This window comes from Salvia hispanica, chromosome 3 (assembly GCF_023119035.1).
Source record: "Salvia hispanica cultivar TCC Black 2014 chromosome 3, UniMelb_Shisp_WGS_1.0, whole genome shotgun sequence".
Lineage (NCBI taxonomy): Eukaryota > Viridiplantae > Streptophyta > Magnoliopsida > Lamiales > Lamiaceae > Salvia > Salvia hispanica.
The window spans coordinates 9632212-9876292 of NC_062967.1; the positions used below are offsets into that span (position 1 = coordinate 9632212).

Genomic DNA, 244081 nt, shown 5'->3' on the forward strand with positions numbered 1-244081 from the left:
ACAAGTTTTGAGTTAAGATGTGATTTGTTTGTAACTGAGAGTTTCATTCTTTATAATACAATTTGTAGTGTAGAAAAATGATTTTACTTTGGTTTGAATCTTGAACACCATTTGATCATTAGGTCTTGAAGATTGGCATCCATGCGAGTTCCAACACCACCCCAAACTAACATGTCACTCAAATCTCTTAGGCTTCCTCCTTCAACCTCGTACACTTGTTTGAACCCTAACCTTGTGTAAAATCTCACAAGCTGCAGGCCAAACTCGTTTCATTTTAATTAGTACTATCATATAAAATCATGAAGTTTAGTACTAGTACCAATTATTATTATAGCTTAGAAATATGAGAGGCAAATGATTATTAGGAGTACTCCTACCTTGGAATGATAGAGAGGAGTGTCGTTGATAGCAAGCAGCTCAGCTTTAGCACATCCACACTCATATCCAAACCTAATCGCCATAGCGCCAAGAAACAAACCGATCCCAAATATGGATTTGTTCATCCCAATCGTCTCCCTCTCAAGCTTGATCGAATCCATATGCAGAATTTTCCCCCCAAACCAAAACCTAATCACACCCTCCGCCCTCCCCAATTCCCTCCCGGATTTCAAGCTTTTCGCTGTAATCCTGAAAAAAGGCCCAAATCTTCGAAGCTGAAGATGGAGCTTCTGCAATCTGGATGATTCCACGATCTCCGCCATCGTGGGGACCTCAATTTCGAGATCAGATATGGTTTTCCTGGAGACTTGAGAATTGTTGGTTGCTGTGAGATTGGGGCTTTGTAGTGCGTTTGATTTGGATTTGAAATTGAAATTGAGATTTCTTAATGGCGTGTTGGAGTGCTGGATTTGTTTTCCCCGAACAAGGAGTGAAGAAAGTGGAAGCTTAGCGATCTCCATGAATGAGATAAATTTGTGAGAGCAGCAAATTAAGGTTTTACTTATCCCAACGCCAAACGTGGCACAACGCCAAACGTGGCACAACGCAAACCAGATATGTGCAGTCTCGTGTCTCGTCCCAACGATCCGCACTATCTATCTTATGACTGATTAAACTTTTTTATTAATAAGACCGAAATTAAATATGGTAAAGAGAACTATTGGAAATATTTTCATAGAATGAAATCCATTAATTATTAGTAGTGTATTGTGTAACGGGAGCGATCAATCAAGACACCGATTATCTAGCTTCTCTTATTTTAAGTCCTTAAAAGTGCCAACTTTCTTCCTAGTTTGGATCTCAAAATGAAAGTCAATCATAAGATTTCTTGTCTAAATTTAAATAAATAAATTTTTTAAAATATACCTCCATTTTTACTGTCAATGTTTCTGGCCCTGCACATCTCCATTTTCAGGTTTTCTCACACTATTTTATTTTTGTTTTTCAGAAAATGAAATCATGATTACAATTATTCTAGTTCATATGTTTTTTAACCTTTTTTTGTGGAGCAACAATACATTTTCCAAAGATAGCATCTCAAAGATGACCACAGCATCCAAAAGGTGTAACTTGGTCGATTTCTGATTAATCCCACAAATTTATAAACATGGTCAATAATATCACAATTTTAACATCTTTTAGTTATCCTACATGTCTGAATTTGTAGACGTGGTAATACATGGGTAAAAATTAAAGACGAGTAACTAAGATGGAGTTTAAATAGCGGAACATTTTGTCTACATAGTATAATATGTAATATGTTAGGTTGTGACATCCTACATAATTGATCATTTTTTTTAGAAATCAAAATTTGATAAAATTATGTGCAGGCGCGCAAGACAAGGGTACGACTAGAGGCGGTGAACCAACACAAGCGGCCTCTCGCCAATGCCACCTTCTCCATAAGACAGCGGTGATCCGCCTTCCCCTTTGGCTGTCCGATCAACGAAAACATTCTCCAACAAATTGGTTCTTCTCCAGATTCCGATACACTTCGAAAACGAGCTCAAATGGTACTCCACCCAGAAATCCTGCGCGGAGGACTACTCCACAGCCGACGCCATCGTGAACCTTGCCAAATCCCACGGCCACAACGTGCTCTGGGCGGGCTTACGTTACGCCCAGCCACCCTAGGATCAAAGACGCTTCTAGAAGATTCTACCAGACAGCAAACAAGATCGACGACGCCTTTTCTCAACGAACACAACACCATCGACTCCTCCTCGCCGGCCAATTACTTGAGGAAGATCGCGCAGAGCTATAAAGGTCCTTTGGGGATTGGATTCGAGGGCCATTTATAGTCTTCAAGTCTGCCTTACCTTAGATGTTATCGATACCTTTCACTATATAAAGTTAGGCATATAGTAGTCAATTTAATTTCATCCTATTAGCCACGTCTAAAATGTGACTTGAATAAGTTAATGGTAGGTAACATCTATTTACCAAAAATAATACTCCCTCTGTTCTAGATAATTTGGGACACTTTGACCCGGCACGAGTTTTAAGAAATCTAATGGAAAGTGAGTTGAAAAAGTTGGTGAGATGTGAGTCATACTTTTAAAGTATTAGCTTTATACTCCCTCCGTCCCCTGTACATTTTTCTATTTCAGTCCGTCCCCCATTAAGAGTCACACTTCCTACATACTATATTTGTCACACACAAAAAGTCAAAAAGGTCCCACATTCCACTACCTAACTCCATCTATTTTACACAATCAAACACTTCCTTAAAACCCGTGTCCGGTCAAAATGTGACTCCTAATCGAGGACGGAGGGAGTAATAAAATGTGAGTAGGAATGAGTTAGTGGAATATGAGATCCACTACCTAAAATGGTAAAAATGAAGTGGGACAAATTATGTGGGACGGTCCGAAATGAAATACTGGATCGAATTATCTGGGACGGAGGGAGTACCGTTAACTTTTTTTGTCCAATTTTTTGACATTTTAATACCCAAATTAAGTAAAATGACATAATTAATCACAGACGGAGAAAATAAAATTGATACGTAAGTCAAAGTAATATATTAAATTGCGGACGGAAAGAGCAAAAGTGATGGATAAGTCAAAGTAACACAATTAATCATAAACGAATAGAATAAAAATGATAGATAAATTTAATGGTGGACATCTAAAAAGAAATACTCCATATAAGACAATTAACCGAAATCTTGCTCAAACTAACATTCTTTGCACCAAAATTTGATCCTTCGCATGTGGAAAATATTCAAGTAACCAAAAGATCTAAATTGTGTAATCCACATATGATTTACTTAAAATATTACTGAAACGTTTATGTCTATATAAAGAGTCCGTACATGGCATTTACCATGAAACATTCGATTAGCGACAACGATGGCAAATCATTCAAATTATTGTTTCGTCGCCATTTTCATCCTAATTCAGGCTATTGGTAAAACTCATCCAACTCTATCTTCTCCTTTTGTAGAGGAGTTTGATATCATTGATAAACACAAAATTAAACTAATTAAGTCCATTCAGGTCTTCAAGTTAATGCTGTTGTGCCTTATGACCACAGTTACACACATGAGGCAAGTCTTTTATAAATTATACTACATGTATGACATAGAAAACAATTTATATGGTTAAAATAATTAATATGATTTCTTTATATTTTCAGTGTTTGGAGAAGCCTCTGAGCCCTCATTACAAAGGAGGTATAGTGGTGAATCCGGAATTCAACGAGGGATTGAAAGGATGGACGTCGTTTGGTGATGCAAAAATAAGGCATGAAGAAGCCAACGATGGCAACAAGTATATTGCTGCCACTGCTAGAAACCAAGCCCACCATAGTGTTTCCCAACAATTTGATTTTGACAAGGATAAGCTTTACACATTTTCTGGTAATTTTGATTAATTGATTTCTTAATAAAATGTTATAATTGTAAAGTTGTGATGGAAAGTGATTAAAATGGTTGATATTTTATGAAGCTTGGCTGCAAGTAAGCAAAGGCAGCTCTGATGTAGCAGCGGTTTTCAAGACAGCCAAGGGCTCGATAATCGCGGGCTGGGTGTCTGCGAAAGAGGGCTGCTGGTCCATGCTCAAGGGTGGCTTGGTTGTTGATACTTCTGGCCCTGCCCAACTCTATTTTCAGGTTCATTCATTTTCTTTTTTACTTGATAGTTATTTTTTTTTAGGAAATAATATAAATTTAAACATATGAAATTAATTAAAATTTGGTTGGATTACATATACTAGAGTAGTTGTTGATGGTCAAATTTTTCTTATTTAATGACAGAGCGAAAATCCAACAATAGATATTAGAGCAGACAGCGTGTCACTACAACCATTTACTCAAGAAGAATGGAAATTGCACCAAGATCTGAACATACAGAAGGTATATATAAAGAAATTTTAAAAGAATCAAGGTGATTTAGGGTTTCGTATCATGAAATTGAGGGTTTGGATTTGAAAATTGAGCTAGCAATTCATATCTACTATAGTACCACAAGAATGTTTGAAATTTAGAATTAGGTTTCTATTGCATATTCATCTAATTCAATTGTCTAAATTCTATCGCCAAAAGCAAATACTACTCCATACCTTCGCAATATTCATCTAATTCAACTGTCTAAATTCTATCCCCAAAAGCAAATATTGCTCCATATCTTTGCAATATAATAGTAATTTGTTTTCACTTTAAAAGTGTTTGAAAAAATTAGTGTAATATGAATATTATTTTTATAATTTTTGTATGAATCTAATAATTTAGTGAATGTTGTTCCATTTACCTAAAATATAAAAAAAAAATAAGAAGAAGAAAATGATGCTTTTGAGTGTGGAGACATGCATTACACATAAAAGCACATTAAATTCTACTATTATGTTTATTATGTTTGTTTGACTATATGATTTCCTTTTTATTATTTTTATCTGCCAATCACATTCAAATGCAACTCACATTTGAGTAATTTTTTCAATTTGCATTTATTAAAAAAAATGTACTTATAAAAGGACTTTTAATCGTGGACGAAGAAAGTATATACGAAACCATAATAAAATATAAATTTGCAGGTGCGGAAGACAAAGGTGAACTTCCAAGCGGTGGACCAACGCAACCGCCCCATCCGAAACGCCACCGTCTCAATGAGCCTCCGCCGATCCCACTTCCCGCTGGGCTGCGCCATCAACCAAAACATCCTCCAAAATGCGGCGTACCAGAAGTGGTTCACGTCCCGGTTCCGCTACACCGTCTTCGAGAACGAGCTCAAATGGTACTCCACCGAGCGCACCCGGGGCGCCGAGGACTACTCCGTCTCCGACGCCCTCATGCGTTTTGCCAAGTCCCACGGCATCTCCGTCCGGGGCCACAACATCCTCTGGGATGACCCCTCCCGCCAGCCCTCCTGGCTCCCCACCCTCTCCCCCAACGACCTCCGCGACGCGGCGCTACAGAGGGCAGCTGATCCACTGGGACGTCATGAATGAGAATCTCCACTTCGACTTCTTCGAGAGCAGGCTCGGCCAGGGCGCCTCCCTCAGTTACTATCTCCGAGCGCAGAGGCATGACCGTAAAACGGTGCCGTTTTTAAACGACTACAACACCATCGAGGAGTGCAGCGACGCGGCCTCCTCGCCCCGGAGGTATTTGGATAAGCTTCACGGGATCTGGAAGGGAGGGTTCAAGGGGAGCATAGGCATTGGCGTGCAGGGGCATTTCACATCTGCCAATTTGCCCTACATGAGGTCGGCCCTCGACATCCTGGCGACTGCCAAGGTTCCGATTTGGGTGACGGAGCTGGACGTGGGGCCCGGGCCGGATCAGGCGAGGGATTTGGAATGGGTCATGAGGGAGCTGCACTCGCATTGGGCGGTGAAGGGGATCGTGCTGTGGTCGGCGTGGGGCCCGCAGGGGTGCTACCGGATGTGCTTGACGGATAATGATTTTAGGAATTTGGCGACCGGTGAGGTGGTGGATAGGTTCATGAGGCAGTACAAGGAGGAGGCGAGTGGGATGACGGATGCGGAGGGATTCTTTGAGGCGTCGGTGTTTCACGGGGAGTATGAGGCTAAGGTTACTCACCCTAATGGAGAGGGATTTTCTAGTGTTGAAGCGATCAATTTGGTGCCGGAGAAAGCTTCACAAGTTTTTCGGTTTAACATTACTGTATAAATATATACGTTATGCAGGCATTATACTAATGATTAGGGGTAGTATGAATAGTTTGTATTAAAATTACCCCAATATAAAATTTTACTCCATTAGACTCAATACATGAACATGATAATTCATTGTGTAAAACTGCATTGATGGCTGAGTTTTCATTTTGAGAAACAATTCTAAAAATACCATACATATAAGAAAATAAATTTCAGTCCTGAAAAACAGTTCCAGATAAGAATGGAACAAATCCAAGCCAGAAAAAGTAATTTTAGATTGGATATTTTAGCCCAAAGGCATGGCCCGTTGTAAAGATTTTGAGTTTTGCTATGAAGTCATTACTTAAACTTCAACGGATGTAAAAAATACTGAAATCAGATCTAGCTAATTAGTTAAAATTTTAAATAAAGATGTTGGGATTGTTCATTTATAAATCTAGAATTCAGTTGCTTCCCGAAATCACTTTGTTATAAGGGGATTAGTCTCAAGTGCGTACAGAACATGATAAGGAAATCACATCCAAATATTCCTATATATACTAGACATGAAAAAATGATCTCCTTTTCAAATAAGGAAATCTAGCCAATTAGTACAGTACTTCCATATTCTTTTTACATGCAACCTTTTTCATGCCCTTAATTCACTTCTCTTTTTCTGTTTTTCTGCGCCAATATATATTTTTAATGAATTTCTAATTTGATCAATATCTCATAATTTTAATTTGGCGGCAATACCACCCTTAATTGATCAAATTACAATTTTGAACCACGTGGATCAAAAAAGAAGCAATTAAACGATAATGAAATACTCCATTAATCATTAATTAAGCATATAACGCAAGACAATTAGGAATATAATGGTAAAAAGTAAAAAACACAAACATAAGTAGCTCTTATTCTCAATTATCCATTCAAAGTTTCAAACCAACTCCTCAGAAGCGGCGCTCGGGGCTCCACCGCGGCGCCTCGGGGCTGAAATGGCTCGACACGACCCTCGCATCGAGCAGCTCCAGGATAGGAGCCGAGGTAACACACCTCGGCACCTTATACTGATTGATCGAAGCCCCTTTAGACAGTGCATAGTCCATCAACTCCTCAAACGTGCCACTCCTCAACAATCGAATCTCCAGCGCCCCGATCGACCCGTCCGCCGCCCTGCCCTGCCGGTACACCGCGTTCAGCTCCTCCTCCATTGCCAAGCAGCACCGCTCCATCACCCCCTCCTCGGGGGCCCCACCCCCCATCAGCTCCCAGTATATCACATAATGCCCCGGCACCGTCTTCGTCTCCGCGTAGCTCGTGTACTCCACCACGCTCGTCTTCGTTAGAATCTCCGACGCCTTCTCCACTGCTGCCTGCAGCTCCGCCTCGTCCGTCTTGTCGGCATCCACGCTCAGAAGCACGTTCTTCCGCCGCACGAATCGGAATTGCGGCGCCGAGTTGTGGTAACCCGTCACCCGGAGAATGTCGCCGACGCGGTAACGGCACAGCCCTGAGTAGGTCGTCACCAAAATCTCGTACTCCTTCCCCACCTCAACGGCGGCGAGCTCAACGAGCTCGCCACCGCCGATCGGCAAAAACTCGAAATAGCCCATGTTTGGCATGATTGTGTAAGACACCTCCGACGGGTCGCACATTGGCTTCAAATTCAACCCGAAATAGCATTCTGACGACGCGTACATGGTGCACGCCTTCGGCAGCCCGCCGCTGTAGTAATCCAGCGTCCGAATGTACTGAGCCATGGCGCCGGTGACGATGACATCGAGATACTTCACATTAGGCCAAATCCTGGTCACAATCCCCTCCCACGTGTCCTTTTCACACTCACGTGTGATGAAATCCGCGAGGTCCGGGTCGGGCCGCATGATCCGGGCCAGGCATTCGCGGAGGGGCGGGTCGGTGAATTTGGGGCTGACCGACCCGGTTCGGATGTCGTGGGAGAGGTGCTTCCAGTTGAGGCGGAGGAAGGTGATGGCGCGGCTGAGGCCGGAGGCGAAGACAGCCCCGAGGCGGAGGACGTGGAGGCGGTCGTAGAGGCCGCAGAGCATCTGGGCGTACATGCTCTGGGAGTTGTCCTCGCAGAGGATGGCTTCGTTGGGGCTGGTGTAGACGTTGAACGGGTCGGCGGGTCGGTTTTTGAAGAGGTCGCTTTTGTAATAGCTGGTGAGCACGGGTCGGGCTAGTAGCCCGCTCGGTGTCTTGGTCTCGGCCTTTATGAAATAGAAGTTGAGCGCCTTGCCTTTATCCAATCCTTTCACATATCTGTTCCATCAATACTACTTATCTCATTTCTACTCATTTTACTATAAATCCAAAATTTGCCCCAACTTTTTCAATTCATTTTTAAAAAATTAGTATATGCTCCTACTTACTGGTCCATAACAGGCATGAGTAGACTATATAGAAGCTGACGGCGATCCCATTCTTCCTTGATGCTAGGCATCAGTTTTCTTTCACCAGCTGATGTTCCAGAGCTGCCAAAAAAAGAATAATGAACCAAAACCAAACATAAAAACTTCAAAACAGAAAATAATGCATGAATGCCAACCTGGTGAGGAATTCAGAGATGGGGCGAGCGGATAAGATCGGGGAGCGATCGCCGTTGGCGATCCTCTGGATCAACGGTTGGATATCTTCGTAGGTCATCATCGGGATTTTTGACTTGAACGTCTCCCGATCGGTGGCGCCGCCGAGATCGAAACCCTTGAGATACTCCGTTTCCGAATTTTGAGCCAGGATTTCTGCGAGCACGCGCTGCTGCACGGCGTCTGCGTTTCGCGTCATCTGTTCGATCAACTGAAGAGCCGTTGCAGTTGAGTTAGCTGCCATTGAATTAGTTCAGAGCTTTTTTGGAGGAGAGTATGTATATTGTATGCAGTATGAATGAGAGAGAGAGAGGTAGTGAGATTGGGATAAGGGAATTCGTGTCTATTTATATAAAAAATATTGGGAGCAGAATTATGGCGTGACGTCAGGCTATGCGTGTGGTGGGATAGGGTGACGTAAGCGTTGTGGAGTCGTGTAGGGGGAAGAGTGTACATGCCGAGCCCGCTCTGTACAAGCTAAAGGGGACAGGTGGGGTCCAATCTGCCACGTCATGCCAATCCTGTGCGGTTTTTATTCATGTTTATTCGTCAAAAGGGGAAGTCAAAGAAAATAAAAGTCAATTTTATAGTCAGGTGTAAAACAGGATCAACATTATTAAAAGAGTTGAATTTAAATAAAATTTTGTAACAAGTGGATTCAACTCTAAAAGATACTATAAAAATAGCCTAGAATAAATGGCTCCAAGGTTAATATATATTATGAATATATTCGTAAATCGTGAACTCACCCAAGGATGTTGAAGATGTGAGTTGGTAATAAGATTGTATTCCGTCAAATATATTATTCATTCTCATTTAAAGCATATTGTATTTGTCGACCATAATCACTCTATATGGAATACTAATCTATTATGGTAAAATTTATTTATTTAAATCTATTCAATGCGCCTCAACTCTAAAATTTTACCTACTACCCTAGATTATTTTTAATTACTATACCTCTGTCCCTGAAAATTTGATACATATTACCATTTTGGTCCGTCCCTGAAAATTTGATACACTTCACTTTTATCATTTTTGGTAGTGGACCCCATATTCCACTAACTCATTTCTACTCATATTTTATTATAAAACTAATACTTTAAAAGTAGGACCCACATCCCACCAACTTTTTCAACTCACTCATTCCATTACATTTCTTAAAACCCGTGTCGGGTCAAAGTGTAGCAAATTTTGGGGGACGAAGGTAGTATATTTTAGCTAAAACGCTGACTACTATATCAAAAATAGTGACATGCAGTCTGGCTCAGACAATTACTGTACGACCATTATCATGTCCTATATCCCAAATAATTTTAAAACAATTGGTGGTTAACATGGAGTATATGATAGTAGTGGTGTTCAATAATATTTGTGTAGACCGGTTGATATCTTTCAAGATACATTATTGGTGGCCAAGATACATATGTACTTGGAGGTAAAAGTATGAAATTATTGGTGGCCAAGATACATTACTTTTATATTAATTTATATTCAGATTAATAGCTATATATGTACTTGGGCGGAATTTAATTAATCTCAATTTTTAAGTGCTATATATGGATGCAGTCATAATTTTATCATAGATTTTTGCTTGATTTGAACCAAATCAATCGAATGATCACCTTGATTTGGTTCAGTTATAGTAGTTCAATTGTAACCAAATAGATAAGGTTTCAAAATAAATCACAAAAACTCTTAAATAATAACGTGTTCAGCTTGTTTATAAATAGACACGGTTTCAAAATAATCACAAAAAATCTTAAATATTAACGTCTTCTGCTTATTTATATTTTTCCTAGAATTGTTTAACTTAATTTGTAAAACTGATGCGTAGATAATGCAAAAAAATAGGAATAACAACTTAATTTGAATATTGAAAGCGACGTTTGCACTAGGAAAATACCAGAAGCTTAGCTTAATATTGAAAGCGATGTTGCATTAGAAAATTACTCAAAATTCAAAGTAAATTAGGCATATTTTACAAAGGCATCAATGTATGATTATGCACGTAATTAATTAGCAATTTCTTGCTCAGACCAAACACTTATTTTGAGGAACAGTAACTGTGGACTTCTCTTATCTAAGTTCTAGTCTATCAGAAATTTAAACTAGACAATTATGAGTTTTATTTTTGCACGTTTTCTCCGAGTTTTATATTCATACGGATAATCGCCACAAAGACTATAACAATATTTTGGATAGGATAAGGGGTGTTTCATCTTATTGTGGTATGGTATTATATAGTCTATGGGAGTAAATATTTCTCGAGATATATATATGGATAATTGGACATTTGTAGACATTGTAATAAAAGATAATATTCATTTCAATCACGAACTTTGGTCAAACATCTAGTTAGTACCGCAATGTTTAAAAATAATGAAATTTCAATTATTTTCAGTTGTCCTATTTTATTTAAAATGAAGTCTTTTGACTCGAAACGATATCCTTTCAATAAAATAAATATTACTATTTCTTTTGTTTTCTTATCCAAATTAAATAATGTCGTTTAAACATCATCAAATACCTCGTATTATTCATGGATAAAGTAATTGTGAAAGACTAAAACTTAGTGATTTAATATTAAATTTTCAAATATTATGCTGATCAGATTTTGAACAAAATTCATAGCTGTTATCTTCGTAATGAAATACGGTGAGGAAAAAAATCAAAAATTTACACATTAACAAAGACGTTTTTTGAAAAAACAAAATCAAATACAAAGGTTTATCATACTAAAATAACAATAATTTGTGCGGTACACCATATTGATCATATGCTATAATTATAAATCACATGTTTAATCAAGTGTTGTGGAATCAACCCAAGGGAGGTGGTCGAGTGATATAAAACTCGTTCATTTAGCCAAGTGGTCAGAGGATTGATCTATGTCTTTGGGTATGGAACAACTTTAAATCCTTGGGTCAGTTGTCTTATCCTTCGAGGTGCCTATAAATTAGCACGAGAAATAATTAATGGATCTGCCGATACGTCCCTTTCGTTAAACGAAAAAACAAATAAAGTGTTGTGTACTCCATCAATCTTAAATCGCTTAGACTCGTGTTATTTTGAGGAGATGCTTGTGTGTATCCCACCAGAATTTTCCACACCAATTATTGAAGTGTTGCTTCACTCATTCTCATTTTTCCAATTCTTTCCATAATATAACTATAATATTTTTTGATGGTAGACTATTTGCTCGGACATATATAGGAAACAAGTGGGGTATATTTCACAGATGCTGCTTTTGCTATAAAACAAGACATTCATTCATTGCAGATGCAGAGTATTGCATGATCAGTCATTTTCTTCTTTCAAAAGTCCATAATATAAAAAAATTATGCCTAGCTATATACTGTATATATATACTATACTGCATGTTTATTTATTTTTTTAATAATTAATCGGATATTCAATTAATGTAACATATCTTGTGACTCTGGAACAGCTTTGTAAGATGTCGCGTGTAAATTCAGAAACATGTAAACACGCGTGAAAAGGATCTAAATATATATATTTCGATACTAACGAGATTAATGATTCGCATAAGAAAAAGAAAGATCATATACATGTTTAATTAATTGAAAAAATATTATCGTACACAATTAATTAAATTTGTTCCTTTAAAAAAGAAGGCAGATTTGTTCAAATAAAATCAGATTCATTTGTTAACTTTTATTACCTACTGTAATACTGTTAAAAGATCATATCAGCGATTAACTAGTAGGCGTATTAATGTAATTTATAATTAGAATATCAAATTAACTGTGGGTAATCCAATTTTTACTTTAATTAATTAATTTCAAGAATTTAAACAATGTAATTTTCTTATATAAATTATACTATAATTTTTAGAGTTTCAATAAGTTAATTTTAATCTATAAATATTGCAATTTGAATAAATATATGAAACTGAATATAAATAAATAATTGTGGTTAAAATTCAAAATATTTACAAGAATGTGTGAAACGTAAACTTTTATCACAAAATTCGGGACTAAATTCCATAGTGTGCAACAAATAATAATAATAATAAATTGTAGTACTACGTGTTTACGAATAGTGTAAATAGTTTTCATCCATCATGATGAGTCCTTATACGCATTAGGTCACTTCGCTAAGAATTAAACTAAGATTAAACCGTGATTTACTTCCTTAAGGGTAAAGCCTTTTTGGGATAGGAAATCACTTTTGGAGTACAATAATATCTAACAAAATATAAAAAGTAGAATTTGCAAAAATAAAATCAAACAAAGTGTAAAAAGTGGGATTTGCAAAAAGAAATATCGTGTGGTGTTAGAATTATTGGAACATCAATCATTTTTGGTAGAAGGCAGTATCTATCACCAATTGAAACCGACAAACAAGTGTCGAAGTCGTTACATGCATGTACAAATAATTTCGAGGACAAATTGAGCACGAGTGGGTCTATCTTATTTCCTAAGGTAGTTGCACTTTTTTTTTTCTTTTATCGATTTGTTCCGTCAATTTAATCACAGAATTGATTGGTCGAACAACGTAGAATTTAATTTTAATTTCTCAAAAGGCGATTCGTACTGTACTGTTATAACTTATAAGAAAAGAACCAAACGTGTAGTATTAATTATGATAGCAAATTCGAATTTTGGTTGTCTCATATTTTTAGTTTTTATTTATTGGTTAATAAATTGAGACCGACCAAACCCGGGTTCTGTATTTGTCACGTGGGCTAAGGCCCATATATAAGTGAATGGGTTGACAATAGATGGCGTGTATTTCCTTTATTTTCATTGGTTGAGTTTGATTACAACTCATTATTAATGTTAATTACTAATAAATTAAAAAAATACAATTTGATTCATTTAAGTCAATATAGATGTGACAACCTCATCATTTCAAATTTTAGAATTCATGGTTCATGATTCAAGTTGTTGAATTTTGATGTGTATTGTTGTATTGATGCTTATGCGAATTTTGTCTCCGCATACTAATTTCATGAAATTAGTGATTACAAATTAATGATCCCACATGATATCAGTATATATGGAGGAGCCGATTTTTTAATTTTTTTTATACTTTAAATTGAGAATTTGAGCTTTAGAATTGGGATCTAGAACGAATAAAAATTTAATCGTTCGAACTTATTAGTACGTAATATGTTTAACCCATTATAAAGACCAATATAGAGGGACTAAATAAATGAAAATTTTAATTTATCATTTGGATGCCAGATTAACAGAGAGAGATAGACTAAATAAATAAATGTAGTATTTGTTTAATTAGAATGTACTGGGCTTACATTACATTCATTCTGGGCTTGGACCTAAAAAGGGCCGCTGAAAAAATTAAACTCTTTTTTTCAGATATCGACACTCTTATTTGTATACAGAGACGATTCTCAATATGGGTTTGTTAATTACCACTATTTCGTCTAAATTAAAACAAATAAAAATATAAATTTGGATAAGATAAATAATAAATTAAAATAATCTATTTATAAGATCAATATTCACAACATAGCCCCAACCCCATATTCAACTTCAAATTTAGCCACAGCTCCAACTTTTAGCACTCACGTCAATATTTCATTCAACCACAAGTAACCATAATTTCACCTAAATTCAGTTACTCAGGTCCTACTCAAAATGTCTATATTCTTTAATGATCCGAGATTTTAAAAAGAGTTGTTAGATAAAGAAAGTAGAGAGAGAAAAAATGTAGTTAAATATTTTTAATAAAGAAAGACGAGAGAGCCAGGGATTTATTTCCAAAAATAGAAAATGAACATCTTGAATAGTATACAAATTAAAAAGAAAGGTGGACATCTTGAGTAAGATGGAAATAGTACAACTCAATTTTTAATTTCACTAATATCACGCTTGTGCTATGCACAGATAATATATTTTTAAAACATTAATTTTCAATTTAAAATTAATTAAATATAATTAGAATCAATATAAATAATAAACTATATAAGTAACAAAATTAGATCTTACCATTTATAGCCTCCAATCTCAAATGCATTGCTCCGAAGTTCTCTTTTGTTAATTTGTCAAAACTTTTCAATTTTCTATGCATGCTTTCCATATATGTTAGATGGTTTAGGACTTGAAACATTTAACTGACCAAATGAACAGTGACTAATGATAATAAAACTGCAGTGTTCAGTTATTCACCAGTATTAAGATGAAAATGTGAATTAAATAAGCATCCCTCTTTTTGAAGGATCCTGAAACTATTTCTACTTCAGAAACATATCAACAGATTGTGGACACCACCTGTTAAGATATCAACAAAATATAAATGACACACCTCCATCATTGCCGTAATCACTATCCCAATAAGGAGGCGAAGTTGATGGAGTTCCATTCTCAACCTGGCCCAACGACCTCCATTCTATCAATACTTCTTCATACTGGCATTTATGCTGCTCACTCAAATCTCCTTCAAACGACCTCCCATCCATCAGTGATTGATTTCTCCAAATTTGCGTAAATTTGAATTGATTTTTGATATTTTTCTTACTCCTTTTCAATTTCAGAGTTTCTCTTCTATCCTTCTTCCCATAAGTTTCGATATTCAAAAAAGAATACTACCAAGGTATCAAAGCAAATAAGAAATCATTTTCTAAGTTTAAAAAGTGCTCAGAATGAATGTCAGGAAATAAGATAGTAATCACGATTAAAAGATCTTCCGGATGCATAGGGAACACAAATAAGTTCATAATTGAGCTCATGAGAAGAAAACAGTGAATGATCCAAATTAATAATGCACAGTACTCACTACTCAACAATGATAATAAGCTGTATGAGTAAATCGAACCCTTTGATTTTGCAACATAAAGAACTGAATGATCAAACATAGTGGTAACTCCACAACTCATTGAGCAATTGCTCTAAAAAGATTGATCTCAAGCAGGCACTTCAAACTGAACTTCGTCAAGATAAAATCAAATTCCAAATTAACACATCAATTAACTCCCTATTAACTTTAAATAACTCTCCACTAACTTCAAATAATTACCCACTAATATAACCACCAAGAAACCGTATAATATAGCAGATTAATATTTACTATTACTACATTTCATTCAAAAGAAAAAAACAGTTTTATTAAAATAATAATATACTATATTTTAAAAGAATATTTCCCTAAATACCCCCAAAACTCCCATTTTATATATTTTATAGATTTCATCAGTTTTATTATTCTTTAATTTTATATGTTTATTTAACTTATGAAAAGCTAAATAAATAAATATAGATTCGGAAGTTACTCGGTAAATATTCGAATTTATGACTCAAAATATTAAATTATTAAATTGAAAATTAGAAACTACACATAAAGATACAGATTATGAAAAATTAAAATTAAGATAGTACAATATAGAGAGACCTCACCTCACCTTTATATTAGAAAAAGATTATAAATACTATTGCAATGAAGAGCTTTGGTACTTGAAGGTAAGAACTTATGTTCCATCAAAAGAAAGAAAAAAAAGGTGAGGAATAAAAGTTGTGTTGGTAAAAGAGGGAAAATGAATAGGTTGTTTCCTATTTGGAGTTATAGGAAAGTAGCCATTAATGGTGGGATAAGAGCCAGTTGGGCCCCATTAATGTAATAAGGGGTTTATCTTTAATCTTTATAATGTTATTTTTGAAACATGTTAATCTTTTTGAGCTCAATAGTTTTTTGCTTTTTTCGTAAATCGCCTTATTTAAGTTCTTTTATATTATTCGATACCAATATTATAAAAAAATGATCGCTTCTCATGAGCAGCAGCGTTATTCCTTTTCAATAGTGTGTTGAGGTTGTATTTTTTTTTCGAATTTGTATATATAATTCGGCTGGGTAATATTAAGAGAATTTAAAATAAAATTATGTTAATTTCAAGCATACTCCTATTCTATAACAATTAAATTATCTACAAAGCAAAAATAAAATTAATCAATAATAATAATGCTTGGACCACCCTGTATGCTGAGAAGACGACAAAGTGTAGTTGCCCCATTATGTGTTATATATTGTTCCTCAAAATGCACATGTAATAATTTAAATGTTAAATTAAGAAGAGTTGAAGACTTGAAATTCGAAAATGCAAACATGTGAAAGATTAAATAAAATAGATTGTGATTAATATTGAATGTCACTCTCAACATAACACTCATTTCTTATGAATTATGCATGATTCCGAATTTGTGCTACAAAATAAATAAGTAAATTAGTACATGACCCAAATCAAATTCTATCACTAACTAAGCTGAGTGTGAATTGGATAATTTAATGTGATGTGTGGAACCCTCAAATCCAGCCATTTCATTGTCGTTTTCGTTCACAACTTTTTTTCTTGACTTTCCATCATTTTCAGACTCGCAACTTCTAGTTTCTTAAGTAATATCCATAACCTCAAATTGCTGGTTGTGATGATTTCAAACAAAGAGGGATCAATTTCAACCAAGAGGATGAGTATTACATTGTTAATTAGGGCACTGATCCTATAAAGGAAAAAGAATGTGCAACATCTACAATTCTGAAGTATTTCAATAGATTAAACATATTGAAAGAGTACACGTTACATCACTCAAATACTACAAGTAATCTTAATTCTTACTCCAACATAAAATAATTTCAAAGTTTAAGATTTAAATCAAGAACATCCTCCTCCTCCTCCTTCGCCTGTTGACGTCCGAATCTGAAACTCCCCGGCCAAACTGCATGATCCGCTGCTTCGTACAAGACATGGCCTCCCACTCCATAGCCCGGCCTTCCCTCCTCAGCCCGGCCTGATACAGGCGGCTTGTGAATCTGAGAGTGAGCTTGCACACCAAGTGATCTTGCCATCACAATCCTTCCTGTCTGATAATGTCTGACAAGACCTCTCTCCCTCTTGTGAGCATTCTGGTGCCCTCCCAACGCCTGCGAGCTGTAGAATTTTCGCCTGCAGAAGTTGCACGGGAACGTCTTCCTTGCTTCTGTTGGAGGTGCAGGAGGAGGACTAGTAGTGCTAGTCCCACTCAAATTTAGCCACCCTCCTTCATCTTGCTTTTGTGCTTCTTCCATCTTTGAAGTATTAAGTACTAATAATTTAGGGTTTTTGTTGAATGAGAGCAACTACATTGGGCTATAGGGTGTTATATACTTATATATATATAGTTTTGTTAACTATGTGAGTATGTGTTAATGAGTTTATGTATGTATGCTGTTGAGATTGAGATTCCCCACTAATACTCTATCTACATCAACTTCCATTGGAGCTCTTTGGAAAAGCTAAAGGTTGACTATCAATGGACATTTAATTGGATCCATTTCTAGTCATGTCATACTCACTACTTTATCTATATATTGCCTGCCATCATATATTCTTGCCTACTACCTGTTTTTGTGCCATCTTTAATAATTGGGGGATTATGTGTCTAATTAATTCATAAAACTTATCTGCAAGCTTCTGAGCCAGTAGATATCATGTTTTATTCTAGAGGAATGATGGAACCAAAATAATAGTAATATTAATTATTTCCGGATGTAGCGTAAATTGGAGGTAGTACGGTCGAAAGAGTATGACTCGTATTCATTCTTTTGATCGGTTATCCACTGCAGTTGAATTATTTTCTTTTACGATAAAAACACAATACATTTAATTGTTTCCGGATATAGTGTAAATTGGAGGAGGTAGTGGTGAAAGCAGTTGACTCGTATTCATTTTCTTGGTTGTCCGCATAGTTGACTTATTTTTCTTTTACGGTACAAATCAATATGTTTACTTTGTTCTTTTTTCTAATTTAGCCTCTCTTCAATTGGTATTTATCTTTTGTTCATTTATCTACTTTATTCTTCTTCAATTAACCCATTAAATACATAGTATTTCTTAATTTTAGTGTTTAAATAAAATGCATCAACTCCAGTTCAACGTTTTAATTGTTTCACTGTTAATTGTTATGGTTGTTGTATAAGAAACAAAAGTGTTACTGAGAATTAGGTAAAGTAACAAAATATTTATGGAGCATTTAAACCAGTTTTCTTTAATTAGATCTGTGCTGGAAACATGAGAATCTATGTGGGGCGCGCCTATTGTTGGCAGTATATGTAATTAATTAGTTTTCGTGTTAATAATTGTTGTGTTGAGATAGTACTGTACTTGCAACCTGAGAAGAAATTTTAAAGTTTTTTTCAAAAATATCAATAATAGTTCATCATTTCCTCGTGATGACTCAAACCTCGGATGAGTAAATGAGAGATAATATTAGTGATGACTCAACCTTGGTTGGACACTACTTTAGTTTGAAGGTTTCACTAGCAAGTAGCAACTATCATTTGGCCTACATCTTGGATGAGTAAATGAGAGATAATATTAGTCATTCTAATTCTTAATCGAATATGCAAAATTCAAGAAGCTTGATAATGATTATATTTTTCACTTACACGGATATAAATTTTGACAAAAGTATCATCAGATCTTTACAAATTATTGCAAGATTATCTGTATAAAATTAGTTATTTACAGAATACATCTTGTGCTCTAGACAAACGACGTTCCTATGTTTGATGATTAGACTTTACTTTTCTGTTTTGAACACCAAGAGTTGTCTGATTTTAAGCCATAAATGGAAACACTTGGGAATTCCACTAGGTCAAGACCACAACTTCGAAGTCAGATTTCCACATCATTGCTTTATGCATTGTCCTAACTACTATACTAATATTCAATTTCATTCATCTCTTTCAACTCATATCCATACAAACATAGCTTTAATACTATAAGGAGTGAACTACACAAATGGTATCTGATCTTTCACTTTCGCACATAAATGCTACCTGATCTTTATTTTATATCGTTTTTAGTACCCAGTGACAAAAATAACCCTAGGTACCAAATATGTGAATTTTTTTTCATGGAGGATATTTTTGGAAATTTCAATTAAATGGTACCAAATATGTGATTATTTTTTCTTCCTTTCTTATTTCTCTTTTCTTATTTAGTTCCTTATTCTTTATTTTTTCTCATTTTCTTTTTTCTTTTTAGTATTTTATCTTCCTTTCTTTTTTTCTTTTTTTCTCCTTAATTTATGTTTCTTCTTCCTTTTTATTTCTTTTTTCTTCTTTTTCTTCTTTCTTTTTAGTGTTTTATACATACATCTTATTGCATTATATACATAAAAAACAAAATACCTAATTAAATTAATTATTTAAAGTAATTAAATTAATTAAATATTTTTTATTAGATTATTTTATACTCATTTTAAGGTTGAAACACCTAACTAATAATTTTCAACTTTTATATCATTACAGTTCACAATGTTAAATTTTTATTAGGGCTATATTGATTAGTTAATAATATAATAATAGCATTATTATTATTATTATTATTATTATTATTATTACATAATATTATGTGATTCATAATTTATATAATTATACTACAATTATTTAATAATTACTATTAGTTTATAGTATTATAATAATATTATTATTATAATAATTAAATATAATTATAACTATAATTATATTTAAGTTAATTTGAATGATATTAAAAATGAATTAATTATTAATTTATAACATCAAAATAATAATATTAATATTAATTAATAATAATAGTATAAAGAATTAGGAGAATGAAAGAAGATATTATAATATCACTTTTGGTACTAATTTTATGGATGCCCAAAATACCCTCTATGACATAAATGGAAAAATATATTTGTTTAAAGGGCTTTTTGGGAAGAAAATTGCATCAGGTACCAAAAATGTGATTTATAGATACCAAAAACGATATAAAATAAAGATCAAGTACCATTTACGTGCGAAAGTGAAAGACCAGGTACCATTTATGTAGTTCACTCTACCATAAATACCGTGTATAAATAAAATGCTAGTAGAAAGAAACTCATGTAAATGTAATGTTGCAATAATTTTATAATAATATAAATACGGTTCATCATTTAGCCTCATTGACTCTAAGACCATGTTTATCGGTGGGGTGGTCGGCCTCTACCTCATTTTGCAATTAAAAAAAAAAAAGAAGAATTGAAATGGTGGTTGGTCTCTCTCCTCGGCCAAGGTCTGTTGGTTGCCAACCATCAACTAGGCGGTCTCCCAAATATGTTATGAATCATCCAATGAAATTGTGCCACATGGCACAATTTCATTGGTTGATATTATTATTTTTTTAAATTGATTTATCTTTTATATGTTGTATTAAAAAATTATAAAAATTATACCAAAATTTATAATTTTTCGTCCTCTACAAATAGAGACCACATTTGCTATAGTTTTGCATAAAAGAAATCTTATCTTTTCTCTTCATATAATCCTTCTTTCTTTTGTACTATAATTTATTATTTATTAGTTCTATTTGTTGTTCATCTTGGATGATGATGAGAATAACATATTCTCTTACTCTCAAAATATTTATTCGACCCAAAATTTCATTTCTTCCCAAATTTTCAATCGTTCCCAAGATTATTTCCCGAACTTCAATGTTTTTATAATTTTTAGTTTATCATTTATTATGTTCTTTTATAATTTTTATTATTCGATAATAAACGTTTCATATAATAATACTATTGTTAAAAAATAATATATAATGGAATGGTTGGGTGGTCATTGATAAACCATGAATATATATTTGGTTGGGTTGGATGAATATTAATGATGTGGAAGATGATGTGGAGGAGATAGAAATGAATTAAATATTGAAAAAGTGGATGGTTGGGTTGAATTGGGTTGAATGGTTGCTGATGAACATGGTCTAACCCTCAATCTAATCTATTGGATAGAGTATAAATACGGTTCTTCACCTCTCCCTCTCTCTCTCTCCAACTTTTTTGCTTGTTATCTTATCATTTATTTATTTAATTGGTTGTACTTACGCATGATTCTGAAAGGTCCCATTTTGATCCCAAATAGTAATTGGCCTCCCACACCTTCACAAATAAAATACAAATACCAAAATATAAATAGGTATCTGACCTCCTTTGGTTCTTTTATTTGGACACCTGAGTCCTAACATGTCTAGAGCCTATATACGAATTATTGATGCTGTACGAATGAACTCGATCGCTCCAAGATAAGATATAGTATAAACTTTATCATGTGTATGGCATAATAATTGGTGGGGAAGGCATCCGAAATAATCTCCTAGCAAAACTGTACTTCCTATTGAGTCTTTGACAATATTAAAAAGTATATGAAAGGAAAATTCAAGATTTCAAGTTGAGCAATATTTGGGTAACTAGTTCGATGTCATAATTCCCTCAGGACTTCATAAAAGTTGCTGGGAAGTTTATTATGGTCAAAATATAATTGAATCCATATATGTGGGTGGCTACACAGTATATGATTATATTCTTTGGCTATAGGTAGTTACTTTTATGGATTCCCACTCCAGGAAACATCTAACATGTCAAGCTTTAAAGTTTAGTAACAGCAGTACTTTATTTTTTGGATTGAATTATATTCTGCAATTGACAAGACGATTCTCTAATCCTCTTTATATCACAAATTGCACCCAGCCTTCTTAACCAATTCCCTGTCTATGAAACTGGCGGATATAGCTGAACTACTGGTCATGAGATGAAGGCAAGCTTAGTCGAATATACCATAAGTTATAGAAGTAAAACCATCTTAGAGGAATCCAAAATAGATTCCACAGTCACCCTAGGCCCCTGCTATATAGAGTAACTAGTAGAATTTAACACTATCTTTTGCCAACTAAAATGGTGATCATTAAAACAAAATAGCTTAAGAGAGTGGTGAGTTTGACATCCCAGCCAGCCAGCACTAGACGTATAACTAATGGTAGAGTGGTGTAGAAAAAACAGTAAAACTTCAAATTAATTGGGAAAATAAAAAATTGACAACTGTATAGCCAGTTCTCTGGATTGTAAACACAAAAGTTTAAAGAGCATCATGACTCAAACTCCAATATACAGGTCAAGCATATGCATGCATATATAATGCAGCAATTTTTGAATGTCTCAGAATTTAAGACATTGAGCCATTAATTGCAATTCAGTCAGCAAAGGCAAGGAGGGAAGGACATATCTTTATTTGTTTTTCCTATGTAATGAGGAAAAGTTCCAGTAAGACACCCCTAACGATAAGACCCAGATCTTTGAGCTCCTTCTGCGCAAGACCCAGAAATACATTCAAGTACCTGCAACAGTGTAAGATGAGTAAATGACAACAGCAGAGAAACAGTCTGAAACTGTGTTTAACTTTTACTATAAGAGAGCTAACTTAAGTGTTTGCTGAGGTGTTTAGCACTCTGAGGCAGGGGGCGCAGTATGAACTATGTACAGCCACTTGTTACTTGTGAATAAGATAGTGGTGCAAAAGAGACATTGAGAAAGTGAGTGTGATTGTGTGAAACTCCAATCTAATCACGCCAGAGTGTGTATGGAACTGTGATTAAGAATTAAGATCTTTCCATTCTTCTACTTACACAATTTGGAAAAGGACAAGCCAGAAAAAATTAGTTCCTTCTGTTCCATTTTTAGGCATACAAGACCACCAAGATTAATGAGTATAACTACAAGACTTCAATCTCCTTGATTTCAGTGAAACATTTTGCACTATGGCAAAAAAGGAATTAGAAAGAAGCTACTGCCATCCATGTGTATCAAACCTTTTTCATTAATTAGCATACAAGTAATTTCTTGAACATTTGAGAAATAAGGCATTCCCAGAAAATGTTCAATTTGCAGTACTCTAGACATATAATATTGACACACAGACACAGATACAAACATGACAAGCATAGACTCAACCAACAATACAAGTTTCAGAACGACATTGAATTCGGAAGATCACAGTGTTTTAAGATTAATCATATTCGGCCCCAGCTATATATATTCCACATTTTGTCAAAAATTAATAACAAACAGATTTTACAAAACAATAAACTTAAAAGGCATGATCCAGTGTCTTCTATTATCTCACTTTGTTGCACGAATTGACAATTAACCTACAGGGTAGAGTGAGGGAGCCTTTGATTGCCGGGAAGCGTTGCTGAAATCACCCATCTTTTCCAATCCTCCCTATCAATCCCAAATTCCCAATCATTCCAAATCTCTTTATCAACCAAATTCAACAAAGTTACATAAAACCACATACCCCAACCTTTATCTCATAGGTGATTGCACGTAGTTACACTAATACCAGGATTCAGAAAAGGGAAAATTCCATTTCCTTTATGAACATTTAAGTATCACGATGACAATCCTCAAACAACAGTATTTGACTCACAAAGAAACTATTAGCGATCTTGACAAGAACGGCGGAAGGTACCATGGGACAGCTCACAGAAAGCCCGCACGTTGAGAGACAGATGTGAAGTCAGCTGCACTCCCGCCATGCTACTCAATGGAAGCAACGACTGCGCACATCCTAGTTCTCCCAGTGTCCTGTAACATCAAAAACTTCATAAAGTCAACAATAATTCGATAAACAAAATATCCAATGCAATAATTAGGGTAGGACAATGACGCAATTCAGCAAGAAAAATGTAGCAGTTCTGGTGCAACGTGGATTAAATTGAATCTGACCTAGGGTTGGAGAAGGAGAGGCGGGGAGGACGGAGGCGAGGGGCGACGATCGGGGAATGGATTAGGCGGGTTGGGGCGGAGAGTGGCGGCGGAGAGCGGAAGGCGGCAGCCCTTGCGGTGGGGATGAGAGATCTGGAAATTGAACCACGCCAAGCCATTGTTGTAGAGTTCTTGTGAATTTGGGGAAAGGGCTAGGGTTTTTGTCTAGGGTTTTAGAAATGATTTTGGTAATTTTGCGGTAGGCGGTAGCTCGGTTCATATTTTCCCCTTTTTAATTTAAAATATCGATAGAAATTATTTTAATTATTTAAATAAGATTAAATGTATAAAATCTAATAAGGACAAAATTAACTAATTTGAATCATAATTTTGGTTAATTTTTTATTAATCTCATAACTTTCAAAAGTAGTGAATTAAATTATAATATTTGTATAGTTGCCAATTTCTAAATATTAATATGTGGTGAACATATAATAAAAAAAAAATAGAGTACTACTACAGAAGTATAATTTGAAATTTATTGGAATTTTAATGGTACAAAACAATTTAGAAAATTGAATATGAACTTCTTTTCATCTCTATTGGGCCTAGCCCGCCATCTGTATCCCTATTTAAAAATTACATAATTAAAAAAATTCATAAAGAAATACAATAAAATGCAATAAAAAAATGCATAAAAAAATACATTAAAAAAATGTAATAAATATAAAAAATTTAAAAAATAGCATTGGTCAATCGCTCGCCGATCGGCACACCACAATGGCGGCCAGCGCATCGGCGAGCGCTCGCCCAATCTCTCGCCGATTTTGCACTGGCCGATTCCAATAGTTCAGCTAGCCGACCGGCTAGCAACGCGAATCAGCTAGCCGGTGGCACTGGCATAGCCAGTAAGGAACAAGGGGGTACAATGTACCCCCAAAACTTCCAATAATATATACTACTAAAATCCCATTTCTAACATAAAATATAAATGGTCTAGTGGTATTCGTCTTCCCCTGCAAAGCAAGAACATGGGTTTGATTCCCTTTTAGCCCCAATCGCTTGTTTCTGTAACTTTCATCCACTTGCCTTTTTATTTTTTACACTCTCTTTTATGGCTTTGTTTTTTCATTTTTATAATATAAATAAATGTATCTTTTTTGTCTTATTTTTAAACTCTCTTTTATGGCTTTGTTTTTTAATTTTTATATTTTAAATAAATTTGTCTTTTTGTCTTATTTTTTCAACTCTTCCCTAGTTCTGTTGGCTTTGTTTTTTAGACTTCTATAAATTAAAATAATTTTTTTATTGGAAAATATAAGCATGCATTATGTCCTTTTTTCAAGAATTTAACTTTTGCACGAATAAGTGAAAGGATTATTTTTGGTAAAGAGAGCACATTTCACAAAAGCTAAAATAAAATTTTAATAATATAAGTATATAAATCTAAGAGAAGTCATCTAAATATTAGTGATACAATAGGTTAATCAATTTTTTATGCATAAAAATTTTAAAAAATAAACATTTTTACTAAAGAACTGAATAAAAAGAAGGGAAAATAATTAGTAGTAAGATTTTAAAGTTATGCTTCATTGTAATATCATTCGTACCCTCAAACTCAAAATTCTGGATACACCACTGGCCGATGGACTAGCCGCTATTGGAGATGCTCTTATACTCTATTCTTCATCAGCTGTCAAGATATTCTTCATCGAGCATGCCCCTTTTAAGAAAGCACTATTACATTAACTTTGAATACATGATATACATCACACTACTCTACTTAATGATTCCATTTTCATTCAAATTTCAGATAAACTTGATTACACTAATCATCCTACTTTATGATTCCATTCAACTTATAATTAATCATACTCCTCCCACTAATTATAATACCGTACGTAGTAATTGTACATCTAATTAAGATTGTCATTATCATATTATTTGTATCAGGGATGAATGAAATGCCCTTGTTGCATAATTAGATCCCAATTTGACATTTGTAAAGAGAAATGAAAATCAGAATCAATCCATTCATCGCTTTAATGTGAGCACACACAGGCACAGCGCAGTTACCAACTTGAAAGATGCACATTAAAAAGTTAACGATAGCGCTGAGACGATTAAAAAATAAAATAAAGTTCCTTTGAAATATAGAAAACGAGCATCAAGAAATGTGGTCAAATGCATATTGCTTTGGAAGTTGGAGAGAAGAAGATCGTGAGACGAGGACTGTGTTGGAGAAATAGATCTGCATTTTTCATTTTAATACATTAATTATTTGTGAAAAGACTGTTTGTCGCTTTCACTCATTTTCCCCCCCCACACGTGTCCCCATTTTTTAATTTTGTTTTGGAGACATAATTTTGTATTTTCATATTTAACGTCCCTAAAGAAATTACTAGTAAATCATAGTATTACTACTGGGAAAGTATATAGAGTTCAATTACTAGTGAAAAATTCAAACTTTTTAATTATATGTTGGAGTACTACTTTCGTCCATCACTAGGAGTCTTATTTCTTTTCGGCATATGTTTACCGAAAAATTGATGGAAAAAAATTAGTAGAAATGAATTTCAATTAGTATTAGTTATAAATAAAATATATGAGTGGAATGTGTTTGTGAAATATATAGTTTATTATCGTTTATAAAAATGAACTAGTATTCATATTTGTGGACGGACCTAAATAGAAAAACGGGGCTCCTAATCGCCGACGGAGAGGGATTAGTAATTACGTACTCCCTCCGTCCCAAGAAAATTGATACAAAACTGTTGGTCACGGAGATTAAGAATTTATATTAAATAAATAGGAGAGATGGAAAAATAGTAAAGATAATAGAGAGTAAAGTAAATGATGAAATAAGATTAGATGTTTTGTCTTTTTGTTAAAAAGGAAAATGACTCAACTAATTTGTAAGGACGGACTAAATGGAATACGACTCAACTTTCTTGGGACGGAGAGACTACCTTTTTTAATTTTAATTTTTCAATTAATTGTCTTAAAGTTCTCCTTGTCAGTAGTTTCATTTTCTTATAAGAGACTCATGATAGCATACCCTAAATTACTTTTAGTAGCAATACCGCGAGCTTATCATCGCTTATATGTGCCGAATGGATCACTATAATATCTTAATTAGTTAATTTAAATGGCCTTTTAGCCAGACATTATATAATTAAATAATATGCCGCATATTTTAGAGCATCCACAGTGGGGCGCCTAAAGCCCGCCCTATGTATCGGGCGGCATTGCAGCACCACGTCCTATGCGATTTTCTTAGTCCACACCCTATGCATCGTCCGCGGACTAGGCACACATTTGTGCATAGTCCGACCTATTGTCCGCCCCTTTGTAAGGGGTAAGGACGATAGTCTGGACATGCACACATTTTTTCATTTTTTATTTTATATTTTATTTTCTTCTATATATATCACCATTTTTTTTACTTCATTTCACACCTTTTACTCCACTCTCTTCCCATCTCAATTTCTCTCTAAATTCAATAATGAATTCCGACGATTTTCATATTTGCAAGCATAAAATATAAAATATAAAAATAAATACTGACAATAGTATATGCCTTTAATTTGTGGTGTTTTTATATTTTTATTCTTGCTAATTGATATATTTGCAAACATAAAAAATAAAAAACAAATATAAAATAGGAGTTAAAATTATAGGACGGGCTATAGGACGTTTAACTGTAGGTGAATGGGTTAAAGGATAGAATACTAATGTGCGAAAAATAGAATTATACGGCGGACTACAGGGCGCCCACTGTGAATGCTCTTGCAATGCAAGTATGCCGTATTATTTTATTAGATACTCTACATATATGTGCTGACAATGTATTATTTAATTTCTTTACATCCCTTAAATCCCTTTACTCCTGTAAATAATTAAATGCAAGGTACTTGGTACTTATATAAACTTTTTTCTAGAGAGAAAGACAAATTCACCAAATTGAGATATGCTCTACTTAATTTATAAAACGACATAAGTAAAATGAATAATCACCGAAAGTAATTTATCCCAAAAGTTGAATTTACTTTTTCGGGACAGTAAACCATAAACCATAAATCATGAACACACATTAATGCATCTTAAATACCGGATGGGTCTTATTTCTATCAGTTATTTGAATAGTAGTATATTGTTACTTTCAAGTATATATTATATCATTAAATATCATATTTAATTTTATTATTTTTAATAAATAATAATCACTTTAATTCTATTGATTTATTTATTCACGTTGTCATATAATTAATTATATAAAAATATAATTTATATTCATTTAACATTTTCCACCACTTTTCTTTAAAATTCATGCCGAGTTTTTTCCACCATTTTTAATTTCTTTAATATTCGCTCCGAGTTTTATAAAATGATAATGCCATTCAATACACATTACCATGTAACAATAGAATATATATTTTACAAACCTTTTCCACCGCTCTTCTTTACCCCCTGTAAGATTCGCGTCGAGTTTTATAAAATGAAAATGTCATTCAATGCAGATTACTACTCGCCTGTAAGATTCGAACCGAGTTTTATAAAATGAAAATGTCATTCAATGCACATTACTACACAACGATGAATTCAAACAAACACTCTAAACACATTAGTACTCCCTCCGAATTCTATTAAAAGTCCCATTTTTTTTTTTATTAAATTTTAAGAAATTGGTTAATTTTATATTAAAAGTGAAATAAAAACTTAGTAAAATTCGATTTGAATCATACTTTTATATATTATTTTAATTATAAAATATTAGAAGAATGAGTAAGTGAAATATAATGTCTACTTGATAAAAATAATAAAAATGAAATAGTAAAACATAATACGGGGTAGTAAAGAAGTTATCATCTGGCTAAACTAAACCACAAAGTCATTCAAAATAATTGTAATGTGATCGATGAGTCATGCCATGCATGCAAGACGAGTGGGCCAGAGTGAGTGGAACCCTGCCACGCCCTAAAAACGGGTCGGGTCGGGTCATGGCCATACCGCTTTGGAGAAATAAAGCACGGTTTTCCTCGGGTCGGGTGGCTTTGGAACTTTGACTGTGAGACGACGACAATACCGAAGCCCGCTGTCGTCTCCTCATCTCCCTCCCTCCCTCTGTTTTTCTACTAATTTCAATACAGATATAGAGATTACTATGCTGCTACAGTTGTTGAAAAACACAACACATTAATAGGCTAGCCTACCTACACCTACATGTATATATATATAGCCATACAGACCCCTTCATTTTACTCTCTCTCTCAAATCTAAGTCAGAAATTTTACTCTCTCTCTTTTTCTTCTTCATCAATGGCGGGTAATAATTCCGGGTTCGGGGAGGACCCGCTAGCTCCCGGGTGCTACTCTCAGCTTCTATTCGGCGATGAGATTTCGGGTCTCGATTCGGATGCTTGCTTCGGCTTTGATGATAATCCGAAAATGCTCTGTTTTGGTGATTATGGAAATGCCAACAAAATGGAGGACAAACCCGGATTCACATGCATCGATCCTTCACCCAAAAATAACAATGTCACAATTATCTATTTCATTTTTATTACTCTGCCAAAAAAATATTCTTTTTCTCTCAATTTTTTTGATGGTGCAGAAGAAGAGAAACGGGTCGGGCACTCGGGGTGCGGGGCAATGTGGCGGAGTCCCGGCTAGTAATGGCAAGAAGGCCAAATCGGAGAAATCTGCCGGCGCCGGCGGCCATGCAAAGGTGAGTTTGAATTTTTGTTTTGTTTCTTTTTTATTGATTTATAGTCCAAATTATAAAATTATGCATCTGTTATTTAATCTAAAAAGTAAAAATTGTGGTGTTAATTTACTGTTTGACTGTTTGACTGTTTGTTTAGGTGGTTAAGAAAGAGAAGCTTGGTGAGAGAATAACGGCGTTGCAGCAGCTCGTGTCTCCGTTTGGAAAGGTCGGTTTGAATTTGGCATCGTCTGAAATCACTGTTTGCCTTTAATTTTTTTACTATGTCATTTCATTTTATTGATTTGATTACTTTACGAGAGTGAATTCAAAGAAGTGAAACAATTCTTAATTATACACGTGATGTGATGTTCTGTCTGGTCTATTGGGAAATACAGTCAAATAACCACATATTTGAAGACTTGAAGTGGTCCCTTCATCCCTTGTTCCCCAATGTTTTTTTTATGAGTATGGAAATTTGTTGGTTGTTAGATTTTACGGGTGCTAGGTATGGGGAGAACAATCAGCGTAGTTGATACGCGAAAGGGGTACGACTATAGTAATTGATGCACCTGAATCATTGAGTAATCAAATTTTAGTAAGTTTTCATCCGAAAACAAATTGCTGATATTGGTGTGTATTTAAGTTGATCTATTTTTTTTTATCATGTTTTCAATGTGAGATGTGAATATCTCAACAATGGTTCCATAACTACAATTTTGTACATACATATTTAATTTGGATTTCATGTATGGAACTATAGAATTATAATACTAAGCTAATACTAAGCTGGGGATTGTGCAGACGGATACAGCATCAGTGCTTCACGAAGCGTTGGGTTACATAAGATTTTTGCACGATCAGGTGCAGGTCCTCTGTTCTCCGTATCTGCAGCACATGTCACCCTCCTCCTCGGACGCCCCCCATAGTTCTCTATCTGTCGGGGTACGTATGTATCTATGTTCTTATATTCGTGTATGCTATGCATATGTAGTACTAATAGATTGTTTTGATGAAATTTGACAGGATGAAATAGATTGCAAGAGTAGTAAGGATGATCTGAGAAGCAGGGGACTGTGCCTTGTCCCGGTTGATCTGACCTTGCACGTGGCCGACTCCAATGGAGCCGATCTCTGGTCGTCTGCACGCATGGTCAACACTGTTTCATCAAACTAGGCTTCTGTGTTCACAAATATGTAGTTTGTGAAGAAAAGTTTCAGGGTAAAGAAAAAGAAAACAAGTACTACCTACTAGTAAATATTCGATGTAAAGATAAATTTTTGTTTGGAGGTTGGGAATTTTCATGTTTTTTTTGGGCCCCAATTTTTGTTTAATAGCCGAGGCAGGGGGAGCAACATAATGTGAATGGTGCTCTGGTGATATTCAGGCACTTTTTAAAATGAATTCAGGAATTTAGTTTGTTGGTCTATTTTCTAATGCTTTGATTTGATAGTTGTACTATTTTTACTGCCATGTGCCTTCCATAATGTATTTTTTTTGTGTCTTACTTGAATTCTTTTTTAACAAATCCACGTGATCAAATTTTGTAAAATCAAAAACTAGTTGATTAGAAAAAAAAATTGGTTTATTTATGCATTTAATTAAAATATATGGATGCATATATAGTACATGGAAAGTGCATAATACTGTGGTCATATATTTATGATTTGTGTATATTTTTTTTTACTTTTTTGAAACCATAAATGTAGTTAGTGCATATTTTAATTCAAATTTTAAAAATAATATAAAGAAAATTTAAATATAAAACTAAAAAAAATGAGGTTAAAGGCTAATAAGTCTTTTTAACTTATTCACTAACTATATTTATTATTTTAATATATAATTAATACATCAAACTAGTAATGTAACCTTATTTTGGTTGTTTATCATTACTCATTTTTTTTTCTTATGCTATAATTGAAGTATGGAATCTTTTAGGGAATTAAAATTGAAGAAGTCTATTGTTGCGAGGTAGGGGTTGCCGGATGATCTTGAGGGCCGTTGGAGTCAAGTATGACGATTGAGAGTATCAGCCAAAGTTCATAAACCATAACACAAATTTTTTGGTGGTGTTTAATTCTAGAGAATATCAATCAAAGTTCATTGACAATACAAGTTTCAGTTCCTAGTTATCACAATCGATTTAAGTGTCAAATTTAGGTTACAATCACTTTTATTAAAAACATAGACTAATTCTCGATCGAAGTGGATCCCCTACTCCACAATTCCTACTCCATGGAGGGGATCTCCTACTCCACAATTCTACTCCATCTACTCACAACAAAATAAAATAATCTCCGCTCCGTTCTCGACTCACTCGGCTTGCCATCCTTTCTCTTGCGATGCTTTGCAGCAACCACCACCGTGACGGCTCCATCTCTATAGCTACACTACATCGAAAAAATCCTCAACAAAAATGTCTCGCTTATTGTAAAAAGGTAGAAATAGAAACAAAACAAGGAAGGAAGGAATATGCCCACACGTTTAAACTAGAAAGTGTTGTGTTTGCAAAGATAAGGGAGGGATAAAAAATATAAGTACCAATATAATTTAAAATAATTAACCAAGAAAAAATGAGATAATTGAAATAGTTGGTAATTTCAGTACCAACGCTCGACTATATCTTGCTTTGCCAATTTTTTCTACTATGACACAAATCACGACGTCACCGCTTTGCCGCGTCATTTAAATTCTTCCCCTCCAAGTTTCAGTTTCTTATATAAATTCTTCTCGAAAACATTTCTCGATTTTTCACAATTCAAATTTGCACTCGAGTTTTTCCAGTGTCTTTGCGATAGTGATGAGTTCTAATTCGGCTTCCCAATCGAAACGGAGTTTGAAATCGACGTCTTCAAACCCTTCTTCATCCGATGCCAAGAGGAAAAAGACCGCTCAGAAAACCCTCGGCATGGCTTGGGGGGCGAATTCTCGTTCCGCCTTCCGCAAGTCGCCATTCACCGATGTTGGCAGGTTTCTGATTTGTCTACATTAATATAAAATGTTAATTGTCTGTTTGACATCAGATTTCATTTTGTCTGTGTGCGTGGAATCCGTGATTCCTTGTAATTGGTGCTGTGCAGTGCGTGTAACCTTTTTCGAGTGACCTTTCAGTGAAAATCAAGGATGTTCGGAGTGGATTTTGTAATATATTGGTGAATTGAAGCACCCTTTTCAGTTTAATTTTGCAAATCATGATGTTAATTATTGTGAATTGTTTGAGGGGTGCAATTTTGTTAATAACAACTCTTTAGTGCTTCTGTTTTTTGATGGTTATTGCTTAACTGGTCTAGTTACATGGCTGTGAAGAATCAGAAATTACACGAGCAGTTTGCTGCGGCTGCTTCAAGCTCTTCGTGCAGTGGGTCCAGTTCGGGGAATATATTTTCTGGGGTCTCAATTTTTGTTGATGGATATACTGTTCCCTCAAGTCAGGTTATTTTGAAGCCTGATGCTTGTTGGCCATTGTTTTTTTACTTCGAAGATGCATTATTTGTTATACGTATTCTTCGTCAGTGACTTCTCAGAATAGCATATACTGTTTCTAGTATTGTTTTTCATCATCAATAGGTTCTCTTTCTTCCTTTAATTCCTTTTGAATTGGAAGAAACAATTGTCTGTTACTGCGACACAGTGTTTCAAGTAATCTTAAGACGAATTTCATTTTCCAGGAGCTCCGAGGATATATGTTGAAGTATGGAGGTCGCTTTGAAAATTATTTTTCAAGGCATCGGGTCACACACATAATTTGCAGCAATCTCCCTGACAGTAAAATCAAGAATTTGAGGTTCAGTACCTCAGTCTGTACAGAGCATCATGCCGACTAACTTACTGTTTTTCTTTTTGCTTGGTTAAAGATTGTTTTTCATTGATGTAGGGCTTTCAGCGGTGGGCTTCCAATTGTTAAACCTGCGTGGCTGCTGGAATCTGTTGCTGCTAATAAACTTCTTAGTTGTAAGTGTCACTGGTATATGTCAGGTTCATACTTGTTATAACGCGGTATGAAAAGGAGGTTTTGGTTCAATGCACTATTTCCCCCCCACCCAACCCCCTTCCCATTTTAAAACACATCGGAGAAGTACTTAGAAGCTTCACTGTACAACATAGTTGGTTAAACTTATGGATCTATATTATATACGTTTTAGTTTAAGCACTTCCATTTATTCAGTTACTATTTTTTTATAGCACCACTAAAATTGAGTTTTTGTTTGAAATTAAATATGGATTATGTTCTATTTTGTGTTTTGTGGTTATTCTTTATTTTAAATAAAATAATTTGTCATTAATGGCCCAGAAATAATCTAGTACTACTATATAGTATTGATTTCAATTAATCTTCATTTTCACAAGGCCAAATGATTTCCACTATCTCAGGACTACTTTTTGGTGGTCTTAAAGATATAACATGGTACCTGTTGGCTGTCATGTCACTTGGATGTTTTGTTTTGCCAGGGACTCCTTATCAACTTGATCAACTTGCTGCTGAAAATTGTAACCAAGCAAAGTTGTCTGCCTTCTTCTCTCTCCAATACAACGAAGCACCAAAGATTGCAAATATTTCTGTTGATGATTGTGATAATCAATTATTTATTAAGAAGGATGAAGGTTGTGCCTCTTTAGAACAAGCAGAAAGCTGCAACGAAGAAGAGATTGACCCTGTGCAACTTAAGACTGATAGCGTGATGCCTGAAGGGCCATCATGTAGTGTAGAAAGTTCATGTGAAGTAAAAGGTCTTGAACAGAGTGACTGTTCACCTTCAGATATGAAAATTTCTGATTTAGAGTACAAGTCTAGTCCATGCAAGGCTTCTGTTTCTCATTGCAGCAATAGCCTTGATAATTTTAACTCTTGTGAAGCTTCAAGTTCAAGAAACTGTTTGCCCACTAATCAACTCCACTCAACAATCTCAGATCCCAATTTTGTGGAAAATTATTTTAAGGTGAAAATTATGCCATTTTTGGTTATAATTTCTTTGGCTGCTTGCTTTTTATATAAAGACCTTTAAATAATTAGCAAAATTGACATGTTGAAAAAATTGAGTTTTCATCTTTTGTAGTTTGAGGTTGTGAGCATAGTGCCCCAGAAATGATGTTATCCAATAACCAAATCTTTGCAGTTGCAATATGTAACATGCTCTGGAATTTACAATTTTGTATAAAATGGAGATGCAAACGAAATTAGTCATATTATGCTTTCGTTTCTCCTTTAATTTCAGTTTTAATCCGAAATCTCATTATGTATGTAAGTGTGTGCTTCAGGTTAATATGTTTAGATAGATTTTATATGAAATAGATTGTTTTGTTGAATATGTGGGATTCGAGATGAAAGCACCCATTTGGATCAACCTAAACTATTGCACAACATGTTATTCCTTGTGAACATGGCTTCATGAGCAGTCCCCTGGCAGCCTAACTATTTAATTGTTGGAATGCATAGGGGAACTCTGGTAGTACATGTTGTGTAGATCCTTTTTGTTCTTATCCAGTTAATGGTTAAGTTTGCTCATATTATTCTCTATTCTTTTCCAACTAACATCTACGTATCTTTTAGGAATATTGCATGTTAAATGTCCCTCATAAATATACGAGCACTCCTCTTATTTGCTGATATTACTTCAGACTGAATGTGTTTTCTTCTGGTTTATATGTATTATAATCCAGATAACCATTTTTTACTGCTTGCTGATGTTTAGAAAATTTTGATCTTTAAATATTCTGGCCTTCTGGTGCGGAATTCTAAGTTACAACGACATGATCAGACATATATGGTATTCTAAAAAATTTTACACCTTTCAGAGTTCCAGGCTGCATTTTATTGGTACTTGGAGACACCGATATCGTAAGAAATTTCCTAGCTTGTCTAATGGGATTACATCCGGAGTTTCTAATCTCTACAATGCGGGTTCCAGTCTGAAAACTGGTGTACCGAATGAGAAGAAAGTTGTGATACACATCGACATGGTAAGCACATTAGCAGCTTCTAAGACTAAATTATGACGTCTTCTCCCTTTATGTCTTTCTAATCGATTTGGTTAATTCATGCCCTTTTGTCCAGCCAAATTTGTATCTTACTGTCTTATGTATTTAGTTGGGTATTACTTATTTATGTTTGTCCTAATTTTACTTTCGGTTATTTGAATGGCCTGTTTTCAGGACTGCTTCTTTGTTTCAGTAGTCATCAGGAACCATCCTGAATTACAGGGGAAACCTGTTGCAGTCTGTCATTCAGATAATCCCCGTGGCACAGCTGAAATTTCATCAGCCAATTATCCCGCCCGAGAATATGGTAGGGCTGTCCTCTGTAAATCACACTTCTTCATTGTTTTCCATACGCACTCTTGCTAATTCCATGCATTCTTCCAGGAGTGAGGGCAGGAATGTTTGTCAAAGATGCTAAGATTAGGTGCCCTCAGCTTGCAATTGTTCCATATGACTTCAAAGCTTATGAGATGGTATCTACTCAAGCGAAGGCTCATAGCAGATATAATCATTTTCCTATATGTTAAATGATGGTCACATGTCGCTTCTTCAATACGATTCTTTCATTTTCAGGTTGCAGATCAGTTTTATGACATTCTTCACAATCACTGCAACAAAGTGCAGGTCTGCCCTCGTCAATGCAGTTGAAATGCTATTTCTATGGCCCTGTTATTCTTTAAACTGTTGTTTCAATGGCAGGCTGTGAGCTGTGACGAAGCATTCTTAGATGTATCTGACTCAAAAGTGGGGGACTATGAGATTTTAGCCTCGATAATCAGAAAGGAGATTCTTGACACCACAGGATGCACTGCTAGTGCAGGAATTGCAGAAAATATGCTTATGGCTCGCCTTGCCACAAGAACTGCAAAACCTGATGGGCAGTTCCATATTCCTCCTGGAAAGGTACAGGTCTAACATAAGTTGTTTCAGTATGTTCGGCCCTTCTAGGTTTCTTTTCTTCACTAAGTTGTTGTTCTCGTCTTATAAAGAGCATCTGCTCAAGAGGGTTCATAGTTTTTGGCATCAAATCGGAGAACTTCCAAGATTCATACTCTTAGTTTATCCTTATTACCTAACCATGTCTCAGTCCAGGTGGATGATTATTTATACACACTTCCTGTTAAGGCACTTCCTGGTATTGGACATGTTTTGGAAGAAAAACTGAAGAATAAGCAAATTAGAACATGTGGCCAATTGCGTCCAATTGCCAAGGTTATCTTTACAGTAATTGAACTGAGTTTTTTTCATTTGGCATTGTTTGTTATGGCACTTTCTTTTTGTACACATCCTTTTCAGACTGACCATAAGGGAAAATATTCAGAGTGGCTTTTCTTTGACTAATTCTGATGCACTTCGTACTACTCTGACCAACTCTGCCTTATGTTTATCCAGATATTTCTCGTGGTCATTCCAGTCCTCTTGATTTTCCACTTTTTAACATGTCCAGGAGTCCCTTCAAAAGGATTTTGGAATGAAAACTGGAGAGATGCTGTGGAACTATAGTAGGGGAATAGACAGCCGACTGGTTGGATTGATTCAGGTGAGTTTCTCTTCGAGTCTGAAATACAAGGTGGTCTACGCTTTATATTCTATGGATCTTTGTTTTTCAGCGGATTAATATTTGTCCAACTTTTTATCATGTGTATGCTTGGTGTAGTTGATGATATCTACAGCCTTCACTGCTGGATAGACATGGTTCTGGAGTCTATCACAAACATGTTCTATTGGACCCTGTAAAGTGTGTAACACAGGCTTAGTTAGGCCAACCTGCATGAGCGAACTTTATACAGAACACATGCATTGTTAGCATTTACTTGCCTCTTGGCTACATGACAACTAGTTGAAACAAGATGCACTTGACTTCAAAGGCCTACACTAATTTATTGCATTTTTTAGAATTGGCTATTGGCTTCATAACTGTTGCATATACTGCATATAGGTAGGGTCCAACTGAAGTATAAAGTTTACATCCACGTAATTCCTGTGATCATGTGGGTGCCCATTAATAGTCTTCTTTTCTACACTGCCTGTAGGTAGATATTGTCAATATCATATTTTAGTTTTATACTCCTACATACTCCCTCCGTCCCACAAAAGATGTCACATTTCCTTTTCTGGAAAAAGTTTTCTCTCACATTAATATAAAAATTATATTTTCTCTCTCCATTTAACACACAAAACAAAACCTCCTAAAATCACGTGCCGTCCCACAAGTGTGACATCTTTTGTGGGACGGAGGAAGTATCTTATTTTATGTTTTTTTTGGCTGCAGGAAAGCAAGTCTGTTGGTGCAGACGTAAACTGGGGTGTCAGATTCAATAATGCAAACGATGTTAGTCATCCATCATATTACGATTCTTCTGTACTTGAAATAATTTTGTAACTGTTGTTTTCTGGATTCAGGTTCAGCATTTTCTAACAAGTCTATGCAAGGAGGTAGCACTTCGATTGCAGGGATGCGGAGTGCAAGGACGAACTTTTACACTCAAGGTTGTGTCTCATTTCCTCAAGTAAAACAGTATACTTATATTCGAATGCAACTGTTATAGAATGTGTCGCCCATTAGTTGATATCATAAATGCTTAAACAACTTTTCAACCTTTATTCTAGTTAAAGAAGAAGAAAAGTGATGCAGGAGAGCCAGTAAAGTACATGGGCCATGGGGACTGCGAGAATCTGAGCCATGCTATAACGGTACCAACTTTGCTCATCTGATGTTCTTAAGGGAAATCAGCTTAATGTTTCTTATATATTTAAGGGTTCCTATGCAGATACCAATGGCCACAGATGATGTTGGCGTGCTTCAGAGGTTGGCAACTCAGCTTTTTGGGCATTTCCACATAGGTAGTGTAGTCAAGCTTATTAATAATCTTGACGGGCCACAATTGTTTTTCATAGTGCTTGCTTACGTACAAACTATAATTTACTATGTAAAGAATGGTGTTTTCAGTTGATTTGTTTGGATGGATCATTTTTGAAAGACTGGTATTAATTATTGCTATAATACTACAATTTACTTCTTTTAACTTTTTTTTATCTCTACTTGTGATGCCCTGCCATGATGTATATTAATACGTACACTTGATGTGTTCTTAACCCTAGACAAAATACTTGCTCTGACTATTTATCATTCTGTACATTTCCCAAATGAGAGAATCAGTTTAAAAATTTTCTGGTAATTTGCTGTTTCTTAATACTGTTATTGTTGTTATCATCATCCAGACTTGTGATGTGATTCTCTGTTTTTCCCTTCAGTCTCCTTGGGATAAATAAGTAAGAATGCTTACGGAATTGTTATTAGAACTTATGCATTAGCACACAGTAGAGTAGTTGGTTTCCAAAGATTATGGGTACACAAGGGCATCATTTCCCTGATAAGCTGTGTTTTGGAAGAGAGAAATTACATAGAACTAGTATATATGACTCTTGAGCAATATCAGTAATATTTTTGGACACCATGGCACAATATATAATATACTCCCCAAAAGAATATGCACTTTGGGATCGGCACGGGTTTTAATACAAATTGGTAAAGAGAGGCAGAGAGAAAAAGTAATTAAAGTATTGTTAGTGGAGAATGGGTTCCACCTCATTAGAGATAAAAAGTTTTCGTAATTAGAAAGTGCATATTCTTGTGGGCCGGACTAAAAAGGAAAGAGTGCATATTCTTGTGGGATGGAGGAAGTAACAAGTATCTACTTGTCTATTTCAAATTCTAGTCTACTGAAAGTTATCTTTGTTCTTACAAATAACATGCCTATGTCAATGCCAGATGTTGGTGATATTCGAGGTGTGGGCTTACAGGTCTCAAAACTTGAAGGAGCCGGTGATAGCAAACGTGGTATGATGGAATCAATTTCTTTGGGGATTTATGATCATTTGTGAAGAAGGCCAAATTGTTTTCGCTAGACTGGATACTATTGCATTTGCATAAATAGATTTGTTCTTTCTTCTTTCCTTGAAGGTAACAAACGAAATTCCATTCTTTCCTGGGTTTCCTCTACATCAGCAAAGGAGCAGAACCAGAACCCAATAAGCGATCTTCCAAAATGTGGTGAGTCAGGTAGAATTAGGGCTGGGGAAAAATATCGAAAAAATGATATATCGCTCGTATCGTATTGAAAAATATCGAAAAATTATCGAATTTTCGATATATCGTAATTTTCGATATATCGTAATTTTCGATATGATACGATATCGTATCGTAGGTTTTCGATACGATAACGATATGAATTTCCTTATATCGCGATATATCGTTTTATATCGAAAATACGATATATATCGAAAATTTTCGATATATCGATATATTTTCGATATATATCGATATTTTATTTTCGATATATATCGAAATTTTCGATATATGTCGATATTTAACGATATATCGAATTTCGGTACGATATATCGAAATATCGATACGATAACGATATGAAATTTTTTTATATCGAAAGTTCGATATATCGAAATTCGATATATCGAAACTTTCGACACGAAAACGATATGAAATTCTTTCATATCGATATTTTCGATACGATACACGATACAATGTTTTCGATACGATATATCGTATCGACCCACCCCTAGGTAGAATAAATACGTTGTTTAAAGTTTCTCCAAAGTATATTTGTCTGTAAATTTAATCTGCTTGAACATTTGTTTTTCCTTTCTATTCTATGATCTTATGTGCTATAAAGTAGAAATATGTTGTGTTTAGAGTTTTTACACTCCAAATCGTTAAATTGTCATCTCCATCGAAAATTGAATTCCATCTGCTGTTCTAGCTTGGCAGTTTTGTTCACTTTCTCTTCAATCCTTATTGGTTTATTGGTTCAAATTTGTACTCATTTGCAACAATCGAATGAATGAAATTTCTAATCTGTAATACATTGCAGAGTGCCAGAGTTAGTAGTCCTTTGTACAGTTGTACTGCTGAGTTAGTATCAGTCATAAGTTGTTATGAATAACAGGGATGTTATCTTTCTCATTTGTGGTTGTAAAGCAATTCAAGTTTGGATATTCTCTCATGCATAATGAAATAGGTTTGCCGTATATTCACACATTTGATGGATCTTTCTCTGATTTAGATGCTTGGAGGCCAACCGATGGTGTGTTCCGTCAGCCAGGCTCCAGCATGAAAGGATCCTCTATTGAAACGCAAGCTGGCTTGTCCAGCTCTGAAACTGGCATTCACAATTCCACAGGCATTCCTCCTCTTCAAGATCTAGACGTGGCTGTTATAGAGTCTTTACCCCCTGAAGTGGTTTCGGAAATTAATGAAATGTATGGAGGAAAGTTATTAGGTTTCATTTCTGCATGTAAAAACAAAATTATCGATACAAACATCCATGGTGCCTCAACAAAAAGTTGCGAAGGTAACATGATGGTTTTAACTTGAATTTTAAACTGCTGGATGGATATATAGTCAAGTATGGTTGCGACAAAAATTGCTTTTCTTATCATTACTTGTAAATGTTGCCTGTAATTCAGGTGTAACAGTTGAGGATATGGGATCTGTCTCAGAGGCACATCTTTTGGAATCAAATATCGTTACTACTGATAAGGTGCGAACAACAATCTTACTTTTCATGTTGGATGGATAATGACAATTCTTCTGGGGACTTTGCTTCCTGTTGCTACTTCTAAGAAAATTTCATTTTAGCTACAAAAACTTTTTTCCTATAATGTTTTGTTTTTACTTGGTATATTTGTTTTCCTTTTTTGTTAAGATTTTAAGAGACATAGTAATGCGTGTTTCTAAGGTAATGGGATGTGACAAGGAAGAAGTTCCTGATTTTGCTGCACCTGCTACTTTCTCTCGGAAAGATATCATGCCCTCATCTCTAAGTCAAGTAGATTCCTCAGTGTTCCAAGAATTGCCTGAGGAATTTAGAAAAGATATTATTGAGCATCTTGGCCATCACCAACGAGCAGAATTTGTCAAAGGAGCCATCAATGACGTGTCTGATAAACAGACTGAAGTTGAAGCCTCTGACTTAAGTGGCCTTTGGGTCGGAAATCCTCCGAAATGGGTTAAGAAGTTCCAAATAAGCAACTGTGGCTTGTTAACTATTTTTGCTGAAATATATCTGTCTGGATCTGGTGGCTGTCTGTCTTCTCTACTGCAGTGTTTGATGTCTAGGATATTTGTACTTACTGGAGTCAGCAGTGACGGATTTGGTAGTGCCGTTGGTTGGTTGCATGAGCTTTTCAAGCAATATATAGATCTCAAAATTACAACAGATGTTGAGGAGATCTATGTATGTATATGCCTATTGAGAAGGTATGTTTATTTATCTAAATTCTCCTTGTTACTATGCTATCTATGATTATAAATATATCTTTTATTCATCTATTACTTTGTCAAGATTTTCTGCAATTAGTGCTGTTAATTCATCAAAATTGTTTTCTAGCTTTCTTTATTAACTACAAGCATTATCCATCATTTTAAGCCATCTTATTATGAGTTCAAAGGGAATCTAATTGATCACATTATCAGAAGGGTTGAGTTGTTTCCTTGAATATGGTCCGAGGGCAGAGATAGAATTCTTTAATTTCCTATATATTATGATTCGGAGAAGCTGAAGAAGATTTTATTGTAGTACTATATGTTAAGGTTGTTTTTGGAGGAATAACATTGAAAATATGCAGTACTATTATCTAGTTCTCCAAGAATTGTCATGTCAATGTTGCCATTTTGACATTGTGAGTTGCTTTGTTTGATTTGCAGTTATATGCATAGGATGTTGCATGTTGAAAATATGTGAAAGAATTATGAGGTTAATCAGATTAACAGTGGGATTCGTAATCACAGTCTATAATTTATGAAAATGATCATGCCTCTACCTGTCTTCACATCTGCACTTGTTTGGTTTTTCTCAGTTCCTGTATTGTTTATCATCAAAGATACATGACTGAGACAGTTGGTGTTTGAAGCCCGTATTAGAATTCTATGTGATATAGACTGATATCTTGGCTTCTGTTCTTGCAACAATGAAAATGTGAAGTTACCTATTGCCCTCTAGTTTCTCCCTGATCTTTGAATTTATGTCTTCTAACATGTTGCTCTTTTCTAATCAATGGTGGTATCATATTATGTCCTTGTCTTAATTTGTTATTGAATTCATTTTTTCTTCTGTCAGGTTGACTGGGAGGTTTGAGTTTCTCTTACAAGTCTACAATGCTATAATACCTCACTTGCAGGTTCTTACTTTACTCTCCTTTATTATGTTTTCCCATCTCCGAACACACACATTTAGCGCCCTTTTCCTGTAAACAGAGTCGCCGTGGTTTATCTTTAAACTCTATCATAACCCTTTTTTCCTTCATTTTTTCTGGGAGGGGAATAATTGTTTCTGCTCCTTTTGAGTTTTGTCTTTTTCTTTATGATGACTTGTTGACTCATATTTTTCAGGCATCCATGGGTGAACACTATGGGGGCACCCTTTGCATTCCTTTACTGTAGAAATTGTTTGTGCAGACCTCATTGTCATGACAGCTAATCTGTCCTTACACTTGAATCTGGTTATGATGGAAAATGCTATGGGTAAGCCATTAGTTCACTAGTTATTATTTGTTATTTGTATATATCCATTCAGATGTAAAGTATGACGTTGGGGTGTTTGAATATTGTTTTGTTGAGTGCGTGGGATTTGAGGGGAAGAAACCCATCAGAATCAGAGATTGTCACTAGATATGTTTGCGACCCACATTATTATCAAGCATACTTGACTCGTATAGTTTCTCTAGTATGATTATCCTATCGACCCAAACGATTACACATCATATTCTGCTCTCTGAACATGGCTTCGTGACCTGTCCCACCCAGGTCTAGCCTAACTATTTCATTGTTGGAATGTATGAAGGGAACTAAATAGTTGAGTTTTGCTCATGTTGTTCTATATTCTTTTCTAGCTAACACCTACTCCGTGTTTTAGCCTCTTCGGTAATATTGCATGTTTTACCACCTAAATAAATATAAGAGTGATGCTCTTATTTGCTGATATTACTTCCATAATGTGAATGTTTTTCTTCTGGTTAATGTATAACCAGATGACCATTTTGTACCCTGCTTGTTTCTGTTTATCGGTGTAATTGTTTTTTATATTTAGAAACCATGGCTCCTTCATCAGGCTTGGTGATAAATTAAATATCAAATTCATGCTTCGCCTTTTTGTTCTTTTATTTTGTCATTTAGCAAATGAGGAGGAAGAAGATTTTATGAGTTGATCTTGCTGTTTAGTTTGATCGAGTATTAGATAGGATACTAATGTCATTGTTTTATGACTATGAATGGGAAAAGGTATGTTGACTCTTTAACCAGAAAGGGAGGGCCTGTTCCTAATAGAAGAAAAACCAAGTCAATTGAGATAAGGATATGTATAGTTGAAAGTGACAACACGGTAATTCCTTTCTATAGTCAAATGAATATTAAGTATTAGTGTACCATCATCATTTATTTATAGTTGAAACACCAAGATTTTGTAGAGATATACAAGTGGCGGAATTCTTATCTTTGTGGTGTTAGGCGGAATGAAATTACAGAAGACTTGGTCTCATCTTCTAGTCTTGAATCATTACTTTAAAGATAAGTATTTAAATAATGTAGACGTATTTGACTGTATATGTTTTGTGTCCACTATATATAGCCCTAGTGTTTTGACACTCATACCACACCACAAAGAAGAATAACAGCAATGGCTAACTTTGTGTTGATATTGTCTTGCTTGGCATTCTTATCAGCAATGCAAGGGAATGAGGCTGTCCAGTACACTGCCACGAACAATGCAGCAACAACGGCAGGTGGTGCTCGGTTTGTCAGGGATATTGGGACCCAGTATACCTTACAAGCCATGGATGCCTCCACTACCTTCATCTGGAGGACCTTCCAGCAGAACTCCGCTGCTGATCGGAAAAATGTGCTGAAAGTGAGCTTATTTATCGATGACATGGACGGGGTGGCGTATGCCAGCAACGACCAGATTCATGTCAGCGCCAGGTACGTGTAGTTTTCTACGCATGGAAGGAAATTTGTCTTGTTTCTATTTGTGATGAACTGGTGTTGGCGCAGATACATTAATGGGTATGGGGGCAATGTGAAAAATGAGTTCACTGGCGTTCTGTACCATGAAATGACCCATGTGTGGCAGTGGAATGGCAACGGGCAGGCGCCGGGTGGTCTGATAGAAGGAATAGCCGATTTTGTGAGGCTGAAAGCTGGTTATGCCCCGAGCCACTGGGTGAAGGCTGGGCAAGGTGACCGATGGGATCAAGGCTACGACGTGACTGCTAGGTTTCTCGACTACTGCAATGGACTCAAGAATGGGTTTGTGGCTCAACTCAACAAGAAGATGAGAGGTGGATACAGCAACAATTACTTTGTGGACTTGCTGGGGAAGACTGTGGATCAGCTCTGGAAAGACTACAAAGCAAAGTATGCAACTTGAGTTTATGCAACTTTTTGTGGCAACAAATTATGGTTATGGCTTGAGTTTGTATTTCCTGTTTGAACAATTAAAAACTAGATGCATACATAAAACATACAAAAAATGTGGACTTCGACATGATGCGATGTGTGTTGTGACCTGCTGTAATGGTCTATTTTAGAATAATAATGATAAATACGAATATGATATTCGAAAAAAAAATTATTTTCATACATTATGAAATACAAATCTTTCGTCTTTACTCTTTCCGTCCGTCATTAGGAATCTCATTTCTTGGTGGCACAGGTTTTAATAAATACTCCGAATTAAGAAAAGTGGGTGGAAAAAATTTAGTGGAATATAAGCCTCACTTGTATATATTACTACTAGTATGAAATGTGAATGAAATGAATTGGTGGATTGTGATACCTTATTATCATTTATAGTAGAAGTGAATCGAGACTTCTATTTATGGAGGGACTAAACGGGACTACTTTTCACGGACAAAGGGAGTATAACTGAAATATACTTCCATATATTTCAATTTATTCATGAGGGTTCGAGTTTTCTGAATTAGTCGTGACCCACGAAAATAAGATTAACTATATGAATAATGGGCCTCTAATGGGCTGGTCTTGGGCCTGGTAAGAGCACTCCCAATGGTCCGGCTAAAAACTCCCTTATTTCTCCCTAACTCCTGCCACATCAGCGCCACATCAGCACCAAAATTTATCCCCAGTTTTTAGCCAACTTTTAGCCAACTGCTCCAATGGTTTCTCCCTTATTTCTCCCTTATTTCTCCCTAACTCAACATTTCATTTTTACATCATTACTAATTTAATTGTTTTATTTTTGTATATAATAAAGCTAGCTAATTTATAAGACAAGACAAATAATAGTAATAAAGTTCGTTGTATTAAACACGAGTAAAATATTACAACGACGAAAAAAAAAATTCAAAGTAAAAAAATTCAAGGGCGGTGGGCGCGGTTTCTATTTGCCCACAATTCTTCGATCATATCGTGTTGTAGTGCTCGATGGGCCTCCTTTTGGTGTATGTCCATGAACGCCTTGAACCGTTCATGTTCGTTGTACGGTACACCCCGGCGGGCGGACTCGGACTCGGTTGAGACACCGTGACTCGATGATGCATCACTGGTGTCGTTGGTGACGTTGAGGACGCCTTCGTGTTCATCCTCGATGATCATGTTATGCATGATGATGCACGCATACATGATGTCGGCAATATCCCCCTGGTAGTAAAAGCGCGTCGGGCCCTTTACCAGTGCAAATCGTGCTTGGAGCACCCCAAACGCCCTCTCCACATCCTTGCGCGCAGACTCTTGCGCTCGGGCAAAATACTTTCTACTATCTCCGATTGGGCATCTGATCGTCTTCAAAAACACGGGCCATTGCGGATAGATGCCGTCAGCCAGGTAGTACCCCATGTTATGCACATTGCCATTGGCCGTGAATTCGATGGAGGGGCCTAACCCGTTGATCCGCTCGTTGAAAAGGGGCGCGAATTGAGAACATTTAGGTCGTTGTTCGACCTTAACAATGCGCGGGAAGAAGGAGCGGCGCATTCTGAATCGGCGACGAAATACATCTGCCGGATAACGTGGTTCCTCAGCAAAATAATCGGCGAACAGCCGATCGTGCCCACCAGCGTGGTCGCGGTGGATGTATCGGCGCCGCCTGCGGATTGGCCGTTGGGGTGGCTGCTGCATTCGAGCAAGCTCGCTTTGTATGAAACGGGAGATATAGTTGTTGACTGGGTTGTTGGCGAAACCCGCGACATCCCATCCGGTGGGAGCGGGAGGTACCTCCTCTTCGGAAGAAGAATGAGATATCTCCTCGTCGGACCGAGAATGAGAAGATGATTCAGAATTCATTAAATATAGATGGAGAGAGAGAAAATAAATGAAGAGAGAAAAGGGATGAGGATGGGGAGAGAATGAAGAGAAGGTGTGTATTTATAGGGGGAAATTAAAAAAAAAAAAAAAAACTATTTTTATCGCCGGATTATCTCCCACAGTGGTCGGCGATAATCCGGCGAATTATCGGGAGTTGGCGTTAATTTGGGAGAATTAACGCCGAATTATCGCCGAATTCTCCCCAATGCCCGGCGATAATCCGGCGATAGTCGGTGTTTTTTCGCCGGATTTAACGCCGACCCATTGGGAGTGCTCTAAAGGAATTATCATTTTCATAATTTGTGAAACTGGGATTTCAAACCCCACGGTTAATCTGGTTAAATGATAAAATGAAAAGATTTATTAATGCTAGCCAACAAGCATTTCAAAGAATGAAGAGTATAAGGACATGTTTTATTATGTAATGTATTTTTTAGTTTCTAAACTTTTTGAAGGACACATGTTACATATATGTAAAGACTTAATTAAAATTAGAAATAACCCACTGTTTATTTTTTACATAGTACTACTATTGATTGATTAAAAACCATGGCTCCCTTCATCAGGCAAGGGATTGTTGGTCATATGGTATGGATATGGTTTAAATTGAATATGAAGTTCGTGCTTGACCTTTTTCCTTTTATTTTTCATTTTGGTAAACAAGTAAGAAGAAGAATTCATGACCTGATCTTGTTGTTTTGTTTGATCGAGTATTAGATAAGGCGCTTAGAGCATCCCCATCCGTGCTCTTAGCTAAGAGCACGAAGTGGGTCCGGACCCACTTTTACTGCTTGTCCTTAGCTAAGAGCACAACACCCACATCCGTGCTCTTAGCTAAGGACAAGCTCAAGGGTCCCACCATTCTATTATTCAATTTAAATAAAAACATTTCCACAATATTAAAATGCATTAAAATATCCGAAATACTATTACAAATTACAAAATAATTAAAAATTACATAATTAAAATCCTAACAATTAAAAATTACACAAATAAAATCCTAAAAATTAAAAATTACACTACTCGTTGCCGAATTTCGCCCAAATGTGATTGATTAGATCTTTTTGTAGCTCAGTGTGGGCTCTTGTATCGCGCATTGCGTGTCTTCTTTCCATCCTCTCGTTTACCGTCGTATGCACACCTCGGCGTGGGGGAGACCTCGCGGTTGAGCTTCCGGCTTCATCCTCGTCGTAAAAGTTACCCGCCATCGGTCCTTCGTCAGCTATAATCATGTTGTGCAAGATAATACACATGTACATGATGTCGGCGATATTCTTAACGTACCAAAGCCGAGAAGGGGACTTCACAATGTTGAATCGGCCTTGAAGGACACCAAAAGCTCTTTCGACGTCTTTCCGAGCAGACTCTTGACGCTGCGCAAAAAGAATCCGTCTTTGCTCTTGTGGATTGCTGAACGACTTCACGAAAGTCGACCACCTTGGATAGATACCATCGGCGAGATAGTAACTCATGTGGTATGCATTTCCGTTGACGGTGAAGTCGATCGCCGGTGCTACACCATTCAAAACATCATCGAAGAGTGGTGAAGAATATAACACGTTCAAGTCGTTGTTGGATCCGGCAACACCGAAATATGCATGCCAAATCCATAGGCGGTAGTCGGCGACCGCTTCAAGGATAAGCGTTGGGCCGCCACCTTTGTGGCCGCTTAAGTGTTGCCCCCTCCAAGCAGTCGGACAATTCTTCCACTTCCAATGCATGCAGTCAATACTGCTTAGCATACCGGGAAAACCATGGACTGTTTCGTGAAGACGAAGCAACCGTTGAATCATCGGTGGTGGGTGCCCGAAGGAATTCCTCGCCGAAAGCAGAACGAACGCCGTCGCAAAAATTCTTGAGGCATAGGATTCCACTTGACTCACCGACATGCAAATACTCGTCGAAAATGTCAGCCGTTTGCCCAGTAGCAAGTTGTCGGATGACACAAGTACACTTTTGCAACGCCGTGAGACTTTGCCGACCGGTTGCGTCTGCACCTTCTTGAAAATATTCAACCCGGGTGGACAATGTGTTGACAATATGCATAAACAACCGTTTTGACATGCGAAAACGGCGCCGAATGTAATCTTCTGGATACCGCGGCTGGTCGGAAAAATAGTCGGCAACGAGCCTTTCATGGGCTCCCTCTCGATCACGAGGGATGTAGCGACGTTTTGCTCTAGTTGGTTGAGGAGGAGGGGCGGGGGTATTGGCGGCGACATAGGCTTCATAGGCGGCACGATATTGTTCATAATATTCTTGTTTTTCGCACTCCGCTTCCGCAATGAGATTGGTGAAATCCATTTTTGAATTTTTTAGAGAGAGTTTGGGTGAGAGAGGATGATGTAGATGATTTAGTATGAAAAAGTATGAATGAGAGATAATTTGATGTGAAAAGTGGATGATAAATGTGTGTATTTATAGATGATTTTGGGATTAAAAAAAAAAATTCACAAAAATCCAAAAAAAATGTCAATAAACGGCTCTATTTTTTTGGGAATCCAAAAATATATTTTTTTTATTTTTTGGTATTATTTATGAATTTTTTTTTTAAAAAAAATAAAAATCGAATTTGCCAACGCCTATGCCGTTGGCCAATAAGAAGACGCCACGTATGGCTGCTAAGCGGAACGGACGTGCTCTTAGCTAAGAGCAGCGCCGTGCCGCTGGCACGGACGGACGAGCACCGCAACCTTCACTGCCGCGGATGCCCTTATTTCATTTGTTTTATGAATATAAGGGAAAAAGGCTTGTTGACTCTTTTAACCTGATCAAGGGCCTTGTTCAAAAAAAGTTTATGCCTTTCTATTGTCAACAAATACTATTTAGTAGTATTAATTATTGTACAGTTATCATTCATAGTTGAAAAACTTAGATTAATTATTGTACAATTATCATTCATAGTTGAAAAACTTAGATTGAGATTTACAAGCGGCGAAATTATCATATTTGTGTTAGTCCGAATTACATTATACTAGAAGGCTTTATTGGTCTGCCCCCCCTAAAGTCGAGATCATGAAAAAAGCATATCCATCCCAACCGTGTGTAGAAATATACTTTGTTTTCAATACATATTAGTATATAAAATTTTGTAGTCCAATAGTTTAACTTGCTTATGGTTCAATTAGGAACATATTTTTCCTTTTCTTTGTCCATTCTTTATTTTATCAATTCATATTTCTTTCTTAACATCAATATAAACCAAATATTTACTATTTTATCAATATTAGTTATATATTTTTAATTAAAATTAATTTTATTGATATTGTAATGGGAGTGATATATAATTGATATGTATTTAATCTTTTTTTTTAACTCAACTAATTATAACAAAAGAATCAAATAATTCATATATATAGTAAGTTTTAGATGAATAATACATATGTGCAAGCTAATGCATCTCATTAAAAAGTTAAGCATAATCTTATTCTGTTGGATATATTTTATTTTGAGATGAAATTAAAAAATGTTCTACACGCAATTTTTAATATTTTTTTAAACTTGTTTATAAGTGATAAGTTAACTTTTAATAAATTATTTATTTTATTATTAATATTATATAATGGAGTATTATTAAAATACGCCCCCTCCATTTCCAGATTCTGGATCCGTGGTCATGCCATTACTAATTTGAGAGCCGCCCTTGAATTATTACTTTGGAGATATTTATTCAAATAATGTAAACATATTTGACTGTATATAGATTGCATCCGCTATATATAACCCTAGTGTTTCAACACTCATATCATACCACAAACTAGAATAACATTAACAACAATGACCAATAGCTTTGTGTTGATATTGTGTTGCTTGGCATTACTATCCGCAATCCGAGGGAATGAGGCTGTTCAGTACACTGTTACGAACAACGCAGCAACAACGCCAGGTGGTGCTCGGTTCGCTAGAGAGATCGGGGTCCAGTATACCTTACAAGCCATGAACACCTCCACAGCCTTCATCTGGAGGACTTTCCAGCAGTACTCCGCTGCTGATCGCAAAAATCTTCCGAAAGTTAGCTTGTTCATCGATAACATGGACGGAGTGGCATATGCCATTAACGGCGAGATCCATGTCAGCGCCCGGTACGTCTAGTTTTTTATGCATGGCAGGAACTTTGCGTCTTGTTTTGATACGGATATTTTTTCCACATCATCTAACTTTCGACATGAATCTAGAATATAATTTAGTACTACTATCATTCTTATTACTAGTACTACTATTTATTTCAATAAGTTGTTAGGATTCGATAAATATTAATGAAGAAATAAGAAATAAAATAACTCTGTTATCCTAGAAAGTTTGTCACTTATTTCCATTTCCATCCATCTCACAAAGTTTGTCACATTGCGCTTTTACTGTTTTTGATAATGGACCCTACATTATTAATTATACGTGCATATGATGTTTGTATTTGTGATGAATTGGTATTGGCGCAGATACGTTAATGGGTATGGGGGCAATGTGAAAACTGAGTTCACTGGCGTTTTGTACCATGAAATGACGCATATTTGGCAGTGGAATGGCAACGGGCAGGCGCCGGGTGGTCTGATAGAAGGAATAGCTGATTTTGTGAGGCTGAAAGCTGGTTATGCCGCGAGCCACTGGGTGAGGCCCGGGCAAGGTGACCGGTGGGATCAAGGCTACGACGTGACTGCTAGGTTTCTCGACTACTGCAATGGACTCAGGAGTGGATTTGTGGCTCAACTCAACAAGAAGATGAGAGGTGGTTACAGCAGCAATTACTTTGTGGAGTTGTTTTATCCACAACTTAGGGACGCTTTCTTTTGCGTTCTAATTAAATTATTGTTATTTTGAAAATTTTCAAACGCTGATAATTGCGTATCAATTTTTGTATCCTTAAAAGATACAACAAGTTTTGTAGTGATCCTAACATCTCCTATTGTTATAACTTGTCCCGGTGGCACGTCGTCATGTCCTCATTTATGAATTTGAATTAAACAATTTCTTAAAATTAACAATTTTTTAATTTAGAAAAAAATTCTTTCTAAGATTTGGACTAATTTTTATTACTAATATTTTAGTTTTTTTCTATTTATTTTAATATATCAATTAGGCATTATAGAACTTATGTCGTTTTAAAAAGAGTAAAGGCCAAAATTGGTCCTATGGTCATTTTACGTTTTTGGTCCTAAACATTATCTTTTGGATTTTTTGGTCCTGAACATATGGAAATTTGATTATTTTGGTCCTCCGTCAACATTTCCGTTAAAAACTAACGGTCAACGGATTTACTCCCGATTTTGACCAAATTAAACTTTTAATTCCGATTTTTTACACCCTAATTAATTCCCTAATTACTTTAATAAATATTCATTTAAAATCATCTAAATTATGGCCGACGAAGCCAAAGCAACGCTGTCTTCTCCGCCAGCAACCTCTCCCCCTCCAACCACGTCCTCTACTCCAACCGCTCCGATGCCTACGCTTTCCCTCCACCAATTCATTGAAGCTCTTTCCGACGCCGAGAAGACCGTCGAGCTCAAGCCCGATTGGACCAAGGGCTACTCCTGCCTCGGCACCGTGCACATGGGCCTCCGCCGCTACGCCGACGCCGCCTCGGCCTACAGAAAGGCTGATAGTTTCCACCATGTAATTACCGCCTTCAGAAAATAATGATAAAATTGACAGCACAAAGTGCAAAATTTTGACATAATCTTGTTTGACAAAATTTTGACAGCACAAACTGGTAACTAAACTGAAGGCCCTTTCTGTAGGCGGAGGCCCATGTGCGCGGCGCCGAGGTGGGAGTAGCCCTTGGCCCAATCGTGCTTGAGTTCGACGGTCTTCTCGGCGTCGGAAAGAGCTTTGATGAATTGGTGGAGGGAAGCGTAGGCGGTGGAGCTTTGGAGTAGAGGACGTGGTTGGAGGGGGAGAGGTTGCCGGCGGAGAAGGCGGCGTTGCTTTGGCTTCGTCGGCCATAATTTAGATGATTTTAAATGAATATTTATTAAATAATTAGAGAATTAATTAGGGAGTAAAAAATTAGAATTAAAAGTTTAATTTGGTCAAAATCAGGATTAAACCCGTTGACCGTTAGTTTTTAACGGAAATGTTGACGGAGGACCAAAATAATCAAATTTCCATATGTTCAGGACCAAAAAATCCAAAAAAAAATGTTTATGACAAAAAACGTAAAATGATCATATGTTCAAGATCAATTTTGACCTTTACTCTTTTAAAAATTACTATTTTTAAATGTCTGAAGTTGTATAAGGATATCGATAATGCGAAGACAAATGCAAATGCAAACTAGAGATTTTTTATTAAGAGATTAATGTATAAATCGTCAAGACTTTTCCTCTCTCCAATTTTACAGCCTATGTTTTGATATGCACGTGTCGTTTTCCCAAACATTCCTTATTTTGGTCGAAACTCGTGCACATAAGCACATTTATAGCCCCAAATATGGCTCGTTGTGGGTCTCATACAACTCCTACTTACTTAAAATAATTATATATTCATTTATTTTTTGAAAATAAAAGTTCTTTTCTTTTAAATCCGGTCCTAAAAAATACTCTAGAAATTTTTGTTTTTAGGAAATATCGTGAGGTCTATTTTTTAATAACACACTTTTCTTTCTATATCTTTTAATTTACTTAATTTATTAATTTTGTATTGTCATTTAAAAAATTTCTATTTTTAGGAGCCAAGATAGTATAACAATTTTAAATTAATCTTAATTATTTAAGTGTGTGTGTAGTAACGTTTTGGTAAAAAAATTGAGTACATAGGCCACTTAGACACAATTTGGTTGGACAAAGGTTAGAGGGCATGAATTAACCTAATACTCATCGGAACTGTCTCAGCCATGTATCATTGATGATAAACACTGCAGGAACTGAGAAAAACCAAACAAGTGCAGATGTGAAGACAGATAAAGGAATTATCATTTTCATGACTTGATCTTGTTGTTTTGTTTGATCGAGTGTTAGATATGGTACTTATTTCATTTATTAATTTTATGAATATAGGGAAATAGGTTTGTTGACTCTTTAACCTGAAGGGCCTTGTTCGAGGAAAAATATTACTCCTATGTAGTATATACTAGTATTTATTGTACATTTATTATTCATAGTTGTAAAATGACTAGTATTTATTGTACAATTATCATTCATAGTTGAAAAACTATGATTTTTGTAGAGATTTACAAGTGGCGAAATAATCATATTTGTGTTACTCCCAATTACATTATGCTAGAAGGCTAAATTTTGGTCTGGCCGCCCCTCCCGATCGGCCGAAGGGCCTAAAAATCCCTTAGAGTCGAGCTGAGAAAAACATATCCATCCACCGTGTGTAAAAATATACTCCCTCAATTCCATAGAAATTGGCCCTTTAGGGTTGGTACGGGTTTTAATGCGTAATTTGATAAAGTAAGAGAGAATGAGAAAAAGTAGTTGAAATTGTGTAGTGGATGTGGGCCCATAAATGAAAAAGTAAAAAAGAAGGAGAGAAAGGTTATCACAAATGGATATGACCAATTTCTATGGGAAGGACGAAAAAGGAAATATGGCCAATTCTTATGGGACGGAAGGAGTATTTTGTTTTCAATACATAGTATATAAGATTTTGTAGTCCAATTGTTTAACTTGTATATTTTTCCTTTTCTTTGTCCATTTTTTATTTTATCAATTGATATATCTTATTATTATCAATTCAAATATTTAATATTTTATCTATATTACTTTTGTATTTTTAATAAAAATCGATAAGTATTTAGTCATTTTTTAAACTCAACTAGTTATAACAAAAAGAATCAAATAATTCATAAGTTTTAGATGAATAATACATATGTGCAAGCTAGTGCATCTCATTAAAAAGTCAAGCATAATCATAATCTTATTCTGTTGGATATATTTTATTTTGAGATGAAATAAAAAAATGGAGTATAATATTATTTTTTTCTAAACGCAATTTTTAATATTCTTGTAAAACATGTTTACAAGTGATTAAGTTAACTTTTAAGGAGGAACTTAAAAGGGAAAAAAAAATCACTCTATTATTAATATTGAATTATGGAGTATTAAATAATAGTACTAAAATTTCGCCCCTTCTATTTCCGGATTCTGGATCTGTGGTCATGCAGCGCTTGAATTTTTGGAGATATTTATTCAAATAATGTAAACATATTTGACTTTGACTGTATATATTTTGCATCCTATATATAACCCTAGTGTTTCAACACTCATACCACACCACAAACAAGAATAACATTAACAACAATGGCCAATAACTTTATGTTGATGATATTATGTTGCTTGGCATTACTATTTGAAATCCGAGGGAATGAGGCTGTCCAGTACACTGTAACGAACAACGCAGCAACAACACCAGGTGGTGCTCGGTTCGCTAGAGAGATTGGGGTTCAGTATACCTTACAAACCATGAACACCTCCACAGCCTTCATCTGGAGGACTTTCCAGCAGAACTCCGATGCTGATCGGAAAAATTTTCTGAAAGTTAGCTTGTTCATCAATGACATGGACGGAGTGGCTTATGCCGTTGGCAGCGAGATCCATGTCAGCGCCAGGTACGTGTAGTTTTCTAGGCATTGAAGGAAATTTGTGTGTTGTTTCTATATGTCATGAGTTGGTGTTGGTGCAGGTACATTAATGGGTATGGGGGCAATGTGAAAAATGAGTTCACTGGCGTTTTGTACCATGAAATGACCCATGTGTGGCAGTGGAATGGCAACGGGCAGGCGCCGGGTGGTCTGATAGAAGGAATAGCTGATTATGTGAGGCTGAAAGCTGGTTATGCCGCGAGCCACTGGGTGAGGCCCGGGCAAGGTGACCGGTGGGATCAAGGCTACGACGTGACTGCTAGGTTTCTCGACTACTGCAACGGACTCAGTAATGGATTTGTGGCTCAACTCAACAAGAAGATGAGAAGTGGTTACAGCAACAATTACTTTGTGGACTTGCTGGGGAAGACTGTGGATCAGCTCTGGAGAGACTATAAAGCCAAGTATGCAGCAACTTGACTTGTTATGGCACCAAACTATGTGGACTCGATATGATGTGCTTTGTGACATGCTCTATTTCAGAATAATGATGAATACGAATAAAGTATCGAAATAAATAATATTTTCATATTTTTTAAATTATTCATGTGGTTTCGAGTTTTATGAAATAGTGGTGACCTACGAAAATACGATTAAACCGTATGAATATTTTTTCTCCTAAGAGCATTAACAATGGGTGGCCGATCGCCAGGGCCACTATCGATTTGGAGATCGACCATCATTGTGGAGAAGGGGTCTATCATCAGCCCTCTCTCACCACCCCCAAAGGGCTATTTAGACAAATTAATTATTAAATTTTTTGAAAAGATAGATACTCCCTCCGTTCCGGATAATTCGTCCCAATTTTTTATTTCGGTTCGTCCCACATAATTTGTCTCATTTCACTTTTATCATTTTTGGTAGTGGACCCCATATTCCACTAACTCATTCATACTCACATTTTATTGCAAAACTAATATATAAAGGTATGACCCACATTCCACTAACTTTTTCAACCCACTTTTCATTATAATTCTTAAAACCCGTGCCCGGTCAAAATGATCCGAATTATCCGATACGGAAGGAGTAATAGATATGTCATCTTTAACATCCTAAATTAACTCTCCACGTGTACATCTATTGTCTATCCAGTGGTACGTCGCCATGTCCTCATTTATGAATTTTGAACTAAACAATTCCTTAAATTAACTACTTTCTTAATAATTATAATATTGTTAATAGAATCTATTTTCTATTAATAATATTTCATTTTTTTTATATTTCTTTTAATTTATCAACAATATATTATAAATTTTTGTTGCTTCAATAGTTATTAATTTTAAAAGGTGGAGGTAATATAGGCAAAGACAAACAATAGATTTTTAGTATTGATCATCAATATGACAATATCGACAGCCTCTGTTTAAATTATGCATGTGTCGTTTTTCCAAACATTCCTTATTTTGATCGAAACTCGTGCAAATTAATTACTACTATCACCGAACCACCAAATATGGCTGTTGTGGGTCTCATACAACGCAGACTTATTTAAAATAATTGTATATTACTATAATTTAAAATTTATCTAAATTATTTAAGTTTATGTATAGTGACGTTTATTAGGACATGTTTTAAGGTGAATTTATTATGTAATTTATTTTTTAGTTTCTAAACTTTTTGAAGGACACATACATATAAAAACTTAATTAAAATTAGAAATAACTTACTGTTTAGTTTTTACGTAGTGGAGTAGTACAATAGATTGGTTAGAAACCATGGCTCCCTTCATCAGGCAGGGGATTGTTGGTTACATGGTGTCAATGGTGATAGATTGAATATCAAGTTCTTGCTTGACCTTTTTCCTTTTATTTTTCATTTTGGTATACAAGGAGGAAGAAGATTTCATGGCTTGATCTTGTTGTTTTATTTGATCGAGTATTAGATATGATACTTATTTCATTTGTTTTATGAGTATAATTTGTTGACTCTTTAACCGCCTTGTTCCTAAAAGTTTAACCGCTTTCCACTAACAATACTATAAATCCTTTTTTTACTATCTCTCTTACTTTACTAATTTTACCTTTAAATCCGTGCCGAACCCAAAGTGTTTATTCTTTGCGGACGGAGGGAGTATTTAATTATTGTGGAGTATTAGAGTATAAAAATTTCAATCCCTCCATTTCCGAATTCTAGATCTTCCACTGGTCATGCCATTACTATAATTTGGATGCCATTACTATAATTTGGGAGCCGCCCTTCAATTATTACTTTGGAGATATTTATTCAAAATAATGTAGACATATTTGACTTTGTATATATGTTTTGCATCCACTATATCAAACCACACCACAGAGAAGAATAACAGCAATGGCCAAATTTGTGGTGATATTGTCTTGCTTGGCATTAATATCTGCAATCCAAGGGAATGAGGCCGTCCAGTACACTGTCACGGACAAAGCAGCGAAAACGCCAGGTGGTGCTCGGTTTGCTAGAGACATCGGGGTCCGGTATACCTTACAAGCCATGAATACCTCCACAACCTTCATCTGGAGGATTTTCCGGCAGAAATCCGCTGCTGATCGGAAAAATCTGCAGAAAGTTAGCTTGTTCATCGAAAACATGGACGGAGTGGCGTATGCCACCGGCAACCAGATCCACGTCAGCGCCGGGTACGTCAAGTTTTTTATGCATGGAAGGAAATTTGTGTCTTGTTTTGATACGGATTTATTTTCTATATCATCTTTGTTTAGTTGATTAGGACTATAAGTACATATTTTTATTAGAAACCGTAGCCAAAATCCATCGTCCACCATCATGATGATGTCGCTATGATTTTGATTTTTAAGCTTGATTCGCAGGCACCGTGCGAATATCAAGTCATTCTAACATAGAACGTTTTTGGCACGTTTTCAGCATCGCTGACGTCTTGGAATTGCATCATCATCTGTTCGTATGATGTTTGTATTTGTGATGAATTGGTGTCGGTGCAGATACATTCAGTTTTATGTGGCGAGTGTGAAAAATGAGTTCACTGGCGTTTTGTACTATGGAATGGCTCGTGTGTGGCAGTGGGATGGCAACGGGAAGGCGCCGGGCGGTCTGACACAAGGGATAGCCGATTATGCGAGGCTGAAAGCTGGTTATGCCCCGAGCCACTGGGTGAAGCCGGGGCAAGGTGACCGGTGGGATGAAGGGTACGACGTGACTGCTAGGTTTCTCAACTACTGCAACGGACTCAAGAGTGGGTTTGTGGCTAACCTCAACAAGAAGATGAGAGGTGGTTACAGCAACAATTACTTTGTGGAGTTGTTGGGAAAGACCGTGGATCAGCTCTGGGTAGACTACAAAGCAAAGTATGAAACTTGACTTTTTATGGCAGCAAACTTAGGCTTGAGTTTGTCGATCATTTCCTGTTTGAGTAGTAAAAACTAGTAGTTGTATTGTAGACTAATGACACGAGTCACATGATGATTAATTGATGTGTGTTGTGACATTGTGCAATCGTTTATTGTAGAATAATGACGAAAACGAATGAGATATAGACGGAACTATTTTTTAATGCCGAACCGTCGAACTAAAATGTGGCGTAGTTTATTATCAGACAACACATAGTTTATTTTAAAATCTTTAGTTCAGTCTGTGCAATGAAGTAAAACAATCAAATAATCAAGTTCGTATAAAATGAAGTAAAACGATCTAAAAATGAAGTATATCATTTGATTAATTTATCTTATCCACTAGATTAGAAAAATTGATGTATGAGATTTGGTGTCTAGTTCGGTTTTAATATTTACTTCGATATTGAATACAATCCCAGTTTTTTTACATACTAAATCTTTAAATATGTAGAAAATTTGAACTATAGGATTTATGAGATAGATTAGTGAGATTGAGTACTACGTTCTAATAACTGAAATTCAGGATTTATAAAATGGATGAATGAGATTCAGTACTACTCACTATCTTAAGCTTGAATTTACAATTTTACATACTAGATCTTGAAACATGTAAATTGTAAATGGCGAAATTGTAAATAGCCTTAAAGTTTGATATATAGGATTAATAACATGTACTAGTGTTTTTTTAAATACAAAAACAAGCAAGGCAAGTGGATGAGAAAGTGAAATTGTAACCCAATCAAAAAAATACGTAGATAGTGTAACTCTTTTTTTTGTTTTTTAATTTAAAATTTTCATATATTGAATAAGAGTAGTACGTACTACTATTTGTTAATTTTGTGTTGATATTGAAATGAAAAAGTTATGTTTTATTATTATTATTATTATTATTATTATTATTATTATTATTATTATCATGTTTTTGTAATTGTTAAAATTATAATACAATCTCACATTATTACAGGAATGGTATGGATAAGAAATTTATCAAATATTTGGTAATAACATAAAATATTATCCCAGCCCAAATATTTCGGAAATCATTTTAACACAATTTATAAGACCACATTTAACTGGCCTAATTTGCCTTGATAATCAATCATCAGTCATGAATAGAAGCCTCTGCATTTTCCTCATCCCTGTTTCTCTTCTTCTATCATGCCTGGTACAACACATTCATGCAACCCAATACATCGTAACGAACACGGTCCCCAACACCCCGGGCGGCCAGTTGTTCGACACTGAAATCGGTGTTGATTTCACCTTATCAATCATGCCAGCCATCAACAATTTCATCCATCAAGTCTTTGAAGAAAGTAGCCCTGAAGATAGAAGGGACGTCCCTGTTTTGAATGTATACATCTCCGAATTCCCCGGTTACGCATATAAAAACGGTGACAACATCAACATAAGTGCCTCGGCAATGTACAACATGTACCAGCCTAGGTCGGTCTCAAAGTGGATGTTCATTTCTGTATTGACTCATGAGATGACTCATGTGTTCCAGTGGCATGGTAATTTTGGAGCTCCCGGTGGCCTCACGGAGGGGACTGCAGACTACGTGAAGGTCAAGTCGGGCTACTACAGGCAGGCTTATTATACTAAGCCCGGTGCAGGTAAGAAGTGGGATGAAGGGTACGGTGTGACAGAGAGGTTTTTGGAGTACTGTGACAGTTTGCTTCCAGGTTTTACTGTAAAACTGAATAAGAAGATGAGGTACCAATACAACAATGCGTATTGGGTTGAGTTGCTCGGGAAACCCGTGGAAGAGCTCTGGGGAGAGTACAAAGCCAAGTATGGGAACCAACCTTAAGAAAACACTGTTGATATGTTTCAAGGTTTAAAGTACTGATGGCAATAAATAAATGAAATTAGACGTTTATATGAACGTTTTATCAATTTATGCATATGAATAGAATATGAGGTCAGGTATGCAGGTTTACATAGTTCATTCTCTAGCACAAACAAATATGACAGCCTACATGTGAAAAATCATACTGTTTATTATGGCGTAACTATATAGACCAAAGTACAGGCACGAGCGAGGAAATAAACAACGAGCAATTTATAGAAAAATCATCCCAAATAGTGAAGAAATAAGTATAAACTAGAAGTTGTTCATTTCACACCTTTCTTCGTACAGGTAGCTATAAGCAATCCAAAACAATACGATGTACACATTATAAACCATGCTGAATATTCGAGAACATGGCTAAGCATGACACATTAATTATCTGGGAAAATATTAAAAATAACTGACCTGTTTAGTTTAGCTCTTGAAGATATCTTATGTGTCGAGATCCTCAATTGCAGAAACGACTTCATTTATTTTGTGAAAGTCTCTCCTCTCCTTCAGAAGGGTCTTAGCAAAGTTGAGAGCTTTGCGCTCACATTCAGAACGTTTACCAGCCTCTTGAATTGATTCAAAATCTTCAACATGAGCCACACCAACAATTCTCCTACAAATTAACCAGAAACCTGTCATTTAGACACAATATTCCTCTTTTTTTTTGCATATAAATGTGACAATAATCAGTAATGTAGTAAAACTGGATTTGAAGAACATCTGGTGGACTATCAAGGGTACAAGTATAAATAAATCAGATCATAAAATGCATAAGGCATCATCTAACCTTATCATTTTAGCAGCACCAAATCCGAGAGTGTCGTGGAAAAGATCATCCATATATCTTTGCTTTACCAGCAACTGGAGTTCTGAATTGTTATATATTGCTGGAAGATAAGCATCACCTGAACCATCCTTGTGTTTATCCCAAAGAGCAGTGAACTTTGTATGGAAGAGGTTCCAGGTATCCAGTATTGTCTTCAGGATCCACTTCTTATATAACTAATATAAAATTAAAAAAATATTATGTCAACAAATCAAATTACAAAACCAGTAAAGATAAACAAAGAGAGGGAAAGGTTTCCCAGCTACATCTAGACTTATAGTATGACTATACTAACTAAATAAGGTATGGTTGAGCTTAAGTAGTCACCCTAATATATATACATAAGCTAAAAGTGCAAATCTTTCAACAATTTCCCTCCCTCAATTAAATCAATTAACTGGTGGTTATTAGTTATGAAAAAACCACAATTTCGACTTGTGAAACGACCTCACAACTGCAGCAACTAACAATAATGGATCGAAAAACCATTATTTAGTGGACTAAAAGATCCTAAGGAACAAGGACAAAAAATAAGATGATCTAGATTCGTGTAAGTAAATGTAGGGAGAGTATCTACTTTACGGTCTCCCTCCTTTTCTGCATGTCCATCTTGTGAAAAATAAGCTAAAATGAGGTTTCCAATAAAAGCTCCAATATCATATCCCATTGGCCCATAGAAACCGAATTCGGGATCTATCACTTGAGTTGAATCAGGAGTAACCATGAATGAACTAGTGTGAAGATCACCATGTAAAAGAGCTTGGGCTCTCTCACAGAATCTGAGACCGAAGATAGAAAACAATTGTAAGAACATTATCACATGAAAATGTTAGAAACTAGTGGTTAGGAAAAATTACAAAAAAAGATCTGCACTGAATTTTACTTAGATTTCAGCCCAGCAACTTCGAGTTTCAACATGTTATCCTCCCGAAGCGCCTCAGCATCAGCATCAAGGTAAGGAGTTGTCCAATGGTTATACTCAGACACTTTGTATGGATCAGAAAACACAACTTGTTCAGTAAGTCTGCATAACTCCACATTTCCACAAAATTTAGCAACTGCAAAATAGCAAAATTCTAGTAGTAATTAGAATATGTAGCAAGTCATTTCAACAGGATTAATTTATCACTAAGAATTCAAAATAAAAAACCTAGGAGGCACAAAACTCATAAATATTTGTATGCTTTCCTATTCTAACATTTAAGAGAAAAATGTAGAAAACAATGGCAACTAGATGGAGTGAGAACTCACAAAAGGATCAACAAAGCGTTTTAAGTAAAGGGTGCTAAGACTCAAAACCAAATACCATGAATTATTGACTAAAGGCAAATGGTTCAGATTGACACTGTGGCTGAAGTAACATTCACCATATGATATAAACTTCAAGTGTAAAAAGTATTACTACAACACTTTATGTTTATAATGTATCGATACTTCTAAAAGAAAATTGTTGTCAAAAATACTTTTTAAAATCAAGATAACTGTAAAAACAATTTCTTACCACCACTTTTGTGATCGGTAGTGGTCTGATACAGCAGGGAGGTATAAAAAAGCGTCGATGCCATATATTCTGATACATGGTCAGCAAGCAACGGATACTCCATCCCAGCAATCAATCCTTTTCTTAAGATAATATGAGGTGGCTCAATGTAACGCATGCCAATCAAACACATTTTCCTGTCAAAGTGGTAGACCTCAGGGACATGATTTGGGCACAAGCGACCATGTTCTTGCAAAACCGTTGCTTCAAAATAGGAACGTTCTTTTGCCATTGGCCACGATTCCCCTATAGAGCGAACGTATGGAAGAGCCTGCGTGTTTTTACCATCAGTTAACAAAAACAACTCACAGCCTCTTACAAATATAATGGTATGATTTAATAATCCTTATTCCTTAATAGGGAGCATGAGATCAACTTGGTATCAGCAAACTTCGGCCACAACATTTAATGAAATTAAATACTAGCATTACTGAAATAAATTTAGTCTACAGTAATATTCTTATGAGAAGTGGCAAAGATCAGACCAGAACCTATAAACCACCTTTACATCTGACTTCCAGCCTAAATCAATCTCATGAGCAGGTCATCCTTTCTCTTTTTTGCTACTACTACTATTTAATTGCTTGTACAAATTCCATCAAAAACAAGTAAATTTTTCGGATGTTAAACGTAATCCTACTTCCAACAACAAATTTAACTTCATTTGAATCCCTAGACAGGTGACGAACAGTGCCATACTTAAATCGTAAAATTCATAATCGAAGCAAATTATGTCTGCGATTAACAAAGAAAATCGGCGTCATACGCACCTGCTTGACGACGATAGATCCAGACGGTGCAGTAACAATGTAGACGAAGTTGAGATTTCCGTCGCCGACTTCCTTGATTTCGAGGTTATCGAAGTGGCTGCCTAGCTTGGCGGCGAGAGATGGAGTGGCCTTCAAGTAGACCACCAGTGACTTCTCGTCGAGCGCCTGAAATCCGTCGGAAGCCATGTTGATGTGGTGGCGTTGATCGTCGGCCTTTGCTTAGTGTGTGGTCGGACTAGTAACAGTACGTACTCATACTATCATTTGCGTGGAGAATTGAAAGGGTATAATTGGAAGAATATTTTTCTATGCTTCTTTTGGGCTGACCAATTACACGACTTCTCGCATTTGGAGGAGGAAGTCTGGTACATTGAATGTAGTCGGATTTTTAGTTTGGAAATATTATCCCTCTGTTTCGTCATAGTTGGGTCATTTTTCTATTTCGGGAAATTCCTTTATAGTTGATTCATATTTATATAAATATAGCAACTCTTTTTTTCTTTGACCTTTACTTGTTTTTACTTTATTCTCCCTATTTTATTCACTTTCTACTTTATTTTCTTTCTTACTGTTTTATCAATTTATTTAACACACTCAACATCCATTTTCTAAACTTCGTGCCGAAAAGTTTCGCATCAACTATGAGGGAACGGAGAGAGTACAATTTAGACTAAAAATATATTACTCCCTCCATCCTATAAAAATATGTGCACTTTCCATTTTTGCCCGTCCCACAAAAATATGTGCGTTCCAATTTTGAAAATTTATATCAATTTAATAATGTAGGTCTCACTATCAACTAACACTACTTTAACTATCATTCTCCTTATCTCTCTTATTTTACCATACCATTCTTCTCCCTCTCTCTTACTGTACCGATTTTGTCTTGATTCTCGTGCTATACACATTGCACCTATTTTTATGGGATGAAGAGAGTATATTTTTCAATAAAAATTAAAACGACTTTATTATGTTTGAAAAAAACAAGAATTTAAAATGACTCTATTAAGTGTATATTTTTCATTTAAATTATAGGAATAATGATCAAGTTTATTAAATTTTAATACTATATATAGAAAGTATATCTTAAATTTATGATTTTTGTGTAAGAATTTTGCTTGATCTTTATCATTTACTATGTCACAATTTTTTTATTAATGTTATCAAGAGTATATATGAACTAAATCAATCCCATTTTGATTGATCGTAGTTTTCATTTTCCACGTTCATTTTTTGCATGAAATGTAGATTTTATCATATTCTTTTAATATAAGATGAATATTCAAAATATCATTTTGAATCCATTACTCTGTTTTTATAAAAAGAGGGGAAAATAAAAATAAAAAAGAGAATTGGATTTCCTAATCTCTCTTAGTCCTAGTTCTAGTCTTTAAGCTATATTAACTTTTCATTTTATCTTCTCTATTTTTCATAGAGCTTAAAGCTCTCAACTTTGCTAAGACCCTTCTAAAGGAGATGAGAAACTTTATGACATTTTCACTTGTAGAGAATGAACTATATAAACCTTCATACCTTACCTCATATTCTATTCATATGCTTAAATGGGGAAAACATTCATATAAATATTCAATTGCAAACTAGGTATTGCTATTAGTACTTCAAACCATGATATATGTGAATAGTGTTTTCCTGAGGCTGGTTCCCATACTTGGCTTTGTAATCTCTCCAGAGCTGCTCCACCGGTTTCCCGAGCAACTCAACCCAATACACTTGGTCGTATTTGAACCTCATCTTCTTGTTCAGCTTCACTGTGAAACCTTCCAACAAACTATCACAATACTCCAAAAACCTCTCTGTCACACCGTACCCTTCATCCCATTTTTGCCCTGCACCGGGTTTCGTATAAGAATCCTGGTTGTAGTAGCCCGACTTGACCTTCACGTAGTCTGCAGTCCCCTCCGTGAGGCCACCGGGGGCTCCAAAATTACCGTGCCACTGGAACACGTGAGCCATCTCATGAAACATCACGGAAGTGAACATCCACTTTGAGATCGACCTAGGCTGGTATATGTTGTACATTGCCGAGGCACTAATGTTTATGTTGTCACCGTTTTTGTATGCGTAACCGGGGAATTCGGAGATGTATACGTTCAAAACAGGGACGTCCCTTCTGTCTTCAGGGCTACTTTCTTCAAAGACTTTGTAGATGAATTCGTTGATCGTTGGCATGATTGATAAGGTGAAATTAACGCCGATTTCTGTGTCGAACAACTGGCCTCCCGGGGTGTTGGGGACCGTGTTCGTCACGATGTATTGGGTTGCATGAATGTGTTGTACTAGGCATGATAGAAGAAGAGAAACAGGGATGAGGAAAATGCAGACGCTTCTATTCATGGTTGATGATTGATTTATCAATGCAAATTATGTTTTAGTGTGTGTTGTGTTAGTAACTTGTATGGTTTGGATATATATACAGAAACTATTAAACTAATTAAATGTGCTCATAAATTGTGTTAATGTGATTTTTTGGATGCTAGTACAAAAGAATATTTTCTTTTATTACCCAATATTGATGAATTAAATACTCATACTATTCTTGACTTCTTGTAATAATGTGAGAGTGTATTGTAAATTTGTAATGTCAATAGTAGCAAAAACATGATAATATGAACTTCCGCATGTAGTTTACCATAGGGCTTATTGTAAACAATTTAAAGTCGTTAGGATAGGAAATAAAATATTCTAATATCAACACAAAATATCAAATTAATACTACTGTTATTTCATCATTTACTCTGTGTATATATGAAGTCCTTCATTCAATATTAACACAAAATATCAAAATATGAATTATTTAAATTAAAAATGAAAAAATTACCGGTTCAATTCTATTTAATTTTTAATGAATAAGTCCAAATTATTACTCTACATTTGTCCAAAACAATCCATAATTCAATCCCTACATTATCTCAAGAGCAATGAAAGAAACTAGCCACTCTTGCTAAAATAGATTTCGCCAAAGAAAACTAAAATCGTAGATTTCATGGTGTTTCGCCAATGTTGATAGTATTTCATCCTCGGATTGAAGAAGATTTGATGTGAATCAGTTTCTCCCTCTTCCATCCTATTTCTTATATGAATTTTTTTTTTCCGTTTTCCATGTGAAGATCTAATGCCAAAAAACATCAAGCTGCTAATTAAATGAGTCGAAATAGTTTTAAATTAGTTTTAATACGTAATGTTGGAAATTTTTGATTAAATGTTCACCCGTATTTTGCTTCAAGCTTTACTTGCGTCCAGGAACAATTTTGAGCTTATGGTAGTCCTAATCCATACGACATTATTCATACAACACGTTTGGTGAAATAATTTTATTTATAAAATCGAAAGACAATATACAATAAGGAATTAAGAGATACAGGCAAGTACTTCAAAGAAGTTTACCAAACAACAATTAAAATATTAATTGAATTATAAATTCTTATTTACTTTTGTGAAATTTATGAGGGTGTATTATTAGTAATAGTATAGAATTGATCTAAAAGTTTAAGTTGGCTGTTTTATTTATATACGACTATATGAGATTCAAAATTAATATATAATAATAATGGCTTAGGGGTGCGTTATATTGCTAACTATTTAAGTTGCTAACTCTGCTAACTCATCAATACAGTGTATTAAAAATGTTAGTATGGTGACATTATCAACATATTAGATTGAAGTTCAACAAAATTATGTGTTGACATTTTAATGTCACCGTGTTGACATTTTTAATACACTGCATTGATGAGTTAGCAAGTTAGTAACTTAAAAAAGTTAGCAATTGATCACACCCTTAATGATTATATAAGAGATTTGTTATTTACTCTACAAAAACTTTTATCGTCCAATTAGAGAACTGAGAGATTTCAAATTAAAACTGATTTTGAATTTCTGCTCGAGAAGATCAATATAGATTCAATTTTTTACATAAACTTTTTGTAAATTATTCAAGAAAATAATTAATTTATTGTGTGTTTGGCGTATCTAACGTAATATTATCATTGTGGAATCGATTTGAGTAAATCAGTTAGACTTGAATATTCGCTAAATCTATAAAACCATTAACCAAGTGCTAAAACTTGTAAATACCACTAATTAGTTCTAGTAATTACTCTCCATTTCTGGAAATGTTAAAAATGAAGAACTTGTAAAAGCTCTTCGAAGACATTACGACCTTTAATTTGTAGCTATATATATATAAATTCTTTTCAAGAAGGTATATTGAAAAAATATCAATATGCATGGAAACATATAATTTCAGTAAACACAGCTTATTTAACTAAACATTTTGCTAGTGTAGGTAGAGTGCAAGGAACACGTTTGATTTATATCCCATCAAAGTAAATACTTATTTTAATTAGGTGAAGAGGCACTTCCTTTTTCTGTTTCGATATTCCTTCCCACTGTGTTGGATTTCTTTCAAATGCTTTGAACTTTTCTCTAATTCCAAATGTGAGATTCATTAGCTTATATGGCATTCTTTCCTCTTACACCTACACTATGAATTTATACTAGTAGTACGTAGTATATAATTCACTCAAATTGTGTTTAATATTGATATTGTGCAACATTCAACATAATTCACATGCTCCTTGTGACAAAAAGAGTCCAATTGTGATATTTTCGAAAAAACTGTAATAAAAAATAGTACTATTATTTTACGAATTTTGTATTTTTTTTTATATATGCATGTCTCTTAGTATATTTCAAAATATAACATTGACATTTTAGGAATATGTGTGCTCACGAAATGAAAATGGAAATCATCATTACAAATAAAGACTTTCACTTTGTAATGGGTCCTAACTTAAACGTGTTGGGCTGCTGCATTGAAATTTCACCAAATCACCTACTAGTCATCCCATGCATGCATATTCATTCATCAATATATGTATAACATTAATTATATTTATCTGAAAATGACATAGATACATATATACCAATTATTTTGGCATCGTTTTTCCACATTGATGGAGTCATTTTCCAAATCCCAAATCTTTTCCTTAACCACCTGAAAATACTTTTTGGATTTCCCATTCTTGAATTTTTGCTGCTTCCTCAACTACAACCCTTTTTTGAGATAGCTGCGTTTCCTCTTTCAATTGCCAAATGTCACATTTGCTTCCTAATTACAACTTGTTATAATTTATTAGTGGTCTATATCTAACTTCATGCCACAAAAAGTTTGTCAACTATGTCCGTGCACTAAGTCTTGTAGATCTCCCAACTCAAATCTCGATGATACTGACATACCTTGTGCTGCGAGATCGATACTTTTGATAATAGAGATAGGTTTGTCGGATATTATCATATTGTTGTGTGTTTTTGTTGGTTGCTCGTTGGTTTTTGTCTTTTGCTAGCTTCTTTGTTGTTCTTTTCAGTATACTGCATTTATTTTGTGATAACTAAATTTTCACTATTATTGGTGAACTATGTTCGTCAGTTTAACTTTGAGCAAGAAAAAAATTATACATCATGATACTCGGGTGCAACACTCTATTCATGATATGCATAGAAGATACGAAATGCAAATGATTTAAATTTTGAAGATCTCAATATATTTATGTCATATGCATGTCATTTTCAGAGAAATTGGATATGAAAAAAGTTTATGCATGTAACTAGGTATTGGTTAATAAAAATTTACAATATTTAATTTTATCAAATGTGATAGGTCTACTTTTGCTTGACTTGTTAGATAGCCATCAACAACACAGATTGCACTTATTTTATAAGATAAGCAAAAATTTAAACTAACGTAGTCAAAACCATCTCCATCGTTAAGCCCACTTTCTGAAATCTATAAATTGTTGCACCAAATATCTTGGGATTCATATTCTTAAGGAAATCCCATTTTCAGCAGCTTGATACACAAAGCTAATGGCTAAACTATCTGCATATTTCGTAGTAGTATTTTTTCTCTTCTCTCTGGTAATAAGGCCCGGGATTCAAGCCCGATTACTATCAAAGGAATCAGGACTGCAAGGGAACGAGTCAAGAAGGATAATATCATCCGAAGAGGTGGAGGTAGCAAAGTCCGGGCCAAGCCCAGGAGCTGGACATGAAATCGGTCAAAAGAAGAATGCTGTCGTGGATGTGTACTCGCGCCCGAGCCCAGGAGTTGGACATGCGTTTGATCGGAAAGATTATGGTAAGCGAAATCCTGTCATGGGTATGAGATCGGGCCCACTTCCTGGAGATGGAAATGGAGTTCAAAATAGGGAGGGGAGTCTTGTCGCAGCTATTCATTCGGGCCCGAGCCCGGGAGAAGGTAACGGTCATGTTCCGGCCAAGCCCGTGGAAGAAAATAAGTTTTGAGATACGGATTAGCATTTCTATGTGCATAATTTACTATTGATAATTATCATTATACACATCTTATACACCGAAGTTAGGATATGAATTTGTATCTTATATTAGCAACCAATTACTATATACTATCTAGTATTGAGTTGCATGTTATTGTAGATCGGTTCAAGTTTATAATAATATTGTTATTACTTAATTCAACGTCCATTTTATTGGATTACGGTTCTCTACTTTGAAGAATATGTGAGTTCGTATACATATATAAAAATTGTTAAATTGTTACTTATAGAGAGAGCACTTCATCCATACCATTATAATTAGTGGCTAATTTGATTGACTTGGGTACTAGATTAATAAATTAGTAATATAAATCTATGTGTTAGAGTATGAAGTATATTGCATTCTATGAGGTGTTTTGTTGTATAAAGACGATCTATTCGATATCATTATAGAGAGTGAACGGTTTATTATATAACTAAAATAAATGGTTTATTATAACTAAAATAAATGTTTGAAATGCTAGAAGGGATACACAAGACTAAGGCATATATCTGAACCGTTACTCTTAGAAGTGCAGTAATCTCTCTATTATGAACATTCACTATTGAAGGCCATTGATAGTAAGCTCAGAATACGAGTCGGTCAAGAAGCAAAAAGTATTACAAAAATGCTACGCCTAACCCGCGATCCTAGTTAGGAAGAGACCACTTAAAGCGCTCCGATGCATTCTTACTTTACTCAGAAGCGGAGCGCCTAACATACTAGTTGAAGTGTGCCGAGACAATTCTCTCCACCGATCTATCCCATGTGAAAAAAACCAGTATCAAGCTACTGGGTTAACAGGATCGTCTCGGGTAGTGCCATGCTACGTGAGGAGTTGTTAGCTGATGTATTGCCTTTGACTAAAATACATGTTCATGAAATATCTCGATGGGTTGAAGCCACTTAGACATACTGCAACAAAGAGTAAATTACTCAAAACTTGAGCAAACAAGGTGAAGGCAAGTTATTATTTATACCAAGATGCTTACATATGGGGGAAAGAACTAGAACAACACCAATTGGATACAGGAACACAGTGGTCCTCACCAGGAAGGGTAATACTGCACCAATGAAGCAAGATAAGAAAATGCAAAAATATGACTCACAAAAATATTTTCCAGTATGAAAATCCATTGCATTCTATTTTAATGGGACTTCAGATTATTGAGTGTTAAATGGACTTTTAAATAAATTGTCACCACTGCAAGGCTAGGTTATCATCTCACAGCAAAAGGTGGCAAATTAGCCTCTAACATTTCTGGACTTTACATGTAAATTGTTCACTGCAACTTTACAAATGAAAAATGATAGTAAATGCTTTAGGTAAGACGACTCACCATCATAGCCTAAGAAATTTAGGTAATGGTAATAGGATACAGCTACCATGAAGAGCACATTTGAAAGTAGTAAGGGAATAAAACCATGAGCCACTAGCAGAGGTGATAAGAAATAATGAAGAACTGCAAAAAACAGACATAAATGTCATAGCTATCTAGAATATTGTTTGAGAGGATTATTCGCACATTTTCAATTTACACTTACCATAAAGCAGTACAAACATAGGGAAGAAAGAGTTGCAGTGTACATCAAAGGCGTACAACCTTCAGAAGGACAATGAAAAGTTAGACCTTAGTTCAAATAGACACACATAAATACATATAAAATCAATAGTACCTTAAATAATAGTAACAGAAACAAAAGTAATTGTAGTCACATAAGCAAGTAGTCACCCAATAGAGAGGGATAAATATTACTTAGCAAACAAAACAGACTCTGATAGATAGCTCAAAATACTTGCCATTCCACCCGTTGCTCCACCACGTAACTGTGCGGAGCTTCTTCTCGGAGATAATTGTTAGTGAAAAACCTGGAGAAAATGGACAAACAATTGTCAGTTAGACAGACTATCATGACATCCACAAATAGACATATATAATGCAGTTGTCTCAACAAACTTCCATGATGCAATAAAGCCAGAATTGCAACAATTCTAATGCATATGTGTGGATGTCAATGTGAAAAGTTCTGAAGATGCTACTTCTTTTTCCATACTTCCTGTTAAAATCTCTTAAATTCTGTCCAACATCAATTTGATGAAGATCCCATCTAATGTATATAAGTTTGGATAACCCTCCCCCTTATGAGGCCTTTTAAGGAGGTGAGTGGCCCATTTCTAATATGGTATCAGAGCTGACCCAAGTCGACGATGGATCTATTTATTTCTTATCTACCTCATGAGTGGAAGACCGATGTTCATTCCGGCCCACATCAATGATTGTTCTCTTTATCTCTTGTCTTGCCTACCCACGTGATGGAAGCCCGATGAGTCTTTCGTGGTGAAGATCTCATCTAATCTATATGAGTGTGGATAACCGTGCCCCTTGCCATTTAAGGTGGTGAGTGGCCCATTTCTAATACTTCCCTCATTGTTCATCTTACGAAAAACTTTTGCAGTAATACGAGATGCTTCATGGAATATAAACCTAACTCTTCCCAACAGATTTAGTATGAGGGAGTATTTCTTCATTAAACCTTAGAACTTAGGCCTCAGCAGACTACTACGGATTCTACAACCAGGAAGAGACCTTTCACGGTCATTGAATCTAAAATAACTTGGAACTGCTTGAATATACTAAAATCTTAGTCAGGGAAATGCAGTATCTCCATTTAGGATTCAGGGGATGAGAGATTTTAAAAAGTGACTGATTGAAATAAAAGAACAAAATTGAGGAAGCTATTCCCAAATGCATGTAATTAACAATTCATGTTCTTAAATTTCCTTACCAACAAAATGTAGCCAAAATTGCACCAATTAGAAAGAAATGGACGAACAAAGATGATATAACTACAAAAACAGCATGCCCTGCACTATGGTCGTACCTGGTCCACATGAAAAAACAACGATAGTATAAGGGTGATCAGCAAATATGATACAGTGATTCAAATTAGTGTATTTTGAAAGAAGACAAAACAAAGGAAAAACAGAAGTTTGGTCTGAAAAAAGAGTTTTTTTGAATGAACTGACACAATGGCAATAGGATTGATATTCAAACAACATATTATTAGTTACAGTTTACAAAAGAAATGCTAGGCAGGGCTTGTTTACCACACTGATTAATAATAATGATATCAGGCATGATAGACAAAGCGTTAAAGATACTTACGCAGCACAATATGCAATAAGGGAAACTGAAAAAAGAAGACTGCATATGACAACAAATGCAGGATCATCACGAGCCCATTGGTTCTTTGTTTCTGCAAAAGAAAAGAATGTCTTATATATTATGGGGAGTTAGGGCATTAGTAATTAGCAGCTAAACACTTCTTTAAAACCAGTAGGATTTAGAAATTTTAAATGTGCGGCATAGGAAAAATTTAAATGGATTAAATATAAGTTAACCAGGTCTATATGGAACTATCAGTGTGAACATATAGATTTTCCAACTTATGTAAAAAAAAAATTGGTTTGTAGACCTTCAGAGAGATCAGAGAATATACTATTAGTGACTTAGTGTTCCACAAAGCAACACCATTAAGTAAATGAGATAGTATTATCTTCCTGAAGATAGATTCTTAGAGTTTAGCTGGACAATGTTGAAGCTAAAGCTGCAAATATGTAAGAATACCTAAAGAGTGAAGATATCTTATTACAGTAACTAAACTGAGCTGAACATACGGGGTGATTAATGTTTGGCAATAGCATTAGCAGATATGGCTCCATTACAAATAAGACTTAGCTGAAAAATAATTTTATTAGTTAAAAATATATGGGACGAGTAATGAAAGTATCACAGCATCATATAAGATGGTTGTCATTGGAAAAACAATCTTCAGCAAAACAAAAGTACGCAAGAGATCAAAGAGGAAACTCACGCTTGTGATACTTGGTGTGTTGATATCTGCACCCATCGTTCCACATGTGAAATACCAAAATAATGTCACAAGATTCAAGTAAGTAAAAAAAATCATGAAGCCATTTGATTTTACATTACTATCTTTAAAAGTGATAGTGCAAGCACTATAACATGTTATCTAATTCACAAGAATTATTGATGATTATCATATGTAGAATCCACATAAAAAAAGTATAACCTCATTTGGCTTATTGTAGAATCATAGTAGTAGTTTACAGATTGACTAATTTTTAAAAACTCCGTATATCTTCCCAAATTATAATTGTAGAAACCCAAACCAAAACCAAATATACGATAGTAGTACAAGAACCCACAAATTAGCAGAACTGAAAATGTATCTATCTGTCTGAAAAACTTTCAACACAGTGAAGGATATGATGAAAACATTAAGATGGTTCAGACTTCAGATTTACAGAAAAACCAAGAATAATATGCAGAGGTTGGATACGCACACGACTTTTGGTGATGTGCATAGGTTAAGCATTTGCCAGAAAGTGTATTCAATATCCATCTGTTGCCACTGCAATTGACCACACAATAATTGGTGTTACCGAGAGAAAATGCTAAATCCAAAAACATGTCCATGCAGGAAACATATCTCACTAGTCAAACATATGCTAATGATAATTGCAACAATTGAAAATTTCTATTAGTACATAAAAATCTTAATCTTAGAACTTCTATTTCGAATTAATTTAGAAAAAAATGCTCCATTAAAGCTATATTATAACCAATTACTATATCCTAACGTTCTCTACTAGAGAACATTCATTTGGTCGATGCACCAGCTACCACCAGCTCTAATCCTGAAAATTCATGCTCCTATTAAAAATAACTCCCATCACCCTATCAACAACAGCAAACCGAATGAGAACAACATGAGAATTGCGTTCCTCCTTGATTAATCAGCCTATTTCTCCACAGCCCAAAACAAAAGACTATCACCGACTAATCAAGCCACAAAGTCGGCACAAAATTGCAATGAGGCAACACTTAGGAAACCATCCATCAAAATTGAGGAAGAAAAATCGTGATCAGATCTGAAATTTCCGGCACGAATTCGGAGAAAAACGCATATGCGTGAGAATTTTGGAGGAAGGACGCAAAACCTTGACTATTCTGCGGAGGTAGGGGAAGAAGGAATTCGGCCGGGGTTGCGGGCCCGATCGGCCCTTTGTTGAGGCGGTAGGCAACATGTTCTTCTTCTTCTTCACTTCTCTGCGAATGATTGATAGGGAGTACTAGTATATTTTACTTTTACTTCTGTGATCGGTGGATTGGATTTGAAGATTTCAAGTAGTAATTATGGTGTTCCCTCCTCTCCTCTCCTCTCACCTGCCAGCTTTTCGCTCAACTGTAAATGCTAAACTGGGCTCCGATTTCGGTTGCGGGTCGAATCGTATGGCCCAATATATTAGTTACATTTTGAGGCCCATTTCTCTTGTTGTAGTGGTCAAAAATAAAATCCTCTTGTTTCTAAAAATATAATTGGATATAATTATACTCATTTTGTCCGATCACGAAAAAACGAAACATTTTATATTTAATAAATAATTAAATATCAATTCCTTAAATCTCGTACCCAAAAAAAATTCATCATTTGTGGTGGGACGATAGTATCACACCCGTCCAATGTATGGACTAAAATAGTTTGAAACATTAATTTGAGGTTATAAATTAATTAAATAAAATTAAAGACAATATTATTATATAAAAATTACAAATAAAAAATTAATTTAGAAATATGATAAATGTGAAACAATTAATTACAAAATATAATGTTTCAATATTAAATTATAAGTATGAAATAAAAATCTATTATAGTAACGAATTAAACAAAAGAGTATTTACTCATAAGTTTGATGCTTTATACTATGATTTAATTATTAACATCATTTTCTATAATCTCATGAATTTATGTACCAATGATACCTTAAATAAGTAAGTACCTCAAATATACATATATATGGTTCAGATATTATTTTTGTAGTTTATTCTAAATTATTTCAATAAATAAATATCCCAAATGATTAGTCAACAACTAATATAAATCAAATCCATTTAAAATGCATAATAGTAGTATTGATTATTTATGACATCTAATATGCAATTGAATGAAAAGGAAGTTGGAAAAAAACCGACTGCACAGTAAAATCTAGAAATCGGCAGTCACTACTCTTCAAATTCTCCCTCCCTCGATTTCCTGAATCTCTCAACTTCCTTTTTCCATTTCGGATCCGGATCCATTCCAAAAATCCCATGGACAAATCTCATCGATCTTCTGTTCATCGCGTGTTAGGCGGTGGTGCAGGTACTATCATACTCGCTTCTGTTTCCGATTGTAATCGATCATTCCAATGTTATGTGCACTGTTTTGGTTTCGCTGTGATTTAATCTACCTATCTCATTCAATTGATTTTCATAATTGTGATGCAGTTGCTGATGTGATACTATGGAGAAAATGGACTCGCAGCACCGCTTTTCTCGTGGTTTCAACTGCGCTCTGGTTCCTTTTCGAGAGGGCCGGATACAATTTACTGTCATTTATGTCGAATGTTTTATTGTTGCTCATCGTGATACTATTCTGCTGGGCTAAATCTGCGTCGATTCTCAATAGGTAGATGAGTGGATGCATCTGTATTTATGTGCTTAATTAAAATGTTTTGTTTTGATTGACATTGGGGTAGATGAGTAGTGCTCTTATCTGCTAGTCGATTGAACTAGACGAATAATTTTATCCGCTATAGGTAAGCTTGGTCATGCCTTTTCAATAGTGAAAACAATACCCAAGTGCATTAATGGTAGAGCATTAGGCTCTTTGGCAATGATATTTTGTTGGTTGATCTGGAAATTGGTGTATGGATCTTTTCCGGTATGGTGTTCCTCAATTTTATTAAGGGGTTTGGGGTTCCTTTTACATGATATAGTTTAATTCATTGTAAAATTCTAGAAATTGAATAGAGAATTCTGTCTATGACTTTAGACCACTGCCTCCACTGCCAAGTCTTGAAATTTCGGAAGAGACTACTGTCAAGGCTGCTGATGAGATGCGAGTCTGGGTAAATTACGTGTTGTCAATTGCACATGACATTGCGATTGGGGGAAACCGGAGAGTTTTTTTGAAGGTGTTTTGCTTAGTTATGCTCCTGATTGACGCTTTCTTTGTGCACTCTCATTGTCACAATCACTGACTGTGGAGACTCTGTGGTCTTATTTGCCATGTTTATTAGGTTGCTGCACTATTGTGGGTGATTTCCTACATTGGCAGTTTCTTCAACTTTCTGACACTGATATACATTTGTAAGTGTGAAGTGTGCTGTATATAGTATTTGCAAGTTTTTGTTATGCCAATTTCAATTGCTTACTTGTTGGAACTATATTTCAACAGGCGTTCTTCTTAGTTTAACACTTCCGGTGCTGTATGACAAGTACCAAAATCCAATTGATGATAAGATGAGTGTTGCCTATGACATTGCTCGGGTACAGTATGAGAAGATTGATAGTCTAATACTTCAAAAGATCCCTTTTCATTCGAAGAAGGAGAAGAAGACCGAGTAAACTCATTGTAATTTCTCATCTCCCTATATATAAATGCACATCTGTCTCCTCATACATGTATTGTTATGAGTGTACTATGGCTAGCTGCACATTCCACTTACCTCAAAGTACTTCGCAAATCATATTGTTTTCATTTTTTCCCTTTAATTTCTGATAAAGTGATTGCCATCTGCTGTCTGGAAACATGTCTTAACAAATTAAGTAGGTACATGCCACATTTAAAGTATTTGAAAGTTTGAAAATATGCTTATTTAACTTTGCAGAACAACTGCTGGACTAGACTAGTAAAACAGCTTTGTTGCTCAATACATCTGCTGAAGGAAAATTATGATGTTGGAGTACTATGTTTTGGCCAAAACTTGACACATTAAATAAGTATTCTACCTTATTAATCTGCTGACATAACTTAAAGGTCTGTTGGATACATTTAAAAGATATCTATTGGTTGATATATGCTTCGGTTCCTTCGTATAAGTTCACATTTTTTCTCTTGCACATGTTTGTAAATAGTTCACAGTGAATGTCTAATGAGGTGACATAAATTCTATCTGCATGGATGAGATGAATATGCTTGTTACTACCTAACTTCTGGCATTTACTCAATTTTTATAATCATGGTAATAATCGGTTTGTCATTTATGGACAATGTGAGAACATTCAGACATTGTTTTTGTAGTTCTTCTTCAGGAGGGATTTCTCATCTAAAATCTGGAAGGTCATGGCTTGTTGTGCTTTAGTCGTGGAGTAGTTAATTTATGAAGTGTCAATGCTACTTGCAGGTGCCTTTTACTTGGTTGCGTAATGCTTAGCATTCTAACTGTGACGGTTGAATCAAGTTTTGAGAACATCAGTGAATGAAGGGTGTCAGCCAGTATAGTCTTTAACCGCGTGCTCTTTTATTTCTTGTTTTCGTTTCAGTTATTTGTTTCATAGTGATGTCAACCGTTAATGCAGACTCCATAGTTCTCTCCTCACTTGTCTATAGCTGAAGTTTTGAACAAGTTATCATTGGTAGTATGTTGATGTGGTGGTGAAGCATTCGTTTGTAAGTAACATTACAATATGCCATTTATGCAACTCTTGTGTATACTATTTCCGTTTGTGCTAATTCGAATTCTATGGATCTTGTAATGATCAGTTCCCGCCTGTGTACATCTATATTGTATTGCTTGCATTAGAATAAACCAGTACCGTCAGGACGCGGGGTGTACTGAGACGGTTAGGTAAAAACATCGGGCTGACAGGGACAGGGTGCATGCTTACAAATTGGAGCACATTTCAAAATTTAGTCAATTATGGACAATAATTCAGAATACATTAATAATGCAAATTTTTATATGTCTCGCAATTTTAATAATGCAAGTTTTGATTTGTCTCGCAACTTTAAAAAAAATGGAAAGATCTGAAATTTCAGATTGTTCGTAATTATCACGAGAAGAAAAAATTGGAGAGCTACCATTTAATACTCCATATTGATAGTATTTTACAACCAAGCAATGTTGTCTTCTATGCATAGACAACATAATTTAATAGTAACATCATGTACAACATGATTTTTTCAATGTCAATGAAAAAAAGTTATTCGTGATAGGAGAATTGTATTTTAATGGAGTAAGTTGACTTAATTTTAGGATGAATAAATTGAGTAGTATTCCTTCTTTTGGTTACTAGGATTCTCATTTTTTTTGAATAAGTTTTAAAAAGTAGTAGGAAAAAGTTAATGAAATATAAATCTGAATAAAATTAGTTGATGGAATATGATACGAGTGGAATGAATATTACTACTACTAATATTTTTGCAAAGCTGAAGGGACAAGTGTGGGATATTTCCCACCTCTCAAATTTCCGGAATTTCTCGAGGCCATCGTTGGCTGAGTAACTGAAGGATCCAATGGCGGGCGCCGTGCTATCTTCTTCTTCTCTCTGTTGCTACGCCTCCATTCGCGGTAGTACAATTTTGCTTTTTCTCATGTACAATTTGTGAAGCGTCAAGTACCACTATTCTAACTCCTCTGAACGATTACGGTCCAGATATTCGCATACCTCATCCATCTAAATTAGCTTCTTCTTCTCGTCAATTCAGCACCGCATTCGCCACCGGTTCTCCTCTCTGTGAGAAATCTCGATGCTCTGCGCTTCTGATTTGATGCATATTTTGTGCTTGTACAAGATAACTTGCTTGATTTTGATTTTGAATCGTCTAAATTGGCATTGGTTATAGCTAAGATTCGTGGTTTTGAAAGTGAGAATGTGATAATTTGTGCTGTTCTTCAGCGATTCGAACACCAATCTACAGGAGAAAGGCTGCTGGTCTGAATTCAACATCAGTGTCTGTAAGATGTGAGCAGAGTACAAAGGAAGAAGGCAATGGTTTAGATGTATGGCTGGGACGGCTCGCTATGGTTGGCTTTGCCGCCGCTATTAGTGTTGAGGTTGCCACCGGCAAAGGGCTCCTTGAGGTACGCCATCTCGGATTTAGCATGTGTGTGCAATAGAAAGGGGTGGCTCTTTGTAATTGTTGTCAAATAATGAAACTCAGCTAAAAGTAAAGAATAGCCTGTTTAGATGGTCTCCATGGACCAAGGATGTATAGAAAATGGGGTGCCTCTTATTTCTAATCCAAGTTTTCTATAGTCTATGATAATTTAAAGCAAGTGATTTGGTAGGCGCTTCCTTGTAAGTTGGCTGGGAATTATTCTAGTTTTTTCTATAGGTTTTAAATGGAGTACCATCGTTTGTAAAGATATCAAGATTTGGAAGCACACTAGTTGTTCGATGATATAAACTTCGTTTCCTTTCCTTTCTTTTCCTTTTAGATGATTCTTGTATTATGTATTTCTTCTTATTTGGCAGAATTTTGGCCTCACAGATCCTCTGCCAACCGTGGCGTTAGCAGTGACAGCGTTGGTGGGAGTTCTTACTGCAGTCTTCATCTTCCAGTCTGCATCAAAGAATTGACCAATCTACTTTCTTTCTACATGGTGTGTCTACAATACAATTCATTTGTTTACCTTGAAGATGCTGTCTGCTATATACAACGCAACTCTACTATGTATGTACTTTTGCAGGATGTATGGATGTATCTACTTTAAGCATAGAAATCATATTTGTTTCAAAGTGTAAAGATACTGATGCCCTTCTTTACCACTTATCTTCCTGATTTTCAATCGACACACAACAGCCATGGTCATTCGTTTAGCGATTAATGCCTAAATACACAAGCTCAGAAATTGCTTTTACATTTCTCTTGATTAATAATTCAAATGTCATGGCAAGTGATGAAGATTTTTAAGACACTGAAAATCCAGTATTTTCTCATGATTGGCAATTCAAATTTCATGGCAATTGCTCTGACAGTATCCTAAATTGGCTAGAGTGAATAACTTACAAGTGTATCCGTAGCCAAGTTAGTAATACCACTGTACATCTCAAGCTTGAAAGGTGTAGCAAGAAAATCTGGAGCTCCAAGAGCATATCATAGCAATTTAGTACTCCAGTATTGAACAATAAATTTGAGGTACCATGATGAAATCGAAAGAAAGCACAAATCGCCCCAAAGAAAAAAATCACAATTCATTTCTTACATTCAGGCACATAAAATCTCCTTTTAACTGTTTTTTCAGTTATACTGCAGCAAAGTCCTAACAAAAATAGGCTGCCTTAACTATGCACATACCATGAAATCTAAACGAATAGTTCATGACCACCATTTACTGATAGATTCAGTGTTACAGCTTCCCATCTCCAAGTATGTCAGGCAGCATGCAGAACTGTTTGAGAAACTGGTGCGAGAAGGTACCCATAGCAAAAAATGAAGAAATCCAGTCCTTGCATTTATATATCCATCGACTCTGTATCTTTAGACTTCTTCTTTTTCGTCTTACTTTTTCTAGATTTACCATCCTTTTTCTTAGGCTTCTTGTCAGGGGCAGGCTGTGTCGTCTGCAAATGCTGATAAATAGCAGCTAAAGGATCCGACTGGTAAACCGGATGATTGATAACCATCTTCAACTTATTACTCTCTTTAACCCTGAGAAAAAACAGCATACAAACAAGTGAATAGTTTGTATGAGAAAAGAAAATAGTGTCAATCGTTACACATATTTTCTAAACTCACACTAGGTCATTTCTCCTCTTGCAATTAAGTTTCAATTCAACCGGTACTGATGCTGAGGGAGCTTTTAACTCAGGGAGGCACTCTGTGAGGGAAGTCAGATCATATGCTTTTAGTTTCTTTTGTCTGCTTCGTTTCTTTTGCTTTTGCTCCTGTTGCAAAACAACATTTAATCAGAATCTAGCAGATAATTGTTTAGAAACAACCTTAGAACCACTATGAGAAGCCAACATATCACAAGGTGAATTGATATCCGATTGCGTTGGTATTCAAATTTAAATTATTACTTAATAGCCAATACTAACATTTAGTGTTAAAACTCTCTATATCTTCTCCCACATCGACTTGGTAAGGATCCTAGCTCACCTATATAAGTGTGGATAACCCTCCCCCTTATGAGGCCTTTTAAGGGGTGAGTGGCCCATTTCTAATATCTAGCAAGCTGATTAAAGGCCATACATCACAATATCACATACATTCACCAGTGTAGTTTAAGAGCCAGAAACCATACCTTGCTAATAGCTTTGCTGGTAACTGCTGCTCTGACCTCTACAAGCCAAAATAACAGAGATGATGAGATTCGTAGTTGTTAGTTTAGCACTACCAATTAATTTCCATTACATAAATGTAGATAAACTACGATAGCTTAAGGAATATTTCTAATGCGTTCACTAGCAGCAGACACCACAGTGATGAACTCATTAAATTTAAGTGCAATGCTCAGGAACATATCTAACAATGTAACTGGAAATACAAAATTCATATCCTTACTCTCGTAAAATTCCAATTTCTTATCGAACTTGCGATCTGCACTCGACTTTGCTTCACCACTGAGAAATTTGTGCAACCAACGTTAACATTAAAAAAGGAATTAGAACTATGTCAAGCGCAAATACAAATCCTCCTTAAACAATTCAGGAAACTTTCAATAAATTTTACCGTGCGCTGGTTTTTCCCATCGGTAGAATGCAGTTTCAGTCCTCGCGGATGATTATTATGACGAATCCGAAATTTATCAAGTCGAATTTGAGCTAGAAATTCAATGGTGAATGATTAGGGTTTAGAGAAAAGTTCATTGAAATTGATTGATAGAGAGTTATCAGTTATCATCACTGTTATATTCAAGCCCACTAAAACGGCCTTTTTGCAATGAAGCCCAATCGCAATTTCGAAATATTGTATTTTCAGGAATAAAGCATAGTACAAATACTACAGTGCAACGTACTACTCATTTTTTTAGAAACGATTTTACCCCCAATTTCATTTCGAAGGTCAGAAAATAGGGTTTAAACCAAAACCCTTTCAAGAGAGAGGTGGTGAGTGAGAGAGAGGAGAAATCGAAATGGAGGGCGTTTCGTACCAGAGATTCCCCAAAATCAAAATTCGGGAGGTGAAGGACGACTACATGAAGTTCGAGCTGCGAGAGACCGATGCCAGCATCGCCAACGCCCTCCGCCGCGTGATGATCTCCGAGGTCCCAACCATCGCTATCGATTTGGTGGAAATCGAGGTCAACTCTTCCGTCTTGAACGACGAATTCATCGCCCACCGCCTAGGTCTGATCCCTCTCATCAGCGAGCGCGCCATGGCCATGCGCTTCTCCCGCGACTGCGACGCCTGCGACGGCGATGGCCAGTGTGAGTACTGCTCCGTCGAGTTTCATCTTCGCGCCAAGTGCATTAACGACACTACGCTCGATGTCACCTCGAAGGACCTCTACAGCTCGGACCACACAGTTGTTCCCGTCGATTTCTCCGATGCTTCGTCCACAATCGATAACACGGAGTCTAGGTAGTTATGCTATTCTCGACACGATGTTTTTATGTGCTAGACTGCTAGTTTACATTTTATGTGCATGATTTTATTCGTTAATTTATTTATATTTTTTGGGTTGTGTGGACTGATTAGCTGAGTGAATGGCTAAATAAAATTTGAGCTACAGTATTTGGTGAAAATTGTCTCTGTTTGATCGAGTATTTCTTTTTGGAAATTTTGAAGCTTTAATTTGTTTGGTAGTGAGAGTATTTTCTGTTCTCGAACTCAAAAATATTATTGATGTTCGTTCAGCTGGGAAGCGAGTTACGTTTAGTGGGGAGAAATTGTTCTAGGGGAAAAAGGCACAATGTAGTTGAATTAAAGGGAAAACTGATAGATTGTATGGCCTACAGTCTGATTCAAGATCCATGATATGTGGAAATCAAGGAAGTATCATTAAGTCCTTGTAAAAATTTTAGTAAATAGAGATTCTTCTAATTTTCTGCACAGTTGGTAAAGGTATTGTTTGTTAAAGGAATTTGGAAGGCGTACTAAGTTAGAAAAACCATGCCAAGTTACTAAGAAAATACAAGATGTGTATACATATTTGTAATCCTCTAAGGCGGGAGCATTTTGAATACGTAAGATTTTCTTATCTCTCCATCTTCCCTCCCTCCCTATGGTGGGTGGTGGGAGGTCAGTGATGGGGCTGAAGGGAGGAGTGTTGGTTGACCCTGTCACCCTGGTACAAAAATACAAGCTCTGGCATTAATTGTCATTTTCATTACTCAAATGACTAAATTGACAGAATACTTGTCAATGTAAGGTGCATGAATTGGTTATAGGTCTTTTTGGGTGGTTGTTATGTTCCATTCCCACTATATCTAGTATAAATGGGTGATACTCTGTTTCTAGTGTTGTTTTCAAGTTTTCCTTTAATTCTTTCTGTTCATATTATGTTTCTATTTCCCAATCTACATTTGCTGGTATGATCCACAATCATTTGTACTATATAAATGATCTGACCAGTTCAAGTTATTCATGATGTAGGGGAATCATAATTGTGAAGCTTCGCCGAGGTCAGGAGTTGATTTTGAGAGCCATAGCACGGAAAGGAATTGGGAAAGATCATGCCAAATGGTCGCCTGCAGCAACTGTCACTTTCATGTATGAACCTGAGATCTATATCAACGAAGAGTTAATGGAAACCTTGAGCATGGCAGAGAAACAAGAGTTTGTTGACAGCAGTCCCACAAAAGTGTTTGACATTAACCCCCGCAATGGGCAGGTAAATCATTCATCTTGGTAGGCTTCTTTTGGCATGGAATTATTTCATCTTTGAATATGTATGTTTCTTATGCTGGTTCTTCCCTGATTTCATTTCTTGATAATTGCTTGATCATATTGAATTTTTGTGCTCATGACAGCTTAAATGACTTTACATGTTTTCCTGTTTAAGTGTTTATTTTGATAATAAGTTGCTGCTTAATGTTGGTTTCATATGCAAAGAAGGTAAACTAAATTATTGAGATAAATGGGCAGTCGTGTATTTGACTGTCTTCGCATAACGACATAACCTTTTTTATATGAATGGATATGAATCCATTCCTTGAAGAGTAAGAAGAACTTTTGTAGAATATTTTTTTGATTAACTGTTGAACTTCTTGTTTGTGGTGGCTCGATATCCTGAGCCCAGGCTGGTACTGACTTCTTCAATTGTTCCAATAAAAAATAGATTTCACAGGATCATTATCCTCTGGAAATAGTTTTATTTAGACTACCAGAATGTTAGCCTTGAGGTTTTACATAACTGCCATTGCTAATTTGGCCCCTTTTCATAGGTCTATGTGCACAATGCTGAGAATTATACGTATGACGATGAAGTTCTCAAGAAAGCAGAAGCAATGGGGAAGCCCGGCCTTGTTGAGATCCATGCCAAAGAGGACAGTTTCATATTCACGGTAGAGACAACTGGAGGCATAAAGGCATCCCAATTGTTAATCAATGCCATCGAGATCCTGAAGCAGAAGCTAGATGCTGTTCGCTTGTCAGCAGACACTGTGGAAGCTGACGAGCAGTTTGGCGAGCTGGGAGCACATATGCGCGGGGGCTGATTCCATGTACTGACTGTTATAACTCCATCTTTCTTATCAAGGTATGCATTTTGCTTCAATTAACTTTAAGGTGTATGAAATCTGCTACTAAGTGCTGTAATTACTTCAAATTTCACTAGACTTTGCATATGGAGGATTCTCATGTAGTGATGCGTTATGTGGCTAAAAAACTTATCCAATCTTTTCTGAAACTGTCGATGGATAAGCAGTTTCGTATTTATGAGAAACCCTGTTAGTTCGGTTTTACATGGTGAACCTATTATCTATGTTGATGCATCCAAATCTAAATCCCAAGATGTTCCATTTTGTACACCAAAAGTTGCAAGGGGTGTGGGGCATTTCTTTTATCTATTTGGTTATAATATGAAAGAGGTTATTTAGTGATCGAACCTCAATATATATACTGTATGAATGTGAAAGTGGTGTGAAAATCTATCTGAATTTTTTAACCACCAGATTTCACAGATCCCCCTCCTGACAAGTGTTCTGTGGTAGATACTACATTTAATGAAACAGTTAACTTGTAATTTAATGTTTTCTTGTGTGTATAGTTATCATCAATGCATAATATTTAGTCTTATCGAATATGGTAGTATCAATATTTTGCAAATAACTGAAATTTTATGTACATAGTTTACTCTAAACAAAAGTCATTTGTCCCTTTTGATAAATTTATCGAGTGTGTTATTGAGTATGTCAAGTCTATCTAATTTCAGTATGTATTTAAAACAATAAATCAATGGAATACAGTATAAAATTTGGAAATTGAAAATAAACCAATCAAACTCACAGCACAAACAGATTGGACCACCTGAATCAGAAGGTGGATGACAATAGACTGGCCTTCATCACTTCGCATTCAATGCTATCAGTATATCTGTTCGATAATAAGTTGCAATTCCCTCGCAAGTCTCGATTTGGACTTGAATAAATGACTTCGTCAATAAATTTTAGAGTTGTCTGTCCTTTACCTTTCAAAATATATTGAAAATCAAGATAGCATGCCCATCCCGTACCTCAATGGGACCGGACCGCGAAAATGGTAGTCCGGTCTGGTCTCATGCATTGAAGAGGAGGGCTGAGTGACCGGGAATTGGTGGTGGTCTGGTGCGACCACCGGTTAGTTGCAGGCTTCTAGAGCGCACTGCAACTAAAGTGGGGGTGGGATAATATACTCAGTTGTAATTAGTTGTGAATTTGAGATGGATAAAAACATATTTTTATGTTATAAGTTAATTCGTATACACACAAAATAGTTGTGATTGTTCAAAGGTTTCAAATAGTCTATTGAACTAATAGTGGGTGGAAAATCTAATGTTTTGTCTTTGGGTCTATTAAATGTAATATCAGCCGTCAATCTATACCTCTCATGCAGATTGCTGACTTTTCAATCAACATACTAATACAAGATTGAGTTTCTTCTCGAGGAATAACCTTCATATTATATTGCTTGGTTTATTCATTCATTTATTCTCAAATAGTTACTCCTTCCGTCTCAAAAATGACCACCTTTCTTCTTTTGTTTGTCCAATCAAGATGGTCACTTTCCAATTTTGGAGATAAACCCCTCTCTCCTCCCTCCTCGTTAAAATATTCAACTATATTTTTCCTCTCTATTTTATTTCACCTAACAACACTTCTTAAAATTTTGTGTCACTCAAGAATGTGACCATCTTAAATGAGACGGAGGGAGTAATTATTTTAAGTCATTCTAAACTTTCTATACACTATTGATCTACTCCAAGATATCACGTTGAGTCAAAAGTCAAAACTACAGAACTGGTGAGTGTAGGAAAAAAAAAGATCTACCACTTCCTAGGATGCTTGGGGATAACAATAAATGTGAGGGATTTGTGTCGGTAGTGTATATACATGGCTATCCTTCACATTACATTGTCTTGTGAATATAAATAATGTCCTAAATCAAATTTTTAAATATTACTTATGAACAAAAATTAAAACTACCCTCTGCACACTTACATTTAAATCCCTCAAGTTCCAAAAGCACTAAAAGTGTCGTTGTCTCGTTGACATATTAAAGTGACACAATCCACATAGAAATGAGCTAGAGCACTTATATATATATATAAAATAAGGAAGTTAAATACACCTAGAGAACACATGTACATTAAATTAAGCACAAATTTGAAAACAAAATTGAGAAGCCAGTGCTCCATCTAGAAATCAAATACTACATTTATTGTACAATCATTGAAGAACCAGCAAGCAAGATTCATAATAAAACACAAATTCGGAACAATTCAAGAGTTGATGTATGTACCTCAGAAATGAAATTAGGTCAAGAGTTGACTTTCCTGTCTATTATTTGTTCATGTTTGTTCTCTGTAGTCTGATCGTGTTTGTTTTCGTTTAAAAATGCAAATAGGTCAAATGTAAGGCATTAATAAAATTTCAATAAATTTTAACCATCTTTGAAATTAAATGTAATTTAGTGTCCTTATTTTAACTTGATACACCTAAAAAGAATCGGGACTGTTCAATCTAATCAGAGTAGCACACCTTGTATGAATTAGGACAATATGTATAATGTGTCAATAGTAATTTGATGTTGCATTGTATTCATGTGTATCATGTAAATTTTGATCAATATGGTGATAGGGCGGGCCAAATTGACATATTTGCTTCAAGGGCAATAATTTTGTTCAAACTTGCGAAAATCAAGAAAAATTGTAGTACTTCAAATTAAGTTCATCTTTTAGTTTTCATTATCTATAAAGGATTATCTTAAATGTTGCCTCCAGTAGTTAATCGAATTTGTATGCGTTCAAGGGGAAAAAAAGAAAAATTAAATGCAATAATTGATTGACTTACCAGTAAATGTGCAACACAAATAAATAGACAAATGGATGGATTAAAATTATTAGGAGAAAATCACAATTTGTATCCATATGAGCTTAACCAATTAGACACACATTGGAATGCAAATAGCAAAGAACAAAGTAATGTAGTACTATGATATAATAGAAATTGACTTAGGAAAAAGTGACAAAATTTGAGGGATTGTGAAATCGAAAAGAGGGGCCAAAGTTTGATAATTTTGGGAGCATCTCATTCTGTCCTTCACAGCTTTACAGCTGTGACCACAAAATAATCCAAAAGAATGTCAAACAAAACCAAAAATGTCACCAAAGGCCTTTTTTTACACTTCACCACATTTCACAATTTACATCAAAAGAAGTATGGAGGGAAGGTATTTTATTCAATATGGAGTATGTAAATCATTATGTGATAATTCAAGATATGAATGTGTAATGTTACTTTCTTACTCACTATTTATCTCACCAATCTAATTACTTATAAAAGCAAATATGGCATCATGTTTAGATCAACAAGTAGTTTTTAGGGCCCACCATAAAATTTGAAGTCAAACTTATAAAAATGGAGTAGCTATTCAATAAGTTAATTGAAAAAAATAAAACAAGAATTAAAAATGTTTATGTTCAATGTTAACAATACAATAGTTAACTTTTTTTTTTTTACCAAACTACACTAAAATAGAAATGTAGTTTTCTATAGTTTTATTTAAGTTGAATATATTATAAATTAGATAAATTGACCGGCATAGAATAAATAAACCAAAAGAGATTAAAATATTTTACTTTAGAACATCCTAAATGCTATAGCTTTTTTCTTTTCCTGGTTGATTATTCAAATTCTTAATTATTCAAATACTAGTATACTACATAACATTACTTACTTATTTGTAGGTAAATAGACACGCCCAATTTTTCCTAGATCAAAAACTTAGTCATTGGCAAGAGAAAGAAAATAGTAGTATTAAAAACTAGTAATAGGGTTGTAAACTAAAATTGTGTGAAGAGTTCCAATTAAACATAAATTTGGTAGTAAAAAAGTATTGTGAATGGCAAAGGCTATTTACCAGAATTCCAGAAAATGAATCTGTTTTATTCCAATGTTAGGATGCAAACAAAGTTGCAAAGTAAGAAACTAGGAGTTTCTTACAAATGGAAACACACAGTAAGCTCAACAATATGGTTCCATTCATTAAATTAGGCATGTCCACAATTGGAATCCAGGGGCAGTCCTGGTATTTACCCATAAATAGCACACACTTCTCACTTCTCCCTCTCTCTTTCTTCTCTGTTTGTGCACAGATTTGCAAGTGATGGTAAAAGCTTTTTTAACTTTTCTTTGCTTCCAGCAAGCATACATTAATTATTATTGAAGAGAGAGATGATTTTGATTTTTGAATATTGAGGAAGGTGGCTTAATGCCTGCCTCAATGCTTCTTGTGTTTCTTTAAAATAGGGTTATGATCATTTGCAACTTCACCATCAATTATTGTTGCATCATTCCAACTTCCACTCAATTCGCAGTTTCTGCGTTTTGAGACCTTCTTCTTGTCGTTTGGATGTATGTCTGAGATAAGCATGCTACACTTGTCCACTTCCATCTGTTCAAAATCAGCACACATCATTCAATTAATGGTCTTAATAATATGAAAAGATACATTACTTTTTTAAAAAAGGGAGTAATAAAATATCAAAATTACTGCATAGGCTGACACACAAACGCAGCCACGTGCATGACGAAAAGTCAAATTCCAAAATCACTATACCGTGGCGGACGAGTTAAAACAGGAATACTCAATTTCCCAAATAAATTAACAATGTTAAAACAAGAATACTCAATTTAACAAATAAATTATCAAGTGTGTTAAATTTTTGGTGACGCCCTCTGTTTTTCAAAATTTAAATCACAGTAGATCATAAAGTTTGTAATTTTCATAGCCATCTAAGCTGTTTCTTATTCAGTAAAATTAGCCACGATATGATAATTATTTAAACATATGGAACTATTATAGTTATTCCCTCAGTTCCACAATAAAACTCTTATTTTGATATTGTAATTGATCGCATATTTCACTAATTTTTTTCACTCACGTTTCATTATAAAACTAATATATATATTCCAGGTCAATTTTGTTTACATTTCTTAAAATAAATGAGATAAGTAAATAAAAGTGATTGTATATTTGAATAATTTGACATAAAGATGATGTGGCAAGAGGGAAGAAAGCAACCTTACTGATATGAAGGACCTCAAACATCATCTTCTCACACTGAAGCGCAAAGCCGCAGTATTCCTCCTGATTGACGACGTGAAGCATCGCCGCACTCGCCACAACTCCCGCCGAATATTCCACACACCTCCAATCTACACCACCAAATTTTAGTTTTAACTTTTAACCACTCACATGATAAATCACATTACAGAGAGGGAGGAGAAAGAGATGAGTCACCGGAAACGAAGGAAATCACAGCATCTTCACAGCTCGCCAGAAACCCCAAATGAATCGCAAACCCAAGCCTCCTCACAAAATGATCAATGAACGAAAGAGGAGTCACCGGATTCATCCTCCAATCCAACGCGGACAGAATCAAAAGCTCCATTCTCTTAATCGTCTTCGCCTCGAACAAATACTTCGCATCCTCCACCTTCAAAAATCAATCAGCAACTAAATTCCTAATTATAAAATTAACAAAAAAAAACACATACTTGAAGGTCTACGAGAAGAGGAACGTGAGTTTCTTCAACTTTGGCGGCAATAGAGAGGCAAGCAACGGCCACAAGCTGCGTCAGCCACGGCCGCTTCTCATCTCCCTTCAAACTCAGCAAGAATCTGTCGACGAAATTGACGGCCAGGACGGCGGCGGAGGCGGAGAATTTATGATGCGAAGCGATTTTGAGAAGGATTCCGACGGCTTGATTTCTAGCTGATGAAGAGAGGCGACTGGATTCGGGAGGCGTAGTTTGTTGGCTGTCTTTGCGGAGGAGGAATTGGAGGTCTTCGTCGTCCCATTTCGAATCGTATTGGAATCGGGAGGTGTTGTGGTTTGAGGTGATTTCGCTTTTAGGAGTAGTTTCTTCTTCGCAGTAACGGGTGTGGTCCACGGCCATTGTTGGTTGAGGAGAAGGGGTGTTGGTGTTGGTGTTGGTGTTGGTGTTGCTTTTCATTTATACGAAGAGAGTAAAGCAATCTCCATTTCGTCCATGGATATGAATGGACGCTGCACTTTCTTGACAAGAGAGATAAAAGGTGGAGTTTTTTTCATCATAGGGTGTCACGCTTTGTTGTTTAAGTAGTTGGATGTGTTAGTAAATGATGCAGTGTTTCAATTACTAATAAATGCACAATATTAGATTCACAGTTAATCATCATGACTTGACTCAATTCGGACTTTAAAAGATGTAGTTTGAAAGAATTTGTAAAATATGATGTAATGTGAGTTTTATCACTCAAAAATTTAAAATAGTGAAGTAATAGTAATAGGTTAAAGTGTCAATTAATTATGAGCGGATGAAAAGCTAAATTATGTCAATTAATTGTGGATTAAAGAAATTCTAATAAATTGGAGTCACCGTATAAATATATAATTGAGCGAAATCTAATGTATTTTATCTTATTAAATGTATAGTTTTTATTTAGTACTATTCCTACCCGAAAAGTGATGAATTCATAGAGTTGATTGAATCAGTGTATCTAGAAGATGAGTGGCGCTAAAGAATGTCGTACACTAACACAATAAAAATCGTCAACTCTTTGTCGATATATTTTGTTATTTTTTTTGTAAGTTTATATGTATGTGATGATGATTAGGTTCAAGAGTGTGCGCGTGCCTTCAAATGTGGAAACTTACAAAATTAGAGCAATACTGTATTTGTTTTGGGTGATTTCTCGTGGTACATCCACATAATGAAACTCGTAGGGTTATACGAAGTGAAGAAGATCATCCGCAAAAGGCAAAAGCGATACAACAAATGAAGAACAAAAGTGAATCCCAACCCTGGACAATTGAGCCAAAGTTGTTGCTCCGTGGAATCGACGGCAAATCCAAATCCAAATGGCAAAGTTAATAATTTGGCATGTGTATCGTGTGAAACCGCATAAACTTATTGTAGTCACTGATGATAGGAAATGAAATTCGTAGCCTATTAAAAGGTCAGCGCAGGTATCAGAAAGCTCAAACAAAGAAAGAACACAAGTGAATCCCACCATCCAAAGATAGAGTGAAGGTACTACACCTAAGTAGGCGATAACTCCAGGGGTGATAGATCGTGCAGGTTGTATCGTTATCAAGTCAATATGATAGCAGCCCAACCCAATAAGACCTAACCCGAACCCGACTTGTGAATGAAACTCTCAACCCAAAGACGACCCCCCAAAAAAAAAATCAAATTATGGAATTAATATGTGTTTTTCTAGGTGATTTCTTGTATTCCCTAGTGGCGGGAAAATGGGGAGGCACACACTACATACAGGGAGGTCCCGCGAAAACAACCACCCATGGAATGCAAACAAACATTAACACCATATTCATATATATATTTGGTGGGTATAGTTTTTCACCCCAAATTCAAACCGTGTGACACCATAATTCATATCCACCACATCACACATTTGCCTTTTTGGTCTTATTCGGTTTCGTGTAAGGTCGTTTTGCATAAATTTTTGAAATTTGACATACTTATAATGTAAAATAAATTGACCGGCAAAGTAAAACTTGAATACGAATCAATAACCCAATGGCAATGAGGGAAAAGCACAAATTTCAATTTATGAGTACACTACTACTTACTATGATGGTCCACACCTCTGCATCAATGTTTAACCATTTCTCTTGTTTTTTTACCTTTTAACCAAACCTATAAACCCTCTAGCTTACCTTAATAATTTAATTTTCACTGTCGCGGAATTTGTATTTATTTTATTTTTGAAAGAAGACCTATACATAGTCACTGTGGAATAGTAAATCTTTAATGGGGCTAATTATCAATGCCAGCTTAACCATGGCAGCTTATTCCATCTACATTCGAGGAACCAATTGTTTAATGACTTTAATTAGTGGAGTTGTCATCCAGTTTAATCATTAATTAACGAATAACTCCAACATCAAATTCAATTGATGCTTGGTGAAACCATCAATTGGTCTTGGGAATTCTCCTCCAAAGTTAAAATGGCCCCACTTCTATTGTCAACTTGATAAAATTAGCTAGTGTAATGCAACTTCAAATTTTGTTATACTCGGTAACTCTAAAAACACCATTGACTACTACATTATACCAATTTTTTTTAAAAAATTATATTAGTTGACTCCATAAAAGATATCTTTATCAACGATGATAGATGTCTATTGTCTTACCTCATATGAACATTAATTTGTCCTCAATTTATAACATTTAAAGAAAATAGAGAAAGTGACATAGAATTCGTTAGGCCCACTGCTCGGCCCGGGCTCACTTCGCGCTGAAACTGTATAGTGGGCCTCAAAATGGGCTTCTAAATGCGCATTGTCCATATTATTACTACTATTGAAATCAAACTTAAAAAAAATAATTTTGGGCTCTAAAGCCATTAAATTTCTCAAAAATCGGCGATTTTCCAAAGAAATATAATACTAGTACTAATACTCGCTAATTATTTATTCTATATGGAGTACTATTACATATGCGTTTGTTACATGTATTTGGTACTTTAAAAAAAATAACGCACATATATATAAATTTAGATCAAATTAAGTGAGACGAAGAAGAAGGAGTTGTGTAACAAAATCCATAAGTATGTTTCCGGCCGCCGCCGCCCATTTTCCCGACCACAAAATGGCCCAACATATCGACCGTCTCCACCAAATTCTCGCGGCAAAGGAACAAATCCGTGCACACGCTCTCCACCTCTCTCGTCATCTCATGCACGAACACGTGCGTCCCTCCTCCGCCGCCGCCGCCTCTAGTCCTCGCCATAACCCCGGCGGAGAATATCGACGCCATCCTCCCCGGCGTATTTGGCGCGTACCCGGACGGCCCGTCGATCACGATCACGTCCCACCCGACGTCGTACATGTAGTTAGGGAGGTCGTTCACCGCCAGCTGGCAGTCGGAGTAGAGCAGGTTCTGCACCGGCCGGCACTCTCCGTCTACCTCTCGCTTGAAGTCCTCGATCAGACTGCGAAGGTCTCGGACTTTGGTGGTGAACCGGACGTCGTAGGCCTCGGCCGACGGGTGCCGCTCCTCGAACCTTAATTATTGACAAATGAAACAAAAATAAATAGTACTATAACGATATAAAAAGAAACAACTAAAACCACTATATAAATCCAGAGATTTCAGGATTTGAGATTGAATTGAACGGTCTCTTTTAGTATTTGGGATCCAATTGGCACCTCTTTCAGAATATGAGATTGGGGCACGCAAAATTTTCAATTTAGGAAATTTATGCCTTTTTATTCTCTTTCTCTTTTTATTTCATATTATTTCTCTTCACAAAATACATGAACTGACCAAACTACCATTTGTCTCATATCTTCACTTTTATTCCTTCAAGACAGATCGAGAGGATCGATCTAATTATCAACAAGTTCATAACCATACATCATCCATCATCTATGAACTTACCTGTGATTAAATCGATCTTCATTATTTGTCGTGAAGGAATAAGAGAAGATAAAGTAAGGGGCAGTTTGGACAGTTCAAGTAATTTGAGAGAGAAAAAAGATGAGAAAAGGACAAAAATCCTCTAAAATTAAAAAATTGCGTTCCTCGATTCCATTTTTTGAAAGACATGCAGATTGGATACCAAATACCGAAAGACCTTCCAATTTAATCCAAAAACTGAAAATTCTAATATAAGTCTAATCGGTCACTTCTAAAATCACCAATTGATTTGAGGATGGAACTATACAGATTTCTGTCATACCTCGTCACAGAGAAGGGGTACTCGTCGACGAAGACGGTGCGGCCTTGGTGGTTGAGGGAGTTCCAAAGGAGGGACTCTTGGGTGAGGCCGAAGACGAGGAGGTTGCACGGTGCGGAGCAGCGACGGAGGACGGAGTGAACAGAGTCTATCTCGGCGGGGGTCATGGTGGGGGTGGCGTTGGTGGAGGCGTAGTAGAGGAGGGCGTCGGAGATAGGGTCCGGCAGCGGCGATAGGACGGCGGCGGTGTCTCTTGTGGCGATGAGGCTGAGGAGGAAGGTGAAGGTGAAGAGGAGGAAGAGGGCGACGACGGTGATCCGAATGCGGCTGCCGGTTTTGTAGGGGTGGAGGAGTGGGAATTTTCCGGCGGTCTTCATCGGAAGCACACAGAGTCTTTTTTCTTTCAATTGTGACATTTATATTTGATGTGCTTATTTAACATATGATATTTAAAAATTTCAAACTTATAGTTCTTTTTGTGACGAGTTTCATTTGATTAGATACGAGAATTTAATTTTTGGTATGGCATTGATTAAGTAATAAGACGTGCGGAGGACTTACAAGGGTTTGTGTCTCCCAATTTTGGTGGCACATCCCTTGTCTACTTATTTATTTTAGTTGGAGTATGTTTTATTGAATTTCAGTAGTTAGGATTTATGATTTTAATTTATTATATTCAGTTCCCATTTCTAATAAAAAATATTTATTTTGGTTGTAATAGGCAATTTACATTTTAGAATTTTTTAGCTAGGAAAAAAATGTAACTATATCAAATCAAGCTCGAAATAATGTAAAAAATTATCATAAATTATTCATATCATTTCCTCTTTATTGCTAAAGAACAACATAACTAATAACAAAAATGATTTATAATTTAATTTAATTGAATTAAAAATTTTAAGGATATTATTATTTACATTTATCATTATTCATAATTTTAAACTCTAATACTAACATTTATAATAGAACTAAAGTTCAATGCGACTTTGCGAGTCCGATTGAATCTTACACACTTAATAACTATATTCCTTTTTTTACGATGTTGATATTGATTGGATTTAATTTTGTATTCCTAACATAATACGGAGGTTTAGTGGTCATATAGTTGATGCCTGATGGAGTAATTAACTGACCGTTATATATAGATTGAATACCTCTTTTATTTTTTATTTTCATGCTTTAGGGGAACAAATGTCTTCAACCAAACTAAATAACTAATACATTCGATATTTAAAGCAGATAGTAGACTATCAAAATCTCATGTGGTATTATAAGACAGCCACCTAAAACCATGGTAATCACAATCACATTATCTGAATATTACAATACTAAGTCTGATTAGCAATAATATGAAAATTCATAACAAAGTGCATATTCAACCTCAACATTCAATAAGTTGCGACTTTGAGTGTGGGATCTCATGATGCTATGGAAACTCGCAAATGCGTAAGAATGAGCCGTTTGATGTTTCAGTGTCGTTCGGCTAAACATCAAAATGAAACACTACTTTTTTTTCTTTTTCTTTTTTCAACCAAATTTAAAAGTTTGAGTCACTATAATCACAATGATTAATGAGGAATCATCAATGATCATCTTTACGACTCTGGCTTAATGTGGATAGTGGTAAGTAGTATGTCATGTTGCAATTGTAACTTGACCAAGTGATTTAATAAATATGAAATTATTCCTGAAATTTGGAGTAGACGACATGCATGTATTCATAGAAAACAATAATATCGATGTTTAAATATGAAAGTAGAGAAGTCACAATCTCATTGATATCATAATAAAGTGAGCCAATGCTTCATACGCCACCACCACTCGTTAACATTAATTTTTAATAAAATCATAGATGGTATACATCAAACCCTTAATTTTACGAGTTATGTGATTAATTGTAATTACATAATTCATCAATTGTATTTTTTTTTTATCATATATCGCCATTGTAAATCAAGCATAATTAGAAATATGATTTCTTATAAAAACATTTTGTTCAAAAATTCAAAACAAAATTCAGGGAAATCTTATCTTACATTCTAACAAATTGCATACTTATAATACATACTAAACTACCACAGGTGAAATGTCAGATTAAATTAACCGATTAAGAAATACTTTAATAATGGTAATATCATCCTTATTAACCTAATTTAGCATGAAAATGATTGAATATAAAAATATTTATATTTATCACACATTTATACAGCATATATTTATGACCACTATAATAATGTAATAACATTATACAGTAAAAAATTGGGATACAGAAAGTCAACCTATTGATCTCAATCTCACTACAATTCTGAATATTATGAATTAGGGAAACAGTGATTGTTGTATGCTAATAATTTACCCCCAAAAAATTTAGCCTAATAAATGTCTATTACAACAGCTATAAGGGCAGCAGAAGCCCAGCCCATGAGGACACAGAAAGTCTACCTATTGATCTCAATCTCACTACAATTCTGGATTCTCACCACCACCACATGCAAACAAGAATACGAAATCTAAATATACAAGCCGGGCAAGAATGAAGTACTCGGTTTTGGGGCGTCACCGATACATATACATTATACTACATATTACCTCATTGTGCCATATTCACTGCAGCTGTCCTTTTATGGAGTAATCAGCCACTACATCACAGAGAGTACCACTTCAGTTCAACCAGTAATATGGCTAGACAATCAAGCACGTGTACGTGTTATTTTCACTCATGCTTAGACAAGCAGTGGTGAAGAGTGATCAAATTTCCTCGGCAGCCTGTTTTATCTGAAGAGCCGCCCTGACAACATCTCCCCTGGTAATAATACCAATCTATCACATGGCAAAATTCAAATTGTAAGAATTCCATACAGCTGATTTTAGTATATTGTGCCAATGCTGTAAGTTGAGTAGAATCACATTACCAGCTTTCCTTCAATGTCTACTACAGGTAACCGACGATACTTTGTTTTAAGCAATAACCTGCACCATATCAGCATCTCATTATTCCTTTGAATGATTGAATCTGAGCTTGTAGATTGGTACACACAAACTGACCAGTTCTGTAGTTAGTGTTGGCTATAGAAAAACTAACATTTTGGGATAATTTTTAGATCAACAGATTTACAATTGTTGTACTTATTTAAGAAAATGATCAAAATACCTCGCCGCATCCTCAAGATTGGTGTTTTCACGCACAACTAGGGGGGAAGGAGTCATTACGTCACCAACAACCTTCCCATTAGTTTTACTGAGTAACTTCTGAACTTCATTAAATGTCTGCATAAATAGAATATTAGAAACTCAGACAGGCCAAGTAAAATAGTGGGATGCTTTACATTGATCCAGGAAATTAATAGATTCAAGTGATACCGACAACTGGAAACAAATTTATCAAGGAGAGTAATAGATTCATGAAAGAAAAGTTTATACGTACTTTCCAAGTGCTACCGACAACTGGAAACAAATTTGTACTATCTTGTTCACCACCACCTAATTTTGATCAATGAGAAACAGAACAAAAATTATAAGCAATGAGTAATAAGGAACTCTACTTGATAATAGCTATGTTGATTTAGCCCCAGGAAATAGAAGGAAAGTACAAAAATATGTTAAACTTAATCGTTAATACACCGAAAGGCAAAAACAATCTAGTTTACATATCTTATAGTCCCTCCGCACCTAGGCATATAAACAATGCACAGTGCTGATAATTGCTGCTATAAATGTGTCCTTTTTCTTACATAATCTTAGGTTTGGTGACTACTAAACAAATCTTCCAATTCTAATGGAGTTGTCAGTATGTTATAGTTTATGTGTGATTCACTCTTTTCAGTGTGATTCATTCTTCTTGATGACTTTTATGTTTTTTCTTATATAATATGCTAGATAATAAGTATCTCACATCGGTTATGTGACCACTTCGTCTCTTGAATTGTACTATATATATGTGCTTTTATGAAGTAACGAAATATACCTACTTCTTTTCTCTACTATGTCTGTATACTTCTTTACATATCTCTATGTTTTATTGTTCGACATTTTTCATTTTCTTCCTTTTCAAACTCATGAATGGAGGGAAAGCAAGTCAATATCTGCGATGACTACCTAATAAACTGAGTAACCAGCTTTAACAGGTAGATGTTGTACACTCGTACTATAAACTAAGTTTCTATCCTTAGAGGTGCAGCTTAACAAAGATACAAGAATATTAAATTGGTTTCACAAATCCAATGGTACCTGAGATGGAGTCAAGTGCCAACAAATCATAGTCGGAAACCACACCGACCTGTAACACCATCACACAGTTGGTCAAGATTATGATGAACGGCCACCAAAGTCATTACTACTAAAAGGTAGGAAAAGTGAGATTTATGTTGCTCTCTACAATGCAAAAAGATAAATCATACAAGATACGTAGCATTACCAACTTCCAATCATCATCAACCACAGGAAATCCAGTAACTCTTTTCTCCACAAGGGTGTCCAAAGCTGGGAAAAAATTAAGAGGGTGGCCAAAAGAATGAACTAATTGAGAAACTCTCAAACCCAAAAGTGTATAAATAAATAAATAAAAACTAAGATGAAAAGATAAGAAATACCTTCATCGACAGTAGTTGTTGGCCTTACAACATGCAATTGCTCTTTTCTTGTCATAAACTCACCTACATTGTAGGTTCTCTCTCTTTCCTGAAAGGTTTAAATGCATGTTTAGTAAAGGTGAAGATTGGTTATACTTGTGCTAGGGTGGTGGAGTATTCCATAAGATAATCCACCAGATCACCACATACTTAGAGTTAGATGGATCTAAATAATTTTGAGTTCGTTAGATCATCTAATCCTACAAATATTCAATCACAGGCATTTTCAATCTAATATGGAGTATCGCCCAAAGTAGACGCCCCCTCAGTATATCCATACAGTTTCTGTGTCCCCGGATTGCTCCAAAAAAATGGGCTGAGAACTACAACATGGTTATAATGGCCACATGGATAAACTAAGGATGACAAAGCAGTTAATCTTATGAAAATTCATGGGTATTGGAGGTTTATAGATGTCAAAAACTCCTAATAATAAAAGCATTCATGTTTTTGTTAACTCTACTAGATGCGAACAAATTTTAAGCATAACCATACTCCTATGTTGCAGAGTTCAGACAAGTCATAGATACAATCCAGATACAAAACCTCATAGGTATTTAACTCTTCAATTAAATTCTGTGTGTAACGATCTTCATCACTAGCCCTAATACACCTAATATAGTAGTACTACATCATTAGAGCTCTAATTGCTTAAAAAACTCTCGTATTTTTACTTTCAATTACGCAAATATAGGCAATAAGTAGCCAAATTCCAGGACAGATGCGCGGCGATTACTTACGGGAGCCGAATTGGTGGCGCCGGCGGTGGCGAGAAGCGGGCGTCGTGATTCAGGCCGCCTCCGTTTGGTGGTGGAAATAGTAACCGACGGATTTGGGAGGGGAGAGCGAGTGTAGCAGGTAAGGACGCAGGGTAAACTGCAGCCGTGAACGAGTGGATCTGCTCCTGAAAGTGAAAAAACAGAGGGAAATTGTGCGAAAATAATGGAATCCATGAATGTGGAGAGGTGATGGAAAAAAGCAACAGAGAGATGCAGAAAGAAATCAGATATTTTTCCACATCTCGCCTGTATCAGTATGCTGTTTATATACGGAGTACTTACAATGCTCAAGCAAGTTGGGTTCGTGATTAAGGACTTGTTTGGCAGGAATCAACAGGTAATGATGTTTCCCGGCAAAATTTGTCAAGTTTCATAAATTAATTAATTTGAAACTATAATTAACAATAATAAAATAGGGAAATAATCATTAAAGAATGACGTCATCAACCTTTTCTCAATAATTCTCAGGAGCACTATATAGTGTAAAATACTAAAAGGTAAATAGTGTAATGCGCAAAGTCTTTTTTTTTTTATTTCTGTTATCCCTTTCAGCATATTGCCAAACAAGCCCCGAATATGTTAGCAATTTAGGCGGTACTGTTTAAACGAGTAGTTCAGAATTAACTTTCAGTTCATTTCATTTACAAATTGATGCAAAGTTTGCAAACTAGCAAAATCAAATGAACCAACTAGATTGTATTCGTTGACTTGGGATAAAGGGTGTGTTTAGTGAATTTATGGTATGTATCGTCTTATATTGTAAAACTCTAGTTTAATTGAGATAGATACATAAACAATACTCCTTCCGTCTATAAAAAATAAGGCATATTATTAATGGCACGAGTTTTAATATAGAATTGGTAAAGTAAGAGAAGTAGTGGTAGTAGAATGTGAGTCAATATTATTAGTAAGAGAGAAGGGAAAAAAGTAAGAGAGAGTTTACTGAAAACTTTCCTTTATTGAATGCATCATATTTTCCGTGGACAACAAATGGCAAATGTGCCCTATTTTTCGTGGATGAATGGAGCACTAAATTTGCTTAGGGGCTACTTAGTATGGTGGAATGTATTGAGGGAATGGAATGGATTCGTACCTCCATTCCATATCTTTGTTTGGTATTTTTATTTCTTAGAGCATCTCCAACAAGGAATGGTAAATAAAAGAGGTATATCATCTATATATCTCCTCAAAAAGTGAAATATACTCTTCCAAAAAGAAATATACTCCAAATGAAAAAGATATATATAAAGGTGGGACAACACGAAATTTTAGGAGGTTTTGTTTTATATATTATGTGGAAAGAGAAAATACTAATATTTATATTAATGTGAGAGATAACTTTTTCCAAAAAAGGAAATGTGACATCTTTTGTGGGACGGAGAGTAGTACAAAATGCATTAAAAAAAATAAAGTGTAATGTCTTCTCAAATACCTTCTCCCTTGGAGAATGATTTTTCATGAAAAGAAGACAAATGTGGTAGTTATAAAATTTTACCTCTCCATTGATGAATAGGTAAATATACCTCTTTAAAATGGGAAAAAGTATAGTAATACCTTCTCAAATACATCTTCCATTGGAGAATGATTTTTCATGAAAAAGGGTAAATATGGTAGTTATATAACTTAACCTCTCCATTTACCTCTCCCGATGCTCTTAGGAATCATCATTTCATTCCACATGGGAATAGTCATTCCTTTCATTTAGCTAAGAAATGACTATTCCATTCCATTTCACAATCCCCCTCCACACTAAGCAGCACATACGTGCGCGTGCACATACCTACGGCAACACATGCACATATATACACACACACTCACACACACAAGCACATATGCACGCACACACGCACCGGCACATATGTACACACACATAAACAATATATACACCACATATACACACACTCATTTACGTGTATAGTACAAATTAATATGATTAACTGAGGTTGAGTGATTACGAAATTGCTAAGCTTCTATGCGTAGTTTTTTAAATTGAGTTTGGGACATCTATGAATAAATTACTATGACCATAATCGGGATGTCTGCACGCGAATTCTTTTTTTTTTAATTATTTTATTATTCATTCCGTCCCACTTAAAATATTCACCTTTTTTTTTTAATATGTCTCATTTAAGATGCCCACTTTCTATATTTGAAAATAAACTTGTCTACTCTCTCTCCTTATTAACATATTCAACTAACTTTTTCTATCTAGTTACTCCATACGTGATCTATCATATATAGGGCTCGTTTGCTTCTTCCTATTTGGAAAGGTAAGAAATGAATGTTGACTCAATCAAAACAGGCTGGTCTCATCAAGCAGGAAATAGTTGAGGGAGTTTGGTATTCCATATTTGACTGACAACACGCAAGCCCCTTCCATGCATTCAGACGAATATGTCCCTATCATTTACTTGTAATTCCTTCTTCTACCCCATCCGTCGATTAAAACGACAAAACGAAAAAGTCGACTACCCAAGATTATGTCCTCGCCGGAGTATGGCCCCTCCGTTTAGCGGCCAGATCTGAGACTGCACACACAAATCGCATGTTAGATCCACATTATTGAAGAACGATGGAAGGGGTATACATGTATATTTTTGTATCAGCTAAAGGGCCTTTGTCAACTCCTAATGGCCAAAGAGAAAACAGAACTGAAAAAAATGGATAAAAAATTGATCTTTAGAGCCCAACTTGAAAAAATCAAACGACCATTTGTTTCTCCTCATCATCAAGATTCTTCAACAAAAAAAAATCTACAAATCCGGTCACGAAAACACCGGCTCGGAATCCAATTTTTTCTCAGAGTCTCAAAGCGACAATCACAACAACAGTAGATAAGGGAGTTTGGTGTCCTTCTTCTACCCTTCTGTCGATTAAAGCGGCAAAACAAAAAAAGTCGACTACCCAAGATTATGTCCTCGCCGGAGTTGTTTGTACGTGACACCGGTGTCGAAACACTGACAAATGTATGGATCTTCGAAGCCGTTTCTTCAGCACCGTTTGAGGAGAAGAGGGTAGTGAGAGAAAGTATCCACACAATTTTGAACCCTCAAATGCAGTCTACTGTGCAAATGGTGGGAGCCCCAAAAAGTTAAGGGATGCTGCAGTCATTTCACCACCAATTATGGAGGACTGTAGCGGACGAGTTTTCAAATATCAAATGCTCCGCGTGAATTATTTGTGGTGAAAGTTAAAGCCAACAGTGCTGGCCATAGCTTCAATTGAGGGCCATGCACAAATAATTAATGAACACCGAACCAACCTTTTTGCCATAATTTGACCCCTTTTCTGCTCAATTAATAAACACCGAAAGAGACCACAATATATAGTAAGTGCTCTTCCATATTTTACAAGTTTACAATACCAACGGTTTTTTTTTCGTTCTTCCTACTACAGTGATATTTAACTACTTCCTCCGTCCCATAAAAGTTGAGACAAAACTTTTGGGCACGGAGATTAAGAATTTATATTAAATAAATAGAAGAGATGAAAAAAGTAGGAAAGATAAGAGAGAGTAAAGTAAATGATGGAATAAAATAAGAGTGATTAAATGTTTTGTCTTTAGTTAAAAAAGGAAATGACTCAACTTTGTTGGGACGAACTAAAAATGAATACGACTCAACTTTTATGGGACGGAGGGAGTACAAAACAATTTTTTCTGCTCCGTATACTTGTGCTTATAAATTATAATGTAATATTGTACTCCAACATATTTCATTTAGTTTTTAGTACTACAAGCATATCTCAAACTTAACTAAAATTCATATTTTTTTTTGTTTTTTCATGTACTCCCTCCGTCCCACAAAAGATGTCACAATTTCTTTTTTAGTTTATCCCATAAAGATGTCATATTTTCATTTTTGGAAAAAGTTCTTTCAAATGAATATAAAAATTATATTTTCTTTTTCTATTTAACACACAAAACAAAATCTCCTAAAATCTCGTGTTGTCCCAAAGTGTGATATCCTTTGTGGGACGAGAAAGTAGTAATTTTTTATATTTTTGAAAATGCATACCAATCTCATAGATAATGAGATCAGAGGGAATATTATTTTGTTGACTAAATTCACCCTACTAACGACTTAATCGTAAAGTTGACTATTGCACAGTTGAGCTTTCCAGCTAATTCAGAAAAGAAAGAATGCTTTTCCTAAAAATAAAAAATATCCTTTTCCTAAAAATAAAAAAATCCTTTTCCTGCTGTCGACGTAATCTCGGACAACCAACAACCTAATCGACGGCTGAGATTTAGGGTTTTTGAGTGCACGCAGGCAGCGCATCCCTCACCCCTCACACACATATAAGTACCGCCGCCCAAACTTGGCGCATTTTGCCCTCCACATTTATCCCCATTTTTACCCATCTTATCGGCGTCGCCGCCGCCCGCGTTGCTGGCGGTGATCGTGTCTCTCCGTCGGATCTCCGACCTATGAACCCTTCCCTCTCCTCTCTCTATTGAAAACACCCAAAAAAAACAAAAAAAAATTGAGAAAATCAAATCCAGTGAAAAAACCCTAAATTTCTTAGTTCCATTTTGTTCTCGCTTTCGTTCTACTTGGCGAAGAATTTTTCTGATTTACATTCCAGTGAATTTGATAATAAGAAGAGGAGAGGGAAGTTACAGAGAAAATCCAAAAAAATCTGAAAAATTAAAAAGGAAAAAAAACTGCTCGTTTCCTTTTCTCCCGATTTCGTTTCGTTTTTTGTGAATTGAGATGGCTGCCCAGGTTCAGATGCAGTCTCAGGTTCCGGTGGTGAATGCGGCGGCGGCTTCTGGTGGCGCGCCGTTCGTGACCTCGCTGTACGTTGGCGATCTCGAAGTCAACGTGACTGATTCTCAGCTCTACGATCTGTTCAGCAATATGGGAGATGTGGTATCGGTTAGGGTCTGTAGGGATTTAACCAGCCGGCGCTCGCTCGGATACGGATACGTCAACTTTGGCAACTCTCAAGATGGTATGTATCAACTCTGCTTTTCTACAATTTAATGATGAATTTTTGTTGATTATTTTTCCACTGATAAAATTTTGAAATGAAAATGGTAAATTGCTGAAAGGTTTTCCATTTTCTGAAGATAAGCGTCTCTAATTATGCTGTTTTATGCTGTATGTTGTATGCTTAATCGTTTGATTTCTATGTAGATTCTGATCTAATTTTCTAAAAAATCCTTAGTTCTACAGTGTTTGGGAGGCTTGAGATATTTTATAAATTTTGTTAATTATGAACACATATTAATCCAACATGTTTTGTGAAACTACAATAGAAAAAATTCATGTCAGAAAATATTGAAAATATTAATAAATTAGACTTTTCATAATAATGATCATTTGACAAAATTCATCTCTAGGATAGGCACTATTCAAAATCATTATATGAATAATCTTGGATTTGAAATGGAACTATAAGTGAGCTCATTGTGTCAAGATTACTTGACAAATTTAATCTTTTTTTGGAAATAATTATGATAGAACACTACTCCCTCCGTCCCACAAAAGATGTCACACTTGTGGGACGGCACGAGATTTTAGGACGTTTTATTTTGTGTGTTAAATGGAGAGAGAAAATATAATTTTTATATTCATGTGAGAGATCTTTTTCCAAAAAGGGAAATGTGACATCTTTTGTGGGACAAACTAAAAAGGGAAGTGTGACATCTTTTGTGGGACGGAGGGAGTACTTGTATGTACATATCAATATTATTTGTAATGTATCAAAGGGAAATTTTATCAAAGTTAAAAATGATATGCTTGTCTCTTGACTGTCCATCACGCCTCAAGAGTTCTTTCTTCTCACCGAATTTATGTTTTCGTGTTGATTGTATTGGATAATTTGATTGTTGACCTGAAGGAATAAGTCTGATGAAGGTGGGGCTGTACATATTAAGGAATGTGTACAGTCTAGTTTTAGATTTTCGATGAGCATGGCATCTATATCCATATTTTGGAATGTGTAATATAGTTGGGACATACATAATTTGGATGCCTGTTTCTTGCACGCCCAAAACCTAAATACCCCTAATTTATTTTTCGTCTTGCTTAAGGGTGGACAAAAAGATCTCTAGTTTCAAACCTAACTGTGTTATTTCTTTCCATTTATTTTCCTCTCTTTTGTGGTGTAGCCGAAAGGGCACTGATGGAGCTGAACTTCACTCCACTCAATGGCAAACCCATTAGGGTTATGTATTCTCATCGAGACCCTAGTGTGCGCCGTAGTGGCAATGGAAATATATTTATCAAGGTATTGTTTTCTGTCTCTTTCAAAAGTTCGGTTGGATGTATGATGTGCATGTGTCATGGTCTTGCAGTTTTAAATAGAAACTTCTTTGGAGCCTTCTCTTTATTTTGATATATATTTTTCTGAGCAGAATTTGGACAAGGATATTGACCACAAAGCTCTGCACGAGACATTTTCTTCTTTTGGAACCATCCTCTCATGCAAAGTAGCAACTAATTCTTCTGGCCAGTCATTAGGTTATGGCTTTGTGCAATATGCCACTGAAGAATCTGCTCAGAAAGCTATTGAGAAGCTTAATGGAATGTTATTGAATGGGAAACAAGTTTATGTCGGACCTTTTGTCCGCAAGCAAGAAAGAGAGATGGCAGTAGACAAGACGAAATTCACTAATGTGTTTGTCAAAAATATATCTGAAACAACAACTGAAGAAGATCTTCAGAAGATGTTTGGTGAATTTGGGCAAATTACCAGTGTAGTTGTGATGAGAAATGAAGATGGAACTTCCAAATGTTTTGGATTTGTCAACTTTGAAGATGCAGATGATGCTGCCAGAGCTGTTGACTCTTTAAATGGTAAAAAAATTGATAACAAGGAACTGTATGTTGGTAGAGCCCAGAAAAAATCTGAGAGGGAGGTACAACTTAAGAACCAATTTGAGCAGAGTTTGAAGGAAGCTGTTGACAAATCACAGGGTTCCAACCTGTATGTTAAGAATCTGGATGATAGCATTAATGATGATCAGCTTAAGGAGTTATTCGCTTCATATGGTTCAATAACATCTTGCAAGGTCGTTGATCCTGCATTTCATGATTTTCAGCCCTCATCATTGATAATCAACATCTTATGGGCCTATAACTTACTAGACCTGCTCTGATATGTTTTCAGGTTATGCGGGACCCAAAGGGAATTAGCAGAGGTTCTGGTTTTGTTGCATTTTCCTCACCTGAAGAGGCTGCCAGAGCTGTGAGCCCATCTCCATTCATTCTACCAGCTTTGTCTTCTTAACTGTTTATCTTTTAATGTAGGAAGTTTTTGTTATTATTAATATTGTTACTATTTTTTGTATTTCAGCTCTCTGAAATGAATGGCAAGATGATTGCTAGCAAACCTCTTTACGTTGCACTTGCTCAGAGGAAAGAAGATAGAAGAGCACGGCTACAGGTCAGTGTTATTTACTTCAATAGTTCAATGTATGGGAAAACCTTTTGATGTGAAATCAAAGCATTGGCTGAGGAGCGATATGGTCTTGTTGTTCTGACAACAGTTGCAGACCACTTGTTTTCTTCACATCTCTCTTACTCTTCCTTAAATTTTCTTTTCTCCAAGCACCATTGGTTTATTGAGCACAAATGATTTACAAGTTGTATCATCGTACACTATGCAAGCATATATGCTGATCTGCATCATGACTTAATCCAGGCTCAATTTTCTCAAATGAGGCCAATTACAATGGCACCTACTGTGGCTCCTCGTATGCCAATGTATACTCCTGGTGGTCCTGGTCCTGGTCTAGGGCAACAGATATTCTATGGTCAAGCTCCACCTGCAATGATTCCTCCTCAGGTAATAGTTTTCTTGACTTGCTATTTTGTGTGATTCCTATTGTGGAATAAGATTCCTAATGTTGAGATAATTTCTTGTAAACAGGTCTTTTGTACAGAGTACTTTTGAAATGAAACAGTTTTCTTGCTTGTATCTATTTATTCCAACCAGTGTGTCTTGTCTTTTTGTAATGACACAGTTTTATCCTAGATTATGAATGATCTGGGATAACTCATATTTCTGTAAGTACTCCTAATGTGTTCTAATACTTGTTTTTCTATTTCAGCCTGGATTTGGATATCAACAGCAGCTTGTACCCGGTATGAGGCCTGGTGGGCCCCTCATGCCAAATATGTTTGTCCCTATGGTTCAACCGGGTCAGCAAGGTCCACGTCCTGGTGGAAGGAGAGGTAATGCTGGGCCAATGCAACAGGGCCCGCAGCCTGTTCCTGTAATGCAACAGCAGGTCTGTGTGTGGCATTTCGACCCTTGTCTTCCTTTTTTCTTCAATTTCAAACGTATTTGTGTGCTAAAGTATTCCTTCTACGCAGATGGTTCCTAGAGGACGCGGTTCCCGCTTCCCTCCTGGACGCGGCATGCCTGATCCTATGCAAGGTATGGCAGGAGGCATGCTGCCTGTCCCATATGAAATGGGTGGCTTACCATTGCGTGATGCAGGAATCTCTCGGCCAGTTCCTATTGGGGCTCTGGCATCTGCACTTGCAAATGCTTCTCCCAGTGAACAAAGGACGGTAAGCATTTACTTCTGCACAAACTACAAGCTGTCTTTAACCTAGAGGTCTCCCCAGTACTTACTCTGCCATTCTTTTATACCTGCCGTGATCATCTTATGTTCGTAAAAAATCAATTTGAGGATGTAATAGAGAATTAATACATTACTTGTATACACCAGATGTTGGGAGAGAATCTGTACCCACTTGTTGAACAATTGGAGCCGGAGACGGCAGCCAAGGTTACTGGAATGCTCCTGGAAATGGACCAGACAGAGGTTCTGCACTTGTTGGAGTCACCAGAAGCTCTTAAAGCGAAGGTTGCAGAGGCAATGGACGTGCTTAGGAGTGTGTCCCAGCAGCAGAGCGGCGGCTCTCCAGCTGAGCAGCTGGCTTCGTTGTCATTGAATGAGTGATCTCATTGAATGAGTGTCCTATTAAATTGTTGAACGGCACACAGTTGATGTTTTCATTTCTGAGGATTTTCAAACTTGCTGGCATGATGTATTTGGCTTTGGAGATATTGTTTGTTCTGGTATTCTGTGAAACCTAATTTAAACCTTGTGCTTTGGATATTGATCGTTTTTCTTTGATTTGATTTATTGTTCCATACTCCGTCCCCCAAAAATAGGTCTATTTTGTGCTAGTGTCTATGAACAAAAATGACAGTCGTATGTCTGATGAATTTGAACAACTAATTAGTATAGTTCTTTTTTAGGTATGCCTACGAAAACGACATTTTATCAAGATCTATAGATTTTTCTTAAATTAATTTACATACTTACTATATTTTCTTTGGTTAGGCGCTGGTAAAATTCGTTTGCATTCTCTATCGATTCCAAACATGATTTTATTTATGCAAAAACTAGCATATTGTTGAATGCTTTTGAATTGTTAAACTCATGCGCTATTATGTTCTAATCGCCAGAAATTTTAGTTATGGGACAATTATGAAAGTATGATAAGTTCTGATTTAATTATCTAACTTTGTAAGTTGTGGGAAGAAGTCGACAAACAATTATTGATTTGATTGATAATTTTCCCTTTTAAAATTGCAAGTTCAAAGAGATGTATTAATTTGTGATATGGGATTTGATTACATACATTTACACCCTGGTTGATACTCTTATCTATGAATGACTAGATGAATATTTGATAATACAGACTGAGCCAGTTATCGTAAACATTAGTTGTTTGCCGCCTCAACAGCTTCCTTCATTTCGCGCAACGCATCTTCGAAACACTTTGCTAGTGTTTTGGGGTCCGGAATAATATCTTTGGCAACCTGGATTTGCAGTTCCACCATTCCTGCATAACTCACCATATGCATTGTGATTGCCTGCACCACACAATCAAAAGATCTTGTGTTAATGTTATGCAAACCATACATTTACGTTGAATTGAGAATGTTTACATGTGGTAGGCTGCTTGAAGTAACCCTTATGCGCTTCACAGGGTTGCCCGCGATCAGGATGCATTCAGTAGGGCCGACCACATTTGATATAGTGAATGTTGTATTGCAAAGGATCCTGTAGTTGAGAAGGCAAGCAACCTACCATCCAAGCAAGAGAAAACATGAAATGATTAATCCTCATCTTTTCATGTTTATGTTCCTGTTTCAAGAAGTAAACTAAACTCACTTTTGGCCCGAAAAGAGACATGAGTAAGTTGCCAATGCTGTAGGAGAAGGGGCCTTCCAACGAAAGCTTTTTCGAGTCGATCATAGCTTTGGATCTCTTGACAAACTGGATTGGATCCGAACCTCCTCTGTGGTAATAAACAGGTAACAGAAGCATCCCGAATTTGTTGCCCCAGCGCGTTCCAGAATCGCCATCCATCAGCTTTGATATGTCCTGCAGTCCTGACTGTGGCCTCAAATTCACCATTGCAAGACCAGTGAGCCGAAGCCCCTCGGGCAGAGCTACAAACACCAATAAACATTTCATTTAGTTTTTTGTAACACATGTTGGGAAAGATGTTAGAAGTGAAACATGATTGATCATGTTTTACCTTTGGGTGATCTCATGTCCAAGTAGCGTGACAAGCCGCATGTTAGTACCCCGAAAAGAACATCGTTAATGGTCTGCACCAAATATACATAGCTATCTCATTATTAAACAAGATTTGAGTTATCAAGTTTGATCAAATCCCTACTTTCACATGTATATACCATACCATTATTTTGGATCAATTCTCAGGAGTCAAAACTCAAGAAATGTGCACAAATTCAATGGAATATCAATTTGAGAGATGCCTAGATGGCTAGATCCTTAAATGATGCTATATCCCCTTTATATCAGTGTCATGTATATGTATATAAAATGATACTGTATAATTCTAATTTTACACATAACAAGAAAGTCTCTGGGTCAAAAGCCATCGTTAAATGATGCAATATTCCCTTTATATCAATGTCATGTATATGTGTAAAATTTATAACATGACAAGAAAGTCTTGGGTCAACTATTTTCAGCTATCAATTACCACGTCCATCCTTTTCACTTTGAAAAAGGCTATATGCGTTGGACTTTGGTGTTTATTTTATGGTAAAAGCATATGGTTATGTAGTATTAAAACCACAACACACTGTAGAGTAGTCTAAAACTATAGTATTATAAACAATCCATACTTAGCACACAACACTCATCTCAAAATAAGAAAGTGAGAACCCCAAATTAGACACAGTGTATTTATATAGACTATGTAAAATTGTACTGTATAAATTCTTCGACTGTCATATCAAATACAATTTCACCAAAAACTTACACCAGGGGATAATTGAGAACGAATAAAAAATTCATAATATTTCTAGCTGATTTTCAAAGAAGTTGCAAAACTTTATGATTTTTCCTGCCATTTGGCCCTAAATTAAACGACCATCAAGTGGCTATTCATTTTGAAGATGGACCCTCATGGTGGGCGAGCAGTTGCATATTTATTATTGTTCGTGAAAATTGGTCCCCTTGTTAATAATTTAAATCGTGGATGTTTTTCTAAATCAAGTAGTAATAAAATAATTCCATTGACTTTTTCTACACTAACATGACGTGACAGTGACACATTCCATCGAGTGGTTAATTAGGAAATTAAGATTGTTAAAATTACTAGAATTAAGAATGATACGAGAAAATTGGTTAGCTAGTTGGTTCCTATAAATTTCCTTTTATATTTTTGGAGATAGTTATAAAAAACAATGCTCTTATTTGTAATAAGAAAATAGTCCTCATCAAGTCCTTCAATACTACCCAATCCATTATAGTAATAAAACATGCTCAATATTACACTTATTTATATCACTAATCAGCCAAAATGTGGAATCATTATTATCCTAAAATAATCAGATTGTATACACTCAATAATCCAATAATAACGTTAAAGAGAAAAAGTTAATTCATATTCTTAATTTGTAGTTAAATAATTTATCATAAGTAAAATAATAGATGAAATTTTATTTGCTAACTCTATTAATATCATCAAATTTTGTTCCTTCCATTTAAGGAACGCATTTTTAGCTATGCGTTTTTGTGAAGAAAACATGAGGCCACGTGGCGGATTGGCCATTCAAAAATAAAACATTCCAGAAATCAGTTAATTCGTTAACACCACAAAAAATGGTGCAAATCAATCCAACGATGATAAATTCAAACACGAAAAAATCCAACGGTTCAGAGAAACTCACCGCGTTCGCCACCGCTCCCTTGACTACCTTCATATCGTCGAGGCGGAACCTCGCCGTCGTCAGCTTCCGCGGCCAGAGCTCCACCCCGGCGCCGCCGCTCACCGCGGTGGTCCTATCTCTCCGCCACGCCGATCTCAGGATGAATTCCACGATATAGAGCAAGGTATACCAAGCAGCCAGCACAATCGTCCCCAAATTCATCCGCCTCCTCCCCGGCCCCGTCGCCGCCGCGCCGACGCCGCCAATCGACGGCAGCCGCGCCGGATCGTCGGATCTCCTGCAGCACGACAGCAGCAGCGACATCAATGAGATCCCGTCGCCGAGCGCGTGGTGCACGCGGAAAATTAAAGTTTTATTCGCCATCAGCAGATGGATTTCCCAGAGCGGTTTATCGGCGGAGAGAGGCGAGGAGACGGATAGATCGGCGATGAATTCGTCGACGGCGTCGTCGCCGGAGATCGAAGGATCGTCGGCGAGAGGCTGGCGGTGGACGATTAGGTGCCGATCGACGTCGACGGCGGTGCGGCGCCAGTGTTCGCGGCCAGCGGAATCGCGCACCATGAGGCTGCAAAACCTTGGGTGTTTGAACATAATTGAGCTCTGAACTTCAGCGCGGAAGCTGTCGATGTCGATCGGGAACTCGACGGTGATGGCGGCGCTGATGATCTGGTTCATCTGCGGCTGCAGAAAGAGGCGGCCGGCCGGGGTCAACGGCTGGTCTCTGTCAACACTCTCCGCCATGAGAGAGAGAGAGAGAGTTGATAAATTCGCCGCTAATTTAGAATAAGCGTGTAGTTGAATAAATATGAAATAATTGTATATTAATTTCGTTTTTATTCAGTTTTAGCAACAAATATCACAAACTGAGATATCAATATAGAGATACAACAAATTGTATACTATTGTCAGAAAACTTGTAGATCATAATCAATGAATTGAACCCACAGCCATCGGTCATATTTATTAGTCATACAACATTTTCAGCATCGGCAGCGCCGTGCTCAATTGTATACTACTGTCGCGCTCACAAGTCGTTGCAATGTCTTGACCGCGCCGAAAATCATTTCATTCTATTCAGGGGCGGATGCAAAAATATCAATTAGTAGAGACTAATATTTATTCGTAAACAAATTTAATTAGAGTTTATGAATAATAAATTATTAAAAAATTCTATATGAAATAAGATTCTATCTATGATTGTGAGTAATAATGTGATTAATGCAGTGCTAAAGTCTGACAGCTAATGGTCAATCTTTATCTGCAATTTAATTTTGTATAAGCCGCTTTAAATATGACTTTATCTGCAATTTAATTTTGTATAAGCAGCTTTAAATCTGACTTCATCTGCACTCCCCATTCTGATATGGTGTGAAATTTTTTTATTAAGCACAAACTATTTTAAGTTAGGTAGATGAAGAAGAGAGATAACTGGAATAAGGAAAAAGTACATATTACAATGAATACTTACTCAACTAAAAGCAATAAAAACTCTATACGGATTCCAACTAAAGGAATCAATGCATTAGTACGATTAATTAAATTGATGTGAGAATTGTTGAGATATTAATTTGTAGTAGTAGTACCTAAACAAGGCCGATTTGAAGAATTATTTTATATATTCTTAAAATCATGTGCTTAATTAACTAGGTTCTTTCTTCATAACTGCATTGAATATATCTTCCACCACTAGCTGTGAAGTCAAGTCCGGGAAAATCCTCAAAATCGAGTTTTTTGAAATATAATTGAAGGAATTTTCGCAAGATAAATTACACTTTAGTTGGTGCCTTGAATTAACATATAGTCAAAAGATAAAATGACCTAATGACAAAAAACACCTCCAAATCAGACACCGACGAATTTGAGAGAGTTGATGAAAATTGCACTGATAATACTTCTAAAGTAGGTAAGTTATGATATGCATATATGGGTGTGGGCATACAACTCCCGAGGCCGACTCCTATATATTGCATCCTAAGGAGGGAGTCTTGAGATAGATTGTGCTTTGAACACTTTCCCAGCTCACTCCTATATATTGCATCCAAGGGTGACTTAGATTAATACTATATGAAACAGTTTAATTGATCAGTCGATAATTTGAGAAGTGTAGGTCTTTTTTTATAACTTGATATATAGAAAGAGTAGTTAGACAAAACTTTAGCCCAAAGAGAACATCATTAATGGTCTACATCAAATTTTCATGGACCACATAGTAATATATGAGGTTCCGAAATAGATCTGTCAATTACTGAGTGATTGAACTATCGTCTAATTTAATCCGTGCAAGATACCTCAACCCCAACTACTTTGTTTTTGCAATTTTTGAATCAAACAACACTGTCTATGAAGACGACTTAAAAAATGTGGTTTGCAAGGTTGGAAATTCCAATTACTCTCTTAGCTGCCCACCCCGGAGGCCCTAACTAACTAATGGCGGGTCCAATAAACTAAACTCATGAAATCAGACTTGATGATCCAATAAACTAAAGTCGTGCGATAAAGGTTGTCATCGATGTTGGGAGGCAGAGGCTATGCAACAATAATCATTTGTCAGTGAATGACTTGAAAAACAAAAGTGAACCTCAACTGTTAGAATTGCAGCATCGTAAGATCAACAACTCTAGAAGCCAAATTTATTGGAGAGATGGGCTTAATCATCCCCAACCCCACCCCACCCCACAAAAAAAGAGACCAATGAAGATAGCTTCTGCGACAACTCGCTCAATAAATCTTCTTATACGTTCCATCTAAACTTATTTAGTGCTAGGAATTGCTTCTATCAAATTCACATAAAAAACTATAGTACATAATTCTCAACAAAGGGAGTACTATGCATTAGCAATATGACATTTTTCCACAAGAAAAACACTAGTGTGAATCTAGAAGTCATTATAAAAGATCAGAACTAATTTTCACTCTCCACATATTGTAGCACCCAAATTCATTACATAAACAAGACAAGCACCCATAACGAAACATTTCTCTCAGCCCATAAATACAGCAATTTTCTTCTTCTAATGTAAAGATGCAAGTCTCAAACACAAAAATCAGTATCAGGGGCAACCAAATGCAAGGTAACAACTAACAAAACATTGATAGTCATTGCATAATTATTGTTATGCTATGATTTTAAAAAAGATGAACAAAATCAAGTTCAACATAAGGATGACTAGAAAGTATATCAAGTTCAATTTTTTTTAAGAATGAACAAAAAATCATGTTTAAAAGGAGACCAATGCAGTTAACAAGTGGGCAAGACAATATAGGAGTACGAAAATGGAACAATACAATGAAATTTCGCATCAGCTATGGTTAAATAGAACATAAACAAATATGACTAAATACTCCCATGTCAAAAACTATTAATAGATGAATTAAAGGCGTTTCTCACAAAAAAAGCTTCAGGTGGAAGCAGGAACAAAATTCCAAACATTCAAAACATAAATAACAAGGTAGTATCTTAATTCAATTCAACCAAAATTCGATTATAACAATAAAAAACGCAAACATTTTAACGGTAGGATTTCTGGAACCTCGCACGAGCACCGCGACCTCCAAACTTCTTCGGCTCGCAGCGACGGGGATCAGCCACCAGCAAGGTACGATCGTACCTGCCGAGAATGTCCTTGATCTCCTTCTTAGACTGCTCATCGACGTACTTCTGGTAGTAGGCGACGAGTGCCTTGGCAATAGACTGGCGGATAGCGTAGATCTGGGAGGTGTGACCGCCTCCTTTCACGCGGATGCGCATATCGACGCCGGCGAAGCGGTGGCGGCCGAGGAGGAGGATGGGCTCAAACGCCTTGTAGCGGAGGATTTCCGGCTGGATGAGCTCGATGGGAACTCCGTTGATTTTAATCAGGCCGCGGCCGCGCTTGCAGTGAGTGACGGCAACGGCTGTCTTCTTGCGCCCGAAGCATTGGACGGATTCGGTCGGGGTCGGGGCCGCCATGGTTGGGGAGGATTGGGGGAGCGGAGGTACACTGTGATGGAATTGGGGATTAGGGTTTTGATGAATTGCTTAAATACCACCACTTTTTCTTAGTTACCCTTTTTTCTGATTTGGGCCTATCTCGATATATTGGGCTAACTAGTTAAATTAAATGGGTTATTAACAATGAAAATTCTTGGGCTCTTTAAACATCAAAGCATATAGCTCACTAAACGCTATACAAAAATATAGAGTAGCCTTTGTTTATAAAGGAGGAGTATTAGTTATTTTATAATGAATTTTGATCGAATTATAACCTTTGAATTATAAATTTTATTTTATTAGTAATTTTATTTATATACAAAATGTCATTTTTTTAATGATGCTCAAAACAATGTACTACTAGTAATTTTGTTCATTGATGCTCCTTCCGTTCCCTTATAGTTGAATCATTTTTTCATTTCGTGAAGTTCCCTTATAGTTGAGTCATTTTTATATATAGTAACTTTTTTCTCTTTCTTACTACTTTATACTCTCTACCTTTTTATATATACTCATCATTCATTTCTTAAACTCCATACCGAAAAGTTTCGCCTTAACTATGAGGGAACGGAGGGAGTATTTCTTTGTTTATCTTATTTCTCTCTTCATTTTATTGAAATATTGTTGTTAGACGTAGATTTGTACATGAATAAAACAATTGAGAAAAATTAAATTTCAAATTTAATATTCTAATTTTAAAGGACATGGGATAAACCAGAATTTGACCAAGGTTCATAACTCAAATGGCTAGATGATAAATAGTCAACTAAAATGTGATTATTGGACTTTAGATTATGATAGATGATAGATGATAGATAAATTATATAATGACGATAAAAATATATAAAATAGTGATGGATAATTTACGTAAATAAAAAATGCAAATTTACAAGAACATACAAAATTAACAAAAAAGAAAAATGTATAGTAATTGAAGGAAATGTTTTAATTTAAATGTGATAATATTCGTGATCCATGGACCATATTGAAAAATCAAAAAGAGTTATTAAACTGAATATAACTTTTTTATATAATTAATCCACGTAACAATAGCACGTTTTAACAATAGCATGTTTTATTAAATCAGAAAGAAGCCACAAGTCACGTAACTTGAAAATGTACTCCATTTGTTTCATAATAAGAGGTGCTATCAGCTGATACGACGGCACAATGTAATCCCGTCACCTATGGCGAGCTGACAAATCTCAAACCTCTTATCAGCAGAGATAGCCTTGTTGAACTCCAACACGAAATCTCTACTGTCTCTAATGTATTTCGGCATCGGAGCGTCTAATGGGGCCACCACAGACCCGTTCCATAGGGTGTTGTCGTACCCAATCAACCCTCCAACCTTGACCAATTCTATCAGCCTATTGTGGTAGTTCCAGTAGTTGACCTTGTCGGCATCCACAAATACGAAATCAAACATCCCATGATTCTTGCTCTGCAAAAAGAATAAATCAAGAAAATACACCACTAACACTCTTGTTAATACGATAAAACTGAATGATGAAATAGAATGTGATTCCTATTTATTGGTACAATAGAACGAAGAAGGGAATAGAATAAGAATGCAAAGAAATTGTGATTTTATTCCTATCTTCATTCTATTAGCAACGGTTTTCATTTTGTTAACATGTAGACTTACATCTTTAATCATTTGATCAAGAACCGGTAAAGCAGGGCCTTCTCTGAAATCAATTTTGTGTGCGACGCCAGCCTTTACAATGACCGGCAAACCCAAATCGTAATTCTCTCTATCAACGTCCATAGCCAATATCTGCTAATCAATTATAATTTATTACGAAGATACAATATGAGAGCTCACACTGTAATTATTGACGTCAAATTTGGAAATTTAATGGTATAAAGTTTAGTTTGCCGTATAGTAGGACCCAACCTTTCCATCTGGGGGAAGGGCGAGGGCTGTGGCCAAGAGAGAGTAGCCAGTGAAGACCCCAATTTCCATGGTGTTCTTCGCATTCATAAGCTTCAACAACATGCCCAGAAACTGCACTTGATCCGAAGATGTCGCCATCATATTCCTATTTAATTCACTCACAATTTTGATGTTACAATAACAAACAACACCAACAATAATAACAACAACAAAAGGTTAACTTAATCCGTATCAACAAACATTGGGTGCTTTGCAGTAATTTCTCTAAGCTCTTTCATCGCCTCATGCTCTCTCGGATACACACTTGTCTCCAGAATATACTGTATTTTTTCAATAAATTAAACAAATATATAAAATTCACCTCAATTAATAAAAATAATGAACATTTTCCTTTAGAATTTACTTGGTAGAGAGCATCACTCTGCAGAAGACTCTTGTGCATAAGACTCTTGTGCCCACTTTCAGATTCTGCCATTTCCCAAATCAATTTTTTTTCCTCACCCCTTTGAGGTATGGATTTGCCTCATTTCTACCATTAAAAAAGGTATTATATAGTAGTAGAAGTTTGAGTTAATGGTTAGCTTGTTTATAACGCATAGTTGTGTGCCTGCCACCTTTTAATCAGCGTTGTTTTTGTCAAGTATAACTAACAAATTTGTTATCACCCTAATATAGAAAAAAATCACATCAATATTTATTATTAATATTGTCATACATAAAATCAGCTTTGAAATAGTCGTTAGAAAGGCGTGCAAGCATTTAGTGAAAAGATAATGAATTCATTCAATAAGTAATTAATTCATAACAAATTTTCATTAATTAATGAATGGAAATTATTCCTATTTTTTAAAAAGCGTGTGATTTTGTGGCAAGAGTTTTCTAAAAACACATGAAATCCGTGTATCTTAAATTCTTAAGCAGGTAGTGATAATGCCTTGTTTAGGGATTCATTAAACTGCAGCCTAAACCTATATTATGAATATATGATGTTGGGCTTGTTTATACGCATTGGTTAGTTCACATTGAGACAAAAATTCACATGAAAGTCTTGCATGTTATAATATACCCTTTACAGATAGGATTATTTAAGAAAACGAATGAAATTGGAAGAATACGAAGATATAGTTTTATGACTCATCCTATCAATGCAACTGTGGAAAAAATAATTCATTACAAACTAACTTCTATGTAATTGTGGAAAAAATAATTCATTACAAACTAACTTCTATGTAATTGTGGAAAAAATAATTCATTACAAACTAACTTTAATGTAATTGTGGAAAAAATAATTTATTACTACAAATTAACTAGCTGCAATACAATAGTGGAAAAAGATAATTTGTTACAATTACACTCCGTAGTAATTAGTATGATCATAGACTCATTCAAAAAATAAGAATAAAGTTGAATAATAAGGCATGGTTTGGTTTTTCAAATAGCATATATATAGCAATATGATTAACTCGAGATAGAAATACGATCCAAGAGTTAATATATGATCAAGACAAAGTTTTTACGTTATTATATGTGATGAATAGGATAGTCATCCAAATTTTTATAGAGAGGGATGAAGGGTTACGAATTTTGGTCGAATTCTAGTCAATCCCGCAACTTTAAAAATAGTCAATTGTTCAATTAGTTTAAATTTAGGAGGAAGTTATGTATGATTTAGAAATAGAAATTCATGACTTTTTTTACAAATTTATATATCACTCACAGAAACATAAAATTTAATATGAAAATAAGAATATAAAATTTGCCTAAAATACTTTGGCTTCCAAATCACACCAAAATTAATCTAAATCAATGGGATACTTGAAAAAAATGTCAAAATTATGATATAATTGATTATTTTTAAAAAGTTGCATGATTGATTAAAATTTGATAAAAAAATTCATGATTTTTTATGACAATTTAGCCTTATAAATAGTACTGTACTCCACATTTTTTATTAAAGAAATGGGCTTTAATTGGTAGTTTAGGGTCTGTTTTGTGAATTTGTTTTTTTTTTTTTTGATAGTTTTCATATAATTAAAATAAAAAGAAAGAGTTGAATTGGTAGAGGGCTTCTCCCTTTCTAAATAATAAATTGTTTCGAATGATTCGAGATTAATTTGATCGATATTATTATGGTCAAGTGAGAATCTAAAGCCCCGTAATACAAAATTCATGTGACATTGTATTGAGATTAAATATCAAATCATTTTTTTCTAACCAATAATAATTTGAGACTCAATATTGTCAACTACATCAAACTAAATGCCAATATATTAATTTCATTATTGCAATCTGAGTTTGGCTATACCGAAAATTTGTCATATAAAATTTCGGTATATTAAATAAGAAAGATGTCACTAGTCACGTAACTTGAATACAGACTCCATGATCAGTTTCATGATATGAGGCAGTATCAGCTGATACGGCAGCACATGGTAATCCCGTCAGCTATAGCGAGCTAGCAAATCTCGATCCTCTGATCAGCAACAATAGCCTTGTTGAACTCTAGCACGGAATCTCTAATGTCTCTAATGTACTTCAGTAGTGGAGCGTCTGGTGGGGCCACCTCGGACCCTTTCCATAGGGTGTTGTCGTATCCAATCAACCCCCAAACCTTAACCAGTTCTATAAGTCTATTGTGGTAGTTCCAATTGTTGATCTTGTCAGCATCCACAAATACGAAATCAAATGTCCCATGATTCTTGCTAAAACGAAGAAATTGTCACTTCATTTGTCTCTTCTTTCTATTGCAACTGTTTTCATTTTGTTAATTTGTAGACTTAATCTTTAACCATTTCAACAAGAACAGGCAAAGCAGTTCCTTCTCTAAAATCAATTTTGTGTGCGATGCCAGCCATTTGAATTACCGGCATACCCAAATCGTAATTCTCTCTATCAACGTCCATAGCCAATATCTGCAAATTAATTATACTAGTTTATTGCGAAGCTACTGAAAGGTAATGGGCTAGAATTAGATTAATATGGATTAAGTAATTATAGTTGGGCTATAATTATAATAGTCCATAAGCCCAACAATCATGAAACCCTAGTGACTCTTCATCTATATAATGGTTATTTATTCTCCATTGTGGAGAGGAGAGATAACGTAACATTAGAGAGAAAATACGCAAAGCTTTGTAGAGAATTCCTAGCATTCTTCTACGGAGCAATTGTACCGGGATAGTTCCTGCATCGGATTGGATTGCACGTGGACCTCGATAGTAGTGGATTCAACTTGCAGGATTCAATCGAAGAAGAAAACAACACAACAAGTAAGATTTAATTCCGTTGTGTTTTACATGCTCAACTTGCAATATGATTATGAATCTAGATCTGTATTCTTGTATGCAAATTCCGCTGCGCTCATTAGATGAATACAAGAATTCCTAACAGTTCAATGTAATTGTGGAAAAAATCTTTTATTACAAACCAACTTAAATGTAATTGTGGAAAGAATAATTTATTACATACTAACTTCAATGTAATTGTGGGAAAAAAAACAATTTATTACTACAAACTAATCAATGTACGTAACTGTGGAATTTTTTTTTATTACAAACTTTAATAGAATAGTGGAAAAAGAATAAAGTTGAATAATAGAGCCGGGTTTGGTTTCCAAATAGAATATAGCAAAATGATTAACCGGAGATAGAAAATACGATCCAAAGTTAAGAAAGTGATCACGATAAAAGTTTTTACATCGTTATTTGATGAATAAGATATTCAATGAAATTATTTATTGTTAAGGGATGGAAGGCAAAATGGAGTCTCACCAAATTCTAGTCAATTTTGCAACTTTAAAGTAGTTAATAACTTTGACATTTTTCTCAATGGTGCCATTAATTTAAATTTAGGAGAAAATTATGTACGATTTATAAATCAAAATTTATAAATTTTTTATTAAAGAAATGAGCCTTAATTGACAGTTTTAAGTTGGGTCTAAAAGGGTATCAACAGTGGTGGCCCTTTTGGACATGCCCAACAAACTTGGCCCTCCTGCCCATGAAAGCTTGGGAGGGCCACCCAATTAAAATTATTTTCTTACATTTTTTGTTATATTTTAATTTAGCTAAAATAAAAATTATTGGACTATAATAAATTAAAAAATCTAAATTAATTTTAAAATTTTTGACAATTACAAGTAAATATATTTATTGAAAATTCAAATTTTAATTATTTTCGTAATTAGGGTGTGAATTGAAATCACAATCTTTAATTAAAAAGTTGACCAATTTAATAGGGATTTAGTTTTAAGAGATGATTTGTTTCCTAAATTAATGTTAAATTAATTTTTTGAAAACTGTCGTCCTCTTTTCCGTAGCATACTCTCTCTATGTCTCTCTCCACTCTATCTTCTCCAATATGCTAAAATTAACACAAAAACCTGAAAATAAAATAAAAAATGAAATGAAATCATGGCCCGGGCCGCGGCTCTCGGCCCGTGCAGTGGCGAGCCGCGCCTCACGCCCAAGAGCCTCGGCCAGGCCGAGAGCTCGTCTCTCTCTCGTCCACCCCCCTGAGCCGACTCCCTCTATTGCCTCAGTAGTGGGGGGCCGCGCCTGGGCCGACTCCAGGCCAAGGGCCACGGCCCTCCCACTGTGGATACTCTAATAATACTAATACTGACTAGCTTAAACAAAGCCCAACATTGACGGAAAAATTAGTAGGTGGTTTTGGATTTTAGGGTTTACTTACTAGAGATCAATGTGAATTTATTTTATTTTTGATAATTTTCATATTATCAGTACCTAATTTCGTTTATTTATTTATGTTTAAAAATGAATTAGTTTCCAAGTATAAATACAAGAAATCCAAAATTGAGATTTTTTGAGCTGCATCTTCACTCAAATTCAAATACAGTCATCCTTTTTTTCTTTCCCCTCCAAAATAGAATTTCATTTTTATTGGAAGGGGAAGAGGAATCAAAAACGCAATTGCGGAGATTTCTTGGAAGGAAAAGGAAAAGGAAGCCGTTGATCGCCTGCCAATATATTTTGCCCAATTTCTTCTTGGTATGATTGCTCATCTTTTTGTTTGGGAAATCATATGAGATTGAGTAAATTTACAAATGTATGCTAGTATTGAGTTTCAGTAATGCTCAAATGCTGCAATTTTCTCTGGATTCCTTATAAACTGTATCGCCACATTGCATTCTCCAATTTTCTCAATGTTGTTAGTACGTTTTCTTGAATTTTCGTGCTTTCTTGAGTCGTTATTGCCTTATATGGCGTAGTAGTTAAACTTATATGTGTACTCCTATACTATGGATTTTCATCCGGCCCCACCAGACAGACGCCAGTCTAGCGTGTCACGTGAACTGGTAAGCAGTATGATTACATATTTTGGGGAGAATGGTGATGAAATTTGCATCATGGTTTAAACAGGTTACTGTGATCGTGGATTTGCTGTTGAGTTGTAAATTTGAAGATAAGGTTTGTTCTAAGTTCTTATTTTTTTTACTCGATGAATGACTCTACCATAGGTTTATGAGTGAGAAGTATCGTTTTATTTTATGACTCTCTTCATCATCATTGGCACATTACAGAATTAGCTCATCTTTGCATTTCAGGACCATATGCCCAACGGTGAGTTAATAGATGGATTTTCTGAGTTATATAAGCAGAACATAGATATGAGGCTTGATCTTGGGATTCTTGACGAGCTGACTTATCCAGTAAATCCGTTTAAATTTTCCTGGTTGTTCTCATTCATTCATAGCCTTCGATCAACTTCACAAAATTTAGTCCATCAAATCCGTGTTGTGCAACAGGTGCTGACTGAGAAACTCATTCGAGTCACTTTGAAAGAGCGAAAGCACAGAGCCTGGCATTCAGAGGAGCGATGCAGCCTCTGTCTGGTTAGAGTCATTGTCTTTGAAGGAGTATTATTTACTCCTATATCACAAGTCAAAATGAGATTTTCAAAACATGGTAGTATTAAAATGATCATCTTGTTGTAAAGTATAAGGGATCGAACGCGAGACCTTTAGTCCTAACATTGACTAATCTTTTGTGGTTTGGGTATTGATCAGGAGGATTATGTAGATGGAGAATATATTGGAATATTGGGATGCAGGCACAAGTTCCACCCGAGGTGCATCAATAGATGGATTCCAAAGAAGAACATATGCCCAATTTGCAAAGGAAAACTCTAGTGATGGAGATAGCAGCAGCTAGAATAATCAAGAAAATGTAGTTAAAAAAAACGATCAATATTAATAAAATTCTTAATTATAGTAGCTTTTGTAGAGAGCTGATTGAGTTGTAACCGGTTTAACCGATTCCTGCTATGTGAAATATGCGCTTCTTCATTTGTTGGTTCCGCTTTACTTTCTTTTCAAAATTGCTTTGTAGGAGTATAGTTTTTTACTTATGAATAACATTTGGTTTAACTTTTTTATAACTTAATCCATAAACTCCAAAGTTGGAAACGAGAGGATAAATAAAATAAAAGTTTAATACTACAACGGACTACCTCAACTATATCAATATGCATTCTGCTTATTTATATGCATATTATCATATATTCCAAACCATCATACTTTCATGGAGTAATATATCTAATAGATTCATATATCTAGATATATTTTTAATGGAAAATAGTACTCCCTCCGTCCCCGATTAAGAGTCACACTTTTCCATTTCGGTCCGTCCTCAATTAAGAGTCACACTTTATTTTTACCATAAATAGTAAGTAGGTCTCACGTTCCACTAACTCAATCCACTCACATTTTATTATAAAACCAATATAAAAAATAGGTCTCACATTCCACTAACTTTTTCAACCAACTTTTCTTTATATTTCTTAAAACCCGTGCTCGGTCAAAGTGTGACTTCTAATGGGGGACGGAGGGGAGGGAGTATAATGCAATCACAAGAATATGTACTAATAATCGCAACTAATAAGGTCAAATTACATGATAATGATATTATAAGTAAATTAACTTCCTTTTTTTCTATTTAAAAATTATTGTTTACAACTTACAATACAAATAAAAGAAATCCAAATTGAGACGATGCATTGCATATTTAAATTCAAATCAAGTAATCTCTTTTGTTTCCCTAGCGTCGTTTGGCGCCAAATAAAATTTCTGGGAAAAAGAGATCACTGAAATTGCGGAGATTTCTTGGAAAGGAAAAGGAAGCCTTGGATCGCTGTGTTTACTCGTGAGTGCATCGGCATCCCCTGCTAATATATTTCGCCCAATTTCTTGGTTTATTCTTCATTTTATGTTTTTGTTTGGGAAATCATATACATGGAAAGAGGGATATTCGTTTTTGTAGTTAGCTGCAAATGTATAGTATTGAGTTTTAGTAATGCGCAAATGCTTTAATTTGATCTGGATTCTGCAATGGTGGAGCTGCATTCTACGTTTCTTGATTTTCTTGTGTAGCTATTGCCCTATGGCGTAGTAGTTAAACATGTACTCCTATACTAAAGATTTTGACTAATAAAGGATTGTTAATCATGCCTCAATGATCAAAAGTGCATCCAAGGAAAATTAAATTCAATTGTAATAGGAGTATGTTCTGTTGATGAGAGCATACATTAATATCATGTTGGTGTGGTTAAATTTGTGGTGTTTGCTCATTCTTTGAGTGATTTGATTACTGAACTTTTGTGCATTGTTTGGTCTGAAACAGAAACAGTCCCGAGATTCCTGCTATGGAAGGGGAAACAAATCGGGATGATTCATGTGATGAAGGATTGGGCTCTAACAGACATGTGGATCGATTGGTTTCTCCTGGTAACAGGCTCGATTCAGTTGATCAGATAAACAGATGCTGGGACCATGACTACGATTGGCTTCTTTTGGATGATGATTCTTCTGTGCCTCCTCAACCTTCTTCTACTGCTATAAGTCCTGTTCCACTCCACTATACAAATCCATCTCCAGAGTCCAATGCTCTTCAAGGTACTTCACAACACTTTTACGGTCAGAAACACTGGGAACTCATTCCGTTTAATCCATCAATAGGTCCTCCTCCTATTCCAAACCTTGCTGCTTTGTTGCTCCCTGGAGAAAGAGGTTATACAACATGCGACGTTGCAGCTAATATTGCTTCTGAGTTGGACCCATTTGATTATTTCCAAATTGACTGGAGTTATACTCCAAGAAATGATCATGTTGCTTGGATTCCTTTCCCTCGGTTCGGGCCTTTTCATCAGACCTTAGAAGAATCATCTGGTCAGGACAGACTGGTAAGCAGCCTAATTTAATTACTACTCCATATTTTGGGGGAATGGTGATGAAATGTACATATCACTTTGTTCTAAATTCTTTTTACTAGTACTATTTTACTATGATACTATGATTCTGTTCCTCTTAATTGGCACATTACAGAATCAGCTCCCCTTTTTTATTTCAGGACTATAACGTAGATACGAGGTTTGATCTTGGGATTCTTGGGGAGCTGAGGGATGAGGTAAAGCTTTAGTTATCCTGGATTGTGTTGCCATTAATAGTCTTGAATCAACATGCTAAAAATGGGTCCATCAAATTGGTGTTGTGCAACAGTACTTGCCATGGAATTGGGGGAGTAATGGAGTGAGTGAGGAAATGATTCGAGCCTCATTGAAAGAGCCGAAGCATGGAGCCTCGGAGTCAGTGGAACAATGCTGCATCTGTCAGGTTAGAGCCGAGCCATGTGTGCTTTCAGAGATTATGTATATATACACAGACAGGACTACTCCTTATTTATGCAAATCTGGTGGCACTGATTCAGGAGGATTATGTTGATGGAGATGATCTCGGGATATTGGATTGTAAGCACGAGTTCCACATGAGTTGCATCGAGAAATGGTTGCTTCTCAAGAACAGATGCCCAATTTGCAATAGAAAAGCCATGGAAAATGTAAATTAATCAAACGAATGCAATTCTACCAGCTACAAAGTGTTACATTTCAATTTTCATATATAGCTAAGATAATACAGCAAACACCAGTTTAGTAACGTTTTCACATTGCGCTTCTTTGATCATTTATTCCCCGCTTTTTAGCACCTTTTATTGCGTGTGAAAAAAATTGACAATGAACACATTTTGCATATCGTCTCATTTTCATCAAATTCCGCTACTATATTTACAACTCGGTAACGCATAATGTTTTCTCCTAAAATTAATGAACTCCATAGCTATATCTAATAAGAAAATTCTGTGTTAGTAGTTTCTAAATGATTTCTTTTTATTTATTCTACTAAATGTAAACAATAGTACTCCTACTATGAATTTCAACAATCATCTCAAGCATCAAGAGTGAAAACAAATTTTACGAAATATAATTGGGAGCTTCAGTTGGGCCGAATAATTTAAGTTTATAAAATGAATACTGAAAATATTGTAGTACTAATTAAACTCACTTTGTTACAACTAAAAAAAGGAAGTCACAAATAGATAACCGTCGTTTGGCGCCAAATATTTTGTATTTAAAGGGGAAAAGGGAGTCTCGGAAACACAATTGCGGAGAGATCAACTCTACGTTATATAATCTTATGCTGCAATATTCAAGAAAGGAAAAGGAAGCCGTCGATCACTGTCTTTACTCTGTGAGGTTTAAGCGCTGCCCCATCTTTCAATGTTTCCGACTTAATGTTATATAGGTTGATTCTTCATTTGATTTTGCTTGGGATATCGTATGAGCTAGATTGAGATTTTATATCTTCGTTTTTGCTTTAATTGCTGTAAAATGCTGTTGTTAGTTGCAAATGAGTTTCCGTAATGTTCCAATTTTGTAATTTTATTTGGATAGTTGGATTGCACTCCCATTTTCCTCCTTAACTTTCAACTTCTTAACGCATAGCCCTTTGTTTCGTAGCTGCATTATACGTTTCTTGAATCTTCGTGCTTTCTTAAGTCGTTTCTTGAGTAGTTAAATGTGTACTATATAATAGAGTTAGTACATCGATGATGGTGAAGCAAATCAAAATCAATCGTTTGACAGGAGTATGTTCTGTTTATCAAAGTATACATTAATATCATGTTGTTTAAAGAAACGATTAAATTTCTCGGAGTAGTTAGTACTTTGATGCTCTTCTTATGCTTTGAGTGATTAGATTACCTTCCTTAATCCTTTGTTGGACCTCCAAACTTTTCTCTAGTGTTTGGTCTGAACTTTTGAAATGGAAGGGGAAACAAATCAGGATGATTCCTTTCCTAGCAGTAATGTGGATCGCTTGGCTTCTGATGGTGGAAGTAATGTTAGCACTGCCTCGAGAAGTTTAACTACATCATCAAGTGCGTCTTCTTCTGATCAACCGAGTTCAAGTAGTGGAATTGGTAGACTACTCTCCGGACGTTTCACTTTTAAGTCCAACCAGCTGGTAACGAAGTTATTGCAGAATAGTGTTCATTTCCGTGTTGGTGGCATTGACTCGAGAAGTTTATCTATATCATTACATGTGCGGTGTGCCTTCTTCTAATCAACAATGGTATACAAGTATTGGAGTTAGTACTCGTGGACTACGCCTCACTTAGCTCCAAGCCTAGTTGGAGATGTTGCTCAGGTGCCTGGGAATCAGCAGTGGATAAGTGACAATCTGTGGAGTACCGGAGTGAGTGAGGAACAGATTCATGGCCGTTTGAAAGAGCGGAAGCATACGATGGAAAGATGCAGCATCTGTCTGGTTAGAGCCATGCCTTTAGTATTATTTGAGAGATTATAATTAATATACACAAGTGTTATTTATGTGAATGTTAATCTGTTGCTATTGATTCAGGAGGATTATGATGAAGGAGATGATCTTGGGATATTGGATTGTAAGCATCGAGAAATGGTTGCTACTGAAGAACACATGTCCAATTTGCGTAAGAAGAGCCTTGGAAATTGAGTGATGGAAATACAACAATCAAGAAAGTGTAAATTAAATGTTGAAATCAATCAATTTCATAGCTAAGACTAAGATCATTATGTGATAACCGTTTTAACTGATTCTCGCTGACGTGGTGTTGCTAAATGGAAACGGCGTTTCTTCTTTTGTTTTTTTATCCGCTTCTTCGCACCTTTGCCATTTGCCATTTTTTGGGGCTATTAACTTAAGCCCAACGGCACTTTAGTCGTATGCCAAAAATTTATAATTCGAATAGCGTTTCTCCTAAAATTACCCTAAATAAGATAAAATGGACTCCATAACTATTTCTAATACGAAAATTCTTCATGTTAATTTTAGTAGTTGCTAACACAGATGCTCCTCTTGCAACGGACTATATATCTCGATTAGTGATGGATTGATTCAAAAGGATTGTGTATTAATTAATAGAAATTATGGAGTACTTACATTTATAGCCAAATTTGTACTCCACATAACTGTTGAGGAGAATAGAGTGTATAAGAATCTTCTAAAAACAATTAATTTAAGTGAATGAAAAAGAATAGAAAGTTCAAATTAAAGCCGGATTTAGGGATAAAAAGATGAAAATGACTTTTCTTGTTGCACACATAATTTTTAAATCCGCAGACGTAATGATAGGAAATTAAGGAAGTTTGTGGAAAATTGATATTCTTCCGTAGTTGAGTCATATACATTTTCGAGCCGTCTCAAGATAATATCATTTCATTTAAAAAAACTTAATTTTTTTCAATTTCTTTGTTATTTTAGAAAGGAAAATTCCTTTTTGTTTGGAATGTAATGAAAGTGGGTCCCAAGCCACGTAATCAGGTACATAGGATGTTATGCTATATTTTGGCAAAATACATTAGAATATTTATGGCACACAGAAACCATTGTAAGTTCTTCATACTACTAGAGAACACCACTAGTAAATTTATTTTGTGTTTAATACAAAATCGATTATTTTTATGATAAATAAGTTTAGTTATATTGTTATAACTAATAAAATAAAATTATTTGTATAATCAGTTATCAAATAATATACTACTACAAGTTTACTCGCCAAGAATATGGTAAAATTAATTTGTGACTTGTTTATATGCATGCTTAGTTAAATCAATTAGTTCGACTATTCTTTTAAATTCTTGATTTTGAAATGATGCAATTCAGTTACAACTCTGTATCGTGCCATATATGTAAATATATCAATAAGATTATTCACATATTTGAATTCATAAAATTATACTTTAATAGAGATTTTAATAGAGATGTATCGTCTAATGGGTGCTGATCTGGTAGCCAGCGCATCATAATGCTTTTATGAACACAATATAATTCAGTTACAACTATGTATCGCATTATATTTTATGTCTACATATATGTGTTATATAACAACAATCCTATTCTACATTTGAATCCTCGATATTATACTTTAATAAAATTGCATCGTTTCATGGGTGATGACCTGTTATACAGCGCAACAAAATACTTTATATGATAATTTAATTTAAAAACTAGGTATCAAATTGATATTTTACAAAGATTAGAATAGATTTGAAAAAAAATTAATATACTAGTATAAAAGATTTTGATGAAAATTATAATTAGCTCGTAATATAATTCAATTTCAACTATGTATCCTATTATATACTATGTATATACATATTATGTATCAAATAAAGTTTTGAAACGTGTAACATCTATAGAAGTTTTATGTGGCAAGTGATGTGATGCGGTTACTAGAGTCTCAAAAAGGGCATGAAAATGGACAAAATTTGATGATTGTAGAAACGCAAGCATTAGCCATAAAACACTCAAAATCAACAACCATGCACCCAATTTAAAACGCTTTGCAGATTCTTCCAACCATCCTTCTCTCTACACAACAATCCAAATAATAGTAACAACAATAAAAAATCAGCTTTATTTAAAAAATCTAGACGAAAAATAAATCAGTCAGTGGGGGTTATTTTTAAATAAATAAAAAAAATATAAGTTTCGTTATAAAATGGTAGTATTAGGTATAAGGTGATACTTTTAAATACTTAGTTGTTTATTACTATTTGATTTCTTCTTCTTTTAAAGGTAGGTTAAAGTTCTTTTATTATCTACGTTATAACATTTTTGAAAAATGAGAAAACTAAAATATACTTTTTCAGAGAAATATTTAGCTCCAGCCCCAGCTATAAAAAAAATTTGAGAAAATGTTTAAGCTTCTCTTTCCATTATATATATGGTATTACAAAAGAGTCAACATATTATAGAGAAAGTAATCATTTCATGTTTGTATATAAAGATAAGCAATGTGAATGACTTGTAATGTAAAATTAGAATGTACATAAATGAAATCCTCGGATTCTTAATTAGTCAATCATTTGACAATTAATAATTTTGTTCATTCAATTACAGGATTCTATATATAAATTTCGATATTAACTATGTTTGATGAATAATTGGTAAGAATGAACTACGAATTCAGCTCCCCAAATTGATTTAATTAAACTCAAAACGAACCAAGGGTTTATATTGCTATTTTTAATTTATGAGATTATCTATAATTCTTTAAGATTTAATATCATTTTTTCGACTCCTCTGGCTATTAGTAGTGAAAATAATATTTCAAAAATTGGTTTGAAAAACTATTTGAATTTCCACCGTTGGATTATTGTTTAAAAAGTGGACGACGACAAATCATTACATGCAGATATAAAACAACTACAAGTAACACATTTTCTGTAGTAATACAACATTTGCACGACACCTTATTTTTAGATAATTGTATAGGCTTACTTTCGATTTCTTGAAATATCAAATAATTATAAAATGACATGAAAAAAAACTTATTATTTGCATGTAAGTTTAGAATTGGCATTACGATTTGTCTGAAATTAAATGAAAATTTCGAGTTCACATATACACCTCAGTCCTCAGCAATTGTCAGTTAGAGCTTAAGTACAAAATTAACATATGGTAAGTAGTAGAATAGTAACGTCCTAAACAAATCTAAAAATAACACTCCTAACTTTTATTCTTGAAAAGATTTAGTAGCCATTTTTGAAACACCAAGCAATAGATTTAGGGTTTCAGGCCAAATCTACATCAATATTGAACGTATAATAATTGTAATTGTACTGAAATTTATATGCCTCCTCCCAATTTCAAACTCAAATCTAAATTTTACTATCCATCAAAATAGTTCATAATTTTTAAATTGAGTGCAAGATTTATGTTGGATAAAGTTTATATTCTATATAGTCTCTCGTAAACTATGAACTTAGAATCATTTCCAAAGATAAAAAATTATAATTTTTAAATTCATTAATTCCCAATAAATTCATGATTCATAGTTTAGATTTACAAAAGTGATTTATATTTTATCCACCTCCTAAATTTAATTATTTGGGAAAAAGGGAGTGACGAATTTGGATTCTAGATTTGTTTGTTTATACAAAAGTTTTTTATAGATGTAACCAAAGAGACTCCATTACAAAATACATACACCAATGTATAACTAAATATTTGGGAGACTTGTTAATTAAGGTATAGGAATCCAAATATGTACAACCTATGCTCATAGATTTTACTCAATCAATGTGCTAGAGAGACACAACTAGACCAATTCATCAAAATCAAAATTTTGACATAGTAGGATCCTTAATAACAACATTTATAGACTAAAAACACATACACCAATGTTCACAATCTATTTTCTTAAAACGTATTGTATATTCTTATTAGCGGACAGAGAGAGTATTATTGAGCGAGACGGGACCACTAACGTCATTTAATTTAGGCATATGATTATACTTTGGTTGATTCTAATTGAGTCTTCCATTAAATAATGCTTTTCTATCTCTAACCCTTTTTCTTTATCTATAAATATCCTACCCAAACCCTCCATTCTCTCATCACTACACACACCTCTCTCTAGTTAGGCACCATGGCCGGAGAAGTCGAGCACGACATGTGGAACGATAACCAGTCGTGGGCGTTTCCAGTTCTCCCAGTCGAAGACAGTGGCGGGAAGACACTGATCGAGAGTGGCAAGATCTTGACGGGCACAGAGCAGAAGATGAGTGACAGGGGGAAGAAGAGGGTCGGGAATGAGATCGATGAACACGAGCTACATATATGGACCGAGAGAGAGAGGAGGAAGAAGATGAGGGATATGTTTGCTACCCTCCATGCTTTGATCCCTAAACTCCACCCCAGGGTAACCCTTACTCTCTCCCTCCAATTTACTATTCTCTCTCCAAATTTTCTTGGTTGATTTATGAAAGAATCTTCTAATTCAGTTACACACTCAATGTTATGTCACCATCAATTTCTTTCAATACTAATTCTCATATGATTTGTGTTTGAGGCAAACTTCACTCAATTTCTCAGAACCCTCAAGCATCCATTTTATACAAACTAGTTTTCCAACAAATTAATTAATCCCAGTTTGTATTTAGTAGGAATTGAATGGATGTACAACTTACATACTTTTCATGTATACTAAACAACAAATAGAATATTTTTAATATTTACAAAATTATCTAGTGAATTTCTTTTTGCAGATTCACAATTTTTCCATCACAGATGGGATTAGCATATATAGCAATAACATAATTAAAAGCACAGAATAGATTTTCTTGACTAATTACATAAAGATGGTGGTGGATAAATCACACACAAAAAATTAAAATGAAGTCAATAATTTGAAAATTGGATGAATGCAGGTAGACAAAACCACCCTAGTTGATGAAGCAGTGGTATACATCAAGAAGATGCGAAAAACCCTCGAAAAACTCGAAAAGCAGAAGGAGAAGAAGCTTAAAGGAGGAAACATCTGTGATATTCCCGGCATCACCAGCCAATCCCGGGAGGCGTTCATGGCGGATCAAGCATCGACAAGCCAGCAGGTTTTTATTTTTATGTAATTTAGTAGAGCGTAATAATAAGTTCCGATTCGGGTTTTCTTTGTCGGTTCTTTCCCGAATTGCAAAAGAGAGTTGAACCGATATCTGTAAATAGGGATATCGTCTGTTGAAAAGTAATTTGCATATTTAAATTAGTCAAACATTCATCTATCATTTCATGTAGTATTAAATAAAAATCATGTATCTCATTTTATTTTTTGTTCATGTATTAGGCTATATTCAGGTTTATATATGTTTATTAAGTACCTTGGAAATCGTCACCATTTCATCATTCACAATCAAGCCAAATATAATATATTCTCTCTCAATATCAAAGTGCAGCAAGACACTATATTTCACTTCCTATGGCCAACATATTTTGGTATCAAAGTCTGTAATTCAACAACAAAATCAAGCTCCAGTCATTTAAGATCTATGGGATGTTGTAGGAGATGGTTTCCACAACAACAAACTACTGATGAAGTAAGACAATTAGAAACTGATAGGTCTTCAAATCAGCCTTAAGAATAGATATATAATTCGATTATAAACAAAACCTTGTGAAACAGTTTTAACAAGCAATTTTAATACTAGCATTTATGAATTCGGTGGACAAAATACATGCAAAATCTGGTATATATATAAAATGGCCCAGTGGAAATTCAAGATAAAACCTTTCGAATTAGCATTTCAATTTGTACTTTGTAGTAAGCGTACGGCCCAAAAGAGAGGTTAGAGGGGTGGACAGATACTATAGAGTTCCAACTTAAGAAATTATAGAAATTTTCAATTCTAATCGTTTGATGCTCCAATTTAACTCTATTATCTTCAACACATCTTTTTCTCAAGAAATTATACTAGTCTTCAATGGTAGCATCTATAAACCTCTGTTCTCTAAAATTTTGCTATTACAGATAATATTTTGATGGCATAACTTAACTCTATGTTTTGAAGGCTTGGGCAATGTAAAAATTGGGTGGCAATTTGATTTGTTGGGTTCAAAATCCATACTGGGCCGCTGTAATAGAGCCCAACAGAAAAATGGCTGTTATATTTATGATATGTCTAATTTTATTTTCCCTATTTGGCACATGAATTTTTATTTGTACAATCCTTACCTATGATTTTTTAAATCAAGATTAGAAGATAATTTATGAATATAATATAATTATTTGATTTTTTTTAATTAGTTAGCCCAATTAGAAGCAATAAAGATAGATCAAATGAAACTTACCTTTAAAATATTTAGATAAATAGGGGGAAAAAAGGATGATGAAGATGAATAGGAATAAAGGGATAAAATAATATTGCTCCACTGATGGTTCTAGTAAAGAATGTATCACTGTCTTAAGGTATAGGATTTTTTTCTTTTTCATTTTGTGGGTGGCCTTAATAATAAATAGATGTATGTCTTTGTATATGACCACAACTTGGCATCCACAAATCCAAAAATATCCACAGCCCATGTGAGATTCCATTTGTGTGGTCTTATTCACCAAACATGATACCCTACCACATTCATATATATATCTACCTCTCACTAATATATTCATTTCCAAAAGGTTCACTTTCTACATAGTATTTCTTGCCTAAGCCCACCTATCAAACTCATACATAATTCGGCATTTCAATCAAATACATAAGTGAACTTCTTTCATAGATTATGAGGAAGGCATTTGCCAGCTTTTTTTTCAATCAACTTTTCCAATAATATTTTCAACAAGGTATGTGTACTAGTATAATGATGTTACTAATGGGTTCAAAATATAGTACACTACAAGTATCATAAAAAATTAAACAGAATAATTATACTCTGTGTATTTATTATTCAATAAAAGGGTTTCAAAAATTTCAATATTGGAGGGGCCCCACCTATTGTGTTTGTTTGCTGACATGTCATTGTTGGTAATAGACAGTTGTGGCAGTCTTTGGTCAAAGGATGTTGAACCATCAGTTTTATTGCCTCTCACATTAATATATGTGATGTCTCATGTCTCATTTACCTTACCTCAAATCATTGTCTTGTTCTAATAGGCCCACCATTCAAATTCATTCAACCAAGTATCAATTCAAGTTTCAACTTACCTTAATTTTAACAAACAAGCCACGTGGCGCGAATACCCACCTGTACAATTCATGGCCTAGTTTTGGAAATTTCGGAAAGAGACCAAATTCACTTCTATTACAAAAAATTATTATGTTCCTTATTGGTTAGATTTGTCCTACTTTTAGGTTATAAATATGCGTGCCAGCGCCATATTGCATTACGCTGACGTCATGTGTCAAAGTTGTGAATTTTAAGGTGCCATCAGGATAAGATTCTCACTGTTCAATTCCACTTCAATAGTTTTGCCAAATTAAAGAAATTACTGATGCTAACGATGTTTTAAATTAATTTGCTTTGTTCCTCCTACCAATAGGCAATAGTATATGTCAAAGTTCACAATTCTCTTCACCATAGTCTTCACTCTAATTATACTATAGTACTCCCTCCATTCCTATATATAGTCCCAATTTGATTTGCACAGATTTTAAGAAATACTCAGTATAATAAAAAAATGTGTAAAAAAATTTAGTACTCCACAACTTAAATCTCACTTTTATATATGTATTAGTTTTACAGTGAAATGTGAGTGTAATACTGTAATGATTTAGTAGATGATAAGACTCACTTACGTAAAATGAAAAAAATAAACAAATGAGACTTTAAATTATGGACATCCCAAAATATCAATTGAAATATTATTTCGTAGATGAAGAGATTAATAGGTTTGATAGCATGGTTAATTATTCAATTAATATAAATTTCAATCAAATTCATTAATGATCCATAAATAATTAATTCATGTTTCCAGTTGGAAAATGGACATAGAAAAGTTGAAGGTTTGCGCTGTAGATAAGACTTAAGAGTAACATGCATGAGTTAACCAATCTTAATTACAAAATCAACACTTCCCTCATCTAATTAATCTGATCTACTTCTCTTTTTATCAATAGTGTTAAAACGTTGCAATTTACCTCTCCGATTGCAAAAAATTAAGAGGATTGTTTAATCCTCTAATGTCAGAAAAAAAAATGTCAAAATAGAACGACGTCGCTTCCGGCGAAATCTTCCGATTTGACGACGTACGCATCAGGCCATGAGTTCCGCAGCAACTTGAGCAGCATCTGCGCCTTCCTCTTCGCCCTCTCCGTGCAGTCGCTCTGCACCACCAGCAGCAGCTGCGTCACCACCCCCGCCGCCACCGCGTCCCTCTGCGCCCTCTCCGACGCCGAGCACAGCGCCAGCAGCGCCCCCGCCGCGTACTCCGTCGCCCGCCCCGACACCTTCAGCGTCACCTTCACCAGCAGCGGCACCGTCAGCGCGTGCGCCTCGAACGCCGCGCACCCCGCCGGAATCCGGCACAGCAGCTCCACCGTCGCCAGCGCCCTCTCCGCGTCGCCGCAATTCTCCACCTCCGCCAGCCTCTCCACCAGCGCCTCCACCGCCCCCGCCGCCACCGCCCTCCCCCGGTGCTGCTTCGCCAGACACAGCGCGAACAGCGCCTTGATCCCGACCTTCACCCCGCGCGGATGGATGAACGGATAATTCAAAATCCCTACGATTCCGTCGAAAATCCCCTCCGCGCCGCTGATCTCCGCCCTCAGCTCCGGCGATCGGATCCCCGCCACCACGCTCTCGATCACCGCCGCGGAATTAACCCTCACATCAATCGACGAATGGAACAGTGAATTCACCAGAAATCCGATCCGATCCGGATCCGATCCAACGCTCACGCACTCCTCCTCCGTCAAAGCCAACACCGAGAGCACGGCGAGCGAATCGTGCCGCAGATCCGATCCTACATCGGCAAACGCAATCGACATCATCACCTCGCGAGCATTATTCGCCGCGATCACAATCCTGTTCTTATCCGATTCACGCGCCAGCGATCTCAACTTCCTCAGCGACGAAGCTCTGACGCCGTACGGACCCGAAGCAGCCTGGCGAAGCAAACTCCGAACCAAAATCGGCTCGGCAGGCTGCTTCGGAGTGGGGATCCGCTCGACTCCGAAGGAGCGGTTAGCGACGCACCAATCCTGAATCAAACGGCGGAGCGTGTGGTTGGGGATGAGATTGAAATCCGTGAGCGGCTGCCTTGTGACGGGGCAGGTGGTGTTGCCGGTGGCCACCCAGGCCTCGATGCTTGATCGGTCGTAGGTCTGACCGGTGGAGACGGTGACCGGGTCGCGCATGAGCTCGAGCGAGATCGGGCAGCGGAAATGGTGAGGGATGTGCAGCGAGATATCCAACGGCTCTAAATTGAAGGTTGCAGGCATGTTGATGAAGATGAGAAATGGAGTGTAAAATTGGTGGATATATATAGGAATTGGGAAGAGAGCAGGGGAGAACAGAGGGACATTTATATTCTGACGGATTTGTAATTTGTTGCATTATGTATCCGCCACACGTGTGGTTCAAGGGTTGGGTTTGGTTAACCAGGGTTGGGTTAGTGGTCAAAGGGAATGTGATGTGAGTGAGTGTGGACATCCAAAGCCCACCTCTTCTGTCAATTATATTCATTCATTGCTTTCAAATTGTGATCGCTGGAACCAGCATCAACACACCGCACACGCGCATGCATCTTACTATATTAATTCTTTTTTATTCTTTTATGATTCCATTTTTCTACTTTACACATAATTTTGGAGATGACTGTCTTTTGATTTGCTCTTCAAATACTTACTTTCTTTTCATTTTACAACATTGCCATATAGTGATTCGGAAATCGACCCAGTGGATGAGCATTAAAATTTCGGATCAGATTTTATCAAAAATGAATGTGATCTCATCCAAAATTCCAAATTTTGAATTATGAAATACGATCCGATCTGTAAAATCCGAAATTGCGTAAAAATTTATCATATCCAAAAATCTAAACTGGATTATAAATTTTGGTTTGGTTCGGATCAGAATTTGGAATTTCAAAAGTTTTACTTAGTATTAATCGAACTATTCTATGCCAGTTTGGATATAGATGTCACTGAATAGTTAGACCATTAAGCATACAAGATAAGTCCAGAGCCGTTGTCCAAGTGGCAAGGAACTTAGACATTATTGTATGAGGTGTCGGGCCCTCTTGATATCAGTTGTAATTTACTCCTTCCTATTGAAGTTTACATATAGGAGTTAATTTAAAATAAAAAAAAAAAAAAAAAAAGCATAAAAGACAACCACAGTGTATCGTGAAACGGTCAATAGTTGAACCGATTTTTGAAAAAAAAAATGAAGCTAGTAGAATCAACCAGCTATGATATGAGTTGCATTAATCTTGATACTAAAAAGAAGAGAAGTAGATAATTATTTAATAACGTAATTTGGATTCATAAATTTTAATCTGTTACTATTATATTTAAGATATTTCGACATCTAATATTATTATATATTTTATTTAACAGTAAATGAATCCTAATTTTGTAATTATTTATTATGATACCATGTATCGATAACTTTCTCGGCGGTCAAGTAAAAATATTGTTGAGCTGTTACTACACCATTCTTGATTTCTTATTGTTTGTTGTTATTAAGAGGTATCGTGGCATTGCTTTCTTTTCACTTGTGTGTCGACATCATAGTTTGGATAGAGCAATTAGCTAGTTAGTACTAATAAAAAATTACGCTTCTTGATTATGTAGTTTTATTATTTTATATAATCATCCCTCCTTTGTTATTTTATATAAATTCTTCATTTGTGCCATTAATATTGATTAAACATATAAATTTAGTGGCGATGACGATGCCTTGTGGTGGACAAGTCAGGCGCTCAATTTATTTATAAGTTACTTATTTCAGTCTCCTACTTCTTCTTAAATATAAATTCCTTAGTTAGTTTGTTATTAATCTTTAATATTCAACACAATTGTCTCTTATAGAGAGTTGTTTTTCCATATTCTCTAGAGTTGTTGAACTTTGTGATTAAAGCAAGGACGTTCTCTTTGTCGTTCAATATAAAATTTGGATTTTGTCAATTATTGAATTGTGTTCGAATATGTTTGTTCGGATTTTACCTGCTACATGCATGCATCAAAGTTATTAGGAGGGAAAATAATTTTATAAGGCCATTCACAATTGCGCGTAAATTGATCAGTTCTCGAGTATATATGTACCGATGTTGTGGCCCGTTGAGCACGCTGCATCGCGCGTGTCAGAGCACACACCACTTACCCAATCAAAGACTGTCACGCGGTATTATTCAATTTTTTTCATGATAAAAAAATATGCTACTCCTATTTTATTGATTTTTACTCTTAATTTTCGTCAATAAATCCATTCATTCTTACTTTTTTATGCTATAGTTTGATTATGCAAAAAAATTTTCGTTTATTTCCATGCTATAGTTTGATTATGTGTTTTTTTCGTTTATTTCCATTATGTAATCTCATTGTTTTATTAAAATTTTTATATTTATTTATAATTAATTTAATTAAAAATTATAGTAAATAATAAAGAATGAAAAGATTTGAAATGAAAATGTAGGTGAAAAATGTAAATACTCAACGGTTATGGATGTATAAATTCAAAATCATGTGAAAAAATTTGTAGGATTACCTGTTGATTTAAATAGCAAACTTAAATGTTTCTCAAGTAAACTGCCTCAACATTTTTTTCTCTCAAGTACAATATAAAAACTAAAAGAAATAATTTTAATATGGATTATGTTACTAATATTTATCAAACAGAAATAATAATGTAAATTGTTTTACAGTTATAAATCAAGGAGAAAAATTAGTTTAATTATTTATTAACAGTAGGCCGAAAGTTTATGATTCTGTTCAGTGTTTTGGGTCTGCTGTTGACTGCTGTTGATGGAAGTGACAAACGGTCAACGGTCAAATATGAATAGAGGAATGTGCAGCCGACAGCTTGTCATACTTTCTCTATCATCACTCATTTTTATATTTTCACTTCACAATATTTAAATACAGTATTTCTAATGGATAATCATGACCCAAATTCCCAATAATCGATTTCAATAGCTAAAGTTAAACTCTCATGTTCTTAGTTGAGACGTAATTTTTTCATAACTTTATAATACTTACTTGAGTTATTTCACTTTATGTCATCTTATTATATTTGGCATGTAGATATAAATGAACTAAATTCAAATGTACTCTCTTGTTCCATAATAATAAAGTTATTTTGCTATTTGGGTACGTTCTGTAGTAGTGAAATCATTTACATTTTTAGTAAAAGTCAACATGTTTAATCGCGCTTACTTTATTCTCTCTCCATCTCTATTTTTTTCATTTTCTACTTTATTCATCATTATTTAACTAATTTAATACAATTTTTCTTAAATTACATGTTGAAAAGAAACGACTCCACTATTATGGAACTGAGGGAATACACCATTTGAATTCGTATCATTCCTATCAAATATATTTCGGGTTTAGAAAACAAATAGAGGCAATTGGAACTGCTACAGCTGCAACAACCGACTATCATCTTTTTATTGTCCAAAAGTAGTACTCCTCCATTTCTCATTATTACCAAACATAAGTCTGGAAAAGAATAATTACATTTATATATAGCGCTATATATTATCTCAATTAACTTTTAACTGTAACTCATTAAACTCTAATTAATTAGTAATAGAGGAGTACTTAATATTAGTTGATCACGTTGTTTGATATAATTGACCAAATATGAGAATCGAAGACATGCATGTGCACCCAGCTAAAGTCCAGCAACACACATTGCCGACTTGTCATTCAACCTTTTCCGATAGTAATTTCTTATCAAATTAAGATGGATTTATTGAGAAATTAAACTAGTAAATACAGTATGTCACATCGTTAACGTTGTAAAAAACTACTCAAATGAGAATTTTAACTACTACTACATTAATGGTTTACTAACTTTAATCTCGAAAATTAAATCATCCAATTAAGGGTAGGAAATGAGAAATTTAGAAAAGGGGGAAATAAAATTGTGGAGATGTTTTACTAACTTTTAGGACAATTTTCCAACCTAAAATGAGGTGGCTAGTGGCTACAATGATGTAACAAGAGTGGGTTGTTCTAACATTACATCAACTTATAATTAATCACATTCTAATCTTATTATTGTCTTCGCCCTTTTGCCATATATCTGATGCGTTTTGTCTTCATAATAATATTTGTAGATATCCATTTGTAAAATATACAAAATGCATCATCTTAGTATTTCATTGTAACGTAATGAATAATTGAGAATTTAATCATAAATTCTTTCAATAAGCTAATGTTTGATTAAAAAGTTAAGTAACAATTTAATCAATTTCGTTTTGTGTAGGCCAAAACGCGTAGTTAGTTTGGTTTGGTTTGTTCCAGCCGAAATTTCTGAAAACTAATTTTTTTTGTTTTCATATGAGTATTATTATAGTCACAATGAGAATTGAGAAATTAAATTATCTCATAAATACATAGTCCAAAAAGTAAAAGTTGAACGCCAAACCCCACTCGATATTTAATTTCATACCAAGCCGTAAATCCTCGGCCTTTGATTCCCATTGTCATGTCATGAGTATTTGTATACAGTAGCGTTATAGGGATGTGATTAATTACTAACTTTTTTTAATTGTTAATTTGCTAATTTATCGATTTTGTATATTTAAAATGTCAACACATAATTTTGTTGAACTTCAATATAATATGTTGATATATTATGTGTTGACATTTTAATGTTATCGTATTGACATTTTTGATACACTGTATTGACAAGTTAGCAGAGTTAGCAATTTAAATAGTTAGCAATATAACGCACCCTGTGTGTTATATTAAGTGTGTGATGTGTCACCTTGTAATGATATGAGTATTAGTATATTTAGTGTAGACTTTCATTTATTTAAACTTATTAGGCTTATATTATAGACTATGTGTTTGATTCTCCCTTTATATCGGCGTGAGATATTTTTATTTTTCATTTATTTTGTCATCATGTTTCGTATAGTAAAGGGGTATTTGCACAATTGTACATTTGTACTTGGATTTCTTATTTCTGCCAAATTCTGGTTGTGCACCTAAAATCTAGCTAATTATTGAACTATTGATTTTGTTAGTAATTTGCAAACAACTGAGATAGTGAGATCATTGGCATGACTTGATAACTTACTTGATAACTTACTTGCGTGACACTATTGAACGCCAGCCAAAACGATGTCATGTAGTAAACATCAAAACAGTGTGGTTAAATTATAAGTTAAATAATTCTAGTGTGTTATACTTCTCATTTCAATTATTATTTCTTTTTTCCATCTTATTAATTCTTTCTTAATATAAAACTACCTCGTTTCATATTTAATGTCTTATCGAACATATTCACAAATTGCATGCTAGTATCTGTTTTGTTTTAGAATCGAAGACATGTGATCTTTGATTAAATGTCACACCACCTTTTCTTCAATAGTGGATTAGGGTAGGGTGCAAATCACACTATCGTCACCTTCGGTGATTTTACTTTCTCTAGTCTAAGAATCAAGATATTTGATTGTGTTCCAAATTCTTTGATATTTTTGCCTTTTATCATCATTATACGATACTCGTGAAAAAAAGTAAAAATATAATAGTCCATATATCTTGTACTATAAAATATAAATTCATAAAAACATAATAGAATCATAGAGACGACCTATACCAAAAATTAAAGTCTAGTCGGCTTGCGAATATGCCTAATTTTTAAAGTTCTTTTCTTTCCTAAATTGTGACAATAATTTCAGATTTTAATTAATATTAGGTGCTCTCACTTTATCATGTTATTGATATCTTACTTTTACATTCATTTAGGGTGGAATAATAGAACAATATATAGAATAGATTCATTAACTGGTCAAAAATTCATGGATCTAAACTGACATCAGCATTAGAGAATTTCTACCTAATTGACCCAAAAATCTGATCAGATTATCTATCAGAACCTAAGTATAAACTAATTGCATAGAATTATAATATATTCTTGATTGCAACTGCAGCAATCATATTTCGAATAACGAATTTATCTCTCTTTTAAGTAAAGAATATTCTACACAAGTTAGAGATGACAAACTATCTGAATTTTTCGTGAGTTCATCAACTAATGGCTGCGGCATAAAAGAATTTTAAATTGAAAATGATGAATTCTATGTTGGAAAATAATTTTGTAAAAAGATGAACGTACTAAAAAGTGTGGATTGTTGGTTCATATCACAGTCCAGTTGATTGGTATTAGTATAAATGTTGATGCTTTATTTCTTTTATAAGCAAAAAAACAAAAAACAAAAAACAAAAAAAAAACATTTATTGATGATATTGAATTATGCCAAAGTGGAGACAGCATCCACCTAAGTCTTCATATGTCTTAATTTTACATCATTATTGTAGAATATATAGACAATGGAAACCTTAGCCACAAGCAACTAGCACCATAGCATTTCCTTTAACCCCACAAAAATCATTTAAAATATTCAACGATCTTATCTTTGATTGCTTTTTATGAAGTCGCACCGGGAGCTAGTGCTTGCTATCTAAGAGTTGCTCCATGGATCTCATCGGAAATGTTTGATGCTTCTTGGGGCTTCTTTGGCGACCGTGAAGTCACCGGATGAATTGCCGAGTAAATAGATCAGATCCGGACGCGGCTGTTGCTCCGCGGCGCTACGGACTCGACCCGGCATTAGACTTCTGTCTCAAGAAAAAATGATTCCATGTAACAATTATAATGATTCTGTTTAGTTACATTAGTTATTTCAATTTCTGATTATCATTTCGTGGAGTAAAAAATCAATGGTCCTGACATGATTCCCCATTGTGTGTTCAGCCAATCATAATTACAAAAGGAAGAGAAAAATAAGGAGAGAAAATATTGGCATACCGTGTAGCAAAAAGGTCTTTACCACTAAATTTTTTTTCCATTTCGTTGGCAAAGTTGAGATTTGCTACAACGTAAAGCCTAACGCGAATTGTCGAAAATAGTTGGTGGGAATAATTTATAGTGAAGAGTTCAGTACATGAGAAACACAGCAATAAATCAAAAATCACATGGAGCCACCAACTCTACTATGGAACCATTAAAAATTGTTACTATAATACACAATTCTTCAAAGCACAGAAATTAGTTTGCAAATGACAATAAATTAAAACCTCAGTTGCCTTACAAGCAAAAGCTGAGTTAATACCTGATTCATTGGCTCCTCAACAGGAGGCAAAACAGCAGTAAGGACTCCAAACGAGACGAACAGCATTCGTAGCATGCTAATGTATAAATGAACCCTAGTGTCGAGAAGCAGCAGTCCTACTGATATGAAAGGATCTTTAATATCCAATGCTTTCCATAAAACAGAATGCAGAATTAACTTCATCTGCATAATTTGAAAATATCGATCTTCAAAATTCTCATGACAGAGCACAATGTGCAGTTAGCAACTTACCCATTTATCCCGACGATTGACATTCTTGAGCAGCACTTTCCTAGGCATGCGATTCCCACTTGGTAGCCTGAGAAACAATACGCTTTGGAGGTGTAAGAGAAAAGAGTAACCAAAATGAGAAGTTTCGACATTCATAACACCAAACACCATAGATTTGATTTGATTTCATATCGTAGGGCATGGATCCCGTATAATTGAGTTTGTTCATCACCTTCCTCAGAGGCTCCTACCCTCCTTATAGTTAACCAAGAAACTAGAATGATGAGTGTAAATCTACATGCCCTGTATTCGCTGGCGCTATGTGCTTTGACAGGATATTTAGCTCATACTGAAATAGAAATATTCTAATACTATAACTAAGCTGCTGTTACTAATGGGACAGCTTTGACGTATTTGAAAACCGAGCAAAGTCATCAGTGTCGTTAATGATAAAAAAAATGGAACTGTGTACATAAAAATGGAATCTTCAGAAGCAGGATCAATTATTTATGGGGATCTTTTGATATGAAGCCATAAATTCTTATGATTATAAAGGAAAGATGCTACAATGGACAAGGAACAATTGTGAACAAAACTAAACTTCACCGTAACATTAACCCAAATCAAATAAAGGCTGCAAATTATTACTCCCTCCATCCCTGAAGAGTATGCAATATTTCCTTTTTCGTCCGTCCTCAAAGAGTATGAACATTCCAATTTTGGAAACTCTCCTCTCTCTAATGAGGTGGGACCCATTCTCCACTAACAATACTTAAAAAACTTCCTCTATCTATCTCTCTCTTGCTTTACCAATAATGAATTGAAACTCGTGTCGAACCCAAAGTTCATACTCTTTGGGGATGGAGGGAGTATTATTATTATTATTTTTATTAATTAACTTTTTATGAACTCTTGGAGGGATTCTTCCCCTTAGCACTATATGAATTCTTGCTAGCTTGAGCCCCTCCTCGAATCTGCTAGTGGATGAAGCTTAATTTACTAAATTTGGTCTTTCTTTCATTGGCATTGAACCTAACCAGAGGTTTTATTTGACTTCCAGAATTCTAACATAAAACAAAGCACAATCACGAAGCAAATATCTCCTTAATTAAATAGCAATTCAGTATAGTAGTAACTTTTAGCATCATGAATTCATGAGTCAACATAAAGATTAGTAAACAAACAGAGGAACTCCCATTTGTGTTTGATCAGACTCAGATCCCTAGATGAGGGTCCCAATGATCATTTCATAAGCACCTAATTAGAATAAAACAAACGTAGGCACAGTATAGACAGTTATGACGTATGTTGCCTAATTTCTAGTTGAAAATTAAAAGACGACGCCAAAAGACTGAGGACTAGGATTGAGGAAGTAATGACTCTACCTCATGTGACGCAGATGTTCCTGCAATGAACAAAGCAGGAGCAAGATTTTCATTTAGCCACAAACAGCAAACATATACTTTCTTTTACTTATGGGTTCTTCTTGCAACAGAACCACATCCCGCGCCTTCCCCAACAGCTCCTCCAGATTATTCACACCAAAGCTTATATAATCCAGTTGTTTTTTGTATCTTTGTTGGTATAAGGACTCGAAAGAACCAAGTAATATCCGGCAAGAGTAGCTCACCATGATCTCTTGAAGCTCATACTTAAATTTGTTCAGGCTTTTGTCAACAATTTGAGATTGACCAACAACCTCAAGAAAAGAACTTTCTCCTTCTTGCCTACCATCATTTCCTCCTCCCCCAGCTGTTTCGTCACCTGAGAACTCATCCGAGGAGCCACTTCCAGCTGTTGCATCAACGTTGTCTTCCCGAGATTCTTTTTCTTTTTTCTCCCTCCTAGACAATATTACAGGATTACCAGCTGCTCCAGATTTAGAGTTATGGAGGCAGACGAACTTTTTTTGGCCTTTTCCCTGGATAGCAATCATATCACCCATCTTCTTAAGAAGGTTTGCAAGCTTAACTGCCCCATCTTCAGAAACAAACAGAGGCTTCCCGTAATATTTTTGGTATTCTGCCGGAAGTCGGGTCAGAGGCAAATTTCCATCTGCCAATTCAAGCAACCTTACCAGTTGGCCCTTTAAATCGTTTAGATCTCTGGGCTGCACCCAAGTTGTGTCGTTTTGTTTGCATGGGACACGGTTTCCTGATGAAACTTCATACAGAATAGATGGAAAGCTAAGAGATTGCGAAATCATAGGATCTGAGGGCATTGCAATTGGATTACTTTTATGCTCAGATGTAGACTGTGATACCAAAGATAAATCTCTTGTGCTGCAATAGCCTCTTGAGACCCCCCTATAAACTATCGACTCCTCTTCATTCTCAACATCCACATTATTGTTAATATGACATCCCACCAAGAACCCTGCAATATCCCCTGCACCTCCACGAGATGGAATCATTGCTTTAGCCGGGGGCATAAAACCTTCCCCACGAGCAATACTAGGCCAGTCCCATACAAACCTACCTGCATTGCAAAGGGCAGATGACACCCCCACTCGAGAAGGAATAGCAAGAATTATGGTATATCCTCGCTGACCAAGAATATGGAGAGCAGGAGCAAAATCAACATCTCCTGAGATCAGCATGATGGATGAAGGTGGGGGATTATCAAGAGCAAAAAGGAACATGTCGATCAATATTGCCTTGTCGGCTGCATCCTTACGTCCATTGGGGACATCTATGAGCTTCACACCAGTTCTCTGGCATCCTTCTCTTAGTCGTCTGGGGAAAGCATTAAAATCCCCGTATGCAGAAAGCATTGTTACAGCTCCATCGATTACAGGATGAAACCGCAGAGCCATCCTAATGTTACCAGCCACATCTTCAGATCGCACATCACTTGGCACGGGGCAGTTCTCCATGTCCCAAAGAATAGCAACAGGACCCTGGGAGGAGCTCCAACTTTGATGCAACAGAGGTTGATAACGGTTTCCATTTGAGCTTTCCAATTGCCTTGCATGTCCTGAGCATTCCGATGGCAACAGCAATGTAGATGCATTTGAGCTCGACATCACAGACTTAAATGGATAAACTACTTCTACCTTCCTGGTGACAAGGATAGACCATAAATCTCCATTGATTTATTAAGTGGAATAATTTGCAGAATTGAGTATAACAACACAAAAAAGGGTACTTAGACTTAACATATAGTCATATACCCGACATTGATTCACCACAAGCACTCACTCGCCACGCACTAGCCCTTTTATTAACTTTCAGAGCCTACTATCAAATCTTGATTCACATTGGCAAAAAAATGAAGTGTCAAATTCATTCTATTCCAAATTCTTTTCTTGATCAGAAGAATTCAAATTGCATAACTTTGCATAGAAAATAATGACAGAATATAACTGAAGAGAAACCCTTATTATTATTCGAAGATACCCAATTAAAAACTACACCCTGTAAAAGTCTAGTACAAGCCAGAACAATTACTACTACTATAAACAAGACGGATTAAGATTGGCTACACATTACTATATAGGGAGTACAAGATAAATTTAGATTAGCAAGATCCCTTTAAGTACTGCATCAGAGGATACTATAAAATTGGCTCCAATAAATACTGCATCAAAGGATACTATGGAAAACGAACATTGAATGGATGCACAAAACAGATTGCATAAAATTAGCATAAGAGCTTCAGCTCCAGAAGGTAAATAAGTATTAGAATGAAATTTCAGACAAGTGCATGATGAAGATGCAGATGCAGATATCTCTACACCTAATTAAATAGCCACCGATTATTGAATCTACATGAAGAAATATTAATCATATTCTTGCCTAACGAATAAAAACCAATTCAAGATCCAATTTTTTCCCCTAAACCCATCCAAAACGAACAATAAATTACTCGCCTGAAATATTGTTATACCAAAATAATTCAGAAAAGAAAAGCGAGGATCTAAAGAGTAAAACGAGTTGGATTATATCGCAGTTATATCGAGATCAATTTGGATGCAAACATAGATTTGTATTGAAATTGCATTTCCCCGGGTGGAGGAGGAGGCTGACCTCAACTTTCTAGGCTCTCGAATTTCGCCTAATTTGCAACTTCAGAAATAAAATGATTACTAATTCAGCTATTTAAATGCGTATAAATAACATTGCCCGCCGACATACTGTATATTCAAGAATCTAAAAATAGGTGATAATGAAATTAAAAGAATTTCGTTTTAAGAAAAACCCATCGGAATTTTCTCACCAATTTCTTCAGCTCCTCTTAAAAAGGGCCCTTTTTTCTCAGTTGGCATTAGATTTCAAGTAATTTTGCAGTGGTTTGTCTTTGAGTTTCTGGGGTTTTCTATTAAATAATTGCTGATTGTGTATGTAATTGGATATTAATAAAATATATGCTAATAAACTTTTATTTATCAATTTTAGATTTTTAATATCAATATGAAATATAATTAAAAAAAAAAAAAAAAAAAAGCGTTGTGGGCCCAAAATCCGCACAACTCAACGAATAAACCCCCCCAAAACCCATGTCCTCTTCCAACTCGCCCATATTAGCATTTAGTATAACCGAACTTAGAATATCCAAGAAACATAATCAAGGGAACAAATCAAGAAGAGTTCATGTAACTTACCCATGGCCATACCTACGACGAAATTGGAAGTTAGAATAATCTAACAATCCTAGTGTAATAAATTAATCGCGAAAAATTTGAAGTCAATTCAGTCTTGACCAAATTTGATCCTCGCACCTTAAGAGTTTAATACATTAATTCAACAAAATATTTCATGAAATTTCCATAAATAAGTACAAATAGTTTCATTCACAACTCATTTTAATACTACTCTCATTGTTCATAATTTAAAATCCCACTTATACGAGTTTTAAGAAACATGAAGAGAAGCGGTTGAAAAAATTAGTGTACTATAAGTCGGAATTTTATATACTATTGATTTTATGATAGAATGTAAGTGTTGTTAGAAATAATGGGATAAAATTCCCAAGCCGTTACAGACGGTACTCTAACTATTACAATCGAAGGAAGATAATAACAATAAATGGAATGAAAATTACAACGGAAATAAAATAAAACAAACCAACAATAAGTCGAGTTGAGGGAAGCCCTCTTTCCGCAAGACAAATTACGCCCCGGCTAGTGCTCACGGAATGACGTATTGCCCCCAAAGATAAAACGACTTCCTCCTAGCGTGTAGAAGTACCTCAAACCCGCTAGGCACCGGCGAACTTGATGGAGTTCCGAGAATCGAGCTATGATGCACACTATGATGTAGAGCTTGAGAGAGGATGTAATGCTTTTGTTGGTGTATCTTCCCTCTTCCAAACTCCACCTATTTATCGGATAGGGAAGGCCACCTCAAAGGTCTTAGCATTAAAGGACATCATAAACCAAATGGAGGTTACAAGAACATGAAAGGCCAAAGGACTTAGCCACATGAAAGGCCAAAAGCCTCTTATTTATCACACGTTTTCAACAAGTGTAACGAGTTAGTGGAAAATGGAATCCATTAACAAAAATGAAAATTACTACTAAATATGAACATTATTTTGTAGGAGCAAAATGACAAATGTTAATATTATATGTCAACATTTTGTGCACACACGGTATAAAATGTTTTGACATTATTGGTACAAAATATTTTATTAACATTCTAAAAATTCATAGTATAAAAAATTCATCATTATTTTTATTATACATTTTATACATCAAAGATTGACATTGTCTAAATAAAATTAATAAAATATATATAAATACGATATTTTTATATCAATATGAAATAGAGTGAACTATAGAAATGGTTCCTACACTATATATTTATCTCGTCCATAGTCCCTGGACTTTAAAAATATTGTCAGTAGTACATGGACTAAGGATTTATTTTGAAATTGGTCATTTTAGCTATTTTTTTTTTTTTTTTCTGAAAATGCCCTTTTGAACATTCGGCAATTTCGCCTTTTCACATTTTAACTGTTTTAATATGGTATTATTTCAATGATATACTAAATCTGATATTATTTCAAAATTATCTTCTTCTTTACTTTGTCATCCTTCACTTTGTTTTTTTATTCAATATTAGATTTAATTTTATAAAATTAAATTTAAAATTAAAATTTTTAAATAACAATAAATTGTTTTTAATTAAAATTATTAATTTATGTATATATTATTTTAAAAAATTTTAATTTATATATTCTTTCTCATCTCATCGCTATATATATAGAAATAAAACTATGCAGCCAATTCAAACAACTCTTTTATAATAAATACATAAAGTAATAATTTTAATTAAAAATAATTTATTGATATTTAAAAATCCAAATTTTAAATTTAATTTTATAAAATTAAATCTAATATTAAAATAAATAACAAAGTGAAGGATGGCAAACGGAAGAAGAAGATGATTTGAAATAATATTAGATTTAATGCATCATTAAAATAATGTAATATTGACCAAATTCGAAATAAACCCTTAGTCAAAAGATTACTAGCGATATTTTTAAAGTCAAGAGACTATGACGAGATAAACGCACACTCGGGGAGCAATTTTTAATAAGAAAGCGAGGTGGGCCCAAAATCCTGACAACTCAACCTACCGAATAAAACCCCCAAAACCCGTGTCCTCTTCCAACTCGCCCAATTCAATTTTAACGAACCCAACCAATTATTGCTCCACGGCGGCGCAATCTCCATGGCGCAACCGCGCCGAGCCCCCTCCCCCCTCTACAAGCAGAACTCGTGGTCGCCGGACATCATCCGTGACGAGGCCTGGACCAGCCGCCGGAAGAATCACAGGCTCCACCGTGGCCGCAGCTGCACCGAAGACGACCTCGAGGAGCTCCGCGCCTGCTTCGAATTAGGTTTCGGCTTCGATTCAGCCGATTTGGATCCCAAGCTTTCGTCTACTTTTCCTGCGCTCGAGCTGTACCGCGCTGTCAACCGGAACTACTCCAACAGCTTGTCGCGAACTTCATCGGCGACGTTTTCCGATTCCGATTCGGCCGCCGATTTCATTGTTGCTCCAGGTATGGTTCAACTTCAATTAATTACCTGCTTTTGCAATTTGCGAGTTACGGAATTGGGAATAGGGTTTGGGGATGCAATTGAACTGAAGTTGTGTTGTTTTTGATTGAAAAAACAGGTGATGAGCCGGAGACTGTGAAGGCAAGGCTGCGGCAATGGGCGCAGGTGGTGGCGTGTTCGTTGCGCCATTCTTCACCAATTCTTTGCGATTCAGATTGCTGTTTAGGGAAGAAGGAGAGTTGTGAAGAAATAAATTAATCAATTTTTTTTTAATTTTTAGACTTTACAATTTACTAGGAATACATGTTTTTGAACAAAAGAATTTTTTACCTCAACTCTTGCAATATAAAAGGATTTTAATATGAGTATTTAAATTGGTATAAATTTTTTTATCATTATTTTGTGATTTCTATGCTATATATATAGATAAATGGTCCAAACAACTATGATAGAATTGAAATACGAAACTGCTTTATAATCTATGCAAATATTATATGATTATATAAAATTAATTTTTTTGTACTAATATGAAATATCATTGAAGTTTTATGTATTAATCATGTAATTATCTCGAATTTTGATCTACCATACTTATTGAGAGAACTTACATTCTAATTCATTATTTAAGGAGCATTTGTTTCATATTGATATAAAATATTTGACAATTTGTATAGATAAGTATCCATCTTGTTTATGATTAATAAATAAGTTAGGGAGTTTCCACGGCTTTTAAAAACTACTCCTACTAAACGGAGAAACATTGGGAATGTTGTAACTCATGAAATTTTACAGATTAAATGGAGTATTCTAGTTGACGTAATACCACTTCATTTAAACGATGGCGTCGTTTTATTTATGTAATATTTCTTCTATTTCAAGCTTATTTTAGTCAATGTTTTGGTTACAGATTTAAAAAATTGTATCCGTAACTGTATAGTAGATTAAGTGGAAAGAAATTAAAGAACAAACAAAGTAAGTATAAAACAGATTTATGTTTTATTTTTATGTCATAAAGAAAAATAATTTAAATACTATGGGACATCTAAAATGAAACTCAACATGCGGAACGTATGAGGGTAGTTTTGCACTTAATTTTGCAAGTATTGAATTTTGATCTCTATTATATTTGCACTTTCTATGATTCTTTTTCGTCTACCTCGTTTAAGAACCATTAGCTTATTACTTATTCAATAAGCAAATAATATAGGTGCAGTTCTCCCTAAACAAATCACAAATTTCCTTATGGTACATTTATTGCCATTATTAGTTAATATGTTGTACATATTTTAATCCAAATATATCATTATTAGAAAGTGTTAATGGTGTGTTCTCTGATAGTATGAAAATTTCCACAATAAAAATACAACCAAATAGAACGCATCCTAATTGGATTATCTAAGACAGACGAACACATTTAATTCACATTCAATTGTGATTTTCCAACACCCTCTCATAAACAAAACAATTATTTTTGAAAATTCAAACTGACCATTTTCTAAACAAAAAAAAAAAAAAAATGTAATCTGATTTTGCCAACCGGTTTAGCAAAACATTGAATTCAAATTTTAACCTGGCCGCCGTGACAACATTACAAATTAGACTTAGTATTAATTATTTTGGTGTTAGGTTCGTTCTAACTTTCAAAGTCTCAAATGGTCAATAAATTCTTGACCTCTTGTATTAGTCCAATTGACCTACTTTTTAATTTTATTTGTTTGTTTTACATTATATTATATGAAATATAATAAGCTTATTTAATGTTATCTTGATCTGGTTATTCACGGTTGGTTTTTAATAAATAAATTGAACGTTGATCATTATAATCGAGTTATGAATGGTGGCTATTTGCCGTATGAGGAAGAAAACTGGATGTTGTTTATTTATGGTGGTTTATATTTTATTTACTCAACGTATTTACGAATTGAATATGAGAAGTTTATTGATTACATATGAGATAAGACCAATAAATTCAATGTAATGTTTTTTTCTACAACGTTCGAGCAAATTAATGTAGGGCCGTTGGCTTGTTTGATTGATAAATAGGGAACTACTGAACACATAAAATATAAGGAATAAATAGGGAATTGGTTTTTCTTTTGTTGCATCGCATGTGTTGTGTTTCTCTGCCAAATTAAACATGTTCGTTGTCGTGGAAGTGTATATTAAGTGTAATTCAATACTATTTCTTATTAATTTTATCGAATGTAATTTTATCTATTCAATCAAAACCTTTGAAATTAGTAGTACTCCCTAACATATACTATTATCAAATGACTTTTAATAGATTCGTTTTCTAGAAAATTAAATATAAGTTCTGAAAGATTAGTACATGATTGATACTACGTTCTAAAAATTAAGATAAGCTTCAAATCTTTAGAGATAATTAATGAAATTATATACAACCTTAATGTATATAATTTTTTTTATTAATGATTGAATTCATGACAATCTTTCGAAATTTATCAATTAGATCACAGCTTTTAGTAATTATATTCACTATATCTTAATATCTTTAATTTATAAAATTTATTCATTTGCTACCTTTAAAATAAAATATTAGGTATATAATATTATAGTATATACACAAAATAATAATAGGTCATACACGATCATGTCATGATTGCACGAACCCTTGAAATGAAATTATGAGGGTAAAAAGTATTGATATGAAATCAATAGATATATCTCATTAAAAATAAAAATAATATCATTTTAAATTTTTTCATCTTTATTACTTTATTTTCTGATATTCGTGTAGCAATACAAAATGAAATTTTGTACGGTACCAAATAAAAAATCTATTTTAGTTACTTTGTATATTAAGATATTATTTCATTTATACTCGGCTGACTGGGGGCCGTAATTAGTTTTCTCAAAACAGTGTTTAATATATATTTTAATTCATTATTTATAATTTTAAAATTGAAAACGAATCCACACTCCATTATAAGAGCATCCGCAATGGTCGGCTAGCGACCGGCTAGCCGATTCGTCGTCGCGCTAGCCGATCGGCTAGCCGAACCATGCATTGTAACCGGCGAGGACGAAATTGGCGTGGGCTGGCCGATCGCTCGTCGCTGGCCGAAGCGCTGGCCGATCGGCTAGCCGCCATTGTGGCGGCCCGATCGGCCAGCGCTATTTTTTAATTTTTTTTTTTAATTTTTTTTTATTACCCCGTTCGGCTAGCGGCAAATTATAACGGATTCAAGGCATACTAACATTTTTTTATGTATTTTTTTAATAAATTAGTGAGGAGTAGAGTGGGGCGGTGGCTCGTGTGTGGAAGCCCGGATTTTTTATTATTATGCAATTTTTTTTATTTTTAGTTAATGTACATTTTTTTAAAAATAAAATTAATTAATTTTCCCGTATATGTCTCGTAAATTTAATTCGGTAATTTAATCGTGATTTTAATTCCGTAAATGTAGTATATTTTGAATTATTTTTATTACGACTGGCCTATGGCTAGCCTATGGCTGACCTAAATCTGATGTGACAGGTGGATTTTTTAGTGTTGCTGACATGGCAGGGGAGAGAATGGCTAGCCTATTGCTGGCCTATTGCTGGCCTATGTACCAACGGATAACTACCGCGAATTATAAGGCTACACGGTTTGGATAAGCCTAACCGTGATTGCGTATTGGAAAACTTTGCTCAAAATTTGGTGAAGGATTTGATGTCCTAACAAACACGTCTTATTATCTAAATCATATGAATCGATACTGATACTAAATCCAAGTCTCAATATCAACGCCTTTCAAAATATAGATATTTTATTTTGTGTATGAATATGATATCACGTCCCAATGTAACTTTTTTTTATTGCACAATTCAAATTCCATACTTTTTGGTCAAATAAATCCATGCAATATATGATGTACGGATAATAAATTTCACTATAAATATTTTAATTCATTAAATGCTGGTTATATTTAAAATTGACTAAATACAGTACAGCTAAATTACTTAAAAATATGACCTACCATGAAATACACAAAAATAAGGGCAAAAATAAGTCACAAAGTTTAGGAAAGTTTGATTTTTTCCATTAACTATAAAAATTGTGCCTAAAGTCATGAACTTGACCGGATCATGCAAATTTCCCAAACTACTCGACTCGGCAGTATATTTCCATTAAAAACTTATCCCACGTGATCTGCCGAAGGCATGACTTGGCAAAATTACTGGCTTAACCCTAAATTCAGGTAATATAACCTCTTTTTGGCTGATTTCGAAAGCGAAACCCTAATTCAATCGACGGAAAACGTAATCGACAAGATTGAAATCGTCGATGTGTAAAGAAGATTCAATAAAAAAAAGCATAAAACGACATCATTTTGTGCACAGTCAGAAACTTTGCCAAGTCACGCCTCCGGTATGCCACGCGAGATAAGTTTTTAACGGAAATATGTCGTCAGGTCGGATAGTTTGGGAAATTTGCACGATCCGACAAAGTTCGTGACTTTAGGCGCAACTTTTATAGTTTGTGGAAAAAACCAAACTTTCTCCAAAGTTCATGACTCTTTAGGCAATTTTTCCAAAAAAAATAAAGATAAGTAATTGAACCACTATCTAGTTGTAAAAAAATAAAATACGGATGGATAATTTTGTCGGAAGAAAATATCAAATGAATTTAAAAAAAAGAATTAAAGCCTTATCATATATCAGCACACGCCTCCAAATGGGCGTGTATCCGACGCGGCGTAAATAAATATCTGGCTGACAACTGCTGAAGATCTTTAAATCTGACGTGGCAGCATTCCTCCTTTTAAGCATAGGTGTCACCATGGTAACTGCACTTTCTCGCTCACCGCTTCTTTCTCTTCTCTCTTCAACGATTACAAATACAAGCGGAAACTGTATCCGCCGCCATCGCTGGATATTTGTTGTGCTAATGACTTGAAGTCAGATCTGCGAAGATATTTCGTAGCATCAATTGCGTATATTCCTTCTCGATTTTTCCCTCTCCAGATTTGTCTTTCTTCTTCCGCATTTTTTTTTCGTTATTGTGATTTTCTATCAAGTAGTACTTGTGAGAAAATGTATAGGATTATTCTCTGGTGAAGTTTATGTTGAATTGTTAAGTATGTGTAGTTCCATTTTGAAGTAGGTTTTCTGAGTTTGTTTTAGATTTTTTATGTGAATATGTGATTGTGTGTTATAGATGTGACAAACAACTCTATCTCTGCAATTCTGCTAACGTATATTTTCTCCTTTTTTGGGACATGGACTATATATTGATGATGAACAATTGACAGACGCATTAAGCCTAGATATTTGGGTGCTGATGGATATTTGGGGTTACAAGTGCGACATAATCCTAATCTTATTAGATATCTGTACAAAATATGATATGATATGGGTAGCTATAAGATATCCTAGATATTTCTGTGTTCTTGTGATTTGAGTATATCGTCCAACAATGTATGGCTTCATAGTCACAGCTGGTTTGAAATGCTCCTTCTTCCTGCAGCACAATGTGGACTGATGAGAAGCACAACATATACCTTGAACATTTGGAAGTCTCATTTGTTAAACAGCTGCACCAGTCAATCAGTTTGCTTGACAAGTGTTCAGATCAGGACGAGGGAGAAAGAAGCATTTCACAAATACATCAAATAAACGATGCGCAGGTTGAGACTCGAGGCATCATTTACCCCCAGTATTTCATTTTGTCAAACTCTCTTGATGGAACATATATGTAATTCTCCCGCCTGACTAACTGTTGATGATACTTGTGTGTTGTGCAGCCTCATGGTTGTTGCAAAAAGATCAAGTGCAATAGGGGTTGTCTTCTTTCCAATGTTTTAGCTGATTCTGTTGGTCATATTGAGAGCCAGCGGTTGTATCGTAATAAGCGCATCGGGATGAAGCGTCCTGCTCGTACGCCACAGCCTCATGGATCGGATACTTGTTCTTCACATCAAAATTCTGCCAGTACCAAATACTGTGACTCCAAAAGAGGTGATTTAAATACATTCTTGAATGAGACTGGCCAGTTCTATCGTGATATGGTTTGTTGTTTGGTATCTAATGCATACAATATCCTTCAGAAAAAGATCCCAGTTAATCTGTTGCTGAGTCCATTGCAAACCATGCTCTAAAATGTATCACTTTCTATTGTGCTGACTAATGAGTTATTGGATTCTTGCAGAGGGTACAGGCCAGAATTTTGTTGATGAACAACATGAATCAAACTCAAATACCGCAAAAAGAACAAAGGCTTTCTCACCACCGGATTAGTCAAGATTGAGTTACAGGGCACTTGTATTCCCAGTTTCATGTACAGAAGTAACTCTTCTATATCTTCTTGATCCAGGCAGCAAGCACATCAACTATAGAGAAATGTCTCAAACAGATGACAGCTCTAGTGTTGTAGGTTAATTATATCGCGTCGTGAACTGAGGAACCCTTTGAGATCTTCATCAACTATAGAGAAACAGATGACAGCTCCAGGTTTGTTTAAAAGTTCTCCGTGATAATATATCTTGTACTCCTATTTGTTTATAAGATTATTGGATGAGTTTGGATGTAAAAGTAAGACTATATTCTGATTCTAGCTAGTTGTGAAGTAGTAGTACTACGTGGTACTAGTTCAAGAATATGTATAATATGGAGTATATCTGGAGGCAAGAAACCATTTTATATTTTTGTATTCTTCATAAATATTAAATATTAAATATTCCGCCCCCACATATCACAAATTACACTACTAAAATAGTATTATCCTTTTTATTCTTCCAAAAAAATCTATCCTAAGATATCTTTTTGGATGATTGAGAGTTCAAGCATCAAGGGTCCACTATTTCAAGTCAGATAAGTATGGAGCAAACAAATACAATATCTGGATATTTGTACTTATTTTACAATTAAATACTCTATGATTTTACTTTTTATATAGCTTTTTATAGAACTTTGTATACTGCTCCATCTAATCATAAAAAATAGTCATATTTGTGGATTGCATGACTATTAATCCTTAAAGGTAGTGATAAAATATAAACTCATATATTATACAAACTCAAAAATTTTCAACATAGCGTCAACACAATGTCAACAGTGTAAAATTTTAAGATTTTAATGTCAACACAGTATTAATCGTTGATATTGTGTTGACATTTTTTATTGCTATTATTTTATCATGTGTAGATATTTTCTAACTGTCCAGATCATAGTTTAAAGTTTTTACCATATTTAGAGTTTTTGCATTTGATCACCTTCCTAATGTGTAATTGGTAAAAAAAAGATAGAATAAGAAAAAATTTGTTAAATATGGAAAATTAATCAAATGAAAAGGGGATTATTTCGTTGACGGAGTATATAACCTTAATATACGAGTTACTACTATCAATTACACATTCAAGCATTTGATTATTATAATTATACAGTCAATTACACATTCAATTTGAAATTAGATTCTTAAAGAATTTTTGTAAGCATGATAAATTTCATGAACACCTAATACAAACTTGGCCAATTTGATTTTAGATTTTTAGAGAATTTTGTAATCATGATAAATTCCATGAACCCCTAATACAACGATAGAGTACAAATTTAAACAATTTGAATTTAAATTAATGGATTTTGTAACCATGATAGTAAATTTTATGAACTCTTAATGCAAACTTAGAACAATTTCATTTTTTATTTTTTAAAGAATTTTTGTAACCATGATAAGTTTCATGATTCCATAATAGTACTACTACAAACTATTGATGTTATTAAAGAACAAAAATGATGTTCATCTTTAGAGCTGCCATTTGTTTTCTACATTTAATTAACTACTAGGATTATATAACCATTGACTAATTAAACCAAATAAGGAAAAATGAAATTATTTAATTAGAAATTTAGATCCGAAGCAGATCGTGTTTTGGAAGCAGCAGAATCAAAAAGAGTGAAATAATTGAAGGAAGCGCCCAAGAAATTCCTCAGCCTTCCCTATTTAGTTTTTACTGCTGCATCCCTCAATCCTCTCTTCTCCCTATATTTTCTCTCTTCTTCCTCATACCTCGCGTTTCAATTGGCCCAGATTTCCCACCGCCTGCCAAATTGCATTCGCCTTTTCTTCAGCTACCGCTTCAATTGATCGTCTACATTCAACATTTCAATCTCGCGTTTCTCCATCGGTTCATGCCTCATTGCTTCCCAATTCTCTGATGGAATCGTTCTGGACGGCCAATGGCGTCCCCGACGTTTCTCATTTTGCCGTCGCTTTCTGCTTCGTCTTCGTCTTCTTCGCCGCAAGGGCTTTCCTCGACAGATTCATTTTTCGCGTAAGTTAATTTTCCAATTTTTGGCTGTGAATTGATTTGGAGAATGTGTAATTAATTGTGGATGTATGCTGAGAATCTATCATTGTGGTTTTACTTGCTTGATCGATAAATCTTACGATTCGTTGCATAATTCCTCTTCTTTCATTTTATTTTTCCTGCAGACCGAGCTGGTGGAATATAATATTATTAGACTTACTTTGCTATATTCACTACGATTTGAACAATTCTGATGTAAATTAAGTTTTGAATCTCTTGATTCCAAGTTTTTGGCCATGAAATGGCTGAAACTTACTGACTGTTGTACAATTCCGAGATTAGGTTTCTTGACCGTAGAGGAGAATTAAAATATTCCAGAGATTTATTTGAAGTTATTTTTTATACTATGTGAATATGATAGGACTGAATGTGGAATGAGTCAATCTTCACAAATTTGGTATCTACTTTTTCCATCCTATTAACATTTTGTGACTTAGAAATAAACTCTGGTTAATCTTATAGAAAATAGGTATATTTGTAGAAAGAGAAGACACAAGATCATGGTTCAACATTAGCCTTATTTATGTCATGATTTTCCTTTCTCACTAAGTGATCCATGTATTTCAGAGACTGGCAGTGAGGTTGGTGACCAGAGGTACTGGTCAGTCGAAATGGAGTAAGGAGACGAGCACAAAGATCGCCAAATGTGCGGAGTCCATGTGGAAGTTTGCGTACTATGGTACTGTTGAGTTTTGTGTTTTGGCAGCTAATTACCAGGAACCATGGTTTACAGATGTGAAAGAATACTTTACAGGCTGGCCTGATCAAGAACTTAAGTAAGTCCGATCTTCACAATTATTCTCTTTAACTACTGTGATTGAATTTTCATGATAAATCCATAAAATATTGCTGGAGTCTAGGTATAGAGCGCCTTAACAATTGATTTGATGTTATTAGGGGCAAATATGGGTTCAGGGTTTCCAAAATATGTGTAAACCTCCGATGAAGTGTAGTCTGTTGCAATTTGTATGCTGCACCTTCTCATATGAAGAGTTCTGAAAACTGGTCCCTGTACTAATCAAGCAACTTGAAATGCTTCAGTTTTCTTGTTACTGCTGGCAAGCTTGCCTGCCTTTCTGATGAAACAGTTATTCCCCTGTAACACCACATCTCAAATTGTTAAAGATGCTGCCAAGGCAGTATCCTATTTGATTTTTCATGAAGCTCTTTCACGTATTGTTTGCATTATGTTTTGCTTCTATATTCTCTCTATGTGGAACATGGCTGTTTAAAACCCCACGATATTACATGTCTTGAAATGCCTTATGATGTGCATAAAGTAGCCTTTGTTAATGTTTCAGGCTTTCTGTGAAACTTATCTATATGTGCCAGTGTGGATTCTACCTCTATAGCATTGCTGCCCTCCTTACCTGGGAAACTCGAAGGAAGGATTTCTCTGTCATGATGTCACATCATATCGTGACCGTCATCCTAATTTCTTATTCATACATGACAAGGTACTTTTTTCACTTTGTTTATGTAATTTTTGGTCAATTACATTGCACAGAGAACAATTTTATAAAGTACATAGAGGAAGTTCATGAACTACTGCTATCCTTAGTAGGCCAAAGAAAATTTTGTACTCTTATCTGATTTTGGATTGTCTGAATGCAGATCTGTAATTTTTTTTATAAAGATCAGCAAGTGCTACACTTAGCTAGTCAATTTACAAATTAGCTAGAAAAATTGCCAGGATGGTGTGTGATCCTTTCTGCTCTTTCCATGTATGGCTTTTCTTATGTATTGCCTTGTTAATCCTAATATGCACGTATAGTTGAGATGTTTGGTAATGTTTTTGCATGAACAATCTTGAGTTTTCTTAAGCTTGTCCTGAAGTTCAATTTTTACACATTTGAGTACTTAAAAGTCATAAAAAGTGTGACATATAGTCAAAGGTTTATGATAACTTTAATTCTAAACTCTACTATTCTCTCTGGTAAATTAGTGGCTGTATGATTCATTTGTTTGAATGAACGTGCTTAATTGCCACATATACTAGTTTCCATCTAAATCCTAAACGCTTGGAAAATTTTGTTGCCAAATTGAGGTGAGCAATTTACACCCATGTTTCCTTGTTAACAATGAAAGATGGAATTCTCTTACAAACTCTAAAAGCCTATCCATGCCATCTCAATGATGAGTTAATTATAAATGCATGCATGAGAAAACACACACACACACACGCACAATTGATAAAGAGTAACTTATTAATGGACTGTTTCTATTTACTATGTGTAGGTTCTTCCAGATAGGAATTGTAATTCTTGCATTGCATGATGCAAGCGATGTATTCCTTGAAGGTGCTAAAATTTTTAAATACTCAGGAAAAGAGCTAGGAGCTAGTGCATTTTTTGGTTTGTTTGCCATATCATGGCTCGCGCTAAGGCTTATATACTTCCCATTTTGGGTCATCAGGTCATCGAGGTGGGTTTTTAAATGATTTTAGCTCGAATTATCTTAATGTTGGATTGTTATATTCCAACTAATCCTTTTCTGGTTACTGTTCCCATAGCTACTATTTGTGTCAAGTCCTGAACCTGTCACAGACGTCCCATGCAATAATGTACTATATCTTCAACACAATGTTAATCACTCTGCTGGTTTTCCACATTTACTGGTGGTTCCTCATATGTTCAATGATAACAAAACAACTAAACAATAGTGGAAAGGTTGGGGAAGACATACGATCAGGTGAGTCTTTTGATTCTAGAGATACGCATAACCATTTATTATTCCTATGAAGTGTTTGAATGCACGTTTAATCCTACATGCTATTTGAAATGCTTCGACAACTGTGCTTAAAATATGGCAAGAAATTCGATTTTGAAATTCTGCCTTCAGTTTGGATTAGTGATAGGTGCTCATTCATCAACTACGCCTTTCTCCATAAAAAACCAAATAATATTTCAGTGAGTTTTGTGTTGCTACTAATACTTGCATATGTATGTATGTATGTATGTACAGACAGCGAAGATGATGATTGATGGCTAGGTTAGGTTGGAGATGACCCCGCTTGTGAAAATATGGATTGTTCGATGAAGGTTTGTTCAGCAGAACTTTCGTGACTCGTATTCTCCATTGTTGTAGTAGACTAGTAGGGTTAGATAGGGGATTCTTGCATTTAAAGAGAAGGAAAAAACTTGGTAGAATTTTCTTGTGTGGTATTGTGAATTTAATTCCAGGCAAGTGAATGTATTGTTTTGGGACTAGTGCGACTATGGTTACAAAAGTTGTTGTAAATACTTCCTATGCTATTACTCCATTAGACATGTAACTAACACTATTTCGAGAGAATAATAAACTACCATATCATTAGGAATTTGTTTTTCACACCAAAATATAAATTACATTTCTTGTCATCTTGTTACATTATGTTGATACAAAAACTGTATTTGAAAAAAATTCATTAAATAGAGAATTGATATATTCGCGCCAGGTAGGGGTCGAACCTACGACTTTCTGCTTAGGAAACAGACGCTCTATCCACTGAGCTACAGGCGCTTCTTGTTATCTTGGAGGCTATTCAATGCCTTAATTTCATATTTATGGTTGATGAACCAATATCAAGATCATTCTTAAATTAAATGGTTTGTTCTCTGCTCTTTTAGAGATTAATTGATTGTTTTGATTAAGTATAGATTATTATAATTATGAAATTAAAAATCTTGAATTACATTCAAGAAGGGGCCTGTAGCTAATGTCGTCGGTTCGTCTCCTATTTGGCGCGATCAATATTTTTTAATTTAAATTTTACTTATTTCCGTACAATATTCACAAGTTGTAAAATCATTTTTCTCATGTTTTTATTTCTTGTATCACAACTCAATCAAGTTGCAATATTCGTTCTTAAATTTTTTAAAACAGAATATTAGTATGGCTGTGCGGTGTTCTTGTTTGTTTCCCTCTGTCATCTTACATAACCAAATTTTAATTGAACCAAAACTAGTAGTACTACTATTAAATACCATGAATCTTAAAAAAGAAAAAAATAAATTTCTATGTTTTGGTGAGCTTTTGCAACTAAAAACTCATGTTATTCGATTTAAAACTTTCAACTAAAGTATCCAATTTTAAGAATACAAAATTCTCACTTTTCAAGCAATAATTGGACAAAGCCCGTGATATGATTTATCGGCAATGAAGGTATAAAATACAAAAGGAACTAGTATTAAAAAATTAAACTGTGTCCAAAAGGATTACTAGAACAAAAGAAGACAACATACAAATAGGAGTTTAAAAACAATGCTTGTTACCTGATGGGAAACCAAAACAGACACAAAACCTAAGTTCACTCCACTTTTTATTCACGAATTCTTGTCCATTTCTTGCATCGTAATTTCACTAGAGATAATATATTGCACACTCTACAATTACAGTGTGACTCTAATTCTAATCTTTATAGAATCCTTTTCACTTATTTATCTACAGAACAAGACAAAGGAAAAAACAAGATTTTTATTTTATTGTTAGTCAAGATTCAATACTAAAGTTAAATCAACTTCACATGTGAAAATCTCATGCACACATGATTTAAGGTGAAGTCTAATGTGCCATAAAGTAATTGTTTGAGTCATAAAGTATAATAATTTTGTCTAGAGAATTTTAGTGGAGTATGAGAATTATCATAGATAAATATTTGTTGATTATACAATCAAAGTTTTGTTTGCAGAGAAAAAAATGCCTAGGTTTATAATGTGCAATAGTTTCAGTTGAAGCAAGACCAAAGATGAACTCAATTTAAATAACCCCATGTTGATAAAATTGCCTGTGTTAAATTGTTACATAGGACCTCTACAGATGTCCAAAGGTTGCACTAATTGATGTAGTTTATATGTATAAAAAAATACTACTACTATGGTTATTATGTATTATAACCAATCTTTAAATTTCACATGGGGAAGGGAATGACCTCATTGCTCTCACCATTGAAAAAAAGTTTAATATTTCTGATTTACCATGTACACTTAATTTAAGAATAAGACAAAATATGAATGAATTATTGTGATTCATTGAACATATGTAATCAGGTTTGGATTCCTCCATTCAAAACAAAAATTTTACCATAGTATTTTGCATATAAATAGATCTGAATTTAGTTTCTTGACAAAAAAGAGTATACAGCTGTTGAAATGAGCAAATTAAAATATGACACAAGCTGGATTTTAACAGAATCATTTGACTAAACTGACTGGTAATTAATGATATTTGATACTTGGTTTTAAGAAATTTCCTAGAAGTAGCTCATGGCTTTTGGATCTTACTCTTTAATGAAGACAGCTTAAGTCCAGTTCAACAACCACAAAAAAATCTAGGTGAGATACACATAAAATTATTTTAAGCATGAGAGATGAATTAAGACTTATTTGATTGTTTTATTTAGTTTATCTTTAGCTTAATCCAACTGTTTCCTCCAAGATTAAGATGCTCTTATAACCCTTTCACCACATTACTATGCCAGCTTTTACTAGTGAGAAAGCAAACAAAAATACTTAAAATTTGTCATGCTACATGATTTAATATTTGATATACACAGATCTATGATATCATTATTATATGCTCATCACATTTCTTCTCTTCATCAGCATAAAGGGTCACATCCACATTTTTCAACTGCTCAAAAAATTTGAAATAGTCCTATATAAAGAGGGCTCTAACACATTGCATGGCAACTCCAACAATAAAGCAAACAAGATTTGAGTTTTGATCTTGCTTCTATTCTACAATGGCATGCTTGAACATGTCGAGCAACGATCAAGCCTTGTACAGCACGAATGCAGGGCCAAGAATCTCGTTTTCAAGTGATTTTCTTGAGCCGGTGAAGCTGGAGAAGAGCTACAGAGAGGCCCCTGTGTCCTCGGATTTTGAGTTCTCTGTCCGGAACTACTCTATGATCTCAGCAGACGAAGTTTTCTTGGATGGCAAAATGCTGCCATCGAGGGAGAGCTTCACGAAGGCGAAAACCCTCAGAGACGAGCTCCTTTCTAGTGACGATGGCTGTGACTGTGAGGATGTTTCGTCTCGGAGGGCAAAGGGCACGAGCCGATGGAGGGAGAGGTTTGGACTGAAGAGAACACACAAGAGTTTGGGAAGTATAGATGAGATGAAGGCCTCAGAGATGGGTGTTTTTAGCAAGAAGAAATGATCATGTATTTTGTAAAAATAGTCTGATTTTTGTTGTAAATTGTGCTGATTTGTTAGTTTTGGATGTTGCTGATTGATGACATTAGAAATTTGACGTAGATTTTGTTCTCCTTTTCTGTTATCTAACATATGGAGTCTTCTATTTCCAAGAGTCACTGTAATCTCAACAAGAAGAATAAAATACGAGACTGAAACACAAGACAAGGGCTTAAATATTCTTGTAATGGTATAAGCAAAACGTACATACAATAGGCTAAAGCGGAATACAAACCAACTAAAGAATATAAGATATACTTAATCGATCGTAGATCAACCAACTTTGATTACAAGGAGGAGTTTCTCAAGAGGCGAAATGATGTGCATTGTATAATTGAGTACTTTATAATATGATTAAATAACTTAAAATTAGTCGAAAACTTTTTATAATACATGGTTAATATTATTTCTCTCTTCACAACTAGAGGTTGAAGATTATTACAAGTTACAATAGTGAATGAAATAATTTACAAAATGTTAGCACAGACAAAAATCACTGCAGGAACTACAGTGACATCTATTTACAGTAGCCTGAGTTCTTTATAATCTTGATCTCTGTTTCATTGCACAAAAGGGGGAGCGTCTCCGTACAGAAGCAAACGGTTCTCCATTCAAACTCCCTGAGAACTTAATATCCCAACCTTCGACATTTTTTGGAACACAAGCATCGAACAGAACTTGGCCAAGAACAGTATTTGTGCACATACGAGGGCTAGACCGATGAGATGACCTCTCTTTTAGCTGTCTGCTCTTTTCATATTCTGATGAACATGGCAGGAGGAAGTGGTCATTTGTATTTGAGAGAACTGCTGAATTCTGGAGATTATATCTTATGGGGGAGATAACATCATGCATATCTTCCATGTTCGATTTTTCTCCAAGTTTCTGAATTTTTTCTGAGAAAATTGAAACGGCCTGCTCAAGTAACTTGGTTATAGCTATGCACTGCGTTGATTGGTGCTGATGACGGCCTGTGAAAGGCAAATGACAAATCAATCGGGATAGCAGAAAGAGAACGACATGAAAATAGTGCTTCAAAAACTATATGAAATAAACCAAATATGGACATATCAGTAAAAGTGCTAAATATAGAATTAAGCATATCCGAGGACCATTAATTATGATAAGGCTCTAACAAACAAGAAATACAAAGAGGACCAAGATGTGTATATAAGATACTAAAGTTTAAAGAAATTTTCAATTGTTTCACTTCTAACTAATTAGTGTCACAAAAACTGTATGTAGTGTATGGTTTGATTCACTTCGACCTAATGTTCTTTTTCTAAAAAATGGAAGGCAGATCACATAAGAGAAATTGCCAATTGTATCATGCTAGTTGCCAAACGCACACAGGGGATAAATCATACTCAAAAGAGAACTAAAGCAGCTGCATGCTAAAATGTCTCCATTTAATAAACCATTCAACAGAAGTAAGTTGCACATCGGAGTTTGAGAAATGTCCACACACTTGATCTCTGAACTAACATCAGGTTAATATTCAAGGAGGCATTCTAATGAAAATTACTAACTTGTTTGTTCAGTTGAGCCTCATCTTTCCTGAAGAATCTAGCGAGATGCAATAATTGATTCAGTGTAATGTTTTGCCCTACCTCAATCTATAAAATCTAATTGAGATTTATTGATATTAATGAAGCAGAAAGAATACCATGATAAGCTGCAGGCACTAGTGAGATTGTAGAAATTACAACAGAGGATTATTTGTTTACGAAGATAACAAACTATTAGTTCCCAGGTCAATTTTCATCCAGTTAGACTTGGCGAAATCATAGGTCATCTTAAAAAAGAAATTCGGCATAAGCTGCAAGATAGAAAAAAGTCAAGCTATTAGAAACTAACCTAGATGAGAAGAGGTAGATCTCTTTATAATTTTGACAGTACCGCCCACATCCAGTAAATGCTTTGCAAAGGTACATAGGGTTGAAAAAGGAATTGTGTCTTCATTTTCTGGGCATAGAATGAGAAAGGGGGCCCCCAAACGCTACCAGCAAAAACACAGAAGGGGAAGAAGGATGAAAAAGATATAAAAGGAAGGATATTATTGGAAATCCAGAATACAGTTGGTGACTCACCACAGAAGAATAAAGAGTTTGCAAGTATTCAGCCTGTTGGGAACCGAATCTCGTGAGAAATAAAGCATCCAAGCTCAAAGTAACACCTTTTGCTAAAAATGATGCTAGCTTAGCTGCACCAGGAACTTTGAGGACGGAGCGATGCAGCGCAAATCGAGCACCCAAGTCGGTTGTAAAATCGATGGGGTCGGAATCATAGATCTGTCCAGAGATGCAGCTTGCAACCAACCTACGGTCCTCCTTCATGTAAAACAAATTGATAACTAAAAGCAGGTTTACGGTTTACCAATCCACCACCGACAATCACTGTCTAAACTTACCATATTGAGTTCAACTTCAGAACAGCCTTCAATAATCTGCATCAATCGGGAAATGAATTACTAGCATGCTACAGCCAGAATAAGCAAGGAGCAAGTTTCGCAAACACACTGCTCTAAGCTGATCTGTGTGTATCTTGATGTTATGCAGTTAATTATTTTGAGTTTGTTTCTTTTACTGACTAAGAAAATATAACTTACTCAGAGTCAGTTTAAGGCTTAATTGATGCAAATGCAGGACAAAGTTCTGAACCAAAGAGCCTAATAACATAACATGTGAATAGGTCAACAAACACAAAGACTCATTACGACAATTCTAATGCATTTGCATTACCTGTAAAACCTTATACATGCATGCTTTTGAACCACCAGCAAAAGCTGCAAGTACTACAGGACATAAGCCACCTTTGAGCTCCTACACATACAAGAAGAGCAGCTTATTATTTTCACCAAACTATATCTGGAAAGCAAACAATTCACTCTAGGCTAACTGGGGAAAAACTACTTTGCTGGATAACTCAAATGATTTTCAAGCAACCCAATAAACAAATCATGAATGCATGATTTAAGGGAAAACCTTTAAGAAGTATAATCTTCAATATATACTAACATGCCGAGAGTACAAAAAAACGATGCAATACTGACCTTGATAAGCTCATCTAGGACAGCAAAAGCAAGTGATGTAGCTCTCTCCGGAAAGAAACTACAGGAAAAGCAGAATGTCAAATCCTGTTCTGAATTGAGTCCTAATTCATCAATAAGCTCACAAAACATCTACTCCATAAGAAAGTGCAGTAATCATACTTGATATTGCTGATTTGGTATGACCATTTACCACATAAAGATACGGGCTAATTAAAAGGCTGATTTCATATACTCCATAACGATATCTGCAATTCATATTAGGACCTAAAGTTGCAAACAAGGTCATCCTCTTTTCTTTAAGAGACGAAATTAACTAAATATTTCTTCCACTATAAAGAGACATATAGCACCAAATTGTAACTCACGCCGCTTTCAATTGAACCACGCAACGAGTATAACCTAAAATTGATTTCAAAAAGCTACAAAACTGAATCACAAAAAATAGTTGGGAAATGGTAAAAAAAATAGAGCGTTACGGGTTGAGATATTTGGAGCGGCAAACCAGAGAGTTCCATCCGAGAGAAGAGTAGAAGGCGATGCAATCATTCAACAGAGGTTCGCAGAAGGGCACCCAGGCGAAAACCACGACAATTCCCTTGGCTTGAAAGTCGTTGCCGCAATTCTGCGCCCAGTAGTAGCTCCCGCTGCTGCTCATCTCCAAAATCAGAATAATTGAAGATTATTTCATGGACTGTGATGAGAGAGACAGAGAGAGATTCGTATTAGCTCTCGTGGTGGGGATTCATATTCAGATTGTTTAGGGCTACTTTCGTCATTTCCGTAACTGATAGAGTTGAATGCTTGCGTCGATACACACAAAATCCAACTTCATTAATATCCCAACAACAAAACTTAGGAGTGAAATCATTGAAAATATTTTGATACTCCATTTTATACTCTTTTTTTTTCTACTGCTACTATTCTAAAGTAATGAAGTTGAAAAATTCTGATAGCTCCGTTACAAGTAAAAGCTCTTACTTTCCATTTTAGTTTATCTCACTAGTCATCTTTTGCCTTATTATTATTTACATTGTGTACATTTGTGAGCAATAAATAATCTTAGGTGTAAAGGATCAAATTAGTAGCATTTGAGTTAATAAGCCTTAGAGTGTTCACAATATGAGAGCTGCGGCTCGCGGCTCGGTCGCGGCTCCCTATTACGAGAGCCATAGAAGGCCGTGGAGCGTGGGCGCTCGCCATGGGAGAGCCACGGCGGCAGCTCGGCCGCGGCTCCCTATTGTGGCGGCCGAGAGCAGGGGCTCAGCCCAATTTTGATTTTTTTTTTATTCTTTAATAATTTCAAAAATTATTTATAAATACCTCATTCCACACATTTTCACCTCACACACAATTTTAATATTTTCGAAAATTGTTTATAAATTTTTAATTTTTTTATAATTATTATAGTCAGATAATTTCTATTCTACTTAAATTAAAATATACAAAAAATAAAAAAAATAATTAATTTGGTGGCTTGGACTTGTCCACTATAGTGTGAATAAGTATTTTTGGTGGCCCTGCCAAGTTTTGTGGCTTGGCTCAGGGCCACGGGCTCTACCATTGTGGATACCCTTAGGCCCCCAGCCCCCTTACCTATTGAGTACATTGGGATCTTTATGATTCTTTTCGTAATTTCATTTTGTCTCTATGTTTATATTTTGGTTTATTTCATTTTGCCATAGTCTTACATTCTGACTTATGAGTTTAATGAGAGTGTGAGAGCGGTACTGCGGTTTTGTGTTGTAGCGGTGACCGTCATGTGATAGTCGGTTCGACCTAAATTTTTTGTAACGAGTACTTCGGGTATTTTTCACTAGCTTCCCTTGCGAATATGATATTCGGTGAAATGGGAGGTTCGAGTGACATGTGTAAGTACGGACTGAGGCATCGACATCTTCTACGTTTTTACATGTTTTTATTCACTGTTAGCTTTGTTACAAACTAACTTGTGTGTTATTGAGTGTGCCGGTGATACTTGTGAATGGTTTGGGCTTTAGATCAAGTCGAGATCTAAGTGTAGCTTAAGTTGTTGTTGTATCTTGCTCTTCTTTGCTCTTGTAATTATTAGTTTAGTCTATTAATTGAGAAATTGATAATATTCGATTCCTATCCTAAAAGAGGTACGAGTAATTAATAAATATTGGTGATATGCTCCCTAAATGTATTGTAAATGACACAGACATGCACAGTTAAGACTTAAAAAGCAATGATTTGTTTTTGGTGGGAAGGATGAATCGGTGCCATTTGAATTAATCTATAGATCAACTTATCTACTACTATCATGTAATCTTTGCTCATTTATTTATCGAGTAATTGAGACCATTAGGAGTAGAATTTAAAATAAAGCTGATCATTTTACATAGTTTTACATTCTTATTGTCTGTCTATATGGGTGCTACGTTAATGTCACACCAAAACCAATACAAACTGAAATCAGTTACTAACATAAATTCAGGAATTATGTTTCCGTAGCTTCTCCTAGGACAAAATTATTATAGTATAATGTATTTCATTAAATATAACACAATGACCATAAATGATTGAAGCAAGAAGTAGTAGGAGTATTAAACATAGCAATTGGTTGACATGCAATTTACCAGAGTGTAGACCGACAAGCTGGCGCCAACTGATTAGTTTAGATCCAGAGTCCAGACAAAGAGGATAACAAACGCGGTTTTAATATTTGCTGATAATAAAAAGAAAAAGAAAAAGATAATACTAAAATCACGAGTGGTTGAGAAACGCAGCCAACACTCGAATCATGGCGGCAGCCTTGGGCGTATTCGGGTTGATCAAATTGAACACGTGGCTCTCCCCTTCCACCTCCACCACTTTCACCCCCCCCTTCCACCCGCTCCGCCTCAGCGCCGCCGCGTAGTACTTCCCCCTAAACCTCAACACATCCTTCCCCGCCACGTACACCAGCACCCTCCCGCACCCCACCCTCCTCAGCCCCGGATCCATACCCGGGTTCACCAGCGGGTTGTCCAGACCCGCCTCCGAACCCGGGTAAGCGTACACCCACAGCTTCCGCATCTGCTCCTCCGTATACGCATCTCCCGATTCATTCCCGATCTCCTTCTTCCCCAGAAAATACGGGCAATTCAGAAACATCCCTCGCAGATTAATTCCCGGGGCTGGATCACCCGACCCGACCCGGATGGACATGCGGTGGGCTATATTCGCCCCGGCGCTGTCTCCGCCTAGGTAAATTTTCCCCAAATCGGCGTGGTTTTTGATCCACGGATCGGAGCGGGAGAATGTCCATTGGAGGGCGAGCCACGCGTCGCTGTAGGCGGCGGGGAGGGGGTGCTCGGGGGCTAATCGGTAATTGACGGAGACGGCGGCGATTTTGGCGGCGGCGACGAGGGAGGTGAGGTGGCGGTGGTAGGTCGGGGAGAAGGCGGACTCGGTGAAGAAGCCGCCGCCGTGGAAGTAGATGAGGAGGGGGAGTTTGGCGGAGGGGTTCGTAGGGAGGTAGAGGCGGGCGGAGAGGTGGGAGAAGTGGACGTCTTTGGATTGGACGCCGGTGGCGGGATCGGTGGAGGGAGGGGAGAAGTCCTGGCCGATGAATCGCTGGATTGTGCCGTTTTTGTAGACTCGGATGAATGGGTAGATGTCGTAGAGGATGGTGGGGTCGGACTGTGATTGGGAGAGGGAGAGGGAGAGGGAGTGGAGAGTGGAGAATGCTAGGAAGAAGATGAGGGAGAGATTCCGGCGAGCTGCCATGTTTTGATGGAGAGAGAGAGTGAGTGACAGAGAGAGGTGTGAATGAGGATAATGAAGGTGAAGTGGACTAGTGTTCCTCTACAGTTGACGTTTTTCTGATTTTTGGCGGTTATGCTTGAAAGCGCTGTTTGGTTGAAAAACTCGCTTTTCCATCTTGTTTTTAATTGTTTTCTCATTTGAAAAGAAAATACTAGTCGTAGGCTCGTAGCAATTATTCGTGGGCTTCGACTCCCTTTCGTGTGTAGGTTTATAATCGTTAATATTCATATTCATAGCATTAACTATTCACTTTCACTTACTTTTTTAATTCGTTAATTTATAGTACTACCTCTATCTCTATCTCACATTAAATGTCACGTTCAATACGAACAAAAATTTTAAGAAATATAAATAAAAGTGGGTTGAATAAGTTAGTGGATTATGAGTTCCACTTATATATCTTAGTTTTATAATGAAATATGAGTAAAATTGGTTGATGGAATGTAAGAGTTATTTATCATTTATGGTAAAAGTGAAATGTGACTCTCATTATGGTACGGATCGAAATGGTAAAATGAGACACCTATTGTGAGACGAAGATTGTATATTCCAAAAATATGTTTGTATTCTCAATCAAAGTTGACATTCTTTATTACAACTTGAGATTGAAATAAATTTAGAAATAGAAAACATGAAAACACAATCATTTATAATACTAAGCATTGAAACATATACAATAATACAAAAACCATAACAAAGGAAATAAACATGTGTGGGGTGTGCATACATTGGCATAAACATAATGTGCATTTTACTTACAACTTACTCATAAAAAATGACTCTTGAAATTTCTCCATATCATGTTTACTCAATACAATCAATACCTCTATTCCACCAAAGTTGGCATCCCGAAAATAAACCGTATTCATCAACGGAAACCAGCCCAGCCCGACCCAAACCGGCTTTCCAAACTCGAAATCCACCTCATGAAAGGGAAACCCAACCAAGCTCGTGAAACCCAAACAAACCACCCCCTCATCACAAACCAGACCGGCATTCTCCTCCATAAAATTATCACCACCCTTCAACCCAGCCACATACCCTCCGTCGACCGCGTTCACCGCATCCCTCATTTTCCGAACAACCTCAGCGCCGTCGTCCCCGGCCCCCGGGTTCGCCCTCGATTGCCATATCACGTTCCCAAAGTTATGTTTCGACATCGGCGGGTCCACCTGCGCCCGCACGTTCACTAAATGCAACAACGCACACTTTTTAACCGGTTCGGATCTCACGCCCATGAACCGGGTCCATATAAAAGCCGTCAAGGCCTCCACCCGTCCCCCACAGAGGAGTATCTTTCCTGGAGAGCCGCGATCTCGGACTCCGGGAACGAAAATATTCCCGCCACGAGATCTTCTCCCATTGACGGTTCCGGGATGGCCCGGTCCACGGGGATATTATCCCGTGGCGGAAAATAGGCGGCCGCGTTAAACTTCGGCAGTGTGTCACCGGCGGCGGCGGTGGTGGACCAGGTCTTGGCGATCATGAAGGCGCTTAAAGCGTCGCCCAGTTTGTGCGAGAATGAGACGCCGCCGCAGCGGAAGTAGGTGAGTTGAACCGCCATGCATAGGCCTAGGGTTTTGGGGGAGATTGCAAATTTGTAGGTGTTTTTGGGGTCTGGATTGGTGACGGCTCGAGAGATAGTGCAGTTTGCTTCGGCTTCAGCGAATGGGATGCCGGCGTCATTGCAGTCGACGTGGAGGTTGCCGACGAGGCGGCCGGCGAGGGGGTAGTAAATGGAGAGGGTTTTCGATAGGGATTTTTTGAGGTGGTTTGAGATTAGGGATGTGGGGAATTTGGAGTTTGATGGGTAGAAGTAGACAATGGGCATCAAGACAGGTGCAAATATTTGATCAATGAATGAGAGTTGGTGTTTTTGCATGGATTTTGGGGTTGGAGAAGATGGTTTGATGGTTTCAATTGAGATTACCTTTGTTTCAATCTCCATTCTACCTATTGCTTTTCTTCTAGTACATCACTACTACAAGTTTAGTAGTATTATATATTGGCATCTAAGTAATTAAAATTTTTAAATGAAATGTTGACGTGATAAAAATCATTAAAATTAGAGGTTCTGAATTTATAATAACATAGTTGGGATAATTAGTTGGGATAAATAGTTGGGAAGAGTTGTCAACTTTAGTAATTTAATAATTTAAAATTTAAAGGTTTTGAATTTATATACTTCCTCCGTGACTCCGTCCCATAAAAATAGGCCATTTGATATGAGCACGAGTTTTAATGTATACTCCATCTGTTTCTTAAAAATAACAACTCTTTCATTTTTAGTCCGTTTCTTAAAAATAACAGCTTTCAAACTTTCCATATTTGGAAATCTTTACATCCTTGTACATCAATTTATTTACCACTTATACTATTTACACCTCCCTAATAAAGTGGGCTCTACAATCCACTAACATTAATTCAATTACTTTTTTTTCTCTCCTCTCTCCTCTCTCTTACTTTACCAAATTTTGCATTAAAAACCCGTGCCGTTTTAAACGTCCCTATTTTTCAGAAATGGAGGGAGTCATTTGTAAAGTAAGAGAGAAGGAAAGAAAACAGTTGAAAATGTGTAGTGGATAGTGGGACCTATAAATAATAAAGTAAAGAAAAGGAGAAAATGTTTACCATAAATAAATATGGATTATTTGTATGAGACAAAAAAAAAGAAATATAACCTATGTCTATAGGACGAAGGGAATACATGATTGGAACAATTTATTGGGATCATTTTTTATCTCTGCTAATTATTTGAATATGACAAGGAGCGAGGTGGGTGCACATGTTCACGGTTTATGCCTTTATGGACTATTTCTTCGATGATAACGGAGTAAAATATTGGTAGTATTATTGAAACAGTTGGCACAATGACAATTAATGACAAGATTAATTTGTTGGAATCTAAGACAGGTCAACGCAGTTCGACCGAGTCGTATAAGTAACGAATAATTTAATTTTGTAAACTTAAATAATACTACTAGAATTGATCTACGTGTTCCCAGTAAATTATCATGGTATATTTTTTAAACTGATTCGGTGAGTGAGAAATAATGAATTAAAATAGTCACAAAAGGCAGAATAAACAATTTATGAGGAGTGCAATTTCAACAATTTTGGAGAACCCTTCGAGCGCATGAAAAAGTAATTGCAGAGATTGAAAAAAAAATGTATTTACCGAACAAATTCTGAGCACAGTCAACGTGCTTGGAATATGTTTTGGCGGTAAAATTTTTTGAGTATTGTATGAGTAACTTTCAAATCACACGAGTACTCGATTGCAATGTTTTCATCTGAGCACGGGTCATGTGCTCGGAAATTACCAAGCACATATATTTAGTGTGCCTGACCAAGGAGGATGTTAGGGTGTGGGTCGAGGAGAAGATGCTCATCGCGAAGGCTGAGAAGAAGGCCGGAGAAGGAGAGGGTGACGGCTATGAGTACTGAGTGGCCGGGTAAGAGCTATGGGATGTATAACAACAGGATTGCTTTGCTGAGAATGTGGAGTTTCTGAAGATTAAGGCTGTAGTTACGGTCTTACGGATGGTGTGTTGTAGTATCACATTATCAATATACCCAGGATATTGGATCGGAATTAAGTGGTGAGGTTTTTGACATTAATGTTAACTAAAGAGTTGGTTGGTCTACAAATTGTTAATGGAATTTTGGATAGTTTAATTTATGTGAGATTTGTTATCGTAAATAAACCAATTGGAGTGTTGCTTAGTAAGAATATGCAATTTAAAGTATTAGATCTATATAGATTGTAGTATTTAGATTAAAATTAACTTTAAATAAAATGTATCTCAACTTGGTCTAAAGTCTAAAATACCACCAACCAATTGGCCGGCCAATTGAGATAAAAAAATAAAAATAAAAGATTGGGCAGTCCATCAATTCAAAACGGATTGATAGTCATTTATATCATGAAATTTGGTCAAATTTTAATTTGTTCCATGAACTTTGAAATTGGAATATTAAAATTATGGAGTTTTAGTTTTTCTTAACTGTCTTATATATGTACAAATCGCCATATTTTTTAACCTTAAAAATGATTATAATATTTCAATAAAATATAAATATAAATATAAATGAGAAAAATAAAGGATATAATACTTCATCTGTTACAAAATAGTAAAGTCGTTTAATTTTCTTGTACTCATTTAAAAAATAAAATTATAAATAATTAAAGTGAAAAAATAGTACAGTAAAAAGAGAATAATACGAAGAAGATAGAATAAGAATAACAAACGCTTCATCTTAGTCGTACAAGTTTTTTGAGACAATGGGCCTGGGCCGAAAATCAAGCGGGCCATAGGGCCTTGGCTAGTTATACAAGTTTTTTGAGAATAGTGTTAGTTTAGGAGGTTGTTGATCTACAAAATGTTAATGGAATTTGCGAAAGTTTAATTTATGTAATCTTAGTTATCGTAAAGGAGTAATAGTGTGTTTGTTTGAGCACATTTAATTATGTTTGTTAATATGGAGTACATTATATATACCAACCAAGGAGTAGAAATAAATAACATTCGAGTAAAATAGGATCAAATCACAAACAAAGTCCCAATGTATGTCATTTTAAACCGTGACAAGTTTATGCTAACGAACCTTATCTAGTACTCCACTTGATAAGTTTATTGCTCCTACTTATTTATCTTAAGATGGTTGGCATCGCGCAACCAACAATAGTGGAGGGTCTTTTTTTCCCCTCATTTCATCTATATCCCAATTTCTATCGAATTAGTAAACTTATGAATCAAAATTGCGGGTGCATAATTTAATAAAATAGTTCATGCTAGTATTAAAAAAAATGGGGTAAAAGGTGTAAGATATTGTTCTCATATGAATACACACCGGCTGAAACTCTCTTACTTTTACTTTTTTTCTTTTGAAAATTTGTGTGCTTTCAGAAAATACTACTAGTACTAGTAACAATCAAAATTGAATCGTTGACCCCCCTTTCAAATGGCCTCGTGTGGAATGGATATACTTAGATATTCAATGTAGCAACTAACGTGTTCACATCAGTTAAAAATCTTAGTTCAATTCTTAATTTTTGCTGGTCAAAATAAGTTGAATTTACTGTTTAAAATAATAAATATTAATTTTGTTAGTCAACCTAACCAAACCAATAAAAAGGATAGATAGATCTGATAGAAACCAATGCTAATAAATGATAATAAGCCGCCGCAATCGATCTCAGTTGTTAGTTGTTCCCCTTTCCAGTTAAAGAGCAATCCAACGGTCTAGATTCCGCGGTGCCGATATCAATGCATTATCATTCTCCTCCACTGAAAATTTAATTTGTTTTTATTTTTATTTTTTAAAGTAATTATTTTGCATTTAAATACTTGTCCAATAGTTATGAGATGAGGATGGTGTGGGTGAAAGGATAACTTAGAGAATAGAGACCAAAAGTGATAAGCTTAAATTTTCAGCAATCTCTGTCAACTATCATAAGAATTTATTTGAGATATATACATCGACGGTGTGCATGTTACTTTGCTCTACCAAATTAATAAATCGATTTTCTACTTATTTTGGCATTTTTCATGATATATTCCGAAATATGAGATCCCGTTTTCTAAAAAACTATACAAAAACACTACCAATTAATTAAAAATGAAAAAAGTATCGTTGCTTCCAAAACAATAATGCGTCGCGAAACCGAGAGAATTCATTAACTCAGTCCAAATATATCACTTAATTATGATCCAACGTGATAAGGAAAAACAACCAAATAATCGAATTACTTCATGTAAAACCATATGATGTGTTCCATACAAACTAGATTGGGTTAAGTTACTTCAAGTTAGATTAATACGAATGTCGTATGATATGCTCCATATCTTCTAGCTTGGCCATATGACAATTTAGCGTGTGAGACTAGAATAAAAAAGTTGATCCTTCACTTTTTGGGGTAATACCAATAGTTTTGGTCGTTATATGTATATAATATTGACTTTGTTACTTTGTCTTCTTGCACAGATATAACGATACATTGAATTCAACCTCAACTACGAGTTCATTCTTTTCTTTTTGGTAATAAAAGGTGGAAATAAAAAATTAAAGAATAAAAGAAATACATAATCTATCGTGAAAAAACTTATTACAGATATCCATGATGTCATCTCTAATGCGTGGAAATCTTTGTGAAACCTTAGACGAAGTGTGATAAATTATTGATAGCAAGATTCTCTACCCTATGTACTTGATGGATACTTTTACACAATGTTCGGACTACTAATAAAAACGTCATAACATCCCAAAATCATCGATATCCCAATAAAATTGTTACTCTCGACTTTTAATTTCCTAAAATCCAAATCTTTTGCTAGCAGAACATCATATAAATTGCATCAATGTTCAGCAGTGAGAATGAAACATTTTCCAACGCTAGCGACAAATTCATTCCTCCAAGTTCCAAAGTCATGACGAAATAATTCCCTACCAAGAATATGTACTGAACCTCTTTTTAGAAAAGCATTCGTGTTGAGCTTTAAATTAAAATACCTCTCGACAGTGATATAGGCAATCAAGAAAATCAAGAACTCTTCCATCAACTATACTAGCCTCCTCTACCAATTGGCCATATTAATAATCTGTATCAAAACTTTAATGAAAATTGTAATAACAATTTTTAATTTATTAAAATGATAGTATTCGAGCATAATATTTACAAATAATACATCCGATTATTAGATTATTTAGTTATTTTAGGAACTCTCATCCTATTAGGAAGGTTGTTTGTATGGAAAAACTTTAAATTTAATTTAAATCGATATGTGACTCAAATAGAACCCTTCCAATTTAAAATAAAAATTTCCAATTTCATTTTTCTTGTGAATAAAACAGCGGCATACCAAATCCTAGAGAAAAATACTTATATTTGGGAAAAGAAGGGAATCCATTCAACCCTAAAAATAAATCCCTTCAACCCTAAAATAAATCCCCAAATATTTTTCTCCACACCCAAACTCAGGCAAATCTCGCTCTCAAGACTCAAGGAGTCCATACCGAAACTCGAGGATGAGCGGCGGAGATTCAAATCAGCAACAGCAACAGCAACAGCAGATGCTGCTTCAGCAGCAGCAGCAGCAGCAATTGGCGGCGATGCAGCACTACCATCAATGGTGGATGGCGGTGCAGTACCCGACCATGGCTATGCACCAGCAGCAGATGATGTATAACCATCATTACTTGCCCTACTACCCCCACCAGCAACAACCTAAGCAGTACCCGTCCAAGCAACGCAATCAGATTCAGGCTTCTGCCGAGGACAACAAGACAATCTGGATTGGAGATCTCCAGCCGTGGATGGATGAGGATTATCTCCAATCCTGTTTTTCTCCAACCGGAGAGGTGAGAATTGTATCGCATCAGAAAGCGTAGATCCTATTGCTCTTCTCTACACGTTTTGCCTGCTCCAGATTGTTCGTTGTTTGAATATTTTTTAGCCGTAGGGATTCGAAATTGTAATCTCGAATTCTTTGATTTGATGAATTAGGTTTTAGATCATGTGTGCACAGACACACGCCGCCGCTCTTATAATTTATTTGAATACTATAACTAAGGAGAATTCATGTAAAGTTCGGCAACTTATTATTGGAAAAGATTCAATTGATATTAATCACTAGGTTATTATATCATCCTAACTAAATGTTGTTTGTGAAAAATTCATTGGTTGGAGAGAGAGTGCTGAATATTGATAGATATACTACTATTAGTTAAAGGAATATGCAGATAAGAATTGATTTGTGAAGCAAACCACATACCGTTAGATTGTCACTGTAAAGTCTTTTTCCTTTTACACCACGATGAAGAGAGGTGGAGATAGCATAGAAAGGTGTTCTATCAGTCCAGGACCCAAAAATAGGGTATCTACAATTCGCAACCTAAAAGATGAAAAGCATACTCTGTATCAATCTATGAGTCTGCGACTAGGAAAGCATGTATTGCAAGAAAACATATTTTTATGCTGTCGGTCATTGTCATTTTCTTTATGTTTGTTATTGGTAGTATTTGATATGATTTATTAAATCGAAACATGCAGGTTATTTCTGTAAAGATGATTCGCAATAGACAGACTGGTCTATCAGATAGATATGGATTCATTGAGTTCAGTTCTCACGATGCAGCAGACAATGTTCTGCAGAGCTACAATGGTGCCAAGATGCCTAAGGCAGATCAACCTTTTCGCTTAAACTGGGCTGCCTTTAGCACTAGTGATAGGCGCCCTGAAGCTGGTTCTGAGTTGTCCATATTTGTTGGAGATTTAGCACCTGAAGTTAATGATGAACTGTTGCACGAAACCTTTGCTAGTAGGTATCCATCTGTCAAAGATGCAAAAGTGGTGGTTGATATAAATACTGGACGTTCGAGAGGTTATGGATTTGTCAGGTTTAATGATGAAAATGAAAAGTCTAAAGCAGTGGACGAAATGAATGGTGTTGAATGCTCTAATAGGCCTATGCGAGTTGGTGTTGCAACCCCCAAGAAGTATTCATCTCAGCAACAACATTATTCTCAAGGTGCAATGTCTCTCGTACTAGTATTATATTGCTGTGACTTTTGGGCCAAGAAAACTTCCCATATTTTAGTTATTAGTAGTATTATGTTTTAACAAGTCTCTTCCCCTCAAATATGTCTTGGGCCAATAAATGACTTGCTGCTAGTTTCTTAATTTTATTTTATCACAGGTCTCTTGTGTTCCATTCATGTTATAAAGTTCATGAATATGTTTCTAATTTAAATTACACTTCACTTCGTATATCATGTACTCCGTGACAAAGTTAAGTTTGAAAACTTGTCACTTTGCATCTTTTAACTCTAATATTTCGTATGGCATAAAAAATTTCACCCAAAATTTAGTCTTTCCTTGCTTTTTATTCTTTGTTTTGTTTTGTTTGGAAAGTTCCTTCTTTCTATATATATTTTCCATATGAGCTATATCTGTTCTTATTAGTTAACATTTATTCAAGAATCCTGACTTATTTTGTCTCGACTGGTTGATGTCCTTCAAATGATCCTCTACGTGTAGGTCAATCTGAATATGAGTCATCCAGCACAACTGTAAGTACCTCTCTGATATTACTAGTTATTGGGAAAAAAATTCATGATTAAGCTGATATACCTGTGTCTGTTGTAGATTTTTGTTGGAGGACTCGACTCTGAAGTCACTGATGATATGCTCAGAGAGTCTTTTTCTCCATTTGGTGAGCTTGTCTCTGTGAAAATACCAGCTAGAAAGGGATGTGGTTTTGTACAATATGCAATAAGGTAATATTGTTTTGTGGTTTCTTTGTGCTTGTGACTGCAACTTCTGAAATCATTCTTAGTTACTTTAAGAATTTCTTGAATATGGAGATGGTGCCGAGCGATATAATTTAAATACTATATGGATATGTATATATGTAAGGATTGTCTCTTCCAGCAGTTAGATACTGTTTTGTGAAGAGACTTTTTTTCTTATACTACATTTTTTATTTTATGGGTGGGAAACATGGATTTTCAATCACTAAGCAATAAAATGACCTATATAATTTTGCATTTCAACAGAAGCAATGCTGAGGATGCAATGCACAGATTAAATGGGGCAGTTATTGGTAAACAGAAGGTTCGCCTTTCCTGGGGCCGGAGTTTAAACAACAAGCAGGTAAATCCAATGTCCTGGATAGCAATTGTCTAATTATGTTCGAGTGAAATGTATAGGGTTTTGAAATATATGTAGAGGGCTCCCATGGTATGTTTTATCAGTTAATTTGTGTTTGGCAGCCGAGAGGGGATTATAATCAGTGGAACGCAAGACAAGGTTACAACGGACCTGGCTATGGTGGTCCAGGCTATTGGGTGGCTTCTTCAAATGGTAGCAGGAGCCGCGAGCAATCAGTCAGCTAGTCCTAATACAACCACCACGGTCAATGTTGTAGAACCAGTTATCCAGTCAGAGAGTTTTTTTTTTTAATTGGGATTAAAAATTTTGGTGTGGAAGTTTGCTGGAATTGGTTAATTTACTCATTCTTTGTAGGTCTGACAGTGTTAAATTTATTTCACTATGGATTATATATGGCTTGTTATATTGTGATTTATGAGTTGATATTTTGCTTATGTGCTTTTCACACTTCTTACTAGTGAAATAATAATTAGGCCAAATGTGTTTTGTGAATTTCTTAAAAACTTTTCTTATTGTTTATTTGAATGTAACCAATCCTCTTTTGTTCAAGATTGTCTTTGACTTTGTGTTTGTGTTGGTGAAAGGTTGAAGGTAGAAATAAACACTTGATTTGTGATTCGGCAGTATAATACAATGTTTGTTTCTGTGCCTTCTATATATGTATCACTCAGTAAGTTATGATAAATTTATTGTATGATTAGTAATTAATGGCTTGTTTCTTCAAGAACAACTTTGCCTGAGAACTTAGAATCAATTTAGTTTTACCTTTGGATAAAAAGTTTTTCAAACGAAACCTTGACAATTAGATTTAGGTAATGTTTTGAAAACCTACCGATAAGCAAATCTACGAAACTATATTCAATTATGGTTCAACTGATCCGACCAATTTCAATTATCACTCGGACGCATGAACTCCATCAGTATTAAACCCACACTAAGACAAATAAACCTTAATTGTAGATTAATAATAAAAAACTTTAATCGGATAGTGAGCACAACACGCACCTTTCATTTTCTTCCTTTTTTCCAGCTCTAATAGTTCACAGTGTTAATTCTGTGTGTTCTTGCTTTTAAATCTTTTTGATATGTGATCTTGGCTTTAGCTCATTTATAAATGTTCCTTTTTCGGTTACTTGTGTATTTTATCTTAACAAAGAATTATTCTTATAATGCATTACTATTTTGTGCTGGTGAGAGAGCAGAAATATCGTCATTAATATCATTTGATCAAATAAAATTGGCAACTGAACTAGTGACAAAATTAGTTACTACATCTCCAATGAATAAAGTATGAACAAAAATGAAAGAGATTAGGAGATCTTTCAAAATTTTATCTCAACAACTAGTTTCCTATAAACAGAGGAATTCTGGTGCTGTAATAAGCAGAGGGCAGCTGCAATAATTTAGACTAATTTAGCTTGTAAACAAAAGCAAGCCAGCTGCATTGCTATGAGTTCTTGGGAATTCACTCTTTATAAGGAGGCCATCTTCATTCCCTCTTTACACCATTCAAACACAAAAGAAAAACAAAAAAAGCAAAATGAAGGGTGCAAGTGTAAGTGTAAGTGCAAGTGAAAGCATTTTGCTGCTCTCTCTTGCCTGTGTTGCGCTTTGTGCGCAGTGCTATGGCGGTACTAAAGGGTTCGATCCTCTTACGAAATTCATCAAAGGTCGAACCGCAAAAGGATGGGAGAATTATGGCACCACCAAGGTTGTGTCTGATGAATACAAGCCTGTTTATGTTGGACCTCAAGAGGGACTCAAGAAGGCTGACATGGTTTCGAGTTTGCCGGGCCAACCACAGGTCAACTTCTCTCAGTACTCGGGGTATGTGACCGTGGACCCTGATGCCGGTAGAGCTCTCTTCTACTACTTTGCTGAATCCCAAGACCCCTCGACCACGCCTCTCGTGTTATGGCTCAATGGAGGTAAGTAATTAGTATATATGCCACCATTCTTAAGATGTGTTATTTTTTGCCAATGATTAAGTGAATGAATGTTGTTGGTGTAGGGCCTGGTTGCTCATCTTTAGGGGGTGGTGCAATGACAGAATTGGGACCTTTTAGAGTGAATCCAGATGGGGAAACTCTTTGGTACAATCAATACAGTTGGAACAATGGTTTGTTATTTTATCACTTTGAATCCAACTTGTTTGTGTCTGAGAATTGATTCATGTTAATTTGTGGTCTCTGACTCTCTATTTGGTGCAGTGGCAAATGTGATCTTCCTCGAATCCCCGGCTGGTGTGGGATTTTCTTACTCGAACAGGACATCGAAATACACCACTGGGGACGAGCAAACAGCGCAAGATTCCTACACCTTCCTAGTGAACTGGCTGGAGAGGTTCCCCGAGTACAAAGCCCGGGAGATGTACATAACCGGAGCGAGCTATGCCGGCCACTACGTGCCTCAGCTGGCTTCACTCATCATACAGAACAACAAAATCACCAATCAAACTTCCATCAACTTGAAAGGAATTGCTGTGAGTTAGTTTGATTTTGAACTAAAAATATTCACCATGTATGACAAAAATGTGAGTGTTGGTTTGCAGATTGGCAATGCACTGATTGATTTGGAGGATTACCAGAAAGGTTATTATGATTTTCTAGGGAGACATGCTCTCATATCCAATGAAACTCATCAAGGAATCTTGAAAAGTTGTGATTTTAGTTTAAATGGGACTAAATCAGATGAGTGCTATGATTACTTATCTGAGGCTTTAGATTCAGAAGGCCGTATCTTCCCTTATAACATCTATGCTTCCTGGTGTTCATCCTCCTTCTCCTCCTCTTCCTCGGTAAAAAACCTCGGCCGTCTCTTGAATCTAGTGATTCTTGTGTTGACAAGCATGTCTTTTCATGTGTAGATACCATCAGGATTTGATCCGTGCTCTGATATATATGTCGAGTTATACCTAAACACCCCTCAAGTTCAGACAGCCCTTCATGTGACAGCGATCCCCGTATCTTGGACCGAATGCAGGTACTAAAACCTTCTCACACTCACCACAAGTCACAACATCTTGCAACATAATTTCAATAATGTTGCATTTGTGCAGTGGGGATGATTGGAATGACTCACCATTCACAGTGTTATCTACCATCAAGGAGTTGATGTCTGAGGGGCTTAGAGTGTGGATATTTAGGTATGTATTCATGGAAAAAAGTGTGTAGTAAAAGAAATGGATGATGATCTTGGGGTGTGTGTGTGTGTGCAGTGGAGACACGGACAGCGTGGTGCCAGTGACAGCCACGATGTATTCAATGGCGAAGATGGGGGTACCGGTGAAGACTCCATGGTACCCTTGGTACATCCAAGAAGAGGTGGGAGGATACGTTGTGGAGTATGAGAATATAACGTTTGTGACCGTGAGAGGAGCCGGACACATGGTGCCTAGTTACCAGCCGGAGCGTGCTCTAACAGTCTTCACTTCGTTCTTGGAGGGGAAGCTTCCTCCATCTCTGTCTTAGTCTAAGACATGATCAAATGTATTAGCACTACTATAGTAACAAGTGTTGCACATCTTGTCCTTGATTCAATATTTATGCAATCTGTGATGAATAATAGTGCTCAATAATTTATCAACACTACTCTTGATTGAAATCATACAAGAAAAGTAGTACTAGTACTATAAGTCTGTCCAAATATCAAATATGGCAACAAATGATTGGTTTCATATACTACTATTTGAATATAGTACCAAAAAAATCAGCCTAATTTACTTAGTGTACCAAAATAATACATTCCGTCAAGGCCCTACTAACACCAATTCTTCTAATTACATCATGCATACAAAAGGTTTCACTAATGTTTCAAATTTGTACAAAATAATTTTAAAACACCGATGACAGAATGTATCAAGATGAGGCCAAATGAAACAATAATTATTACTGTACAACTCTTAACTTCTTGATTAAAAGCATCAAAGTTAAAATTGAAAATTAAGGCAAAACACGTAACTTTCATCCAACTAAATACATAGTAGGATTGAGTATAATAAAACAAATTTAACAAAAAATAGCTATTAATTATAGTGAGACAAAATTATACGTACATGTACAACTATACAAATAAAAACAATTCGGTGCTGCGTCACTGTAACTATCCTCTTAAATAGCCAATTTTATTCACATTGAACTACACCATATATCTCGTCTTAATTATTGTTCTAGTACCACAATTACTCAAAAGAAATTCTTCTAAAAGAAATTCTTCTTCTTCTTTAGGCATACCTTATTAATTAGGTACTACTACTACTACTTTATTCGTTCTATAAAAGTATTTATAGTATTTAATTTCTTATAAAATTTTCTTCTATTTTCCTTCTCTTTTTCTGGGTGACGAATGCGTAAAACAATGCATGCACTTAAACTATCAGCCATATACATAGAAATAACTTTTTGTATTTTTGTTCATTTGTTCATGTGTAAGGTTAACTTTATTCCACCAACTACAAATTTTTTTGCAACAACAATTTGAGGGTAACATAGCCCTTACTTTATGAATTGGAAATTAGGGGATAAAATTATGTTTGTCATTTAAGCATGACTTGGATGTCATGTAGACACACAAATATTGACATCGTCAAACATCGTACAGATAAAACATTTTGTTTCAATTAAGTCAACTTGAATATTTTAGTATCAACGTGTAATTAATAATGGTGAAACTTTTGTATGATGGTGTAATTATCAGATAATTTAATTAAGCCGATGATTCGGATGCAATTTAGGTAAAAACTGACGTTGTGAAACACCGATGACGGAATGTATCAAAATGTGGCCAAATGAAAACAATAATTATGACAACTCTTAACTTCATATACCAAAATGAAACAATTAGTTAAATTAAGTTATGGATAAGAATAAAATTTTGGATCTACTGCCACCCTTCACTAATTAAGGAGGTATAACTATATAAATTTATTTTGAATTGTAGAGCGAATACAAATTGAACAAGAATCTTGAGCTACAAAATGGAGGGAAAGAAACAAAAGCAAAAAGGGCATACAAAACATAATTAATGATGTATAATTATTGTTTGTTACAAAATTAGTGTGTTTGGATCAATAGAAGGAGCGGATCAAGGGCCAGACTGCGAATTTCATAAGCCCAACTTTGCAGTGGATGCCGTGGTGCTGCCCGCATGCAAAGTAGTACGGCTGCCACCTCTTCAACACGAACCGGAAGCCGTCTCCTCCTCCCTCATTCACATCCCCAATCTTCTTGGCTCTCCTCAGATCACAGTTTTGGAAACTCTGGAAATCGCTCAGCAGGTAAACACTGTGTGGGAATGTGGTGTCGTTTGGCGGGTCGTACTTGAACACTGCATATTCATATATAGGGGTGCGTTAAAATAAAACAATATCATATGCATGACAAAAAACTATGAACATTTTATGCAATTGCAATTAACATTTTACATATATAAAGGACTACCCCATGTAAACACTATGTGGGAATGTGGTGTCGTTGCGTATTCGGTAATCATATATACTTTTATCAGTCACATCGACAAAATAATGATCCTGACTACTTTATAAATGAGTGGATAACCACCTTCCTCTTATAAGGCCTTTTAAGGGGGTGAGTAGTTCATTTCTAACGATCAGAACAAACACAGACAAACAAAGAGAGATTGTAGTTATGTTAGGTACCTAAGGTGTCATTCAAGAAGAAGGGGGCATTCTTGATGGACCAGTCGGTGTAGTTGAAGCCGAAGCGCCAGTTTTGGGATCCGCCAACGACCAATGTGTTGGAGGTGTAGGTCATGTTTCTGGGGCTGTAGCCCCAGAAACCACCTGCGCCGCCGTTGCCCCAGTTCTTGTTAGCATCGGCAATGCTCAAGATCGATGTCGATATGAGAACAAGAACAAGAAGAGTGCATTTTGCTGCCATTTTTTCTTTTGTTTTGAGCTAATTGAAGGGTTGTTAGCTTAAGATTGAGTGTTTCAAGGAGGGAGGGGTTTAGGGTTTATATACTTGTTATTTTTGTTATGTGTCTTTTTTTTTTCTTTAGTTGGTTGGTAAATTTGCATATCGGAGAATTATTAAGGTTTGGCGGGTTTATTTTTCTTGGAATTATTTTCCAAGTCATCCACTTAATGTCATGATTATTATACATCGCGTTTTGCCGATTATGTCACTTAATTCTAATTGTTTTTATTTGTGTGGGTTGGAGTGTGTGTAAGAATGGATAAATGCAATTGGTCGGAAAGCATAGAGAAACTAGTGAAATTAAAATGTTGAATAAAAAACTAGTGATATGCAATTGGCCCCGTGAATAGAGCAAACCATTGTCTACCTTGTTTTCTAATTTGGATTTAAATTCAATTATTATAATTGTTTGTGTCAAATCTGTCTATTTAATGGGACTGAATTTATTCGCAGTAAACTAGAAGTTAGTTTGAATATAATTATATTTGTTTAAGAGATTAAATTATCATTTGTTTGCAATTAATAATATATAAGGTTTTATTGTTAGTTTGAATGGTTGTTTATGGACTATTTAATAAATGAGATTTAGAAAATTGAGTTTTTTCAACGGTTGATTTATTTTTATTTTTTTTATTATTCAATCATACTCGAGAGCGATTTGATATCATTACCGTTCGTTGGGACGAAGGATAGGTCCTATACCTATCAACAAAAGGGATAAAAAGACCGAGTCAATGTAAACCCAAAAATGGCCCAGTCTTTGGAATAAATTAACAGTAGTAGTTTTCAACTAAACAAAAGTCAAACGAGGAAGAAATAATCCATCAATTTTAGGTATAGTTGATATGAATTTGCATCTAGTCATTTGCACTGGAATTCAACTTTATTTCAAAAACGTGTTCAACAAAATCTCAATTGCTAGAATGGAATGGAGTATTATGTATTGGATTTTGTTAAATTTTACGATTCTTGCTATGGACAACTAAAAATAGAGAGTTTGTCCGTTCTTTGCATTGAACACTTGAAATTTGAATTTTTAACCTCTACTTCATTTTCCTTCAACGCTACAATGAATAAGCTAGCCGTAAAGTGATAAATGATTTATTTGCCTCTAATTTGGGGGCTATGGACTATAAGGTTAAATAGTAAATTCATAATTATTTAGATGAGATTATGGTGAGAAAAATGGGGGCTCTTTTTTCAAACAACAAATTTATTAATTGTGTGTGTGAGTTGGCCTAATGGATGCCAAAAGTTTCGAGTTTGACTCTATCATGGTGCGGCTTTTAAATTTATTATTTATTTGGCTTACAAAGAAAATATACTACTCCCTCCGTCCCCCATTAATTGTCCACTTTCACTTTTTACTATAAATGGTAAGTAGGCTGGAGATATTCCACTAACTCATTCCACTCACATTTTATTACTTTAAAACTAATATATATAAGTGTGACTTATATTCTACAAACCTTTTCAACTCACTTCCCTTTACAATTTTTTAAAATCAGTGCCAAAATCAAAATAGACAATTATTAGGGGATGAAGGGAGTATCAGTTTTTAAACCGTCAAGACACAACATACAAATTCGTTACTAAGCACACGAATTTGAACGAAAACACATGCCTCGTCACATTCGTGTTATATTGAGTAAATAATTTCATTCATTGAGGAATCGGTAAAAAGAGAATAAAATGGAGGACCATATGTGTTAATCTTTCTCACAATTTTATAAGTAATCAGCAATAAAAATAAATTTTAACATTCTTCTCAAATTTCGCACGAATCTGGGTGAAATTGTCTGACGTAGCGTCCGGAAAAATTATACATTTGTTCAACACACTTAGCATATAACTCAGTTATGTGATCAATTTTAAATACAAGTATGCAACATCAATTACATATTGCAAATAGGCAACATGTTATGAAAAATTTGAGAAAAAAGTTAAGACACATAATGTATCATCCAATTTTAAAATTGTAGAACTAAGACCAAAATTTATGATTTTTCCTATTATTATTTTGTTAATTAGATTTGTTTATTGGAGCTATGTCACTATTTGATCAAATAACATTCATTTATTGAAATTCAAAGTGATGAATACAAACTCAAAACAACTCAAATCTGTTGTTACAAATATTGCTTTATGACCCATGCCCGTACATAGCAAGATATGAGTAACAAAACATGTTAAAAACTTTCTAGAAACGAATAACAAAATCACACGCAAACAAACCAAAAACAACAACTCAAATAAGAACGAAAATGGGTAGTGTTTGTTCAATAGAACCAACGGATCAAGGGCCAGACCGCGAATTTCATGAGGCCATCTTTGCAGTGGATGCCCTCGTGCTCGCCACATGCGAAATAGTATGGCTGCCACCTCTTCAACACGAACTCCAAGCCATCGCCACCGCCTGCACTCACGTCTCCGATCTTCCTCGCTCTTCTCAGATCACAGTTTTGGAAGCTCCGCAAATCCGGCAGCAGGTAAACACTGTGAGGAAACGTGGTGTCGTTTGGTGGATCGTACTTGAACACTGCATTCATGCATGTATATTTATATCAATTTTTTTAGCACGAGATTTAAGAAAGTGTTATTTATTTTTATAATTTTTATTTTTTAACAAAGAAATAGAGTGGTAATTAATAATAGCGGATGTATTTGTTGCTAATTAGTAGCGGACGTTGAACTGTTACCAACCGCACCACTAATTATGGCGCGCTATTATGTTACCAAAAATTAATGAATATCTGCTACTAACATTCCCAATATAATTCGCTACTAATAGTGTTAGACTTTTATCTCCTGGTGAAATCCGCTAGTAATTGGCGAGATTTTTGTCGTGAATATTTTAGTTAAGTGGAAATTGAATAAAGTAATTATTAGCACTTAACAGGGGATGTCTCAAAAAAAATATACAGTTCACTTAACATGGGACGAAGGGAGTGTTACCTAAGGTGTCGTTTAAGAAGAATGGCGCGCTGTTGATGGCCCAGCTAGTGTAGTTGAACCCGAAACGCCAGTTTTGATCTCCACCTACCGTGAATCTCTTGGAGGCAGCCTCGGTTGCATTTGGGTGCGGCCTCTTGTTCCAGTTTCCGGCTACGGTGCTCCACTCTTTGTTTGCTGAAGCAGCATCTAATGTCGATGTTGCTGCAACCACAACGACAAGAAGAAGAAGAAGAAATGCACCTCCGAATTTCGCACCCATTTCTTTGTGCAATTAAGTGAAGTGGTATGGATGAATGTTTAAAGGATTAATATGAATTGTGGTATTTGATGGTGTTTGTTGGAAGGAAAGAGATTGGATTTATATAGATATCGAGAGGCTTCATTTAGTTTGTAATCCACTCTCTTTTTCTCGTTGGTGGATGGTAAAATTGCATTGTAAAATTTATAAAGGTGTGAAAAGGATTTATTTGGTCTAGCCCCATCTTAATTTTTCCAAGTTTTCTTGGTTATTTCCCACGTGAGTTTTCTGTTTAAGCATGGCGTTTTCATTCCGTGGGATGAAGAAACTCATTAAAATTATTGTAAATACTCATGGGAGTATGCATAGTTAATGGAGTATATAAAATGTACAACTTGGAAAATATTGTAGCCAATATAAAATTGCCTTTACAATCCTTACTAAGTACTAAGAGAAGTTGAAAATGTTGACAATAATATAGTCAACTTATAGGTCAAAAGAATCGACTCGGTCGTGACCACCATTTTCAGATTTTTTATTCAGTACCTCAAAAATGTCGAAAGTCTAAAACTACTGTGTAATTTTTAATTAATTAATAGTAAAAAGTTGCAGAATAAGTAGTTTAGCAAAGTGCGCTTTTGCCTGAAAATGGAAGGTCGTCTACGTTTGGCAACTTGCGATTTGTAAATCATTAATTTGGTGATGTTGTCATGACATCATTTAATAGCACGTTAAACCTACACATTGTTTGTATTTGACTTTTTTTTTATTGGAGCTCAAGGAAAAAATGAAATGATACCATTTAAATCCCATATTTCTTTGTTCTTCTTATTTTCAGTTTTCAGCGTCATTTTTTAGCACTAAACTTCTTATTTTTATTCAGACGAAAAATACTCCCTCCGTCCCAAGAAAGATATCATTTTTTTGGACAACTCAACGATTTATGCAGTTTTATTTTATATGTTAAGTGTGGAGAGTAAAATAAGAAAAGAAGAATGAAGTAGAAATAAAAGTGTTTCAGTTTAGTAATGAATTATCTCGGTTGCGACAAATAAAAAAGGAAAGTGAGTCATTTCGATGAGACGGAGTGAGTAACAAACGATAAATTCTCAGCCTAAAAAAAGGCTACCAACTGAAAGATGAGAAAACACAGTGGAGTACAAAAAGTTCGAAAATTCGAATAGTAAAGCACGAAAGTCTGAACTTTTCAATGGAAGTGCAAAATAAAGTACAGTAGACTGCAACAATACAAAAAAAGCTTACTGCCTTTAAGAATGGTCCAGGCATAATATAGTACTGTGGTGTTTACCAAAAAGGGGTCTGGTTTCTCAAGTCTCATCTTCAAAATCTGTAAAAACTCTTAAACATAAGCAACTTATTTTCATCTGTAGAAATTCAGCCACTGATACATGAAAGTGAAAAAACAAATACCTACAGTCAGGTGCCGAAATCTTCTGCAAACGTGTAGATCTTTCATGACAAGTTCAATACCTTTAGACCCCTTAGGTGACTCGAGAACAACAAAAACAGGCCTGAACCAATCACCCTAAGAAACCAGATAGAAACAAAGTATTCAATAAACAGACAGATCGTTGATATCTAGGCATGGATATAGAGATGTAAAAATTATGTTATGAAGTTCTTACTCTATCACTATAGGAACATCTTGGAGTATGCTTTTTTCTCCTGATTGCGCCTATCTGCAACCTATTATTCCAGTAATAGCAAATATTTAGCACACTGCACTAGCGTTGGTGACATTTCAATGATTACAAAATCTCAAAGACAGGTCGTCACCTTCTTCTTTGCAGCAGCATACTCCTTTTTTATTGATCCTACAGCAAACACAGTAAAGATAGTTATGGAAAGATCGTAAACATGCACAAACACATGTGAATCTGAGTGAGTAGAGAGAGAGAGAGAGGAGATTGGTCGTTAACCATCATTTGGTTCCAATTCCAATGCCTTCCTAAAGCTTTCGACTGCTGAATCGATATCATTGAGAGCCACATGTGCCTAGACAATTTAGGGGATGAGTATACAAGTTATCAGTATCATAAACGATGAGAAGCAGCGAGAATAGTTATGCTGCAATGCCTGGCGGGGGCAATCAATGACATAGCTTGAAAAAAGAAGAAATGAATGTGCACCAAAAAAAAAATGACATCATTTCAAAATACAAAGACCAGATTCCATATGATCTAAACAGGCTCTCAGCGAATCACTTAAAGGTGTGTGCAACAAAATTTAAGATGTAGGCACACTTCAACGAAAAACTAGAGAAAAGTCCAACCTCTCAAGAGTAAGTGAAAATTACCGTATATCAAAATCAACTTTCGACTGACAAGGTACCACTAGAATAAACTGATCTAGTTCACACAATAAGTATATAGTTCATCTGTTCATGCATTAGACATGCAAATTTTGCTGAAGCTAAAGAAAAGTCTAAGTCATGTATGAAATTGCAATCTGTATTCATGCTGTATTTTCACAACTATCAACTCATTCTCAGGCATTTCCCTTCCAAAACCTATGTTTTATGCACAAGTTATACCAGAAGCAGTATTAAATCCTTTTGTCTGCATCTTAAGCATAATGCACAACATCACCAAAAAACTACAAAAAATTATCACATGCTGACCTTGGTCGTATCAGGTTGGGTCATTACTTTTTACAAGGGGTAAAGGGCTGAGACTCATTGTCAATTGATTGAAACACAAACATCATAAAAGGTAACAGGACACTCACATAATGAGTTTTCTTTTAAGAACAAAATTACAATATTAGACGTTCCAAATTGAAATGTGAGGTGCCCAATCAAGTTAAGGTAAAATGTCCATTTACTATGATAACAACCAAGTCAACTATCACAGGACACATAAGGGAAAAAAAGTGCGAATGCATCAGAGGTGTTCACGATTGATGGGAGTACCAACCTGGCCCTGCCGGAACAATGCCTTGGCATTGTCTCCACCATCACGCATCGCAAAATCTGTGTCCAAAAGTGCTCCCTTCAAGTCTCCTAGTTTTAGTTTACATGCCTAGAGAAAGACAATTGTAAGTAAGGAGCAATAGAGAACTCTCTCAAATGATAATTCAGCAAAAACATATAGTCAAATACAGTGCCATAATTACCAAATGAGACAGAAAATGTTTACAGAATAATCATTTAAATTTTGAACTAATTCAAGCAAGCTAGTAACGTAACTGCTGCTAAGCTAAACGCTTGAAACCAATGCATGACTACATGTTGAACTGGTAACTGATAAGCCTATTCGAAAAATATCTTGCTACACATAATGAGCGTGTGCATGCATGAGTGCAAGTGCACTGCTAAGCTAAACGCTTGAAACCAATGCATGTTGAACTGGTAACTGATAAGCATATTCAAAAAAATATCTTGCTACACATAATGAGTGTGTGCATGCATGAGTGCGAGTGCACGCACATGAAAAACTCATGGGAAAATGTTGAACATTAACATTTCTATATGACCCTGTTACATCTAGTAGTTGTCAAAAACTCCCCTTGTAATCTGGTGTGCCATTAAAAATGAAGCAAATAAAGGATATGGACCACCCAATGCACATGGGTGAATAGGAACATGCTATAACTCACTCAAACCAAACAACATATGCAGAATAGTAGGAAGCAGAACTAAGTGGCATTAATCATACAAATCCATCATCATATTGCTTGAAGTCTTGAACAGTTTCCCCTATACATGTGGGTAAAGCAACTCAGCACTTAAGTTGCAAGTACGCACTTGAGTTAGGTCAAAGCTTTCCTGTTAATTAAAATTCATTCCAGGAAGAAAAAGAAAAATCTAAAAAATTGTAAGGAAGTGATGGCAATTAAAAAAAAAGGGAACTCACAGAACTATTGGTGAATATCTGTCCCTTCAGCTTTCTCAAAATTTGGCTCTTATCTGTCTCAAAAAAAAGGAACAATAATGAAATCATCCCTAAAAAGAGAAGGAAGTATAAAATGAAGATGCTACTTTTAAATGGAAAAGATGGGAATATTCTGACCACCTTGATCAATCTCTTCCTTTTCCCAGGACACATCCAAATAGCGGAGAGCCTTGCGGTACTTCCGAAGAGCCATCTTGTAGTCTTGCTTCTACAAACACCAGACATATAAAACTATGAAATGACAATTCAATAGGAGCGATAACGAAAGAGGGCAAAGTATTCTTATCAATTACTGATTCAATGTACTCTTCACCTTAAAATGCTCATTTCCATATCCTTTTATTGATTCTACAGCTGTCACCCACCAGGATAGGTCACTAGAATTCTCATCAAGGTCAGCAGGCCAGTCAGGAAACAAATCACCATCGTTGAAGAAATTTGCCGTGCCATCATCAGCTCCCTCTGGAATTTCTCCACAATCAGATATAACAACATCAACTGTGGGACAATCATTTTCACCAATAGTGGCATGCTCAACAGAACGAACAACTCCCATGCCTTTGATGACCTTCCCAAACACAACGTGCTTTCCATCCAGATGTGATGTCCGAGTCGTGGTGATGAAAAACTGGGAACCATTAGTATTGGGCCCAGCATTGGCCATGGACAACATACCCTTCCTTTCATGTTTTAGTTCGAAATTCTCATCTTCGAACTTCAGCCCGTAAATGGACTCCCCGCCGGTTCCATCCCCAGCAGATATATCGCCACCTTGTACCATAAAACTTTTAATGACACGATGAAAACGTGACCCCTAAAATGAACCAAAAACAATCATAAGAAACTATCACAAAATTAACCAATTGCTTAATCCAATCAGAAAAGCCTCAATCTATTCTGCACAGATTGCAAACCTAAAATAAAACAAAACAAACTCAGTGAAAAATCCATGAAACAGAGGCAGCAATTAACCTCAAACAACCATCATTCCTTCCACATTCATGTTCTACAACAACTCTACAGTAGAAATTCATACAAACGAGACATCGATGGCCCAATCCAATCATTTCCACCGAAACAAAATATCATCAGAAAACAAATAAAATCATCCAAACAGTCAGTTACGCCACACTTCCACCAAACAGAAATTCCAAATGATCAATCAAATTAAAAAAAAAAAAAACATTGAAAAACTTATGTGTGGGAAAAACACGAGAGGTAGAAACCTTGTAATGCAGGGGAACGGCGGTGTTGGGGCCAATGCCCTTCTCTCCAGTACAAAGAGCTCTGAAATTCTCAGCGGTTTTGGGGACTACATCATTGTAGAGTTCGACGATGATCCTCCCCTCCAGCTCATCTCCGATGGTAATGTCCAAAAAACAGCGAGGCCTGCCACCCATGATTGCTCCCCTTCTTCACTCACAGTGCACGTTGACTGTGTGTCGTTTCACAGAAGAAGAATCTGGAAGAGTCAAATTGATTAAACCCTAAGTCTGTTTCTTTCCTATTCAATCATCTACTGCCTCTAGCTAACTTGCGCCGCATGTATAAAGTTATTAATTATTTTTCGGCCCTTAGTTGTTGTATTAGTAATTTTTGTTTAATAGTTTTAAATTGCTAATAAGAAAATTAAGTAGGATAATTAGAAAATGAGCCGGATCACATTTAATAAGAAATCAGATATAGTAGTAGTACTACTTATCTTCTGTACTGCTGCCTCTGTTTCCGAAAATTTAATACAGTTTACCATTTCGGTCCGTCCCTTAAAATTTGATATACTTCACTTTTACTATTTTTGGTAGTAGACCTCATATTCTACTAACTCATTCATACTCACATTTTATTATAAAACTAATACTTTAAAAGTAGGACTTACATTCCACCAACTTTTTCAACTCACTTTCCATTACATTTTTTAAAACCCGTGTCGGGTCAAAGTATAGCAACTTTTGGAGGACGGAGGTAGTAATTAGTTAGCTCATCCAAAAGTACTACTCCATATAGTAAGTGGAAATTTACTTGGTGTATCATAATTAATTAATTTTTATTAGACAAATCAGTCAAGTCTGGTAATTAATTGGAGTGAAGAAATGTTGGAGCCATAATTTTGAGGGTAGATTAAAATATTAGATTTATGACGTTGGAGGAAGCGTATAGCGTAGATTTATCCAAGGCTGTCGTCGTGTTCATGTGTATGGATTGATTTTGTTAAGAAATTGCTTTGGAACAATAGCCAGCTTTTAGTTGGTACACTGGAAAAATCCAATCTTTCTTGTTAAATAATACTCCTACCCAATATAGAAAAGGGCCATAAGAAAAAACAAAAAATAGGAGGTACTAAAACAAACCCAAAATATTTAAATGTTTTGGCATTTAAATCCGGATGTCTCATAGCAAACGGATCGTTTTTTTTTCTAATAGGTTATGTTTATGTGTATCGTCTTCACTATATTTATTGGGGGGGGGAAAAAAGAGATTCTAATTTGAAAATTTCAGTTGAAATCAAATCATTCAAGTAGGAGGCAAGGAGCTAATAATACGGAAAGAAAGTTGTAGAATGACCAATTCATCGAAACACAAAATCAAAATCAAAATGTTAGGATCTTTATATATGTTTCGCCTAAATCGGGCAAGCTCACTGAAATGGACCTAATTTCATTTTACAGAATTATTTGGAGTAATTTTTTTCTGAACATTTACCGAATATAAATAATCCACAGAATGAAACATATATAGTATATATATCCACTGAACAAAAAAAATGTATAAACAAATAAATACAAATATGAAAAGTAGGAGTATTAAGTTAATGAAAACATAAGGTGGTCTCTTGCAAGCAAAACCTAGCCATCTATTTTACCTAAAAAGCAAACATTCTTTGCTTGAAAAAGGATCAAGCTTGGTCCTATCTATAATGAATTGAAATCCTGTGATTCAAACTTGGATGGCAAGCGGCTTTCCCCGCCCCATGGTGAAACCTCGAGTCCCATCGGGCATCCTCGGCCCCTTAGCCGGGAAGTTGTTGCCAAAGTGCGACGATGTTGCTGGCAGACTACGCGTCGCCTGCAGCTGCGGCTGCTTCCCCTTTCCTCTGTTTTTCGACCAGCTCCTCTTCAGCGTCGCTCCATTCTCATCCGCCTGTACATCATCAGAAAGAAAAAGTAAAGTAAGAAACAAAATAAAATTTTTGTAAAAAGAAAAAAGAAAAGACTCAAATAGACAATCCAAAAAGAAATACGGAGTACTAATAGTAATAGACAAAGATGTACCTCAGTTTCTGAGTTGCTTAGGCGGGAGGAGGAATCTTCGTCTTCAAAAGACACGTCGAATTCTGACTTGCGGCACTTGAGCACAGACTTAGGCTGCAAATCAATAAACATAAATAGGAATGAATGTTAAACAGTAATGGGTGATCATTGATGGGAGTTTGAATTAGGCGTACGCACCGAGCGCTTGAGCATGACCCTAACTCGCATCCCCTTTCTCCAGTTCCTTTCGTCGTTGAGCTTCTCTGCCTGAGGAGTTTTTTTCATTCTATGAGTTACCACATATAATTAAAACTACATTAATCCTCCCACACAATACCTACTGCTCTCTCCGCTGTCTCTGCATTCTCATACTCCACCAGGGCGTGAAGCTACACCATCACAAACAAGGAGATAAGCTAAGAAATGGGCTCACAAGTCACAATCTTTGGTTGCTTCTACTTTTTACCTTGTTGCTGATAACTATATCGCCCTTTGAAGACCGCGACGAACTGTGCTCCTGTGGTTGGCAAATGCGGATCGACTTTATACTGCATACATACATCCATGCATACATTACTAAGCAATCTATTCTCTACAACAGAATGATCAATCAAGCAAGCAAACACAGATTAATTAAGCCTCCTACTTTCCGACCACATTGAACATTTTCTCGATTTTCTGATGAGAGTGATCATCAGGGAGATTTTCAGCAATGACAGTTCTCAACTGCAGCTCCTCTTTTTCTTTCTCCGTGAACGGATGCTTTCGTTTAACCTTCTTCGCATCACTGCTCACGATCTACACACATTAGACATAACCAACACATCAACAAACAAACCAACCCAATCATTTCCTTTCCTCATTAAATCATTACCAGTTTGGTCGAGAAACGGATAGCCTGCGCCACCATCTGATTGTTCACGTTCAACGATTTCAGCTTCTTCAGCGTCGACACGAAATTTATAGGCACTGTCGATTCGACATGGAAACATATTACATACTCAATTTTACAGATTTAATTTCGAAAACTCTCACCGTAGCCTTCCGGATCCTTATTCACGTGTTTTACGAGGGTTTCGTTCGCGAGCATGCTCATGTCGCTGAACATGTATTCCGCCTGATCAACACAATCAAATCATTTTTTTTTCCAAAAAAAATGATTAAATGGAGAGATAATAGACATACTTGTTTGATGATCTTCTGCTTGAGCTCCTCAGAGAGAGCGGCTTCTTTAGGGTGGTGGTGCGGAGAAATGTGGGCGGAGGCGGCGCCTTTGCCGTTAGGCCGAGGCTGAACGGCCAAAGGGATTGGCATTTCTGGATCAGAGACGTAAATCCAGCTGCCCGTGCCGCCGTCGATAGACGGGAAGCACGGGTAGAAGTAGCCGGTTATGGGGGCGGCGGGGGCGGGGACGAACTCCGGCGCCGCCACGTTGAATTTGAACGACCCACTGCCGCCGCCGCTGCTGCTGCTCTGCCGCTCGGATTCTTCTTTTTCTCGAGCATAATCATATTCGTTCATTTGCGCCATTTTATTTGTAACCTTTTTTTTTTTTGTTAGATGGGAATGATCCTTTTTTTTGTTAAAAATATAAAGGGAAAAATACAAATAAATGAATTACTCCTATTTTGTTAATGCAGATCGCATAGTATGAGAGGTTGGAATTTGTGGGGATGTTTGTTGTTTTCTCCTGATTTTTAGTTTTGACCCAAATTATTTGTATGTTTTGGAAGTTCGTGGTATTTGTTATTTGTATGTATTTTGAATTTATTTAGAGATAATAGTGGCGTTGGAATAGAGCAAAGCAAATGCCCAAAAATTTCGCAGCTCAATTAAATTAAAATAAAAATAAAAAATCGCAACTCAATTATACTTAGGGATGTCAATCGGGCCAGCCCTATTCTGGTTGCAGGTCAATCGGGTGCGGGCTAATTGGGCTGTGATCTGTTCGGATTATAAAAGTTCAACCCTAACTCTAAAAGCTCGGGTTTCGGGCTAGCCCAGCGGGCTATTCGGGTTGCTATCGATAAAATTAACATGCGATCAATTCAAAAAATAATGGTGAAAATTAGTTATATTTATAAAATGTAAAATATTTAATTATGATAAATTTGAGATATATGCTTAAACTCAAACATAAACATAATCAAATACTAATATTTGAGATTTATAAAAAATAAAACATAAACATCAATATATTTTAAAGCATGATTTAAAAATTTAAATATATTTTTTAGTGAATTTGAAGTTTCTAATTTATATATCTATAATTATGTTAATAGAAATTTACTATATAATTCATATATTTAATATATAAAATTGAAATTAATTTTTTAAGTAATCTATATTATAAAATAATCAATGAAGTGTCGAATTAGAGTTGAATAAATAGAACGATAGAAATTTTTCGGGTTTTTAGGCCAGCCAATCGAGTTTTCGGGTCTGGCCCTAACGGGGTGCGGGCTAATCGGGCTGTAATTTTATCGTGCTAGAAATTTTCAGCCCTAACCCTGTAAATTTAACGGTCTATTTCGGCCGATCCATGGATTGCAGGCTACATTGGCATCCCTAATTATACTACAAGAAATACTTTTGTTTCATGGCTTATATCACATTTAGCCCATTAAAAGGGTAAAGGTAATGGGCTGGCCCAAAAAAAGCCCATTGATGCAGCCATGATTCTGATTCCTTCAGTTTTAGCTATTTTGGAAGAATTCTTTTGACTAAAACAATAATGTGTTGGAAGACTTCAAATAGACATCATCACATATTTCGCCAGAAATTTGACTTATGGGATAATTGAGAAGTCTTCATTTTTTATTATTTAACTTTTAGATTTAAAAAAAAATGTGCGATTGATCAGAATTTGACCATTTGTCGTGATTCAGATAGTAATTTACCCTATAATTTAAAGCGGTAGATGCATTATTTAATTATGGGGATATACATAGTTGCAAAGTTGTTTGAATTGGGCATATTATTTGTGAGGGCATCAATTGCAAGCCAATAATAGGTAAACATTTGTTAGGAATATTATGAACATGATATGGGCACGTTGGATGCAAGTCATATGCATCATAGTATCAGATTCTCTTTTCCAATACAATGTTCAATTTTGGGAATTGGCTGATTTTTAAAATGGAATCTAATCAAATAGGGGACAAGATTTGGAAAAGCAACAAAAATGAGTTGAAATAAATAAACAAGAACCCTTGAGAACTATGAAAAGCAAAAATTAGGTGATTCCACCCTTTTCAACTAAAAAACAATTCACCTAGCAATTTTCTTGGCCAATATTTAATGCATATCTACATTGTCTCAGTCATTATATCTGCCCCCAAGATTCTCCCTCCATTATTTTTGCATATGAAATTAATAATCTTTCTAGCCATTGACGTAAAAGTGGAGTGATATGTTTTAATATATGTATATAGATTTAAGTCATTAGGATAATTTTGTTTTTTGGCCATGCTTGAATAATATATTTTTCGGACAGCTTAATTTAAAGTGATTGTTTATTCTTTTTAGATACGGCTATTTTTTAACAAATACCATTATTTTACCGATTCACTAATTTGGTCAAAGTAAATTATTCCCTCAAAGTCTAACACGCCACTAATTTCATTGAATTTCGTAGTTATCTAGTAAAAATACTCACTTACACGTCATTAAGCTAAAACCATATCTCAATCAACAACTTACTTCCCTATTTACTTTTGTGCATTTAGAATAAGTAGACCACGCACTTACACCCCATGTTCATGTTATGAAACTAATATATTTTTCTTCTCGCAAAAGATGTTACATTTTTCAAAAAAGATAAACTTTTAGAAAATTTAATTTTTATGTGGAGAAAATATAATTTTTATAAAACTATGAAAGTGAATTTTTTTTTTAAATAAAAAAAATATCTTTATTAGTTTATAAAAAGGAATGTTAGACATCTTTCTTTTATAGAAAATAGAGAATAGGAGTATAAAAGTAGAGTCATATTTTCATTAATTTTTTTAGCTAAATTTTTTTCTTTCATATATTTTTTAAACTTCACCCCGATCAAAGTGGAAGGAGTGCTATTTATTTAATTATAACACGAAAGTAAATAGAAGATGGAAAACAATCAATGGTTTTGTTAAACTTGTATACTACTCCATGTAGCCAAGGCTAAACTCCTAGAAATTTGAATAACTTGTGCAATAAAATTATAAAGGTTAACGTCCACTCTAATATTCCAAAAGTGTGTTTGCAAGGTCAAGAGCGGAAATCGGTACTATTATTAATTCAAAAAAAAAAGTCGTACTTCCCATAAAGACAAAGATTAGGGGCTAAATTGGCAATTAAGAGGGTGATTAGCTGAATAATGATGGATTGGCGCAAAAGGGATTGAAAAGTTTTTGTTTTTTTATTTTTTTTCATTTTCTTTTTTTAGGTGAGAACTCGTGTTTGAACATAGCAAGATTCTCGTCCTTTTGTCTATCTGTGTACCATTTATTCACATTTGATATTTTATAATTTTCTGCCTTAAGATTCCAACAAATCAAGCAAAGAATTATTTTTTTCAACTTTTTGATTCTCGAACATTGCCTTTATTTGGAATACAGATGGCAGGAGCAACAACACGGAATCTGCGTGCTACATTATAACCTAATTTAATTCATTCAACAACTATATGAATATGAATTTTGAATAGTTGAATATTACTATCAACTACTTCATCTTATAGTATGAATTACGTTACAATTTACCTCTTCATTTATTAAATTGCTTAAACTATGTGAGACTGAATTTTTCATGAATAATGTCTTTTTTTTATGGGTTGTACCCTAATGCATAATTGAATAATTTGTTTAATTAAAAAATTGCATGGTCCAATAAAATAATCGCTTATAACTTTTAATCTCTTCAACTAAAATTAGAACTTATTGCTTTTCAATGAAAAAGATATGGGATAAAGGAACGATAAAATATAAGGAAGAAATGAAGAAGAAAAATGTTTCAAGAAGCAACATTTTATTCCAAAAACAATGAATTATATTTAGAAGAAAAGGAATATCTTTATTTAACGAATAATTAAACTATTACTTTTTCTGAACAGTTGCCAAACCACAGTTTAGGGCATCCACTATAGGGGCAGCGCGCCGGCCGCCCCCTTCCCGGCTACGCCGCGGCGGCGTATAGTGGCGGACGCGTCCGCCCCGGGGGCGGACGAATTTGTTGGGGCGGAAGGGGTAGCGCCGGCTTTGCGGTGAGGACGAGCCGCTGGAGAGAGAAAAGCGGCGGTTGCCGCGCCTACCTATTGCGCGGCGACACCGCCGCGGCGGACCGCCGGTTCCGCCTTTTTTTTTTTTTTTTAAAAAATTTCGATTTTTTATTTAATTTATTCCACTCCACACCCATTTAAATTAAATACCCACCAATTTGTCTTCCACTCCACACCCATTTTCACTCCACCCCCAATTTCACAACCCTAAACCCTAGATTTTACCGAGATGCACGGGAGAGACGAAGATTTCACTTTTTAAATGTTCGTTGTGTAATTTTCCGGTATCCATGAATACAACGAATATTTAGTCTCATCGCACTTTTTAATTTTATTATTTATTGTCTTGTTCTTTAATTATTTTTAGTCCGATAATTTTAATTGTAAAATTGAATTAAAAAATACAACAAGAAAAATAAAGTGAAAGTTGTCCACCAAAAAGTGTCCACTATTGCTGCGGACACTTTTTTTTGGGGCTGTGGACAAATAAAATGGGGCTATGGACAAAAAAAAAAAGTTGTCCACCAAAACTTGTCCACCTATAGTGGATGCTCTTATACTCCCTCCAATAGGTGTCATGTTTTTTTTTTTCTTATTATTGTATATAGCATTTATTATGACAACTAATATAACTGCAGATAAATTTTGTATTGTTAATATATTACTAGTATAATTAACTATTCATTCATATTATGCGGCGGCAATAAATAATAGAAACAGCAAGATCTTGGTATTATCAGATGAGATAAGTAGGAATCTTGTCTGTTTATCAACCTTTCGAAAAAGTTCGAAGTATCATCATTTTTATTGGTCACACATCATTAATTTTTATAATATCAATAAATATCAAAAGACAAAAGTAACCTCAACTGCTAAAGGTAAGATGAGATTAAAAATTCTGTTCAAATGCGATTCGAGTAGAATCTAAACATATGCCTTGAAAATGGCAAGGAAAAAAAAAAAAAGGCATAAATATGTACTCCAATAATTTGTCAATATGTCTCAATCTCCACCACCTATCCTTAAATCAGATTACTCCAAGTAACATTGCCACCCAAAATATATAATTAGTGATCATAGATTTCAACCAACCATTTGTCTTCTGCTAGACAAAAGGTTGTTTTGGTGTTGGCCAATCTTGAAATATCCAAGATGGAGTAACATTCTTCAGTCTTCATATCAAAGGAATTGGATAATTAATTTGGGCATGAATTCTCATAACTTGACATCTCCCAGATATGAACAATAACTTGAAGATAGTACTAAATTTAAAGATGAAGTTCAAAATTTCATAGAGAGATGGTGGTTTTCCTATGTTATTGTACATGATAAAAATTTGAAATATTTTATGAAGGTCCTCTCTGTATCTGCAAAAACTCTATTATGCTTCCTTCTTCTATACATGGCTCTCTCTCTTCCAGCTGCGGCTCTCTGATTTGTTGTCGTCGTCTTCCTCTTCCACGCTGTCGCCCCCCCTCGACGACAGGTGGAGGGGGCCCTGCGGCGAGCTCGATTGCGAATTGCTCGGCTTCGACGACTCGCCGCATTGCTCTTGCGACGCCCATAGCACGGCGGCGGATGCGTTCGTCGCCGGAGGAACTCTCCGCGTGTGAAGCCGGTATTTCTGAAATGTGAATTCGATGAGAAATTTGAAAATTGATTGATGAATTGGAAGTGATCATGAGAGAATCGCACCTGCAAATGACTCTTCACTTCGTCGTTGGTGAGGCCGTCGACTTGCATCAGCTCTCTGATCTGTTTAGGAGTTGCAGCTGCGATTGATCACACACAAAATTCAAGTCAGATCTATGATCAATTGAAGCAAACTGATCCAAATTTTTGGAATTCATCAAACCTTGAGCGCCTCCTAGCTGTTGCAGGGCGCTAACAAAGCGGCGATGGAGCTCCGGCGACCAGCACCGCCGCTGCTTCCTGCCGTTTTGCTGCGAATCGGCCTTGAAACTCGTTTGGCTGTTGGCTCCGCACGATGATCCGGACCTGCTGGAGCTCGATTTGGAGCTGAAATTGTTGCGAAAAATCTCCTCAGTGGAACTCTTAATCTCAGGGGTGCGAAGCGAGAGCGACGGCGCTGCCGGAAATTCATCCCTCCCCTCTTTCCCCACCGCCATCGCCAGAAAATTACTGCAGCCTTTGAAAGGGGAGAACGCCTTCCCCGCCGCCCTGCTGCTTTTACCGCTCCGGAAGAGCTCCTCGATCGCCGCCCGATCAACCGATTCCTCCTTCCTCTGTTCATCAACAAATCCGTAAATCAACAATCTCAATCCGATTTCATTTTTACTAGGAGTAATTTTTAAATACAACTTGAGTTACCTTTTTATTGCTATCGGCGTTCCATAACTGCACAGAGCTCATCCAATTCATTTTCTCTCTCCTATCCACAATGTCCGTTTCCTTCACTTGTTCACCGGCTTTCTCATCATCGGAGCTACTTTTCTTCAGCGGTATGAACTCCTCCAAAATCGGTTCACAATTGGAGCTCTGGCACCGCATTATCTCCTCCTTGATCCTCGCAATCGCTGCAATTAATCACATCATCAGAATTACAAAAACGAGAAATTCAATTTCGTGAATTAGGGGAAATTAAAAGTAGGCACCGTCATTGAGGAGGAACATGCACAGAGGCAGCTCGCGCTTGAACGCATCGATCTTCTTCATCTCATCCTGCAGCCGATTCACGTAATCATCGAGCTTGGAAATCTTCTCGGTTACGTTATCCAGCCTCGACACTTGAGCGAGGAATTCGGTGGTGGATCTCGGAGTCCAAGCTTTGGACGGCGGAGTGCAATCTAAGGTGAGGCCCTGCGCGATCAACGATCCCATTCTGTTCACAGATCTTGATATCTGTGAGCGATGGGGGCTATATATAAAGGAAGACGGAAGGAGGAAGAGGTTAGAGAGAGAAAGTGGAGCGAGAAGATGAAGATTCTGTTGAACAACGCCGAGTTTTGACAGAGGGGAGGCTAATATGCCTTATGCCTAATGCCTATTGTGAATGGATAATTATTTGAATAAATTGGAAATAAAAAAAGTCTTTTTCAATTCGTCGCATAATATTTTAACGTTTTGCTTGCTTCCTATTTCATCTCTCTTTCTCCATTAATTTGAAGTGAGAGAATCTGTGTGGGGGAATACAATGGACCTGCTTCCTGCACATTTTTATTATTCTACAAACAAAGTTGTATGAATACTATAGGTCCAGTATACAATTGAAATTTAATTGATACTATTAGAATTCGAATTGAATTAGTAGAAATTAAAAAATAAAGTATTTCCTTCCCCATCAATACACATTTTATTTTGTTATTTTTGTCCATTTTTGGTAATATATTCCACCAACTTAATCTCACTCACATTTTATTAACTTTTTCTCACTCGCTTTCTACTATAGTATTTCTTAAAATCCATGTCATATTAAATGTGTACTTGTAATCATGGACGAAGAGAGTAATTGATACTATAAATTAAATTTTAAAAAATTATATGCGCACACACAATATATAACACACACACAACATACAATACACACAGTGCACATATTCACTTAAGGCACACAGTAATATTCATTGTGCGGGCACACACACAAAAATATACACCGTACACATAAAATACACATTAAACACTCACAACCAAAATACACATTAAACACTCACAACCCACATTATTGTGTGTGTGTGTTATGGATGTATATTGAATTTGAATGTATCTAATTTTATACAGTAACTATTTGAAATTTTTTGTTAAATTGATAAATAATTTCAAATCTAAATATTTTTGTGATACTAAATATTGAATTTAGAATTAGCGGCTCCAATTTCAATTTCACAGTCCCTAATTCTGTAGTACCAATATTTTATTATTATTTTTTATTTTTAAAATATAGTTATTTAGATGCAATGAAGTTTGATACTCAAACCTCTCGCTTATCAACTGCAGATGTATTTACTATATAGAATATTTTGTTTGACTGAAATTTACAAATGATGGGAATCAAATATTAATAAGAAAAATGACCAATATTGTATATTTTGAACTATATTAATGTAATAGACAGAGATTGTTATAGAAAAAAAGCAGTCCCTACATTGTGGGTATATGAAGTAAGTGGCGTGGAGATAGGTAGATAAGATGAAGAATAATAACACAAATACATGGAATAATTCAAATGTTTCAACTCTTTTACCTAAACGACATTAAATAGTTTGATTTATTTGAAACCGTAGACGTTAGATTCCTTAGTGCATTATTCCTTCCCAAGAGAGAAAAAGAAGGCCAAGACGCATGTGAGCCGTTCATTACTTTATTCATTTCTCTTTACATTTTATCTCAATGATAAAATTTTAAATAAATGATAATTGAAAATTAAGTAGATTTTAGAGGCGTACTTGTGAGATAAATTGCATGCTCGAATTAATACATATGACACCAAAGTCAAATAAAAACAGGGAGATGCACATTTTTGGGTCGACAGCATTTATAAGTTTGTGAACTATTTCAAATGTGTTATCCTAGCAAGGACATTTCACATGACACAATAAATGTAATCCTAACTTTTAAGATATTAGCTTCAATTCCCCCGTTTTATTTAATCGTACAATGAATACTACAATTGCAAAAATTACAAATCATCTGGACCACAGCAAGTCAAGACAAAACAATAAATAAATAGTAAATAAATTTTACTTCATCACATATTTCTAAAGTTGTAGACTTGTAGTAATATTAGTACTACTACTATATAGTAGTGTAAAATAAAACCATATACCAGAGTAACAAAGTACCTCTACAAAAGAATAAATATTGTAGATAAGAGCGAAATGACCAAAAAAGAAAAAAAGTGTGACTTGGAGTATTAGTTACGAACATAAATCAAATTCAAAATTTAAGCAAAATATAATACACTACAACGTAGAAATATCTCTACAATTAAATTGGACGTTTAAATTGATGTATAATGGTAGAATTTGAATGAATTAGGAGTACAATTAAAGAGTTGGAAAATTGACAAGGATAGGAAATGTGGCGCGACGAACAGATAATAATGCGTGTGGTACAACCAATCTGGTTCTGTTTTCTGGTGCTTAGAGATAAGGAATCTGGTGGGGTAAACTGTGCTGTATTGCTCATCTCTATTCTCTAACTAAGAAAGCGAGAGCATCAGAGAGAGAGAGAGATTCCCCATTTTATATTATTCTTAGCTAATTATTTTCATTTTAAATAATTCTTTTTAAACATGGAAGCTACATTTTTCGGTTGATTGGAATATGAGGATTGTCTTCTTCATACTATTTATACTATGATCAAATATGAATAAAATTGTAGATAGTATAATTTTCTTGACATATAGTGTGAGTATAATATGTACCGTTCATTTTTAATTTGCTAAAACCTAAAAGGGATATGTGAGTCTGATTTTGATGTGTGTTGTTGTTTGTTAGTTGATTTTATTATTTGTAAATTTATATACGTGTGTTTTTTAATGTTGTGTTAGTTTTGTTACTGTTTGGATTGTCTTGCTAAATTCTTATTTTGACAGTTTTTGCATTCATCTATAAAGATTGTGTTATTGATTGTAATTTAGACGTGGCTCTAATCTGTTTGTGTTCTTTGCCTTGATACGTTGATAACCATTTTACCAAAATTAGAAATAAATTAATTGATAACTAAATTTCTTAACATGGAAAGCTGTAATTAGATACAATAACAAATGAGGGGTTTTTATTTCTAGGTTAGACCCATTGATGGCATGAACCTAAAAAAGGAATCTTTAACAAATGAACTATTCATGTGCGATAGCGTGAATATTCACATTCATGCATCTATATTTAAGTGCTTCGAGATAAAGTTATCCCTCCACCATTTTGTTGTCATATTACTATTAGTATTATTTTTTGTTACAAAATCACATGGAATATACATGTATCACACCTATCTACCTATGTAAAACTAACAATTAAAGTAAGTTGCTTGACTTAGAAATGAAATAGGACAAACAAAATAATGATTATTAAATTTATTGTACTATGTGGTAAAAAATAAACATTAGATTCCTTCTAATAGTGTTTTGAATTACAATAATTGATTGGAATTGGAAGTTGGGCACGTCAAAGAAACACACGTTTTTGGCAGTCGAGAAAGATGCATCAATTTGTTAGCGCATTTTCATGCGGAAGAATATTAGTAGTTGCGATTTCTTCACATTAATAGTGCCAATGGGAATCAAGAATCCATCAATTAAATAATTTTTAGGGTACAAATTCATTATTATATTTCGGTAAGACTTTATTAATTATTTTAGCATTTTAATACCTTTTCCAAGAATCCAAGGAATGGTATCTTGGTCTCCATTTCACACCATGATTGCTTTTAGAAGAATCCAAGAATATCTGCATTTCATGTTTAGCTTAGGTGAACAAAATTTCCACCCAATTTAAAGATTTTCGTAGTACTTGCCCAAATGACATTTGATTTATTTATTTATAATCACGAATCACATGAATATACATTAATTGACTCGTGATATCTGAATTTACAATTGGGAGAATATTTTAATTATTGTCATTCCATACTCATGATTCAAATTGAAAAAAGAGAGACTTTATAGTTGGCAAATTGTCAACATATTAGTACTACTAAATTTCTACCAAGGAAAACCTAAAATTCATATAACTAACTTGCAACCAGGAGATAATAAAGTTCAATCCAAGTGTGTGTGTGTGTGTGTGTGTGTGAGTGAGAATAAAAATGATAGATACCTAAAATGAACGGTATTTGAGAAACGACACCAGACAATCCCTTCACTCCCTAAAGCATCTTTCACGTGATCGCATTATGCCTTTCCCTTGTCACTAGGGTATCTCTCTCCCTCCATCCTTCTCCAATATTGTGGTCTTCAATATAAAGAAATATTTTGTCTTCATGTTATTATTTTAAGACTGGATATGAAAGAAGTGTAGCTGGAAAATATGCCAAGGGTGTGTTTCTTTAGTACTCTAAACTAGATCTATTGATAAAAAAAGGAAAATACTACTCATTGTTTCATTTTGTTAACATATATACTTATTAGTTAATTACAAATTCTTGTACAGTGATAAGTGAGTATTTTTTGTGGATAATTTAAAAAAATGATGATTAGCAAGTTAAGCGAATAGATAATAAAGTAATAAGTATATAAAAGACAATAAAATAAAAGGTCAAATAAAAATTAAAAGGTTGATCATCACTAAGTGAGAAAATAAATAGTAGTATAGTACTACTATAATTTAGTCATCGTGGAAGTAATATGTACTTGTAAAGTAAAGAATACATGCGTGAGGCGACCACATCTAACTTATGTGGCAAAATTGAAGTAACAAAAACTTTATTTTATGTGAAAGATCTTGGTTTTAAATTATACTCCTCCATCCCTAAATTGTTGAGAAATTTCTTTTGGATACGAGATTTAAGAAATTAATGTGTTAAAGGTTAAAGTGTAGATGGTCCCGAATTGGGAAATGGAGAAAAGGTTACTACTTTAAAGACTAGGGTCGTGAATCAAAGGTGGTATCCAAATTTTCCCTTCCTACCAAGGCAAATGTACGAGAAATTGGTCAAGATTAGAAGATGGTCGGGCTACATGCTTAGGACCAAGAATGCAATAAAAGATCATTGAGGAGGTGACCTTCTTTTACTTAACTTGTTTTGTGCTTTGTTGTGCGGGCATGCTTGTGGTTATCGTTTGTGTGCTCTTTTTGAGGCCTGTGTGCCTCTGTTTGGTTGGTTGTTAGTTTAGCTTTGGTTTTAGACTTCTGGTACTTTGGACTGTGTTGTTTTTTTTTTGCCTGCTCACTATTTCTCGGTTGAGCCTTTTGATTATATAAAAAAAGGTTAAAGTGTAGAGGGTAAAGTAAAAGAGAAAATAAAATAAGAGAAATAAAAAGAGAGTAAAGTATGAAAAAAGATAAATTTTTTGTCCGTAAAGGAAATGACTCAACTAATTTGGGACAACCCAGAAGGAAATACTATGACTCAACTACCTTGGGACAGAGGGAGTATATGTATAGGGTAGTATTTTTCTCATATTAAGGTGATATAGTTATTCAATAATGATAGATTTATTTTTATTATATTTAATAAAATATTCTTGATTATACTAACTCATTCTAATTATTTTTTATATATAAAATACACTTATATTTCTTCAAATTCGTGGCAATTTGTAATACTATCTATCAAGCAACATTAGAGCATCCCCATTCGTGCTCTTAAATAAGAGCATGGAGATGGGCCGGATCCACTTTTACTCCTTGTCCTTAGGCAAGAGTACAACACTCACATTCATGCTCTTCCGTAAGGACAAGCTCAAGGGTCTCACCATTCTATTATTCAATTTAAATACTTCAATTACTAAAAACATTTCTACAATATAAAAATATATTAAAATATAAAAAATACATAATTAAATCCTAAAAAATAAAAATTACATAATTAAAATCCTAAAAAATAAAAATACATAATTAATATCCTAAAAAATAAAATTACGCATATAATTGGGTAAAATAAATTAAAAGTGTGTAGAGAACGGAATTTATTGGGAAGTGGGAAAATATTTTTTTATTTAAAAATGATTTTTTTAATTTATTTTGAATTTTTTTTCTTAAAAAGAAAAAAACAAAATTGCCAAACTGCTATGCTGTTGGCCAATCGCAGCCCACCACGTAAGCCTTCTCAGAGGCACGGACGTACTCTTATTTAAGAGCACCGCTCTGTCGCTGGCATGGACGAACAACATGCAGCTGCGTCCTTGCCAACGACAAGGATGGCGTACGTCGGCAAGGACGACCGCTGCGGATACATGGAAAAAATAGTGTAACAAATTAAAAATATTTGGGTGGTGGGACCCACAAAAATATGGTGTCTATATTCGGTAATGGAAAGACGAATCGTCGCATATCTTTCAAGCGTTCCTGAATTTGATTGCCCTTTCCACTTTCTATATTCTTTTTCCATTTTTTTCTTTTCTACTACTCTAATTTTAACGAATATCTTTATTACCACAGCTTTAATGGAAAATACGAACTTAAAATTGCAAAAATGCTGGAGTACTAGTTCAAATAAGTATGGCACTGAACAACATAAATCCACTGAATTTAACAAAAAAACATAAATCCACTGACACCCTATACTTTTGTTTCCCCCAAAACCTAGTATTTTGAGTTGGGCCAAACACACCCTTGAAAACCGAAAAGCCTTCCCTCTCCATGTGGACTAGGCTCACGCCATCAATCATTCCCCCCCTTTTTAGTTACCTAAAAAAGATAAATAAATTCAAACTTTATATTATCTAATCAAAATACTGTAATAGCAAAAAAAAAAAAAAAAGGTTATCATCAATGCCATATAGATGTAACGAACAATATCACAGATGATATAACTCCAATACTGTTCCTGCTTATCTACTAAAAAGAAAAAAACTGATTCTTTATTTATGTGATTGGTGGATTGGAAGAGTTTTCTACGATATTGAAAGGCAAATTTAGCTTTGGACCCATCAAATAAAATTTCACGTGGGAAATCACTTGTTTTCTCCATTCACTAGAAACGTTAGTTTTGATTTCTTACGATATTTTTTTTTTCATTTCAACTACTTTTCCACTAAAAAAGCTATTTTGGGGTTTCATCCTTATTAAAATATTAAAGTATATATAAATATCCAATGACAAGAAAAAGGTTGAAATTTTGATAAAGTGAATGCTACGATTAATATTTAATTCGGTCAATATGATATGTCGCATTTGAACTAATTAGTGTTGCATGAAAATACATTGATTCTTGATGATTATATATGTTTGTTCCCCCCAAACATTGGTAATTATAACGACATACTATCTTTCCCCCAATTAAATGATGTGCTACGATAATTATTTGGTATTATTAGCACTATTTGTGTTGGATCATTGCATGTATATAAGGCTTCAAACTTATCATTCAAGATCTTACATGCTATCATAAATTCATAATAATGAAATGCTTTATGACTGAGACAAAGTCCAAGCCTGCAACTATTTGATCAAAATCAATGTTTTGATATTGTTTTAAGGCATGGTAATTACAAGCAATCATTTTGGTTATGGTAAAGTTCTCTTTTATTCTACCTATTATAATTTCTAAATAGCGACCTCGACCCGATTATTACTCCTTTCGTCTACGATTAATTAGTTGTCATGTTTGTTTCTGACTCATATCTTTATATTTTAATTTTATAATAAAATATAAAAAAAATGAAATATAAAACCTATTTTTTGCTATTTATAGTAAAATTGGCATAAGCTAAGGTCATATTGATGAATGAACAAAGATGATAAAGTTGGACACTCATATCACCATACGGTAGGAGGAGGAGTATTTTATTTACAAGGTAAGAAGTTTTTATGACTCATTTTTACATAGTCGTTCACATGTTTGGGACGTGGCCTATGTTTTTATATATATAGACAGTAATTTGATAAAGATTATAATCCTACAATTTAATTAAGTTGGACTTGATTTAGTGAAAATTTTAATTTATCGATTTCAAATAAAAAAAAGGCGTTGTGGTGGGTGATAAGTAGTACTAGTATCTTTTTGCACCATTTATTTCTAGAGCATGCGTGAAGGATTCTCTAGCTTGGATTCTAGTGTGGTTGCATCATGAATTAAAGAGTAGACAATTCATTTCGAAAAAGATAATCTTTTATCTTATCCACTTCATTTATTTCCAAAATAAAAAGCAATTCATGTTGTTTTTATTAGATTTAACATGTAGTAGTAAGTAATAAAAATATTTAACATAATTTCAAGATAAAAGAATTGTCGACTATACTACTATTCCTATCATTTATATCTTCTCTTGCTCAATACTTCCATTGCATTTCTTCAATATTGTTATTTTACATATTTCATGCAAAATAATTTTCATTTGTTTTATACTAGCATAAATATTTGAAGTTAGTATAAATTATACAAAAAAATTTCCGTCCGTGTTCCAATTGAAAACATTTCATTATATATCTATGAACATCGTTAACTCTTTACCTACGTGACATACTAAACAATGAAACAATGATGAATTTTATTTTGTACAATGAAACTAGCTTGTGCAATAAGATGTGACTTCAATATGTAATTTAATTGCTAGTGAAAGTTGTAGATATTTGGCATTTCATTCGAGTATAGTGAAAGAGTAGAGAGGGTCTTCATCCTTATCTTCTCTTATATAGTCTTATATCAAACATTTGTTTTGCAATTAACCTAAAAACCTCTTCCAAATAGTTGAGCTGATGGCCGAAGTGCTAAACTGCATCTACACCTGTGTACAGATTCAAGAAATAAATCAAGATTTGTCCATGCCTTCAAACCTAGGATAAAAACATAATGAGTAACATAATTTACAGACAAAACACTACCTTTCTGTTTCTTAGGTGACATTACCAAATTCAATACTACAAGCCAAGGTTCGTGTGTATTACCTGCTGAGGGTTTATGATGCTACGAGACCATGTCTATTTTAGGACTGTCGGCTACGGAATCACCGTGGTTATTTTCTGGTGCCTTTTGGGGCTTTCGGAACCATAGAAACAAGAGCCACAAGGTCCTCAATATTGCTCCGTTTGCCATGTGAGGAATGAATATACGGCCCCAATATGGGTAATAAGGGCCAGGAAACTTGAGCAGTGCAAAGGATGTTAGAAGAGCAATCAGATGCCACGGGACTTCTGCGTACTGCAGTCACAATAAAGAAGTGATACAAACATTTAGAAACACAAATGCATCACAAACACTTACTAAATACTGCAATAGAATTTAGGCCAAAAGCAAAAGAAAGTGTTGTGTGTTCGAGAGTGGTGTCTCTGAGTAGAACACTGTAATAGTTCATTTTTAACCGTTGAGTTGTTCGCATAATACTATGGCATTTGATGTTCCTGCTCCAGTCATGAGTTAATAACTCATAAATAATGAAGTACTTAATAGATGATTGTGCAAATGATATAAAAAAACGAGCAACTTTTCAACTTCCGAGGCCATGATATCACTATTTGGAGCGAATACCACACAGATTGTCGAACAGAAAACACACCAAAAAACTTATTTTCGTTCCCTTTGTAACAATAAAGAGTTCTATTATTCTCTAAATATCACGTTCCCTTTCGGTGTAGAAGGTACACATTTCGTAGGCAAACAATGGTGGAAATTCACCTTCTTAGGTCACAGTCCCATCAATATGTATCTGGTTTTCCTTACTCTCATACAAGCATTTTACAATGTAAAGCAATTACTACATAAGATGGGGGTAAAAAAATAACCTTGAGATACGAAGACGACTCCAAGGCAGCATTGTGTAGCACCCCGGCTAGAGCGACACCAACTAGAAACGGAAGTGGGATAAGGTACAGCTTCCTTTCATGTGCACAATAAGACATTTCAGTGATTGATGTTGTACAAAACACAGGAATGGCTAGGATTCTGATAACTGCCAACACAAGGTCGACAACGAGTTGGATGAAGTGATTTAACGTCTTGTTCCAGGGAAACGTCTTGAGCGGCCGAGGAGAAGTATCCCACAAACTTGTTGCCTTGCCCACAATATGACTGATGCTCAATTTCTTAGGATCACATGGCTGGTTAGCAGCCATATCCATACTGCACGAAATTCTTCGATACAATCGATTAGGTTTGCAACTCCATAAGCAGCTCTGAGTTCTGTGGCGTAACTGAAGGCTCTGTACACACAATTGACACTGTAATGTAAGACTACTAATACTATAATGCTAACCAGCAAAAGAGAAGCTTGTTCAATTCATTATCTACATTGATTCAAATGGTTTGCAGAGTAGCACAAGAATATAAGTACATAATTTATCATAAAAACTAAAAACACACCGTCTATTGTCTAAGCAAGATAGATGAAACAATCACCCAATTATAATTGAAGACAAATTTGAAACCCTCGAAAATGAAATTAGGTCGCACAAACACCCAATCGCTCCAACTTCCATACAAATTTTGACGATATTCTGATAAACAATGAAGCAATTCAGGAAGAATAAGAACCTGCAGTGAGTACACAGCCGAAGCATTGAGCTTGAGCGCCATGCCTTCTGGGGTGGATAGTTAGCTAAAAATATCATACAACAACATTTTTCAACAAAATTTAAGAAGAAAATTCTTTTCGCTACACAGTTTATAATCTGCATTTCATTTCCGATTCAATTATATACGAAATGCTTATATTTTTTTTTTTTTGGATATTGTCATCTAATATTACAAAACTTTCAAAAAGTTTATTTTTTCCACAAACTTTAAAATTGACAAATAATATCATGAACTTTACCCGGATTTGTTTATTCTCACGAATGAAAAAATTTCCACAAATGATATTATGATACGAATTTTTTTCGTAATTTCTCGACAACAATTTTCAATTTTGAGAGTTTCAAGTTTTTCAATCTTTGAAAATAGTTTTTCTTGAAGTACACTTTCCAAAATTGTTTTTCAATCTATTGAAATAACATGAATTTTTTCATTCGTGGGAAAAAACTAACCCGGGATAAAGTTCGTAATATTATTTGTCATTTTTAAAGTTCGTGGGAAAAGCGTTGTTTTTGAAAGTTTTGTGTTTTTATATGCCAATATCTTTTTTTTATGTAGTGTTATTTTGTGAGTTAATAAAAAAAAGAAAGAATAAAAGGAATAAGTAAGAGAAAAAAGTAAAAATAATATTATTTTTATTTTAAAAATTAGTAGTAGTATGTCATTTTAATAGGACAATTAAAAAAAAAATTGTCTTAATAGGACAATTAGGGCTCGGGTGGTAGGTTGTAAAATTTGTTTCATGACTTTGTAGATATGGGCTTTTCACACTTTCATGGACAACTCTATAGGGTGTTTGGTACATCAAATAAAAATTATGCCGCCCATTATGTGGTGTTTGGTTGAGTCCACCAAGCCTTGAAAAGATAGATGAAATGACTAAACCATCCCTCGCCGGACAACTTGACGGAAAAAAGGACAGACCCAAAACCGACTCCAAACAGACCGACACTTGACGAAAATACTCCGCAAAGCTTCGCCAACACAGCAGCGGCAGAATGACGCCCAGAAACCGGCTGAAACTCGTCGGAAAAAGGAAAAGGCCTGACGGAAAAAATGGAAAAACATGACAGAAAAAATGTGGTCGCCGGAATTGAATCAATTACGCATACCCAGTAGATCAAAAGCTTGAATCGAAGAATTCGAATAAACCTATGGCGGAATTGAACTCCAAAAATGGTGGCCGACGGGAGCTGCGGCGTGAGACCAACGAATAGTGGGCGAGGGTATAAACGGCCTGAAGAGTATTTTCAGCACACCTTGAAACTAATACCTCACTTCAACTCTGATAGAGTTGACATGAATTGACTGAAAATAGTAGATGGGGGTGTGAACCCGGCTGCATTTTACCGGGTCGGAAGAATAATTTCAGGCGTACCAGTCGGTGGAAAACACTCTGCTACAGTGCTGTTTCAGGGCTATCACCCGTGCCCTTATAGTTAGATATTCTCATTTCTTTACTCGTATACATGAAACAAAAAGTTTCATTATTGTCTCATCTTGATAAAAAGATATTTAGTACAAAAAAATTCAAGTTTGATTGTTTAATTTATTAATTTGTGAGGGAGGTTCCATTAAAAAAAAAGACTCTCTCTTTATTTAATTAATAATGTGATTGCAAGGAACACATTATTTCCATTAATCAAAACAACATGAGACGCAGAAAACACCAATCCTTTGCAAGACAAGAGAGTTATATCTAATTCTGGAAGTCTAAGAAACCAGCGGCTCAGCACATACCCAGCTACGTTACACCTTCACGATCTTCCCGTCTCGATATCAAATGCAAACCACCTACAGAAACAGCTAATATTAGATTGTCTCGACGTGCTACAAACAAATTTTATCTTTGTTTGAGCATATTTCACCATTCTATGGAAACAGAGGTGGCGAAAGGAGTCCCGTATCCTCTGCAATTCCCATCATTAAGTTCAGATTCTGTAGAGCCTGCCCTGAAGCTCCTTTGACAAGGTTATCAATCTACATTGCATCACAGAGTTACACCAAAGTAAGCATATGTTACGTTCATTGTAATCTGCAAGAGAATTGATTTCAAACTTACAACAGAGATGATTATTGCTCTTCCTGGGATTCGGTCTGCAAATACATTCATCAAGCAGTAGTTGGATCCTCTAACATGTCGAGTGTGAGGAACCTGGCCGTCTTCCAACAACACAACAAATTCTTCGTTCTGTAAATGTAACAGATCAGCAGCTCAGTTCCTCTCCCACTTGTGCATTCATAATAAAAACATACCTAGTAAATTGGTTTTCTTTTCAAATCTAACGCGTCACTTTTGGCACCTTATTATTAAGCCGGCAGTCGAAATATAAAGTATAAAAGTGAAACTAACAAAAACCTATGGTATCAGACCATCAGAGGTTTATTAATGCAGTGCCAAAAACAAGTCATTTTACCTCATAAACATGTCGTAAATGTTGGCGTAAATCTTCAATAGATGCTCCAGAGGCCATTTCCACATAAATAGTTGATTGCATACCACGGCTCTGGGGAGATAATTGTGGATATAAATAATTTTCTATATGGTCAAATTCAATTATATTGATCCTAGAGCAGTCATACCATCGGCATCAAGTGTGGGGTGAAGCTGACAGTAACTTTCGATTTTGCTGCTTCAGATAGTCCTTGTTCAATTTCTGGCACTGGAGTGGAAGTCACCAAATGCAAACAAATTAATCCTCATAGCGCATAAATGATCGTTGGAAAAAGGTTTTAGTTGAAGATACAAAATTTGGCATGAACCCTGATCAGTTCTTTCTATAACACACCAGTAAGAGAAGGCAGGTCAACTTCCCACATAAAATATCGCAATGAAACTAAATTTCATTTCCCATTGTAATAAACGTGCCACGAGGTTTACCATAGGACATACAAAAATTAGTCACTGACCATGACGGTGCCTGGTTACACCATAAGAATGCATTCCTTCTGCTATTTCTGTGTACAGATTGGCCTCCTTAGCTCCACGGCCTGTGTTATAGGAGGGACCAATTAATCTCACACTATAAGGCTGAAATCAATTCACTTTTAAAGAAAAGAGATGTGCACAGTGGCTTAACCTGCTCCACTAACACCAGATTTGGCGTCAATAATAATGTTTTCAACTCGAATGAGATTAGCCTGTGAACACATAAAGGTTAGAGAAAAATCAGTAACTCAGTTGTGTAACTTGCCTGTCTTGGACTAGATAATACAAGCTCTCCCTACCATAAAAGGAACATGATCAATGCATCTAGCTTAATCTCCTATGCTTTGAATTAGCTCATTAGCGTAGAAAAATAAAGCACGGGCAAGGCATTAGTTTTTCATGATAATGACTCGGGCCATTGAATTTAACACTTCTATCCCAGATAGTGAAAAGTCATTCTTAGGCTATTGCATTGCACCACAGAATATTTACATCCTTGATAAAACAGAAATTCAATATGCAAATGATCAATCATAGACCCAAGTATGTAAACCAACCTTTATCAATGGGACAAGTGGAAGCTGAATAGAAGTTGGATAGCAGCCAGGATTCGCAACTAGGCGTGCGCTTTCGATCTCAGGTCTAGAAATCTCAGTCAAGCCATATACAGCTTCTTTCTGCATTTGCCAGCACAGGTAACTTATGAGGCACAGAAAATTCATTAAATAGTGTATGCCCTTTTCTTTTCTTTTCTTTTTTTTCTCTCTTTTTCGTTTTTTGTAATGTTTGAAAGGAGGTCACAGACAGTAAACAACCTCCACTTGAGTTAAATGATGGAAGCATGCTTAAAACAGAACCTCGTGAACATTGAATATTTAGTCATTAATCAAGAAACAAAAGATTGACCTGCAGTTCCAGTGCCTTATGCGGCTGACCGTACCATTCCTCATATTCATTGGCATCACGAAGGCGAAAGTCCTGCATAACCATTAACATGACTGTATAATGACTACACGTGTAAGCCAAATTCCCCAAAATAAATTACATATGGTCATAGTGTGTACTCTTAGTAGTATTCAAGAATATCACTGATAGATAGGATGAGAAAGACAGATCATATATCAAGAATCAGGAAGTACCGCAGAGAGATCGACTATCTTCAAGCTACTTGGTAGACTTTTGATGATTTCCTGCCCAAAATAAGTTGTAAATACTTTCGTTGACGCATTACGATGACCATGAAGCAACAGGCCAAATGTATGAAACGTGTAACAAGAAAGCAAATGCAAACCAGAAATGAACTCTGAATGTATCAATTTTGTCCGTAAAATTAGTAGGGCATACGAAGATCAAAAGGAACCTGAGTTGTGCCATGAGGTAAACAACAGAACACAGCATCCACATTCGAAAAATCGGCATCCTTAACAGCAACCATATCTGGTAAATCCTATAGAATCACATTCTTTTCAGAATCTCATACTACTGCATAACATCAGTAACATATAGTAGGAAAGTTAAGGTGCTTGTAAAGATGCAGCGATAGGGAAGAGGTTAATGCTCAAATGACACTTTTAGGAGCATTATATACAAATTACAAAAGGAGGGTGAGTAAACATACTTGCTTGACCAAATGAGGAAACACTGATCCAATGGACTGGCCGGCTTTTCTATCAGCTGTCATCAACGTTATTTGATAGTTTGGATGATTTGCCAACAGCCTGATTATCTGCAGCGAGAAGAAGAACCTTATATACGCTAGCCCTTCTCAATACATCAAACAAGCACACAAACAGATCAAACTTTCCATCTCAAAGCAAGTACATACAATTGCACATCCTTTATTATAAGTACTACACTACTAACAACAGATTCTAATGAATAAGTACAATATTTAAAAAGGAGAAAAAAAAAAGTAGGCAAAAGGAAATGCCATACCTCAGAACCAGTGTAGCCACTGGCCCCAAGCACACCAATTCGGAACTTTTCCAATTTATTGCCTTGATTTTCTTCAACCTGTAAGTTGTGAGGCACTGAAGTAGCAACAGACGCTCTAACACAAAGCTTCTTAACCGATGAATTCTTGACTTCATCCTTAAAAAAAAAAAAGCATTAACGTATCATTACCCATATTCAGAAAAAGAAACCCAGAATCCAGAATGCTTAAAGCTACAAACTTGAACCGATTCCCTAAAATTAAAATGAATAAGCTGCAGAAAATGAGTGCCACATATACCTTGTATTTGATGAAGCAGCCGTGAGGGCTACTGATTGAATGCAGAAACGCCAGTGAACCCATCTAATTGCGATCCTCTTTTCTTCAAACTAACAAACGTGATAGATATAGGAAAAATGTAAGGTTTCAACTTGAGGAACTGCGGAAAGTGAAGCTAAACATTTCCGTTAAAATTTATACTCCGCTTCTTCGAGTTCAATCAATTAGTCGTCTTCCGCTATTAAAACTCGCATTTCAATTTATAGAAACGTGTAGTTGAATAAGTTGAAATGGGGTGGAATTGTAGGGAACGCACCGGAGGGATCTTTTCTGAAAAATTAAGGCTTTTAGTCTGTAACCTATCTCTCTTTTCTCTTTTCCAATTATAATATTAAGGCCCAATATTAGTGAATATAGATAGCCCACAAGTTATTTTCAATTAATTTTTTGAAACTTATTTTTTGTACTATACTCTTTTGTTCAATACTAATGCACATTTATCAATATCATCGTTATATAATAAAACTATGTTCTTCTCAAAGTTGGGACAAAATAAGAAAATTAGTAAATTATAGTAACAAAATAATAAATAAACAAACAAAAGGAATTAAGAAAATTACAACGTTGGCTCAAAAAGAGAGACAGAATAATCCAAATATAGAGAACTATTCATACGAAGACATGTGCATATTTGATCTTCTCCACTTTCAGAAGTGGTTGAGAGCACTTTCAAAATGATGGTCATACTTCCTAATTTAGTTTCCCAATATTTTAAACACGTACTCCCTCGGTCCAGAATTAAAAGTCACATAGTTGGTCGATTCGAATTTTGAAAAATGATTTGATTTTTATATATTACTTTTATAATAAAAATGTGAGTGAAATAAATTAAGAAAATGAATGTAAGGTCCATTTACCAAAAACAGTAAAAGTAAGATGAAATATTTCTTGATAGACGAACCAAAAATGAAAAATTAGACATTTAAAGACATAGGGAGTATTTTCTTTGTCCTATACGAGTGACCCTCACAATTATCCTCATGTCTTTTAATCAATCCATCATACTATAAAATTTAGTAATTATATTCTATGAATGTTCTCAATCTAATTTATGACAGCTATAAATCTAATTGGGCTAGGTTCGTTTTTAGCCTATCAAGAAAATTTCAATAGCTTTTACATCTTAATGGGCTCAAGGTACCTTGCCCACTTTGATTACGCAAACTATAAACTCAGGAACAATGTATTAATATGGGATTCAATATCTTAATACTCCCTCTCTCCATTAATACTCCCCCTCTCCATTTACTGAAAATAATTTTTTTTTCTTTTTTATTAAGTTTCGTAAAAATAATAACTTTTTATTTTAGAAAATAAACTCTACTAATATTGATTCAGCTATTTTTTCATCTTTCTTACTTTAATCATTTTGCATTAAAAACTTGTGTCGTTGCTAAAGTTTCTAATTTTAGAAAACAGAGTACGTAGTATTATATTATCTAAACTAATCATTTAAAATTATTTTCTTGTGTTACGTTTTAAACTTGCTTTGAATTTTTCTTGAGCTTGTCTCTCACATGCGAATGGTGTAGCGATCCTAATTAGGTTTTTAATCAAAATCTTAACGAAGACTCCTTTATCATCTAAAACTAATCTTGATATTCTGTAACCGGATTTAATGTTAATGTCTAAAGTAATAAGAATAAACTCTTCTTAGATTCCCTTTTAACAATGATATGTACATGACAATTGACAACAATAGCTATAATAATTTGGTAAACGAAAAAAAAAATGTCCGTACCATATATTTAAGAAAATTATCAAATAGTACTAGTGTGTAAATTGTAATTCAGCTTTGAAATATAATGATTGATTGCTTGTAATCATCCCTAACACCAAATCATCGCTTACACGTATGTCACATGCAAAATAAATAATTTCTTAAAACCTAACACTTGGAATATGAAGACCCATTAGAAAATATAATAATCTGATAAAATCTTCTTGATTCTTGACCAATGAGGGATGTAGGATGAACACCCATTTGAAAATATAATAAGTAACAAATCTTTTAATATTCCACCAATGAGATGGTACCAATTTGTATTTATTTGTTATTTGTTATATAACCCTACATGATTGGAATTAAATTTTATCATTTGAATAACATACACAATCAAGGCAAGATACATGGTAAAATGTGACACACAGAGAAATGCAGACCAAATTATAAAAAACAGATGAGGCACTTGATTATTATAGACCCCATCTCAAGAGCAATGTCCCCATCATATTTGGAGACCAGTCTACAACATTTTCCAGTTAAAATAATTTCCAAATGTCTGAATCTTATCCATCCCCAACATTCATGGTTGTCATACCAACCATCAATTATTGTGGTGCTAGCAAATATTATTGGCCAATCCTCCGTGAATCATGTTGCAATTCGAAAGACAAGTTTTCGCGAGCAACGATATATGCTAATGAAATTTTGTGTGCGACACTTTAGCGAGCACCAAAGTGCTAGCTAGTGTCATTTAGCTTGTAAATTTTATGTTTAGTGCCTCCTAAATGATGATTTTCGTAGATGTTTTTTATAATTGGAGCCAAATTCAGAGTAAATTATGCTCAAGGTGTATGTCTTTGCCAAAGTATTAGTATGACCATACTATATAATTATTCATATTTAAATCCAAATAGACATATAATTTTGAAATTGTCATATAAAACTATACATTGATCCTAATATATCTTTTGATATTGGAATATAAAATCATAAATTTTCAATTTTTTGCAATTGTCTAATGATAGTCAAAATCGAAACTAATATGATATTACGATATAACCATGTAGTTTTAGATATATCAGCATCAACATGCAAAATGTAATGATATCGCTTTGCAGTCGTAATGATTATGCTATAGTAGTTTCAGTAATATTTCAAAAGTTATGAAACTGATCGTAAGTTAACGAAAATACATGATTTAAATGACAATTATCCTTTTAATTCTCAATGATAAATTAATTCAAATATATATATGTCGGTTTGTGAATGGAATGAGTTGAAATAAGATTTATGAAGCACAAGTACAGGATATGTCACGTGGGGGCCCCAAAATGCTCTCCCAAGGTAAAAATTATGGTCCTCATTGTTCAATTTAGGGTACATACATAAATTGAGTCTAGAAAAATTAAAGAAGATTTTTCATAGTATACATAAATGTGACATACAATAATTTCGTTATCCTAAAATTATAAAACGCCTTTTATCTATAATCAATCTGGCTCTTGGGAGTTCAAAAGGTCAGATTTATCTTCTTCCTATCGGAATTCATATGCATGTAATTGCTAGTATAAATACATATAAAATCTCCATTTATTCTCCAACCACAGACGCGGAAAATAGAAGAAAATCTTCCAATCAAAAATAGGAAAAATCAAAGTATATACAGATATAGAAATTTGAAGGAATGCAGAAGCTGGAAATGTGCATAGAAGCGTTGAAGCTCGCCATCGAATTCTTGATCGTCTTCTTCGAAGCAGTCGGCTCGGTTATTCATCAAACAAGATCTGCAGATCATTCCAATACTGCTCCTGTTCCAGCTTTCTATGCAGGCATTCTTCCTTAGGTTTTTTCTTTTTTCTTTTTTTTTTTTTTTTTTTCATTTTCACGAAGATAACATTCCATTATTGTATATTTCATTCTATTTTGTCGCTTTGAATTCGATTATCGCGATGGCAAATTGATGATATATATACAATCCTTTTTTGGTAGCTTATAGTTGTTCGTAATGTGATGATTATAGTTTTTGATTGAGTTTTTTAAATCGAATTAATCATGTTAGCTGATTAGTAGAAAGGCTGTGGGAGCTAGACTGAATGGTGCCGTAGCATAAATGCAAGAATATTTACTTCTATAATTTCATCGGTCTTTTACTTTGCAGTAACTCGAGATTTAATCATCTAGAGATGATAAATATGTCGTCTGTATTAAACTCAATGAATGAATTACCTCTTGATGATCTTGAACTGGATCACTATCATGAATAACAATATCTGTTTTATCAAATTAATCCGTCGTCAAGACTTTAATAGTACGACACATGTATTTTTTTATTTTCACATCCTCCTTTTTCGTTTATTCGGGAGATTCAAAATAGCAAAATCAAATCTCGAGCCATTTTTGTTTTCAATTCTCTTTTTCGTCACATGATCAAGTAGTTTGGTTGGTGGAGCAAGGACCACTCATGTTTGTTCACGTGATTCTCGTGTTGTATATTCACTTAATATTTTGAGTTATTTCTAATTAGAAATATAATATTTTCATTAGATTATTGTGTAATTTTATATATATACCACGACAAGCAATGTATTTCTCTGCCAATGGGAACATAAAAGATTGTGGATAGAGGATCATTTACTCATTTCGAGGTTGATAGAGTACAAAAATTTGAAATAAACGTTGTATACAAGAAGTTCACATTTAAAAATACTCCATTTGTTCTATTAAATATGAAACGTTTGCTTTTTAACACATATTTTGAAAAAATAATAATAAATAATTAAAGTGGAGAAAAAATAAAGTAAAAAAGAGAATAATATGAAGGGGACTCTTCTCTATATTCTCTCTCTTACTTTATTTTTTTCACCATTTTAGGTATTTATTATAATTTTTTCAAAACAAGTGCGCAAAATCAAACGTTGCATATTTAATGGGACAGAGAGAGTATAAATTTAAAAACAAAGAAACAAAGTTATTAGTTTTTTTAAGATGAAAAAATTGCTACCAAATATAGTACTTCCTCCGTCCCATAAAAGATGTCACACTTTGCTTTTTAGTTTGTCCACAAAAGATGTCACATTTCTATTTTTGGAAAAAGTTCTCTCTCACATTAATATAAAAATTATATTTTCTCACTTCATTTAACACACAAAACAAAACCTCCTAAAATCTCGTGTCATCCCACAAGTGTAACATCTTTTGTGGGACGGAGGGAGTATTTAATTTTATATTTGGGGAAATGGGAGCATGTAGATTGGTCCATGAACTCGCGAGAAACTTCTATGAATAGAAAAAAATATTGGAGTAATTCAAACTCAAGACCATGATCAATTCATTGATTAAGGCAAAAATCCATCGTAAATGATTTCTAGTTTATAGTCTAGTTTATAGAATAAGAGTATGCCCTTTCTAGTTTTTGAAATTTTTTTTCCACTAACAATAATTCAATCACTTTCTCTGTCCCACTTTAGGAGTCCCGGTCATATTTTTGCACACTCATTTTTATAAAAACCATAATAAATAGTTAAAGTGGAGAAATGGTAAAGTAAGAGAGGGAATAATATTGAGAAGAGTCTTGTCAACATTATTTTCTTTCTTACTTTACTATTTATCCACTTTAACTATTTATTATGATTATTATAAAACGAGTGTGCAAAAGTGATCGGGACTCCTAAAATGGGACGGAGGGAGTACTTTTTTTCTTTTTTCTCTCTTACTTTACTAATTGTGTCTTAAATCCCGTGTCTAACAAAGAGGGAACTCATTCTCCATTAACAATACTTCAATTACTTTTTTCTTCTATATCTCTTTTACTTTATAAAACTCGTGCCGTACTAAGAATATATAATACTTTAATGGGACGGATGGAGTATATAAAGAAAAAGAGTAGTGATATGGGGCAAATGCACCTTAAGTATATACCTAGAGAATAAATCTTAGCCACAAGATCAAGAAATCAAGGGCTAAGATTACTTTTAACATTATATTCAGGTTTTGAATTAATATATGAATAATTTAGTTTACTCGGGGTTATATTGGTCATTTTACTGAATTAAAATGAGAAGGGTCTTCTCTTTCCCTCATTTGATGAACATTTCATTTCCCTTTGTCTCTTCTCTATTCTCCCTATGTCAAATACGTCGGGTTCCACCACTGTGACCTCCATTTTTCGTCATGTTTCCTCCATTCCTCATCGTCATCAATGTTAGCAAAGAAGAGAAGGGATTCCACCCAACTCATCTCCATGCAATCATCTTCGGTCAATCCCAGCTCAGGAAACTGCTCTTCCATTATAGGGAGGAGGTCGTGGACCCCACCAAGGTACATCGACGTGAATGAGGCGGCGCCTGTTAGGTTTCAGGTCGCCGGAGGGTTGGTAGGGTTTAGGAATAGTCTGAGGAGGAGATTCTCGTCGACCTTGTCGGTGATGTGTTGCCATTTATTGACAAGTTCCGTCGTGTTTTCCTCCAGCGTTCATGTCACGTTGAAGACGGTGATTGAAAGCTATTTTCAATAAATTTTTTTATATTTGTGGTCGTTTCTATATGGTTAAGCATTTCGGTTTTGCTTAATCCAAATCGATTTGAAATTCAAATTTTGAGATATGTATCTGGATCCCAAAATATTTTTAAAAATGAATGTGGAAATTCACTATAATCCGATTTTTCATCTCCAAAAGAAAAAAGTGCTTTTGAGGGGAAAATTAAGGTTAGAGGAAGGGTTTTTTTTGGGTTCGGGTTAGAGGAAGGGTTTTGGCTAAAGGGAAATAAAATTTTCTTAAAGTGAAGATTCCATGGTTACGGGAAATGTTTGTGATGATGTTAAACGGGTATGTTTTTTCATCTCATCAAGTAAAGTGTGCTTTAAGTATTCCATGGTTAGAGTGAAGTGTTTGTGATCCATGTTTTTAGTGCACCGTATTTTCATTTCAAGAAGTAAAAGCCTGAGCGAAGTATTCCATGGTTGGGGGGGTTTGATACATGTTTATCGTTTATATGTTTTTTCATCTCGTGAAGTAAAATGGCTTTTTAAAACCCAAAATTCCATGGTTGGAAAAGGGAAATGTTTGGGGATTCATGCTTATAGTGCAATGCTTTTTCATTTCGAAGTAAAACGCGCTGAGGAAGATTCCATGGATAAAGTGAAGTGTTTGTGATTTCATGCTTTAAAGGCTCTATTTTTTTTATCTCAAAAAAGTAAAAAATTTTTATAAAGGAAGATTTCATGGTTGAGTGAAGTTTTGTGATGCACGCTTTAAGGATCCCGGGGTTTTTTATCTTAAGGGTAAAAAGTGCTTTGAGGAAGGAAATTTCAGGTTAGAGTGGAAATTTTTTGTGATCCGTGCTTATAAAGGGTCTATTTTTTTAAACTCGTTGAAGTAAAATGTGATTAAAGTGGAAAAATTTCCTTTAAGAGGGGTTTTTGTGATCCATTTTTTTAAATGCACCGTTTTTTATTTCAAGAAAAAAAACGGGTAGAAGATTTCAATTTTTAAAAGGGAAATGTTTGTGATGCATGTTTATCAAGGATATTTTTTTTATCTCAAAGGGGAAATAAAATTTTGCTTAAAATTTAAAAATTTTCCCTAAGAGGGTTTTTTGGGTCCATGCTTATAAAAGGGATTTTTTTTTTCATTTCCAAAAAATAAAAAGCTTTTAGACAAGATGAGAACCCATGTCCCATAATATCATCCCCTTTGGAAATATTTTACCTTTTTTAAAATTTTGGAAAAATATTGATAAAAGGGTAATTTCATGCATCGGGATGTGCAAAGTAATGTTATAATTTCTGGACTAACACGTTTTCTGCCGGGGGAAGAAAATGGCTAGATCGGGAAGTTATGGAGGAGATGGTCTAAAACAGAGAATGGAACGAAATGAGCAGAATTACGAGGGAAACCCCATAAAAGGGTTTTAAACCAGGGCAACAAAGTCATTATCAATTCCTCGCCGGACCCACTAAAACGCCCCATAAAAGAGGAGGGGATGCAGCCAAAAAGATAGTTTTACTTTTCTTAGCTCATACATTTACACACACACTTGGGAAAATTATGGGGATAATCATGGATAGGGGTACTTTCTAAAGATCTTGAGTTTGGTAACACCGTCCTAGTGAGGCGACAAAATTTTTTTTTAAATTTTCCCTTTTTTTTAGCTTCATATATAGAGATTAAAGTGAACTAATAAATGCTAATAGTGAAGTATTTAACCTTTGCAGGGAATCAATTTATGTAGAGTGGAGTATATGATGCATGTCTAATAGTGTTATGTGTTTTGTGTTTTCTGATTTCAGTGAAGTGTATAGAGCTTAAAGTGAAGTATATGATGAATGTTACTATGGTGAGCGGGAACAAGATTGAAAATGTGAATTGCCTAAAGAAGCATCAAGGGAATACTACAAAGGCTAAGAGCAAAGTATTGCAGTGCATTAATGTTTTCGAAATCAAACCACAAGTCATTAAATGACTTGGCGACAACATCAAAGCATTATAAAAAATGTAGCAACAACATGGAGATAGATGTGAAAAAATATGATTGTAAACTTCAAGCGTTCATGACCATTTGTATAAAATTTATATAGTTCATAATATGTGTTATTTAGTTCAATATAAAGCTCATCCGTTTCAATTAAATTCAATATTCTGCTAACTATTTACTTCATTGTAGAGTATATTTATTTCACTATAGAGCATATTTGTTTCACTATAATTCACAGATACGATCATTCTAAAATTCAAAATTACGAAACACATGAAAAGAAAATAGAAATTCAGCTTTATTAATAAGCAAAAATCTTACTTTATTACTCAGAAATGAATAAAATACAAAGAATATATCAATAATACCCAGGCAACCACAACAAATCGCTACTACTACTACTATGAATCATAAAAATCCATACATAAAATGGGGAAAATACATCAATTCTAGTTTCAGTGATTCAAATCACTCAATTCAATGCCTGAGCAGCGCGGCGGCGGATAGGAGAATTGACGCGGCGACGGCAGTTCCGGAGATCGACAACGACAATGAATCTCAGAAGATGGATTCTGGAGCCGGTGCCGGAGCCTGAGCTGAAGCGGTGGCGGCGAATGCCGAGACCGCGACGGCGGCGTACACTAGCATTGCGGCGGCCTTATTGAAGCTAATTTGCGCCATTGGTAAGCAGTGTATGTTAGCATAGTGATCGTATTTCAGAATTGAATTCATATAGCAATTCAGACTATTCACGATGAAGGACGATCGATCAGGAATCGAATATGAAAATCACGCTTGACGAATGATTAGAACTCAGGAAATCACCAACGAGATGAACAAATCTGGAATCGTGATAAATCTGAAATCTGGAATCGGATCGTGATGAACAAATTCAGAGGATTAACGATCAGGAATCGTGAATTTTGGAAGAAATAATAAGTTTGAAAGAAATCATGAATCATGAATGAGTTGAGCTAAATTTGGTGAAAATACACAAATATGGTAATGGTGAAGAAATCGTAAATTTGAATTAATAATATTGAATTCCTGAATTCCAAAAATGCCCTTAGGCTATATCTAAGCAATAGGATTATTTAAGCCATACGATTAATTTGAAGTATTAAAATGTGTGCCTGAGATTTATTCTCTAGTTATACCCTTAAAATTAGTTAAACATTGATCACTACTCAGAGGAGTGTTATATTGTTAACTCTCTCTTAAATACAACTAAATTATAGGCATTGGATTATTAAATCAAGGTATAAAATCATTCATTCATGAATATCAATAAGACGCAAAAAAAAATGTCAGTATCAATTCAAATTAACAAAAATTTAGTTATAACAAACTTTTAAAAATTATTTCAAAACTTTAAATGATTATAACTATCTTAATTTATATTTTTTTACACAAAATATATCAAACTAAAGACAATTTTATAAGGATTCTAACGAGCTATCACTTGCATATGTTCAGATGTCAAAATTTAAAGAAAAAAAATTGAATTTTCATATTTTTCGAGTACTAGGTAAATGTCAACGTACCTAACGTACCTATGATAATATATCAACATAGTGCATTTACAATTCAATGTTAAATTATGTTAACGTATTCAATTAATTGTATTGATATGTTTAACACACTACATTGACATTTTGATCTACAACCCTAGTTTTAGTAGTTTTCTTATCTTTTTAAATTTAAATAATAATAAAATAAAAATACACATGACAATTTATAAATCACTGCACCTCTACAAATCTTAGGGTCTTAAATTAAGAGTGAGTTAGCAATCGATCACTTCCCTCCCCTGCTTATTACTATAATATTGACTGATTCGTATCATTCTATTTTAATATTATAGGTTGTTTCCACGATATTTCCATGTTTAATTAATGTACTTGTGAAAATTTGTTTTTTTTTTAAAATATGATAAATTGTACAAGTTGAGGATTTTTTTTTGTACTCACCACAAAAATAGGATTAGTATTAGATCACCGGACCCCTTGATTACAATATCTCAAGAACGCATATAATCTTGGAATATTCCGTAAATCATTGAGAAAAATCCCTTTTATTTTATTTTATTCATAATCTTTTCAAACAATCTTTGAACAAGCCCGACTAAAGATGTAGAATTCCCAATCCAGTAACTTGTGGCCCTGTTGCATACGAAACACTTATAACCAACCCTCATATAAAGATAACACATAATCATTTTATGTTGGTGCTTAATTTATTCTATTTGAATTTAAGACTCTTATAATTATTATCAATTTGATATTGTAACATCATATGATTCACAAAAAGATTATATAAAATATATGTAAATCTCAACGATGAACTCGGTATCAAAATATGGATACACTGATGAGTATAAGCTATCATCACAAATTATTTTTATGATATTTCTTTCAAATATTTAATCATTAACAAAGTAATTCTGTAATTTCCCAACCTCAATTTCACTAGATTTTTAGTTAACTACTCCATTTAGGTATGGTATTTTCAATAGAAGTATCCTTGGTAGAAACACATTTATAGAACTGGAAAAAATGTTTACATATGTATGTAGTTGTATCTCCATATACAGCAATAATCGAAACTGCAGTGCACCCAGCTTCAAGTCAAAAATCACAATAGAAAGATGGACATAGCAAAAACCAAGTAAATCGTGCTATTTGAGTATTCTGGCCTTTCTACTTTTTTGCAATGCATTATATGCAATATAATCATTTACCCTAAAATATGACTCTTTTAATAGCCTGGAATCAGTGGTGGCGGCGGAGATAGGTAGCTAGCACCAATTAAACCAGGGACTTTGGTACGAGGCGGTTTGGCATGAGGTGGTGCTTGAACTGGTTCAGATGGCGGGGATGAGGCGGTTTTTGGTGGTGATTGAACAGGAGACGGCGGCGAGTGGACAGGTGGTGGTGATGAAACTTGTTTTTCTGGGGGAGGTGAGGAAGCTGGTGGTGGTTTTGGGCTTGCAGGTGGAGGGGATGAGTCTGATTTAGGTGGCGGAACAGAGTTCGTTGTCTTCTCAGGAGCAGGTGGTGGCTTTTGAGACGGCGTCTCCTTTTTAGGTGGTGGAGCGCCTGTGGTTGGCGGAGTATCTGATTTAGGAGGCGTTGGCTCAGACTTTGGAGAGGGGGCGGAGGCCGGTGTTTCCTTTTTAGGAGGAGGAGGGGGTGCGTGTCTGTGTATCGTCGACTTCTTAGGTATTGGCTCAGCCTTAGGCGGAGGTGTGAGTTTATCTGTCGAGGTGGTTTTAGGTGAGGGGGCGGGGGCTGGAGGAGGTGAGGATTTCTGTGCCGGTGACTTCTTCTCTGATTTAGGAGGTGTTGGCTCAGATTTTGGCGAAGGAGTGAGTTTCTGTGTCGTTGCTGATGATAGTGGTGTGGTTTTGGGTGAAGGTGCAGGGACGGGAGTCACTTTTTTAGGAGGAGGTGCGAGTTTCTCTGATTTAGGAGGTGTTGGCTCAGATTTTGGCGAAGGTGTGAGTTTCTGTGTCGGTGGTGATGATAGTGGTGTGGTTTTGGGTGAAGGGGCGGGGACCGGAGTCACCTTTTTAGGAGGAGGTGCGAGTTTCTCTGATTTAGGCGAAGGTGTGAGTTTCTGTGTCGGCGGTGATGATAATGGTGTGGTTTTAGGTGAAGGGGCGGGGACCGGAGTCACCTTTTTAGGAGGAAGTGCGAGTTTCTCTGATTTAGGAGGTGTTGGCTCAGATTTTGGCGAAGGTGTGAGTTTCTGTGTCGGCGGTGATGATAGTGGTGTGGTTTTGGGTGCAGGGGCGGGGACCGGAGTCTCCTTTTTGGGAGGTGGTGCGAGTTTCTCTGATTTAGGAGGTGTTGGCTCAGATTTAGGCGAAGGTGTGAGTTTCTGTGTCGGCGGTGATGAAACTGGTGTGGTTTTGGGTGAAGGGGCGGGGACTGGAGTCTCCTTTTTAGGAGGAGGTGTGAGTTTCTCTGATTTAGGAGGTGTTGGCTCAGACTTTGGCGAAGGTGTGGATTTATGTGTTGGGGTTGATGACGTCGGGGTGGTTTTGGGTGAGGAGGCGGGGACCGGCGTCTCCTTTTTAGGAGGAGGTGTGAGTTTCTTTGAATTAGGAGATGTTGACTCTGATTTTGGCGAAGGTGTGGATTTGGGTGGGGGAGAAGAGACCGATGTCTCCTTTTCAGGAGTCTCCTCTTCTTCATCATCATCTTCAGGAGTCTTCATTTTAGGAGGAGGAGCGAGTTTATCTGATTTAGGAGGTGTTGGCTCAGATTTTGGCGAAGGTGTGAGTTTTTGTGTCGGCGGTGATGAAACTGGTGTGGTTTTGGGTGAAGGGGCGGGGACCAAAGTCTCCTTTTTAGGAGGAGGTGTGAGTTTCTCTGATTTCGGAGGTGTTGGCTCAGACTTTGGCGAAGGTGTGGGTTTATGTGTTGGGGTTGACGACGTCGGGGTGGTTCTGGGTGAGGAGGCAGGGACCGACGTCTCCTTTTTAGGAGGAGGTGTGAGTTTCTTTGAATTAGGAGATGTTGGCTCAGATTTTGGCGAATGTGTAGTTTTGGGTGGGGGAGAAGAGACCGATGTCTCCTTTTCAGGAGTCTCATCTTCTTCATCATCATCATCATCTTCAGGAGTCTCTTTTCTAGGAGGAGGTACGAGCTTCTCTGATTTAGGAGGTGTTGGCTCAGATTTTGGTGAAGGTGTGAGTTTCTGTGTCGGCGGTGATGAAACTGTTGTGGTTTTGGGTGAAGGGGTGGGGACCAAAGTCTCCTTTTTAGGAGGAGGTGTAAGTTTCTCTGATTTAGGAGGTGTTGGCTCAGATTTTGGCGAAGGTGTGGGTTTATGTGTTGGGGTTGACGACGTCGGGGTGGGTGAGGAGGCGGGGACTGGCGTCTCCTTTTTAGGAGGAGGTGTGAGTTTCTTTGAATTAGGAGATGTTGACTCAGATTTTGGGGAAGGTGTGAATTTGGGTGGGGGAGAAGAGACCGATGTCTCCTTTTCAGGAGTCTCCTCTTCTTCATCATCATCATCATCTTCAGGAGTCTCCTTTTTAGGAGGAGGTGCGAGTTTCTCTGATTTAGGAGGTGTTGGCTCAGATTTTGGCGAGGGTGTGAGTTTCTGTGTCAGTGGTGATGAAACTGGTATGGTTTTGGGTGAAGGAGCGGGGACCAAAGTCTCCTTTTTAGGAGGAGGTGTGAGTTTCTCTGATTTAGGAGGTGTTGGCTCAGACATTGGCGAAGATGTGGGTTTATGTGTTGGGGTTGACGACGTCGGAGTGGTTTTGGGTGAGGAGGCGGGGACTGGCGTCTCCTTTTTAGGGGGAGGTGTGAGTTTCTTTGAATTAGGAGATGTTGGCTCATATTTTGGCGAAGGTGTGGATTTGGGTGGGGGAGAAGAGACCGATGTCTCATTTTCAGGAGTCTCCTCTTCTTCTTCATCATCCTCAGGAGTCTCCTTTTTAGGAGGAGGTGCGAGTTTCTCTGATTTAGGAGGTGTTGGCTCAGACTTTGGCGAAGATGTGGATTTATGTGTTGGGGTTGACGACGTCGGAGTGGTTTTGGGTGAGGAGGCGGGGACTGGCGTCTCCTTTTTAGGAGGAGGTGTGAGTTTCTTTGAATTAGGAGATGTTGGCTCATATTTTGGCGAAGGTGTGGATTTGGGTGGGGGAGAAGAGACCGATGTCTCATTTTCAGGAGTCTCCTCTTCTTCTTCATCATCTTCAGGAGTCTCCTTTTTAGGAGGAGGTGCGAGTTTCTCTGATTTAGGAGGTGTCGGAGTGGTTTTGGGTGAGGAGGCGGGGACTGGCGTCTCCTTTTTAGGAGGTGTGAGTTTCTTTGAATTAGGAGATGTTGGCTCATATTTTGGCGAAGGTGTGGATTTGGGTGGGGGAGAAGAGACCGATGTCTCATTTTCAGGAGTTTCCTCTTCTTCTTCATCATCTTCAGGAGTCTCCTTTTTAGGAGGAGGTCGAGTTTCTCTTCATCATCTTCAGGAGTCTCCTCTTCAGGAGTCTCCTTTTCACGAGGAGGTGTCGATTTATTTGTCGAGGTTGATTTGGGCGAGGGAGCGGTTGTGGTCGATGACTTTTCTGGTGAAGGTGATGTTGATTGTGGTGGTATAGGTTTATGTGTTGGGGTTGATGGCGTCTGCGTAGATTTAGGTGAAGGGGCGGATACTGGTGGCGGCGTAGGTGGTCGTTCTCTTATGATCGGCGCCACCCTTTGTTCATGGGGTTTTGTCTCAGACTTATGTGTCGGGGTTAATGGTGTCAATGTAGGGTTGGTTGATGGTGCAGAAAATGACGTCTCCTCTTCCTCATCAGAAGGTGTTGGCTCACGCACTGGAGATGTTGTGGTTGTTGACTTATATGTCTCTTGAGATGTTGGTCCAAGATCATCATTTGGCTCAAGTTTTGGCTCCGGCTCTGGCGAAGGTGTAAGTTCACGTGTTGGGGTTGATGGCACCGACATGGGTGTTGGTGAGGGGGTGGAGGATGGTGTCTCCTTTTTAGAAGGAGGTGTCATGTGTAGTGGAACACTTGTGGACGGTGGTTTACCTGTATTTGGAGATGTTCGCTCAGTCTCGTAATCTGGCTCAAACTCTGGATCAAGCTCTGGCTCTGGCGAAGGTGTGAGTTTTTGTGTCGGGGTTGATGGCGTCGACATGGGTTCAGGTGAAAGGGCACTCTTGGTAGGAATCTTCTCTGGTGTGGAAGGTGTTGGCTCAGACAATGGCGAAGGTGTGGATTTTTGTGTTGGGGTTGATGGCACCAACATGGGTGTGGGTGTTTGTTTAGGAGCTGGAGCTATTGGCGGATTTCCCAAAGTTGAGGAACCACAACCAGCTTTGCAGTCGACCTTCTTGCTCAATGCTATGCGACACTCTTTCTCCGGCCTCTGATTGGGCTCCCGTGGCAAGCAATTTGTCTTGCTGTCAACGGAAGCCACAGACACACACTCAGGATCTTGGGCGTCGAAGAAGTTGTAAGAGCAGGTGAAGTTCTTGAGTTTTGGCAACGTGCAAACAGTTTTTGATATCTTGCTCCTGAACTTATTGTTCCCAATGCTGAGCACCTCTATACTCTGCATATGCTCCACCCCCTGTGGTAGGTCGCCCATAAACTTGTTGTATGAGATGTCAAATACCTTGGTTGTCTTCAACATCGTGATCGCCTCTGGTAGGCACCCCGACAGCTCGTTGTGCGAAACCACAAACTCATCCAATTTTTCTGTCATCTTGCCTATGCTTGTCGGGATGCACCCATAGAGGCGGTTGTTGGCCATCACAATAACAGAGGCTGTGGAGTTCCCCAAATTCTCTGGGATGGTTGAGTGGAACCTGTTGTTGTTCAAGAAAATCGCATCGAGGGCCTTGTCGAAGAGCCCCGCCGGTAGCTCCCCTTCGAACTCATTATATCGAAGGTCGAGGTATTTAAGTTGAGGCAGCTCTAGCACCACCTCGGGGAACGCTCCACAAAAGCGGTTGTTGCTTAAATCCAACTCGTAGAGAAGCTTGAGGTTCTTGATCCCACGCGGGATAATCCCGCAGAACCTGTTGGAGTTGAGATGGAAGAGACTAATGTCAGTAAAGTACTCGATCTCCGGGGGGAGGTGGCCTGCGATATCGGCGTGGTTGAGATCGACACCAGCCACCACTTGGACGCTAGCGTCGTCTAGTGCCTTGGCACAAAAGACGCCTTTGTAGCTGCACACATCCGGGCCCTCCCAATTCTTTGTCCACCCATTTGGATCAGAAAAAATGGCACTCTTCAATGCTTGTAGGGCTTTGTAGGGCCCTTCTAGCCTCGGACTAGCGAGCTTTGGGATTGAACCGACCTTGACAGGTTCACAAGTGTAGGCCGGCACTTTCACTATATTAGTCGATGTTGCCCCAGTGCCTGATTTTGATCCTTCATCCCCGGCCTTTGCTTCTGGTTGATCATTGGATTCGGATGTCGGGGTTTGCTCTTCCCCGGTGTCTGATTTTTCATCGCCTTCTTGTTTGTTGTTGGGTTCGGGTGTAGCCGATGTTTTCCCAGCGTCTGATCCTTCTTGATCGGCGTCTAGTCCTTGATAATCGTTGGCTGCGACACCCATGGTCGGGTCACTATCCTCATCGTTTGCTTCGGATACTTGGCCAAATTGACCACCAGCACCAGCACCAGCACCAAAACCAAATCCGACTCCACCTCCAACTCCAGCTCCAACTCCAACTCCACCTCCAACTCCACCTCCAGCTCCAAATGATAGAGAGAAAGAAGGGGTTGTGAGGAGGGCGAAGAAGAGGAGGATAAGAGAGCAACCCAAGGTTTTGATTTCCATGACGATGACTTCCTTGGGAAAAATTGATCAATCCATTGTAGCAATATACCTTATATATGCACAATAATATGAGCAACTTTCCCATGCATTCGTTTCCATTAAACTCAAGCACATCCATCCATTTTCGAAGGTCAATGTTGCTTCTTGCGCTAAAATACAGAAGACACGCCTTTTATTTCGTATTTGCCTGCCTTAAAATTTGCTAAATATGGATAAAAACTCTTGCCATATTATATTATCCCTTACTGCATTCATTTGTGAGTGTATGCCCATCTTTAACTAAAATATTTAATGTAAATGTCATAGAGTAATTGTATAATACGTAAATTAATTTACTTTTTCTGTTCCTTTTTATTATCATTGATATTGTAAAACGATTAAGTTTACATGGGTTATTTTATTTAGCGCTAAGGTCTCTTTTCTACTGCCAATTCATTCTTGATGATTTGTATGTGTTTCTTTTCTCTTTACATAAAAAATGAAATAAAATTGAGGTGATTGGGATTAGAGGTGCTATTAAAAGTAAAACATTACAAATACATTAAATTACATCTTGATTAGCAAGATAACCTTGATTCATCGTGAGGGATCGTATGATAGAAAAGATTAGATAAAAAAAATACATTACAAATGTATAACATTACATGCATTACATATATATTTGTTGAAATACAAATATCGTTATGTTGACTTATACTTGTAACATAGGAATTAGGATGTTCTTTATGTTGACGTATACTTATAACATAGGAATTAGGATGTTGATATAGTTAACAGTTAGCAATTAACAAATATTTACAACTGATCACGTCAAACTTGAGACTTAGAGCATCCATAATGGCAATAGGCCAGCCACTCTCTCTCCCTACCACGTCAGCACTAAAAATCCACCTGCCACATCTTCATTTTAATCAAATAGGCTAGCCTAAGGCCAGCCACAGGCTAGCCGCAATAAAAATAATTCAAAAACAACTACATTTACCGAATTAAATTTACGATAAATTACGGAATTAAATTTACGAGACATATACGGGAAAATTCATTCATTTCATTTAAATAAAAAAAAGGTACATACATAAAAAAAAGTACATAATTAAAAAAAAATCGGGCTCTACTCCTCATCGTCGTCGCCGCCGCCACCCGGGACCTCCACATCGGTGGCATCTGAGCCCGCATCTAAGCCCCCCATATGTGCCCTCGCGGCATCCAAATCGACCTGCATGCTCTCGAGCATTGAGTGAAGAAACCTCTTCTCCGTGGGGTCAGTTGCGGCCCTCCAATCTTGGAAGACATTGTACATCTGCTTCCGCATTTTTTGACGCGAGAAGAAGGTGTACGCGGGTGGGGGGCTGCCGACTGGACCTCCTGGGGCAATAGGGGGGAGGATCCCCTCGCTGCCCGTTGCGCCCGCTTTTGGCCAACCGGGCGAGTGCGGCGAGCAAACGATGGAGGGGACGGAAACTCCTCGGCATCCGGGGAAGGTCGTGGGAACCGCCATGCCTAGCTGCCGTATGTCGCCGAATAGTTCGGCTTCTGCTTCTTCGGCCACCCGGCGTCGACCCCCGCCCGAAACTTCTCGGAGTCCTTCAGCAGCACCGGATAGCAGTTCCAGAAGGTGAACTCCTTATAAACCCCCGGCTTAGGGAACAGACTCTCCGCTATCCTCCGACAGTCCTCCTCGGTCTGCCCACTACTCATCATGCGGAGGGCGTTGGCGTACAACCCCGAAAATCAGCCGACCGCGGCCCTGATGCATTCCCATCGCTTCCGGCACTCCTCCACGGTGTAGCCCTTTCCGTGCGGGCAGTTCCTCCTGTAGGCTGCTCTAATCTTAGCCCACATGTTGACGATCCGCTGGTTGTTCGCAACCGGCGGATCGTCGCAAACCGACAACCACGCCTTGGCCAGGGCGATGTACTCCTCTTCCGTCCACTTCCTCTGTGTGGTGGTGTTGTCAACAGCCGGCTGCGACGACTCGCCGACCACCTTGCTCTTCCTCTTGTTCTTCTTCTTCGGCGCGGCCCGACCCCCTACCTCCCTCTGGAACGGCAGTGCCCGCCTCCCCGATATCGATCCCCAGCTCATGTAATGGGAAACGGTCATCCCCAGTGAACTGCGTCTCCACTGGGGTCGACGTATGAGACGAAGCCGTCAAAAAGTCAAGAGTGGGACGATAGACCGTGTCCCCCCCCGGTGACCCCTGCATCGGGCTGCATCCCCCCTGCCATACCGGCATCATCCCCATCATCTGTTGTATCATCTGCTGCGGCATCTGGGGCATACCTCCCCACCCCGGCGTTGCCTGCCCGCCGCTGGCCTGCCCCCGCCCGGCATCCCCCCCTGCGCGCCCGCCATCAACCCCATCAACTGTTTCCAAAGGTTCATGTTGTACCCTTGGCCCATCTGGCCGCCCATCTGCCCCCATCCGCACCCCTCGCCGACCACCTTGCTCTTCCTCTTGTTCTTCTTCTTCGGCGCGGACCCGACCCCTACTCCCCATGGGCAGTTGCAGTGTCTGCCTCCCCGATATCGATCCCCAGCTCATGTAATGGGAAACGGTCATCCCCGGTGAGCTGCGTCTCCCGGGGTCGACGTATGAGGCGAAGCCGTCAAAAAATCAAGAGTGGGACGATAGACCGTGTCCCCCCCGTTGACCCCTGCATCCCCCCGCCATACCGGCATCATCCCCATCATCTGGTGTAGCATCCGCTGCGACATCTGGGGCATACCTCCCCCACTCCGGCGTTGCCTGCCCCCGCCCGGCATCCCCCACTGCATCCCCTCTTGCGCGCCTGCCATCAACCCCATCAACTGTTTCCAAAGGTTCATGTTGTACCCTTGGCCCATCCGGCCGCCCATCTGCCCCCATCCAGACCCCACGGGTACCGTGAGAGTCTGAGATCCACTCGTCGACGGACTGGACTCGTTGTTATTGTCCATCGCTCGATGTTGCTTTTGTATAGAAATTTAGAGAGAGAGAAAACTCGTTAATACAAGTGGTGCAAATGAAAATGAAACTAAAATCGTGTATATAATAATTTTCAAAAATAAAAAATAAAAAATTGAGCTGGCCGATCGCTCGCCGATCGCGAGCCTACAATGGCGGCCAGCGGCTCGCCTATTCTCTCGCCGAAAAGGCGCTGGCCGATTCAAATGGTTCGGCTAGCCGACCGGCTAGCGACGCGAATCGGCTAGCCGTCTTGCGCTAGCCGCCAATGTGGATGCTCTTATATCTTGGTTGCAGCTTATATACTCCCTCCGTCCCGCTTTAGCAGTCCCATTGACTTTTTTGCACTCGTTTTGTGAAAATGATAATAAATAGTTAAAGTGAAGAAATAATAAAGTAAAAAAGAGAATAATGTAGATAAGACTCTTCTCTACATTATTCTCTTTTTTACTTTATTATTTCTCCACTTTAACTATTTATTATCATTTTTATAAAACGAGTGCAGAAAAGTCAATGGGACTGCTAAAGCGGGACGGAGGGAGTATAAAGTTTGGTCAAATTC

The 244081-nt window shown here is 35.7% G+C and overlaps 50 protein-coding genes, 1 long non-coding RNA gene and 1 other non-coding gene across 83 annotated transcripts in view; 21 read left to right on the plus strand and 31 right to left on the minus strand.

Moving 5' to 3' along the window:
• The window catches only part of LOC125209228 (mediator of RNA polymerase II transcription subunit 14-like), a 4263-nt gene extending 4229 nt beyond the window's left edge, over positions 1–34 (plus strand). Inside the window, exon 4 of the mRNA XM_048108831.1 lies at positions 1–34. This exon is cut by the window's left edge and continues 882 nt beyond it. The gene's annotated coding sequence lies outside the window, so the exon portion shown is untranslated.
• LOC125213282 overlaps positions 1–934 on the minus strand; it is a 1897-nt gene extending 963 nt beyond the window's left edge. The window contains exons 1-2 of the mRNA XM_048113735.1: positions 378–934; positions 1–251 (exon numbers count right to left, since the gene is read on the minus strand). The exon at positions 1–251 is cut by the window's left edge and continues 963 nt beyond it. Of these exons, the coding sequence (XP_047969692.1) occupies positions 84–251; positions 378–899 (690 nt within the window). The 5' untranslated portion in view covers positions 900–934 and the 3' untranslated portion in view covers positions 1–83. The remainder of the gene's footprint in view (positions 252–377) is intronic.
• A 2359-nt stretch (positions 935–3293) lies between these two features.
• On the plus strand, positions 3294–6152 carry LOC125209229 (endo-1,4-beta-xylanase 5-like). Its single transcript, XM_048108832.1, is given in 7 exon segments — positions 3294–3351; positions 3441–3490; positions 3580–3802; positions 3891–4054; positions 4199–4297; positions 4975–5345; positions 5347–6152. Coding segments are annotated over 7 exon segments (1692 nt in total). The 3' UTR covers positions 6074–6152.
• Positions 6153–6850: 698 nt separating this feature from the next.
• Positions 6851–8949, minus strand: LOC125210140 (probable indole-3-acetic acid-amido synthetase GH3.1). Its single transcript, XM_048109714.1, has 3 exons — positions 8609–8949; positions 8433–8534; positions 6851–8322 (listed from the first exon to the last, which is right to left on the minus strand). Exons 1-3 carry the CDS (start codon positions 8887–8889, stop codon positions 6993–6995), a joined length of 1713 nt encoding a protein of 570 aa, XP_047965671.1. The 5' UTR covers positions 8890–8949; the 3' UTR covers positions 6851–6992.
• Positions 8950–17155: 8206 nt separating this feature from the next.
• On the minus strand, positions 17156–19458 carry LOC125216213 (zinc finger protein 4-like). Its single transcript, XM_048117870.1, has one exon. It carries the CDS (start codon positions 17685–17687, stop codon positions 17256–17258), a length of 432 nt encoding a protein of 143 aa, XP_047973827.1. The 5' UTR covers positions 17688–19458; the 3' UTR covers positions 17156–17255.
• Positions 19459–22432: 2974 nt separating this feature from the next.
• On the minus strand, positions 22433–24401 carry LOC125211600. 3 transcript variants are annotated; one of them, XM_048111466.1, is made up of 4 exons: positions 24170–24401; positions 23913–24028; positions 23594–23662; positions 22433–22779 (listed from the first exon to the last, which is right to left on the minus strand). In XM_048111466.1, exons 1-3 carry the CDS (start codon positions 24325–24327, stop codon positions 23640–23642), a joined length of 297 nt encoding a protein of 98 aa, XP_047967423.1. In that variant the 5' UTR covers positions 24328–24401; the 3' UTR covers positions 22433–22779; positions 23594–23639. The 3 variants fall into 3 exon arrangements, with proteins under 3 accessions (XP_047967423.1, XP_047967424.1, XP_047967422.1); XM_048111467.1 differs by lacking the exon at positions 23594–23662; XM_048111465.1 differs by lacking the exon at positions 23594–23662 and having other exon boundaries at positions 23871–24028.
• A 4899-nt stretch (positions 24402–29300) lies between these two features.
• On the plus strand, positions 29301–31280 carry LOC125213384 (transcription factor bHLH113-like). Its single transcript, XM_048113899.1, has 5 exons — positions 29301–29685; positions 29762–29875; positions 30012–30080; positions 30656–30796; positions 30878–31280. The coding sequence occupies exons 1-5, from the start codon at positions 29467–29469 to the stop codon at positions 31025–31027; spliced, it is 693 nt and encodes a 230-aa protein (XP_047969856.1). The 5' UTR covers positions 29301–29466; the 3' UTR covers positions 31028–31280.
• A 1308-nt stretch (positions 31281–32588) lies between these two features.
• Positions 32589–41658, plus strand: LOC125213383 (DNA repair protein REV1). The gene is made up of 21 exons (XM_048113898.1): positions 32589–32821; positions 33142–33283; positions 33520–33635; positions 33726–33802; positions 34301–34788; positions 35645–35809; positions 36002–36134; positions 36212–36300; positions 36401–36451; positions 36527–36730; positions 36920–37039; positions 37275–37367; positions 38100–38159; positions 38231–38317; positions 38438–38521; positions 38599–38671; positions 39600–39668; positions 39792–39881; positions 40909–41196; positions 41312–41385; positions 41567–41658. The coding sequence occupies exons 1-21, from the start codon at positions 32652–32654 to the stop codon at positions 41567–41569; spliced, it is 2676 nt and encodes an 891-aa protein (XP_047969855.1). The 5' UTR covers positions 32589–32651; the 3' UTR covers positions 41570–41658.
• A 1305-nt stretch (positions 41659–42963) lies between these two features.
• LOC125213386 lies at positions 42964–45318 on the plus strand. Its single transcript, XM_048113900.1, has 4 exons — positions 42964–43024; positions 43236–43367; positions 44564–44819; positions 44892–45318. The coding sequence occupies exons 2-4, from the start codon at positions 43313–43315 to the stop codon at positions 45265–45267; spliced, it is 687 nt and encodes a 228-aa protein (XP_047969857.1). The 5' UTR covers positions 42964–43024; positions 43236–43312; the 3' UTR covers positions 45268–45318.
• Positions 45319–46217: 899 nt separating this feature from the next.
• Positions 46218–46694, minus strand: LOC125209230. The gene has a single exon (XM_048108833.1). It carries the CDS (start codon positions 46692–46694, stop codon positions 46218–46220), a length of 477 nt encoding a protein of 158 aa, XP_047964790.1.
• Positions 46695–50939: 4245 nt separating this feature from the next.
• Positions 50940–52138, plus strand: LOC125209891. The gene is made up of 2 exons (XM_048109465.1): positions 50940–51244; positions 51599–52138. Exons 1-2 carry the CDS (start codon positions 50940–50942, stop codon positions 51975–51977), a joined length of 684 nt encoding a protein of 227 aa, XP_047965422.1. The 3' UTR covers positions 51978–52138.
• A 3250-nt stretch (positions 52139–55388) lies between these two features.
• LOC125208892 lies at positions 55389–56250 on the plus strand. The gene is made up of 2 exons (XM_048108404.1): positions 55389–55710; positions 55785–56250. The coding sequence occupies exons 1-2, from the start codon at positions 55403–55405 to the stop codon at positions 56161–56163; spliced, it is 687 nt and encodes a 228-aa protein (XP_047964361.1). The 5' UTR covers positions 55389–55402; the 3' UTR covers positions 56164–56250.
• A 1797-nt stretch (positions 56251–58047) lies between these two features.
• On the plus strand, positions 58048–59201 carry LOC125216968. The gene is made up of 2 exons (XM_048118772.1): positions 58048–58352; positions 58674–59201. The coding sequence occupies exons 1-2, from the start codon at positions 58051–58053 to the stop codon at positions 59047–59049; spliced, it is 678 nt and encodes a 225-aa protein (XP_047974729.1). The 5' UTR covers positions 58048–58050; the 3' UTR covers positions 59050–59201.
• Positions 59202–60039: 838 nt separating this feature from the next.
• On the minus strand, positions 60040–64364 carry LOC125212869 (methylthioribose kinase 1-like). 4 transcript variants are annotated; one of them, XM_048113152.1, is made up of 7 exons: positions 64064–64364; positions 63255–63564; positions 62637–62811; positions 62331–62532; positions 61715–61929; positions 61342–61540; positions 60040–60889 (listed from the first exon to the last, which is right to left on the minus strand). In XM_048113152.1, exons 1-6 carry the CDS (start codon positions 64247–64249, stop codon positions 61369–61371), a joined length of 1260 nt encoding a protein of 419 aa, XP_047969109.1. In that variant the 5' UTR covers positions 64250–64364; the 3' UTR covers positions 60040–60889; positions 61342–61368. The 4 variants fall into 4 exon arrangements, with proteins under 4 accessions (XP_047969109.1, XP_047969107.1, XP_047969108.1 ...); XM_048113150.1 differs by having other exon boundaries at positions 60040–60901; XM_048113151.1 differs by having other exon boundaries at positions 60040–60929.
• Positions 60190–60894, plus strand: LOC125209231. Its single transcript, XM_048108834.1, has one exon. The coding sequence runs from the start codon at positions 60190–60192 to the stop codon at positions 60892–60894; it is 705 nt and encodes a 234-aa protein (XP_047964791.1).
• A 1310-nt stretch (positions 64365–65674) lies between the features above and the next one.
• On the minus strand, positions 65675–66418 carry LOC125209232. The gene has a single exon (XM_048108835.1). The coding sequence runs from the start codon at positions 66416–66418 to the stop codon at positions 65675–65677; it is 744 nt and encodes a 247-aa protein (XP_047964792.1).
• A 4529-nt stretch (positions 66419–70947) lies between these two features.
• On the minus strand, positions 70948–75666 carry LOC125210586 (protein unc-50 homolog). Of its 2 annotated transcripts, XM_048110122.1 has the most exons (10): positions 75441–75664; positions 74784–74851; positions 74291–74316; positions 73582–73672; positions 73202–73297; positions 72216–72284; positions 71960–72018; positions 71755–71877; positions 71407–71478; positions 70948–71329 (listed from the first exon to the last, which is right to left on the minus strand). In XM_048110122.1, the coding sequence occupies exons 1-10, from the start codon at positions 75525–75527 to the stop codon at positions 71256–71258; spliced, it is 765 nt and encodes a 254-aa protein (XP_047966079.1). In that variant the 5' UTR covers positions 75528–75664; the 3' UTR covers positions 70948–71255. The 2 variants fall into 2 exon arrangements, with proteins under 2 accessions (XP_047966079.1, XP_047966080.1); XM_048110123.1 differs by lacking the exon at positions 71755–71877 and having other exon boundaries at positions 75441–75666.
• Positions 75667–76447: 781 nt separating this feature from the next.
• Positions 76448–78997, plus strand: LOC125211826 (reticulon-like protein B11). Its single transcript, XM_048111765.1, has 6 exons — positions 76448–76642; positions 76768–76948; positions 77315–77456; positions 77562–77631; positions 77720–77896; positions 78669–78997. The coding sequence occupies exons 1-5, from the start codon at positions 76591–76593 to the stop codon at positions 77887–77889; spliced, it is 615 nt and encodes a 204-aa protein (XP_047967722.1). The 5' UTR covers positions 76448–76590; the 3' UTR covers positions 77890–77896; positions 78669–78997.
• A 671-nt stretch (positions 78998–79668) lies between these two features.
• Positions 79669–81067, plus strand: LOC125212285 (stress enhanced protein 1, chloroplastic-like). Of its 3 annotated transcripts, none has more exons than XM_048112404.1 (4): positions 79672–79835; positions 79921–80001; positions 80164–80348; positions 80759–81067. In XM_048112404.1, exons 1-4 carry the CDS (start codon positions 79781–79783, stop codon positions 80780–80782), a joined length of 345 nt encoding a protein of 114 aa, XP_047968361.1. In that variant the 5' UTR covers positions 79672–79780; the 3' UTR covers positions 80783–81067. The 3 variants fall into 3 exon arrangements, with proteins under 3 accessions (XP_047968362.1, XP_047968361.1, XP_047968360.1); XM_048112403.1 differs by having other exon boundaries at positions 79675–79835; positions 80743–81067; XM_048112405.1 differs by lacking the exon at positions 79921–80001 and having other exon boundaries at positions 79669–79835; positions 80743–81067.
• A 372-nt stretch (positions 81068–81439) lies between these two features.
• LOC125215212 lies at positions 81440–83097 on the minus strand. The gene is made up of 5 exons (XM_048116566.1): positions 82943–83097; positions 82775–82833; positions 82515–82552; positions 82007–82155; positions 81440–81919 (listed from the first exon to the last, which is right to left on the minus strand). Exons 1-5 carry the CDS (start codon positions 82960–82962, stop codon positions 81724–81726), a joined length of 462 nt encoding a protein of 153 aa, XP_047972523.1. The 5' UTR covers positions 82963–83097; the 3' UTR covers positions 81440–81723.
• A 157-nt stretch (positions 83098–83254) lies between these two features.
• On the plus strand, positions 83255–86118 carry LOC125216391 (DNA-directed RNA polymerases II, IV and V subunit 3-like). Its single transcript, XM_048118085.1, has 3 exons — positions 83255–83794; positions 84809–85046; positions 85600–86118. Exons 1-3 carry the CDS (start codon positions 83346–83348, stop codon positions 85870–85872), a joined length of 960 nt encoding a protein of 319 aa, XP_047974042.1. The 5' UTR covers positions 83255–83345; the 3' UTR covers positions 85873–86118.
• Positions 86119–89778: 3660 nt separating this feature from the next.
• Positions 89779–91969, minus strand: LOC125213032 (cyclin-D3-1-like). The gene is made up of 4 exons (XM_048113380.1): positions 91414–91969; positions 91157–91352; positions 90938–91071; positions 89779–90307 (listed from the first exon to the last, which is right to left on the minus strand). Exons 1-4 carry the CDS (start codon positions 91870–91872, stop codon positions 90134–90136), a joined length of 963 nt encoding a protein of 320 aa, XP_047969337.1. The 5' UTR covers positions 91873–91969; the 3' UTR covers positions 89779–90133.
• Positions 91970–94273: 2304 nt separating this feature from the next.
• LOC125209040 (protein IRX15-LIKE-like) lies at positions 94274–96024 on the minus strand. Its single transcript, XM_048108623.1, has 2 exons — positions 95609–96024; positions 94274–94930 (listed from the first exon to the last, which is right to left on the minus strand). The coding sequence occupies exons 1-2, from the start codon at positions 96019–96021 to the stop codon at positions 94426–94428; spliced, it is 918 nt and encodes a 305-aa protein (XP_047964580.1). The 5' UTR covers positions 96022–96024; the 3' UTR covers positions 94274–94425.
• A 1863-nt stretch (positions 96025–97887) lies between these two features.
• On the minus strand, positions 97888–101262 carry LOC125211454 (CBS domain-containing protein CBSX1, chloroplastic-like). The gene is made up of 8 exons (XM_048111256.1): positions 100974–101262; positions 100195–100282; positions 100020–100084; positions 99833–99881; positions 99030–99085; positions 98757–98872; positions 98518–98575; positions 97888–98425 (listed from the first exon to the last, which is right to left on the minus strand). Exons 1-8 carry the CDS (start codon positions 101184–101186, stop codon positions 98354–98356), a joined length of 717 nt encoding a protein of 238 aa, XP_047967213.1. The 5' UTR covers positions 101187–101262; the 3' UTR covers positions 97888–98353.
• Positions 101263–105328: 4066 nt separating this feature from the next.
• LOC125213652 (polyadenylate-binding protein 2-like) lies at positions 105329–110117 on the plus strand. Of its 3 annotated transcripts, XM_048114307.1 has the most exons (10): positions 105329–105968; positions 107131–107249; positions 107377–108033; positions 108132–108209; positions 108318–108407; positions 108666–108809; positions 109075–109254; positions 109340–109403; positions 109467–109540; positions 109702–110117. In XM_048114307.1, exons 1-10 carry the CDS (start codon positions 105728–105730, stop codon positions 109933–109935), a joined length of 1881 nt encoding a protein of 626 aa, XP_047970264.1. In that variant the 5' UTR covers positions 105329–105727; the 3' UTR covers positions 109936–110117. The 3 variants fall into 3 exon arrangements, with proteins under 3 accessions (XP_047970264.1, XP_047970263.1, XP_047970265.1); XM_048114306.1 differs by having other exon boundaries at positions 109340–109540; XM_048114308.1 differs by lacking the exon at positions 108132–108209 and having other exon boundaries at positions 107377–107802; positions 109340–109540.
• Positions 110118–110563: 446 nt separating this feature from the next.
• LOC125213653 (wax ester synthase/diacylglycerol acyltransferase 5-like) lies at positions 110564–114080 on the minus strand. The gene is made up of 5 exons (XM_048114310.1): positions 113199–114080; positions 111530–111602; positions 111160–111440; positions 110934–111071; positions 110564–110858 (listed from the first exon to the last, which is right to left on the minus strand). Exons 1-5 carry the CDS (start codon positions 113937–113939, stop codon positions 110706–110708), a joined length of 1386 nt encoding a protein of 461 aa, XP_047970267.1. The 5' UTR covers positions 113940–114080; the 3' UTR covers positions 110564–110705.
• A 2467-nt stretch (positions 114081–116547) lies between these two features.
• LOC125211222 (40S ribosomal protein S16-like) lies at positions 116548–117196 on the minus strand. Its single transcript, XM_048110943.1, has one exon. The coding sequence runs from the start codon at positions 117145–117147 to the stop codon at positions 116707–116709; it is 441 nt and encodes a 146-aa protein (XP_047966900.1). The 5' UTR covers positions 117148–117196; the 3' UTR covers positions 116548–116706.
• A 984-nt stretch (positions 117197–118180) lies between these two features.
• LOC125215650 (caffeoyl-CoA O-methyltransferase-like) lies at positions 118181–119591 on the minus strand. Of its 2 annotated transcripts, none has more exons than XM_048117133.1 (5): positions 119472–119591; positions 119309–119388; positions 119069–119213; positions 118817–118948; positions 118181–118612 (listed from the first exon to the last, which is right to left on the minus strand). In XM_048117133.1, the coding sequence occupies exons 1-5, from the start codon at positions 119541–119543 to the stop codon at positions 118319–118321; spliced, it is 723 nt and encodes a 240-aa protein (XP_047973090.1). In that variant the 5' UTR covers positions 119544–119591; the 3' UTR covers positions 118181–118318. The 2 variants fall into 2 exon arrangements, with proteins under 2 accessions (XP_047973090.1, XP_047973089.1); XM_048117132.1 differs by having other exon boundaries at positions 118817–118951.
• Positions 119592–123959: 4368 nt separating this feature from the next.
• Positions 123960–125360, plus strand: LOC125210852. Its single transcript, XM_048110459.1, has 5 exons — positions 123960–124077; positions 124450–124497; positions 124635–124739; positions 124836–124995; positions 125097–125360. Exons 3-5 carry the CDS (start codon positions 124641–124643, stop codon positions 125168–125170), a joined length of 333 nt encoding a protein of 110 aa, XP_047966416.1. The 5' UTR covers positions 123960–124077; positions 124450–124497; positions 124635–124640; the 3' UTR covers positions 125171–125360.
• An 8470-nt stretch (positions 125361–133830) lies between these two features.
• LOC125209233 (transcription factor bHLH95-like) lies at positions 133831–135717 on the plus strand. Its single transcript, XM_048108836.1, has 3 exons — positions 133831–134103; positions 134612–134794; positions 135706–135717. The coding sequence occupies exons 1-3, from the start codon at positions 133831–133833 to the stop codon at positions 135715–135717; spliced, it is 468 nt and encodes a 155-aa protein (XP_047964793.1).
• Positions 135718–137660: 1943 nt separating this feature from the next.
• On the minus strand, positions 137661–139179 carry LOC125210439 (U-box domain-containing protein 26-like). Its single transcript, XM_048109997.1, has one exon. The coding sequence runs from the start codon at positions 139109–139111 to the stop codon at positions 137870–137872; it is 1242 nt and encodes a 413-aa protein (XP_047965954.1). The 5' UTR covers positions 139112–139179; the 3' UTR covers positions 137661–137869.
• A 6567-nt stretch (positions 139180–145746) lies between these two features.
• On the minus strand, positions 145747–150492 carry LOC125214946. Of its 15 annotated transcripts, none has more exons than XM_048116193.1 (5): positions 150222–150377; positions 148744–149252; positions 147579–148671; positions 146215–146281; positions 145747–146145 (listed from the first exon to the last, which is right to left on the minus strand). In XM_048116193.1, exons 2-3 carry the CDS (start codon positions 149216–149218, stop codon positions 147632–147634), a joined length of 1515 nt encoding a protein of 504 aa, XP_047972150.1. In that variant the 5' UTR covers positions 149219–149252; positions 150222–150377; the 3' UTR covers positions 145747–146145; positions 146215–146281; positions 147579–147631. The 15 variants fall into 15 exon arrangements, with proteins under 15 accessions (XP_047972150.1, XP_047972151.1, XP_047972145.1 ...); XM_048116194.1 differs by having other exon boundaries at positions 147579–148581; positions 148672–149252; XM_048116188.1 differs by lacking the exon at positions 150222–150377 and adding an exon at positions 150412–150492 and having other exon boundaries at positions 147579–149252.
• A 2299-nt stretch (positions 150493–152791) lies between these two features.
• Positions 152792–153570, plus strand: LOC125216375. Its single transcript, XM_048118066.1, has 2 exons — positions 152792–153204; positions 153321–153570. Exons 1-2 carry the CDS (start codon positions 152871–152873, stop codon positions 153458–153460), a joined length of 474 nt encoding a protein of 157 aa, XP_047974023.1. The 5' UTR covers positions 152792–152870; the 3' UTR covers positions 153461–153570.
• A 4644-nt stretch (positions 153571–158214) lies between these two features.
• Positions 158215–158955, minus strand: LOC125211483. The gene is made up of 2 exons (XR_007174521.1): positions 158860–158955; positions 158215–158669 (listed from the first exon to the last, which is right to left on the minus strand). It is a non-coding gene; the product is annotated as an uncharacterized LOC125211483 (long non-coding RNA).
• On the plus strand, positions 158425–159859 carry LOC125211482 (cold-regulated protein 28-like). Of its 4 annotated transcripts, none has more exons than XM_048111300.1 (5): positions 158425–158509; positions 158676–158835; positions 158953–159166; positions 159357–159493; positions 159568–159859. In XM_048111300.1, the coding sequence occupies exons 1-4, from the start codon at positions 158490–158492 to the stop codon at positions 159443–159445; spliced, it is 483 nt and encodes a 160-aa protein (XP_047967257.1). In that variant the 5' UTR covers positions 158425–158489; the 3' UTR covers positions 159446–159493; positions 159568–159859. The 4 variants fall into 4 exon arrangements, with proteins under 4 accessions (XP_047967257.1, XP_047967258.1, XP_047967259.1 ...); XM_048111301.1 differs by having other exon boundaries at positions 159582–159859; XM_048111302.1 differs by having other exon boundaries at positions 159357–159485.
• A 1181-nt stretch (positions 159860–161040) lies between these two features.
• Positions 161041–164844, plus strand: LOC125216280 (ceramide synthase LOH2). The gene is made up of 6 exons (XM_048117953.1): positions 161041–161478; positions 162082–162290; positions 162816–162971; positions 163753–163938; positions 164027–164205; positions 164479–164844. The coding sequence occupies exons 1-6, from the start codon at positions 161362–161364 to the stop codon at positions 164496–164498; spliced, it is 867 nt and encodes a 288-aa protein (XP_047973910.1). The 5' UTR covers positions 161041–161361; the 3' UTR covers positions 164499–164844.
• A 98-nt stretch (positions 164845–164942) lies between these two features.
• TRNAR-CCU lies at positions 164943–165015 on the minus strand. The gene has a single exon. It is a non-coding gene; the product is annotated as a tRNA-Arg (tRNA).
• A 2031-nt stretch (positions 165016–167046) lies between these two features.
• Positions 167047–167763, plus strand: LOC125217120. The gene has a single exon (XM_048118946.1). The coding sequence runs from the start codon at positions 167237–167239 to the stop codon at positions 167654–167656; it is 420 nt and encodes a 139-aa protein (XP_047974903.1). The 5' UTR covers positions 167047–167236; the 3' UTR covers positions 167657–167763.
• Positions 167764–168042: 279 nt separating this feature from the next.
• Positions 168043–171467, minus strand: LOC125216486. Its single transcript, XM_048118201.1, has 7 exons — positions 171220–171467; positions 170744–170801; positions 170433–170513; positions 170102–170137; positions 169782–170021; positions 169549–169690; positions 168043–168662 (listed from the first exon to the last, which is right to left on the minus strand). The coding sequence occupies exons 1-7, from the start codon at positions 171396–171398 to the stop codon at positions 168232–168234; spliced, it is 1167 nt and encodes a 388-aa protein (XP_047974158.1). The 5' UTR covers positions 171399–171467; the 3' UTR covers positions 168043–168231.
• A 1893-nt stretch (positions 171468–173360) lies between these two features.
• On the minus strand, positions 173361–174569 carry LOC125214607 (2-hydroxyisoflavanone dehydratase-like). Its single transcript, XM_048115701.1, has one exon. The coding sequence runs from the start codon at positions 174470–174472 to the stop codon at positions 173468–173470; it is 1005 nt and encodes a 334-aa protein (XP_047971658.1). The 5' UTR covers positions 174473–174569; the 3' UTR covers positions 173361–173467.
• Positions 174570–175266: 697 nt separating this feature from the next.
• On the minus strand, positions 175267–175749 carry LOC125209235 (stemmadenine O-acetyltransferase-like). Its single transcript, XM_048108837.1, has one exon. It carries the CDS (start codon positions 175747–175749, stop codon positions 175267–175269), a length of 483 nt encoding a protein of 160 aa, XP_047964794.1.
• Positions 175649–176459, minus strand: LOC125209236 (vinorine synthase-like). The gene has a single exon (XM_048108838.1). It carries the CDS (start codon positions 176457–176459, stop codon positions 175773–175775), a length of 687 nt encoding a protein of 228 aa, XP_047964795.1. The 3' UTR covers positions 175649–175772.
• Positions 176460–181377: 4918 nt separating this feature from the next.
• Positions 181378–184599, plus strand: LOC125213041 (polyadenylate-binding protein RBP47-like). 2 transcript variants are annotated; one of them, XM_048113391.1, is made up of 6 exons: positions 181378–181873; positions 182565–183042; positions 183552–183583; positions 183660–183790; positions 184070–184166; positions 184268–184599. In XM_048113391.1, the coding sequence occupies exons 1-6, from the start codon at positions 181541–181543 to the stop codon at positions 184406–184408; spliced, it is 1212 nt and encodes a 403-aa protein (XP_047969348.1). In that variant the 5' UTR covers positions 181378–181540; the 3' UTR covers positions 184409–184599. The 2 variants fall into 2 exon arrangements, with proteins under 2 accessions (XP_047969348.1, XP_047969349.1); XM_048113392.1 differs by having other exon boundaries at positions 181381–181873; positions 184286–184599.
• Positions 184600–185449: 850 nt separating this feature from the next.
• On the plus strand, positions 185450–187769 carry LOC125213040 (serine carboxypeptidase 1-like). Its single transcript, XM_048113389.1, has 7 exons — positions 185450–186112; positions 186196–186303; positions 186395–186666; positions 186736–186981; positions 187051–187166; positions 187243–187329; positions 187402–187769. Exons 1-7 carry the CDS (start codon positions 185725–185727, stop codon positions 187652–187654), a joined length of 1470 nt encoding a protein of 489 aa, XP_047969346.1. The 5' UTR covers positions 185450–185724; the 3' UTR covers positions 187655–187769.
• A 1378-nt stretch (positions 187770–189147) lies between these two features.
• Positions 189148–190252, minus strand: LOC125210964. Its single transcript, XM_048110617.1, has 2 exons — positions 189841–190252; positions 189148–189509 (listed from the first exon to the last, which is right to left on the minus strand). The coding sequence occupies exons 1-2, from the start codon at positions 190079–190081 to the stop codon at positions 189250–189252; spliced, it is 501 nt and encodes a 166-aa protein (XP_047966574.1). The 5' UTR covers positions 190082–190252; the 3' UTR covers positions 189148–189249.
• Positions 190253–192227: 1975 nt separating this feature from the next.
• On the minus strand, positions 192228–193411 carry LOC125208884. The gene is made up of 2 exons (XM_048108390.1): positions 193076–193411; positions 192228–192659 (listed from the first exon to the last, which is right to left on the minus strand). Exons 1-2 carry the CDS (start codon positions 193332–193334, stop codon positions 192400–192402), a joined length of 519 nt encoding a protein of 172 aa, XP_047964347.1. The 5' UTR covers positions 193335–193411; the 3' UTR covers positions 192228–192399.
• A 1060-nt stretch (positions 193412–194471) lies between these two features.
• Positions 194472–198739, minus strand: LOC125214825 (peptidyl-prolyl cis-trans isomerase CYP40-like). Of its 3 annotated transcripts, none has more exons than XM_048115991.1 (10): positions 198454–198739; positions 197541–198041; positions 197345–197435; positions 197189–197241; positions 196250–196354; positions 195254–195329; positions 195111–195148; positions 194960–195020; positions 194749–194859; positions 194472–194661 (listed from the first exon to the last, which is right to left on the minus strand). In XM_048115991.1, exons 1-8 carry the CDS (start codon positions 198625–198627, stop codon positions 194967–194969), a joined length of 1092 nt encoding a protein of 363 aa, XP_047971948.1. In that variant the 5' UTR covers positions 198628–198739; the 3' UTR covers positions 194472–194661; positions 194749–194859; positions 194960–194966. The 3 variants fall into 3 exon arrangements, with proteins under 3 accessions (XP_047971948.1, XP_047971947.1, XP_047971949.1); XM_048115990.1 differs by having other exon boundaries at positions 194745–194859; XM_048115992.1 differs by having other exon boundaries at positions 194745–194859; positions 197348–197435; positions 198454–198736.
• Positions 198740–199993: 1254 nt separating this feature from the next.
• On the minus strand, positions 199994–202005 carry LOC125217110 (la-related protein 6C-like). The gene is made up of 9 exons (XM_048118937.1): positions 201661–202005; positions 201511–201592; positions 201350–201444; positions 201122–201273; positions 200942–201023; positions 200817–200864; positions 200674–200742; positions 200497–200589; positions 199994–200365 (listed from the first exon to the last, which is right to left on the minus strand). The coding sequence occupies exons 1-9, from the start codon at positions 202003–202005 to the stop codon at positions 200162–200164; spliced, it is 1170 nt and encodes a 389-aa protein (XP_047974894.1). The 3' UTR covers positions 199994–200161.
• A 4990-nt stretch (positions 202006–206995) lies between these two features.
• On the minus strand, positions 206996–208715 carry LOC125216335 (transcription factor HHO6). The gene is made up of 5 exons (XM_048118026.1): positions 208348–208715; positions 208064–208269; positions 207588–207978; positions 207428–207504; positions 206996–207356 (listed from the first exon to the last, which is right to left on the minus strand). Exons 1-5 carry the CDS (start codon positions 208571–208573, stop codon positions 207129–207131), a joined length of 1128 nt encoding a protein of 375 aa, XP_047973983.1. The 5' UTR covers positions 208574–208715; the 3' UTR covers positions 206996–207128.
• An 8196-nt stretch (positions 208716–216911) lies between these two features.
• Positions 216912–218955, minus strand: LOC125215775. The gene is made up of 4 exons (XM_048117316.1): positions 218819–218955; positions 218071–218487; positions 217237–217489; positions 216912–217076 (listed from the first exon to the last, which is right to left on the minus strand). The coding sequence occupies exons 1-3, from the start codon at positions 218858–218860 to the stop codon at positions 217256–217258; spliced, it is 693 nt and encodes a 230-aa protein (XP_047973273.1). The 5' UTR covers positions 218861–218955; the 3' UTR covers positions 216912–217076; positions 217237–217255.
• Positions 218956–220431: 1476 nt separating this feature from the next.
• LOC125211721 (probable N-acetyl-gamma-glutamyl-phosphate reductase, chloroplastic) lies at positions 220432–224199 on the minus strand. Its single transcript, XM_048111629.1, has 14 exons — positions 224020–224199; positions 223722–223877; positions 223405–223512; positions 223147–223233; positions 222926–222976; positions 222693–222764; positions 222344–222463; positions 221938–221998; positions 221768–221848; positions 221441–221520; positions 221275–221364; positions 220920–221048; positions 220726–220837; positions 220432–220651 (listed from the first exon to the last, which is right to left on the minus strand). The coding sequence occupies exons 1-13, from the start codon at positions 224080–224082 to the stop codon at positions 220730–220732; spliced, it is 1206 nt and encodes a 401-aa protein (XP_047967586.1). The 5' UTR covers positions 224083–224199; the 3' UTR covers positions 220432–220651; positions 220726–220729.
• Positions 224200–238692: 14493 nt separating this feature from the next.
• Positions 238693–240572, minus strand: LOC125209237 (leucine-rich repeat extensin-like protein 7). The gene is made up of 2 exons (XM_048108839.1): positions 238808–240572; positions 238693–238754 (listed from the first exon to the last, which is right to left on the minus strand). The coding sequence occupies exons 1-2, from the start codon at positions 240570–240572 to the stop codon at positions 238693–238695; spliced, it is 1827 nt and encodes a 608-aa protein (XP_047964796.1).
• Positions 240573–244081: the final 3509 nt, after the last annotated feature.

Coding starts and splice junctions, on each gene's coding strand:
- LOC125210140 (XM_048109714.1), bottom strand. CDS start 8,889: ATGGCAGCTAACTCAACTGCAACGGCTCTTCAGTTGATCGAACAGATG. Junction 8,535..8,608: donor ATCTCTGAATTCCTCACCAG/GTTGGCATTCAT, acceptor TTTTTTTGGCAG/CTCTGGAACATCAGCTGGTG. Junction 8,323..8,432: donor CTCATGCCTGTTATGGACCA/GTAAGTAGGAGC, acceptor TTGATGGAACAG/ATATGTGAAAGGATTGGATA.
- LOC125216213 (XM_048117870.1), bottom strand. CDS start 17,687: ATGGAAGAAGCACAAAAGCAAGATGAAGGAGGGTGGCTAAATTTGAGT.
- LOC125211600 (XM_048111465.1), bottom strand. CDS start 24,327: ATGGCTTGGCGTGGTTCAATTTCCAGATCTCTCATCCCCACCGCAAGG. Junction 24,029..24,169: donor CTCTCCTTCTCCAACCCTAG/GTCAGATTCAAT, acceptor TTGATGTTACAG/GACACTGGGAGAACTAGGAT.
- LOC125213384 (XM_048113899.1), top strand. CDS start 29,467: ATGGCGGGTAATAATTCCGGGTTCGGGGAGGACCCGCTAGCTCCCGGG. Junction 29,876..30,011: donor GCGCCGGCGGCCATGCAAAG/GTGAGTTTGAAT, acceptor CTGTTTGTTTAG/GTGGTTAAGAAAGAGAAGCT. Junction 30,797..30,877: donor ATAGTTCTCTATCTGTCGGG/GTACGTATGTAT, acceptor GAAATTTGACAG/GATGAAATAGATTGCAAGAG.
- LOC125213383 (XM_048113898.1), top strand. CDS start 32,652: ATGAGTTCTAATTCGGCTTCCCAATCGAAACGGAGTTTGAAATCGACG. Junction 36,452..36,526: donor ATCACTGCAACAAAGTGCAG/GTCTGCCCTCGT, acceptor TTTCAATGGCAG/GCTGTGAGCTGTGACGAAGC. Junction 38,522..38,598: donor ATCTGAGCCATGCTATAACG/GTACCAACTTTG, acceptor GTTCCTATGCAG/ATACCAATGGCCACAGATGA.
- LOC125213386 (XM_048113900.1), top strand. CDS start 43,313: ATGACAGCTAATCTGTCCTTACACTTGAATCTGGTTATGATGGAAAAT. Junction 43,368..44,563: donor TATGATGGAAAATGCTATGG/GTAAGCCATTAG, acceptor CATTCTTATCAG/CAATGCAAGGGAATGAGGCT. Junction 44,820..44,891: donor CAGATTCATGTCAGCGCCAG/GTACGTGTAGTT, acceptor GTGTTGGCGCAG/ATACATTAATGGGTATGGGG.
- LOC125209230 (XM_048108833.1), bottom strand. CDS start 46,694: ATGGGGTACTACCTGGCTGACGGCATCTATCCGCAATGGCCCGTGTTT.
- LOC125209891 (XM_048109465.1), top strand. CDS start 50,940: ATGACCAATAGCTTTGTGTTGATATTGTGTTGCTTGGCATTACTATCC. Junction 51,245..51,598: donor GAGATCCATGTCAGCGCCCG/GTACGTCTAGTT, acceptor GTATTGGCGCAG/ATACGTTAATGGGTATGGGG.
- LOC125208892 (XM_048108404.1), top strand. CDS start 55,403: ATGGCCAATAACTTTATGTTGATGATATTATGTTGCTTGGCATTACTA. Junction 55,711..55,784: donor GAGATCCATGTCAGCGCCAG/GTACGTGTAGTT, acceptor GTGTTGGTGCAG/GTACATTAATGGGTATGGGG.
- LOC125216968 (XM_048118772.1), top strand. CDS start 58,051: ATGGCCAAATTTGTGGTGATATTGTCTTGCTTGGCATTAATATCTGCA. Junction 58,353..58,673: donor CAGATCCACGTCAGCGCCGG/GTACGTCAAGTT, acceptor GTGTCGGTGCAG/ATACATTCAGTTTTATGTGG.
- LOC125209231 (XM_048108834.1), top strand. CDS start 60,190: ATGAATAGAAGCCTCTGCATTTTCCTCATCCCTGTTTCTCTTCTTCTA.
- LOC125212869 (XM_048113152.1), bottom strand. CDS start 64,249: ATGGCTTCCGACGGATTTCAGGCGCTCGACGAGAAGTCACTGGTGGTC. Junction 63,565..64,063: donor GATCTATCGTCGTCAAGCAG/GTGCGTATGACG, acceptor AAAAACACGCAG/GCTCTTCCATACGTTCGCTC. Junction 62,812..63,254: donor TACCGATCACAAAAGTGGTG/GTAAGAAATTGT, acceptor GCTATTTTGCAG/TTGCTAAATTTTGTGGAAAT.
- LOC125209232 (XM_048108835.1), bottom strand. CDS start 66,418: ATGAATAGAAGCGTCTGCATTTTCCTCATCCCTGTTTCTCTTCTTCTA.
- LOC125210586 (XM_048110122.1), bottom strand. CDS start 75,527: ATGTTGCCTACCGCCTCAACAAAGGGCCGATCGGGCCCGCAACCCCGG. Junction 72,019..72,215: donor GTGGAGCAACGGGTGGAATG/GCAAGTATTTTG, acceptor GTCCTTCTGAAG/GTTGTACGCCTTTGATGTAC. Junction 71,330..71,406: donor TCTAGTTCTTTCCCCCATAT/GTAAGCATCTTG, acceptor TCTTTGTTGCAG/TATGTCTAAGTGGCTTCAAC.
- LOC125211826 (XM_048111765.1), top strand. CDS start 76,591: ATGGACAAATCTCATCGATCTTCTGTTCATCGCGTGTTAGGCGGTGGT. Junction 76,949..77,314: donor TCTGCGTCGATTCTCAATAG/GTAGATGAGTGG, acceptor CTATGACTTTAG/ACCACTGCCTCCACTGCCAA. Junction 77,457..77,561: donor ACCGGAGAGTTTTTTTGAAG/GTGTTTTGCTTA, acceptor CATGTTTATTAG/GTTGCTGCACTATTGTGGGT.
- LOC125212285 (XM_048112403.1), top strand. CDS start 79,781: ATGGCGGGCGCCGTGCTATCTTCTTCTTCTCTCTGTTGCTACGCCTCC. Junction 80,002..80,163: donor CGCCACCGGTTCTCCTCTCT/GTGAGAAATCTC, acceptor GCTGTTCTTCAG/CGATTCGAACACCAATCTAC. Junction 80,349..80,742: donor CCGGCAAAGGGCTCCTTGAG/GTACGCCATCTC, acceptor CTTATTTGGCAG/AATTTTGGCCTCACAGATCC.
- LOC125215212 (XM_048116566.1), bottom strand. CDS start 82,962: ATGGGAAAAACCAGCGCACG. Junction 82,553..82,774: donor GAAATTGGAATTTTACGAGA/GTAAGGATATGA, acceptor TTTGGCTTGTAG/AGGTCAGAGCAGCAGTTACC. Junction 82,156..82,514: donor CCAGCAAAGCTATTAGCAAG/GTATGGTTTCTG, acceptor GTTTTGCAACAG/GAGCAAAAGCAAAAGAAACG.
- LOC125216391 (XM_048118085.1), top strand. CDS start 83,346: ATGGAGGGCGTTTCGTACCAGAGATTCCCCAAAATCAAAATTCGGGAG. Junction 83,795..84,808: donor ATCGATAACACGGAGTCTAG/GTAGTTATGCTA, acceptor TTCATGATGTAG/GGGAATCATAATTGTGAAGC. Junction 85,047..85,599: donor TTAACCCCCGCAATGGGCAG/GTAAATCATTCA, acceptor CCCTTTTCATAG/GTCTATGTGCACAATGCTGA.
- LOC125213032 (XM_048113380.1), bottom strand. CDS start 91,872: ATGAAAAGCAACACCAACACCAACACCAACACCAACACCCCTTCTCCT. Junction 91,353..91,413: donor CTCTTCTCGTAGACCTTCAA/GTATGTGTTTTT, acceptor TGATTTTTGAAG/GTGGAGGATGCGAAGTATTT. Junction 91,072..91,156: donor TGTGATTTCCTTCGTTTCCG/GTGACTCATCTC, acceptor TTGGTGGTGTAG/ATTGGAGGTGTGTGGAATAT.
- LOC125209040 (XM_048108623.1), bottom strand. CDS start 96,021: ATGTCACAATTGAAAGAAAAAAGACTCTGTGTGCTTCCGATGAAGACC. Junction 94,931..95,608: donor TACCCCTTCTCTGTGACGAG/GTATGACAGAAA, acceptor TCAATAATTAAG/GTTCGAGGAGCGGCACCCGT.
- LOC125211454 (XM_048111256.1), bottom strand. CDS start 101,186: ATGGATTCCATTATTTTCGCACAATTTCCCTCTGTTTTTTCACTTTCA. Junction 99,086..99,832: donor GGCACTTGACTCCATCTCAG/GTACCATTGGAT, acceptor GATCAAAATTAG/GTGGTGGTGAACAAGATAGT. Junction 98,873..99,029: donor TTGTCGGTAGCACTTGGAAA/GTACGTATAAAC, acceptor CTATTTATGCAG/ACATTTAATGAAGTTCAGAA.
- LOC125213652 (XM_048114306.1), top strand. CDS start 105,728: ATGGCTGCCCAGGTTCAGATGCAGTCTCAGGTTCCGGTGGTGAATGCG. Junction 107,250..107,376: donor ATGGAAATATATTTATCAAG/GTATTGTTTTCT, acceptor TTTTCTGAGCAG/AATTTGGACAAGGATATTGA. Junction 109,541..109,701: donor CTCCCAGTGAACAAAGGACG/GTAAGCATTTAC, acceptor TGTATACACCAG/ATGTTGGGAGAGAATCTGTA.
- LOC125213653 (XM_048114310.1), bottom strand. CDS start 113,939: ATGGCGGAGAGTGTTGACAGAGACCAGCCGTTGACCCCGGCCGGCCGC. Junction 111,603..113,198: donor AGGGAGCGGTGGCGAACGCG/GTGAGTTTCTCT, acceptor TATTTGGTGCAG/ACCATTAACGATGTTCTTTT. Junction 110,859..110,933: donor CTTCAAGCAGCCTACCACAT/GTAAACATTCTC, acceptor TGTGTGGTGCAG/GCAATCACAATGCATATGGT.
- LOC125211222 (XM_048110943.1), bottom strand. CDS start 117,147: ATGGCGGCCCCGACCCCGACCGAATCCGTCCAATGCTTCGGGCGCAAG.
- LOC125215650 (XM_048117132.1), bottom strand. CDS start 119,543: ATGGCAGAATCTGAAAGTGGGCACAAGAGTCTTATGCACAAGAGTCTT. Junction 119,389..119,471: donor AGAGTGATGCTCTCTACCAA/GTAAATTCTAAA, acceptor GAAAAAATACAG/TATATTCTGGAGACAAGTGT. Junction 118,613..118,816: donor TTGATCAAATGATTAAAGAT/GTAAGTCTACAT, acceptor TTCTTTTTGCAG/AGCAAGAATCATGGGATGTT.
- LOC125210852 (XM_048110459.1), top strand. CDS start 124,641: ATGCCCAACGGTGAGTTAATAGATGGATTTTCTGAGTTATATAAGCAG. Junction 124,740..124,835: donor TTGACGAGCTGACTTATCCA/GTAAATCCGTTT, acceptor GTTGTGCAACAG/GTGCTGACTGAGAAACTCAT. Junction 124,996..125,096: donor AATGAGATTTTCAAAACATG/GTAGTATTAAAA, acceptor GGTATTGATCAG/GAGGATTATGTAGATGGAGA.
- LOC125209233 (XM_048108836.1), top strand. CDS start 133,831: ATGGCCGGAGAAGTCGAGCACGACATGTGGAACGATAACCAGTCGTGG. Junction 134,104..134,611: donor TCCCTAAACTCCACCCCAGG/GTAACCCTTACT, acceptor GGATGAATGCAG/GTAGACAAAACCACCCTAGT.
- LOC125210439 (XM_048109997.1), bottom strand. CDS start 139,111: ATGCCTGCAACCTTCAATTTAGAGCCGTTGGATATCTCGCTGCACATC.
- LOC125214946 (XM_048116188.1), bottom strand. CDS start 149,218: ATGTCGAGCTCAAATGCATCTACATTGCTGTTGCCATCGGAATGCTCA.
- LOC125216375 (XM_048118066.1), top strand. CDS start 152,871: ATGGCGCAACCGCGCCGAGCCCCCTCCCCCCTCTACAAGCAGAACTCG. Junction 153,205..153,320: donor CGATTTCATTGTTGCTCCAG/GTATGGTTCAAC, acceptor TTGAAAAAACAG/GTGATGAGCCGGAGACTGTG.
- LOC125211482 (XM_048111300.1), top strand. CDS start 158,490: ATGGATATTTGGGGTTACAA. Junction 158,510..158,675: donor ATGGATATTTGGGGTTACAA/GTGCGACATAAT, acceptor TTCTTCCTGCAG/CACAATGTGGACTGATGAGA. Junction 158,836..158,952: donor ATCAAATAAACGATGCGCAG/GTTGAGACTCGA, acceptor TGTGTTGTGCAG/CCTCATGGTTGTTGCAAAAA.
- LOC125216280 (XM_048117953.1), top strand. CDS start 161,362: ATGGAATCGTTCTGGACGGCCAATGGCGTCCCCGACGTTTCTCATTTT. Junction 161,479..162,081: donor TCGACAGATTCATTTTTCGC/GTAAGTTAATTT, acceptor CATGTATTTCAG/AGACTGGCAGTGAGGTTGGT. Junction 164,206..164,478: donor TGGGGAAGACATACGATCAG/GTGAGTCTTTTG, acceptor ATGTATGTACAG/ACAGCGAAGATGATGATTGA.
- LOC125217120 (XM_048118946.1), top strand. CDS start 167,237: ATGGCATGCTTGAACATGTCGAGCAACGATCAAGCCTTGTACAGCACG.
- LOC125216486 (XM_048118201.1), bottom strand. CDS start 171,398: ATGAGCAGCAGCGGGAGCTACTACTGGGCGCAGAATTGCGGCAACGAC. Junction 170,022..170,101: donor CTGAAGTTGAACTCAATATG/GTAAGTTTAGAC, acceptor TTTTACATGAAG/GAGGACCGTAGGTTGGTTGC. Junction 169,691..169,781: donor AAACTCTTTATTCTTCTGTG/GTGAGTCACCAA, acceptor TTTTGCTGGTAG/CGTTTGGGGGCCCCCTTTCT.
- LOC125214607 (XM_048115701.1), bottom strand. CDS start 174,472: ATGGCAGCTCGCCGGAATCTCTCCCTCATCTTCTTCCTAGCATTCTCC.
- LOC125209235 (XM_048108837.1), bottom strand. CDS start 175,749: ATGGGCGTGAGATCCGAACCGGTTAAAAAGTGTGCGTTGTTGCATTTA.
- LOC125209236 (XM_048108838.1), bottom strand. CDS start 176,459: ATGGAGATTGAAACAAAGGTAATCTCAATTGAAACCATCAAACCATCT.
- LOC125213041 (XM_048113391.1), top strand. CDS start 181,541: ATGAGCGGCGGAGATTCAAATCAGCAACAGCAACAGCAACAGCAGATG. Junction 181,874..182,564: donor GTTTTTCTCCAACCGGAGAG/GTGAGAATTGTA, acceptor CGAAACATGCAG/GTTATTTCTGTAAAGATGAT. Junction 184,167..184,267: donor GGAGTTTAAACAACAAGCAG/GTAAATCCAATG, acceptor ATGTTTTATCAG/TTAATTTGTGTTTGGCAGCC.
- LOC125213040 (XM_048113389.1), top strand. CDS start 185,725: ATGAAGGGTGCAAGTGTAAGTGTAAGTGCAAGTGAAAGCATTTTGCTG. Junction 186,113..186,195: donor CGTGTTATGGCTCAATGGAG/GTAAGTAATTAG, acceptor TTGTTGGTGTAG/GGCCTGGTTGCTCATCTTTA. Junction 187,167..187,242: donor GTATCTTGGACCGAATGCAG/GTACTAAAACCT, acceptor GCATTTGTGCAG/TGGGGATGATTGGAATGACT.
- LOC125210964 (XM_048110617.1), bottom strand. CDS start 190,081: ATGGCAGCAAAATGCACTCTTCTTGTTCTTGTTCTCATATCGACATCG. Junction 189,510..189,840: donor CTTCTTGAATGACACCTTAG/GTACCTAACATA, acceptor ATGAATATGCAG/TGTTCAAGTACGACCCGCCA.
- LOC125208884 (XM_048108390.1), bottom strand. CDS start 193,334: ATGGGTGCGAAATTCGGAGGTGCATTTCTTCTTCTTCTTCTTGTCGTT. Junction 192,660..193,075: donor CTTCTTAAACGACACCTTAG/GTAACACTCCCT, acceptor GCATGAATGCAG/TGTTCAAGTACGATCCACCA.
- LOC125214825 (XM_048115991.1), bottom strand. CDS start 198,627: ATGGGTGGCAGGCCTCGCTGTTTTTTGGACATTACCATCGGAGATGAG. Junction 196,355..197,188: donor AGATATTCACCAATAGTTCT/GTGAGTTCCCTT, acceptor GTCTTTCTCTAG/GCATGTAAACTAAAACTAGG. Junction 195,149..195,253: donor GGAATTGGAACCAAATGATG/GTTAACGACCAA, acceptor TGTTTGCTGTAG/GATCAATAAAAAAGGAGTAT.
- LOC125217110 (XM_048118937.1), bottom strand. CDS start 202,005: ATGGCGCAAATGAACGAATATGATTATGCTCGAGAAAAAGAAGAATCC. Junction 201,274..201,349: donor TCCGTTTCTCGACCAAACTG/GTAATGATTTAA, acceptor TAATGTGTGTAG/ATCGTGAGCAGTGATGCGAA. Junction 200,590..200,673: donor GGGTCATGCTCAAGCGCTCG/GTGCGTACGCCT, acceptor ATTGATTTGCAG/CCTAAGTCTGTGCTCAAGTG.
- LOC125216335 (XM_048118026.1), bottom strand. CDS start 208,573: ATGGGATCGTTGATCGCGCAGGGCCTCACCTTAGATTGCACTCCGCCG. Junction 207,979..208,063: donor ACGCCGATAGCAATAAAAAG/GTAACTCAAGTT, acceptor GTTGATGAACAG/AGGAAGGAGGAATCGGTTGA. Junction 207,357..207,427: donor AAGTGAAGAGTCATTTGCAG/GTGCGATTCTCT, acceptor TTCACATTTCAG/AAATACCGGCTTCACACGCG.
- LOC125215775 (XM_048117316.1), bottom strand. CDS start 218,860: ATGGCGCTCAAGCTCAATGCTTCGGCTGTGTACTCACTGCAG. Junction 218,488..218,818: donor CGGCTGTGTACTCACTGCAG/GTTCTTATTCTT, acceptor TTGTGTGTACAG/AGCCTTCAGTTACGCCACAG. Junction 217,490..218,070: donor AGTCGTCTTCGTATCTCAAG/GTTATTTTTTTA, acceptor TTGTGACTGCAG/TACGCAGAAGTCCCGTGGCA.
- LOC125211721 (XM_048111629.1), bottom strand. CDS start 224,082: ATGGGTTCACTGGCGTTTCTGCATTCAATCAGTAGCCCTCACGGCTGC. Junction 223,513..223,721: donor GTGGCTACACTGGTTCTGAG/GTATGGCATTTC, acceptor TTCTCGCTGCAG/ATAATCAGGCTGTTGGCAAA. Junction 221,849..221,937: donor ATCTGGTGTTAGTGGAGCAG/GTTAAGCCACTG, acceptor CCTATAACACAG/GCCGTGGAGCTAAGGAGGCC.
- LOC125209237 (XM_048108839.1), bottom strand. CDS start 240,572: ATGGAAATCAAAACCTTGGGTTGCTCTCTTATCCTCCTCTTCTTCGCC. Junction 238,755..238,807: donor GCGAACATCTCCAAATACAG/GTAAACCACCGT, acceptor CCTTCTAAAAAG/GAGACACCATCCTCCACCCC.